The sequence below is a fragment of the Jaculus jaculus genome, chromosome 17 (assembly GCF_020740685.1).
Source record: "Jaculus jaculus isolate mJacJac1 chromosome 17, mJacJac1.mat.Y.cur, whole genome shotgun sequence".
In the NCBI taxonomy this organism is placed as follows: domain Eukaryota; kingdom Metazoa; phylum Chordata; class Mammalia; order Rodentia; family Dipodidae; genus Jaculus; species Jaculus jaculus.
The window spans coordinates 20,622,504-20,870,908 of NC_059118.1; the positions used below are offsets into that span (position 1 = coordinate 20,622,504).

At 45.0% G+C, this 248,405-nt stretch overlaps 1 protein-coding gene and 3 pseudogenes across 1 annotated transcript; 3 read left to right on the forward strand and 1 right to left on the reverse strand.

The window, feature by feature from the left end:
* Positions 1 to 42,338: 42,338 nt before the first annotated feature.
* On the forward strand, positions 42,339 to 42,490 carry LOC123455701 (annotated as a pseudogene).
* An 8,755-nt stretch (positions 42,491 to 51,245) lies between these two features.
* LOC123453219 lies at positions 51,246 to 52,303 on the forward strand (annotated as a pseudogene).
* Positions 52,304 to 81,028: 28,725 nt separating this feature from the next.
* LOC101604002 lies at positions 81,029 to 198,961 on the forward strand (annotated as a pseudogene).
* On the reverse strand, positions 137,356 to 138,045 carry LOC105944473 (ATP-dependent Clp protease proteolytic subunit, mitochondrial-like). Its single transcript, XM_012950067.2, has one exon. It carries the CDS (start codon positions 137,973 to 137,975, stop codon positions 137,454 to 137,456), a length of 522 nt encoding a protein of 173 aa, XP_012805521.2. The 5' UTR covers positions 137,976 to 138,045; the 3' UTR covers positions 137,356 to 137,453.
* Positions 198,962 to 248,405: the final 49,444 nt, after the last annotated feature.

A 248,405-nucleotide genomic window follows, 5' to 3' on the forward strand; every position in this document is an offset into this window, starting at 1 on the left:
CTGGGAGGCCAGAGTGTAGGACTGGGATGCACTCAGGTATGAGGTGCTTGGGTGGGCTCTAGAGAGCCTCAGGAAGGGGCTGGAGAGATGGCTTAGCGGTTAAGCGCTTGCCTGTGAAGCCTAAGGACCCCAGTTCGAGGCTTGGTTCCCCAGGTCCCACGTTAGCCAGATGCACAAGGGGGCGCACGCGTCTGGAGTTCGTTTGCAGAGGCTGGAAGCCCTGGCGCGCCCATTCTCTCTCTCTCCCTCTACCTGTCTTTCTCTCTGTGTCTGTCGCTCTCAAATAAATAAATTAAAAAAAGGTTCTAACATGGTCACGTGTTAGGGCCTTCGAGTGGTTGGGAAGACAGTAGGTTGAGGGACCAGGGAAAGCTGCAGTGAAAACATATAAGCCAAAGTCAAGAGCAGTCAGAGCAAAGGCTCCAATGGCAGCCCATGTGACTTTAGGAGAAAGTAGATGAACAGCCGGAGAGGGTGACAGTGCTCAGGAGGCTGGAGAAGGCCCAGGGACTTTGTTCTGCACGTGATGGGGAGGTACTAGAGGGTTTTGAGGACTGGATGCTCACTGGGCTGTGGTGGGAAGCTGACTTTTGGAGATACTATTTAGAGGCAGGACTGAGAGTACTTTTTTTGTTGTTGCTGGGGAGAGAGGTAGGGCCTCACTTTAGCCCAGGCTGACCTGCAAATCACCCTGTAGTCCTAGGCTGGCCTCCAACTCACAGCGATGCTCCTACCACAGGCAGGACCAAGAGTACTTCCGATGCATTGGCTGGGGTATGTGGGGGAGGCTTCTGAAGCGTGGCTCTTCAGCTCCTGGGTTGAACAAATGAGCAAATGGTGTGGCTATTTTTCAGAAGAGGACTCTGCTAACAGCAGGCTGGTAAGAAGCTGAGGTTTCTGACTTGGACTGTCTCGGCCTCCCAAATAGCCATCAGGACTGGGCTACCCAGCATGGCTTCAAACATTCCTTTGCAGAGTCTGGGACGCACTCAAGTCCATCTCCACCAGAGAACTGTGTGTCCCCAGGCAAGCCCCTCACCTCTTTGTGACTTGGCTTCCCCATTACAGGAGACAGATGAGTGACTTTCTGAGTCCCTATCTTCCCTTGCCAGTGACAATGTTAATACACAAAGCCATCCAGAGGCTGGAGAGATGGCTCAGTGGTTAAGGCACTTGGTTGCAAAGCCTGACAGCCTAGGTTCGATTCTCTAGTCCCCAAGTAAAGCCAGATGTACAAAGTGGTGCATGCATCTGCAGTTTGTTTGCAGTGGCAAGATGACCTGGCATGCCCATTCTCTTTCTCTTTCTTTCTTTCTGTGCTGGCAAATAAATAAATAAATAAATAAATAAATATTAAAAAAAAAAGCCAGGGGCTGGAGAGATGGCTTAGTGGTTAAGGCACTTGCCTGTGAAGCCTAAGGACCCAGGTTTGATTCCCCAATACCCATGTTGTAAACTCAGTGCACCAGGTGGCACATGTGTCTGGAGTTTGTTTGCTGTGGCTAGAGACCGGCCCATTGTCTCTTGCTCCCTCTGTCAAATAAATAAAATAATTAAAAAAAAAATTCAGCTAGGTCCAGCGTGGCTTCTGTTGCTGCTCAGGCAGGGCAGCCAGAATGATCTGGGTGGGGATGGAGCTGGTCCTGCAGGTGTGGCCTGGCACTGTGGCCCTTACTTCACGGCCACCCCTGGGACCTCAGGTGGTTAGCGTCACTTCTGGCTGACAGGCATCCTTTCTGGGGGCCTCTTCTGTAGGGAGAGGAGGCAGGCTGGTCCCACCTACGGCCCATCCATCCTGCAGGTTCCACACTCCTCCACGCCAAGCACATTAGGGGGATAATTTAGTCAAAATAGGCCTTCCGACCAGTGTAGCTCATTAAGACCTAATTAAGTTAATTAGTTCCAGGTGTGGATGGCGAGGCTCAAGTGAGGCAGCGGCTGTTGTTTGTTGTAATTGCATTTTTTTTGTGGCGGCAGCAGCCGCGGTGGCGTGGTGGTGGCGGTGGTGATATGGCAGACACAGGGCTTACCTCAGCTTCCTCCGAGGCTTGGAAGGCTGCCAGGGTGCTCAGGAGGCTGCTGCAGAGTTGGGGGGGGGGGGGAGCTGGGGAAGAAGGAGTGAAGCCAGAGACCACCCACAGAGAGCAGCTTGCCTGGAGGTTCCTTGCCCAGGCCCAGGGAGACCTGTGCCCAAGCTCACTGCTTTCTGCGCTAGCGGAGCTGGAAACGCTGGGGAGTAGCTGTTTTTTCGGACTCTGGGCTTAATTCTCTCCCACGCTGTGGTTCCCAGCGATGTCTATAAAATGGCTTTGTTCAAAGGGAATATGTAACGGTGTGAGTACTGTATAAGACTCTGGTAATCTGCTTTAGTCACCCCATCTATTTGGTCTGAATCCCCCAACTCCTGTCCCTTTTTTGGAAGGCGTGTAGATCTTAGAAGTAGTACTTTATTTATTTTTTTAAGAGAGAGAAAGAGGCACAGAGAAAGAGCGAGAGCACCAGGGCCTCTATCCACTGCAAACGAACTCCAGATGCATGAGCCCCCTAGTGCATCTGGCTTACGTGGGCCACGGAGAATCAAACCGGGATCCTTTGGCTTTGCAGGCAGACACCTTAACTGCTGAGCCATCTCTCCAGCCCAGAGGTAGTGCTTTCTAATTTTTATTTTATTTTAAATTTTTTTTGTTCATTTTTTATTTATTTATTTGAGAGCGACAGACACAGAGAGAAAGACAGATAGAGGGAGAGAGAGAGAATGGGTACGCCAGGGCTTCCAGCCTCTGCAAACGAACTCCAGATGCGTGCGGCCCCCTGTGCATCTGGCTAACGTGGGACCTGGGGAACCGAGCCTCGAACCGGGGTCCATAGGCTTCATAGGCGAGCGCTTAACCGCTAAGCCATCTCTCCAGCCCTCTAATTTTTATTTTGATGGCTCAGGGCAGGAGTGAGGGCCATACAAGTCTGGAGCTTCTGCCAAAGCTGCTATCCCAGTCCGCCTCCTGCTTTAAACAATCTCTCCAAATCCACTTTCCTGCTGGTGCAAATGAACTCCAGATGCACGTGCTACTTGGTGCTTGGCTTGACATCAGTACTGGAGAATCAAATCGAGATCATCAGTCTTTGCAAGCAAGTGCCTTTAACCACTGAGCCATTTCTCCAGCCCGCCTCCCCCCGCCCCAATCCACTTTCTACCACAGCTTTCAGGCCCCACTAACCTGAGGACTGGAGTGGGTGGGATGGAGCTCCCAGCCTCAGTCACACCCCCTGTTTGTCGGTTCAGCTGCCCCTCAGTAATCGAATCCGCTACGGCAGGGAGCAAGTCAGATAGGCAGGAGGCTGGACCCTGTCCCATGATGCCTTTGGTCTCTCCGAGGAACCTTAATGGTGCTGGCCACACAATTTTGTCACGGCAATGGGTAGCCAGGGGTGATGCTTAAACCAGGCCTGGAGGAAAGATGCCTGAGTCGGTGGATGTGACCGAGGTGATGAGGGGAAAGGGTGTGTGCTTCAGGAGCTCAAAGAGCCTTTTGGCCCGAGGGTGGCACAAGAACACCGTGGCAGGGTGCTAGGGGAAATGAGCAGCCATAGAGGAGCCTGGTGCTGGGATTACAGGTGTGAACCATTATGCCACGTGGCACTATCTCAAACGTGAAATAAAAAAAGGGGAAAGACGAGAATGGACAGGGTGGACCTAATATTGCAAGACTGTTCTCTAACCTCCATACATACAGACACAGAAAGGAAGAGGAGCCCCTCACCCTTGGGATCTGGCATCCTAACGGCAACGACAACAACAATAATAACAAACAAGCTTGTCGCACGCCTTTAATACCAGCACTTGGGATGCAGAGGCAGGGGATCGCTGTGAGTTCGAGGCCAGCCTGGGACTACAGAGTGAGTTCCAGGTCAGCCTGGCCTACGTGAGACCTTACCTCAAAAATGGTTTCAGAAAAAAGCAAAAAAGGCTGGAGAGATGGCTTAGTGGTTAAGGTACTTGCCTGCAAAGCCAAAGGACACAGTTCAATTCCCCAGGACCCACGTAAGCCAGATGCACAAGGTGGCACATGCATCTGGAGTTCATTTGCAGTGGCTGGAGGCCCTGGTATGCCCATTCTTTCTCTCTCTCTCTCTCTCTAATAAATAAATTTTTTGTTCATTTTTATTTCTTTATTTGAGAGTGACATAGAGAGACAAAGAGGGAGAGAGAGAGAGAGAGAGAGAGAGAGAGAGAGAGAGAGAGAGAGACTGGGAGGGAGAGAATGGGTACACCAGGGCTTCCAGCCATTGCAAACGAACTCCAGATGCATGCTTCCCCTTGTGCATCTGGCTAATGTGGGTCCTGGGGAATTGAGCCTCGAACTGGGGTTCTTAGGCTTCAAAGGCAAGTGCTTAACCACTAAGCCATCTCTCCAGCCCTCAAATAAATAAATTTTAAAAAATTTAAAAGAAATGCTTTGTACTGAGGGTTGAACCTAGGACATGCTAAGCAAAGGTGCGACCTCTGAACTACATCCCCAGCCCCGTTCAGGAATTTTGACACAAGTGATGGAAACTGCCGGGGAGAGGGCTTGCCCAGAGACCACATTCCCTATTTCAAATAAGAGTGTTAAAACCGCTAATGAACCATGCTTGAGGCCAAAGCATGCTTTAAACCCTTGGGACCTTTGATTTTAACTTTAGCATTCTTCTCTCATTCACAAACCTGAACAATGTATCTTATAAACCATTTACAATGTCATTTACAAAAGGAATTCTTTAAAAACATTTCTTTTTTTGGGCTGGAGAGATGGCTTAGTGGTTAAGCACTTGCCTGTGAAGCCTAAGGACCCCGGTTCGAGGCTCAATTCCCCAGGACCCACGTTAGCCAGATGCACAAGGGGGCGCACGGGTCTGGAGTTCGTTTGCAGTGGCTGGAGGCCCTGGTGTGCCCATTCTCTCTCTACCTATCTGCCTCTTTCTCTCTGTCTGTCTGTCACTCTCAAATACATAAATAAAAATTTAAAAAAAAATTTTCTTTTTTTGAGATAGGGTCTCGCGTTAGCCCAGGCTGACCTGCAACTCACAGAGATCCTCCTACCTCAGCCACCCAAGTGCTAGGATTAAAGCTGAGTGCTACCATGCCTGCTTTCTCTCTTTCTTTCTTCCTTTTTTTTTTTTTTTGAGGTAGGGTCTCACTCTAGCCTAGCCCAGGCTGACCTGGAATACACTATGGAGTCTCAGGGTGGCCTCGAACTCATGGCAACCCTTCTACCTTTGCCTCCCGAGTGTTGGAATTAAAGGCATGCACCACCACGCCTGACTCTTCCTTCCTTTACTTCCTTTCTTTCTTTCTTTTCTTCTGAGGTAGAGTCTCACTCTGGCCCAGGCTGACCTGGAATTCACTCTGTAGTCTCAGGGTAGCCTTGAACTCATGGCAATCCTCTTACATCTGCCTCCCAAATGCTGGAATTAAAGGCACGCATCACCATGCCTGGCTTCTTTCTTTAAAAATTTTTTTTTAATATTTTTATTGACTTATTTCAAAGTGACAGACAGAGAAAGAGGCAGGTAGAGAGAGAGAGAGAATGGGTGTGCCAGGGCCTCCAGCCACTGCAAAACGAACTCCAGATGCGTGTGCCCCCTTGTGCATCTGGCCAACATGGGTCCTGAGGAATTGAGCCTCAAACCGGGGTACTTAGGCTTCACAGGCAAGTGCTTAACCACTAAGCCATCTCTGCAGCTCTCTTTTTTTAAAAAATTAATTAATTAATTAATTAGAGACAGAGGCATTATAGGAGAGAATGAGAGTGCCAGGACCTCTAGACACTGCACTCAAACTCCAGATGTACATGCTACCTTGTGCATCGGGTTTATGTGGGCCTTGAGGAATAAAACTTGGTCCTTTGGCTTCGCAGGCAAGCACCTTAACTGCTAAGCCATCTCTCCAGCCCTAAGATTTTTATTTATTTGAGAGAGAGAGACAGAGACAGAGACAGAGACAGAATGGGTATGTCAGGTCTTCTAGCAACTGTAAACAAACTCCAGATACATGTACCACCTTGTGCGTCTGCTCTTCCATGTGTCCTGAGGAATAGAACTTGAGTCCTTTGGCTTTGCAGACAAGTGCCTTAACTGCTAAGCTGTTTCTCCAGCCCTGTTTCATTTTTTTGTATGTGTGTATGTGTGTGTGTGTGTGTAGGCCAGAAGCTAATGTCTGCTGGTCTGCTGTCTTCCTTGATCACTTTCCACTTTTATTCACCAAGGCTAGGCCTCTCACTTGAACCTGGAGCTGTGTGCTTTGGCTAACCAGCTTGCCCTGAGGATCCCAATGCCGAGCCCCTAGTGCTGGGGTTACGAGTGGGCTGCCGCAGCTGGCATTCATCCACTGAGCCACCTCTGCAGCCCTGGCTTTGGATTTTCAACTCTCCTGCCTCAGCCACCTGAGTTCTGGGACTATAGGTCTCTGTCGCCATGCCCCATTGACTCATGTTTTATCTCAATACTTATAAACCTTTTTCTCATTTACATTTACCTAACTAATGCATTTTACAGGAATTCCTAAATTACTCATGCAAGTTGAAATAGCAGGTAAATGTAGCCATCATTTTTTTTTTTTTCTTTCTTCTAGGTAGGGACTCACTCTAGTCCAGGCTGACGTGGAATTCACTCTACAGTACCTGGCTTGCCTCAAACTCACATTGATCCTCCTACCTCTGCCTCCCAAGACCTGGGATGAAAGGTGTATGCCACCATGCTCAGCACTTTAAAGGTTTTTATTTGACAATAATAATAATAATAACAATAACAACAACAACAATAACACTTGAGACTCCATAGTGAATTCCAGGTCAGCCTGGGCTAGAGTGAGACCCTACTCTGAAAAAAAAAAAATCCCTTAAAAGTTATTGCACTTGAGGCCAAATGTGGTGGCACATGCTTTTAATCTCTACACTTGGGAGGCCAAGGTAGGAGAATCACCATGAGTTCAAGACCAGCCTGGTCTACAGAGTGAGTTCCAGGTTAATCTGGGCTAGAGTAAGATCCTGCTTCAAAAAAAAAAAAAAAAAAAAACAGTAACAGGGCTGGAGAGATGGCTTAGTGACTAAGGAATTTTATTGCAAAGCCAAAGAAACCCTGTTGAATTCTCCAGGACCTAAGTAAGCCAAATGCACAAAGTGGCACATGTATCTGGAGTTGGTCTGCAGTGGCTGGAGGCCCTGGCATGCCCATTCTCTCTATGGCTCTCTCTCTCCCTCCCTCTCTCTCTCTGTCTCAAATAAATAAATAAAATAAGTTTGAAAAAATACATTTAAAAAACTAACAAAAAGTAACTGCTGGGGGAAGGGATATGATAGAGAGTGGAGTTGTGGAGGGGAAAGTGAGGGGGGAATTATCATGGTTTAATGCCTGTAATTATGGACGTTGTCAATAAAATAAAAAAGCAAAAACAACTGAAGCCAAAGGGGTGGGGGAATTATTGCACTTGAAATTCTGAAAGTAACAGACATTACATTGTACTTTCGTTTATGTTTTTGTTCCTAGGTTTTCTCTTTTGTTTCTTTTCTTTTTTTTTTTTTTTGTTTTTCAAGGTAGGGTCTTGCTCTAGCCCAGGCTGACCTGGAATTCACTATGCAGTCTCAGGGTGGCCTTGAACTCATGGCAATCCTCCTACCTCTGCCTCCCAAGTGCTGGGATTAAAGGTGTGCGCCACCATGCCCGGCTCTTTTGTTTCTTATTAGAGAGAAAGAGAGAGAGAGAGTTAAAGAATGGGTACTCCAGGGCCTCTTGCCATGGAATATGAAAATCCAGACACATGCATTGCTTTGTGTATCTGGCTTTACATGGGTACTGGGGAATCAAGCCCAGGCCACCAAGATTTGTAAGAAAGCACCTTTAACTGCTGAGCCATCTCCTAGGTCTTAAGCATCTAACAGAAATAAATATGTTCCAGAAGCTTAGGCAAGCTGGGAATGGTGGCTTACTTGTAACTCCAGCTCTTGGAGATGAAGGTAGCAGGATCAAGGGTGTCAAGGTTGTTCTTGACTATATAGTGAGTTCAAAGCCTGCTGGAGCTACATGGCATCCTGTCTTTAAAAACATCAACTACAGGAGGCAGAGGCAGGAGGATTGCCATGAGTTTGAGACCACCCTGAGACTACATAGTGAATTCCAGGTCAGCCTGAGCCAGAGTGAGACCCTACCTTGAAAAACAAAACAAAACAAACAAACAAAAAAACTATCAACAATTTTGCATGCAATTCAGTGGGAGAGAGAGATACCACTAGTGAAGATACTCATCAGTGGACACTGCAAGCCTTATAATTGGCCAGCCAGGCCAAATGAGTCAACAGGTGCAATAGTGGCACATCTGTCCTGGTGGAAACTAACTGCCCTCTAATTGGACTGGAGGCCCGCCCCATGGGAAGGGAATACATCCCTGATACTGAAAACTTAAAACAGGGGTAGGCTTGAGCCCTGGGGGTGTAACGTCTGCCGCTGTCTGGCTAAATGTATATAGTATGCTTACCAAACTGCCCAGTAAGCACTTCTCTTAATGTTCATACCCTTATATATATATATTTTTTTTTTAAATTTTATTTATTTATTTATTTATTTGAGAGCGACAGACACAGAGAGAAAGACAGAGGGAGAGAGAGAGAATGGGCGCGCCAGGGCTTCCAGCCTCTGCAAACGAACGTGCGCCCCCTTGTGCATCTGGCTAACGTGGGACCTGGGGAACCGAGCCTCGAACTGGGTCCTTAGGCTTCACAGGCAAGCGCTTAACCGCTAAGCCATCTCTCCAGCCCCATACCCTTATATTAATGCTACTCTCACTTTTGGTAGAGAACCTTCTCCTTTCAGATGGCAGTGACCTTGGGATGACTCAGAAGGCATCATGGTGCTGGAAAGAAGTGACTGAATTGCTCAGTACTGTAATATCTCTACCATACCTTCCAAGGCTCAGGGTCTATTGTTGAAGAGGTGGTGGAAAGAATGTAAGAGCCAAAGGAAGGGTAGGACTCCTTACAACATGCTCCTCCAGACACAAAATGACCTGGATATCCATGACCTCACAGTGCCTGACATTACCTACAGAAGACCATCATAATTGGAGGAAAAGATCATGACATCAAAATAAAAGAGAGACTGATTGAAATGGGGAGGGGATATGGTAGAGAATGGAGTTTCAAAGGGGAAAGTGGGAGGAGGGAGGGTATTATCATGGGATATTTTTTATGATCATGGATGTTGTTAATAAAAGTTTGAAAAGAAAAAAAAACATGAACAAATAAGAAAACCCCTAAAGGACAACAAAAAGGAAACTCAGGAAAAGTACATATAAGCAATTCTGAAAACATCTTAATTTTTGTTTACCAACAAATTGAAATGAACTCATTTGTGACTAAAAGACATTGAAGTCAATTTGACAGTATTTATTTATTATTACTATTATTTAAATTTTATTTATTTATTTATTTATTTATTTATTTATTTATTTATTTATGAGCTACACACACACACAGACACACACACACACACACACACACACACACACACACACAGAGAGAGAGAGAATGGGTGCACCAGGGCTTCCAGCCATTGCAAATGAACTCCAGATACATGAGCCACCTTGTGCATCTGGCTTACATGAATACTGGGGAATCAAGCCTTGAACAGGGGTCCTTAGGCTTCACAGGCAAGTGCTTAACTGCTAAGCCATCTCTCCAGCTCCTATTTATTTATTATTTGAGAGAGAGCGAGAGAATGAGAAAGAGGTAGAAAGAGGCAGATAGAATGAGAGAGAATGGGTGCACCAGGTCCTCTAGCCACTGCAAATGAACTCCAGACATGTGTGCCACCTTGTGCATCTGGCTTACGTGGGTTTTGGGAAATCGAACCTGGATCCTTAGTCTTCCCAGACAAGTGCTTTAACCACTAAGCCATCTCTCCAGCTCCCAACAGTCTAAATTTATGTGATGAGTTTATAAAAAGAGAGTTGGTCCAGGCATGGTAACACATGCATTTAATCCCAGTACTGGGGAGGCAAAGGTAGGAGGATCGATGTGAGTTCAAGGCCACTCTGAGACTACATAGTGAATTCCAGGTCAGCCTGGGCTAGAGTGAAACCCTACTTTGAAAAACAAACAAACAAACAAACAAACAAACAAATGACATTTGAATCCAAATTATGTTTAAGTCTGTGGACCCAAAATTTCTAGGTAAAGCAGCTCACATACCAGTTTGATTTTTTTTTTTTTTGTTTGTTTTTTGGAAGTAGGGTCTTGCTCAGCAGTTTGATTTTTTAAAAAAGAGATTTATTTATTTATGTGTCTGTACATGCACACATGCCATGGTGCACGTGTGTGGAGCTCAGAGGACATCTTAATGGTGTCTTTGAGGCAGGGTATTTTGCTGCTTTAAGCAAACTGCCAGGCTGCAATGGAGCATCGGAGGAGCTGCCTGTGAGCTTCGGATTCTCTGGTCACAGGTGCTTTGGGATCACAAGAGAATGCATCACTTTACATCTGGCTTTACAGGGGTGCTGGGGAATTGAATCCAGGCCAGCAGGCTTTTTCAAGCAAGCCCCTTTAACCACAGACCCAGCTTTCAGCTTGAGTTTTTAGGTTATTTATTTATTTATTAATTATTTTTTACTTTTGTTTATTGTTTTGAGAGTGACAGAGAGAAGGAGGGAGGGAGGGAGGGAGGGAGAGAGAGACAGAGAGAGGGAGAGAGAGAATGGGCGTGCCAGGGCTAATGTGGGTCCTGGGGAATCAAGCCTCAAACTGGGTCCTTAGGCTTCACAGCAAGCGCTTAACCGCTAAGCCATCTCTCCAGCTCTTCAGCTTGATATTTTTAAAAAAGATTTTATTTATTTATTTATTTATTTATTTATTTATTTATTTATTTATGTGCAAGGAGAGAGAGAGAGAGAGAGAGAGAGAGAGAGAGAGAATGAATGAGAATGGGCGCACCAGGGCCTCTAGCCACTGCAAACGAGCTCTGGCTTATGTGGGACCTGGAGGATTGAACTTGGGTCTTTAGGCTTGACAGACAAGTGCCTTAACTATTAAGCCATCTCTCCAGTCCCTCACACCTTGATTTTTAAAAATATTTTATTTATTTATTTGAGAGAGAGAGAGAGAGAGAGAGAGCGAGAGAGAATAGGCATGCCAGGACCTCCAGCCTATACAAACAAACTCCAGATGCATATACCACTTTGTGCATCTTGCTTTATGTGAGTACTGGGAAACTGAACCTGGGTCATTAGGTTTTGTAGGCAAGTGCCTTAACTGCTGAGCCATTTCTCCAGCAACCTTTATTTTATTTTATTTTGTTTCAGCTTTAATTTTAAAGAGCCCTCCCCTTTTTTTGGTTTTTCGAGGTAGGGTCTCACTCTAGCCCAGGCTGACCTGTAATTTACTATGGAGTCTCAGGGTGACCTCGAACTCAGGGTGGCCTCAAACTCACAGCAATCCTCCTACCTCTGCATCCCGAGTGCTGAGATTAAAGGTGTGTGCCACTGTGCCTCGCCTTAAAGAGCCTCTTATTGCTCCCTTTTATTTTTGTTCTAGAACTTGGTGAAAAATGTAAAAGGGGCTGGAGAGATGGCTTAGCAATTAAGGCACTTGCCTGCAAAGCCTAATGACCCAGGTTCAGTTTCCCAGTACCCACATAAAGCAAGATGCACAAAGTGGATGCACAAGGAGGTGCATGCGTCTGGAGTTTACAGTGCCTGGAGGTCCTGCACACCATTCTCTCTCTCTCTGCCTTTCTTTTTATTTTATTTATTATTATTATTTATTATTAACAACTTCCATGATTATAAAAAATATCTCATGGTAATGCCCTCCCTCCCTCCCACTTTCCCCTTTGAAACTCCATTCTCCATCATATTCCCTTCTCCTCTCAATCAGTCTCTCTTTTGTTTTGATGTCATGATCTTTTCCTCCTCTTATGATGGTCTTGTGTAGGTAGTGTCAGACACTGTGAGGTCATGGATATCCGGGTCATTTTGTGTCTAGAGGAGCACATTGTAAAGAGTCCTACCCTTCCTTTAGCTCTTACATTCTTTCCGCCACCCCTTCCGCAATGGACCCTGAGCCTTGGAAGGTGTGATCGAGATATTGTAGTGCTGAGCACTCCTGTCACTTCTTCCCAGCACCATGATGCCTTCTGAGTCATCCCAAGGCCACTACTGTCTGAAAAGAGAAGGTTTTCTACCAAAAGTGAGAGTAGCATTAATATATAGGTATGAACATTAAGAGAAGTTTGGTGAGCACAGTATATACATCTGGCAGCAGCAGATGAGGCTCATAACTACCCCTGTCTTAGGTTTTCAGTATCAGGGATGTATTCCCTTCCATGGAGCGGGCCTCCAGTCCAACTAGAGGGCAGTTGGTTTCCACCATGACAGATGTGCCACTATTGTACCCATTGGCTCATTTGGCCTGGCTGTCTCTGCCTCTTTCTCTCTTTCAAATGAATAAATAAAAATAAAATATTTTAACAAAAAATGTAAAAGGCCAAAGCCTTTAAGAATTTTTAAATTTGGGCTGGAGGGCTAGCCAAGTGGTTATGGCAGCTGCCTGTAAAACCTAATGACCTAGGTTTGATTACCCAGGACCCATGTACAGCCAGATGTACAAAGTGGTGCATACATCTGGAATTCATTTGCAGTGAGTGGAGACCCTGGTGTGCCCATTCTGTCCGTCTCTCTCTTCTCTCTATCTCTCTCTGCTTGCAACAAAATAAATACATATTTTGGTCTTTCAAGGTAGGGTCTTGCTCTAGGCCAGGCTGACCTGGAATTCACTATGTAGTCTCAAGGTGGCCTCAGACCCACGGTGATCCTCCTACCTCTGCCTCCCGAGTGCTGGGATTAAAAGCGTGCACCACCATGCCTGGCAAAATAAATAAATGAATAAATAAAAATAAATAAAATAAAGAATTTTTAAATTCAACATGCCAATTAAACAAAAATATTTAGTTAGGATCATGGTATCAAGGTGAATTCATCAGAAAAAGGTCATAAGATGGTATCATGAGCTCAACAATGTCAAAAAGTATAGTAGAAATCCCTATCCCACCTCTCCTCCCCGAATGGAGTCGCCACAGGCACCTCAAACAAAGCTATCTTAGGAATTCTAGAAGCAGTTTTCTGTGGTGAGCTTGAATTTAATTTTGTATAATATTGTCTCCCAGATCCATTAATCAGTATATGCCCTCTGTTGGCCATGTATGGTGGCACATGCCTGTAATTCCAACACTTGGGAGGTTGAGGTAGAAAGATCATGACTTTGAGGCCAGTCTGACTTATATAGTGGGTTTGTGAATGGCCTGGGCTATATAGAGACCTTATTTTCAAAAAAAAAAAAAAAAAACATCTCTTTCTTAGACATATGTGTGTAACTTGATTCAGGCTTTTCCCCTCATGTTTGACTCTCCAGGTCCCACATAAGCCAGATGCACACAGTGAATGGGCGCACCAAGGCCTCTAGCTGCTGCACACGAACCTAGACACATGCGCCACCTTGTGCATCTGACTTTACGTGGGTTCCGGGGAATTGAACTCAGGTCATTAGGCTTTGCAGGCAAGGGCCTTAACTGCTGAGTCGTCTCTCCAGCCCCCTTCTGGCATTCCTTTTAAGGAAAGAAACTCGTCTCACCACCTGTTTGTTTTTTTTTTTTAAGTTAAAAAAATTTTTTTTGTTTATTATTTATTTATTTGAGAATGACAGACAGAGAAAGAGGGAGAGAGAGAGAGAATGGGTGCGCCAGGGCTTTCAGCCACTGCAAACGAACTCCAGACACCTGTGCCCCCTTGTGCATCTGGCTAACGTGGGTCCTGGGGAACCGAGCCTCGAATCAGGGTCCTTAAGCTTCACAGGCAAGTGCTTAACCGCTAAGCCATCTCTCCAGCCCTTGTCTCACCATCTGGGAAACCCAGTACTTGGCTTGGCAAATATAGAAAGTGTTTTATGGGCTGGAGAGATGGCTCAGATTTATTTACTTATTTTTTTAAATTTATTTTTATTTATTTATTTGAGAGAGAGAGAGGAGGAGGAGAGAGAAAGAGGCAGGTAGAGAATGGCACTCAGGGCCTCCAGCCACTGCATTTGAACTCCAGATGCATGCATCCCTTGTGCATCTGGCTTAAGTGGGTCCTGGGGAGTTGAACTTGAGCCATTTGGCTTTGCAGGCAAACACTTTAATGGCTAAGCCATCTCTCCAGCCCAATATGGCTCAGCTTTTAAAGGCACTTGCTTGGGTTTGATTCCCCAGTACTTATGTAAAGCCAGCTGCACAAAGTGGCTCATGTATCTAAGGTTTGTTTGGGACTGGAGATATGGCTTAGCAGTTATGGCATTTGCCTGCAAAGCCAAAGGACCCCAGTTTGATTCCCCAGGACCCATGTAAGCCAGATGCACAAGGGGGTACATGTGTCTGGAGTTTGTTTTCGGTGGCTAGAGGCCCTGGTGTGCCCATTTTCTCTCCCCCCCCAAATAAAGAAATAAAAATTAAAAAAAACTAAAGTTTGTTTGCATTGGCAAAAGCCCTGCCATTCCCATTCTCTCTTTCTTTTTCTTTTTCTTTTTTGTTTATTTTTATTTATTTATTTGAGTGTGACAGACAGACAGGGAGAGCGAGAGAGTGAGAGAGCGAGAGAGAGAGAGAGAGAGAGGGAGAGAGGGAGAGAGGGAGAGGGACAGAATGGGTGAGCCAGGGCCTCCAGCTACTGCAAATGAACTCCAGATGCATGTGCCCCCTTGTGCATCTGGCTTATGTGGGTCCTGGGGAATCGAGCCTTGAACCTGGGTCCTTAGGCTTCACAGGCAAGTGCTAACCTCTAAGCCATCTCTCCAGAACCCCCCTCTCTTTCTACTTGCAGATAAATAGCAATTTTTTTTAAATTATTCTTTAAGTTTTATTTACTTTTATTTTTTAATTTTTATTAACATTTTCCATGATTATAAAAAAAAATCCCATGGTAATTTCCTCCCTCCCCCCCCCCCCGTAAATAGTAATTTTTAAAAAGTGTTTTCTATCTTAAGCCCAAATCTGTCTTTACTGTCTTTGGACCAGCGCTGGTGTCTGCTCTGCTCTGCCTCCTGCTCTTTACACCACGGGCGGGTCTGTGGCTTTCCCTTTCCTTTCTGAACTCTGGCACCCCACTCAGGACAGGGGGAGCACTGACAGTCACCTACTGCGAGAATTTAATGATGACATGTAGATAAAGCCTGTGGTGCATGCTAGTTTCCTTTTTATTTATCTATGTGCGTGTGTGTGTGTGTGTGTGTGTGTGTGTGTGTGTGTGTGTGCGCGCGTGCGCTGCAATCAAATAAGCAGGTACATGAAATACTTTTTGCATCTGGAAGTTGAACCTAGGCCTCCAGGCTTTGCAAGCAAAGTGTCTTAAATCACTGAGCCATCTCTTCAGCCCCAGGGTCATTCCTTTTTTTTTTTTTTAAATTTTATTTATCTTTATTTGAAAGAGAGAGAAAGAGAGGCAGTAGAGAGAATGAGTGCGCTAGGGCCTTCAGCCGCTGCAAACGACCTCCAGGTGCATGCGCCCCCTTGTGTATCCGGCTTATGTGGGTTCTGGGGAATCGAACCTGGGTCCTTTGGCTTTGTAGACAAGTGCCTTAACCACTAAGCCATCTCTCTAGCCCACCCAGGCTAGTTGCTTAATAACTGTTTCCTGACTCCGAAGACCAGACTACAGAAGTGGACGCTCTTCTCATCAGACCTGGGTTGCCCAGTGACAGAGCCTTACCCTAGGTCTATCTTTTTATTTATTTTTATTTGCAAGCAGAGAGGGAGGGAGAGAGAGAAAGCCAGGTGTGGTGGTACACATCACTGTGAGTTTGAGTCTGGGACTACAGAGTGAATTCCACATCAGCCTGGGCTAGAGTAAGACCCTATCTCAAAAAAACAAAACAACAACATCAACAACAAACAACAACAAAAAAAATGAGAGAGAGGGGGAGAGAGAGAGAGAGGGAGAGAGAGAGAGAGAGAGAGAGAGAGACACGCTATGGGCATGCCAGGGCTTCTCACAGCTGCAATGAATTCCAGATGCATGTACCACTCTGTGCAGACACCTTAACTGCTGAGCCATCTCTCCAACTCCAGGCCCATCTTACCCTAGGACTCTCTCTGTTGGCTCTGTTAGTCCATTTGCCACGGTCTCCTCTTAACTCAGGCCCGAATGCAGAGCTGATTTTGGAAGAAGAGGCTCATGGTAAAAAGGCAGCGGCAGGGCTGGAGAGATGGCTTAGCGGTTGAGCGCTTGCCTGTGAAGCCTAAGGACCCCGGTTCGAGGCTCGGTTCCCCAGGTCCCACGTTAGCCAGATGCACAAGGGGGCGCACGCGTCTGGAGTTCGTTTGCAGAGGCTGGAAGCCCTGGCACGCCCATTCTCTCTCTCTCCCTCTATCTGTCTTTCTCTCTGTGTCTGTCGCTCTCAAATAAATAAATTAATTAAAAAAAAAAAAAGGCAGCGGCATTCTTGGGACGGCTGAGCTGCGATGAGATACAAGATCTGTCTGGCTGTCGGTGGATTTTCCGCCCGCCTGTACTCAGCCAACTTCCTCTGCCACTCGAGTCTGACATTTCAGGAGCCCCCGTGGTGTCTGAGAAGGTTTCAGGCAAACCCACCACGACTGAAGTGTGTGCCTACAATGCAATCTGAGAAATGACAATGGACCCTGGTGTGATGCCTGTGAATGTCCCCGGTAGTGCTATGGGGACCTTCCTGAGCCAGAGAAGACTGTAGAGCTATGGGTCCCTTGAAGGATGGCAGGTTTCATAGAAGCAGATCATTGTCCAGGGTGCTCAGATGTCCTCCACAGACTGTAGGGCTGGTGATGGGCAGGCAGCTTGCAGGGCCCTCCAGGGTTCCCTTCAAGCACAGAAGGTGTAGCGGAAGGAACAAAGGGTGCTATTGCCTCACCTTAAAAGTGTTTTATTTAACCAGGCATGGTGGCGCACGCCTTTAATCCCAGCGCTTGGGAGGCAGAGATAGGATGATTGCTGTGAGTTCGAGGCCACCCTGAGACTCCAGAGTGAATTCGAGGTCAGCCCAGAGCAGGATCCTATCATGAAAAAAAAGTGTTTTATTCATTAATTTGAGGGGGAGAGAGAGAGAGAGAGAGAGAGGGAGAGGGAGAGGGAGAATGGGCACACCAGCATCTGGCTTAAGTGGATGCTAGGCAATTGGACCTAGGTCCTTAGGCTTTGCAGGCAAGCTCCTTAACCACTAAGCAATCTCTCCAGCTCCAAGCTTGTTTTTGGGGTTCATGTGTAGTATGTGGTGTGTGTGTTATATGCATGCGTGTGTATGTGGACACACGTATCCCAGGTGCATTCAGGCAAAGGCCAGAGGATAGTGTCAGGTGTCCGCCCGTATGTCTCATCCACCTTATTTCCCTGAGGCAGAGCCTCTCACAGAACCTGGGGATCCCTGCTTTTCCGTTAGACTGGCTGATTGGGGAGCCTCAGTGACTTCTGCTCCTCCCCTGACCGCAGCACTGTGGGTCACAGGCATGCATGGTTATGCCTGGCTTTATATGTGTGTGCTGAGAAAGGATTAGGAAGCGTTCTTTCTCTCTGAGCCATCTCCCCAGCCCTACTGGCTAATCTTTCTTTTTTCTTTCTTTCTCTCTCTCTCTTTCTTTCCTTCTCTCTCTCTCTCTCTTTCTTTCTTTCTTTCTTTCTTTCTTTCTTTCTTTCTTTCTTTTTTGAAGTAGGGTCTCACTCTGGCCCAGGTTGACCTTGAATTCACTATGTAGCCTCAGGGTGGCCTCGAAGTCAAGGTGATCCTCCTACCTCTGCCTCCCCAGTGCTGGGATTAAAGGCGTGTGCCACCAAGCCCGGCTATCTTTTTTTTTTAAATTTAATTAAATTAATTTATTTATTGGAGAGAGTGAGAGAGGAAAGAGGCAGAGAGAGAGAGAGAGAGAGGGAGAGAGAGAGAGAATCTGGGTGCACCAGGGCCTCCAGCCACTGCAAATGAACTCCAGACACATGTGCCACCTTGTGATTTGGCTTACGTGGGTCCTGGAGAGCTGAATCTAGGTCCTTTGGCTTTGCAGGCAAACGCCTTAACCGCTAAGCCATCTCTCCAGCCCCTACGGGCTAATCTCGACAGCCACCCGGCTGCCCTCTTTTTGCGCAGGCCCCATCCCGGGAGCCTTCATCTGCCTCTGGCTTCAGCACATGTTTCCCTGTTGCAAGTCGGCCCTATCTCAAAGGGTTTCCTTTAGGCAAAGACAGTGAGGATCATCCTTTCCAACTTCCAGTGACCCAGGAGGACCTCTTGGTCCCTCTCTGAGGAGACCATCAGAGGCCAAGGAAGCGGCAGGGACAAAGTCCCTGAGCACTGAGGCAGGGTGGCCATTCTGGGGTTGCCTAATTCTGCAGGGGGCCGGCAGTGGTGCTGGGAGAGGGGACACACATGTAGGGGAGCCTCACTTTTCCTCGCCACAGATGAGGGAGGGAGGGCTGCCTGTCACTACATCTCCATTGGTTTTCCACACGTGGGTAGGCTCTGGGTTAGGACAGGGGATGGGCGGCCAAAGGCCTCTTCATGTATCCCTTCAGTTCTGGGGGCATTTCCTCCCTGTGGGAGTGTCTGGAGACAGGCTTGGTTTGTGGGCCTGATAACTTGAGGACCCAGCCCTCCTTTAAGTCTGGCTCTGCCGTTTGCTCATTATGGGTATGATCTGAGCTAGTGCTCAGTTTGCTGTCTGCCTCAGTTTCTCTAGTTGGACGAGGAAGTGAATGAGTTCCTGTTTGGCCCATTTCCTTTTGCCTCCCAGGGCACAGTTCTCCAGAGGAGAGGGTTGCTCCACAGTTCCATTCGCAAATGGGAAAATGAGGCCCAGGGTTGGGTCAGGAGAGCCTGGGCCCAGGTCACTCCCAGGCCCCCAGCCCCAGCTCTGAGAATGGGGCCAAGCAGACAGAGAGGAGGCTCCAGGGGGGCGGCCACTGGCTAGCAAAGCCCAGTCTTTGTGCATCTCTGGTTTTCTTTCGTCTAACCCCCCCAGTCCTCCTTTGCCTGGGGTTCACAACTCGACCCCCTCCCCCCACTCCCCAATTATGGCTGGTCACAAAAGCTGGACCATGACCAGACAAAAGGGACAGGGATGAAAGTGCTGGTTGTCATGGCAACCTGGCAGGGTTGCCCGGACCCAGGGGAGGGGCCTGGCTGTATGCCTCAGCCCTTGCATCCTTAGGACCTCTTAGCATGAGCCAGGGTGGCCCAGGGGCTCACAGGAATTCCCCTTTTGCTCTGGGCCCACCAGGGCTGGGCGTACAATGGCAACTTCACCCCCTCCCTGGACAACACCTGCTCCCTGGGCCTCCCCTGGTGGCCCTATTGTTCTGCACCTGCTGCCTCCCCACCTGCTCCCCGTTCCAGGCGCCCTCCCCATAGCACATCCTGTCCATCCCTAGGCCCAGCTGTCCGCTTCAGAGGGTAAGCTAGCCAGGAAGGTTGTGAAAACAGGAGGGCCGGCCGGCAAGGCCCCAAGCAGGGTCAGAGGGTCCAGCTGCAAAGCCAACTCTGTCTGACCAGCCGTGTGTGTGTGTGTGTGTGCACGCGCACACGCGTGCTCATGGAAGTCTCCACTTCAGAGCCTCAGCTTCCCCACCTGAGAAATGGGAGCAGCATTCCCTGCCCTCAGGGGCTACAGGAATTACTCTGCTTGGAAGGAGCTCTCAGGTCATCATGTCCCCAGAGCTGAGTTATGGTGGACGGCCAGGTTGGGAAGAGAATGGGAGGGGGTGTGTTTGGGGGCCAACGCTTAGGACCGCTTCTGTTAGATCACAACTAGATCTGGACATTCTCTTGAAGAGCCCCTGCTGGACTGTTCACAGTGACCAGGATATGGATTTTTTATTTTATTTATTTCTTTTTTTGGTTCTTCGAGGTCAGGTCTTGCTCTAGCCCAGGCTGACCTGGCATTTACTATGTAATCTCAGGTGGCCTTGAACTCATGGCGATCCTCTAACCTCTGCTGTGCTGAGGTTGAAGGTGTGTGCCACCACACCCAGCATGACCAGGATATGGAACCAGACTAGATGCCCACTGACAGATGAATGGGTTAAGAATATGTGGCATGAGCGAGGCGTAGTGGCACACATCTTTAATCCCAGCACACAGGAGGCAGGAGTCACTTGCCTGTGAAGCCTAAGGACCTGGGTTTGACTCCCCAGTACCCACGTAAGCCAGATGCACAATGGGGCACATGTGTCTGGAGTTTGTTTGCAGTGGCTAGAGGCCCTGGTGCACCCATTCTCTCTCTCTCTCTCAAAAATAAGTAAATAAATTTAAAAGAAAATATGTGGTATGTATACACACCGGGGTGTTATTCTGTCATAGAGAATGACATTATGTTATTTGTAGGAACTGGATGGATCAAGAGATCATCATGTTACAAAAAAATAAGCCAGTCCAGAAAGACAACTGTCATTAGTCAGGCATGGGCGCATACCTTTTAATCCCAGCACTTGGGAGGCAGAGGTAGGAGGATCACCTTGGGTTTGAGGCCAGCCTGGGCTACAGAGTGAATTCTGGATCCTGCATAACGAAAGAAATCCATTGTTTTGTTAGTGAAATATTAAATAAGAGTGGATGTGGTGGCGCATGTCTTTAGTCCCAGCACTTGGGAGGCTGAGATGGGGGGATTACTGGGAGTTTAAGGCCAGCCTGGGCCCACAGAGTGAGTTCCAGGTCAGCCGGGGCTGGAGTGGGACCCTACCTCAGAAAACAAGCGCTTTAACTAAGCCATCTCTCCAGCCCCAAGCTTTCAAGTTTTATGCTCAAAAAGAATTTTTCCAGCGAGGTCAGTGATTCATAAATCCTTCACTGGGATTGATTTGAGGAATGAGTGTGGGTAAGAACGGAGGTGGCGGAGGTGATAGTGGCAGCTGTGACGATGGTAATAACTATGTGCTTTGGGGGTGGTAGTGATGAGGACGGTCATGATGAAGGCAAGTGGCATTAGTGATGGTCTTGGTGGTAATAGTCGTGTTGATAATGGCATGATGGGTGGAGGCGGTAGTGCTGGTGAATATGATGCTGATGCTGATGCCCCATGTTTAAAAACAAAAACTACCCCTCCAGGTAGCACAGAGCCCCTAAAAGGTAAAGTGTGCGGGGGGGCTTATAATGCATAGTACTTTTAGACAGGATTTCACCGACCTGTTAACAATATCTCTGTGAGAAGCACTAACATTAACAATAATAACAATAACACAGCCACAGGTGTTCACAGAGGATGGATGCCAAGGCCACACTTTGCTTTGAGTCTCAAAAAGCAGAGTGGGAGTCGGGTGTGGTGGTGCACGCCTTCAATCCCAGCACTCGAGAGGCAGAGCGAGGAGGATCACCATGAGTTCAAGGTCACTGTGAGACTACATAGTGAATACCAGGTCAGCTTGGGCTAGACTGAGACCCTACCTTGAAAAACCAAAATAAATAAATAAATAAGTAAAGGAAGCAGAGCATGAGACAAGGACATATGTAGTTGTAGGTGGCTTTAAAAATTTATTTATATATTATCTTTTTTTTATTTTATTGACAAGTTCTATACTTACAGACAATAAACCATGATATTTCCCTCCCCTTCTCCGCTTTCTCTTTCACAACTCCACTCTCCATCTTTTTGAGGTAGGGTTTCACTCTAGCTCAGGCTGACCTGGAATTCACTATGTAGTCTCAGGGTGGCCTTGAACTCATGGTGATCCTCTTACTTCTGCCTCCTGAGTGCTGGGATTAAAGGCGTGCACTGCCACGCCTGGCTTTTATTTATTTTTATTTTTGATTCTTTTGGTTTTTCGAGGTAGGGTCTCACTGTAGCCCAGGCTGACCTGGAATTCACTATGTCATCTCAAGGTGGCTTTGAATTCAATGGCCATCTTCCTACCTCTGCCTCCCAAGTGCTGGGATTAAAGGTGTGTGCCACCATGCCTGGCTTTTTTTTTTTTTTTTTTTTTTTTTTTTTTATTTTGGAAGGTGACTTCAGGGAACACAGAGGCAAAGTTTGTCCAGGGTGGAGTTTTTGAACTGGCCATTACTGTGGGTAATAGGGCTTTCCACCATGTTCTCCTGGAGTCTTCCGAGGAGCAGGTAGAACGTTAGAACGTCTTAGAATTGTCTGTCTGGGAGACAAGGTGAAAACTTGTTATGGGCTCTGGGTCCCTGTGGCTGATGTTCTTATAGGTATGAATGACAGGTAGGTAACCATGGTCTCAAGTCTCCTCTGCCTTCCGGATTCCTCAGATCAGGAACCGGGAGTCTCACTGTGTGGCTGAGGCACCTGGTGTCACTTTACTGCAGGAAGCTGGTGAACCCATGAGATGTGGGCTCAGGCACCCAGGGTGCCCATTCTCATGACTTTTGGATGAAGGAGCAGATATTTAAAGTACTTCTGCCAAGTTCTAAAGCCCATCTTCTTTTGATTCTCTCAAGCAGTTAGGGAAGGGCCCACAGAAAATCTTATTTTTAGTTATAACCTCAAACAAATGAACACACCCGGCAACCCACCAGGGCTCGGGGATGTAGCTCAATGGGTCGAGGGCTTGCCTAGCACGTTTGAGGGTTCTGGAACAATCCCCAGCACCGCACAAGCACGGTACGATGGGACACACCTATATTCCTAGCACTTGGGATTTTTATGTATTCTTGAAGTGGAGGCAGGAGGATCGGAAATCAAGGCCATCTTTGACTACATAGTGAATTGGAGTCCAGCCTGGGTTACGTGAGACTCTGGGTCCAAAGACAAAACGCGACAAAACCAAGCAGAACAGAACAACAGAACCGAACCGCATCAAACCAAACCAAAGCTACAGGCTTGCGTGTTCCAAAGTCAGTGTCTTATTGGCTGCTGTCACTGCGCCTGTCACAGTTCAGGCTTTCCCAAGTACCTTACTCCCAAAGCTTAGCTTTGCCGCCAGCGTGGGGTCGTGGCAGCCTCTAGATGGCACTAGCGGACCTTCCACAGCTTTTTTAAAAAAAATCTTGTTTATTTTTTTATTTATTTGAGAGCGACAGACCGAGAGAGAGAGAGAGAGAGAGAGAGAGAGAGAGAGAGAGAGAGAGAGAGAGAGAGAGAGAATGGGCGCGCCAGGGCCTCCAGCCACTGCAAACGAACTCCAGATACGTGCGCCCCCTTATATCTGGCTAATGTGGGTCCTGGGGAATGGAGCCTCGAACTGCGGTCCTTTGGCTTCACAGGCAAGCGCTTAACCGCTAAGCCATCTCTCCAGCCCCTCCCACAGCTTTGAGGCTGTTAATACATAACACGGGTTAAGTGCAGTGTGGAGGCTATGATTTAGCAACTATCAAGCCCCTCCTCCCTTTTTAAAATTTATTTTTATTTATTTGAGAGCGACAGGCAGAGAGAAAGAGGCAGATAGAGAGAGAGAGAGAATGGGCGCGCCAGGGCCTCCAGCCACTGCAAATGAACTCCAGATGCGTGCGCCCCTTTGTGCATATGGCTAACGTGAGTCCTGGGGAATCGAGCCTTGGACTGGGGTCCTTAGACTTCACAGGCAAGCGCTTAACCACTATACCATCTCTCTAGCCCATCAAGTCCTTTTTAAAATGTGTAACATTTACCAACCCGTAATAAATAAAATTCTAATATAACCGTTAGAACAGCATACTAAAATAAATGGAATATTTGTATTTCCCACTGCTATCTTCTTATAAAATTGCTCTCTGATGATCTCTCAATTAAAATAGTCTATAATTGGGTTGGTTTGATTCCCCAGGACCCACGTTAGCCAGATGCGCAAGGGGGCACATGCGTCTGGAGTTTATTTGCAGTGGCTGGAGGCCCTGGCACACCCATTCTCTCTCTCTCTCTCTCTCTCTTTCTCTGTCAAATAAACAAAAATGAAATATTTAAGAAATAGTCTATAATTGGGTTGGAGAGATGGCTTAGTGGTTAAGGCTCTGGTCTGTGAAGCCTAAGGACCCTGGTTCAATTCCCCAGTACCCACATAAGCCAGATGCACAAGGTGACACGTGATTGGAGTTCGTTTGCAGTGGCTGGGGGCCCTGGTGCGTCCAGTCATTCTCCCTCTCTTAAACAAAGTAAATTATATAAAATAAAAAAAGGAAAATAGAAACAATCTATATTCAATAGCTTTTGCAGACAGAATAGATTTGGGACCCTGAAGTTGTCCTCGGACCTACACACACACACACACACACACACACCATGGCACACTTGCACACACATGCATCCCCCACAAATAAATAAATAAATAAATTTTAAAAAATTGGCCAGGTGTAGTGGCACACGCCTTTAATCCCAGCACTCAAGAGGCAGAGGTAGGAGGATTGCCATGAGTTCAAGGCCACCCTGAGACTCCATAGTGAGTTTCAGGTCAGCCTGGACTAGAGTGAGACCCTACCTCAAAAAACCAAAAAAATTAAAAAATTAGCAGTGAGTCGGGGTTCATCCCTAGCTTGTCTGCTTGTTTTCTCCTTTTCTTATTCATACTCAGAACCTTGTCTACCTGATTTTTATGCTTAGAACCTCCCAGAGCCAGCGCAAAGCAGCTTCCCCCAGGGGAGTCCAACTTCCTGCCTGTGGGCTCCAGGAGTTTTAGCTGCCCAAGGGATGTGGTGATTTGTACTGGGTCAACTCATAAATCGGACGACATGCGCTAGATCTCCGCAGTGTAGTGTTGTGTACAACGTGCCTCAAAAGACACTGTGTGTGACAACCAGAATGTAGAGGTATATCAATGACAGTGTCTTTCTTTTAATTTATTTTGAGATACAGGGAGAGAGAGAGAGAGAGAGAGAGAGAGAGAAAGAGAGAGAGAGAGAGAGAGAGAGAATGGGCATGCCAGGGCCTTCAGCCGCTGCAAATGAGCTCCAGATGTGTGCGCCCCCTTGTGAGCATGTGCGACATTGTGTCACTGCGCATCTGGCTTACGTGGAACCTGGACATTTGAACATGAGTTCTTAGGCTTCGCAGGCAAGCGCCTTAACTGCTAAGCCATCTCTCCAGTCCAGTGACTAGTGTCTTTAGCCCTTGAGAAGTGGCTGTGATGGCAGTTCACGCTTGTCACTTGACTAAAGTTATATTTATTTGCAAGGAGAGAGAGAGAACACCAGGACCTCTTGCCAGTGCAAACAAACTCCAGATGCACACACCACTTTGTATCTGACTCTACCTCTGTGTGAGTACTGGGGAACCGAACCCAGGCTCGCAAGCTTTACAAGCAAGTGCATTTAATCACTGAGCTATCTCCCCAGCTAGGTTTCTACCCTATCTTTTCCTTTGTCTTTTCTGATTCCAGGGCCAGGTGTGTTTGCCTCCACAACAGAGGGCACCAGCTTGGCTCACAGCCTTTTTCTTGTAAAGGATTCCAGTAGCACAGGAAATAATCCTAAGAATTAACTAGTGGGATTGCATGAAATTAAAACACACAGCAAAGGAAACCATCATCACAGTGAGCAGGCAACTTACAGAATGGGAGAAAATATTTGCCAACTATACATCTGACAGGGAAGTTAATATCTATAATCCATGTTTCAAAAAAAAAAAAAAATAACCAGGCCTGAAGAAATGGCTTAGTGGTTAAGGCACTTGCCTGCGAAGCTGAAGGACCCAGGTTCAATTCCCCAGGACCCACGTATGCCAGATGCACAAGATGGCACATGCATCTGGAGTTTGTTTGCAGGGCTGAAGGCCCTGGCATGCCCAGTCTCTCTCTTTCTCTTCCCCCTCCTCACTCAAATAAATAAAATAAAATAAACCCAAATAATTAAACAAAACAACAAAACCAATAGGAAAACAACCAACAAAGTCCTCCAGCTGATTCTATTATTTTTCTTATTTATTCGCAAGCAGAGAGAGATAGAGAGAGATAAGAAACTGACAGAATGGGTGTGCCAGGACCGCCAGCTGCTGCAAACGAATTCCCGGTGCAGGTACCACTTTGTGCATCTGGCTTTACACAGGTACTGGGAAATTGAACCTGGGTGGTTAAGTTTTACAGGCAAACGCCTTAACCACTGAGCCATCTCTCCAGCTGACTTGAATGCACACTAAAGGTTAAAACCACTGATCCTAGGCAGTCAAATCTTAAGATGGATCATGAAGTGCCTAAATCCCACAGGACATTAGAGATGGAGAGCTATAACGGGTTATAACACTATAAGAGGGGCTTCTGTGGTTTGGATATGTGCCCCTCCCCTCAAAGGCCCACGTGCTAAAGATCTGGCCCTCAGTCCTGGAAGGTGGGCAGAACTGTTGAGGGTGGAGTTTAGTGGAAGTAAGTGAGGTCACTGGGCTATATCCTTGAAGTAGATCGTGTTACCTTGGCCCCTCCTCTTCTTGTTCTTTCATCATCGTGAAGTGAGAATCTTTTTTTTTTTTAATTTTGTTTTTCTAGGTAGGGTCTTGCTCTAAACCAGGCTGGCCTGGAATTCACTATGTAGTGTCAGGGTGGCCTTGAACTCATGGTGATCCTCCTACCTCTGCCTCCCGAGTGCTGGGATTAAAGGCGTGTGCCACCAGTGAGAATCTTTGATTCACCACAAACACCACCATGTTACACTGCCTCACCACAGGCCTGAATCAATGGGCCAACTGACCTTTCCTTCTGAGAGATGTTCACCTCAGGGATTATATATTTATTTATGTATTTATGAATTTGAGAGAGAGAGAGAGAGAGAGGGAGGGAGGGAGGGAGGGAGGGAGAGAATGGGCACGCCAGGTTTTCAGCCACTGCAAACCAACTCCAGACCCATGCGCCACCTTGTGCATCTGGCTTACATGGGTCCTGGGGAATCGAACCAAGGTCCTTTAGCTTTGCAGGCAAGTGTCTGAACTGCTAAGCCATCTTTCCAGCTTCACCTGAGGAATTTTGTTAAAATAATGACAAGCTAACTAACAGAGGGTTCTTGGATTTGCTGGATTTAGATTTAGGCCCAAAGGGATAGGTAGAATTAGGAAAATCAGAGGAGAGAAGAGATAATATCATTTGGGAGGAATACACAAAAAAGTATGGTAAGCGGAATGGATTTGGTTTATAAAGAAATATTAGAGACTGTAGTAAGTGAAGCAGAGAAAAAAGAAAGTGGGAAAGAGGGCTGGAGAGATGGCTTATTGGCTAAGGCACTTGCCTGGAAAGTCTAAAGACCTAGGTTCAATTCCCTAGAACCCATGTGTTTGGTTTGATTCAGCTGTCCCCCATAAATTTAGGGGTTCTGAATGCTAGGTCTCCAGCTGATGGAAATTTGGAAATTAATGCCTCCTGGGGCGGGTTTATGGATATTATAGCCAGTTTTCCTTTCCAGTGTTTGGCACGCTCCCCTGTTGCTATTGTCCACTTTATGTTGGCCAGTGGGTGATGTCCACCCTCTGTTCATACCATTGTTTTCCCCTGCCATTGTCAAACTTCCCTTGAGTCTGTAAGCCAAAATAACCCCCCTTCCCCCCCCCCCAAAGCTGCTCTTGTTCAGGTGATTTCTGCCAGCAATGCGAACCTGACTGCAAAACCATGTAAGCCAGGTACACATGGTGGCACATGCGTGTGGCATTCATTTGCAGTGGCTAGAGGCCCTGACATGCCCATCCTCTCTCTCTCTGAAATAAATAAATAAAAAATAAAAAAATTGAGAGTGGCTGATGTGTCATAATGGCTTCTTTGTAAGTGTTGTTCATTTATTCACGGAAGGAGTTTGGATTCCTCTCATTGAGCAGCATGGAGCTATTGTAAATGTCTGAGCAGGTGAGTGATTCATGTTGCTTAAGACACAATGAAGTATCTTGCTAAGATGTAGCATTTTTAGTTCAGCGAAAAAAGCAGGGGTAAATTTCGAGTATAAAGCGTGTGTGTATGTGTGTCTGTGTGTGTGTGTGTGTGTCTGTGTGTGTACACAGTACTGCATCAGGGGAGCCCTTTTCACAGACATCTGTAACGCCATTTCATGTGGAATCAAAAAGTGGTAAGATTTCTTTTTTCGAGGTAGGGTCTCACTCTAGCCCAGGCTGACCTGGAATATACTATGTAGTCTTAGGGTGGCCTTGAACTCATGGCAATCCTCCTCCCTCTGCCTCCCAAGCACTGAGATTAAAGGCATGCGCTACCATGCCTGGCAACAATTTTAATTTGCTAACACATTTTTTGATTTTGCTCCTAATCTCTGCCTCTCCACTTTTTTGGGGGGATAGGAAAGGGTCACTCCTGACACACACACACACACACACACACACACACACACACACACACTTATGGTATTGGGGATTTATACATGTTAGGCAAACACTCTGCTACTAAGCTATATTCCTAGTCCTCTTTTTACATTATTTTTTTTTATTTATTTGAGAGTGAAAGAGGCAAAGAGAGAGAGAGTGAGTGGGCACGCCAGGGCTTCTAACCACTGCAAACGAACTCCAGACACGTGCGCCCCTTGTGCATCTGGCTAACGTGGGTCCTAGGGAATTGAGCCTTGAACCAGGGTCCTTAGGCTTCAAAGGCAAGCACTTAACCACTAAGCACTTCCCTCAATAAATATAATAATTAAAAAAAAATTTTTTTGTTTTGGTTTTTTGTGGTTGGGTCTCACTCTGCTCCAGGCTGACATGGAATTAACTCTGTAGTCTCAGGGTGGCCTCGAACTCACGGTGATCCTCCTACCTCTGCCTTCTTAGTGCTGGGATTAAAGGCGTGTGCCACCACGCCCAGCCCTAAATATAATAATTTAATAATTATACTTCTTAGTCCCATTTTATTGCGTTCTTTGATTAAAATTAGACACAAACCTAGGGTTTGGGGTTCAAGAACTTTCCTGAACCCCTAGAATCCCATCACAGACTTTGCTGAACCCCTAACACTCTATTACAGTAGGGTCTTGCTCTAGCCGAAGCTGACCTGGAACTCGCTATGGAGTCTCAGGGTGGCCTTGAACTCACGGCGATCCTTCTACCTCTGCCTCCCGAGTGCTGGGATTAAAGGCGTGTGCCACTCTGCCCTGCTGATTTGAATTAACTTTTGTTCTCAAATATGCTAGCTGTCTGTCCTGGAAAAATACTCTCGACAGTAGAAAGGAAAGAAAATGCTGCTGTGCTTCAATTCTTGAGACTTAATGAGAGATCCTGAAGATGCCTGCTCTAGTTACAGGCTGCATGAGCAATTTCCATTTCTAAGGAAATATTCAAATGTTAATCTCAGTCATTCTCTTAAACACTTGCCTGCCTTCATCTTCTGATAGGCAACAATTTGCAAGCAATGAAATCTTATGTTTATGCATTGGTTTGGGAATGCAGACAGGTTAGAGCTCAAGTGAAAGTATGTAACTTTTTGGTTTCTTTTGTTTTTTTTTTTGAAACAAGGTCTGACCATGTAGCTCAGGCAGCCATTGAACGCATGACCTTCCTGCCTCAGCATCCTTATACTGGGGTTACAGGTATTTGCCATCATGCTCTGCTGAAAATCAATCTTTGAAAATAATTATTTATTGGGCTGGAGGGATGGTTTAGCGGTTAAGGCGTTTGCCTGCAAAGCCAAAGAACCCGGGTTTGATACCCCAGGACCCACATTAGCCAGATGTACAAGGGGGCGCACACGTCTGGAGTTCGTCTGCAGTGACTGGAGGCCCTGATGCACCCATTCTCTCTCTCTCTCCCCCTCTTTTAAATAAATAAATAAATAAAAATAAAATATTAAAAAAATTATTTATTGTCTGTGTGTGTGTGTGTGTGTGTGTGTGTGTGTGTAAGTGCATGCGACAACGTGCTTATGGAGGCCCTAGGACAATTGTGAGGTCAGTCCTCGCCTTCCACCTCGTTTGAGACTCTATGAGTTTCAGGGAAATGCTTCTGTCTTTGCTTCTCTTCTTGCTGTAGGCGCAAGCCCACCACGGCTTCTGAATTTGACACTGGGCCTGGGATCTGAACTCAGATACTCAGAGTTGGGCACCTGTAATTGAACTCCAGACACGTGCGCCACCTTGTGCGCATGTGCAACCTTGTGCAAGTATCCTCTTGTGCATCTGGCTTATGCGGAATCTGGGGAGTCAGCCATGGGTCCTTAGGCTTCATAGGAAAGCATCTTAACTACTAAGTCATCTTTCAGCACCAGCCCATGTTTTAAATGTTTTTTACTTTTTATTTATGAGAGAGAGAGAGAAAGAGAGAGAGAGAGAGAGAGAGAGGGAGGGAGGGAGAGAATGGGCACCCTAGGGCCTCTTGGTACTGTAAATGAACTCCAGATGCATGTACTATGTCATGAATCTGGCTTTAAGTGGCTACTGGGGAATTGAATTTAACCAGCAGGCTTTACAAACAAGCATCTCTTAATCCCCTCCCACTGAACCCTTTCTTCTCAACTACTCCCTCTTTTATTTTATGTGGGTGTGACCCCTGAATTTAATTATATTTGCATGCATGAGCATGGGCTGGGGATTATTGGTCCTCAATTCTTTTTATTTTTTATTTTTATTTTTTTGATCTTTAGAGGTAGAGTCTTGCTGTAGCCTAGGCTGACCTGGAATTAGTCTTAGGCTGGTCTCAAAATTATAGCAATACTCCTACCTCAGCTCCCTGAGTGCTGGGATTAAAGGCGTGAACCACCACACCTGGCATATTCTTTTTTTTTTTTTAAATTAATTTTTTTTAAAAAATATTTTTTGTTCATTTTTTATTTATTTATTTGAGAGCGACAGACACAGGGAGAAAGACAGGTAGAGGGAGAGAGAGAGAATGGGCGCGCCAGGGCTTCCAGCCTCTGCAAACGAACTCCAGACGCGTGCGCCCCCTTGTGCATCTGGCTAACGTGGGACCTGGGGAACCGAGCCTTGAACCGGGTCCTTAGCTTCACAGGCAAGCGCTTAACCGCTAAGCCATCTCTCCAGCCCTTAAATTAATTTTTGACACGTTCATCTATGTATATAATGTATTTTAATCTTATCTTGCCTCCATTACTCCATTATCCCCCCTCCCCTCCTGCTGAAACCCTTCTTCCTAATTAATCCCATCTTACTTTCATTCTTTGATATCTTTTTCCCCCCCCTTCTTTTTTTTCTGGCAGTCTTGAACCCAAACCTTACAGCAGGGATGTCCTGCAGTGTTGGGGAACTCCAAGAACATACCACCAAACCTGCCTTTCTCATGGGGTGCACGATCTGAGCTCCGGTCCTCATGTTTGCACAACAAATACTTATTGATTGAGCCACTTTCCCATCCCCACCCATACCTTTTCCTTTCTATCTTTCTTTCTTTCTTTCTTTCTTTCTTTCTTTCTTTCTTTCTTTCTTTCTTTCTTTCTTTCTTTCTTTCTTTCCTTCTTACTTTCTTACTCTCTTTTTTCCTTCCTTCCTTCCTTCCTTCCCATTCTTTTCCCCTTCCTTCCTTCCTTTCTTCTCTCTTTCTCTCGTTTTTTCTTTTTCTCCTTCACCTCCTCCTCCTCTTCATCTTCTTTTGTTTTTCAAGGTAGGGTCTCACTCTAGCCCAGGCTGACCTGGAATTCACTATGCAGTCTTGGTGGGGATGGGGGCTCAAAGTCAAAGTGATCCTCCTATCTTTGTTGTTGTTCTTTTTTTTTTTATTTATTTATTTGAGAGTGACAGACACAGAGAGAAAGACAGATAGAGGGAGAGAGAGAGAGAATGGGCGCGCCAGGGCTTCCAGCCACTGCAAACGAACTCCAGACGCGTGCGCCCCCTTGTGCATCTGGCTAACGTGGGACCTGCGGAACTGAGCCTCGAACCGGGGTCCTTAGGCTTCACAGGCAAGCGCTTAACCGCTAAGCCATCTCTCCAGCCCGATCCTCCTATCTTTGCCTCCTGAGTGCTGGGATTAAAGGTATGCACCACCATGTCTGGCCCTTATCTTTTCTTTCTTTCTTTTTTAAAATTTTACTTGTGTGTGGGGGGGGAGGGAGGCAGAGAATGGGTGCGCCAGGGCCTCCAGCCACTGCAAATGAATTCCAGAAGCATGTGCCTCCTTGTGCATCTGGCTAACATGGGTCCTGGGGAACTGAACCTGGGTCCTTTGACTTTGCAGGCAAATGCCTTAACTGCTAAGCTGTCCCTTCAGTCCAACCTTACCTTTTCTTAATGGCAATTCTGGCTTTACATTTTTTTTGCATGTGTGTGTATTCATGTTCATATATGTGTTTGTGCACCTGTGTGCAGAGGCTAGATGTCAGTGCTGGGTGTCTTACTTGATTGTTTTCCACCTTCTTTTTTTTTTAATTAAATATTTATTTATTAGAGAGAGAGAGAAGATGTACATGCCAGGGCTTCTTGCCACTGCAAACATGCCAGACACATGTGCCACTTTATGCTCCTGGCTTTATGTGGGCAGTGGGAAATTGAACCTGGGTCAGCAGGCTTTGCAAGTAAGTGAGCCATCGCCCCAGACTATCCACCTTATTCTTTGAGACAGGGTCTCTCACCGAGCCGAAAGCTCACGGATTCAGGGGCACCAGCCAGTGATCTTAGGGATTCCGTACTTCAGCTTTCCCAGGACCAGTATTACAGGTGCACACTATCATGCCCAGCATTTGTGTGGGTGCAGGGTATCTGAACTCAGGTCATCATGCCTGCATGGCAAGCACTACCCACTGACCCATGATCCCAGCCCACATTTTTTTTTTCCCCTTTGGTTTTTCAAGGTATAGTCTCACTCTAGCCCAGGCTGACCTGGAATTTACTATAGTTTCAGGGTGGAATTGAAGTCAAGGTGATCCTCCTACCTCTGCCTCCTGAGTGCTGGGATTAAAGGTGTGCGCCAGCATGCCTGGCTTCCAACCCACATTTTGAAAAGCCCCACAGTGTTGAAAATGAGTTGTGATGGGTTGACCAATTTCCAAAGAGCATGTACATTGGTGCAGGATGTCTATTTTCAGTTGGCTTCTGTGGGAATTATACCTTTTCCAGCAGCCAGGTAATATGAGTTGGACATTATGAACAAGGACAAAACCAGCTTTCTGGGCTGGAGAGATTGCTTAGGGGTTAAGCGCTTGCCTGTGAAGCCTAAGGACCCCGGTTTGAGGCTTGATTCTCCAGGTCCCACGTTAGCCAGATGCACAAGGGGCGCACGTGTCTGGATTTCATTTGCAGTGGCTGGAGGCCCTGGCATGCCCATTCTCTCTCTCTCTCTCTCTGCATCTTTCACTCTATATCACTCTCAAATAAATAAATAAAAAATGAACAAAAAAAATAAAAAAAAAAAGCCAGCTTCCTTGCAGAAGTTTTGCCTGAAAATTCTTTCACACACCTTGCAGTGAGAAGTTGGATCTATGTTCCTTCCTAGCGAACCTGGGGATGATGTCTTAATGACTTTGGTAGATACTTGTGGTAGGAGTGCTGCTGTATGATTTCTTTAAAAAAAAAAATTTAGGGCTGGAGAGATGGCTTAGTGGTTAAGGTGCTTGCTTGTAAAGCCTAAAGACCCACATAAGCCAGATGCACAGGGTGGCACATGTGTCTGGAGTTTGTTTGCAGTAGCTAGCGGCCCTGGCACACTCATTCTCTCTCTCACTCATAAATAAATAAATGAATAAAATAAAATCCAAAAAAAAATAACATATTTAGTTGGAGAAAGAGAGAGCGAGCGGGCATGCCAGGGCCTCTAGCCACTGCAAACAAACTCCAAATGCATGTGCCACTTTGTGCATCTGGCCTTACGTGGGTGCAAACCTGGGTAGTTAGGCTTTGCAGGCAAGCGCCTCAACTGCTGAGCCATCTCTCCTGTGCTGTATGATTTCTGAGGTTACGCCACAAGAGACTTCGCCTGGTTCTCTCAGGATGTCCTATCTGGAAGAGCGGCCACTAGGAAACAATTTCCACCTTCCTAAGGTGGCTGGCCCGGAGAAGTCCTAGATGGGCGCTGTGGGGAGCAGCCCAGCCAAATTCCCGGCCTGTGCTCGCTGACACCACGCTCACCGTCCACTTGCTTTAGACTCTGGTGTCTCCTTCATGACGCCCAGCTTGTTCTCTTTGTGCTCCTCCTCAAATACTGCCTGACCAGAGGACTTGGTCCCTGGCGCAGGTGGAGACAGTGCCCCCTTCCTCCTCGCTGCCGTTTTCTGCTGAATCCTTGTTCTTCCAGCTCTGGACAGGGGTGCACCTAGTGATTCCTTTGAAATGATGAATTGGCAATTTATAATTGGATGAATCAATAGGGCACAAAGTGATAATATGATGCGTGAATACAATGTGACATAATCAAGCTGGTTGAATTATTCACCACCTCAAATACTTTCTGATTTTTTTTTTTTTTTTTTTTTTTTTGGTTTTTCGAGGTAGGGTCTCACTCTGGCTCAGGCTGACCTGGAATTCACTATGTAGTCTCAGGGTGGCCTCGAACTCACGGTGATCCTCCTACCTCTGCCTCCTGAATGCTGGGATTAAAGGCGTGCGCCACCATGCCCGGCTACTTTCTGATTTTTTAAAAGTATTTTCTTTTTATTTATTTATTACTAGAGAAAGAGAGAGAATGGGCATGCCAGGGCCTCTAGCCACTGCAAATAAACTCAAGACACATGTGCCACCATGTGCATCTGGCTTACATGGGCACTGGAGAATTGAACCTGGGTCCTTAGGTTTTGCAGGCAAGCGCCTTAACTGCTAAGTCATCTCTCCAGCTATCAGGTACTTAAAAAATATTTTTTTTTTTGTGTTTTTGAGGTAGGGTCTCACTCTAGCTCAGGCTGATCTGGAATTCACTATGTAGTCTTAGGGTGGCCTCGAACTCATGGCGATCCTCCTACCTCTGCCTCCTAAGTGCTGGGATTAAAGGTATGCGCCACCATGCCTGGCTTTTTTTTTTTTTAAATTTAAGAGAGAGAGGGAGAGAGAGAGAGAAAGGAAAAAACAAATATATGGAGAGAATGGGCATGCCAGGGCCTTTATCCACTGTAAATAAACTACAGATGCATGTGCTACCCTGTGCATCTGGCTTATGTAGGTACTGGGGAATTGAACCTCGGTCCTTCGGCTAAGCCATCTCTCCAGCTCCTCTATGTAACTTTATTAAAAAATTATTTGTAAGGAGAGAGAGAGAGAGAGAGAGAGAGAAGAGATAGAGAGAGAATACTAGGGCACCCAGCTGCTGCAAATGAACTCCAGATGCCTGTACCAGTTTGTGCATTTGGGTTTACAAGAGTACTGAGGGATCGAACTCAGGTCATTGGGCTTTGCAGGCAAGCACCTTAACTGCTGAGCCAGCTCTCCAGGCCACATACAACTTTTGTTTGCACGTGTATGTGTGTGTATGCCAATGTGTGTTTGTATGCATGTGTGTGTGCACTTGTCTGAGTCTCCTCAGTCACTCTCTACCTTCTTCATTGAGACAGCGTCTTTCTCTGAACCTAGGCCTCGCTGATTCTTCTCTGCCTTTCCAGTGCTGGGATCACAAGGCATGCCCCACCATGCCTAGCATCTTGTGTGAGTGCTGGATATCTGAGCTGGAGATGAAGCACTTTACACACTGAGTCATCTCTCCAGTCTCCATAAATAAGCCCCTGGTTTTCTTAAATTTTTATTTGTTTGAGAGAGAGAGAGGCAGATAGATGCAGATTGAGAGAGAGCATGGGCATGCCAGTGCCTTTAGCCCTACAAATGAGCTCCAGATGCATGTGCCACCTTGTGTGTCTGGGTTACGTGGGGCCTGGGGAATAAAACTTGGCTCCTTTGGCTTTGCAAGCAAGTGCCTTACCTGCTAAGCCATCCCTCCAGCCCAGGCTCTATATATTTAAAAATTTTTAAATTTACTTATTTATTTGAGAGAGAGATAGAAAGAGAGAGTGAGTATGGGTGCAGTAGGGCCTCTAGCCACTGCAAATGAACTCCAGACACATGGACCACTTTGTGCAGCTGGCTTTACATGGGTACTGGGGAATTAAACCCAAGTTGTTAGGCTTTGCAGGCAAGCCTTAACCACTGGACTATCTCTCCAACTGAGCTCTTGATTTTCTTTTTTTTTTTTTTGACAGCTTTCATAATTATAGACAATAAATCATGGTAATTCCTTCCCTCCCCATTTTCTCCTTTGCAACTCCATTCTCCATCATACCCCTTTCCCCTCTCAATCAGTCTCTCTTTTATTTTTATTATTTAAAATTTTTTTTTTAATTTATTTGAGAGCGACAGACAGAGAAAGAGGCAGATAGAGAGAGGGAGAGAGAATGGGCATGCTAGGGCCTTCAGCCACTGCAAACGAATTTCAAATGTGTGCACCCCCTTGTGTATCTGGCTAACGTGAGTACTGGGGAGTCAAGCCTCGAACCAAGGTCCTTAGGCTTCACAGGCAAGCGCTTAACTGCTAAGCCATCTCTCCAGCCCAGTCTCTCTTTTATTTTGAAGTCATGATATTTTCCTATTATCATGGTCTTGTGTAGTTAGTGTCAGGCACTGTGAGGTCATGGATATCCAGGCCATTTTGTATCTGGGGGGAGCACGTTGTAAGGAGTCCTACCCTTTCTTTGGCTCTTACATTCTTTCCGCCACCTCTTCCACATTATGTTTCAGTGCTGAGCACTCCTCTGTCACTTCTTAGTATTATAGTGCCTTCTCAGTCATCCCAAGGTGTGGAGACTAACGAAGGGCTTCATTCACTGGCTGCTGCGTCCCCAGATATTTGAACAGTGCTTAACATAAACTAGATGCTGATTGAGCTTATCGAGTGTTTTCCAAGTGCGGGACAACCTTCTCAGTGCTTCCCAAGTATGAACTCATGGAATCTTTTTTTTTTTTTTTTTTTTTTTTTTGTTGTTATTTGACATAGGGGCTCACTCTAGCCCAAGCTGACCTGGAATTCACTCTGTAGTCTCAGGGTGGCCTTGAACTCATGGTGATCCTCCTACGTCGGCCTCCCAAGTGCTCGGATTAAAGGTGTGCGACACCACGCCCGGCTCATTGAAACCTTTTCTTTCTTTCTTTCTTTTTTTTTCCATTGAATCCCTTTTAATGACATGCTTGTATGTGTGTGTATTCATGCAAGTATATTCACATGTGCACATGCGTGTGTGCACCTGTGTGTGTGGAGGCCAGGGGGCAACCCCAGGTGTCACTCTGAGGACCGTCAGCCACCTTTATGAAACAGGGTCTCTCATTGGTCTGGAGGTCACCAGTTAGGCTGGACTCTGCCCCGTCAGTGCCAGCGATTCTTCTGTCTCAGCGCCACCGTCACTGGGCATACAAGCGCACGTCATATTGGCACTTTAAACAGATCCTGGGGCTTACCTTAACTGCTAAGCCATCTCTCCAGCCCCATAATGTATTGTTTTTTTTCCATGGTAGGGTCTCACTCTAGCTCAGGCTGACTTGGAACTCACTTTGTAATCTCAGGTTGGCCTCAAACTCACAGTGGTCCTTCTACCCCTGTCTCCTAAGAGCTGGAATTAAAGGTGTGTGCCACCACGTGTGGCTTGTATCAATGTATTTTGACTAATTTATCCCTATTACCCTCTTTCATTCAGCTCCTATTCCCACTCAAATCCCTTCTTCCCAAATGCTTACCTTTCTACTTCATTATCTTTTTAAAAAAATATTTTATTTATATTTATTTATTATTTGACAGAGAAAGAGGCAGAGAGAGAGAGAGAGAGAGGATGGACACACTAGGGCTTCCAGCCACTGCAAACAAACTCTAGATGTGTGTGTCCCCTTGTGCATCTGGCTAATGTGGGTCCTAGGGGAATCGAACCTGGGTCCTTTGGCTTTGCAGGCACATGCCTTAACTGCTAAGCCATCCCTCCAGCACAACTTTTGTATCTTTTTGATTGTGTGTGGGACCCAGTGAGTTGAGTTAGGGTTGCTTGCGTGACTGTGGCCGGGGGTGGTTTTTTACTCGAGTATGGGCATCTTACTCGAGCCTATACTGCTGAAGAACATGACTCAGCCCCGCGCGGTGGCGCACGCCTTTAATCCCAGCACTTGGGAGGCAGAGGTGGGAGGATCACCATGAGTTCGAGGCCACCCTGAGACTACACAGTGAAGTCCAGGCCACCCTGGGCTAGAGCAAGACCCTGCCTAGAATAAACAAAAACAAAACAAAACAACCTCCCCCACCCCCCAAAATACCCATGGCTCAAAGCATTCAACCTTTCTGAGCCTCAATTGCCTTGTTTGTGAAATGGGCAGGAACTGGACAGTTGGAAGAGTTGCAGTCAGCCTGCCTCTCCCAGACAAACTGCCACTCTCTTTTCTAACCCGGGGCTCTCCCTAAGGCTAAGGGAGACCCTTGGGTCTTCTAATGAGCTTGGCCTGAAGTTGGTGTTCTTACAGGCAGTCCTCCCCTCAATCAATGGGAACAGCATGCGCAGATTAGACATCTGTGCCTCACATCTCGGCCTCTAGGGAACATTGCTTTTGGTGCTACGGGTAGCTGTGGGATCAAAGTCAGCCCTGCGGAGTCCATCACAGGGCTTTTCTCCTTCCTGTCTCATCCTCTTCAGTTGCTTCTGGCATTCCTGAGACCATCCTCCAGATCAGTCGATTGTCTACACATTCTTACATCCAAGGCTTTGCTGCAGCAGAGGCCGTCTTTTTCTGAGCCCAAAACGCTTCAGCCCTGGCTATGCACAACGTGGGCAGCAGAGGGCAGTCTGGATCCATGTCCCTGGGCTGCCACTGCCCCGCTGCCTGAATTGTGGCCCAGGTCCTAAGCAGGTAAAGAGAGCTTTTCGCTTTTTCTTCTGGCGTTCAGCTCTTTCATCCCTGCTTTTGAATGAGCTTTGCAGGAAGGTTGATGGCTCTGTGTTCAGAGGCCTGGGCCAGAGGCTGGAATTCACTGGGAAGCTCAGTCTTTATCTTTTGGTTGCAGGAAAGACCTGCCAAGAAAATTCTACTGTGGCCTGTGCCTGGCAGATCAGCAATGCTCAGCTGCTGGCTGGTCACACTGCCAGTTCACACTTCATTTCCACCTGTTGGGCAGGAGTTTGCTTGTTCCTTCCTTTCTTCCATCCATCCTTCCTTCCTTCCTTCCTTCCTTCCTTCCTTCCTTCCTTCCTTCCTTCCTTCCTTCCTTCCTTCCTTCCTTCCTTCCTTCCTTTCTTCTTCCCTCCCTTCCTCCTTTTGTTCTTTGTGGCACCCACCTCATCTCCCCACTCCCAACCATGGGAAGAAACAGGCTTTAAAAGAACAAAGCAAACAAGGGGCTGGAGAGATGGCTTAGCGGTTAAGGCGTTCGCCTGCAAAGTCAAAGGTTCCCGGTTCAATTCCCCAGGTCCCACGTAAGCCAGATGCACAAGGGGGCGCACCTGTCTGGTGTTTGTTTGCAGTGGCTGGAGGCCCTGGCGTGCCCATTCTCTCTCTCTCTCTCACTGTTGGCCTCTTCCTCTCTCAAATAAATAAAATATTAAAAAAGACAACAAAGCAAGGATACTTCTCTCTCTCTTTGCATGTGTGTGTATGCATGTTCACATGTGTACGTGTATATGTGTGTGGAGGTCAGAGGTTGATGTTGGGTGCTTTCCTTGGTATTGATTATATTTGTGTGTGTGTGTGTGTGTGTGTGTGTGTGTGTGTGTGTGTAGTGTATGCACATGTTTGTGCCCATCTAGTGGCCTGCGTGCTGGAGGTTGGGGTATGCTTACCTGCAATGGTGGGGGAGGGGAAGTGTCTTGCTCCTTTGCTTTTCTGCCTGTTCTTACTTGATCTGAACTCTTTTTTTATTCTTTTGAGGTAGGGACTTTGTGGTGGTTTGATTCAGGTATCCCCCATAAACTTAGGTGTTCTGAATGCTAGGTTATCAGCTGATAGTAATTTGGGAATTAAAACCTACTGGAGGCGGGGTATTTTTGGGGGTGGGCTTATGGATATTATAGCCAGTTTCCCCATGTCAGTGTTTGGCACACTCTCCTGTTGCTGTTGTCCACCTTATGTGGGCCACGGGGTGATGTCCACCCTCTGCTCATGCCATCGTTTTCTCCTGTCATCGTGGAGCTTCCCTTGGAGCCTGTAAGCCAAAATAAACCTCTTTTCCCCACAACCTGCTCTCGGTTGGGTGATTTCTACCAGCGATGTGAGCCTGACTGCAACAGTCTTATTCTAGCCCAGGCTGGAACTCACTCTGTAGCACAGGCTGGCCTTGAACTCATGGCAAACCTCCTACCTCAGCCTCCCCAGTGCTGGGATTAAAGGCATGAGCCACCATGCTCTGCCAGAGTCATGGGTCCCCTTGGCAGTTCTCTGGCCTCTGCTCTGGGCTTACATATGTACGTGGCCACACTCGGCTGTTTCTGTGTCATGTTCTGGGGGTCACACTTGAGCAGGCCCTCATGCTTGTACAGGAAGAGCACTCAACCGCTGAACCCCCTCTCCAGCCCATCCACATATTTATTTGTTTGTAAGGTCTCACTCTAGCCCAGGCTGACCTGGAACCCACTCTGTAGCCCTGGGCTGGTCTCCAATTCACAGTGATACTCTTACCTCAGCCTCCTGAGTGCTGGGATTAAAGGTGTGTGCCACCATGTCTGACCCGTCCACCTTATTTTTATTTTTATTTTTATGTTTTGGTTTTTCAAGGTAGGGGCTCACTGTAGCCTAGGCTGACCTGGAATTCACTATGTTGTCTCAGGGTGATCCTCCTACTTCTACCTCCCAAGTGCTGGGATTAAAGGTGTGTGCCACCATGCCCGGCTCACCTTATTTTCTATTTCTATTTCTATTTATTTATTGAGAGAGAGAGAGAGAGAGAGAGAGAGACAGAAAGCGAGATAATGTGCGTTCCAGGGCCTCCAGCCACTGCAAATGAACTCTAGACACATGCTCCACTTTCTGTATCTGGCTTACAAGGGTCCCGGGGAACTGAACCCGGGTCCTTTGGCTTCGCAAGCAAGTGCCTTAACTGCTAAGCCATGTCTCCAGCCCCTGTCCACCTTATTTATTGAGACAAGGTCTCTCACTTGGACCCAGATCTCATTACTCCCACTGGTCTAGATGGCCAGCTTGCTCTGGGGATGTCTCTACTCCACGCTGCCCGGTGCTCATGCTTCGCCTATGATAACTCCTTCCAACATCACAGCAAACTGAACAGATTGGCACTGTTACTCTCCTCACTTTAGAGATGAGAAAATGGAGGAACAGATAGATTAACTGGCCCAAGGTGGTGGTTTGATTCAGGTGTCCCCTGTAAACTTAGGTGTTCTGAATGCTGGGTTCCCAGCTGATGGAGATTTGGGAATTAACACTTCCTGGAGGCAGTGTATTGTTGGAGGCAGGCTTATGGGTGTTATAGCCAGTGTCCCCTTGCCAGTGTTTGGCACACTCCCCTGTTGTTATTGTCTACCTTATGTTGGCCAGGGGGTGATGTCCACCCTCTGCTCATGCCATCATTTTCCCCTGCCATCGTGGAGCTTCCCCTCGAGCCTGTGAGCCAAAATAAACTTCTTTTTCTCACAAGCTGCTCTTGGTTGGGTGAGTTCTACCAACAATGCGAACCGGACTGCAACAGTCTCGTAGTCAATACAAGGCAGGCTAGGATGCGAGCCCAGAACTATCTAGTCCCAGAGTCCCTTGCTCTCAACTTCCTCTCTGTACTTTTTCTCTCTCCATGTGATGACCTCTCAGATTCCCTTTACAGGGCTGGTAGGGAAGTCAGCTGCAGACATGGCTGGAATTCTCTCATCTCCACAGAAGCAAACAATTCTCAGCTGGAGTCAGGAAGGGGTCCTGGGGACATGTTGCTCCCGGGCTGTGACTCATGGGTTCCATAGTGGTGGCAGCTCTCCCACCTTTTTTTTTTTGGCAAACCAGAGAAGCGCTCCTCTTGGCACGTTGCTCCACACATTTGCCCTGCACAGGCCCGTGACTTGGGTGCAGGCACGGTGAGCATGTGGAGCGGCCTAGGTCCACTCCATGGGTGTAGTTTCAGGATATTTCTATCTCCCTTCTCCACCCCAAGTAATGGCCTTTGTCACCTCTTTATATGGACATCAACTGAATTCTCAATTGTGTGAAAATAGGATTCTTTTTTTTTTTTTTTTAAAAAGGACCAAAGGACCCAGGTTTGACTCCCCAAGACCATGTAAGCCAGATGCACAAAGGGGTGCACACATCTGGAGTTGGTTTGCAGTGGCTGGAGGCCCTGGCATTCCCATTCTCTTTCTCTCTCTCTCTCTCCCTTCCTATTTCTGTATCACATTATCTCAAATAAATAAGTACAAATTAAATATTTTATTTTATTATTTTTTTTCATTTTTGGTTTTTTGAGGTAGGGTCTCACTCTAGCCCAGGCTGACCTGGAATTCACTTTGGAGTCTCAGCGTGGCCTTGAACTCACAGCAATCCTCCTACCTCTGCCTCCCAGTGCTGGGATTAAAGGCGTGCACCACCACGCCCGGCCAAATACAAATATTTTAAAACAGTTAGACAATACTTACCTGGCAGGGGAGAATCCATGGTCACGAAGGTGGTTTTCCCAGGGTGATGTTTATCCATTGCACTCCGGATATGCTGATCCCTGCAATTTCCCCAAATGTGGGAAACTTGACTGCATAATTTGTGGTAGTGAAAAAAAAAAGTTAGACAATAAATGAAATCCATCAGGAAGCACAGAGCAAATCTTATGGATATGCCCAGTGGCAAGGGGCTGTCTGTATATGGCTGATGTTTATGGAATTTACTCATAGCAGTGTCTTTGAGAGTGAAGACAATAATTAGAAAGAAAAAAATAGGGCTGGAGAGATGGCTTAGCGGTTAAGCGCTTGCCTGTGAAGCCTAAGGACCGCTGTTCGAGGTTCGGTTCCCCAGGTCCCACGTTAGCCAGATGCACGAGGGGGCGCACGCGTCTGGAGTTTGTTTGCAGAGGCTGGAAGCCCTGGCGCACCCATTCTCTCTCTCTCCCTCTATCTGTCTTTCTCTCTGTGTCTGTTGCTCTCAAATAAATAAATAAAAAATTAAAAAAAAGAGAAAAAACAAAAAGACTAGGAGAAAAGAAACCAGCCAGGCGTGGTGGCACATGCCTTTAATGCCAGCATTTGGGAGCAGAGGTAGGAGGATTGCCATAAGCTTGAAGCCACCTTGAGACTACATAGTGAGTTCCAGGTCAGCCGGAGCTAGAGTGAAACCCCAGAAAAAGAGGGGGCTGGAGAGATGACTTATTGTTTAAGGTGCATGCCTGTGAAGCCCAAGGACTCAGGTTTGATTCCTCAGGTCCCACGTAAGCCATATGCACAAGGTGGCACATGCGTCTGGAGTTCATTTGCAGTGCCTGGAGGCCCTGCTGCGCCCATTCTCTCTCTCTGTCTCAAACAAATAAATAAATCTTTCAAAAAATGTAAAAAAAAAGAAACTGCTAGGTCAAATTATGTAAAACTTAGGAATGAAGCAAAAGGGGTGATTACCTGACATTTTCATATCATGCTAGAGTGCGTTCTAACAGGCCTGCTTTAGGGCATTCTGATTCTTAGGGAATGTAATTTATTTGTGATTGATTAGAGCTCATTTGTTTTATAGCTTTGCAAAGATAGACATTAAATTGTATAAAACTGAAAAGGAACCTACTTATTATTATTATTAATTATTATTATTATTATTATTTTTGGTCTAGTAGAGAAGATAACCGCAAAGATTAAGGATTGGTTGCCTTGTAGGAAATGAGTCAAAGCCGTATCTGACCTACTCTGTTGGTTTCGTGTTTCTTTTTCCACTGACCGTACAAATCAAGTTCCTCAGATCCTCGCAGAACGGCTCATCTTGAATCAGTGAATGGACTAAATCTCCAGCCTGTGCTTGTTACCTATTCATATGAGAATCATGATTATTCATAACCTAAATATGATGCTGCCTCAAAGTATAAAGCATACTTGCCTCACACTTGCCTTCTCAGTGCTGGGACAAAACACCTGGCCAGGAGCTTTTTATTTAATTTCCCCTTTTCTTGCTTTATTTAAAAAAGATTGGGCTGGAGAGATGGCTTAGTGGTTAAGGCGTATGCCTGTGAAGCCTAAGGGCCCCAGTTCAATTCTCCAGGTCCCACATAATGTAAGCCAGATGCACAAGGGGGCGCATGTGTCTGGAGTTTGTTTACAGTGGCTAGAGGCCCTGGCGTGCCCATTCTCTCTCTCTGTCTCTGTCTCAAATAAATAAATCAATAAAAATAAAAAATCATTTAAAAATATTTTTATTTTTTTTTTATTTACAATCAGAGAGAGATAGAAGAGAGACAGAGAGGATGGGCATGCCAGGGCCGCCAGTCACATGCGCCACTTGGTGCATTAGGGTTTTAGTGGGTACTGGGGAATCTTGGGTTGTTAGGCTTTTCAGACAAGTGCCTTAACCGCTGACTATCACTCCAACCATCCCCCTTTTTTTTTCGAGGTAGGGTCTTACTGTAGCCCAAACTGACCTTGAACTCACAGGAAGCCTCCTCCCTCTGCCTCCTAAATGCTGGGATTAAAGGTGTGTGCCACCAAGCCTGGCATTGTTTCCTTAAGGCTGGACCTGGTCATTGTCATCGTGAATCAGAGCAGCTGTGATCACCAGCACGGGACTGATCAAGTTGGACCTGTTAACACTCCCTCATGGGAGGGGGAGAGGGCTCGTTGGCTCATGAGGCCGCCTCTGCTCCCCAAGGATCTATCAGGTTAACAATTTCTGGCAAGGGAGACCCTGTGGTGAAGTCCCCTGCAAGCTGTTCATGTCCCTGCAAGTATCCTTTATTGAGCTCATTAGTTCATAGGCTAAACTTTGGTGGAGTTATTTCATTGCTCTGTTGTTTCTCTCTCTCTCTCTATCTCTCTCTTTTAAGGGAAGCTCAACACACTGGCCTTTTTATTTATTTATTTTTCTTTCCTTTTTGGTTTTTCGAGGTAGGGTCCCACTCTAGTCCAGGATGACCTGGAATTCACTTTGTATTCTCAGGGTGGCCTCGAACTCATGGTGATCCTCCTACCTCTGCCTCCCAAGTGCTGGAATTAAAGGCATGCGCCACCATGCCTGGATGGCCTTTTTCTTTTAATGAGACAGACAGAGAGAGAATTGGTGCATCAGAGCCTCCAGCCACTGTAATCGAACTCCAGACACATGTGCCACCCTTGTGCATCTGGCTTACGTGGGATCTGGAGAGTTGAACATGGGTCCTTAGACTTGGCAGGCAAGCTCCTTAACCACCAAGCCTTCTTTCCAGCCCTTTTATTGGTTTTGCGAGGTAGGGTCTCGTTCTAAGCCCAGGCTGATCTAGAATTCATGATGTAGTCTCAGGCAGGCCTGGAACTTACGGTGATCCTCCTACCTCTGCCTCCCAAGTGTTGGGATTAAAGGAGTGTGCCAACACGCCTGGCTATTGTTTCCCTTTTTATCAGGAGTGAATAGAAATAGGAAAAGTCATCCAACACTTGGTGCCCAAAAAGTGACCTGACAGAACCAAGTGTAGGTCTAGGAGGGTCCGTTGCATGCCCCTTGCTCTGTGGATGGTAAGACACACAGCCGAGGTGGGACCGTCTGTGAGTGGAGGTCTGTGGGGCTGACTCCAGCATGGCCATCTGTAGCAATGACCTTCTCGTTTCTGGGGCAAAGCACCAGCTTGAAGCAGATGATGGGAGGGATGCGATTATTTTGGCTTAGCGTCTTCAGGGGAACTTTCATCATGGCGGGAGAGCGTGGAAGAGCAGGTAGCAGACTCAGATCTCCATACAGCAGCTGCAGAGAGGGAGCAACAAGACTGAGGTGGCTGTGAACATCCGGTGGGCTGGATTAATAAACCTCAAGATCCACCCTTAGTGACACACCTCCTCCAGCAAGGCTCCACCCCCAAAGGCCCCACAGCTTTCCATAATTGCCACCGGCTGGGGACCAAGTATTCCAAGCACAGGAGGCTATGGGGGACATTTCATTCACACTTTCATGCCATCCTTTACCATATGGCACAAGTCCGTGTGCCTTCTTGCTGTGGCCACAGCTGTAGAAACCCTTCCAGGGGTAGCAAGACGTACGACGAAGGTTGAACCATCTTCTATGCCGCGTAGAGTGACACATCTCTTTGATGAGGTGCCCTGAAAGTGTTTGAAAGATTAGAGAATTGGGGCTGGAGAAATGGCTTAGCAGTTAAGGCGCTTGCCTGCACAACCTAAGGATCCAGGTTCGATGCCCCAGGCCCCACGTAAGCTAGATGCACAAGGTGGCTCATGCTTCTGGAGTTTGTTTGTGGTGGCTGGGGGCCCCTGGTGTGCCCATTCTCTCTTTCTCCCTGTGTCTCTTTCTCGAACTCCTCTCTCAAGTAAGTTTAAAAAAATTAAAGAAAAGACTAGAGAGTGTATTAAAAATCCCTGAAAGTAGCAAGTGTGGAATGAAAACGGAAGCAGGCTATGGTGGCACTTTTGTGGCCTTTGCTGCAGGTGACAAGACATGTAACTGGAAGCTGCACTGAGTGCTCAGAAAGAACCTGTATAGGTACAATGGAAAGAAGACGTGCAAATATTATTACCCCCTCCCCCACATTAGCCTCTGATTGGCAGCCAAAGTGGAAAAAAGGGGGAAGAAAGGGAAGACTCAGACAGTGAGGAGGGAGAAATCAGGGGAGACGTGATGAAAGAGGCCTCTCAGGTCTGATCTTTCTTACCGAGGGAGGGAAAAGGTCCCAGCTCAGCCTGCAGACAGGGACCTTAACAATGGGCCCAGCACAGAGACTTAGGATAACGGGAGAACAGTCTGTGTCTGAGCTGCTTGAATTGAAAAGACTGCTAGCTAAGGAATGAATGAGCCTCTCACGGCGAAGCGAAGCGTGTGAGGCTGCGGAACACGGGGGCAGACAGGATCGGTCTGATTGTCATGGGAGTGAAGACGCTGAATAATGGAACGATTCCCCCTCTTGGAGATGAAGGCGGCATGATTTGAGGCCGTGTGAGGCCCTAGTGGGGAAGTCACTACTGCTGCCTTGTTAAGTGGATATGACGTGTCAGTCAAATTGACTTCTCGCATCCTGGCGCTAACCAGGCTTAGCTTCTGAGATCAGGCACGTTCAGGCCATAAACATTGACTTCTAAGCATTATGTTTTTGTCCATTTGCTGTAGACCTTGGACAGGGAAGGTTTTTTTTAAAAAAAGTTTAAAAATTTTAATCTTTTAAAAGATATTTTATTTATTTATTTATTTGAGAGAGAGAGAGGCAGATAGAGAGAAAGAGAGAATGGGTGCGCCAGGGCCTTTAGCCACTGTAAACGAACTCCAGATACATGCTCTCCCTTGTGCATCTGCCTTACGTGGGTCCTGGGGAATCGGACCGGGGTCCTTAGACTTCGCAGGCAAATGCCTTAACCGCTAAGCCATTTCACCAGCCCATTTTACTTTTTTTTTAAACTTCAGGGCTTTATTATTAAACAACATGGAGGGCCACACCTTTCCCACCCACCCCAAACTTTTAAGTTGTTAGTACTCTGGGATCCCAAGCAACCCCCTATATGATTTCCATGTGGACTTTAAAGAATATTTTATTTATTTATTTACTTGAGAGAGAGAGAGTGAGAGAGGGAGAATGGGTACACCAGGGTGTTTAGCCACTGCAAATGAACTCCAGATGCATGCTCCACCTTGTGCATCTGGCTTATGTGGGTACTGGGGAGTCAAACCTTGGTCCTTAGGCTTCACAGTCAAGAGCCTTTCTAGCCCATGTGGAATTAAAAATATTTTATTTTTATTTATTTGAAAGAAAGGGAGAGAGAGAGGGAGAGAATGGGCATACCAGGGCCTCTAGCCACTGCAAACAAACTCCAGATGTATGCATCATTTTGTGCAGCTGGCTTATGTGTGTACTGGGGAATTGAACCTGGGTCCTTAGGTTTTCCAGGCAAGTATCTCAACCGCTGAGCCAACTCTCCAGCCCCATGTGGATGTTTAAAGAAATATTTTTGCTTATTTTATTTTCAAGCAGAAAGAGACAGAGAAGAGAGAGAGAGAGAGAGAGAGAGAGAGAGAGAGAGAGAATATGGGAGCATCAGGGCCTCTAGCAACTGCAAAAGAATTCCAGATGCATATGACACTTTGTGTGTCTGGCTTTATGTGGGTACTGGGGAATCGAACCCCGAACCCCGATTGTTAGGTTGTGTCTTTGCAGGCAAGCACCTTAACCACTGAGTCATCCCTTCAGCCCATTCATATGGATTTTCCTTTTTTTTTTTTTTTTTTGTGAGGTAGGGTCCCACTCTAGCCCAGGCCGGCCTGGAATTCACTATGTAGTCTCAGGGTGGCCTCGAACTCACAGCGATCCTCCTACCTTTGCCTCCTGAGTACCCGGATTAAAGGTGTGTGTCACCATGCCTGGCTCATAGGGACTTTTTTGAAGATGGGAAGTGTTTTTTTTTTCTTTTTTAAATAAACCTGCTGAGAATAAATGACTGTTACTGTGGCAAAGCAGCCCAAAGCTCATCCCAAGTGGAAGAAAATAACCCTATGTCTGTATCAAACCTCTCTGAGACTCAGGGCACATCACGGAACAGGGGACAGAAAGCAGGTTGAGCCCTGCGTGGGTGTTTCCTTCGTGTTGGATACGAGCATTGTCTTGAGTCCGAGCAGCTGTGATCACTCGGCTGAGATCGTTGCAAGACTGGGCCCACTAACGTTGCCTTCCTGAGGAAGTGGGGTGGGGCCCTCCAGCCGTAGGAGGCCCAGGAAGCACACGAGGCCTTCCCCTTCCTGAGGATACCGTAAGTGTTTAACAAGGAGCAGACCTTTTAGTGGTGTAGTCGCCCCTAAGTTTCCCATGGATTCTATAGGTAACCCTAGTAAACCCATTGGCCCACAGGGGGCTCAGTGTGCAAAGTGCTTGCTCGGCAGGCATGAGGACCCGCGTGCATTCCCCAGCACCCATGTGACATCTAGGTGTGATGAATGGCTTGGGCTTTTAATCCCAGTGCTAGGGACGTGGAAGCAGAAGGATCTTCGGGACTTGCTGGCTAGCTTGTCTAGCCAAATCAGTGAGCTGCTTCAGGTTCAGTGAGAGATCTTGTGTCAAAAAATAAGATGGAGAGCTGGGAGGGGGATATCTTAGTGGTTAAGGCGCTTGCTTGCAAAGCCTGACGGTCTGAGTTTGATTCTCCAGGGCCTAAGTAAAGTGGTGCATACATCTGGAGTTCATTTGCAGTGGCAAGAGGCTCTGACACGCCTATATTCTCTCTCTTTCTCTCTCACACACATTAATAAATAAAATATTAATAAAAAATAAGGTAGCTGGGTGTGATGGTGCACGCCTTTGATCCCAGCCTTTAATCACCGGGAGGCAGAAGTAGAAGGGTCAGCACAGGTTCAAGGCCAGTCTTCAGTTAGAGTGAGTTCCAGGTCTGGCTGGACTAGAATGTGACCCTGCCATGAAAAAGCCACAGGGAAAAAAAAAAAGATGGAGAGTGACAGAGGAAGACCCCTGACATTGACCTCTACCCTATGCACACACGTGTGCATATGACCATCACATGCACACCACACACACATATACACACAACAATATAATTAATTGGTTCACTGCAGCAGATCTGAATGGAATCCTTCCTTTGGTCTGACAGTAAGTAACAGATGGAGGTAACGTGACGATTTTCTAGGGGTAGGCTTTGGGTCACTAGGTGGCGTTGAGGGCACAGACCTTTGAGCATCGTCTTGGGCAACATTCCCGAAGCACAAGGACTATTCATTGCTTATGTATTCCTCTACAAACTTCCTTTTCTGCTTCTGGCAGGGAAACATCTCTAGTAGCTGTAGGAAAAATCGAAGTATCTACAAGTTCACTGATTTTATTAAAGAATATTCATTTCTGGTGTTCACCAGGTTGATATCCAAATTCCCAGTGTAAGTTGGAGGTAAAGGAGCTAAAACACTGGATTTCATCATGTTTGGGGACTTTTTTTTTTTTTTCTGTAATTTATTTATTTGAGAGAGAGAAAGAAGCACAGAGAGAGAGAGTGAGCATGGGTACGTCAGGGCCTCTTACCATTGCAAATAAACTACAAGCAAGCGCTTTTAACCACTGAGACATCTTTCCAGCTTCTGGATTTCTAATTTTTTTTTTTTTACTTTATTTATTTGAGAGTGAGAGAGATAGATAGAGGTAGATATAGAAAGAGAATGGGCGTGCTAGGGTTTTCAGCCACTGCAAACGAACTCCAGACACGTGCATCACCTTGTGCATCTGGCTTACTTGGGTACTGGGGAATCAAACCTTGGTCCTTTGGCTTTGCAGGCAAGCGCCTTAACCACTAAGCAATCTCTCTAGCCCCCTCTGGACTTTTGATTCAATGAGACTTGACACCTCAGATTAGGGCAGCTGGTTTCTCCTATGGGTATACATGAAAACTGCAATACGCATAACAGACTAACCTTGGATAAGGCTTATCTTATGTTGGAACCTTGAAGATGAACTTGGGGGTCACTTGACCCCTGTAAACATTTAATCTTTTCCCCAAAGCATTGATTTAAATAAATCTTCTTTCTCTACTTTTTTGCCATTATGGGTGGCTGAGCCTAGTCCTTTGGGACACCTAGAACCAGGGGTTTTAAACTAAAACTCAGGTTCCATTCTGGGTAGAGTTTTAGAAGAAAATAATGATTGCATGTGAATAACCCCAAGCCCAGGCTTTGACTATATACAGGTTAGCTTTTTTTTTTTTTTTTCCTCTCTCTTCTTTATATTTTGTGGTATAGTAATTTCCCCCAGTTTAGGCATGGCTATTGACATCTTGGAGCAGAGTTGCTGTGGTAACCTCCAGAAGTCACAACAATGAAACAAGCAGCCAGATACAGCTGACATCTAGGACTGTGTTAATGGCAAGAGGCTCTTACCATTCTGTTATGGGAGTGTCATAAGATGCCCAGTGACATTCCAGCCAACGTCCCCTTGTGCCTCAGTTGCATGTGGTCTTGGGGGAGTGCTTGAGTGAGTGTATAGGTAAGACTGGCTAGGGTTGAGACAATTTAGTGGAGCAACTGATGGTGGACTGGCCACGCTGGGGGTGGGACTTTTCAGTGGTGCAGATGCCTTTGAGTCACCCATGCTCCTTTAAGAAACCTCAATAGGCTTGTCGGTGAGCCGGCAGCGGGTGCAGGGTTCGGGGGCCAGGTCTGTCGGGCGGGTGGCTGTGCGCACAGCCCGCGCGCGTCTGTCTCTTCTTCCCACCCGGCTCCCTCTCCCCTTCTCCCCTAACCAACCCCACCCAGCCCCCCTCCTCGAAGGGGCCTCGGGGGCCGCTCCCTCCGTCCTTCCCTCTCTTGCCCACCCTTGCCCGCCCTTGTTTCTCCTTCCCCTGCCCGGTGCAGCCGCCGCCACGATCCTGCTGGAGGTGACAGCGCATCCTCGAGGAGATGCTCGCGCTCAAGTTCGAGAACGCGGCCGGGGGAAAACGCTTCTTAAAGAACGCTGGGCTTGGTAGCCAATGCCTGTAGTCCAAGCACATTCGAATGTAATCCCAGCCCTTGGGAGGCTGAGGCATGAGGACCCAAAGATCCAGTTCCAAGTCCGCCTGGGCTTCGGAGAGAGGCCCCGTTTCCAAAATTACAAAGAAAGCCAAGAAATAAACCAGAAGCAGTAAAAGTAACATTTGCAGATTTTGATCAGGTCCTCTACCATATTTCAAATCCTAACGGAGACAAAACAAAAGTGATGGTCAGTATTTCCTTGAAATTCTACAAGGAACTTCAGGCACATGGTGCTGATGAGTTACTAAAGAGAGTAGACGGGAGTTTCTTGGTCAACCCAGAATCAGGGTACAATGTTTCTTTGCTATATGACCTTGAAAATCGGCCTGCGTCCAAGGATTCTATTGTGCATCAGGCTGGGATGTTGAAGATAAATTGTTTTGCCTCTGTTTTTAAGAAATATTTTCAATTCCAAGAAGAGGGCAAGGAAGGCAAGAACAGAGCAGTTATTCATTATAGGGATGATGAAACCATGTATGTTGGATCTAAAAAAGACAGAGTCACAGTAGTCTTCAGCATGGTGTTTGAAGATGACGGTGATGTGGTCATTGGGAAGGTGTTCATGCAGGGGTTCAAAGAAGGACGAAGAGACAGCCACACAGCCCCCCAGGTCCTTTTTAGCCACAGGCAACCTCTCCTAGAGCTGAAAGACAGGGATGCCACCGTGGGTGACAACATTGGCTACATCACCTTTGCGCTGTTTCCACGCCACACCAATGCCAATGCCCGAGACAACACCATCAACCTGATCCACACATTCCGGGACTACCTGAATTACCACATCAAGTGCTCTAAGGCCTATATTCACACACGCATGCGGGCAAAGACCTCGGACTTCCTCAAGGTGCTCAACCGTGCACGCCCAGATGCTGAGAAAGAAAGAAATGAAAATAATTGCGGGGAAGACGTTTTCATCCCGCTAACTCTTGGGAACTGAGGAAGCACCGTACACAGAAGGCCGGAGCGCTTGCTACTGGATCATCGTAGCCCTTCACGCTGCACCTCTCCAGGTTCTTAAGGGTTTCTCTGTTTGGGTTCCATTTTGTACACGTTTGGGAAATAATCTGCAGAAACGAGCTGCGCTTGCAAGGACTTTATAGTTTCCAAGATTAAGAAAAAAATCCACTTGATCAACTTAATTTCTTTTCTTTTATCTTCCCTCTTCCCCTTCCTTCCCACATTCTTTTTCCAAGCTGTTTCGCTTTGCAATATGTTACTGGTAATGAGTTGCAGGTAATGCAATCTTAACTTGTTTTCTTTTTGAAGAATTATGAGAGAGAGAGAGAGAGAGAGAGAGAGAGGGAGAGAGAGGGAGAGAATGGGCACGCCAGGGCTTCCAGCTGCTGCAAATGAACTCCAGATGCTTGTGCCCCCTTGTGCATCTGGCTTACATGGGTCCTGGGGAATCAAACCGGGGTCCTTAGGCTCCATAGGCAAACGCCTTAACCGCTAAGCCATCTCCCCAGCCCCAACAGCACAGATTCTTGTATTGAAATTACTAGTCGTTGCTGTGGAAAGCACTTAGAAGCAGACATAGCAAACTGGGCAGGCACACTTCAGTCAGGAACTGAGTTTGAGGCCAGCCTTGGACTACATAGTAAATTCCAGGTCAGCCTAGGCTAGAGTGAGACCCTACCCCAAAACAACAACAACAACAACAAAAATTAAAGACCTTGAGGCTTTAAAAAATATAATAGGATTGGTGTGTGTGTGTTGCTTTATTTTGTTTTGAGACAGTATCACACTCTGTAACGTAGGGTGGCCTCAAACTCATGACAGTCCTGGCCCAGCCTCCTAGGTGCTGGTGGCAGGTGAATTAGAGGTGTCTCAGAGTGAGGGGCTATTCTCGGGTCTTGGCTGGGAATTAACCCAGGAATTAAGGTGCCAGATGGTCACAGTTATACAAAGCTTCCACTGGGTCAGTGAGCACCAAAGTTCTTGTCTTAAGAATTGCAAAGAATGAAAGCCACATACCACAGAGAGTAAAGTCAGAAAGGTTCTACTATAGAGCTTAAAAGAGGAAAAGAAGGCCGAGCTCCTGCTGTGATGTAGAAGGGGGTCCCTGCAAATGGGAAAGCCTGTTTGGTGTCTCTGATTGGGGTCTTGATGGAAACTTACCTGATGGTAGCTGAGCTGGTCAGTCCAGTCCTCATGCCAAGTGTCCAGGCACTTCTTGGAAAGGAGTACTTTTCTAGGACTCTTTCAGGGAAGAAAGTGATTCTATCTTGAAGGGAGTAATCTGCTTCTGACATCCCTGGCCTCCAGCAAAGTGAAGGCTTTCAGAACTCCTTTAGGGAAAAAGTGATAAGGAGAAACCAGATTCCCCTTACAGGTTCAAGGACATTTCTCCCTTAGTTTATTTTCAGGGGCTCCTGTTACCCCTAAACTGCCTCATGAAGATGGTAAGTATGGGGCTGGCAAGATGCCTTAGTGGTTAAGGCACTAGCCTGGAAAGACTAAGGAGCCAGGTTCAGTTCCGCAGTACCCACATAAACCATATGCACAAGATGGTGAATACATCTGGAGTTTGTTTGTAGTGGCTAGAGTCCCTGGCACACCCATTCGCTCTCTTTTATGTTAAAGAAAAAAAGATGGCAAGTGTAATGGGCTTTAAATTTTTTTTTTAAATATTTTATTCATTTATTTGAAGGAGAGAGAATGAGAATGGGCATGCCAGGACCTCTAGCAACTGCAAATGTGTCACCTTGTTCATCTGCCCTATGTGGGTACTGGGGAATTGGGCCTGGGTCCTTAGGCTTCGCAGGCAAGCCCCTTAACTGCTAAGCCATGTCTCCAGCTCTTAATGGGCTTTTGAAAAGGCCTATTTATAGTTACGTGAGGTGATGCATGACTTTAATTCCAGCACTTGGGAGACAGAGGTAGAAGGATTGCCATGACTTCAAGACCACCCTGAGACTCCATAATGAATTCCAGGTTAGCCTGAGCTAGAATGAGACCCTACCTTAAAAAAAAAAAAAAAAAAAGCTAAGGGACCCAAGAGATGAGTTAGCTGTTAAGGTGCTTGCCTGCAAAGCCAAAGGACCTAGGTTTGATTTCCTAGTACCTGCATAAAGCCAGATGCCCAAGGTACACGTGTCTGGGGTTTGTTAGCTGTGGCTCAGAGGCACTGGAGCACCCATTCTCTCTCTTTCTCTCTCTTAAATAAATAAACAAATAATTTTTCTTTTTTAAGACAAGGAGAACTGAGAAGATGGCTCAGCAGTTAAAGGCACTTGCTTGCTGGTCTGGGTTTAATCGTCAAAGCACTCATGTAAGCCAGATGTTCAATGCAGTGCAGGTGTCTGGTGTTTGTTTGACAAATACCCATCTATAAATAAATTAAAAAAAATTAAAAGTCTAGCATGGTGGTGTATGCTTGTAATCCCCTTGGGGAGATGGAGATAGGAGGGTGCCTACTATTTGTTGGCTAGCCGTCTAGCTTACTTGGGGAGCTGCACACTAATCACAGACTCTCAGAAAAAGGTGACTAGTGGGGGCTGGAGAGATGGCTTGGTGGTTAAGGCACTTGCCTGCAAAGCCTGATGTCCCAGGTTTGATTCCCCACTACCCACATAAACCTGACGTGGAAGGTGGCGCATGCAGCTGGAGTTTGTTTGTAATGGCTAGAGGCCCAGGTGCCCCCTTTTTTTCTCTCAAGTAAATAAATAAATAAATAAAATTTAAAAAAAAGAAAAGGAGACCAGTGCCTGAGATGATAACTGAGGTTGTCCTCTGGCTTCCACACCCATGCATACATCAATGTGCATCCAGAAAGCTCACACACACACACACACACACACACACACACACACACACACACCAAAAGCAAAATGACTGCCCAATAAAGACCCCTCAGTACAGACTTGTTTTCCACAAAGTTAGGTTAACTTGCTGAGTAGGGGCTCACCCATGAGGCCCTCTTCAGACAAAGGGAGACACAGGCTTGTCCCAGTACCCAGGGAGGGCTGAGGCTTAGGTGAATTCAAACCAAGCAGTGTGCGCTATTTCAAAGCAAAGCAGGTCAGTGTATAAAGGGATTGACATCAAGCCCGGACTGAGATGACAACTCAGTCCTGTTTCCTTGGAAACTGCAGACTGAAGAGACATGTGGAATGCTGTGTGCCAATCCCTTCTCTCAAACTCTGCACCAGGGGTGGAAATTGGGGCTGCCTCTCTGTGTTAGGATGACTTAGATCCTCCAGGCAAGAAGGAGACGTTTCAGTCTTCCTAAAAAATGTGATTTCTAACGTGTGAGTTTCTGACACTATCATTTTAGAAAACAAGTGTCCCCATGGTATTTTCAAAAACAGCTTTGCAGAAATCATTCTTTCCTCTTCTAGTCAGATATGTATGAGATCAGGGTCTTCCTTAAAATGGTGGCCTGTCCTTAACTTATTTTTTTTTTTTGATAATTTCATACATGTTTATAATGTATTTTGAATGACTGGGCTTCTGCCTGAGAATGAAAATACTTAGTAGCAGAGGCCAGTAAGTTAAAAAGGAGACATAAAGGGAAGAGAAAGGAAGGGAGGAGGGTACTTAATAGGTTGATATTGTATATATGTAAGTATAATGTATTTTGATTGTAGTCACCCTCATTACCCTCTCTTATCCCCCTTACAGTTCCCTTGAGCCCCTTCTTCTTCCCTTAGTCCCCCTCCTACTTTCATGTCTTTTTAAATTTATTTGAGAGAGAGAGAAAGAGAGAGAGAATAGGTAGACCAGGACCTTCAGCCCCTGCAAACGAACTCCAGATGCGTGCGCCCCCTTGTGTCCATGTGTGACACTGTGCGCTTGCGTCTGGTTTACACGGAGCCTGGAGATTCGAACATGAGCTCTTAGGCTTCGCAGGCAAGCGCCTGGACCGCTAAGCCATCTCTCCAGCCCTGCTTTCCTGTCTTTTTAGCTCCGGGTTGCTTGCACGCACATGGGTGGCTATTTGCTGGAGTCTGGGCAACTGACCAGCGGCTGCACCGCTGAAGAAAAGCAGTCTCCCTCTCTCAGCAACCATTAACCGCCAATAGCTCCTCAGGGCGAGGTGGGCGAGGGGGGCTTATGAGCCCCTCCCCCACCCACGGAGGTCTGCTGATGGGTCAGTTTTGCGAAGCTCTTGTGCTGGTAAGTGCAGTCGCTTTGAAAAGTTCATGAGCTTAATGATGGTGCTGTGTCCGGAAGGCAGCGTTTCACAGCACCCCTCCCCATCCTCTGGCTCCTACATTCTTTCTTCCCCCTCCCCCCGTTTTCTGCGATGTTCCCTGAGCCTCGTGGGGCGGTGACATGGGTGGCCCCGCGGAAGGCTGAGCACTCAACAGTCACTTACTCTCAGCCCTTTGACCAGGCATGAGGCTCTGCGGTAGCTGCTGCCCGCTGCCCAAAGAAACGGCGCAGGATGCACTTGGGAGACCTGCTTGCTTCTCTCTCTCTTTCTTTCTCTCTCTAAGTTTCCCCTGTCCTATATCTACAGATGAGCTGCATTTATCTGTTGGTTTTTCAGATGGGCCTCGGGTTTCCCAAGTGCAACTCCTGATTCTCCCATCTCGCCAGCCAAATAGCTGGGATTATGGCCCGTACCACTGTGCCCAACTCTGATGAGCTAATTTTAGTTTTCCTACGACGTTAAGGCTTCATTTTTCCATGCTGACTGATAACAATGCCACTGGATGTTTGAAGTAGTCATAGGCTCAGGGCCATGAAGTGACGTTTGTTCTTGTCTCTGTTGCTACCTATTCAAGAACCTTAAACTCTCGCCGGGCGGGGGCCCATGCCTTTAATAGCAGCACTCGGGAGGCAGAGGTAGGAGGATCGCTGTGAGTTTGAGGCCACCCTGAGGCTATATAGTGAATTCCAGGTCAGCCTGGGCTAGAGTGAGAACCTACCTCAAAATAAATAAATAAATAAATAAATAAATAAATAAATAAATAAATAAAGGGCTGGAGAGATGAGTTAGTGGTTAAGCGCTTGCCTATGAAGCCTAAGGACCCTGGTTCGAAGCTCGAATCCCCAGGCCCCACATTAGCCAGATACACAAGGGGGCGCATGAGTCTGGAGTTCTTTTGCAGTGGCTGGAGGCCCTGGCGCTCCCATTCTCTCCCTCTCTCTCTCTGCCTCTTTCTCTGTCTGCCATTCTCAATTAATTAATTAAAAAAGAACTTAAAGTGCTTGCCTGCAAAACCTGAGGACCCAGGTTTGATTCCCTAATACCCACGCAAGCCAGATGTACATGGCCACATATGCGTCTAGAGTTCATTTGCAGTGATTAGAGGTCATGGTGTACTCATTCTCTGTATTTGTCTCTTTCTCTCTCTCAAAGAAAGAAAAATAAAATGCTTAAAAAAAAAAAAAAAAGAACCTTAACTCTAGGACATTAGGTTCTTTGGTAACTGCACTGTAGTTTCAAATGGAGCCTCCAGATGGCGCTTTTGTCTTAGAAAGTTCACAGCTACTGTTAATTGGTCTTACGTTTGCTTGATTGGTAAAGTGGAACTGTTTTCTGTATCTTTAAGTCTCTTACACATGAATAACATTGAACAAGTTTTTTTGTATATATATATATATATATATATATATATATATATATATATAAGCTTCAGAAGGCTTAGCAGTCAAGGCGCTTGCTTATGAAGGATTAGGACCCAGGCTTGATGCCCTAGGACCCACATAGAGCCAGATTGTGCACCTTGTGAGGTGGCACATGTGTCTGGAGCTCATTTGTCGGAGGCCCTGATGTACCCATTCTCTCCCCCATAAATAAATAAAGACAAAAAAAAAAAAAAAAAGAAGGCTCTCTGAGCAAGGCTGAGAGCAGAACTAATCTATGGGCACAAACCTAAATATTTAGAAGACAGTTTGATAACCTGCACATTTAGCAAAACAACAGTAGTAGCTTCCTGGACAGGACCTACGAACTCCTTAGCCATGGGCTTTTTGTCTGCTTTACCGTGCCCTGGTGATTCCCTCCTGTGGAATGGGCCTCAAAGCCAATCTGCGCTGGTTGGTTACCCCCATAACAGATGTCACTATTGCCTGACAGGTGGTTTGTGTAGCATGCAGGGTCCACAGCTTGGTAAGACTGTTTATCCCACCCACCCACCCAACCGCCAGCAGTCTGCAAAGACAGTGTCTTCCAATACGATAAAAACTAGATGGCAGGGAGGAAAATCCCAGCTCAGTTCCAACATGATTTCCCGATGTCTCGCAACCAAAGTGTGTACTGTCTTCAGCAATAGAATTTTCACTTTCTGGTTCTGGTGGGAAACCAAGAGCAGTGGCAAGAGAATGCCTGGCTCTTAAAGTTTAGCATCAAGAAGTGATCTATGAGCCGGGCGTGGTGGTGCACGCCTTTAATCCCAGCACTCAGGAGGCAGAGGTAGGAGGATCGCCATGAGTTCAAGGCCACCCTGAGACTACAGAGTGAATTCCAGCTCAGCCTGAGCTAGAGTGAGACCCTGCTTCAAAAAACCAAAACCAAAACAAACAAACAAACAAAAAAGAAGTGATCTATGGGGCTGGAGAGATGGCTCAGTTGTTAAGGCGCTTACCTGCAGAGCCTAATGACCTGGGTTCAATTCCCCAGTACCCATGAAAAGGCCAGGTGTATGCACCTGGAGTCTGTTTGCAGTGGCTGGAGGTCCTGGTGCGTCCATTCTCTCTTCCTGTCTCTCTTCTATCTCTCTCTCTGCTTGCAAATAAATAAATAACAACAAATAAATAACAAACAAACAAATAAGCAAAGTGACCTATAATTCTGCCATGTGGTGGACATTGGAGGCAGGGAGTATTCAGGGGGGACTCAGGCTTACCCTCAAGGCTGAAATGCTCTAGGGGGTGCCATAGGCTCAATTGTTTAGTGAGTACCTCCAAAAGATGTCCTCAGCCCCTGGTGCTTTTCGGCTAAGCATGTGCTGGTGAGATCAGCGGCGGGAGGCAAGGATAGGTTAGCAGTTGGAGTTGACAGTTACTGGCCTAGGCTTGGAGCTGCATAAGTTTAGCCTCTGGCTCAGGTGTCGTGATGACCTGGTTAATAAAGCTATGTGAGCTGCACAAAGTGGCGCATGCATCTGGAGTTTGTTTGCAGTGGCTGAAGGCCCTGACATGCCCATTCTCTCTCTCTTTCTCTATCTGCCTCTTTCTCTCTCTCTCAAATAAATAAGTATAAAGTAATAATAAAAAGAAGTGCCTTAGGGTGGAAATGTCATGTTAGTTAAAAGGAGAAGGCCTTTTTTTTTTTTTTTAAAAGATATTTTATTTTTATTTATGTGTGAGAGAGGGAAAGAGAGAATGGACATGCCAGGGCCTTTGGCCACTGCAAACAAACTCCAGACACATGCACCCCCTTGTGCATCTGGCTTACATGGGTCCTGGGGAATCGAACCTGGGTCCTTTGGCTTTGCAGTCAAACGCCTTAACCGCTAAGCCATCCCTCCAGCCCGAGAAGGCCTTTTTAAAAAGTATTTTATTTAATTATCTATTTGGCGGGGGGCGGGGAGGCAGATAGAGAGAATGGGTATACCAGGGCCTCTAGTCACTGTAAACCCTGCACATGCACTACTTTGTACATCTGGCTTTACGTGGGTACTGGGGAACTGAGTCTGGGTCCTTTGGCTTTGCGGGAAAGGGCCTTAATCGCTGAACCATCTCTCCAGCCTAGAGAAGGACTTTTTAAAAAAAATTGTTGTTGTTGTTTGAGGTAGGGTCTTGCTGTAGCCCAGGTTGACCTGGAATTCACTATGTAGTCTCATGGTGGCCTCGAACTCTCAGCGATCCTCCTACCTCTGCCTCCCAAGTGCTGGGATTAAAGGTGTGCGCCACTACTGGCGCACTCAGAGAAGGACTTTTTAAAAAAAATCTTATTTTTATTTATTTATTAGAGAAAGAGGGAGAGAGAGAGAGAAAGTAGGAGAAAGAGAGAGAGAGAGAGGCCAGGGCCTCTAACCACTGCAAACAAACTCCAGATGCATGTGCTACCATGTGCATCTGGCTTACGTGGGTTCTGGAAAATTGAACCTGGGTCCTCAGGCTTCACTGGCAAGCACCTTAACCACTAAGCCAGCTCTCCAGCCCCAGAGAAGGACTTTTGATTATTTGCTCACCTAGTCACTCTGCCGACACTCATTGAGATCCTGCTGTGAGCTAGCCATTGGAAAGGGATTATCTTTTCTCCTTGTGAGCCGCTTGCAGCCTACTGAGAGGAACTGAAGAAGGGAACAGACAGTATGTACTAACTAGGATGAGGGAAGGCGATGCTGGATTTTGGTGTAAATGTTTTCAACAGCCAAAGGGAAGGAGCTGTGGACTCTTAATGATAGGAATTTGGTCCCATGCTTGGTGAGACTAGACAGAGGGGGCGGGAGGTTTTGAGGTGGTGACGTTCGTTTTGAAAATGCTGGCAAGGATGCTGATGCTGTCTTCAGATCTCAAGCTCACTGGTGGCTGGAAATCGTTCCTGAGCGTGTGCACAGGCCGCCTCCCTGAGTCCCAGGGTCTCAGCGTCTCCTGAGAGCTTTCTCCAGTGTGCTGGGAATTTACTTCGTCTGCTCACAGGCAGTTTGGGTGTGCCAAGCATTTCGCTGTCCTCTGAGCCATGACGATTGTTTCTCAGGGAGAGCATCCTGGAGCCATTCTAGCGTTTATCAGAGGGTTCCCAGCAGGACTGGACTCCAGCTGCCTATTCTGAGCAGCTTTTTCTTTGGGAGAGATGGATGCTGGTTTTTTTTTTTTTTTTTTTTTTTTTTTGAGGTAGAGTCTCACTGTAGCCTAGGCTGACCTGGAATTCACTCTGTATTCTCAGGGTGTTCTTGAATTCACGGCGATCCTCCTACCTCTGCCTTGCGAGTGCTGGGATTAAAGGTGTGCGCCACCATGCCCGGCTTTGGGTTTTAAACCCAGAGCTTTGAGTATGCTAGGGAAGCCCTCCACCACTGAGCTGCGTCTCCAGTCCCCATTCTCCTTTTATTTTTCTTTTTGTCTATACAACAAAGTTCTTAATTAATAAAAATTTTTACAAAAGATTAGGTTTTCTATTTTGGTAAAGAATGGCACTTGCCAGGCATGGTGGCACACGCCTTTAATCCCAGCACTCAGGAGGCAGAGGTAGGAGGATCACTGTGAGTTCAAGGCCACCCTGAGACTACATAGTGAATTCCAGGTCAGCCTGAGCCAGAGTGAGACCCTACCTCGAAAAACCAAAAAAAAAAAAAAAAAAAAAAAAAGGCACTGAAATTTTGACCAGAATTGGAATTTCTCTGGAAACTATATATATATTTAAGGAGAGTTAATTAAGCCAGCTGGCATCTGTCCCCTCACAGCAAGGAGGAGAGCAGCCCCGTCCTACTTTTTACAGTGAGTTTTTAAAAAATGTATATATATATTTTTATTGACAACTTCTATACTTACAGTCAACATACCATGGTATTTCCCTCCCCTCTCCTGCTCCCCACTTCATAACTCTGCTCTCCGTCATATCCCCCCCCCCTCTATTAGTCTCTCTTTTAATTTGATGTCATCATCTTTTCTTCCTGTTATGAAGGTTTTGTGTAGATACTTCTAGGCACTGTGAGGTCTTGGATATCGAGGCCAATTTCTGTCCGGACAGTTGCATGTAAGGAGTCCTACCCTTCCTTTGGCTCCTACATTCTTTCCGCCACCTCTTCTGCAATAGACCCTGAGCCTTGGAAGGTGTGATAGAGATATTGCAGTACTGAACACTCCTCTGTCACTTCTTTCCCGCACCATGATGCCTTCTGAGTCATCCCAAGGCCATCTGAAAAGTAGCATTAATATAAGGAAGAAACACACTTCTTTGTTCTTTAAACCTAATTGTGCAGGTGTTTCATTATAGCACTTTAACTCTTAACCTGACTCATGCATACACACACACACACACACACACACACGTCTATGTGGTGTCCCGTGCTCTTGCCTGCAGTGGGGTGTGCTTGCCTGCTGTGCCCGAGCTCAAGGTTGGTGCCCTACTCTACTTGCTCTTCTGCCCATCCTTCTTGGAGCTCGCAGTTTCCCTCACCCCCAGCCCCGAGTTTAGATGAGTCTTGACTCTTGGCTCGTCTGCTGACTGGGGTTTATAGATGTTTGTGCAGGTCCTGGGGATTGAACTCAAGTGGTCTCTCAGGCCTCTTCAGGTCCTTATGCTTGCACAGGAAGTGTCCTTGACTGCTGAGCAATCTCTCCAGCCCTACGTAAATATTTGTTTATTTTTATTTACTTATTTGAGAGCAACAGACAGAGAAAGAGGCAGAGAGAGAGAGAGAGATAGAGAGAGAATGGGCGCGCCAAGGCCTCCAGCCACTGCAGACGAATTCAGATTTTAGATAGGTTCTCATGTACCCCACTGGCCTCAAACTCGGTATGTACCGAGACTCATCTTGAACACCTGATTCTCATGCCTCTGCCTCCTAAATTCTGGGATTACAGGCATGTACCACCACACCTGGTCTACAAATAAAGAATTAGGCTGCATTATGCTTCCCTTCCTGCCTATTTCTCCTCCCCCCTCTCTCTTTAATAATAATAATTATATATATGTAGTACATGGGTACTTTGTTTGTTTTTTCGAGGTAGGGTCTCATTCTAGCTCAGGCTGACCTGGAGTTCACTAATTTGCTATGTAGTCTCAGGGTGGCCTCAAACTCATGGCGATCCGCTTAACCTCTGCCTTTCAAGTGCTGGAGTTAAAGGCTTGTGCAACCATATCCAGCTGGGTCCTTGGGCTTTTGCCTTAACTGTTGAGCCATCTCTCCTGCCCCGCTTTAAAAAAAATTAATACTTTATTTTATTTTTATTTATTTATTTGAAAGAGAGAAAGACAGAGAGAAAGAAGCAGATAGATAGACAGAGAGAGGGAGAATGGGTGTGGCAGGGCCTCCAGCTGCTGCAAATGAACTTGATGTATGCACCCCTTTGTGCATCTGGCTTTATGTGGGTACAGGGGAATCCAACCCTGGCTGTTAGGCTTTGCAAACAAGCACCTTTAACTGCTGAGCCATCTCTGCAACCCATGTTTTCTTTTTTTTTTGCATCTAGGTTTTTTTTTTTTTCAATTTGACTTAAAAAAAGATATTAAAAAATGATAGTGAGTAGTTCAATGTCAACTATTTTAAGCTGAAATTCTGGAGACAAAAATGAAAGGGTCATTTCAAAGAACACAGACATCCAGTTCTAAAGAGCTTATTTTACCCAAGTGACCACACTGCCACCAGCATGACACCTGGCCCCTAGATTCCTTTGATCTAGGGAGTATCTCCTTCCCCTGTGGTAAGGTATCTGTTAGAACTTGAATATCACTTTCATCAAAGTGCAGCTATTTCCTGGATATGCTGAAGTAAAAATGTGCTTGGCTTTTTGATGCAAACAAAGTCTTTCTTTTAGAATAAAAAAATGTGGAGGTGGTGTCCATCAGTGAGAAAGGACTAAATTTTGGGGATTTTATTTGGTAGGTTACCTGACGGAGGTGATGGTGACATCTCCAGTTTCACAGCTTTTTTTTTGGGGGGGGAGGGTTCGAGGTAGGGTCTCACTCTAGCTCAGGCTGACCTGGAATTCACTATGGAGCCTCAGGGTGGCCTCGAACTCACGGTGATCCTCGTTCCTCTGCCTCCCGAGTGCTGGGATTAAAGGCGTGCGCCACCACGCACGACTCCAGATTCACAGTTTTTATAGCTCTTTCTCCTCCATCCCTTCATACTGTCCTCACACTGACTCTGCCACTTGGTGCTGGTCAAGTGCCTCTGCCTTCATTTTATGCCTGACAGGTCTGAGGCCTTTGTAACAATGTGGCAGGCTAGCGTGCGAGCCTGAAACTTCCAAGTCTGGTTCTGTGCAGTTTTTTTTTTTTTTTTTTTTTGAGGTAGGGTTTCACTCTAGCCCAGGCTGATCTGGAATTCACTGTGTAGTCTCAGGGTGGCCTCGAACTCACGGCGATCCTCCTACCTCTGCCTCCCGAGTGCTGAGATTAAAGGAGTGCGCCACCACGGCCGGTTTACTGTGCAGTTTTTTTTTAAAATATTTTTTAATTAATTTATTTATTTGAGAGCGACAGACACAGAGAGAAAGACAGATAGAGGGAGAGAGAGAGAATGGGCGCGCCAGGGCTTCCAGCCTCTGCAAACGAACTCCAGACGTGTGCGCCCCCTTGTGCATCTGGCTAACGTGGGACCTGGGGAACCGAGCCTCGAACCAGGGTCCTTAGGCTTCACAGGCAAGCGCTTAACCGCTAAGCCATCTCTCCAGCCCTACTGTGCAGTTTTTACTGCACTACACTCTCATCCATTTCTGGAGAAATCTCAGAGAACATGAGTAAAATGAAGAATGCTGTGTGTGATACACTTGCAGGCGGTCAGTAGGCCTTCTCACTGTCATGACCCACAGTTTCTTTTTTTTTTAATTTTTGTTTATTTTTATTTATTTGAGTGCGGCAGACAGAGAGAGAAAGAGGTAAATAGATAGATAGATAGATAGAGAGAGAGAGAGAGAGAGAGAGAGGGAATGGGCGCGCCAGGGCTTCCAGCCCCTGCAAACGAACTCCAGACGCGTGCACCACCTTGTTCATCTGGCTAACGTGTGTTCTGCGGAATCGAGCCTCGAACCGGGGTCCTTAGGCTTCACAGGCAAGCACTTAACCGCTAAGCCATCTCTCCAGCCCATGACGCACAGTTTCTTATGTTGTGTGTGCATATGTGTGTGTGCATGTTGCACATGTGTGGAGGGTTTACTCCTGCACCCACCAGGAGTGAGAACCTGAACACACACAAACAGCCGGGTGTGGCCACACACACGCCTGTAGCCCCAGCCCTGCAAAGGGAAGCAGAGACCAAGGCATTGCCCAGATTCTTCAAAAGCACCAAGGTCTGGTGTCAGTAATTTATACCAGCTCAAACAATGGCAGGCGGAAAACGAGTGCAGCAAGACACTTGATGTTCTGCTCCAGCTACCGCGGGCAAGCGCACAGGGCACTGTAAGGAAACATACACATACGTGTACCACATTACATACACATACATACACACACACACACACACCATATTACATACACACACCAAATTACATACACACATACACATACACACACCACATTGCATACACCGCATTATATACACACACACTACATTATATACACACACCACATTACATACATACACACACACCATATTACATACACACACCACATTACATACACACATACACATATACACACCACATTACATACACATACACTGCATTATGTACACACACACCACATTACGTACACACATACACACACACCATATTTCATACACACATACACACAAGCAAAAATAAAGATAAAAAAGAACCAAATAGAAATCTCAGACCTGAGATTAGTGATTGAAATAAAAATTCAACACCAGATTAATGAAGTAGAAAATAAAAGAATCTCTGAATTTGACAATTGGACCTTTAGCCGGGCGTGGTGGGCACCCTTTTTAATCCCAGCACTTGGGAAGCAGAGGTAGGAGGATTGCCGTGAGTTCAAGGCCACTCTGAGACTACATAGTGAATTCCAGGTCAGCCTGAGCTAGAGCAAGACCCTGCCTCAAAAAAACAAAGCAAACAAAAAACAAACAAACAAAACAAAAAAAGGGGTGGGGAGAGGGAGAAAGAGACAGAAGAGAGAAAGAGAGAGAGAGAAAGAGAGAGAGAATGAAAGTGCCAGGGCCTTCAGATGCTGCACATGAACTCCAGATGCATGCACCACATTGTGCATCTGGCCTATATGGGTCCTGGAGAATTAAACCTGGGTCCTTTGGCTTCACAGGCAAATGCCTGCTGCTAAGCCATCTCTCCAGTCCTATTTCACATTTTGAGGCTAGCATCATCTTGACAACTAAAACAAAGACATCACAAGAAAAGAAAACCGCAAAGGCAATATCGCTGATGAGCATGGATGCAAAAATTCTCAGTAAAGGCTGGGCATGGTGACACACACACCTTTGATCCCAGCACTCGGGAGGCAGAGGTTCTGGAGATTTGAACTTGGTTTCTGGGAGAGGGGTGTTCGTGTGTGTGGGGTCCTGGACTCACTGTCTTGTTGAAATGCTGTAGCCCCTGTGAGATGAGTACAGGGTTCCAATCACTTCTTTTTTTTTTTTTTTTTTTTTTTTTGAGGTAGGGGCTCTCTCTAGCCCAGGCTGTCCTGGAATTCACTACGTGGTCTCAGGGTGGCCTTGAACTCACACTGATCCTTCTATCTCAGCCTCCTGAGTGCTGGGATTAAAGGTATGCACAACCATGCCGCCCCCCCCCCCCCCCCAGGCAGGATCTTACTCTGATTCAGGCTGACATGGAATTCACTATGTAGCGTCAGGGTGGCCTCGAACTCAGCGATCCTCCTATGTCTGCTCCCAAGTGCTAGGATTAAAGGCATGCACCACCATGGCCGGCTAGAAGTTGCTGGAAATCTTTTGATTGTCCTGGTTGATTGGGATATCGTGGCCATTTATTGCTCTGAAGAGAGCTATGCCAGAGTCTGGTCTTGCTAATCTTATCTCTTGTTGGTGGAAAGCACCAAGACCTGCAATTTTTTTTTTTTGTTGTTTGAGCCTCAGGAGACATTAATTATCCTTGAAATGTTTGACACAGCTCCCCTTGAATGTTTCACAGCAGAGTTGTATTTACATCCACGTCATCATAAGATTTGTGAATGGGCACAGAAAGCAAATGTTAATGTTTATGCAGTAAGTTTAGGCTAAACTCCAAGTGTTCTTATTTTTATTTTATTTTTTCTGACTGTCAAACATACTGTTTGGATTGTCATATGATGTGCACGAAAGGACCTCTTCATAGTCCCTGAAGTTTTGCAACTTCCTGTCCAGATGTCACACTGCAACACTATCTTGGAAGGAAGCCCTGAGCCCAGTGCTTAGCATAACCCTACAGTGACCAGAAGAAAGACAGCGTGGCTGACCACGGAGAATAAAGAAGAAAATTGAGAATAAAAGTGTTAGATTTATTTTGCTCATTTGCATTGGCTATTTCACCCAACTACTTTTCAAGCTTCTGAGGACCACAATCATGTATGTATAAATAAATTATTTAAAAATAAATGATGTCATTTGGGCATGGTGGCACATACCTGTAGTACCAGCTACTTGGGAGGTAGAGGCAAGAGAATTAAGAGGTCAAGGACTGCCTTGGGTGCATAATAAGTCTGAGGCCAGCCTGAAACCCTGCCTATCAAAAAATATATATGTATTTAATTTTTATTCATTTATTTGAGAGAGAGAGAAAGAAAGAGAGAGGGAGAGAGAGGAGAGAATGGGGGGTACCATGGCCTCCAGCCACTGCAAATGCACTCCATACACATGTCCCCCTTGTGCATCTGGCTTATGTGGGTCCTGGGGAATTGAACCTGAGTCCTTTGGTCTTGTAGGCAAGTGCCTTAACCACTAAGCAATCTCTTCAGCCCTGTTTTTTTCCTAAGTTGACCTGGAATTCACTATGTAGTCCCAGACTGGCCTCGAACTCACAGTGGTCCTCATACCTCTGCCTCCCAAGTGTTGGGATTAAAGGTGTGCACCACCATGTCTGGCTAACACCTGTATTAAGAATGCAAAACAGGGCTGGAGAGATGGCTTAGTGGTTAAGCACTTGCCTGTGACGCCTAAGGACCCTGGTTCGAGGCTCGATTCCCCAGGACCCACATTAGCCAGATGCACAAGGGGGCGCATGCGTCTGGAGCTCGTTTGCAGTGGCTGGAAGCCCTGGCATGCCCATTCTCTCCCTATCTATCTGTCTGTCTGTTTGTCTCTCTCTCTCTCTCTCTCTCTCTCTGTGTCACTCTCAAATAGATAAATAAAAATAAAAAAATTTACCAAAAAAAGAATGCAAAACAGGGCTGGGGAGATGGCTTAGCAGTTAAGGTGCTTGCCTGCAAAGCCTAAGAGCTCACTTTTGAGTCTCTGGGTCCCATGTAAGCCAGATGCACAGTGACACGTGTGCACCATGGTGCACATGTGCTCAAGGGGGCGCACGCATTGGAGCTCGTTTGCAGTGGCTGAAGGCCCTGGCGTGCCCATTCTCTCTCTCCACCTCTCTCTCAATTAAAGTTAAAAGAATAATGCAAAACAGGGGCTGGAGAGATGGCTCAGTGGTTAAAGGCAGTTGTTTGCAAAGCCTGACTGTCTGGGTTCAATTCCTCAGTGCCCACGTAAAGCCAGATGCACAAAGTGGTGCATGTGTCTGGAGTTTGCAGTGGCAGGAGGCCCTCTTCCCTTTATTTCCCTCTCCCCACCACCCCTGCTTGCAAATAAATAAATAAATAAATAAATAAAAACATTACAAAAACCAAAACAAGAAAAGAACCCACCCAAAATAAACAACAACAAAAAAAATGAAATAATTATCTCTTTCCTTTCTTTACTTTAAGAAAAAAATTTAAATATATATATTTTGGTTTATTTTTATTTATTTATTTGAGAGAGAGAGAGAAAGAAAGAGACAGACAGACAGACAGATAGAGAGAGAATGGGCATGCCAGGGTCTCCAGCCATTGCAAATAGACTACAGATGCATGTGCCCCCTTGTGCATCTGGCATATGTGGGTGCTGGGGAATGGAACCTGGGTCCTTTGGCTTTGCAGGCAAGTGCCTTAACTGTTAAACCATCTTTTCATTCCCCCTTTCTTTATTTACTTAATAACAGACATTTGGCTTCTTCATATGAAACTAGAGATGTGGAAAGGAAATTCTGTGTATTTGCAGGCAAAATGGTTAAAATAACTTTTTTTTTTTTTCATAGTGTGGTCTCTTAGACCAGCTCAGCATACAATTTCTTGGGCTGTACCCCAACTTTCTCAAAAGTAAAAGTCCAAGGTCATATCCAGTAAACTGGCTATCAGTAGGTTTGTTTATTTTTTTTTTGGTGATTCTCATATTTACATATCAGAATATATTACATACATTCTGATATTCACATTTAAGAGCCACTGGCATAGAAATATTAGAAGTGGAATTTTCTCCCTTTATGGTTGAGTTTCCAGAGGGTGAACAAAAAACTTGAAGGAGTCTTATTTAATGAAATTAAGATGTTTTGCTGTTGAAGTCTGAGCAAGTCTACCTGGATCTTTTTTTTTTTTTTTGAGGTAGGGTCTTGCTCTAGCCCAGGCTGACTTGAAATTTACTACGTAGTCTCAGGCTGGCTTTGAACTCACAGTGCTGGGCTTCAAGGCCTGTGCCACCCTGTCTGGCTTATCTTACCTTCTTAGTTTAGGAATTTCAGAAAAACCGAAGGTCTCCCGGTGGCTTACTATGCCTTATGGTTTAGATTGCATAGGTGTGTGAGCCCCAGCATTCAGAAACCTTGGATCCTGGGGCTCTGAGTGGGCTGTGTGATCAGGGCTGAGGGCAGCAGCAATGCTGTAACACTCATGAACTCACAGATGTGGCTTTCTGCACAACACTGAACCTGTCAATATTTTATCAATGATGGGGGAAGGGCTCATGAAACCCCAAACCTCCCAGAGTAAGCTAATTGTTAGCTGGGGGAGGGGGTGTCATGTTTCCCAGTTGTGCAGTCACTGGTCATTGACCCATACTCTAGAACATACCTGCACCCCATTCATGTGCACGTAGATAACACTGATTAAACTCAGTGGGCCAAAAAATAATTTTAAAAAACAAGGCATGAAAATAGATGGGAATTAATTGGGAACATGGATTTTAGTGTATGTGTGGGAGGAACATAAGGGAATAACTGCAGGGAATAGACTTAAAACACATATGTGGAAGTGTCAAAAATAAAAGTAAAAAAAGAACAGAAGAAAATTGTTCGATTGAGATGTAACTTGGTGGTTAAGATTTAATTACTTGCTGTTGTGTTAATTGAGCAGTTTTTTTTTTTTTTTTTTAGGTAAGGTCTCACTCTAGCTCAGGCTGACCTGGAATTCATTCTGTAGTCCCAGGGTGGCTTTGAACTCATGGCGATCCTCCTACCTCTGCCTCTGAGTGCTGGGATTCAAGGTGTGCGCCACCACTCCAGGCTTGAACAGTTATTTTGTGTCATTTATTTTATTTGATTTAATTAATTCACTTGGCTTAACAGTTATTTTCTGAAGATTATTGCTGTTGGGCTTGGGGGTGTAGCTCAGTGGAAGAGTACTTGCCTAGAGTGTATGGAGTCCTGGGTTCAGTCCTCAGCACTGGGGGAGTTAACTTACTAAACAACACAACTCTGAGAGAAATCTCTCTGTACCCCAAAACTATTAGTTATTAGTGGACTTGGTACCCTATGCTTTCTCTACCTAACCACAACTCACTTAATGGTTTTATTTGTTGCTCCCACGGTGGGCCCTACATGTTTAAATGCAAACTCTTTAGAGTAGCTTAAGTCAGATGTAAACATCTTCCTGCTATAGTATTCATAATGTAAATATCAAGTTCTCACTATATAAATATGTCTCTTTATTTGTATAATACATGTATGCACAGCCATGAAACAATTAGCAATTTTTTTTTTTCGAGGTCACTAGGTAATCTCAGGGTGGCCTTGAACTCACTGCGATCCTCCTACCTCTGCCTCCCAAGTGCTGGGATTAAAGGCGTGAGCCACCACACCCAGCTTTGGTTAGCAATTTTTGACCTCCTCCTAGATCTTATTTACAATTACCTTAAAAGTACTTCCAATTTTTATGACTAATTGCAACAATTCTCATCAGAAGGAACAATAGGATATAAAAATATTATTTTACATCTTTTATTAGCCCCAAAATTTCAAAATTTGAATTGAAGTTCCCTTCCCTTTCCTCTTCTCTTTCTCCTTTTGTTCCTTTCTTCCTCTCTCCTGCCCTCCTTTCTTCTCCAACCCCCCCTTTTTTTTGAGGTAGGTTCTCACTCTTGCTTAGGCTAGCCTGGAGTTTCCTGTGGAGTCTCAGGCTGGCCTCAAACTCACAGTGATCCTCCTACCTCTGCCTCCTGAGTGCTAGGATTAAAGGCATACACCACCACACTCAGCCTTTCTTTCTTTCTTGACAGGGTCTTAGTCTGTAGCCCACATGGTGTAGAATTCACTGTGTTGGCCAGGCTGGCCTTGAACTCATGGCAGTCTATGCCTCAGCCTCCTAAATGCTGGGATGACAGGTGTGAGCCACCACACCCTGCTGGCTGGTTATTTACTGATTTAGAGACAGGATCTTGCTATTTGCCCAGATGGGACTGGGACTCACAATCCTCCTGCCTTTGCTTCCTGAGTGTTGGGATTACAGACATGTGCTACCACACCCGACCGAAGCACAATATTTTATAACATTAATAATAACAACGATGATGCATGAATTTATTTCGGATTCCTTTTTTCTTGGCACTTTCAAATACAAGCTCACTAGAACAGTCCATTGTAAGACTCATGGAATCACTTATTTGCCATTATGTAAAAATATCTTGAGGGTTGGATATTTACAGTTTAGAAAGTATTTTCCCTTGAATCATTTGCCTCTGGAGAAGGCTTTGCTGGCCAAGCATCTTAACCGCCAAGTCATCTCTGCAGCCCTTTAAATTGCTTTTGATATGTGAAATTTCTGTCCCCAAATATATCGTTCACGTCTCTAAGCATAGCAAAGCATGTAATTGCATTATTTGCGCCACCTAATAGTGCTGTAGATATGGCTGGGGCTCTTTGAGGACATGGTTGGTAAAAAGCAAAAGCAACTTAGGGGCTCTGGAGGGGATTCGATGGAACAGCACTTGCCGCACACACATGAGGACCTGAGCGCAGATGCCCAGCACCCATGGAAAATTCCGTATGTGGTTCTGTGTGCCTGTAATTCCAGCCCCGGGGAGGTGGGGACAGAGACTTCCTGGGGCTCACTGGCTACCTAGTCTGGCCAAATAGATGAGTTCTAGGCTTAGTGAGGAACGTTATCTCAAAGACTAACGTGCCTGACATTGACCTCTGGCCTCTAGGTACACTTGCACACTCGTATGTCCCTGCACACATATGAAAATGCACACACATGTGCACGCACACACACACACACACACACACATATACATGCACAAAAAGCAACTTAGCTCCTGAGCTCACATTTGTCACAAATTTTCATTTGATATGAGACTGGAATTGAGCGACGGTTGGTTTGAACAATTTTCTTGTTATCTTTTTGGTATTTTGAGATAGAAACTTATGTAGCCCTAGTATGGCCTTGAACTTGTTAAGGATGACCCTTTTGCCTCCACCTCCTGAGAGTTAGGATTCCAGGTGTGTGCAACAGGCTAGCCTTCTCTTGGGGGGGGGTCTTGAGACAGACCTTATAATGTAGCCCACGTTAGCTTTCAGCTCGCCATCCTCTTATCACTTAGCCTCTTGTCTGTTGAAGCTGCAGGCAGGCGTCAGTGCCCCGTGGAAGATTTTCACTGGAGAGTTTCACGCCGGGCTCTGGACCTGTAGCTAGGTCAGCTGGGGGCAGGTCCCAACAGTCCATGGCTGTGTAATTCTGGGATGCTTTTTCCCATCCTCTTTCCCCATCTCCACTAGCAAAATGAGCAGGATTAGTTCTGATTGGCTGACTCCTCGTTGTTTTGAGGTGAGATATCCAGAGGTTTTAGCAGTCACAGAGCAGCAACCAGTATCAGACTCTCTCTCTCTCTCTCTCTGCTGAGGATTGAATCCAGAACCATGTGTATGCTAGGCAAACTCTCACTGAACTATAACTCCAGCTTAGCAGCAACCAATCTTGAGACTGAACAAAATACAAGGTAGCGCCTTGGAGAGATGGCTTAGCAGTTTAAGGCACTTGCCTGTGAAGCCTAAGGACCCAGGTTTGATTCCCCAGTACTGTGTCTGGAGTTTGTTTGCAGTGGCTAGAGGTTCTGGTGCATCCATTCTCTTTCTCTCTCTACCTACTCTCTCTTCCTCTCTCTGTCTGTCTCCCTCAAATAAATATATAAATAAACTATTAAAATATTTAAAAATATAAATTAAATTACACAAAGCAAAGTAGCTGATTTACTCATATATAAGTGAGCATTAATTAGTTCCTGTATTTCCATAGACCCTGAATTTCAAAGTAGGGGAAAATCTTTTTAAATTTTATTTTTTGTTTTTTTGAGGTAGGGTCTTAGTCTAGCCCAGGCTGACCTGGAATTCACTTTGTAGTCTTAGTCTGGCCTTGAACTCATGGTGAGCCTCCCAAATGCTGGGACTATGCCTGGCTCTTTTTAAATTTTAAATTTTAAATATTAGAGTTCTAAGATTAATAAACATTATTGGGTCAAGGAGTGCTTTCTATCTACCAGTTATAGTTAAGTGTTCTTTCATTTTATTTTCTGTTTTTTTGAGGTAGGGTTTCATTCCTGCCCAGGCTGTCCTGGAACTTGCTATGTAGTCCCAGGCTGGTCCCGAATTCATGGTGATTCTCCTGCCCTTGCCTACCAAGTGATGGGACTAACGGTGTGTGTCTGGGTGCTCTAGGGCCTCAAGCTGCCGCAAGCAACCTCTAGATGCATGTTTGTGCGTCTGGCACTTAAGTGGGTACTGGGGAATGCAACCCAGGCAGACAGGCTTTGCATGTGAGTGCCTTTAACTGCTGAGCCACCTTCCCTGCTTGACCAAGCGTTCTTACCATAATGAACTAGATTGGGCTGGAGAGATGGCTTAGTGGTTAAGCGCTTGCCTGTGAAGCCTACGGACCCTGGTTCTAGGCTCGATTCCCCAGGGCCCATATTAGCCATATGCACAAGGGGGCACATGTCTGGAGTTCATTTGCAGTGGCTGGAAGCCCTGGCACACCCATTCTCTCTCTCTCTCTCTCTTTCTCTCTCTGTCACTCCCCAATAAATAAATAAAAATAAACAGTAAGGAACTAGCTTAATCTTGATTACACCATGAGGTAGGTGCTGTTAGGGAAACTGAGGCACATAGAAGTGAGACAATTTGCTCAAGACTCATTAGTTGTGGATATGTGGTGCAAACGTAGGCTATCTTCAAGAGTAGTTTGGTGGTGGAATTCGCTGAATGAGAATAGAATGGAAAGGCAGTGTCCCCCTACTCTGCTTGGGACTTCTCATTTGGTGTGATTACTATGTTGTTTTCATATTATATTATTTATTTTTCGAAATTTTGAAACTCTTTTTGTCAAGTAGTATAGAGCTGAAGAGAAGGGCGGGGGGGGGGGGAGGGCCATGCTCCTGTAAATCAAGAGGAGTTCTGAGAGGGTAATTCCTGTTTTTACTATTACTTAAAAAATATATTTTCTGGGCTGGAGAGATGGCTTAGCGGTTAAGCGCTTGCCTGTGAAGCCTAAGGACCCCGGTTCGAGGCTCGGTTCCCCAGGTCCCACGCTAGCCAGATGCACAAGGGGGCGCACGCGTCTGGAGTTCGTTTGCAGAGGCTGGAAGCCCTGGCGCGCCCATTCTCTCTCTCTCCCTCTATCTGTCTTTCTCTCTGTGTCTGTCGCTCTCAAATAAATAATTAAAAAAAATATTTTCTTAGAGTAAAAACAGTAGAAATCAAATTGAGAACAGATAATTTCTATGGATGACATTGGAAATGGATTCAAGGTTAGGGCAGAAAGCAATGTTGTTTCTTCCAGGAGCATATAAAATAGTCAGGCCAAGCGGACTATATTAGGCTGATGCACTCCAAGATACTTGACTATTTCTAGAGTAACAGATGTTTATCAGGTCATCTAACTCGTGTATAAAAGTACAAGTGACATCATCCAGCAATGATTATGTTTCAACAAATGAATTTAGTATGTGAAATGGGAGCTCTCCCCCATGCCCTATAGGCTTTCTCCATTTATAAGTCACATCTGGACGATGCTCAACAGTGAAGTCTGAGATGCACAGTCCAGATGTTTATAGACTTCTCCCTGAGTCAGGATAACAAGGCCATTTTCTTTGTACAATTAAAGCAATGTGGTAACATTTCTTTCATTTTTAAATTTATAACTTTTTTTTTTTGCTTTTTCGAGGTAGGGTCTCACTCTGGCTCAGGCTGACCTGGAAATCACTCTACTCTCAGGGTGGCCTCAAACTCATGGCAATTCCCCTACCTCTGCCTCCCAAGTGCTGGTATTAAAGGCATGTGCCGCCACGGCTGGCTTAAATTTATAATATTTTAATTTATTTATTTGCAAGCAGAGAGAGAGCTAGAGAGAAGAGAGACAGACAGAGAAAATGGGCATGCCAGGGCCTCTAGCCACTGCAAACAAACTTCAAATGCATGCACCATCTTGTGCATCTGGCTTTACGTGGGTACTGGGGAATTGAACCTGGGTCATTAGGCCTTGTGGGCAAGTGCCTTAACTGCTGAGCCATCTCCCCAGCTCCTCTTTTATTATTATTGTTATTGTTTGTTGTTGTGGTAGTTTTTGTGGTACTGGATATTGAACCTAGGGACTGGTACATGCTAGGCAAGTATTCTACCACCAAGTTATTCCCCAGCCCTCCTCTTTTATTTATTTGTTTAATCAATCTTCTAATGATTTATGGGAAGGCACAATTGTGTGTTTTTCTTTAAATTGGGCTAGGGATGCAGTTCAGTTGGTAGACTGCTTGTCTAGCATGCGCAAAGTCCTAGGTTCAGTTTCCACCAACACAGAAATTGGGCATGGTGGCTCTTGGCTGTAATCCCATTACTTGGCAAGTGGAAAAGAATCAAAAGTTCAAGGTCATCCTAGAATACATTTTTGAGTTCAAGACCAACCTGGACTATACTAAACCCTGTATCAAAATAAAATTATGGAGGCATAATTTTCGTACAATGCGGCACGTTCATTTTAAGTGAAGATATGTTTTACCTTATTTTATTCATATTATGTGCGCATGTGTGTGTGTGTGTGTGTGCTCATGCCGTGAGTGTGTGGAAGTCAGAGGACAGTTTTGGGGTGTTGGTCCTCGCCTGTCACTTCTTTTGAGGCAGGGTCACTCGTTCTTGCTGGCGTTTGCCACTGCATGGGCTAGGCTAGCTGGACCATGAGCGCCTGGGAAAGCCTCCAGCCTGTACCTTCCAGTGCGCTGTCGGCATGTTGGGATAACAGAAGTCTGCTGCAGCTTCTGGCTTTTATGTGGGTTCTGGGGATCTGCACTCAGGTACTCTTGCCTTCATGGCAAGTTCTTTATCCACTGAGCCATCTCCCAGCCCCTGACATAATTTAAAAAAACTTTTATTTATTTGTGCATGCGTGTGTGTGTGTGTGAAAGCACAAGTGAGCACGCCAGGGCCTCTTGCCACTGCAAATAAACTCCAGACGCATGCTTCACTTTGTGTGCATCTGGCTTTATGTGGGTAATGTGGGACTGAACCCAGACTGGTAGGCTTTGCAAGCAAGTGCCTTTATTCACTGAGCCATCCCTCAGCCCCCGGGACATAATTTTAAATTTTTAAATTTTTATTTTCTTGAGGTAGGGTCTTGCTCTAGCCCAGGCTGACCTGGAATTAGTCTCAGGCTGGCCTTGAAGACATAATTTTTAATTAAGTGATTTCTTTTCTTTTCTTTTTTTTTCCTCCTCTGGGATCATATCTAGCATGGGGACTTGGAAGATATTGTGGACAATCACCTTGCTAGCAGCTAGTTTTGGCTTCACCAAGTCACAATGGATTGGCAACACCTGGGATTCTTTCATCCCAAATGATTTCCTTGCCAGGGATCTGTTGGTTGTAATAAATTTATAAGGAAACATAACAGGAGCTTCATAATTAACAAAAGGGTATCGATTCCTTGAAGGAGAATTTAATCAGAATCTGGAAATGTTTAGTGAGTGAGGAGTACTTGGTTAAAAAAAAAAAAAAAAGACCTTCAAATGATAAAACAGACAGATGTATTACAATGAATGCATTACCAGGCACTTAAAAGCCCATGTTATAGGCTTTCATCAGAGAGGCCCATTCTACCTTCTGCTTTGCCTCCCTGGCAGAGCTGTCCCTGGGGTCACTGTCATCACAAAGTGGGCAGCTTTGCTGAATGCTAGTGACACCTAGGCAGCTAATGGATCGTTGGGACTTTGCAAGATGAAAGTGTTGTCAAGGGAAGACACTTGTTTGAGTGGCCTGACCTCCCACTGAGGCATTATTGCGGTTCTAAATACTCAAAAGTAATGGCTCAGACTTATTTGTTGGAAAAAAACCTCTGAAGCTCTCTTTTTACACGTTCTCTTTGGCTCTGTCTCCCCTCCCTCTGCACGGAATCTGTGACGGTCCTGTCGTGTTTCAAATACCTTCTGAAACTAGAGAGAGCGGCTGGAGGGGTTGAGAAAGTGGCAGCGTGATGAAAGTTGAGTGAGTCTCTGGCTTCGCACAGTAGGACCAACACGTGCCTGAAATAACAGCAGACAGTGGGAGGTTTCTTCTGCTGGGAAACACTTCATGGCTGCCTTTGAGAGCTCCTGTGAGAAACGCTGAGGGGCCAAATCAGTCCCCTGGAGATTTCACTGATTACTCACAGCGGCTGGGGAGATGGCTCAGCAGTTAAAGGCACTTGCTTACAAAGTCTGTCAGTCCTGAGTTTGATTCCCCAGTACTCACATAAAGACACACAAAGTGGTGGGCACATCTCTATCTCTCTCTCAAACAAATAAAAATATCTTTAAAAGATTGCACCTTGGTGGGAGAGGCCAGGGGCCACAAAACCTAGCAGATGTCAAGTTCATTTTATTTTATTTTTTGTCTGCCTCTTCCCATAGGCTGTCTCCACTTGACTTTATCTTGCAAACTTCTGCAAGGTGGGACCCAAGGCTCCAGAAGGGACACAGGGACTTAATGTCCCTGAACTGTAACAAGTCCTTCCCAGCCTTTCTCTATGTTGACATTTAGACCTTACGTTTCTGTAGCATAGATTTTTTTAGTTTAACCTATTTATGGACTGGATGTGGGGAGAATTGGGTTCTGCCCCTGTCTTTGAAAGAATGTCCAAGGGCTGGAGAGATGGCCTAGCAGTCAAGATGCTTGCCTGAGAAGCGTTAAGGACTCCTGTTCAAATCCTCCAGATCCCACGTATAGCCAGGAGCAAGTAATGCAAGCATGCAATGCCACTCTTGACCACAAGAGTGCGCTCGTGGAGTTTGTTCACAGTGGCTGAAAGGCCCTGGCTCGCCCATTCTCTCTCTCTTTCAAAAAAAAAAAAAAAAGGAAAAAAAAAGCGTGTCCAAGAGGTGCTTTGCTTGTACAGGTCTTCTTTGCCTTCTCTGTGAGTTAGGAGAATTAGATCCTTTTTCTTTTCTCTTTCCTTCCTTCTTTCTTTCTTTCTTTTTTTTTTTTTTTTGGTTTTTCGAGGTAGGGTCTCACTCCAGCTCAGGCTGACCTGGAATTCACTATGGAGTCTCAGGGTGGCCTTGAACTCATGGTGATCCTCCTACCTCTGCCTCCCGAGTGGAAGCCACCACGCTGGGCAGATCCTTTTTCTTATGAGACTGACACACTAACTTCTGCACTAGCGAGATTTCTTAGATCCTTGTGCTGTGTAATTAATATGTGGCCACAAGCTGCATGCAGCTGTTTAAAGTAAATGAAAATACAGCAGACTGGAAGAATTCAGTTTCTCAGCCATTCCAGTGATATTTCAAGTGCTTAGTAACCGCATTTGCCTAGTGGCTGCACTACTATATGGCATTATTTCTAGTTGTAAAATTTTGATTTCTTTATTTTTTTGATTATTGTTCAAGATTTTCCATCCTTTTTTTTTTTTTTTTTTTTTGAGGCAAGCCCAACAGGCTGGCCTATTTGTGAGAGAGAGAGAGAGAGAGACAGAGAGAGAGAGAGAGAGACAATTGACCCGCAAGGGCCTCCAGCCACTGCACTTGAACTCCAGACGCTTGTGTGACCTTGTGTGCATGGGTCACCTTGTGCTCTTGCATCACTTTGTGCACCTGGCTTATGTGGGTCCTCAGGCTTCACAAACAAGTGCCTTAACCTCTAAGCCATCTCTCCAGCCCAAGATTCCTACCCTTTTAAATGCTGTCTGCTCCCTCTCTCTCTCTCACACACACACATTCTCCTTTTCTTCTCTTATTTCAGTAACAGATGTCAGCAGTTAATTGGAGCATTTAGCTTGAGAACAGATGTGCCCAGCTGGTAAAGGGGGCACCACCCAGTATTGGTAGAAACCTAAGCTCTTTTTAAAAATGATTGATTGGTTTTTTTAAAAAAATTTTTATAAAAAAGATTGTACTCTTAGACCCTCTCAGTCCTGCCCCAAATTCTTCCAAGGGTCTTTTCTGGTGGGGTTACTGGTATTCATTGTGGGGACCATAAGGCGTCAGTGAGTCTGTGCAGGGTGGAGGGAACCTGGTGCCTCACGTTATTCCCACCCACCCTGAGGCCCTTAGAATTTTTCCACCCCCTCTTTCATTATGTTTGCTGAGCCTTGGTGGGCATGACAGAGACCTTTTTTAGTGTTGCAATGTCTGTAGCTTCTGGATCTCTGTTTTGATGAGGTTTGCAAGACTGCAGTGTCTGTCACCATTTCCCTGGGACTGGTTTTCAGGCTTCTCCATGACAGCAGTGTTCATGTCATCGCTTCCTCTGTAGTGACTTCTGGACTCAGGCAGATGAGGTGGAGGTGACCTATCTCATGGTAGACAGTCTGCTCTCTTCTTTTATCTTTTAAAAATATTTTTATTTATTTACTTGTAAGTGGGGAGGATGTCTGGGGCCCTTGCGGCAGCAAATGAACTCCAGACACATGCACCACTTGTGCATCTGGCTTTCTGTGGGCACTGGGGAACTGAACCCAGGCCATCAGGCTTTGCAAGTAAGTGCCTGAACTACTGAGCCATTTCTCCAGCTCCTGCTCTCTCTACCTTGATGTGTCCTGGTTCTCCCCAGTATTCTCTACCATCTGCCCTTCATGAGCCCAGCCAGGCTCCTTTAAAACAAACGTTTTTTATTGACAATTTTCACACATTGCATAATGTATATCTTAAAAATACTTTATTTGCAAGCAGAAAGATAGATAGAGAGAAAGAGATAGCTATTGATTATGGTCATGCCAGGGCCTCTAGCCACTGCAAACGAACTCCAGATGCATGTGCCACTTTGTGCATCTGGCTTATGTGGGTTCTGGGGAGTCAAACCTGGGTCCGTAGGCTTTGCAAGCAAGCGCCTTAACCCCTAAGCCATCTCTCCAGTCCTCTATTGATAAGTTTTGAGTCTCTCAAATAGTCACCACCAAGCTCTTTTATTAAGTTCAGGAGAGCCGTGTAGAGCTGGGTGCAGAGAGGAGTGAAGGACGGTTGATGAACCAAGACAGGTGACATCCCAGAGGAGGCAGACGACAGGGTGGTGTTGGGTCGTGTGTGGGCGACAGCTGGGTGCGCAGTAAGCTGTGGGGAGTAAGGTTAGCTAAGGACATCGCATTGGGAGAGAAGAGTCCCAGCCAGTAGTTGTCAGTTTTGTTCTATTTTACTTAATTCTTTCTCCAGCTGGAGAGATGGCTTAGCAGTTCAGGCACTTGCTTACAAAGTCAAAGGACCCAAGTTCAATTCCCCAGGGCCCATGTAAGTCAGATTCACAAGGTGGTGCATGTGTCTGGAGTTCCTTTGCAGTGGCCAGAGGCCCTGCAGCACCCATTTCTTTCTCTCTTTCTCTGTCCCTCATATAAATGAATAAAAATAAAATATTTTATTAAAAAATAATTCTTTCTCGGTGCGTACGGAGGCCTCTGTGGGAGATGCCGTGTTTCTGGTGGATGCCAACATCCATCCCCCAGCATGCTCACACACCCTGGTAAACAGCTTCCATGTCAGTAGAGATAACCATCCATGCGGATTTGGCCCAGTCCAACGACGCACCCGCCCGGAGTTCCTGCGTTCCACCTACCCCCACAAACTTGACGTGTCGAGACACATTCAGAGCTTCAGTTTAAGCCCAGCAAGATGGGACTAGCCCTGTGGTTCATTCTAGAGCACCACTTCCAGCAAGGAGCGGGGAGCCAGGCCAGCCAAGGGGTGCCTCAGATCGCCATGGTGATCAGCAGTGGCCCAGCCAAGAACCACATCAGTGAATGGGCGGAGGCGCTGGGGAGGGCAGGCGTCCTCCTTTACGCTCTTGGTGTCAGAGACATAGTTGAGGCAGAGCCCAGGGAGCTTATCAGTTGTCTCATGAAGGACAACTTCACCTTTTGTTCCCAGCTTCAGCCTGAGGCTCGTGATACTCAAGGCAGCTCAACCCATTGACCATGTGTCTCTAGATACTCAGCCTTTCCCTTCTTTCTAATCTGGATATCACAGAATCCCGAACTTTGTCTCTTACAAACCTTTCTACCACCCTTATTTTCCATATGTGTGCTTTTTTTTTTTTTTCCCTCTCACTCTAGCTCAGGCTGACCTGGAATTCACTATGTCGTCTCAGGCTGGCCTTGAACTCACGGCGATCCTCCTACCTCTGCCTCCCAAGTGCTGGGATTAAAGGCGTGCGCCACCACATCCGGCTAACTATCATCTTGTTGGTGCTGTTCAGTTTCCAGTTTCCATAACTTACTTACATCACTCATATGACTGATTCATTATCTCAACGCTGTAAGATAAGCAGGGTAATTAATAGTACTGTTTGCACTTTCCAGATGAGGAAACCAATGCCAGTTACCATGTATGCATGATAGATAGCTAAGGACTGGATCCCCGGTCTTTTGGAGCAGACCTGCTGACGAGAGCCGGTGTGTTAGCTCTGCTTCCCGAAGCAGAGCCGGAGACAAGGATTTGGGACATGCGTAGTTTGTGTATTCGGGACATACATAGGAGTATCTCTTGGAGGTGGCAGTCAGTAAGGATGGGCAGTATGCATGGCAGAGGAAGTAAGGAGAGAGATGATCTCAGGACGGGAGCCTACTGGTGATTTCAAGAGCTTACTTCATGTCTCAGGGTTGTCTTGACCCCTGAATCTGGGTTGAATAAGGAACTGAGCTTTATTAAAAAAAAAAAAAAAAAAAAAAAAAAAAGACTATTCCAACAGCTAGAGGGAAACCTTCCAAAGAGCAGTGCACAAAAATTGTAACAAAGGAATACAGAAAAAGCTGGGCGTGGTGGCACATGCCTTTAATCCCAGAGCTCGGGAGGCAGAGGTAGGAGGATCGCCATGAGTTCGAGGCCACCCTGAGACTCCATAGTGAATTCCAGGTCAGCCTGGGCTAGAGTGAAACCCTACCTCAGAAAACCAAAAAAAAAAAAAAAAAAAAAAAAAACAAGAATACAGAAGACTTGGGTAGAGCACTGATACCATGTACTAAAAAGATCTTATTTTATCTCAAAACAATCCCATGAGAGTGTGAGACTGGCATAAAGATTTCAGTCGGGTAGAGGAGTCTCAGAGAAGTGGGTGACAATAGGTTCCCAGGGCTGCTAATGGTAGAGCCATAATAAAATGTGCCAAGGAATATAGGGCGTATTCTAGCTTTCTGACCTGTTGGTGTTGGCACACCTAGAAATGCGTTTTTTTTTTTGTCCCCAGATAAGATGCTGGGGGCTCACCCTGATGTCCCTTTTGTAGTATGCCGGTAAATTAGCTCAAGGTTTTCCTTCTTCATAAGATTCAAGGGATCGTCCCAGTAGATTTCAGGGTCTGAGGCCTTGGAAGGTGGCGAGTTCCTCAAGAACATTGCCATCACCTTTCCTTTCTCTTCACCATTCACTTCCATTGATTTCGTATTCTGAGCAAAGACTCTCAGCTCCATCCCTCTCTTATAGCTTGCAGAGATGCGTCCCTGGCTGACGCTGTGTTCTCAGTAGACAGCTCAACTAGCATCGGACCCTAGAACTTCCAGAAAGTAAAGAACTTCCTTCACTCTGTTGTCCTGGGGCATGACATCAGCAGCGACCAGGCCCAGGTGGGGCTGGTCCAATATAACGACAACGCCTACCCCAGCCTTTCAGCTGAGCCAGTACTCTTTTTTTTTTTTTTTTAAATTTTATTTTTTTTTATTTTTCAAGGTAGGGTTTTACCCTAGCTCAGGCTGACCTGGAATTCACTATGTAGTCTCAGGGTGGCCTCGAACTCACGGCGATCCTCCTACCTCTGCCTCCCGAGTGCTGGGAGTAAAGGTGTGCGCCACCATGCCCGGCTTGAACTGGTACTCTTTGAAGAGCATGGTCCTGGAGCGCATCCAGAATCTGTCCTGTCGCATGGGAGACACAAACACAGGGAGTGCCCTGGCGTTCATCAGGTCCACTGCTTCACTGAGGAGACTGGCACTTGGCCAAGGACAGTGTTCCTCAGACAGAGATCCTGGTGACGGATGGAGTCAAACGATGGGGTCCAGGATGCAGCCAACTGTTTGAAAGGAGACGGAGGGGCTGTGTATGTGGTGATGGTGGGGTCATCGTGCAGGGTGTCCAGGAGCTGCAAACAATAGCCAGCAGGCCATTTGAGAAGTTTCTCTTCAACACGGAAGACTTCAACATCCTGCAAGATTTCTCAGAAAGTCTCCTTCAGACTCTGTGCTCGGCTGTGGAGGGTAAGATAAAAGGTAAGTTGTGGGCTGGAGAGATGGCTTAGCTGTTAAGGTGCTTGCCTACAAAGCCACAGGACTCAGGTTCGACTCCCTAGGGCCCATGTAAGCCAGATGCACAAGGGGGCGCATGTGTCTGGAGTTTGTTTGCAGTGGCTGGAGGCCCGGGCACGCCCATTCTTCCTTTCTCTCTACCTGCCTATTTCTGTATCTCTCTCTCAAACAAATGAATTATATATATTGGCATTTAAAAGGTAAGTTGTGTCAAGACCCACCACTGAAGTGTTCAGCACTAAGTGAGACATCTTATCACACCTTCCAAAGCTCAGGGACAGTTGCAGAAGAGATGGTGGGAAGAATGTAAGAGCCAAAGGAAGGGGAGGAAGGTTTACAATACTGTCTTCCAGACACTGAGAGGCCTTGATATATTCTTGACCTCACAGTGGCTGATGCTCCCTATATAAGACCTGCATAATGGGAGGGAAAAGTGATGACTAAAAAGAGAGACTAGTTGGAAAGAAAGGAGTCAGTGGATCTGGGAGGGGAAAGGGTGGTTGGTGGGAGGGGATTATGATCATGGTATATTGTTTATATTTATGGAAGTTGTCAATAAAAATGTTTTAAAAAATTCTTTTAAAAATTATTTATTTATTTGAGTGAGAGAGAGAGAGAGAGAGAAAGAGAATGGGTGCTCCGGGGCCTCCAGCTGCTGCAAGTGAACTTCAGACACATGTGACACTTTGTGCATCTGGCTTACATGGGTCCTGGGGAGTGGAACCTGGGCCCTTTGGCTTTGTAGCCAAGCCCCTTAATTGCTAAGCTATCCCTCCAGCCCGATAAAACGTTAAAAAAAAACAAAAAAACAAAACACCTCACCATTCCAGTTCCACTGCTGGGCTGTAATTTGTCAGCATACCGCTGTAGGGGAAGCCAGGTTTACCATTCTTGGAGAACCTGGGAAGGTTTCCTAGAGGAAGGGAGGGTTAAGCTGGGCTTGAAGGATAGAGTTCTTGTAGTTAGAACATCCTACCATGTTCAGAATAAACAGCATGAGTCTTGGAGTATAGGAGACCAATTTTTTTTTGCACGTGCATGTGTGTTTTGTGTGTGCATGTGTGTACCTATGGTCATACATGTGTGTGGATGCACAGCTTCAGGTAGATTCTGTCTACCTCTCAAAAAAAAGAGGCAGTGTCTCACTCTAGCTTAGGCTGATACGAAACTCATTCTGTAGTCCCAGGCTGGCCTTGAACTCACAGTGATCCTCCTAGTTCTGCCTCCCAAGTGCTGGAATTAAAGGTGTGAGCAACCATGTCTGGCTTCTGTCTACCTCTTTAAAATATATATATATATATATATATATATATATATATATATATATATGATATTTAAAATATTTATTTATTTATTTTTTATTTTGAGAGTGACAAACAGAGAGAAAGAGGCAGATAGAGAGAGAGAGAATGGGCGCGGCAGGGCCTCCAGCCACTGCAAACAAACTCCAGACGCGTGCACCCCTTGTGCATCTGGCCTACATGGGTCCTGGGGAATTAAGCCTTGAACCGGGGTCCTAAGGCTTCACAGGCAAGCGCTTAACCAATAAGCCATCTCTCCAGCCCTAAAAATATTTTTATTTATTTATTTGCAGGGGGAGAGCAGTGGAGGGAGACAGAGACTCTGTGTGTGTGTGTGTGTGTGTGTGTGTCTGAGAGAGAGGGAGAGAGAAAGATTATGGGTGTACCAGGGCCTTTTGCAAATGAATTCCAGATGCACGTGCCACTTTGTGCATCTGGCTTTACGTGGGTACTGGGGAATTGAACCTAGGCCACCAGGTTTTGCAAGCAAGCATCTTTAACCACTGAGCCATCTCTTCAGCCCCCCACCTCCATCTACATCCTTTTGAGACAGGGATTCTAATTGGTCTGGAGCTCTTCAATTAGGTAGATTGGCTAGTCAGCAAGCTCCAGGGATCCGTTATCTCCTCAGCGCTGGGATTACAAGTGCGCATCACCACGTCTGGCATTGATGTGGTGCTGGGGCTCAGATCAGATTCTCAGGCGCGCTCAGTGGGCACTTTTCCCACTGAGTTATCTCCCTAGCCTGTGACCTGTTCTTTTTTTCTTTTCCATCTTTCCTCTGCCACATTTAGTTATGTGACCGTGGATAGTAGATTTACTCCCTTCATTTCCTCAAGTGCACAGCGAAGAGAGTAATCCTTAGAGAAGAATGATTCATGAGGAGCGGATCAGAGGAAGTGCACTAAAAGCTGCAGTAAGGAAACCACTTAGAAGCGGTTAATTTCCCCTTTGCCCCCTCCGTGGTCGAAGAACAATAATGCAAAGCCAGAAGAGGGACGGAGCCTTGAGACAGATCCCCACAGAGAGGAGGGGACATTCGGAAACAAAACGTATGAAGCCACTTCCTCACCCCTCACATCATCCCCGCAAAACCACCCCTGTTGCTCTGTTTCACCAGAACTTGATTTCCGTTCTTCTCCCACACTCCCTCCCCCGCTTCCTCTTTCCCACTTCCAGAATTCACCAAGGTCTACGTGCACGTGGTCTTTCTTTTTTTAATTAATTAATTTATTTAAAAAAAATTTATTTAGCCGGGCATGGTGGCGCACGCCTTTAATCCCAGCACTTGGAAGGCAGAGGTAGGAGGATCGCTGTGAGTTCAAGGACACCCTGAGACTACAGAGTGAATTCCAGGTCAGCCTGGGCTAGAGTGAGACCCTACCTCAAAAAACAAAAAACAAAACAAAAAAAATTTATTTATTTGAAAGTGACAGACAGAGAAAGAGGCAGACAGACAGAGAGAGAAAGAATGGGTGCACCAGGGCTTCCAGCCACTGCAAACAAACTCCAGACACGCGTGCCCCCTTGTGCATCTGGCTAACGTGGGTCCTGGGGAACCGAGCCTTGAACCGGGATCCTTAGGCTTCACAGGCAAGCGCTTAACCACTAAGCCATCTCTCCAGCCCGACATGTGGTCTTTCCTGTTAATGCCTTGCAGGATGGGCATTTCATGGGCTAGTTTCCAGTGGGTGCGGAATTTCATCTCCAGGGAGGTTGGCATGCTGGGGGTTGGCAGGGACAGGTATCAGGTTGGCTGGCTCAGCAGGGCAATCAAGGTCACACTGAGTTTTTGTTCAACACCTTCAAGACCCGAGATGAGGTGACTCCTCATGTACACGAGCTCTTTGGGCACCGAGGTGATGGTTCCAGGAGGACAGGCGAAGCGCTGAGCTTCCTCCGCCAGGCCTTCTTCCAGGAGGCTGCAGGAAACTGGTTCCTCCAGGGAGTTCCCCAGTAGGCAGGGGTCATTACCTCGGGCAAATCTGAGGGTGAGGTCTGGGATGCTGCGCAGACTCTCAGAGAGAAAAGTGTGAATGTCCTATCTGTGGGAGTGCAGGACTTCAACAGGAGAGAACTGGATGGGATAGGGTCTCTGGTCCTTGTACCCGACTTAAGGAGAAGGTGGAATCAGACAGAGAATGCAGGATCTCAACAGCCAGAGCTCAGGACCAAGGCTGTGGAGGACGATATAGGAGGTAAGTGTTGGTTCATGGCTTTGAGAGCCACTGGGAGGTCACAATATTAGAAGAAAATTGGGGGTGGGGTGGGAATGTAGCTCAGTTGATAGAGGGCTTGGTAGGCATGTATGAAGTCTTGGGATTGGTCCCTAGCACCACATACACTGGGCATGACGGTGCATGCCTCTAATCCCAGAACTTGGGAGATGTAGGTAGGAAGATCAGAAATCCAAGGTCATCCTCAGCTATATATTGAGTTCCAGGCCAGCCTGAGATGTGTGAAGGGGGAAGGAGGGCAAAGAGGATTCTGGGGAAAGGGTGGAGGGGCATTCCGGATCCCTTGCTTTTGGGTCACTATCCTCTGTAGATAGGGAAGAGAAGGGGCAGTGTATACATCTTGCAGTGTCGGTGTGACTACAGTGGTATTGCATAATAAATCATCTGAAAAGTCAGCGGCTGCAAATAGTAATTCAGCCTCACTGATCTGGGTCAGCCGATCTTGATTAGGTCCAAATGAATAGCTCTGCAGATCATGTCTCGGTTCTCATCCACAGATCTGAGGCTTGGCTGACTTAAGCTTGGCTCTGGACCCGAGGTCATCAGGCTAGATTGAGGGTGTAACTGCAGAGATACAAGAGAGAAATCCAATTACCTTTCAGACTCCTTCAGTATCTGCTAACGTTCCATTAGCCAAAGTAAGTCGTTGGGACTATGCCAGCGTCAGTAAAGGAACAGTATATTGTTCCCATGGAGATGAGAAGTAGGGAGGGGAATCTTTCTGAATAATAATGCAAACTATGATATATACCTTTCCCAGAGTGATCATTCAATCTTTCCTTCAGACATTAGAGTTTTTCCTTAGGCTGGCATTCAAGGTACATGTCCAGGAGATGTTCTTGGTCTTTTAGAAAGGACAAACCACACTGTAGTTTGTCCTGTGTATTATTTTATTTTTTTAATTTTTTGTTATTTTTATTTATTTATTTGAGAGCGACAGACAGAGAAAAACATAAAAGAGGCAGATAGAAAGAGGGAGAGAGAATGGGCGGCCAGGGCCTCCAGCCACTGCAAATGAACTCCAGACGCGTGCGCCCCCTTGTGCATCTGGCTAATGTGGGCCCCGGGGAGTCGAGCCTTGAACCGGGGTCCCTAGGCTTCACAGGCAAGTGCTTAACCGCTAAGCCATCTCTCCAGCCCCTAGTGTATTATTATAGAGGTAACTCACTCTCTTCTTCCTCCCTCCTCCCTTCCTTCCTTCTGAGAGACAGAGAAGGAGAGAGGGGGGTGGGACGGGCAGACAGAGAATGGGTGTGCCAGGGCCTCCAGCCACTGCAAACGCACCGCAGATGCATGTGTCACCTCGTGCCTCTGGCTTACATGGGACCTGGGGATGGGACCTGGGGAACTGAACCTAGGTCCTTTGGCTTTGCAGGTAACCGCCTTAACTGCTAAGCCATTTCTCCAAGCCCGACAGGTAACACTTCTGATTCCTGCCAGGAGCATGTCTGAGTCATTGCGTGATCCAAAACATCCTCCTTGTAGCAGTTTCCTTGAAGGAAAGAGTTGACTCCGACTTCCAGTTCCAGAGGCAGAGTCCATGGGAAAGCAGAGCAGGTGCAGGGAACCAGCGTCACATCAACAGCGAAAGAAAACGCAAGCGAGGCTGGACTATGCAATTTCAACCACTTCCCCCTGCAGGGCTCCACTTCCTAAAGGTTCCCCAAGTTTTCAGACAGCGCCACCATCCGGTGAGTAAATATTCAAGCATAGGCGCCTAGGGGGAAGGTTGGTGGTTATTTTACATTCAAACCACCACACTTATGTATTCCCAAAATGTCCCCTGATGATGGCTATACTTTTGATTGGAAACCATCGAACCTTAGTATGTATGTATGTATGTATGTATGTATGTATGTATGTATGTATGTATGTATGTATGTATGTATGTATGTATGTATTTAGAGACACACACAGAGAAGTGCCATGGCCTCCAGCCACTGCAAATGAACTCCAGAATCATGCATCTGGATTCCGTGGTCCTGGGAAATGGAACCTGGGGTCCTTAGGTTTTGCAGACAAGCGCCTTAACCACTAAGCCATTTCTCTAGCCCCAGTTTTTATCCTCAAATCAGAGAAAAGTCCTCGTTATAATTTGTTGTTTTCATCTTTGACCAAGGAAGAGAGAGGAAAAATTATTGAATGAAGGAAGTTTTAGACCTGTGATGGAGATTTGACTCAGGGTCTCTTGAAGCTAGATAATGAAGAGCACTCAGATACTTGTTAGAGACTTAGAGAGTGATTGTAATGTACCTTATGGTAAATGCTCAGTATTTTTTTAACAATTAAATTTTTTTATTTTATTTTAGAGAGAGTGAGAGACAGAGAGAATTGGAGCACCAGGGCTTCAGCCGCTGCCATTGAACTCCAGATGCTTGTGCCACCTAGTGGGCATGTGTGATCTTGTGCTTGCCTCACCTTTGTGTGTCTGGTTTATGTGGGATCTGGAGAGTCAAACATGGGTCCTTAGGCTTTGCAGGCAAACGCCTTAACTGATAAGCCATCCCTCCAGCCTTTTTTTTTTTTTTTTAACAGTTTGCAAGTGATGTGAAAATCTTTCTTGTGAGAATTTTTTCCTAAGGAAAGGAAAGTTTATTCTGGCCCACAATGCTAGGGTTTTGTCATCATAGCAGCCATGAAGGCAGGTACTTGAGGCATCTGCCTTCAGAAAACAGAGAGAGAGATGAATGTACTTTCTCAACTTGCTTTCTCCTTTTTTTAAAAAATTATTATTTACTTCTTTGCAAGCAGAGAGAGAGAGAGAGAGACAGAGACAGAGGGAGAAGAGAGACAGGCAAAAGGAATGCATATGTCAGGGCCTCCAGCTGCTGTTTATGAACTCCAGATGCATGTGCCTCTTTGTGCATCTGGCTTTACGTGGGTACTGGGGAGTCCAACCCTGGTCTTTAGGCTTTTCAGCAAATGCCTTACCCACTGAGCATCTCTCCCACCTGCTTTCTCATTATTTTTTCAGTCTAGGATCCAGCCAAAGGAATGGTGCAGTGTGTGTGCATGGTGAGGACTGGTTTCTCCACTCACTTATTCTAGTCTAGACAATCCCTTCTTGTGGGAACTCTGACATGGGCATGAACTCAGTGGTGGTCTTTGACTATTATACCAAATAAAGGTTTCACTAAATCCTAACATTTGTGAGTAGGAGTTACTATATTAGTATAATTTAAAACACTATAGCTGGGCATCATAGCACGTGCCTTTAATCCCAGCACTTGGGAGGCAGAGGTAGGAGGATCACCATGAGTTCAAGGCCACCCTGAGACTACATAGTGAATTCCAGGTCAGCCTGGGCTAGAGTGAGACCCTACCTTGAAAAACAAAACAAAACAAAATGAAACAAAGAAATTTAAAACACTATGTATGGTATTTACTACATATATAATTCTTTTCATATTTTATTTTTATGTATTTATTTGACAGGGGAAAGGGGGGGGGAAAGACTGTGTACACCAGGGCCTCCAGCCACTGGAAACGAACTCCAGACACTTGTGCTCCCCTATGAATCTGGCTAATGTGGGTCCTGGGGAATCGAATCTGGGTCCTTTGGCTTTGCGGACAAATGCCTTAACTGCTAAGCCATCCCTTCCAGTCTGATAATTTTTTTTTATAGATGAGTGTTGTCTTTATTATTACTTATTTCTCATGCTCAAACCTTCCTTCTTTTGTTTTTGTTTGTTTCCAGCATGTCCAACTACTGTCCCTGCTGACTTGGAACTCCCTGTTGAGGAATTTAGCAGGGTTGGGCAGTCCAATTTCCAACAAGTTGTCAAGTTTCTAAAGACCACTGTGGACTCTCTGAATATCCACCCTGATGCTGTGAGTGTTTGCTTGGTTCTTTTCAGTGAGAAGCCATGACTGGAATTTTCCTTGGGTACCGATCAGAAGGCTGCCCAAGCCTTGGAACATTTGGACAAATTAACCCACCAAGGCAGGGAAAGATGAAGACAGGTGAAGCAATGGATTTCCCGAGGAATGAAGTTTTCATTCCAAAAGGGCAGCCGGTTGAGCCAAGGCACGCAAAAGATAGCTGTGGTCACCATGGAAGGGTTTCTCTGTGGACAGCATGTTTAGACCTGCTTATCGTCTCCGCAGGGCGAAGGTTACCATCTATGCAGTGGGCACCCAGCCTGCCTCAGAGAGTAGGGGCCTGGAGAAGATGGCCACACATGCTCCTTGGAAGCATGTCCTCTGCCTCAAGTCCTTTCTGCAACTGGTTGTTGTGGGCAGGAAGCTTAAAAACCGGCTCTGCCCTGAGAGTGTAGGCAAAGCCCATTCTCAGATAGGCTGCCCCTGCAAGAAGGTAGGAGGGCCTTTTTCATATACGACTTTTCTTTGTCTTATGTGTATGTTTATGTGGTGTGTGAATGTATGCATGCCTCTCTGTCTCTCTGTGTGTGTGTGCATGTGTGTGGGTGTGTGGAGGCCAAAGGTCAACACTGGGTGTCTTCCACAATTGTGCTCCACTTTATTTTATTTTTTCTGATTTAAAAAAAATCTGTTTTTATTTATTTGAGAGAAAGAGAGAGAGAGAAAGGGGAGAATAAGCACGCAGAATGGGCACCCAGACACGTTGCCACCTAGTGCATCTGGCTTATGTGGGTCCTGGAGAATCAAACCTGCATCCTTTGGCAAGCACCTTAACTGCTAAGCCATCTCTACAGCCATAGTGTATTTTAATTTCCATTAATTAGAAACTTTGTTGTGTGGACAAATCATCTGTTGGTCCCACTCTCCTCCTCCCTGCCCCCATTCCACTGAGAGTCCTCCTCAGTGGGGTTATTCATGGGCTTATGGGTTCTGAGTTATGAGAGAAGCAGTCAGTGACTGGGAGGTGGGCCCACTTTATTTTCTGAGACAAGGTCTCTTACTAAAGCTGGAGCTCACTGACTTGGCTACACTGGGGATCCTCCTGCCTCTGCCTCCCCAGAGCTGAGTTTATAGGAGTGCAGCACTATGTCCAGCTTTTATTTTATTTTATTTTTTACTTTTAATTTGTAGCAGCTTAAAAAATTTATTACTATTATTTTTTAATATTTTATTTTTCTTTGAGAGGAAGGGAGGGAGGGAGAGAGATAGAGAGAGAGAAAATGAGCACATCAGGGCCTCCAGCCACTGCACTCCAGATGTGTGTGCCCCCTTGTGCAGCTGGTTTATGTGGGTCCTGGGGACTCAAACCTGGGTCCTTTGGCTTTGCAGGCAAGTACCTTAACCAACAAGCCATCTTTCCAGCTCTGTAGCAGCGTTTTGTTTTAATTGGTTACCTAAGCCCATATACAAAATTAGGAACACATTTAGATGCCTCTCTTTGAATGAATGTTTTAGTCTTTTTTAACTGGGTTAAAAAAGTAAAACCAAGCCAGGCATTGTGGCGCATGCCTTTAATCCTCACACTCAGGAGGCAGAGGTAGGAGGATCGTTGTGAGTTCGAGACCACCCTGAGACTACATAGTTAATTCCAGGTCAGCCTGGACCAGCATGAGACCTTACCTTGAAAAACCAAAAAAAAAAAAAAAAAAGTAAAACAATGCAATTTCAAAACACTATTTTGAAAACATAAAAGTGTAGCAATATACTTAGTTTCTTTTATCTACGGAATGGTGCAATTCCAGTTTTCCAGTTTGAAAAGGGTATGGTTACAACAAACCGAATCAAGCAAATGCACACATGTGTCTGCTTGATTGATGCTGATGTTACTTCATGGCTAGTTTGCACTTCAAACATGAGAGGACATAGGAGTCATCACAGTAGAGACCTGATTTTAACCCTAACGTGTGCAAAATTTGAAAGGTTACTGTCAGTTAAGTATGGAGTTTGGAAGAAACTAAAATGGAAGGGGGGGGGGACCATTTACAATATCAAGAAGATTTGGACTTCAAGGATTTCACCAAATTGTGTGACTTGATTTTGACTTTGTTACTTCTAATTTTTTTTTTTCTGAGGTAGGGTCTCGCTCTAGCTCAGGCTGACCTGGAATTCACTATATATCTGTTGTAGTCTTGTTTGCATTGCTGGTAGAAATCATTCAACCAAGAACAGCTTGTGGGAAAAAGAGGTTTATATTGGCTTGTAGGCTTGAGGGGAAGCTCCACGATGACAGGGAAAATGATGACATATATTAAAACAGATTCTCTAGCAAGTCAAAATCTTGCAGTTGACACATACGCTTGTATCCACTTTAGATACAAGACATAACTCACTCCTTAAAGCGGCTCCACCATGGCAGAAACATAGTTGTAATGAGCGCACATGTGGAACGTGTTATTTACCAGTGAAGACACCCCAGCAGATTCACAAAACTCTCATGTCGTCTTCATCACAGCAAAGACACCCCTACCTGAGAACTGACTTAGTTTATACTTTCTATCTTTGTAAAAAACTTTTTAAAAAAGTTTTATTTATTTGGGAGAGAGAGACAGAGACACACACACAGAGAATGGGTGCACCAGGGCCTCCAGCCACTGCAAATGAAATCCAGTAAACAAGAACAAAACAACAAAATCATTTCTGTAACAGCACAAATTATTTATTTAAAAATCTTAAATCCATATTTATTCATTAATATGGGTCAGTCAATTTGCCAAAAGCAATGACTTTACATAGTAACACCAGATCTTGCAGAATTTGAGATCGCTGCAAATCAGGCTTATAAATAAGTGCAGATCATTTTCTTTCACAGATCCATGTTTGTATCTTACTGTGTGCAGAGGCTTTTAGAGCCTCTGAATAAACTTTCCCAGGACTCAAAGAATGAATGAAGTCTTAGAATGCTTCTAAATAGTTGCTGGTTTGTTGCCAACCACAGTATCAAAAGCACTGGTTAGTAAGTAAAAAATGTTTTAAGACTAAATTACAGTAAACAGGAAAGCTCCACAGTTTAAGCCAAAGACAAATCACCCATATCCAATTATCAAATTAAACAAAAAGATATTAACTCCTGAGGGGCTGGAGAGATGTCTCAGTGATTAAGGCACTTGCCTGCAAAGCCAAAGGGCCCAGGTTCGACTCCCCAGTACCCATGTAAGCCAGATACATAAAGGGGGGCACACGCATCTGGAGTTTGTTAGCAGTGGCTGGAGGCCCTGGAACACTCATTCTCTCTCTCTCTCTTCCCAACCCTGCCTATTTCTCTCTCTCTCGCTAATAAATAAAGAAAAAATAATATATTTAAGATATTAACTCCTGAAAGCTGAAAGCAAGACTTAAAAAAAAAAAACAAAAACCCACCAGCTGGGTGTGTGGCGCATACTTTTAATCCCAGCACTCAGGAGGCAGAGGTAGGAGGATCTCCATGAGTTCGAGGCCACCCTGAGACTCCATAGTGAATTCCAGGTCAGCCTGGGCTAGGGCGAAACCCTACCTCAAAAAACAAAACAAAAAAAGCCTAAAAAAAAATCACCAATGAATATTTTAGACCTTTGCTATTTGTGTTTCTTTTGCTTCTTAAATTTATTCATTTTCTTTTTCTTTGCAGGCAGGGACTTTTGCTTTCAATTTAAAGCAGAAGTTCAAGTCCGTAACAGGTTGCAGCTCAGGCAGCATACCATGCAGAGCATTTGATTACTTCAACACAGCAGGACCACGCAGTGTGGCCAGCCTGTACTTGGGGGCTGGGGATCTGAACTCAGGTCCTCACGCTTGCATGGCAAACACGAGCACTTTGCTGACTAAAGCATCTCTCCAGCCCCCATAGTGATTTTGACACCACTACCCCTCCATCCTCCCCTCTCCACCTCCATCCAAGCAAAAAGGAAATTTTGGAGGCAACTCATTAAAACAGAAACCTCCAGTTTAGCAACTCTATATTTTCTCCTTATTCTAAGCAGTGGAAAGAATATAAACTAAAGAGCAAACATTCCTCTTTCTTCTTATTTTATTTCCTTATCCCCTTAGACACTTTGGTGGAGATATATGTATATTTACAATAGAATCCTGGGAGGACTGAGCATGGACAGGCAAAATCTTAAGTAACATAGTGTAGAAAACTATTTTCTTTTATTATTATTATTAGGATTTTTTTTGTTTTGTTTTGTTTTTTGAGGTAGGGTCTCACTGTGGTCCAGGCTGGCCTGGAATTCACTATGTAGTCTCAGGCTGGCCTCAAACTCACAGAGATCCTCCTACTTCTGGGATTAAAGGCGTGAGCCACAATGCCCGGCTTAGAAAACTATTTTACAAAAAGATACATACAGTTTAAAGATTTTAAAATTTTAACTTAAGGTATATAAATGAACATTAATTTGGCAGTCTTCTGGTGTGTGACCAAGGCTTCTTTGAGCATCAGGCTTCTATGTATTTTCATCATAATCATCCAGTGGTATATTATTACCTATTATTTCCAGTTTAATTTCATTTTGTAAAATAAAAAATATTTTAAAATTTATTTTCAAGAGAGAGAGAGGGAGAGAGAGACAGAGAGAGAGAGAGAGAGAGGGAATAGATGAGGGAGAGGCGGGGAATGGGTGTACCAGGGCCTCTTGCCACTGCAAACAAATTTCAGATGTATGCACCCCTTTGCATGTCTGGCTTCATGTGGATACTGGGGAATCAAACCTGGGCCCCCATCAGGCTTTTCAAGCAAATGCCTTTAACCTTGGAATCATCTTCCCAGCCTCCTTAGTTTCTTTTTTTTTTTTTAATTTATTTATTTATTTATTTGAGAGCAACAGACACAGAGAGAAAGACAGATAGAGGGAGAGAGAGAGAATGGGCGCTCCAGGGCTTCCAGCCTCTGCAAACGAACTCCAGACTCATGCGCCCCCTTGTGCATCTGGCTAACGTGGGACCTGGGGAACCGAGCCTCGAACCGGGGTCCTTAGGCTTCACAGGCAAGCACTTAACCGCTAAGCCATCTCTCCAGCCCGCTCCTTAGTTTCTTTAAAGTGAGAAGACAATTTAGCTACTTCTGAAATAATTCAAGTACATAAGTTCTTACTGATTCTTATGATCTCAAATATTAAGTTTTTCACAGCGCTGGCTAGTATAATAGCATTTTTAAAAAATTCAACATGCCTTTATTATTGTAGAGGCAGTTAAATCTAGTTTTCATAGATGCTGTGAACCTTTTAAATTCAGATTCATATTTTGTTGATCTGTACAGCATTTGATTAATTGTTTAATGATAATAAAACTGTCACAAACAAGCTGGGAATGGACCCACCTGCTTCATAATAAGCTTTTTCCTTCACTGAGCACCGCAGACCATGGGCACTCAGCATTTTGTAGGGAACGTCACTCCTGTTTTATAGACAGAAGAGAAAACAGTACTTTACCTGGTGAGTTATATAGGTGGACGCCACTGTTTTTCAAATAGGGTCTCCCATAGCCCCAGCTTGTCTTTTTTTTTCTCTTCAATTTTTTTTATTAACAACCTCCATGATTATAAACAATTTCCCATGGTAATACCCTTCCTCTCCCCACTTTCCCCTTTGAAACTCCATTCTCCATCATATCCCCTCCCCATCTCAATCAGTCTCTCTTTTATTTTGAAGTCATCATCTTTTCCTCCTCGTATGATGGTTTTGTGCAGGTAGTGTCAGGCACTGTGAGGTCATGGATATCCAGGCCATTTTGTGCCCCCCCCCCCAAGCTGGTCTTGAACTCACTATGTTGCTGAGGATAGTCTTGGGCTACTGATCCTCGCGTCTACCTCCCAAACTTCTGTGTATATGTGTATGCCACCATGCCCAGCTAAAAATACCTAAATTTTAATTCTCTTTGGCAGTTATAAAAATGGTCTGGAGTTCATTTGCAGTGGCTGTAGGCCCTCGTAGGCTCATTCTCTCTCTCCCTATCTCTCTGTGCTTGAAAATAAATAAATAAAAATATTTTAAAAAGAGGATAGCCCAACGGGAATATGGCTAATTTGCACTATGTTTGTACTATCAAAGTTCCCAATAAAAATTTCTTTAAAGATCCCTATGTCTGAACATCTCTTTTTCTTATTTTTGTCCATCCACATCAGTATTTCTTAGATTTGAATTAGAATAATAGATTTAAATTGGAGTCACCAAAATGCAGATAATGGACTTAGAAATTCAAGACTGTGATTATGTCTTCATGGGGGGAAATCATCGAGCTTAAAAAAATACTAACTAATCTTATGATTACTTGTTGTGAGGTCTGGAGAGATGAATTATACAAATAAGTTTCCATCTTCCTGTTTGACTGGTATTGTTAGTTCTTCTTGTTCTGGGAGTGCGAGAATGGTTTAAGATGAATTTTCTAGCATTGTAAAACCCTGTCTGAATTCTGAAAGGTTGGGGAAGGAGAGAAAAAGGAGCCTAGCTAGTTCATATGTGGAAAGTTAACTGCTATTCCAGACTGCATAGCAGCTGAGAAAAACTTTAAAAAAGATATTTTATTTTATTTTATTTATGAGAGGGAGAGATAGAATGGGTACACCGGGGCCTCTAGTCACTGCAAACGAACTCCAGACACGTGCACCAGCTGTGCGTCTGGCTTTACGTGGCTACTGGGGAATCGAACCCAGGTCCTTAGGCTTTGCAGACAAGAACTTAACTGCTAAGCCATCTCTCCAACCCCTCTCTGACATTTTGCTTTCAGTTTATCCTCAACCTCCTTTCTTTCTTTCTTTCTTTCTTTCTTTCTTTCTTTCTTTCTTTCTTTCTTTCTTTCTCTCTCTCTCTCTCTTTCTTTCTTTATGGTTTTTCAAGGTACGGTTTTACTCTAGTCCAGGCTGACCTGGGATTCACTCTGTAGTCTCCGGGTGGCCTCAAACACATGGTGATCCTCCAACCTCTGCCTCCACCACGTCAGGCTATGTCTATTTTTTGTTTTTTATTCCTCAACTTTCTTGTAGAGAAATGTCAAGTTACAGGGGCTTTATGTATTCAATGAGGGGTGATGAGAGGCAGATTCTGCCACTGGGATGTCAGTGGCTTACCAGAGGACACTGGGAGAGGAGCAGAGATTCAAGAATGAAGGGGAAGGTGTCTCGTAGGGAGTGAGGGGCAGGTAACCTCTAGGGTTTGCTGTAGACAACTGAGGCTCATTCTTCTGGCACCTCAAGGAAGCTGCGGTATTTAACCCAACTGTTAAGTACCAGCTGTTGGTTGGCGCGGATTATCACCTCCCTTTCAGGCACTTTGGTCTGCCCAGATTGTTGGCTGGTCAAGCTTAATGCCCAGGAGACAATGAGTGCTGAGGGAATAGGGTGAAGATTGGCATTCGTGGCTTTGGCTACACACCATCCCAGACTGCTTTTTTAAAAAAAATCTTTATACTTATTTATTTGCGATAGACGGATAGATAGATAGATAGAGACAGACAGACAGACGGAGAGAATGAGTGCACCAGAGCCTCTAGCCACTGCAAATGAACTCCAGACACATGCGCCACCTAGTGTGCATGTGCTACCTTGCGTCACTGTGTGTCTAGCTTATGTGGGACCTGGAGAGTTGAACATGGGTCCTTAGGCTTGGCAGGCAAGCGCCTTAACCGCTAAGCCATCTCTCCAGCCTTATAATGTCTTTTCATCATAGCCATCCCTCATCACCCTCTCTTACCCTCTTCCCACGCCAGCTGAAGCTCTTCTTCCCATCTCGTTCTCTTCCCACGTTCATGTCTGGTTTTTTTCTTTTTTTTTTTCTTTTTTTGGGACCCACAGAGTTTAGTTAGGATTGCTTGCATGAGCCTGGATAGGAGGTTATTTGCCACAGCATGGACAATTTACCAGTGGCTACATACCACTGGACAAAATGTCTTCCCCAGTACATATATATATATATATATATATTTTTTTTTTTTTTGCGGGGGGGGCAGGGTCTCACTGTAGCCCAGGCTGACCTGGAACTCACTCTGTAGCCTCAGGCTGAGTTACAACTCACAAATGTCTCCCGAATGCTGGGCTTAAATGTACACCTCACCACGCACCTCCCCCTGCCGTTTTTGTCTCTTTAAAATCAGAGGTTGGAGCTAGGAAGATAATTCAGTAAGCCTGAGGACTTGAGTTCAATCCCCACTATTTATGTGGAAATCTCGGGCGTGGTGGCACTTGCCTGTAATTTCAGTGCTGGGGAGGATCCCTGGGCCTTGCTGGCCACATAGTCTAGCCTGATCGGTGAGCCTCAGGCCAGTAAGTTAGCCTGTCTCAAAAAGAGGGGGATGATGTTCCTAGAATGATACCCAAAGTTGTCCTCTGCCCTCCATACATGCCTGCACACACACACACACACACACACACACACACACACACACACAGTACACACATGCACACAGTTAAAAATAAAGCAACAGAAGAACCCACATCCTACATTCTCTCCCCCAGCTGTGGCTTTTCATTCTTGAAGTGTGATTCCGTTTGGCAAGTGAGCTTTGAGCACAAAGTGACAGTGACCTGGAATAGACCAAACTGGTCAAATTTTATGTCTTTATCCCAGAGCTTGTCTTCGTGTTGACACTTGTTTGTGCTGAGTTGCAGAAATTTTGCTCTGTTGACTTTCTGTTCGTTCCCTTTAAATGCATGTCCCTATTGTGTCTAGGCAGCTCTCGACTGTTCCTGGGGCTTGAAAGTCACTGGCTTGAAGCTTTGACAGAATATTCTGTCTTGCTTCTTACCCCTCCAGCCTGTACGAGTAGGCAAGCTGATATCATCTTCCTGGTGGACGGCTCAGATTCCATCTCCCAGGAAAAACTTTGAAAAGATGAAAGACTTCATGGAGAGAATGGTGAACCCATCCAGCCTTGGTGCTGATGAAATCCAGATTGGTCTTTTGTAGTTCAGCTCTAACGCCCCAAGAAGAATTCAGGCTGAAGCAATTCTCCTCAGAGGTGGCCGTGCGCAGGGCCATCCTGGCTGTCCGGCAAACGAATGAGGGTCCCCGTTCGGTACCGTGCTGGGAAAGCCTTGAATCTCACACTGCCTTTCTTTGACAGTTCAAGGGGAGGGAGACCCGCTGTGTATCAGTATTTGATTGTAATCACCGATGGGGTCTCTCAGGATAATGTAGCCATCTCCAGCCAAAGCCCTGAGGGACAGAAACATCATCATCATCATCATCATCATCATCATCATCATCATCATCATCATAATTATTATTATTATTTTTGCTATTGGGGTGAGAGCGGCCCACAACTCCCAGTTTTTGGAAATTACTGATGATCAAGACAAAGTGTTATTATGAAGAAAATTTTGAGTCCCTCCAGAACTCGGAGAAACTCTTTATAAGGTCTGTTGTTCTCAAGGTGAGTCACAGAGAAATGATTTGATCTGCAAGTTGTCATAGGTGATAGGGCCCTTGCAACTCTCTTAATAATATAACTCGAATCTGGCCTGGAGAGATGGCTTAGTGGTTAAGGCACTTGCCTGCAAGTCTAAAGATCCTGGTTCAATTCCCTAGGACCCACGTAAGCCAGATGCACAAGGTAGCACATGTGTCTGGAGTTCGTCTGCAGTGGATAGAGGCCCTGGCATGCCCATTCTCTGTCTATATACCTCTCTCTCTCTCTCTCAAATAAATAAGTAAATAAACAATATAAAAAACTCGGGGAGCTGGGCGTGGTGGCGCATACCTTTAATCCCAGCACTCGGGAGGCAGAGGTAGGAGGATCACTGAGAGTTCGAGGCCACCCTGAGACTACATAGTGAATTCCAGGTCAGCCTGAGCCAGAGTGAGACCCTACCTCGAAAAACCAAAAAAAAAAAAAAAAAAAAAAAAAAAAACCCCCCAAAACTCAGATCTTTCTAGCTGGGCAAACAGTGGACAAGAAGATTGATCTGTGGCATCTGAACTCTTGACGCTGTCATTTGGTTACCCTGGGACTATCAATTATTCCCATAGCTGTCACCACTCCAGCTTCCAGAGACCTGAAGTTTCTCAGACTGTCTTCATAATTCCTCACCACCCTTACCCTGTAGCACAGACAAAGCCAGATGGGCATATGTACACGTAACTCACGGAAGGTTTGAGAATGTCAGTGAGGAGCTAGAAGCAGAGATCCCTCTCAGCGAGACAGGCTCATAGGAGACAGAACGTGAAGATTTGGCCTCCTAATCATAGAGGGTAAGAGGCTACAGCAAACCTCCTCATCACACAATAGCTAACCCATACCCAACCCTGGGAAGTGAGTCCAGGTGCTTGAACAGCCTAGGCAAGCACACTGTCACTGAGCTACACCTCAGGCCCCCAGAGTAGCTAGCTGTTAAATAGTCCCTTTAAAAAAATTGTGTCAGGAAGCCAAATGTGGTGGCACATGCCTTTAATCATAGCACTCCAGAGTCAGAGGTAGGAGGATCGCTGTGAGTTTGAGGACAACTTGAGACTAAATAGTGAATTGCACATCAGCCTGGGCTTGAGCAAGACCCTTCCTCAAAAACAAAAACAAAACAAAACAAAACAAAATTGTGTCAGGGACTGTCGTAAGGGCTTTCATATATTAAAACAATCTTCATATAACCCATAAATACTATTTTACAAATGAGGAAGAAAAGGAAGGGGTAACAACATGGAGTTCCACGGCACAGGTGAATCTCAGAGCTGGGATTTGAAGTCAAGGCAGTCTGGGTTAGTTTTCTTTTTGTGATGGTGGGTATTACATGTGGGGTCTCGTGCATGCTGAGCAAGCACTCGCCCCCTGTGCTCTGTGCCCAGCCTCGGGGCACTCTGGTTCTGCATCTGTGCACTGCATGCCGCACCGTAGCACCTTGGGGTGTCATGAAATGCACCCCAACGGGGTCTTCCAGATGTAAACCTCTGAATCATCTGGGGATCGTATTAAGATGCAGATTCTGATGCTGTAAGTTGGGAGGGGCGTTGCATTTCTCACAGGCTCCCAGGTAATGCATATTTGGTGGGTGAATGGACTGAGCTTTGAGCAGGGGTGGGTGGTATAATATAGGATAGTGAAGCATGTAATGTGACATTGCATGATACAACATGGCATAGGATTATATGGAAGAATGTATCATGGAACCAAAGTCCAATGTTCCTACAGAAGCTACTGTGTATATAGGGGATAATTATGTTATTGTACCTCTCTCTCTCTCTCTACACACACACGTTAACACACACACGTGTGGGTGTTTAGTATATTTATTTATTTAGTTAGTTGCTTTCTACCTTTTTAAATTTTTTACTGACAACTTTCATACTTACAGACAATAAACCATCATAATTCCCTTCCCTCTCCCTCTCTTTCCCCTTCACAAATCCACTCTCCATCATTTCCCCTCCCTCTCTCCATACGCCTTTCATTTTCATGTCATCATCTTTTCCTCCTATGGTGAGTCTTGTGAAGGTAGTACTAGGCACTGTGAGGTCACGGATATCGAGGCCAGTTTCTGTCTGGATGGGTGCACTGTAAGGGGTCCTACCCTTCCCTTGGCTCTGACATTCTTTCCGTCACCTCTTCTGCAATGGGCCCTGAGCCTTGCAGGGTGTGATCGAGACGTTTCAGTGCTGGACACTCCTCCGTCACTTCTTCTCAGCACTATGTTGCCTTTTGGTTCATCCTAGTGGTCATCGCCATCTGAAAAGAGAAGCTTCTCTAACCAAAAGTGAGGGCAGCATTAATATATGGGTATGAGTGTTAAGTGCTTACAGGGCAGTTTGGTGAGCATAATGTATGCATTTAACCAGACAAGAGCAGGCGTTGCACGCCTAAGGCTCATGACCTCCCTCACCATAAATTCTTGATTAGTTTTCAGTACCAGGCGTGTACTCCCTCCCATAGAGCGGGCAGGCCTCCAGTCCAGTTACAGAGTAGTTGGTTTCCCCCATAACAGACACGCCACTATTGCACTCCTGCAGTCTTTTGGCCTGGTTGGCCAAACTTGAGGCTTGCAGTATCCACTGTTTTCACCACTGATGGCTTCTGTCTCTCATAGGGCTGCCTGCAGAGCAGCTTTTCCCAGCTTCCTGTCAGCTGGTCTACTGGGAGGAGGTTTTCAGCTCAGTTCCAGCAGGATTTCTCAGTGACCTTGCAGCCCGGGCATGTGGAGTCTTCAGCAACAGGGTCTTACCATCTATTCTTGGTGGGAAACCAAGAGCCTTGGCAATAGCCTATAATGTTTTGGGGGCAACAGGAACCTCCCTGGCCAAAAACTCACTGGAAAGTAGATGAACCCTGGCACTGAAAATTTTCTAGTAACAGTCTATGGTTTTTGGATGTACCATTTTCCAAAAATAGTTTATTTATTTTTATAATTGTGTGCATATATATATAATATATATTGATCATACTGACTCCCATTGCCTTCTCTTATCCTCCCTGCATTCCCATTAACCCCGTTCTTTTTCCCAATTTGTCTTCCTCCTACTTTAGTGTTTTTTCTTTTGTAATCCATTGAGTTTAATTAGGGTTGCTTGTACGAGCATGGGTAGGATTGGAGTCTGGGCGACTTCTCAGTATAAAAAGGAAAGGATGGGCTGGAGAGATGGCTTAGTGGTTAAGTGCTTGCCTGTGAAGCCTAAGGACCCCGAGTTCGAGGCTCGGTTCCCCAGGTCCCATGTTAGCCAGATGCACAAGGGGGCGCACGTGTCTGGAGTTCGTTTGCAGAGGCTGGAAGCCCTGGCGCGCCCATTCTCTCTCTCTCCCTCTATCTGTCTTTCTCTCTGTGTCTGTTGCTCTCAAATAAATAAATAAGTAAATTAATTAAAAAACATTTAAAAAAAAAGGAAAGGAAAGGAAAGGAAAGGAAAGAAAAGCTGAAGAAGCACTCATTATGTATTCACAGGAAGCCTTTTCATGAGGAGCCTGGGCCTAACATGGACAGGGATTTACGTCGAAAGACTGAGTTGACATCCGTGTACTCACCTTATCAAAGCTTTGCGGTCCAGTAGGTGGTGCATTAAGTTAGTGTCTTTGCTTACACTGTCTAAAGAAGGTCATTGCTTTTCAGAAGCTGAGGCAGATCTGGGAATCACTTGGAAATCACGCGTATGTATGGTTCTTTTAAGAATTGAGGCTGATAGAGCACAGTTGTCTAGCATGTACAAGGCTGAGGGTTTGATACTCAGCATCATACACAACGAAATAAAATGAAAACATGGATCATGGGATGGATGTCCTGCATGACGCGGTCCAGATTCTTCAGGAATTAAGGCCGTGTTTCTTATTGCTATGCAGTGTCCTGGGGGGAAGGGATTGGATTCAGCTTTTCTTTCTTTTTTTCTTTTCCCTTCTACTTCCCTCTATCCCTTCCTTTCCCTCCTTCCCTCCCTCTTCCTTCCCTTCCTTCCTTCCTTTGAAGGACTCAGGAACCAGATGGACGCCATGACAGGCTTCAGAGTCCTCAGTAGGCCTAAGTTTCTGTTTCCCAGCAAGGTCTAAGTTTTTATTTTCCAGTAAGGGTGGGTTTAACACTTATTGGAAACTGATTACACCATACATTCCTGTAGTCATAGATAAGTTCAGTTCCCCTAGCCCCAGCCCGCCGAAATCCTAAGCCAGTCAGAAGAGTACGCTGTTTAAATCAACCAATCATGTACCCCTCCCCTTCTTCTATGTTCAAATCCCTATAAAAACCCTCCCCGCCTACTACTCAGGGCTCTTGTACGGATCCACTGCATTGGTGAAGTCAAGAGACCGAGCTTACGCCCGAAATAAAGCTCCTTGCCCTTGCATATGTGTTTGGTTCTCCTTGGTGGTCACTGGGGGTGCCAAGAACAGGGCATAACACCTTCTTTCTCTCCTTTCTCTTTCTTTCCAAGGGGAGAGCTAGAGAGAGACAGAGAGAGAGAGAGGGAGAGAGAGCATGAGAGAGAAAGTAAATAGTTTCACCCGGACCCCTGCAAATGAACTCCAGATGCATGTACCATTTTGTGCTTTGTTCCTCTGGCTTTATGTGAGTACTGAGGGATCAAACCCAGGATATTAGGTTTTGCAAGCAAGCGCCTTTAACCACCGAGCCATCCTCCAGCCCCTTTCTTCCTCTCTTCCTTCTTCCCTTCCTCCTTTCCTTCTTTCTCTCCTGCCCTTCTTCCTTCTTTCTTTCCTTCCTTTTCTCTCTCTCTCTTTTTTTGAGGTAGGGTCTCACTCTAGTCCAGGCTGACCTGGAATTCACTATGTAGTCTCAGGGTGGCCTCGAACTCATGGAGATCCTCCTGCCTCTGCCTCCTGAGTGCTGGGATTAAAGACGTGGGCCACCACGCCCGGCTTTTCTTTCTCTTTCTGTCTCTGCCTCTGAGATAGGGTCTCATGTAGTTGAGGTTGGCCTTGACTTCTGATCTTCCTGCCTTCACCTCCTGAGTTCTGGTATTACAAGGATGGGCCGCAATGTCCCCTTATTCTGAGCCAGGGATCAAACTTTGGCGGGTGCATGCTGGGCAAGCACTCTGTCAACTGAGCTACTTGAAGCCCTCCCCCGAGTTTTCCTTTCAGTTCATTTTGCACCAGGTGGTAGATTAGAATTTATGCTTATCTTCATCTTTGTCTTTTAACTTTTTGATGAAATTGGCTAGACACTTTAATAATGGCTGGAACCTAATTAATTACAGAATTCTGGAATTACAAAGCTGAAAAAGACCTTGGAGATTACCTGCCAAGATGCAGCCCTCTCCGTGAACAGGGAAGGAAATTGCTCCTCACACTTGTCAATTACAGAATAAAGCCAGCTGAAAATGTCCCAGGGAAATGCAAATTACAAATGCTGCAATCACACACCACACTGCGGAAATGAGGTCCAACAGAGAAATTTTTTACATCTGTGAAAACCCCTTTTCGTGACTTTGAACTGGTGATTTCAAAAGCAAAACAAAACTGAGCTGTTTTATATGAAAAAGGAGGAGAAAGGCACTTTCTATCTTGGCAACTCCTGGGACATATCTGACCACCTAGTGTGGGGCTTGATCTTTAGGGGACTGAAAGAAAACTCAAGCCCTGCCCTAGATCCCAGATCTGTGGGAAACTTACTGGCCCTCTGTACCCCTTTTCACTGTATCCCTCATCTTTGGTTTTATTTTTACTAATTCTGAGTCATACTCCTGCATGTAAAGGCTTAAAGGGGAGAAGACCACAGGTTCTGGCATGCTTTTATTTTATTTTAAATTTTTATTTATTTATTTGAGAGCAAAAGACAGAGAGAGAAAGAGGGAGAGAAAGAGGGAGAGAAAGAGGGAGAGAAAGAGGGAGAGAAAGAGAGAGAGAAAGAGAGAGAGAGAGAGAGAGAGAGAGAGAGAGAAAGAGAATGGGTGCACCAGGGCTTCCAGCCACTGCAAACAAACTCCAGACATGTGCACCCCCTTGTGCATCTAGCTAACATGGGCCTGGGGAATCGAGCCTCAAACCAGGGTCCTTAGGCTTCACAGGCAAGCGCTTAACCACTAAGCCATCTCTCCAGCCCCTAGCTTTCTTTTGACAGTCCTAAATAATGCCTTTTTTTTTTTTGTATTTTTTCAAGGTAGGGTCTTGGTCTAGCCCAGGCTGACCTGGAATCCGCTATGTAGTCTCAGGGTGGCCTTGAACTCATGGTGATCCTCATACCTCTGCCTCCCAAATGCTGGGATTAAAGGGGTATGCCACCATGCCTGGCCTAAATAATGCTTTTTGTCCCCTGAAGTAGGCCTTCCATGGTTGATATGTTTTTTCATTTATTTAATTTTCCTTTTTAAATTTTATTTTTTTATGAATGAGAGAGAGAGAAAGAGAGAGAGAGAGAATTGGTGCACTAGGGCCTCCAGCCACTGCAATCAAACTCCAGATGTGTGTGCCTTTTGCACATGTGCAACCTTGCACACGTGTGTGACCTGTGTGTCTGGCTTATGTGCGACCTGGAGAGTTGAACCTGGGTCCTTAGGCTTTGCAGGTTATCTTTCCAGCCTGTTTTGTTTTTTAAAAATTATTTTTTTTATTTGAGACAGACAGACAGAGAAAGAGGCAGATATATAGAGAGAATGGGCACACCAGGGCCTCTAGCTACTGCAAACAAAATCCAGATGCATGTGCTACTTTGTGCAGCTGGCTGGCCTGTGTGGGCCCTGGGGAATCGAGTCTGGGTTCTTTAAAGGCTTCACAGGCAAGGATCTTAACCACTAAACCATCTCTCCAGCCCTTGTTTTTTTATTTTATTTTATTTTTTGTTTTTAGGTAGGGTCTCACTGTACCCCAGGCTGACCTGGAATTCACTATGTACTCTCAGGCTGGCCTTGAACTTACAGCGATCTTCCTACTTCTGCCTCCTGAGTGCTGGGATAAAAGGCTTGTGCCACCATGCTTGGCTTCAACATGTCTTTCTTAAGCCTTAGAGACTCTGTGTTGAATAAAACCAGGAAGGCTGAAAGGATAAAGCTCTGGCCTCAAATTGCTAATATGGTTCAGGGATCCAAATCCTTCCATGTATAAATTCTCCCCAAAGACAACTTGGAGGGTGCTTTAAGACTCTTCCGATATGGCCACTCATTGTGTTGAGTTGGCTCATTTTAAAAATTGTTTTATTTTTTAGAGAAAGAGACAGCTAGAGAGAGAAAGAGGCAGATATATATATAGAGAGAATGGGCTCACCAGGGCCCCTAGCCCCTGCAAACCAACTCCAGACACATGTGACACCTTGTGCATCTGGTTCACGTGGGACCTGGGGGATAGAACCTGGGTCCTTAGGCTTCACAGGTAAATGCCTTAAATGCTAAGCCATCTCTCCAGCCTGGCTGTTATTTTTCTTTTCTTTTTTCGTTTTTGGTTTTTTGACATAGGTTTTTGCTCTAGCCCAGGCTGACCTGGAATTCACTATGTAGTCTCAGGGTGGCCTTGAACTCAAGGCAATCCTCCTACCTCTGCCTCCCAAGTGCTGGGATTAAAGGCGTGCGCTACCACACCTGGCTCCTGGATGTTATTTTTCTTTTTCTTTTTTTTTTAAATTTTTTTGTTTATTTATTTATTTCAGAGAGACAGAAAGAGAGAGAGAGAGAGAATGGGCGCGCCAGGGCCTCTGGCCACTGCAAACAAACTCCAGACGTGTGTGCCCCTTGTGCATCTGGCTAACGTGGGTCCTGGGGAATCGAGCCTCGAACCGGGGTCCTTAGGCTTCACAGGCAAGCGCTTAACCGCTAAGCCATCTCTCCAGCCCTGGATGTTATTTTTCTAATCAACACCTTAAAGCTGTTGTCTTTAATACCAGTTGAAGACTAGCACATTCTGTCCTCAAGCCCCTTCTCCTGGTCCTGCTGCACCTGAGCTGTATACCCCAGAGATAACTGACATTTAATTTTTCCTTCCTTCATTCATCCCATCGCTCTCTTCTCCCCATCAACAACACTGATTTTTTTTGCATTGATAAAGATACATAAGACAATTTTTTTCCTAGAATTTAAAAATTTTTATTTATTTATCCAGTTTGAAAGAGAGGGAGAGAGGCAGGTAGACAGAGAGAGAGAGAAAGAGAGAGAGGGAGAGAATGGGCTTGCCAGGGTCTTCATCCACTGCAAACCAACTCCAGATGCATGCACCACTATGTGCATCTGGCTTCTGTGGGTACTGGGGGAATCAAACCTGGGTCCTTAGGCTTCACAGGCAAATGCCTTAACTGCTAAGCTATCTCTCCAGCCCACATAAGACAACTTTGAACAAGATTTATTTTTATTTATTTATTAGAGACAGACAGAGGGAGAGAGAGAGAGAGAGAGAGAGAGAGAGAGAGAGAGAGAGAGAGAGAGAGGGAGGGAGAGAATTGGCACACTAGGGCCTCTAGCCACTGCAAATGAACTCCAGATGCATGTACCATCTGCATCTGGCTTATGTGGAACCTGGAGAATTGAACCTGGGTCCTTAGGCTTAGCAGGCAAGTGCCTTAACTGCTAAGCCATCTCTCCAGCCCATAAGCCAAGTTTTGAAGGATATTTTAAAATTCGTTTATTTATTTGCATGTGTGTGTGTATGGGTATCCAGGGTCTCTTGCCCCTGCACACAGAATGCCAAACGCTTGTGCCACATTTTGCCTCTGACTTTACATAGGTGGCTGGGGAATTCAATCTGGGGTAGCAGGCTTCGCAAACAAGTGCCTTTAAATGTTCTGAACCACCTCCTTTAAGTGACATTTTCAGTCAATTCAAATCCTTCCCCCTCTCACCTCCAGAGGAAAGGGGAAGTTGAAATATTGAAATAAAAGTGGATGTGTACTAAAGTAACAAATGAATATGTAAAAAGAACAAAGTACAGGGCTGTGCAAATCCGAAAAATTCCCTCGTATTTTTAAGGAAATGTGAGATTGATATCATGTATTTTCTGCATTTCCTCTTTCTTCTCCCCTTTCTTTCCTTCCATCTCTCCTGTTCCTTCTCCCTTCCTCCTTCCTCCCTTACTTTTCTCTGGACTCCTAACGGCCTGGGAGTTGTGCATAGATTGCAGAAACTCCCGGAGCTGGGATTTGGCGGAGGATTTGCATACGGACAACCTTTGAGCATCACCTTGCCGTCCCTCCCAAGTGTCCTGTGGAAGCAACTTGTAATAACTTTGTAATTAACATTTGTCCCTGTAATTGTAATGACTTAAAATGGTGAGGCAATTTTGTCTGTACAGTGAATACTTGTTTTTGTGGGGGGGGGGGGTTTGAGGTAGGGTCTCACTCTAGCTCAGGCTGACCTGGAATTCACTATGTAGTCTCAGGGTGGCCTCGAACTCACAGTGATTCTCCTACCTCTGCCTTCCGAGTGCTGGGATTAAAGGCATGTGCCACCACACCTGGCCAGTGAATACATGTTTTTGCCATATAAATAAAAAATATTTTATTTATTTATTTGTAAGGAGAGAGAGAGAAAAAGAGCATATGGACACACCAGGGTCTCTCAAGCCTGCAAATGAACTCCAGATGCTTGTGCCCCATTGTGGATCTGGCTTAAGTGGGTACTGGGGAATTGAACCCAGATCATTAGGCTTTACAGGCAAGCGCCTTACCTGCTGAGCCATCTCTCCAGCCCTGCAATAAAATTTGTATTGAATATTTTAATATATAAACATACTTTAATTTGATTAGAATCCCCTCCCATTATCCTTTTTTTGTTCCCCTATTCTATCCCCATTCCACTGAACCTCCTCCTTATTCCAAGTAGTCTTTTTATTTTTATTTTTGTGGTGTCATCTCTTTTTTATTTTTTTTAATTAAATATGGACATATTTAGTATAATAACAACACATGTTGGTAGCATCTTTTTCCTCTTCCCTGCCTCTTTTCTGAAGAGGCCCTCCTTGTTGGGGATGCAGGTCAACCCCATGGAGATTGTGGGTCATGCATTATGGGGGCAGCAGTCAGTTATGGGGGAGAGGCAATGTCTCTGTGCAAAATGTCCCAACTTGTGGCTCTAACGATCTTTCTGCCCCCTCTTCCACAAAATTCCCTGAGCCATGCTGGGAGCATTTTAAGTCTACTTCAGTGATGGGCACTTAGGAGCCTCTGGATCTCTGGTTTGGTAGGTGTTGCGTGTCCTTCGCGTCTGTCTCCTTCATTCTTGTGCTGAAATCAAGTTCACTGAGAAAGCAGCACTCTTGCTCATTTCCCCAATTCCCTGTGGCTTCAGCTGAGGCCGGGGTGAAGTGCGCTGGGTTGTTCATCTCCTCAGGGCCAGCTCCCGTCTGAAAAAGAGAAACCGATTCTCCAAAGGATGGTGAAGTCAGCACTGGTTAAATAGGATAACCAGGGCTGGAGAGATGGCTTAGCAGTTCACGCGTTTGCCTGCAAAGCCTAAGGACCCAGGTTCAATTCTCCAGGTCCCATGTAAGCCAGATAGATGCACAAGGTGGCGTATGTGTCTGGAGTTCGTTTGCAGTGGCTGGAGGCCCTGGTGCACCCATTCTCTCTCACTCTCAGTATGTCTCTCTCCCTCCCTCTCTCTGTCTCTAATAAATAAATAAAAATAAATATTTTAAATAGGATAACCATTATTAATTCAGAGAGAATTTAAAGGGTGTAGACCCTCTTATAGCCCAAGATTAGTGGGGGCTTGGCAATGGGAAGCAGAATTGTTATCTGGATATGATTCTTAGGCCTTCTATTTTGATGTCTCATTCTTCCTCCTTTTCATCTCCTCCTCCTGTTCTTTTTATTTTTATTTATTTTTTTATTTTCAAGGCAGGGTCTCACTCTAGTCCATACTGACCTGGAACTCACTCTAGTCCGGGGCTGGCCTTGATCTGACAGTGATCCTCTTACCTCTGCCTCCCAGCCCCTTCCTCCTCCTCCTCCTCCTCCTTCTTATTTTAAACCTCCTCTGTCTTCTATGTCAAAATGTTGGTGGGCTTCAACAAACCTCTTTAACTTTTACCCCCATATAAACCATTTGAGGTTATCATCTTACACATGTGAAATTGAAGTTCCAAGAAGTGATATCACTTTCCCCAAGCTACAAAGTTACCAAGAGGTATTTGAGATTTAGACCTCTATGCTTACCTGACCCGAAGTCTTCCACTTAATGTTTATTTGACAAAGTCACAAGTCACACCTCTGCCCAGAACTTTGCACTTATCTACCAAATTTTCACTTGTTCAATGTTTTCTTTCTTTGAGTTAGCAAATATTTCTTTCCTTTCTATCTAACTTTTGTTTTGTTTTTACAAGGTAGGGTCTCACTGTAGCTCAGGCTGACCTGGAATTCACTATGCAGTCGCAGGATGGCCTCGAACTCATGGCGATCCTCCTACCTGTGCCTCCCAACTGCTGGGATTAAAGGCGTGCACCACCATGCCTGGCTCTCTAACATTTAAAAAACATTATTTATTTATTTTAAAGACAAAGGGAGAGAGAGAGAGACACACACACACACACAGAGAAAAATGGGTGTGCCAGGGCCTCCATCCGCTGGAAACAAGCTCCAGATGCACGCGCCACCCTGTGCATCTGGCTTACATAGGTCCTGGGGAATCGAACCTGGGTCCTGTGACTTCACAGGCAAACGGCTTAACAGCTAAGCCATCCTTCCAGCCCTACGATGACCTTTTGACTAATAAATTTTGAAGTTATACCTTCGCCATAGGTTTCTCCCTCTCTTGTTCTTGAATATTAGATTGGGGAGTCTGAAAGATCACGTTTTAGGATTCCTTCCTATGTGCTTGGCGATTCAGGGGCCATGATGGCTCCAAGGCCGGCGATGGAGGCCTGGAAGTTCCTGGCTTCTCTGCTTGTGCTGTTCGTTATAAGCAGTGGCTGGTTGTGTTTCATTTTACCAATAAGCATGTATCACAGATCTTTTTTTTTTTTTTGTGGTGAGTTTTAGGCTGAATGAATAAATCTACTTATAAGATGGCAAAGCCAAACTCCTTAGGCGGATGTAGTTTGTTTAGAAATGAAATTAAAAAAAAAAAGACTAAACAGCTGAGTCATAGAAATAAACCATATCTCATGGGTAATGTGGGAGACACCTTTGTTTAGTGGTATTTTTTGAAACGAGGTCAAAGATCCGCATTCGAATAACAGTTTTTTCCTTGACCTCTGAACTAAAAACCAGTCTTGGTTGGAATTTTCACAATAGATGGCTTGAAAAGTATTTTATAAAAAAATCACCATGGGCTGATGAACTGAAAAGATTCTCTCACCTTTTCCTCTCACACAGATCAGGAGTATTTATTTGTATGTATCCTTTCCAATATCTAGTGGATTCTCAATAAAATCTTGACTCAATGAGACAAAGCTACCTATTAATAAAAAATTTAAAAAAGTTCACATGAATTTGACAAATGAAGAATTTAGATTCCAAGTTACCAATTTTTATTTTTTAAAAAATTGTGTGATGCAGCTGGAGGGATTGCTTAGTGGTTTAAAGCATTTGCCTGCAAAGCCAAGAGACCCAGGTTTGATTCCCCAGGACTCAACGTTAGCCAGATGCAAAAAGGGGCACATGCGTCTGGAGTTCATTTGCAGTGGCTGGAGGTTGTGGTGTGCCCATTCTCTCTCCCTCTTTCTCTGTCAAATAAATAAACAAATAAATAAATATAAAAGTAAAAAATTGTATGATATATGATGTATGTATGTATGTATGTATGTATGTATGCATGTATGCATGCATGGGGGAGAGAGAGAAAGAGGAATGTGTGGGCACTCCAGGGCCTCTGGCCACTGCAAATAAACTCCAGATGCATGTACCAACTCTATGCATCTGGCTTTACATGGGGTACTGCGGAATCAAACCCAAGACATCAGGCTTTGCAAGTAAGCACTTTTAACTGCTGAGCCATCTCTCTCTTTTTTTTTTTCCCGCCCTGAGGTAAGGTCTTGCTCTCGCCCAGGCTGACCTGGAAGTCACTATGTCATCTCAGGATGGCCTAGAACTCATGGCAGGCGATCCGCCCCCTCAGCCTCCCTCCCAAGTGCTGGGGTTAAAGTTGTGCAGCCGCCATGCCAGGCTCAAGTTACCGCCTTTTAATCTCTTATCTTCTCAGGGCGAGCGGGGTTCCGATGGGTTACCTGGCCATCCTGGTGAAAGTGAAGACACGTAAGCACCAAAGCTACTTCCCTTTTCTTTCCCTTCACTCTGCCTCTTCTCCTTCCCCTTCCCTTACTTTCCTTTTTTTCCTTTCCCTTCCTTACCCTCTCCCCTTCCCTCTTTGCACCTTACCATTCTCTCCCTTCCTCTCCTCCCCTCTCTTCCCTGCCTCTCTCTTCTTTCTTTTCTGGCTGTTCCTCCTCCCCCCCTCTGCCCCCCCCCCCCGTTTGTAGCTGTTTCTTTTTCTTTTTGTTTTTTGTTTTTTCGAGGTAGGGTTTTGATCTAGTCTAGGCTGACTTGGAATTTACTATGTATTCTCAGGGTGGCCTCGAACTCACGGCGATCCTCCCACCTCTGCCTCCCGAGTGCTGGGATTAAAGGCGTGCGCCACCACGCCCGGCTTTGTAGCTGTTTTTTTTTGAGATGGGTTCTCACTCCATAGATAGCCCAGGCTGACCTAGAACTCTCTCAACACCCCAGGCTGGCCTTGAATTCATGGCCATCCTCTTGCTTCAGCTTTCCCCAAATGCCATGAGCCACCATGCCAAGCTCCCACTTACTCAATCTTATTTTCCCTTGTTAAAATGGGTCAAATATTAGCAATACTTATTTTTTAAAAAAAATTATTTTATTTATGTTTGGGAGAGAAAGGGGCAGATAGGCAAAGTGGGACCTTCAGCCGCTGCAAACGAGGTCCAGAAGCATGCGCCACATTGTGCAGCTGGCTTACGTGGGTCCTGGGGACATCGAGCCTGGGTCCTTCCGCTTTGCAGGCTAGTACCTTAACCGCTAAGCCATCTCTCCAGCTCTAGCAATACTTGATTTTATTAAGTATTTCTACTACATTACAAATTAAAACAGAGGATTTTAAATTAGTTACTTATTTCAAAATGACCAACCTACTGTGTTAACATAAATGACACATTTATTTTTCACAACTTTTTTGTTGACAACTTCCATAAATATAGACAATATACCATGATCATAATTTCCTCCCACGACTCCCCACTTTGCCCCTCTCAAGTTCCCTTCCACTGAATCCTTCCTTCTTTCCAACTCTCTTTACTATTTTGGTGTGTGCATTTTCCCCTCCTATTGTGTAGATCTTATGTAAGTAGTGGTGGACATATTCCTTTATGAAAAATGAATGTATTTTACAAACAAAATTAGCATAAAATGACCGTGTTCTACATATTTGGCTAAGTAGAGGACAGCTGAATTTGCATAGTGGCTTTTGTATTTGGCTTGCTGGGACAGCATTGCTATGTGGCCTCTTAACTCTACCCTGTACTTGGGAAGGAGTAAGAGTGAGAGAATTAGCATGTAAGTATAGCTGGGAAAATAGTTGTAAGTCTGTGACCTTCTCAAAGGAGGGCCAGGAACCCTCCTGTGTCCACTGTGTATACAAATATGAATGCCTTCTTTGCTCCTCTTGTCTTTCCTGAATAGTTAACTGTCTGAGCTTGGAAGATAAGCAGAAATTAAAGAAAAATGTCACCGCGGAGACTTATGTAACCCAATCCACGTCTTTGATGGCGTTCACGGAGGATTTGCTCGAGTTCTCTATTTTCCTTCAGTAATGATAGCCTCAGCTGTTAGAAATCTTCAGGAACATGAAGTGTGTGAATTCTTGGTATTTTATTTAGAAGTAGTGAAAATGTTCCTTTGAAATTTTTGTTATGTTTTAGGATGTCCTTAAAATCCTTTAAGTGCTAGTGAGCTGGAGTTAGGAGAATTCCAGAAAGTTCCTCCAGCCCATTTAGCACCACTGATTCTGATCTCAGACAATTGGGACAAGTCAGGCCTTGTCTAGCTGCAGACGATGGCTTTGTTCCCCACCTCTGTTTGTTTTTTTTTTTTTACTTTTTATTTATTTATTTATTTATTTGAGAGCGAGAGCGACAGACACAGAGAGAAAGACAGATAGAGGGAGAGAGAATGGGCGCGCCAGGGCTTCCAGCCTCTGCAAACGAACTCCAGACGTGTGCACCCCCTTGTGCATCTGGCTAACGTGGGACCTGGGGAACCGAGCCTCGAACCGGGGTCCTTAGGCTTCACAGGCAAGCGCTTAACTGCTAAGCCATCTCTCCAGCCCTATTTATTTATTTTTTAGGTAGGGTCTTGCTCTAGTCCAGGCTTCCCTGGAATTCACTATGTAATCTGAGGCTGGCCTTGAACTCACAGCGATGCTCCTACAACTCTGCTTCCAGAGTGCTGGGATTAAAAGCATATGCCATTATGCCCAGCTTTCTAACTTCCAAAAAAACCAAGATACTGCACAGAGCTCTTTGCAACAGATATAGAAATATCATGGAGAGGACATTTATAATTTTACATTTTATAGTAGAACCTTAAAGAAAAAAAAAAAGAAACAGGTGAAGTTAATTTTAATATATTTCCTTTAGTCTCAAATATCTAAAACGTTTCAACATTTCTTTTTGTGGTGTGGTGTGTGTGCAGGTGTGATCACACCGTGTGCACGTGCGATGTGTGGAGGTCAGAGGAGAACATCTGCCACTAAATTCAGAGCTGCCGCCTTGTTGGTCAGACTGGCAGTCCAGGGGAGCCGCAGTGATTCTCTAGCCTCCATGCCTCACAGATCTGGGGTTACAGGCATGCACGGTCATACACAGCTGTTTACCTAGGTGTTGGGGAATTGAGCTCAGTGTGAATCAGACCCTGTCATGCCCTCATGCTTGTGTGGCAAGCACTCTTACGCTCCAAGCCTCCCCTCGCCCACCATGCATGTTAAGTTTGATCCTCCACATACTGCCAGGGTACTACAGGAACAATTCAAAGGTATCAATAGAAAAAACTGCTCTAGGGCTGGAGAGATGGCTTAGTGGTTAAGGCGCTTGCCTGCAAAGTCAAAGGACCACAGTTTGATTCCCCAGGACCCATGTAAGCCAGATGCACAAGGTGGTGTATGCATCTGGAGTTCTTTTGCAAAGGGTAGAGGCCCTGGCCTGCCCATTCTCTCATTCTTTCTGTCTCTATCTGCCTCTCTCTCTCAAATAAGTAAATAAATAAATAAAATTAAAAAAATCTAAAAAGAAAAGAAAAGAAAAAGTTGCTCAGGAGAGGAGGCGATGAATGTGCCATACTCAGGAATGGGAAGTACTTGACTGAAGAAAGTTAAACACGTTTTAATTCTTCATGAACCCGTGAGAAACCCACCATCCACCTAGTCATGGCTGCCTGAAGGAAATATTCAGATCCACTTGTTTTACTTGAATTCTGAGGTTTTACCTATGTAGTTTGACTGAACTGGTTAAAAATATGATATGAGGCTGGAGGGATGGCTTAGCGGTTAAGGCGCTTGCCTGCAAAGCCTAAGGACCCAGGTTCAATTCCCCAGGACCCACGTTAGCCAGATGCACAAGGTGGTGCATGCATCTGGAGTTCATTTGCAGTGGCTGGAGGCCCTGGCATGTCCATTCTCTCTCTCTCTTTCCCTCTTTCTCTCTGTCAAGTAAATAAATAAAAAAATTTAAAAATGCAAAAAATAAAAATGGTTTCAGCGATTTAGGTCTTCATTTGGGCCAACTGACGAATGAACAATTTGATTACCTTCCAGGCAATCTGATCAGATATTTGAAGATGTCTAACCATGAGGACCAGGCCACAGTTTAGTCACCGTGACAGGCATGGGTGGTGATGGAGACAATTGCTTATAAGACCGCCTTCCAGTGTGTCTTTATTCCCAGGGAAAAAGAGGCCTTTGGAGTCTTCCTGGACTCGGAGGAGAGGAGGGATGCGCAGGTATGAGGAGGCCTCAGGTAAGAGTATGATCTCAGCCTGTGGGACTCCTTCCCCCTCGCTGTCATCCCTTGAGCTGGAGAGCAGTCTCCATTCTTCTGCACGGCTGTGGAGCGTTAGCTCTTCACACTGCAGTTCTGCCAGGAAGTAAAGTCTGCAGTTTTCTGGACGGTGATCCCAGCAAACAGCAGGGCCGGGGCAATGATGTAAGAGAGAGAAAGAAGGAAAGCGACCTGCAAAAGGCACCCTGTCAGATTTGCACTGCGGGCAGGTACACAGCTCAGTGCTGTCGGGGGAACTCTGGGGGCCAGCCTTGAGTATTAACGTCAGTGCTACCCACTCAGAGATGAGGGGGCTGGAGGGCTCTTGTTCCAAGTCCCATCAGGCAGGAGCTGGAGGGCTATTCCCTGGAGGCATTACTCCCATAGCACTTTTGACCTATCTTGCACGTGGGTAGAACAGGCCCTGGTCCTGGTTAAAAAGAAAAAAAAATCCTTGGGCTGGAGAGATGGCTTAGCGGTTAAGGTGTTTGCCTGCAAAGCCAAAGGGCTCAGGTTCGATTCTCCAGGACCCACGTTAGCCAGCTGCACAAGGGGGCACACACATCTGGAGTTTGTTCGCAGTGGCTGGGGGCCCTGGCCTGCCCATTCTCTCTTAACTAACTAACTAACTAAATAAATAAAAGTTTAATAAAGAAAAACAATCCTCTAGAAAAGAGTTGAGGGTGCTGGAAGGTGGGTTTGAGAACACTGGACTTTCATGGGATGAAGACATATGGATGAAACACCCTTTTTTTCTTTATTAATTATGTACATACTCAGTGTGTAAACAGCCATGGAGGTACCATCGTTAGCCTCCTCCCTGTCTTCCCCCCTCTGAAGGGCCCCCCAACTCATTGGGGAATGTGGGTCTTGTGTTGTGGGGGAAGCCATCAGCTATGGGGAAGAGGCAACGTCTCTGTGCATAATGTCCCAACTTGTGGCTCTGACAACCTTTCCGCCCCTTCTTCCGCGAATTTCCCTGAACCATGTTGGGTTCGTCTTTAGGTCTACTTCAGTGCTGAGGTCTTGGGAGCCTCTGTGTCTCTGGATCTCTGGTTTGGTAGGACCCTTTTTGAATGTTTGTCTTCAGTGTCTCTTCCAGGACTGGAGAATATCCTTTAACATGACTGAAAAAAAAATTATCTGCAACATGAAAGTTTTAAAGAGAGTTTCCCCAAATATATTAACCAAGTTCTAAATGTATTAATGAGTCATTCTTTCAATGGATTTGTCCCAATGTTCCTAGTAGTGTGACAGGGGTTTATTATGGGGGGGGGGTTCAAACACAAACCCCATATCTGAGCTCATGTCTGTTTCAACCAAGGAATTGGAGAAAACAAACTTAGAGGAATAATTATTGAATCATTACATTTTTTTTCTTTATTTTTTTCCTCAATTTTTATTAACATTTTCCATGATTATAAAAAATATCCCATGGTAATACCCTCCCTCCCACCCCCCACTTACCCTTTTGAAATTCCGTTCTCCACCATATCCCCGCCCCATCTCAATCATTCCACTTACATCTACACAATACCAGCCTATTAAGTACCCTCCTCCCTTCCTTTCTCTTCCCTTTATGTCTCCTTTTTAACTTACTGGCCTCTGGTACTGAGTTTTTTCCTTCTCATGCAGAAGCCCAATCATCCACATATGACGGAGAACATGTGGCGCTTGGCTTTCTGGGTCTGGGTTGCCTCACTTAGTATAATCCTTTCCAGATCTATCCATTTTTCTGCAAATTTCATAACTTCATTTTTCTTTACCACTGAGTAGAACTCCATTGTATAAATGTGCCACATCTTCATTATCCACTCATCAGTTGAGGGACATCTAGGCTGGTTCCATTTCCCAGCTATTATAAATTGAGCAGCAATAAACATGGTTGAGCATGTACTTCTAAGGAAATGAGATGAGTCCTTAGGATATATGCCTAGGAGCGCTATAGCTGGGTCATATGATAGATCAATCTTTAGCTGTTTTAGGAACCTCCACACTGATTTCCACAATGGCTGGACCAGATTGCATTCCCACTAACAGTGTAGAAGGCTTCCTCTTTTTCCACATCCCCGCCAACATTTATGATCATTTGTTTTCATGATGGTGGCCAATCTGACAGAAGTGAGATGGAATCTCAATGTGGTTTTAATCTGCATTTCCCTGATGACTAGTGACAACTTTCTTTAGATGCTTATATGCCATTTGTATTTCTTCCTTTGAGAGTGCTCTATTTAGCTCCATAGACGTTTTTTTTTTTTTTTTTTATTCAGAACTCAGGAGGGATGAGGGAGAGTCTGTGGACCAAAGGAGGGAGGATGGATGAACCCATGTGGTGTAAGGGCCCACATAAAAGTCCATGGGCCTAGGGGAAAATGAAAATATCCTTTCCCACCCTGGCAGCAGCTAAGGGTGGGAAGGAGGACAAAACCTGAGATGCTGGGAGATGAACAGCCCAGGAGCCAGAAAGAAGACAGAAGTCAGAAGTATCCCCGGCCCCCGCCTTGTGGGATCCACCTGGGCTTATGGGTCAGGGCCTGAATAAGAAGCCATCACACCTGGGTGTAGCTTCCGGGAGGCTGGGCTTGACTCTGGGCACTCCTGAGCAATTCTAGCTCTGGGGCAGGTGCCTCAAGTAGCAGGGCAAATGGGTGACAGAAATGAGTTTCAGAACTCTCTTATGAGCCTTTTTTGTCTTGCTCGCTTCAGAAGTCCTTACGTGTTTGCTAGCTAGCGTATTATCATTTTTGTCTGAAAAAAAAATAGGATCATTACGAAAATAAGTGGCTGGTCCCAGGCCCCTCTGTATAGTAGACAGCTTCACAATACTGGGATGGACATCCAACTGGAGAGTGTTTATATGCGAGGAAGGGATTTATTTCAAGCTTACAGATCCCGAGGAAGTTCCATCAACGGCAGCAGAAGCTGGCTTCCATTCATAAATCCAAACACAGAGCGCCACCACCACCAGCTGGCAAGCGTCAGAAAGCAGCCAGCAAGGACCCAGCCGGAGCTCTCACCTCTCTGTACACCTTTGGACTAGAATGCAGGTTTGTTCCCAGTGACACTTTAGGGCTGGACTCCAGGATCTACCCTCAGTGACACCTCCTCCAGCCAGGTGACTGGAGAGCCAAGTTACAAGTTTAATTTTAACATCTGAGTCAATGGGGGAACAGACATTCAAACGACTACACCCTACAACTTAAAGGGTTGCCAGGTGCTCTTTTTTGCCTGGGTCACAGGCAAAGGGTGAGGGCAGTAAAACTCATTATATTTGCTGGAGATGAAAGACATCTTTCTTTTTTTATTTTTTTTTAAACTTCATTTTTATTTATATATGAGGGGGGGGAGGAGGAGGAAGGGAGGGAGGGAAAGAGGCAGAGAGAGAATGGGCATGCCAGGACCTCCAGCCACTGCAAATGAACTCCAGATGTGTGCACCTCCTTGTGCATCTGGCTTACGTGGGTCCTGGAGAGTCAAACTGGGATCCTTTGATTTTGCAGGCAAAGACCTTAACCGCTAAGCCATCTCTCCAGCCCCTGACATCTTTCTTTTGATCTAATAATTATATTTTCTTCAAACTAGGTAATGACTTTCTAAATGAATCAAAGATTTAAAAATCTCATCAAGCCTGATTCTTTTTCTCTTTTTCTTACTTTCTATTTTGTTTTGAGTACTGGAAATTGAACCTAGGGCTTCATGCAAGCTAGGCAAATGCTCTACCACTGAGCTGTATTGCCAGTCCTCAATTCTTTTTATTTTTCATTTGAGAGAAAAAGAAGCAGAGAGAGGCAGAGAGAGAGAGGGAGAGGGAGAGAATGGGCATGCCAGGGCCTTTAGCCACTGCAAAGGAACTCCAGACACATGTGCCACCTTGTGCATCTTACATGGGTCCTGGGAAATTGAACCTGGGTCCTTTGGCTTTGCAGGTAAGTGCCTTAACTATTAAGCCATCTCTCAAGCCCCCCTTTTTAAAAATGTATGCTCATTAATTTTACCTATTAGTGGAGTTATGTATCATATTTTAATGTGTACATATGGTACATATGAAGTCCAGCCTCCACTTTCTTTAATTTCTCCCATTACCTTCCCAGTCTCTAGTAACCAGTAAATTCAGGTCGACTCTTAAAAATATATTTATTTATTTGTGAGAGAGAGACTGAGAGAGAGAGAGAGAGCGAGAAGGAGAGAAAGTTTGTAAAACTATGGGTCCATCAGGGCTTCTTGCAGCTGCAAACTCCAGATGCATGCACCACTTTGTGTGTCTGGCCTCACGTGGGTACTGGGGAATTGAACCTGGGCCACCAGGCTTTGCAAGCAAGCACCTTTAACTGCTGAGCCATTGTTCCCACCCAATTTTTTTTTAAAAACAATTTCTGCATATGAGAGATAACATGTAATATTGTTTTATTTTTGTGACTGGTTTATTTCATTTATCATAATGTTCTTCAGTTCCATCTATTTTATGGCAAACGACAGTGTATTATTATTTTTTTTTTTTGTTCTTTTTCAAGGTAAGGTCTCACTCTAGCCCAGGCTGACCTGGAATTCACTATGGAGTCTCAGGGTGATCTCGAACTCATGGTGATCCTCCTATCTCTGCCTCCCGAGTGCTGGGATTAAAGGCGTGCGCCACCACTCCCGGCGAGTTTCATTTTTCTTAACAGCAGAGTAAAATTTCATCATGTGTATATGCAGTGCATTTCTTTGTCCATCTGTCCGTCAGTGGACCTCTCAGTTGGCTCTGCAACTTGCCTATCGTGACGAGAGTGGCCCTGAGCGTGGACGTTCAAATCTGTTGGGGATAGACGCAGGAATGGTGTAGCGGAGGTATACAGTAGGTATATCTTTCGTGTTCCGAGGCACCTCCATGATGATTTCCGTAGTGGCTGCACCAGTTTCCAGTCCCACCCGAAGTGAATAGTGAGCGCTCCTCTCCCAGCACACCCTCTCCTGTGTTTGCAGTCTTCTGGGTGGATGATGGCCCTTTCATTGATGTGAGTGGAGAATGCTTTGGTGGAGAAGAAAAAGTGAGCCACAGATCAGAAAAAAGAAAGAAAGAAAGAAAGAATATTTCCCAGTAGTGAAAACGTTTGAAAATAACATCAAGTAAATGTAAAAAAGGGAATAAAATATAAAAACCTGATTTAAAAGATAATAAGAGGGCTGGAGAGATGGCTTAGCGGTTAAGGTGCTTGCCTGAGAAGCCTGAGGGCTCGGGTTTGATTCCTCAGTACACATGTAAACCAGATGCACGAGGGGGCACCTGTGTCTGGAGTGCGTTTGCAGTGGCCGGAGGCCCTGGCGTAATTGTGTCAGTGGTCAGGAGCAATATTACCTTTCTCTCTCTGGTCCTTGCTGCTTGACCTCTTACCAGGTGAACGGTTCCCCTCAGTGCTTGCTTCTTGAAGGAAAGAACTCAAGTCAGTTTAAGCAGAAGTTGATTTATTCAGTTTTCTTCCCTTCTCTTCTTCCCTCCCTCTCTCTCTTTCCTTCCTCCCTTCTTCCCTACCTTCTGTTCCTATCTTTCTCCCTCCCTCCCTCCCTCCCTCCCTCCCTCCCTCCCTCCCTCTCTCTCTCTCTCTTTCTTTCTTTCTTTCTTTCTCTTCTTTCCCCTCCCTCCCCCTTCCTTCCTTCCTTCCTTCCTTCCTTCCTTCCTTCCTTCCTTCCTTCCTTCCTTCCTTCCTTCCTTCCTTTCTTTCTTTCTTTCTTTCTTTCTTTCTTTCTTTCTTTCTCTTGTTATGTGTATACAGGTGTGCATGCCATGGTGTCATGGTGTGCCTGTCCTCCACCTTACTTGAGACAGGGTCTCTTGCTGCTGCAAATGAATTGCCATACTGCACACACACATCAGACTGCTGGCCTGTGAGCTTTGAACTCTCTTGTTTCCATCTCCCATTGTCATTGGCATGTTGGGATCACAGACACATGTGCCACTTCAGAGCGGGCTGTATGTGGATGCTGGGGTATTGAACCTGGGCTTGCAGGCTTTGCAAGCAAGCAAGCAATTTAGCCTCTTAACCATCTCTCTAGCCCTGTAGATAGAAGCTTATTAAGAAAGCAGAGAATGGTGGGGGGGGGGGATGGAGAGATGGCTTAGCAGTTAAGGCATTTGTCTGCAAAGCCAAAGGACCCAGGTTCAATTCCCCAGAACCCACATTAGCCAGATGCACAAGGGGGCGCACACTTCTGGAGTTCGTTTGCAGTGGCCGGAGGCCCTGGTGTGCCCATTTTCTTTCTCTCCCCCTTTCTCTGTCAAATAAATAAATAAATAATAAAATATTAAAACATTTCTTCCCATGATCCTCTAGAGAAGCCCACAGGTGGGGTCAAAATCACACTCTAAAGGATATCATAATAGTGTGCGGGTCTTCTGATGGTGCTGACCCTCTGCTAGGGTGTCTGCGTGGCAATTGGGAAAGTGCCCCGGAACCTTAGCTTCTGATGGTGTGGGGATGAAGCTATCTGCAGCTTTAAGGATGCTTTACCACAAAGGGGCATTCGGCCAGGAGACACAGCATCAACATACAGCTGCAGTTTCCTTGGCTTTCTCATGTCAAACTCCCTGCCCGATCAGGAGAGTTAGCTACCGAAACACGGCTGCAGTTTTCCTTGGTCAGCTCACGTCTAACTCCCCGCCTACCACCGTCGAGCTGGGCCTCCGGCAGCCCGCGCTTCCCTCCTCAGTGTCGGCCTTCCTGCCCTGCACGCTTCCCTTTCAGGGACATTTCTATGGCCGGTTAAGTTCAGGCTTCCTGACTCTGGATCATTCCTTGTTCTCAGGCTACCAGCTCAGTTTTAGTATACAATATGGTTTTTTTTTTTAACTATTCTTTTTTTTTTTTTTTAAATATTTATTTATTTATTTATTTGAGAGTGACAGACACAGAGAGAAAGACAGATAGAGGGAGAGAGAGAGAATGGGCGCGCCAGGGCTTCCAGCTTCTGCAAACGAACTCCAGACGCGTGTGCCCCCTTGTGCATCTGGCTAACGTGGGACCTGGGGAACCGAGCCTCGAACCGGGGTCCTTAGGCTTCACAGGCAAGCGCTTAACCGCTAAGCCATCTCTCCAGCCCCAATATAGTTTTTTTAAAATTTATTTGAGCGAGAAAGAGAGAGAGAGAGAGAGAGAATGAATATGGGTGCACCAGGGCCTTCAGCTGCTGCAAATGAGCTCTGGACTCTTGCGCCCCCTTGTGCACACTTGCAACATTGCGCTCTTTGCGTCATTGTGCATCTGGCTTATGTGGGGCCTGGAGATTTGAACATGAGTTCGTAGTCTTCCAAGGCTAGTGCCTTAACCACTAAGCCATGTCTCCAGCCCTGCTAGCTCAGTTCTAAATAGTAGGTTCCCTCTTAAGAAGCCACCCCAGCCACTGCCGTACAAGTCCTTAGTGACAAAATGGTATTCCTCTCCAACTGGGGGAATCACCGTCTCACCAAAACCCACAGCTGAATTTGCAGACTTTGGCTTGTCCAGAGGGCCGAGCTGCCAGGCTTTTTTCACCAGGTGCCTGCCTTACCTCTGGCAAGAGGCTTTCTCTAGCCCCCTCTCTCCTCACTGGGCAATCACACAGCTGGAGCTGGGCTAAGCTTGGCTTGCTTCTGTTTGGTTCATTACCTGTCATTTTCTCTACACTTTTCAGGTGTCTAATTATTACCTTTGCAAATTTCTGAAGCACTTCCAGTTTATCCCATTGGAATTGAGTCTGTATTTTCTGTTTTTAAAAAAAATTTATTTGAAATGAGGACATCAAAAAAGAAGAGAGACTAGTTGACAAGAAGGGAGTCAGTGAAGGGAGATTTGGGGGAGGGAAAAGGTTGGGCGGTGGGAAGGGATGACGATCCTGGTGTATTGTTTATATTTATGGACGTTGTCAATAAAAAAGTAGAAAAAATTTATTTGCTTGTGTGTGAGTACACACACACACACACACACACACACGTGTGTGTGTATGTGTGAATGGGCACACCATGGTCTCTTGTCTCTGCCAATGGACAAGACACATGTACCACTTTTTAAAAAAATTGTGACTTTTAAAATAACCATTTTAAAAATGTTTATTATTATTATTATTGTTGTTAACAAGATGTTTCCTATAGATACATCCATCATGTGTTGGAACCCTCTTTTCCCTTGTCTTTGCCCCCATTCCGTTGGGATAATTCCCAGTAGGGTTGCAGGTATGCCAATGGGGTTGTAGCTTATGTAGTGTGGGAGCAACATGTACCACGTTTTATGTGCAGCTTAATGTGGGTGCTGGGGAATGGAACCTGGACCACAGACTTTGCAAGCAAACACCTTTAACCACTGCACTATCTGCCCAGTCCTTGAGTCTATGTTTTCTTGTCCTGACTGCCATCTTTCCCCAGGTTGCACAGAGGCAGCTTCCAGCCCAACACCTTACCTTGGCTTCCCCTACCTTTTAAATTTGTTTTTCTCCAAGGTAGGGTCTAGATATAGCCCAGGCTGACCTGGAATTCCCTATGTAGTCTCAGGCTGGCCTCAAACTCACAGCAATACCTCTACCTCTGCCTCCTGAGTGCTGGGATTAAAGGCATATGCCACTACACGTGGCTTAAATTATGTTTTATATTTTAATTAATTAATTTATTTACAAGAAGAGAGAGAGAGAAAGAGAGAGAGAGAAAGGGAAAGAAGATAGACAGAAAGAATGGGTGTGCCAGGACCTCTAGCCACTGCAAATGAACTCCAGGTACATGCGCCTCTTTTGTGCATTTGGCTTTATGTGGGTCCTGGGGAATTGAACCCAGGTCATTAGGCTTTGCAGGCAAGCATCTTAACCACCAAGGCATCTCTCTATCCTTTAAAAAATTTTAACTTTTATCACTGTTAGTTTTGAGTTTTCAGTTCCTTTTTCCCCTTAGGTCTCCTAAAATGTGCACACATTTACATAATAATCATTTAGTTTCTCCTTAAACTCTTTCAAGTTTACCTTATACATGTTAATCCAGGCATATTCACGAGAGTTTTAAAGTAAAAAAAAAATGCCAATAACAAATTATTTATTTATTTATTTTAATTTTAGAGAGAGAGAGAGACAGAGGGAGAGAATTGGTGTGCTCCGGCCTCAGCCACCACAATTGAACTCCAGACACTTGTGCCACCTAGTGGGCATGTGAGGCCTTGCATTTGCCTCACCTTTGTGTATCTGGCTTATGTGGGATATGGAGAGTCAAACATGGATCCTTAGGCTTTGCAGGCAAGCACCTTAACCACTAAGCTCCAAATTAGTTATTTATTGAGACAGGGTCTCACAGTATAGTTCAGGCTCGCCCCAAGTTTTGATGCTCCTGCATCATACTCCTGGTTACTAGGGTTACAGGTGTGGCCCACCATGCCCAGCTAAAAGGTCCGTTTTCAGTATCTGACACCCAGTGGGAAATGTTTCCCCTTCTTCTTCCTCCACCACCTCCTCCTCTTGTTCTTCTTGTTTTTTTTTTTTTTTTTTTTTTTCTTTGAGGAAGGGTCTCACTCTAGCCTAGGCTGTCCTGGAATTGATTATGTAGTCTCAGGGTGGCCTCAGATTCATAGTGATCCTTCTACTTCTGCCTCCCAAGTGTTGGGATTAAAGGTGTGCGCCACCATGCCTGCCCTATCAGTTCTTTTTCTTTTTTAAATTTTATTTATTTATTTATTTGAGAGAGTGAGAGGGAAAGAGGTAGACACAGAGAGAGAGAGAGAAGAAGAGGGAGAGGGTGAGGGAGAGGGATAGGGATAGGGAGAGGGATAGGGAGAGGGAGAGAGAGAGAGAGAGAGGGAGGGAGAGAATGGGCGCACCAGGGCCTCCAGCCACTGCAAATGAACTCCAGATGCGTGCACCCCCTTGTGCATCTGGCTAACGTGGGTCCTGGGGAATTGAACCGAGGTCCTTTGGCTTTCCAGGCAAATGTCTTAACTGCTAAGCCACCTCTCCAGCCCCAGTTCTTTTTCTTTTTAAAATTAAAAAAAATATTTATTTTTGCTGCAGTCAGTGGGAGCTGCCAGTCTCCCATCTCTATCTCCCATCTCACCAGAGTGCTGGGATAACAGAAGTCAGCCACAGATTCCAAGTGGGCTGGCTTTTTACTTGGGGTCTGAGGATGGATCTTGAGTATTCCTGCTTGATTGGCAAACACTTATCCTTGGCACTTTCTCTGATTAGTCTAGACATTTTAAATCATGCATACTCAGCCGTATTCACAGCTCATCTGTTATCTGTCCTTACCCAACCAGACAAGAACCTTTAACTTTAATCTACCCTCTCCCATGCTGCCTATTTATTAATTGAGTTCCAACTTACTTTCTGTTAAATTCTACCAATTAGACGTGGCTGTTAATATGGTTTTCTATGGTTGACGCTGTCTTAGCCTTATTAGCATCAGGGAAGCCTTCCTTTTAACGTTGTTGATGTCTTGAAAAAGAACATGAAAGGATTGTGCTTTTGCCCAAGGCACAACTTGTAGGATTTCTTCTAATGACGCTTAGATAATTGCAAATGCTCTTGGCTTTTGTTTCTCTGAAATCTCTTAACTTTACAGGTTTATTTTCCTGAAAGATAGCTCACAGAGTAAACAGTTCTGGGTTGAGACTTATCTTCTCTCAGCACTTTGAAAATTTAATTTCTTAGTCTTCTGGCTTCTTGCCTTACATCATTCTCTGTCAAAATAATTATTTTCCTGTATGCAATATTTAAAAAGGTATATCAGGCTGGTTTTAAAATTCCATTTGTTGTTAGTTTTTGACAGTTTCAATATTCATGTCTCTAGGTGTGGGTTTCTTTTTATTTTTATGGTTAGGACTTGTGAAGCTTTTGAATCTGCTTATACCTTCTATAAATTTTAGCAAATCCTATTAAAATATCCAGCTGAAATTTTCAAAAAAAACTATTTTTTAATATTTTATTTGTATTTATTTGAGAGAGGGAGGGAGAGAGGGAGAGAGAGAGAGAGAGGGAGAGAGAGAGAGAATGGGCACACCAGAGCCTCCAGCCACTGCAAACAAATTCCAGATGCGTGTGCCCCCCTTGTGCATCTGGCTAACGTGGGACCTGGGGAATTGAACCTGGGTCCTCTGACTTTGCAGGCAAGTGCCTTAACTGCTAAGCCATCTCTCTAGCCCCTTAAAAACTATTTAAAAAAATTTATTTATGAGAGAGAGAGAGAAAGAGAATGGGCATGCCAGGACCTCTAGCCACTGCACAAGAACTCCAGACACATGTGCGTCTGGCTTACATGGGTTTTGGGGAATCCAAAGTGGGTCCTTAGGCTTCACAGGCAAGTGCCTTAACTGCTAAGCCATTTCCTCAGGACCCCAGTTGAAAATTTTCTTATCTTTTGTCCTATGTTAGCTTTCCATCACTATAGTAAAATACCTGAGATAACTTACTTATAAAGGAAAAGGTTTATTTTGGTTCATGGTTTTAAAGATTCTGGTCTAGGATCAGGTGGGCCTTTGCTTTCAGCTCTCTGGAGGGGTTATCAGGAGATGGCAAAGGGGAGCATGTGGTGGAGTAAACTGAACACCTCATGATCAGAAGGGGCTGAGGTCCCACGGCTCCTTTCAGGGGCACAATTCTAGTGGTCTAGGACTTCCCACTAGGGCCTATCTCTTATAGGTCTTCAGCACCTCCCAGTACTGTCCTATGTGGACTGAGCCTTAGAGGGACATTAAAAAAAAAAAAACCAAATGATAGCGCCCATTTTCTCTATTACCTCCTTATGGAAGTTTAATTAGAAATTTGTGAGAACTCATTCTGTCTTTGGTGAGTCTCTTAGACTCTCCAATTTTTTTTTTTCAAGGTAGGGTCTTGCTCTGGCTCAGGCTGACCTGGAATTTACTTTGTAGTCTCAGGGTGGCCTTGAACTCACGGTGATCCTCCTACCTCTGCCTCCCGAGTGCTGGGATTAAAGGCATGCGCCACCACGCCCGACTCTCTCCAATTTTTTTTTATATGAAAACCATGTATATGAAATACATATTTGACTTCCTGGGATATCTTATATATAATTTATTCAGCTGCCAATTTACTAATTTGTACTTCTGCTTAATGTTACTATTTCACAGGTCAGTTGGCTTTTTAAGTGTCACTTATTATATTTTTTGGTTCAAAAGTTTTCCTTGATTCTCTTAAAAACCTGCCTGCTATTTTTAATAGTTTTTGCTATTAAAATTTGTTTATTTATTAGAGAGAGGCAGACAGAGAGCAAGACAGTATGAGCGCAGCAGGGCCTCCTGACACTGCCAACAAACTCCAGGCACATGCGTCACTCTATGTATCTGGTTTACGAGGGCACTGGAGAATGAACCTGGGCAGTCAGGATTTGCAAGCAAGCACCTTCAACCCCTGAGCCAGCTCTCCAGCCCAGTTCTTTGTTATTTTGCTCTTTTTCTTAATTTTTTTTATTAATTAGTTTTGTACTCAGCAAATATAGTCAGTTTGGACCATTATTAAGCTCATCCGTGACCTACCCCCTCCCCTTGGCCCCTCCTTGTTGAGGTATATGGGTCGTGCATTGTGGAGTTAGCCCACAGTTATGGGTAGGATAAATGTCTCTGCATATCATGACCCAACATGTGGCTCTGACATTCTTTCCAGCCCCTCTTCCGTGAAATTTCCCTGAGCCATGTTGGGTTCATTTTTGGTCTGCTTCAGTGATGAGGTGTTGGGGGTCTGGGTCTCTGGATCTCTGATTTGGTAGGAGTTGATTTTTCTCTGCGTTGATCTTCACCCTTGTGCTGGTATCCGGTTCACGAAGAAAACAACACCCTTGCTTGTTTCGTCAATTATTCTCAGTTTCAGCCGGGGCCCTTTTGAGGTATGATGGGGTGGCTCTCTCTTTAGGATCCACATCTATCTGAAAAAGAGAAGCAGATTCTTCAACGGAGAGAAAGTTAGTACCAGACAAATGAGATAACCCTTACTTTTTTTTTTAGTAGAGAATGTAATAGGTGTAGGCCCCCTTGTAGCCCATGATTGGTGGTAGCTTGATAATGGACAGCGGGCTTATGTTTGGATATGTTTCTGACTTGTTTCCCAGCTCCAGCTATGGGCCCCGTACCACTGGGGGGATCAGTTAGCCGAATCGAGAGCAGTTGTTTCTTTTCTTTTCCTTTCCTTCCTCTTTTTTCTTTCTCTCTCTTTCTTTCTTCTTTCCTTTAAATGAGAACTTTGATACATGACCATTTTGAGATTTGATCATATTCAAACCCCATTGCCTTCTTTTTTCCTCCGCCCCATCCTGTTCTATTAGGCACCCTTCTCTTTCCAGATAGTTGTTCACCTGTTTTGATGTCTTATTCATTTTTTAAGACACATGTCTTTTTATTTATTTATTTATTTATGAGAGAGAGAGAGAGAGAGAGAGAATGGGCATGCCAGGGCCTCCATCCCCTGCAAATGAACTCCAGACACATGAGCCCCCTTGTGCATCTGGCTTATGTGGGTCCTGGGGAATCAAACCTGGGTCCTTTGGCTTTGCAGGCAAGTGTCTTAACCGCTAAGCCATCCCTCCAGCCTGTCTGATTCCTTTTGTCCTCCTCTGTCCTCCATGTCAAAGTGTTGATGGGCTCACAACAGTGGGCATCTTGTACCAGCAATCACATTGGGGTTGCAAATGCACCAAACTCACTCTAACTCTCTCTCTCTTTTTTCATTGTTCTCACCTTCATTCTTTTTTTTTCATTTTTTTAAAAATTTTTTTATTTATTTATTTATTTGAGAGTGACAGACACAGAGAGAAAGACAGATAGAGGGAGAGAGAGAGAATGGGCGCGCCAGGGCTTCCAGCCTCTGCAAACGAACTCCAGACGCATGCGCCCCTATGTGCATCTGGCTAACGTGGGACCTGGGGAACCGAGCCTCGAACCGGGGTCCTTAGGCTTCACAGGCAAGCGCTTAACTGCTAAGCCATCTCTCCAGCCCTTTTTTTTCATTTTAAGAATATTAGATATAGACATATTTTGTATGTGAACATCACATGTTGGTACCATCCTTTCCCCCCACCCCACCCCTTTTCTGAAGAGGCCTTCCTCTTTGGGGATGCAGGACAACCCCATGGTAATTGTGGATCATGCCTTATGGGGCAGCAGTCAGTTATGGGGGAGAGGCAATGTCTCTGTGCAAAATGATCCAACTTGTGGCTCTAACGATCTTTTGCCCCCTCTTCCGCAAAATTCCCTGAGCCGTGCTGGGAGCATTTTAAGTCTACTTCAGTGATGGGCTCTTAGGAGCATCTGGATCTCTTGTTTGGTAGCTGTTGAGTGTCTTTTGTATCTTCCTCCATCGTCCTTGTGCTGATATCAGCTTAACTAAGAGAGCAGCATTCTTGCTCATTCCCCCAGTTCCTCTGTGGTTTCAGCTGGGGCCAGGGTGGAGTGCGCTGGGTTGTTTATCTCCTCACGTCAAGCTCCCATCTGAAAAAGAGGAGCAGATTTCCAGACCACCTTGCCTGCCCACACACTGCCCTTGCCTCTCTCTCTCTCTGTTTTTTGCTTTTTCAAGGTAGGGTCTGGCTCTGGCCTATGTAGTTGCAGGTGGCCTCAAACTCATGATGCTCTTCCTACCTCTGCTTCCTGAGTGCTGGGATTAAAGATGTGTACCACCATGCCCTGCACCAATTTCTTTTATTTATTTTAAGAAACATAATAAATATACTAGTTTTATATTCTATATATTATAATTCCAATAGTTACCATGGATGTAGTTCTGATTTTCTTTTCCCTTGTTTCTGCTGTCTTCTCCCATGGTCTCTCCTGACGGTTCATATTAACTTTTTGAATAATTTTTAAATCATTTTTATTTATTTATTTGAGAGTGACAGACAGAGAGAGAGAAAGAGGTAGATAGAGAGAGAGAGAGATTGAGCAAATGAGCTCCAGACGCATGTGCCCCCTTGTGCATCTGGCTAACGTGGGTTCTGGGGAATGGAGCCTTGAACTGGGGTCCTTAGGCTTCACAGGCAAGCGCTTAACTGAGCCATTTCCTCAGCCCTATAACTTTTTTTTTTGGGGTTTTCGAGGTAGGGTCTCACTCTAGCCCAGGCTTATCTGGCTGGAATTCTCTATGTAGTCTCAAGGTGACCTTGAGCTCATGACGATCTCCTACATCTGCCTCCCGAGTTCTGGGATTAAAGGCATGTGCCACCACGCCTGGCTTGTTATGACTTTTGATTTAGATTCATTTTTTTTTCTTATTTTTAGTTGTTTATTTGAGAAAGAGGCAGGCAGAGAAAGAGATAGTGAGTATAGGCATGCCAGAACCTCCCACCGCTGTAAACAAATTCCAGACACAATTACCACATTGTGATCTGGCTTTACATGGGTACTAGGGAATCTTGGGTCATCAGGCTTTGCGAACAAGTGCCCTTAACAGCTGAGCCATCTTTCCAGCCCTAGATTCTTCTTTTTTTTTTTTTTTGAGGTAGGGATTTGTCTGTAGCCCAGATTGGCATTGAATTTGTAATCCTTTTGCATCAGGCCTCCCATATGCTGAGATTACAGGTCTGCTCCACTACACCCAGCTAACATGTTTAATGGCATTTTATCTGTGAGAAGTCATTTAGGGTTGTATTGAGCTACCTTTCTTTTGTCATGTTCCTAGTGATACTACCTCCTGTGACCAGTATAATCAATTGCAGTTTAAGCTTTTACACACACACACACACACACACACACACACACACACACACATCCTGATCATTATCTTTAGGACAGCCAAACTCTTACCTTTCTGCATCCTGCTTTCTCCTCCCTGTAAATCCTAGGTTGTTTCTCTTTTTCTTTGTCATCTTATTAGTGTTAATAAAACGGCCAGGTGTGGTGGTGCACGCCTTTAATCCCAGCACTCAGGAGGCAGAGGTAGGAGGATCACCATGAGTTTGAGGCCACCCTGACACTACATAGTGAATTCCAGGTCAGCCAGGGCTAGAGTGAGACCCTGCCTCAAAAAAACAAAAACCAAAACTAAAACCAAAAACAACAACAATAAATTAATAAATAATTAATAAAGAGCCACTTTAGTTGACCTGAAATTTCACATTTTATAATAGGAGGGAGGAATACCTGACATATTCACTGCATTTTGCTGTGCTCATAGCAGACATTACTAATTGAGTATGGAGTCCAACATGGCTTACTTGTGAATCTTTTTCCACTGAGTAAATCAGGGTGGTTGGATGTTTCTGGGCTGTCGGTATAGGAGATTCTTCTAGAAGCTCCATGTGTGGGTAGAAAAAGGAGGGTGAACCATAATGGGAATCTTACAGCAGACTCTTTACTGAACAGTTTAATTTCTTTCTTAAATCCCTAAAAGGCTCCATACAAGGTAGGTACGTCTGTTTCACAAATGAGAAAATAGAATAGAAGGCTCCAAGAAATTTGCCTCTTCCGTAAGTTAAATAGCAGTTTGAACTTTTGGAATTTCTTAGCTCCCTTTTGCAATTATGTCATGCCAGGAAAGAGGAATGGAAAAGCCGCAAGTAAGATTACGAGATGGCTCCTTTCTGAGCCTAGAACACATCCAATCCTCCTGTGTCTGGAAGTCAGAATATTGATCATATCCATTCATCACACATACCCTCCAGAACTAGGGAAGTAGTTTCAGGTGAGGGGGCCTCTGGGAGGGAGTTTTCTCCCATTGTGGCTCGGTGGGAACTGTTATGAGCAGATGGTACTGACAATGCCAGGCTTTAAGAGAGAAGGCCGTTTAATTATGTTGTTGCGGTAACCTCATTACCGGCACAAAGCACCCTACCAAAAGCAGCCGGTGGGAGGAGAGTTGTTTATTTCGGCTTACGGTCCAGAGGAGAAACTCCATGATAGCTGGGGAGAGCGTGGCATGAGCAGAAGAGAGGCTGGCCATCATCTCTGCCATAGCAGGTGGCAAGCAGCCGCGGGAGAGTGAGTGGCACAAGCTAGGGGTAATAAACCAATAAGGTTTGCCACCAGCAACACACCTCCTCCAGCAAGGCTCCACCTCCCAAATTGCCACCAGCTGGTAACCAAGCATTTAAAACACACGAGTTTTTTGGGGACACTTAATTCAAACCGCCACTCATGTCAGAGTCCTTTGGCATGATTTTTTCATTTCTCTCATTCCATTTTATACTCTTGGGGACTCTGAAATCATTTAGATTCTCTCTCTCCCTTCCTCTTTCTCTTTTCTTATGAGAGAGAGAGAATTGGCACATCAGGGCCTCAGCCTCTGCAATCAAACTTCAGATGCTTGCACCACCTAGTGGGCATGTGAGGCCTTGCACTTGCCTCACCTTTGTGTGTGGCTTACGTGGGATCTGGAGAGTTGAACATAGGTCCTTAGGCTTTGCAGGCAAGTGCCTTAACCATTAAGTCATCTCTCCAGCTCCCTCTTTCTCTCTTTTTAAAAAAATATATTGTATTTATTTATTTATTTGAGAGAGAGAAAGAGGGAGAGAGGCATCTAGCCACTGCAAACAAACTCCAGATACATGTGCCCCCTTGTGCATCTGGCTTATGTGGGTCCTGGAGAATCAAACCAGGATCCTTTGGCTTTGCAGGCAAACACCTTAACCACTAAGCCAATTCTCCAGCTCCCTCTTTCTCTTTTGTATGTAGTCCACGTTGCCCTTGAACTCCTGATCCTCTAGCCTACCCCCTCCTGACTGTTGGGATTACAGATGTGCATCATCACCTTCCCCACCCATGAAATCTCATTCTCTTAATCTCGCATCCATGATGGAGAAAGCCTCCCCCGCTCCATTGCCACCGTGTGAGTCTTTATAGAGCATGGGGGAGGTGGAAATGCTGGTGGGGCTCAGTCCAGCTTCACAGAGCTTCAAGACCACTAAATTGCAACTGGATTAATTCCTGTGATGTGAGAGTCGAGTGAGGTGATATGCCCTGTGGAGGCAAGCAAATGGCAGATGTCCAATAAAAATGTGTTCTTTTCTGTCTTTCAACCATAACTTTTTTTTTTTGACTGTGAATGCTTTAAAGTTCAAGTTTTAAGCTACTTTTAAAATTCGATTCTTATCGTCCCTCTTCCCCCCCATGTTCGCTTCCTTTTAAGCTGCAGGTGATTTTAAGAAGTGATCCAGTTTTATTTATTTTTTCGTTGTGGTTTAAGGGCTTGGCTGGACTGGCAGGACAACCCGGAGCCTGAGGAGAGCTGGGCTGAGAGGAGGTCCTACGAGCCATGGGTGTGGGCTTCGGCTCCAATTCCAGGGGTCTGAGGACTGCTTACTTGTAGAGGCGAAGACTAACTCACCCTTCACGAGTGAGGCAGCTGCTCAGCCTGGCTTTACTGCCTGGTAGCAAGTAAGAGATTGGGGAGTGAGGCCCACCTTACAGAAGAGTTAGGTTCCGAAAGAGGTTTGGACTGAGCATCTGGGATTACTGATCGAGCAGGTTCCAGTGAAGAAAAGGCTCCACTTGGTGCTCTTTCCCTCCCCCTCTCCCTTCCTTCCCTCCCTTCCTCCTTCCCTCCCCTTCTTTCCCTCCCTCCCCTCCCCCTCTCCCTTCCCCCTTTCCTCCCTTCCCTCCTCTTACTTCCCTCCCTCCCTCCCTCCCTTCCTCCCTCCTTCCCTCCCTCCCCTCTCTTCCTCCTTCCCTCCGTTTCTTCTCCTTCCTCCCCTCCCTCCCTTCCTTCATTCCTCCTTTCCCTTCCCCTTCCCATCCCATCCTCTCTTCCCTGTCCTTCTCCTCCATTTCTTTTTCTCCTGTTTCTTTCCAGTGCTTGAGGTAGAACCTAGGGCCTTGCATGGGCTAGTCAAAGCACTCTGCTTTGAACTACCTCCCCATCTGGAATTTTCTCCTCCTCCTCCCTTCTCTTCTTCCTTACTCCTTTCCCCCGCTCCTCCTCCTTGTCTCTCTCCCTTTCCTTTCAGGGTCTCAGTTATCCCAGGCTGGCCTCGAACTTGCAATGTAACAGAGTATGACCTTGAACTGCTGATCCTCCTGCCTCTACCTACTGACTTCTGGGAGCGCAAGCACAGGCCTCTGTTCATGATTTATATGGTGCTGGCAGTTGAACGGGTGGCCTTTTGCATGCTCCACAGCACTCTGCCTGCTGAGCTACATGCCCAGCCCTCTCTACCCCTTCAAAAAGGTCATTATTTCTGTAATTTCTTTTCCCTTTTCACTGTCCATTTGAGGAAGGCAACCGTGTATTTTCTCAGGGGGATTCTGGAACTGACAGTTATATCCAAGGCCCTAAGGGACAAAAAAAAAAAAAAAAAAAAAAAAAAAAAAAAGGAAAGCGTGGCTGGCAGGTAAGATGGTCTTTGTTTGCTTGTGAGGACTGGCACACACGAGAATCATTGGTTGTTGGTACAAAAATAAACAGCAACAACAACAACAAAACAACCTTGGGTGTTTGGGTTGGATCAGCATAGGAATCAGAGAACACAGCTGTGGGACTCCATCGCCTACGGAGACGAGACCCTGACTGTTCATCTCCACTTGCTTTCTTGTACATATGTCTTCTCCGCCTGACAGTTTTTTTTCCTACAAATCCTCTCACCGTGTGCTAGTAATACTTAAAGGGTTTCTTTCCTCCTGAGTCCTTGGCTTCCATTCCAGTGATGCCTAGAATCTTTCCGTTTTAAATGCCCCCTATTCCACAATGATGCATCGATGTGAGAGATGCTATAGTTATAACATATTTCTGCAGCTGCTCACCACAGCTGGGCTGGCTGCTGATGTGAATTGGGAACTAGACTTATTTTTGCATGCAGGTACATGTACCTGTGTAGGTCAGAGGACAATCTCAGGTGTCATCCTCAGGAATTCCACATTTATTTTCCTTTTTTTTTGGACAGAACAAACACCATAAAGATTTAATTAACAGTCACAGTGTCTCAGCTAGGCCACCACCCATGAAAGCACCCCAAGTCCAGAGTTCCTCCAGGGTCTTCTATGGGCTCAGCCTGGAGAAGCAAGCAGTCTGGGATTCATTCGCTGGCCCTCCACTTTCCTGGAAACTGGTGTGGCTCAGGAGCTTGCTGGGGTGGGAGGTTCAGTGGCTGTGCCGTGGGTTCCCTCTGCACCAGCTCTGGCTCGTCCTCCCCATCCTGGGGCGGGTGGACCAGAACCTTGTCCAAGATGCCAAACTCCTGGGCCTCCATGGGGCTCATGTAGCGGTCCCTCTCCATGGCTGACTCTATCACCTGCAGGCTCTGCTTCGTGTGTTTGGCATAGATGTTGTAAAGCTGCTTCTTGAGTTTTATGATCTCCTCTGCGTGGATGGCGATGTCTGTGGCTTGGCCCCGGGCGCCCTCAGAGGGTTGGTGGATCATGATGCGGGAAGTGGGGACGGAGTGACGCATGCCAGGGCGACCAGTGGCTAGAAGCAGGGAGCCCATGCTGGCAGCCTGGCCCACGCACCATGCACAGATGGGGTTCAGGAAGTACTGCATTGTGTCATAGATGGCCAGGCCTGAGGTCACCACACCACCTGGGCTGTTGATAAACATGTGGATGGGCTTCTTGTTACTCTCGGACTCAGGAAGAGTTGCTGGGCAATGACTAGGCGGGCAACGTTGTCATCGCTCGGACCCATGACACACACAATGCGCCCCGGCGGCAGCCGCGGATAGATGTCATAGGCACGTTAGCCGCGACCCTGCAGAGAGAGAGACTCCCCCTTTTTTTTGAGGTAGGGTTTCACTGTAGCTCAGGCTGACCTGGAATTCAGTAGTATGTATATATTTTTAACATGAGATTTTTGTCTAGTTCTACAGATTGGAACCATTGTGATAGAAGTCATTAAAGAAAAAAAAAAGATTTGTTAACCTGACAGATCCTAATTTCTTGGAAACCATATTTAGATTTTCATGTTAGATATTAAAATGTATGATTCTGAGAAATGATTAAAAAAAAAAAAACCCAAGTGCCTGAGTTCTCACATCTCATCTTTCCTAATTTCCAGGAATAAGGTCTGCAGAGCAAATACGTGCTACTGAAGAGAAACCTCTAACTTACTTTCCGCTCCAGTTTCGCAACTATTGATACACTGTATGGTATCCACTCTCCTCCCTAGGGTCTAGTGAAAATCTCTGCTGCCTTAGTTTAACTTAGTTTCTAACAAGGTCATTATTACTTAGCCGTGTGACAAAACAGCAGATATTCTTTATTTCTATTTATATATTTATTTGTGCCCGTGCATGCACGTGTGTGGGCACACCAGGGCTTCTCTTCGCTGCAAATGAACACACGATGCCTGCACCACTGTTTGCAGTCTGGTTCACATGGGTGGTTTGGGAATTGAACTTGAGCTGGGAGGCTTTGCCCACAAATACCTTTAGCAGCTCCACCATCTCCCCAACCCCAGTGGATATGCTTGCTGTAAGAGTATCTTACCTTGTCATTAATGACAGCTGATGTGGACAAACCCCATTGAATCATTGCCCTTGGTGAGCCGGGATTAGACAGTCCCATGAATAGTCACTTGGTTGGGGTTAGGCTGAGCACATGGCAGGGAAGCAATCTTATCCCACCTGAGCTGCTTTTTAAAAAAATTTTATTTATTTATTTGAGAGCGGCAGACAGACAAAGAGGGAGAGAAAGAGAGAGAATGGGCGCGCCAGGGCCTCCAGCCACTGCAAACGAACTCCAGATGCGTGCGCCCCCTTGTGCATCTGGCTAACATGGGTCCTGGGGAATCGAGCCTCGAACTGGGGTCCTTAGGCTTCACAGGCAAGTACTTAACCGCCAAACCATCTCTCCAGCCCCAGTTTTCTTATCTGTAAGATGGGAAGGGTAGAAAAACCATCAGCTGTCTGAGAGTTCTCCTTGGTTGCTATGGCCATGAAAACGAGCGTACCCATGGCTTACTCAAGGTTTGCTGCTGGCGAGGAACTCAGGGTTGCAGACAAACCAGTGTATCCATCCTTTACCTGAAGGTAACCTTGAGCATCAGATCTCTGAATGATTTATGCAGCAGAAACCGTAACCCTTTGAAGTGCTGCCGTGTCTGATTGAGTTTGCATTTCCCGAGGTCTCTCCTCTCCTGCTGGGCTCCAAGAAGGGAGCTATCCCTGCTGGGCTCCAAGAAGGGAGCTATCGAAATAGCCTTTGAATAGACTTGGGGAACACAAGTTACTGCCAGCGGTTACATAAGCCTGCAGCTGCGGGCGCTCTGCTTGCATTGTGGCCTGCATGCCATTGGAAGGCAGGCCTCCAGGGGCCAGCCTTTCCTTGTTATTATTTCTGAGACAGAACCGAAGCCGGTTCGGTGGTGCAGTATAGTGGGGAAGGTTCTCTGATGAGGCAGTCTCTGCAACCAAGCAGAGAAAATTCTTAACACAGTTCTGGGGGAAGGAGTGGAGAATCGATGGAGTCAGTCAGGAGTGTGAAAAGCAACACTTCTGTAGAGAGTGAAAGCCAGAGACACTGATTGGAAAGGCAACAGACAAGCGCATCAGTTGGGAGGACTGGTTTGTTTGTTTTTCATGTGTGTGTGTGTGCGCGCGCGAGTGTGTATCTGTATGATGTGTGTGTACACGTGCATGTTCAGGCCTGTGTAAATGTGCGTCTGCACATGTCCTGGCACCCGTGTGGAAGGCTTTGGGTGCCAGTCCTTCCTCATCCTCTGTCCTGTTTTGAGTCAGGGCCTCTCATAGTTCAGCACACCGCGTTCACCAGCCTCCGTGGCCTCTGAGCGTCACAGCCATCCTCCTGCCTCCACCTCCCTTGTGAACTGGGATTACTTACTCATGCTGTTGAGTCCAGTCTGACGTGAGTTCCAGGGATCTGAATTCAGGGACTCAAGCTTGTGTGGCAAGCACTTTATTCAGTGAGGAATCTCTCCAGCCAAGACTGATATTTTGTTTTAAATACATTTGTTTTCCTTGTTTTATGAGAGACAGACAGACAGAGAGAGAGAGAGAGAGAGGGAATGAATTGGCATGCTAGGGCCTTCAGCCACTGCAAACAAACTCCAGACACATGCGCCCCCTTGTGCTTCTATGGGTCCTGGGGAATTGGAGCCTCTAACCGGGGTCCTTAGGCTTCACAGGCAAGTGCTTAACCGCTAAGCCATCTCTCCAGCCCAAGCACATTTTTTTTTTTTTTTCTAATACAAGTCAAAGCTGGGTGTGGTGGCATACACCTCTAGGTACCTTTAATCTCAGCATTCAGGAGGCTGTGGTAGGAGGGGTGACGTGAGTTTAAGGCCGGCCTGGGGCTGCAGAGTGAGTTCTAGGTCAGTCTGGTCTACAGTGAGACCTTGCCTGAAAAACAAAACAAAATATGTGTACAAGTTACAGAAAGTCTGCCTAGTACGGATAAGGTAATAATCTCATATGATCGCCCAAGTTCAGGTCATTCCAGGTTTGGGGCAGTGATGTCAGCGATTCAATGCCTTCCTTCCGCACTGTCCTACGTGTCCGTTTCTGGCCCTGTGGCTTGTCAGCTCTTCACCTTTATTTTTTTTAAAGCCATATTCTTCTTTTAAAGTATTTTATGTATTTATGCGCGGGGGGGGGTAGGGAGAATGGGCACGCCAGGGCCTCTAACCACTGCAAATGAACTCCAGACACATGCGCCACCATGCATCTGGCTTATGTGGGTTTTGGGGAATTGAACCTGGGTCCTTAGACTTTGTAGGCAAGCACCTTCACTGCTAAGCCATCGCTCCAGCTCTGTCTTCACCTTTACATAAGATACAAGGAGCAGTGGAGCTTCCTTTCTCCTCAGGGCACAGCAAGCCATGTTTTCCTTGTAACTCACTGGACTCAGCAGGGATTCTGTGCTCCCTCCCCACCCTTTCTCCTCCTAGGCGGTGGAAGCTCTGTGTTGGCTTAGGACTGTGTACCTCAACCATTAGAGTAGGGGATACTGTGGCCAACACAAAACAGACTTTTGTAGAGAGGGGGACAGGGGAAGGCTTGTTGTGTAGGCCAGCACTGCACCTGCTACAGCTTAAGATCTTGCCTTTCGAGCCCTAAGTTGACCACTCGTTTCCCCATAATGAGGGGCAGGCTAAAGATTTCGCTTTAATTTCGGGAGGAGGCCAGGAGATTCGGTAACACTCTGTCCTTCACACTGACGAGGAAGGACAGACACTGCGCTTGCTTTGTTTTTGGCGACACTACATTGGATCACTTGATTGAGATTTTGTTCACTAGGTTTCCCTACTGTGATCGTTTTTCTAATGAGTGAGCAATCTGGGAATGATAGTCTAAGAATGTAAATTTCACATTTCCCAGTAGTGGTTTCTTTTTTTTTTTAAACCCAGGTTCTAGCATCTGCCCAAATAATTACTTTACTATGCTGGCTGAAAAGTGCTGAAGTGAGAAAAAGACAGCTCTTTTTAGAAAGAATCCTATTATATTCAGAATTGTTGTGACAGGGTTTTATTTATAGCTTCCTACCACACACAACTTTCTTTTGAAAATAAGTTCATATGGGTGGCAAAGGAGGGCTAAATAAAAAAGATAACAAAGGGCTGGAGAGATGGCTTAGTGGTTAAGGTGTTTGCCTGCAAAGCCAAAGGGCCCATGTCTGATTCCCCAGGACCCACATTAGCCAGATGCTCAAGGGGGCACATGCATCTGGAGTTATTTGCAGTAGCTGGAGGCCCTGGTGTGCCCATTCTGTCTTTCTCTGTGCCTTTTTCTCTCTCAAATAAATAAAAAAAATATATTTTAAAAAAGGGCTGGAGAGATGGCTTAGTGGTTAAGGCACTTGCCTAAAAAGCCTAAGGACCAGGTTTGATTGCCCAGGACCCATGGAAGCTAGATGCACAAGGTGACACATGCATCTGGAGTTTGTTTGCAGTGGCTGGATGCTCTGGTGTGCCCATTCTCTCTCTGCTTCTCTCTGCCTCCTTCTGTCTCTCTCTCTCAAATTAAAAAAAAAAAAAAAAGACAACAAAAAGATAGAGGAACTAGTTGGAAGGAAGAGGGAGTTCAATGGGGAAAGGGTATTGGGGAGGAAGGAACAAAAGAATTATGGAAGAGGATTGTGATCAAAATATATTACAGGGGCTGGGGAAATGGCTTAGTAGTTAAGGCGTTTGCCTGAGAAGCCTAAGGACCCTGGGTTGAGTCCCCAGGACCCATGTAAGCCAGATGCACAAGGGGGGACATGCGTCTGGAGTTCGCTTGCAGTAGCTGAAGGCCCTGGCATGCCAATTCTCTCTTTCTCTCTGGCTCTTCCTCTCTCTCTCTTTCTCAAATTAAAAAAAAATATATATATATATATATATTATATACATCTACGAAAAGATTGTCAATAAAAAGGTTAAAGAGGAAAAAAGCTGATGAAGATAATGGATACCATAAAAATATGAGGATATGAAAATGTTAAATATACAGGAAAAATATCCGTAGTTTCAGTAGCTATGATTTTACCCAGCATTTAACAATTATTGCTCCAGAAAAAGATAAGGGTCCTATAGTTTTATTGAAAGTGCCTTATTAGGGCTGGAGAGATGGTTTAGTGGTTAAGACACTCACCTGTGAAACCTAAGGCTCCCCAGGTCCCCTGTAAGCCAGATACACAAGGTGGCGCAAGCAGCTTGAGTTTCAGTGCAGTGGCTGGAAGACCTGTTGCATCAATTTTCTCTCTCATAAAAAAGTAAAAAAAGGGGCTGGAGAGATGGCTTAGCGGTTAAGCGCTTGCCTGTGAAGCCTAAGGACTCCGGTTCGACGCTCGGTTCCCCAGGTCCCACGTTAGCCAGATGCACAAGGGGGCGCACGCGTCTGGAGTTCGTTTGCAGAGGCTGGAAGCCCTGGCGCGCCCATTCTATCTCTCCCTCTATCTGCCTTTCTCCCTGTGTCTGTCGCTCTCAAATAAATAAATAAAAATTAAAAAAAAAGTAAAAAAAAAAAGCTTTATTAGAGTTGGGAGCTTGCTCAGTGGGTAAAGCACTCATTGTGCAAGCATGGGCACCAGTGTGTGGGATCCCAGCGCCTACCTATCTAAAAAATAAAGCCAGGTGCTGTGGTAGGCAGCTGTAACCCTAGCCACACCTAATGGGTGAGACGGGAAGCAGAGATAGGAGGATCTGTCTGAAAAGTCAATGGCCGGCTGGCCTGGCGGGCAGCACGAGACCTTGCCGAAGGTGGGCACCTGCAACCTGTCCTGTGACCTCCGCCAGTGAGTTGTGCCACATGCCCACCTGCACTCACACCCATGAACGCATGCAACACGCATCACTTTACTATAATGTTTTTTAGAATGAGGACTCATAAATTTGTTTGGTTTTTTAAAATATTTTTATTTATTTACTTGAGAGAGAGAAAGAGGCAGAGAGAAAGTGTGTATGTGTGTGTGTGTGAGTGTGTGTGTGTGTGTGTGTGTGTGTGTGAGAGAGAGAGAGAGAGAGAGAGAGAGAGAGAGAGAGAGAGAGAGAGAGAATGAGCACGCCAGGGTCTCCAGACACTGCAAATGAATTCCAGCTGCATGTGCCCCTTGTGCATCTGGCTTATGTGGGTCCTGCAGAGTCAAACTGGGATTCTTTGGCTTTGCAGGCAAACACTTTAATCACTAAGCCATCCCTTCAGCCCTTGTTTAATTTTTGTTTATAGTTGTGTGTGTGGGTGTGTGTGTGTGTATACCAGGGCCTCTTGCCATTACAAATGAACACCAGCTGCTTACACACTTTTCGCAACTATCTGGCTAACATGGATGGCTTGGGAATTGAACCCATTCAGGCAGGCTGTGAAAGCCAATGTCTAACCACTGAGCCTTCTTCTCAGTCCCATGATGCAACTCTTTTCTATTACTTAGCATACTTTGAAAGAACAACAAGATAAGAAAGCTGTTTTCTACTTTATAAAAACCTAAAAAATTCAAATAGATGAGTTCATTTGTGCCACTGTGAAGGATCATTAAGAAAATGAGTAAAAAGTAAAACCGTATGATGATGTTCATAGCACGCTCCTTCTTGAATTTACAGAAACATACATTTAGATCAGACAAATTTTGGACTTTTACCAGAAAGCCTCAGTTCCTAGTGGTTGCCTTAACAGAATGAGCTTAACGGTATTTTCCTTCTCATTTTCATGCAGTATGCTTTTTTTTTTTTTGTCATGACCTCTCTAACACCTTCAATAAACAAATATTTTAAAATCAGCACTGAGATTCTAAAGAATACGATGACAAGAAATCAGCTGTCTCAGAATGTAATTCAGAAGAGAAGAAAGGGCTCCAGAGATAAATCCTCCCATCCAAACGCATGAAGTACTTCATAGACAAGGGAACAATTCAGTGAATCTTCCAGATGTTTTCTCTTCATAATGCGGCAGCCTGAACATTTGGACACACGTCTCATTTGCATATTTCGACATTCTCTACTCAAACCCAAATCAGTACACTTTTATATATTAAAAAATATAACACATACGATGTAATATCCTTGGAAAGGTGTAACAGATATAATCTGCAAACAATATAATCTGCAAACACCAGCTTTTATGAACCCGTCACAATTTAATTAAAGGTGGCAGCATCACTGGTCTCTATGTAAACACCCTGCTCTCCCATCAGATGCAGCCCCTGCCTTGAATTTTTTCCCTCCATTTTTCTTGTGCATGTAAAGTGTTTTTTTACATGTGTATGGGATATGTGTGTGTGTTCATATGTGTGTGGACTCGTGTGTGCACATGTATGTGGAGGGCAGAGTTTGACGTCTGTTGTCTTCTTCGATTTTCTCCACCTCTCTCTCCATCCCACAAATAAATTAAAAAATATATATTTAATTTTTAGTTCATTTATTTTAAAAAGTTTTTATGTTCATTTTTATTTATTTGAGAGCGACAGGCAGAGAGAGAAAGAGGCAGAGAGAGAAAGAGGCGCAGAGAGAGAGAGAGAGAGAGAGAGAACGGGCACGCCAGGGTCTCCAGCCACTGCAAACGAACTCCAGATGCATGCTCCCCCTTGTGCATCTGGCTAATGTGGGTCCTGGGGAATCAAGCCTCAAACCAGGGTCCTTAGGCTTCACAGGCAAGTGCTTAGCCACTAAGCCATATCTCCAGCCCTAGTTTATTTATTTACTTATTTAAGAGCGACAGACAGAGAGAAAGAGGCAGATAGAGAGAAATAGAGAGAATATGGGCGCACCAGGGCCTCCAGCCACTGCAAACGAACTCCAGACACATGCACCCCCTTGTGCATCTGGCCAACGTGAGTACTGGGGAATTGAGCCTCGAACCGGGGTACTAAGGCTTCACAGGCAAGTGCTTAACCTCTAAGCCATCTCTCCAGCCCAATAAAATGTATATTTTTTAAAATTATTTTTTTCCAATTATGTACTGCTTGAAGCCTCAATTGCAGAAGTTTCTCACTGCAGTGATTGGGCTGGAGAGATGGCTTAGCAGGTTAGGTGTTTGCCTGCAAAGCCAAAGGACCCAGGTTCAATTACCCAGGACCCACATTAGCCAGATGCACAAGGGGGAGCATGCATCTGGAATTCGTTTGCATTGGCTGGAGGCCCTGGCACACCCATTCTCTCCCTCTCTCTTTCTCTCTCTCTCTCTCTCTCTCTCTCTCCCTCTTTCTCTGTCAAATAAACAAGTAAATAAATAAAATATTTTTTAAAAAGACTAAGTGATCACCTTATTATTTTTTTTTGTGACAAGGTCCCTCACTCAACCTACAGTCACTGATGCAGCTAGATAAAAAGCCCCCATGTCCCAGAAATTCTCCTAGAGTGCCGGGATTACAGGCATGCGCCACCATGTCTGGCTTGTATTGGGTGCTGCACACCCGAACTCAGATCCTCAGGCTTACACTGCAAGCACTGTCTCCGCATCCCTAGCCCATATGCGAAGTTTTAAAAAGAAATTTTGTAGTTACTATGCTTTTAACAATACTATTTATTCACTTATTTGTGAGGGAGGGAGAAAGAGAAAGTAAGTATGGGCATACCAGGGCCTCTTGCTGCTACGTCCACGGCGACCTCACCTGTGTAGCAAGCAGAAATGCTTCTGTACTGGATGAGAGCTGAGGACAGAGGGCCAGCACTCCTCGGAGGGATGCCCCCGGTGACCCCTTGGCAGTCAGTTACTGTAAAGGTTCCTGCTGCCCATGAAGTCACGACGACCTAATTGCTGACACCAATGTACTGTTTTCTGCGCTCTGTTTCTTTCCTGCTTCCTTCTAGCTGTTTGTCTAAGAACAGCTAATTCAACACTTATTAGTAATCATACACGCAATCAGAGTACAAGAAACAATCTGAGTATTGAATGTGCCCCTCCTATGATTAGGGCAATGGAGGAAATGTATAACTCTACTAGGAATAAAAAATTAACTCTAAAACAGTTTTTAGATGGTGTAGAGTAGAAACAGCTTATGATGTTTTAGAACAATACTGATCCTGAGAAAGTGAAAGTAAAAATGTTAATTGATAATGTTCATTAGAAGCATGACAGTTCTACAGAAAAGGAGTTACAAAACTTAGGCATTCCCACCAGGAAACTTCCTGGGGGATATGTTCAGTACTTGATCAAGGGCAGATGGTGGACTCCTAGAGCTGGAATCTACTTAGTTCCACTCCCCTATGAGGGAGGATATGATGAATTCGGTAATAGATGGGTGAATTATGAAGAAAAAAGGAGGCTATGGCATTCTCTTCCATTTATGGGAATACTTAGCAAGGAAGCGTAAGCCTTGGTGTTTATACAATCCTTGGGGTATAAGAAATAAGTAACCTGTTATTCACCTTACACCTTTTACCCTAGTTTCTGTTCGTATAATGTTGTGGTCAATGGTGCGAGACATGCTTCTCAGAAAATGGGTACATTCCTGCCTGATAAATATTACATGTATGCTTACAATAGAACAATACTTAAGATTGTTTAGATTAATGATTTCTGAGATCACTTGTTGGCTTGCTAAGTTTCCCTGTTCAATCTGTATAAAATCTTCATAAAACCTTCAGTAAATTGCAGCAGCATATTCAACTTGAGTGTGTCTGTCTGTCATTTCCTCGCCGAATCCTGAGTTCTCCTTGAGCCTTTGCCCTTGTTCTCCCTCGGTCCTGATCTCCCCGAGAGTCAGTCCGCGGCATCTTGCTACTGCAAATGAATTCCAGATGCGTGTGCCACTTTGTGCATATGGCTTTGTGGGTACCGGGAAATTGAACCCAGCCTATCAGGCTTTGCAAGCAAACAACTTTAACTGCTGAGCCATCCCCCCAAATCTATGTAAAGTTTTGGTAAGTGTTTTTAAATTGTTGCATAATATTTAAATAAGAGTTTCTATCAGAATTTGATTATCCCTTCCCTCACATTGTGGGATACTTCGATTATTTCAGAATTTACCCTACTTTAAATAACAGCAGGAGTAACACTTTGTTACAATATGTTTATACTTCTATAGAACTCTTTCCTCACTTTTGCAATCCTATCTTTAAAAAATGTATTTTGTAATTTTATTTGAGAGAAAGAGAGAGAGAAGAGAGAGAATGAATATGGGTGGAACTCTTGCCACTGAAAATATACTCTAGATGCATGAACCATGTTGTGAGTCTGGCATTATGTAGGTAACAGGGAATTGAATCCAGGCTAGCAGGGTTTGCAAACAAGTGCCTTTAGCTGCTAAGATATCTCCTTAGCCCTTTCATTCCTTAAAAATATTTTTTTTATGGGGGGGGGGATTTGTGCACCTGGCTTCAGCCACTGAAATCCAACTCCATATGCTTGCACCACTTAGTGGGTATGTGCAACTTTGCATTTGCCTCACCTTTGTGTGTCTGGCTTACGTGGGATCTGGAGAGTTGAATATGGATCCTTAGGCTTTGCAGGCAAGTGCCTTAACCACTAAGCAATCTCTCCACCCCCTTGCATTCCTTTTGAGTTAGCATAAAACATCACTGAATAATTAAAGTATCCCTATTGGGATTCCATAGGATCTCCATTTCTATCTTTTTTTGTGAGAGAGAGACACACACACACACACAGAGAATTGGCGTGCCAGGGCCTCCAGCCACTGCAATCAAACTCCAGGTGCATGTGTCACCTTGTATGTCTGACTTACGTGGGATCTTGGGAGTTAAACATGGGTCCTTAGGCTTCTCAGGCAAGTGCCTTAACCACTAAGCAATCCCTCCAGCCCCTCCATTTCTCTTGACAGATGAAGTTACACCTTCTCTGGACACTATACATTTCCCCACTCTGACTCTACAGTGACTGCACTGGAGTGTTTCTTCATCATGAATGTGAAACTTCTCTCACTCTCTAAATCTCTGTCTCTATCACCCACACACTGCCACTCAGGACCCTGCAGGACATCCATAAAAAGGCACATCCTTGCTTGTTGCCACACATGGCTTGTTGAAGAATACATATGACTGGGCTGGAGAGATGGCTTAGCAGTTAAGGCTCTTGCCTGTGAAGCCTAAGGACCCAGGTTCTACTCTCCAGGTCCCATGTAACCCAGATGCACAAGGTGGCACATGTGTCTGGAGTTTGTTTGCAGTGGCTAGAGGCCCTGGTCTGCCCATGCCCATTCTCTCTCTCTCTCTCTCTCTGTTTCCCCCGTCTCAAATAAAAATAAAAAATTAAAAAAAATAAATTGGCCATTGTTTAAAAAAAATACGTATGACTGCTGTGAATTTGAGTCATCATTCAAGGGACAGCTGATGGAGAAAGATCACTACATCGATATTCTGAAACATGAGAATTGAATGCCCCCTGCTTCTTGAGAGGTTCTGGCTGATAGCCCTTTCTGAGCTCATGGACATATGCTGTATCTGTGCTGCCCAATATGGTAGCCTCAGCCCCATGTAGTTATTGGATACTTTGGAAATGGGCAATTTAAATTTAAAATTTATTTATTGATTTACTGTTTTATTTGTTTGAGAGAGAGAGAGAGAGAGAGAGAGAGAGAGAGAGGAAGATAAAGAGACAGAGACAGGGAGAAATAGAGAGAACAGGTATGCCAGGGCCTCTAACCTCTGCAAATGAACTCCAGATGCATGTGCCACCTTGTGCATCTGGCTTATGTGGGCACTGGGGAATTGAATCTGGGTCTTTAGGCTTTGCAGGCAAGCACCTTAACTGCTAAGCAATCTCTCCAGCCCTATTTATTTATTTTATAAGGCAGGGGGGTCGGAGGAGGAGAAGGGCATGCCAGGGCCTGTAGCTGCTGCAAATAAACTCCAGATGCAAGCACCACTTTGTACATCTGGCTTTATACGGGTACTGGGGAATTGAACCGTGGTCATTAGGCTTTGCAAGGCAAGTGCCTTAACTGCTGAGCCACCTCTTCAGTTCCCAATGTTGACTTTTATTGCACATTAAGTGATTCACATTTAATCTCCACATATAGTTAGTGGCATCTGTATCGGACGACACAAGGATAGAAAATAAAACCACTAGTGGGAGGTATCTAAACAGGTCTTCCTTTTATCTCTCACTTAAAAAAATTTTTTTTGAGCCGGGTGTGGTGGCGCACGCCTTTAATCCCAGCACCTACCTCGAAAAACCTAAAAAAAAAAAAAAAAAAAAAAAAATTTTTTTTTGTTTATTTTTATTTGAGAGCGACAGAGAGAGAAAGAGGCAGATAGGGAGAGAGAGAGAAAGAGGTGGGGGGGAGGGAGAGAGAGAGAGAGAGAATGGGCACGCCAGGGCCTCCAGCCACTGCAAACGAACTCCAGATGCGTGCGCCACCTTGTGTATCTGGTTTATGTGGGTCCTGGGGAATCGAACCTCAGTCCCGAGTCCTTAGGCTTCACAGGCAAGCGCTTAACCGCTAAGCCATCTCTCCAGCCCTCTGTCTCACTTTTAGGGGACCTTCCAGTCTCCGTGGACCCCCAGGGGAAGCAGGAAGTGCTGGCCCTGGGGAGGTGTAGGGACTGCTTGGGCACATTTGCCCTGGCCCTGGGAGGAAGGGGGCCTGAGGCTCTGCTCGGCTTGCTCGCCTCCCCTGCCATTTCTGCTTCCTCCCTTTCATCCTTAGGGGCCACGAGGAAGAAGAGGTCCGCCAGGAGTAAAGGCCAGTGTTTCTGGAGAGTTCTCCTTGTTTCAAGTCTACGGGTACTTTGCTGGCTGAAGTCAAGGGGGGATGGGCGGGGGGCTGGCTGGGCTGTTGCCATGGAAATCGTTTTCCTGAAGCAGGAAAGGTTCCCACTTCCTGGCCTATTGTAACAGCTCCCTTAGATGTAGAAGAATGCCTTGGAGAAAAATCGTTCGCTTCCGACATAAGGACATGCCCCCCGCGAAGGAGTGGGGCGTCCTAGGTGCGCGCAAGCTCACAGGGTGGCGAGGTCCTGGCGTCTCCCCAGGGAGAGGGGGGTGAGGAATCCTGGTTTAATTAGCATTTTTCTGCACTAGAAGTTTATTTATATCATCTCATGTCAATCTCCCCATAGCCTCCCGGTATTTGTGTGTGTGGAGGGGGGAGAGGGTATAAAATAGGAAATTCAGGCTTAGCAAAGTGAATCACTTGTCAGAGCCTTCCCAGCTAGCAGGTTCACAACTAATGTCTGATTCCAAAGACCGTGATGCTCTTTTGAATTTGTTTTTTATTTAAATATTTAATTTATTTATTTAAAAAATCTTTTTTTTTTTTTGCTTATTTTTATTTATTTATTTGAGAGGGACAGACACAGAAAGAAGCAGATAGATAGAGAATGGGCGCACCAGGGCCTCCAGCCACTGCAAATGAACTCCAGATGCGTGCGCCCCCTTGTGCATCTGGCTTTCGTGGGTCCTGGGGAGTCGAACCTGGGTCCTTTGGCTTTGCAGGAAAATGCCTTAACTGCTAAGCCATGTCTCCAGCCGCCCCCCTTTTTTGAGGTAGGGTTTCACTCTAGCTCAGGTTGACCTGGTATTCACTATGTAGTCTCAGGGTGGCTTTGAACTCATGGTGATCGTCCCACCTCTGCCTCCCAAGTGCTGGGATTAAAGGCATGCACCACCACGCCCGGTTCTTGTTTTTTTATGTTTTTATTTATTTATTAGAATGAGAAAGAAGGAGACAATGAATCGGCACGCCAGGCCCTCTTGCTCCTGGAAATGAACTTCAGACATGTTGCTACTTGCTGCATCTGGCTTTATGTGTATACTGGGGAATTGAACCCAGGCCATGAGGCTTTGTAAGCAAGTGCCTTTCATTACTGAACCACCCCACCCCCAGCTCTTTGAAATTTTGGTATAAAATCAGTTTATTTCATGTGTCTCTCTGACATAGTCTGGTCATGCTCTGGTGATATTTTAGGGCTGCAGAAGAAATGAGACTGCTCTGTTTTGCATTGACGTATACATTTGACATGTGTGTGCATGGTATGTGCATGCATGTATGGATACCTGTGGGCGCATGTGTACGTGTGTGTGCATGTGGAGGCCAGAGGTTGATGTCACCAATCTTCCTCCATCACTCTCCATTTTATTTACTGAGGCAAGGTCTCTTTCTTGAACTCAGCGCTCACTGATGAGGCTAACCTAGCTAGCCAGCTTGTCTTAGACAATCATGTCTCAGCCCTGATGTGTGCTGCTGTGCCCACTTGGCATTTACCTGGGTGCTGGGGATCTGAACTCTGGTCCTCATGCTGATGTGTCAAGTGCTTTAGCCACTGAGCCATCACCAGAGCCCTGTATTTTTTCTTATAATGGGATGAAGGTTTAACTTTCTTTTTAAAAATATTTATTTATTTAAGAGAGAGAGAGAGAGAGAGGGAGAGAATGGGTATGCCAGGGCCTCCAGCCACTGCACGTTAACTTCAGATGCATGTGCCACCTTGTGCATCTGGCTAACATGGGTCCTGGGGAGTTGAACCAGGGTCCCTAGGCTTTTGCAGGCAATCGCCTTAACTGCTAAGCCAGCCCCACTCAGACATTTTTTTTTAAAATTTATTTATTTATTTATTTATTTGAGAGCGACAGACACAGAGAGAAAGACAGATAGAGGGAGAGAGAGAATGGGCGCGCCAGGGCTTCCAGCCTCTGTAAACGAACTCCAGACGCATGCTCCCCCTTGTGCATCTGGCTAACGTGGGACCTGGGGAACCGAGCCTCGAACCGGGGTCCTTAGGCTTCACAGGCAAGCGCTTAACCGCTAAGCCATCTCTCCAGCCCGACACTCAGACATTTTTAACAATAGAGTAAAAATGTAAAGTTGTTATGATAACATTAAGACTATCATTCCTTAAAAAATATGTCCACAGCCTGCTAGCGTTACCACCTTTCTGGAACGAATTATGTGTCTGCATGTTCTGTTTACTTGTTCATATTATAAAGGACTATCACACTATGTTTTATTTTATATGTTTTGAATGTTTTAGGTAGTTTCTTTCAAATTTTTATTTATTTATTTTATTTATTTGCAAGCAGGGAGGGAGGGAGAGAGAGAGAGAGAGAGAGAGAGAGAGACAGAATGGGCACGTCAGGGCCTCCAGCCCCTGCAAATGAACTTGAGATGCATGTGCCACTTTGAGCATCTGTCTGGTTGTATGTGAGTCAGGGGGAATCAAACCTGGGATATCAAACTTGGTTAGCAAGTGCCTGTAACCACTGAGCAATCTCCCCCGGCTTCCTTTCCTTTTTCTTTTTGTAGTCCTGGGGGTTGATACTAGGAGCTTCATGCAGGAAGAATCTGGTTTTGCATCTGTCTAGTGTCAGTGGAACCCCTTGCACTCCCCCATTTCCTCTCCAGCTCTGTCCCCAGGAACAGTTGACCATGACCAGTGCAGTCCTCTTTGAGCTTTAACAAATTTTTTTATTATTTATTTTTTAACATTTTTTCTTTCTTTGTTTACTTGAGACAGAAACAGGCAGAGATTGGGAGGGAGGGAGGTAAGAGAGAGAGAGAAAGGGAGAGAGAAAGAGTGGGGGAGTGGGAAAGAGAATGGGTGTGCCAGGGCCTCCAGCCACTGCATATGAACTCCAGATGCATGTGCCCCCCCTTGTGCATCTGGCTTATGTGGGTACTGGGGAATCAAACCTGGGTCCATAGGTGTTGCAACACAATACCTTAACCACTAAGCCATCCCTCCAACCCATCCCTTGGGCTTTTTTTTTTTTTTTTAAGTTCTTTTGATGTAGGGTCTCACTCTAGCCCAGGATGACCTGGAATTCACTATGTAGTCCCAGGGTGTCCTTGAACTCATGGCAATCCTTCCTACCTCTGCCTCTTGAGTGCTAGGATTAAAGGCATGTGCCACCACGCCTGGGCTCTTGGGCTTTTAAGAGACATTTTGCAAGGAAGGCTGTCTTTTAGCAGGAATACTAGCGATGGCTGGGGAAATGGAGCCCCTGGGGAACAGGGCCACCAAGGACAGCCTGGCTATCCAGGCCCACAGATTGTATCAGGAACTTGGTTTTAAGATGAAAGATATTAGTTTGAAAATTTCCTTCTTTGTTTGATAGGAATTATAATCAGAATGGCCTTGAAATGTCATCCTTCCAGGGCCTCCCAAAACAAATTGCATAGCCCCTCTTTTGGGAAGATTAGACTACAAGTAAATATCTGCCTACCTCCATGTCCCTTGGCATTTTAGTTAATTTAATAGATCACTGGTGTGCGTGGTGGGGCATGGATGGGCTTATCATTTTATTTTATAGGGAAGGGGTGAAGAGGAGTTGGAGAAGGTAAGTAAATTAGCCAAGGTCATACAGTTAGTAAGAGAGAAAGTTGAAATTCAAACTCAAAGACAGTTTAGTTATAAGATCAATGCTCTTAATTACTGCCTCTGAAGCTACAGTTTGAATTACTCGAAAGTAGCATTTAGTTCATTAAAATTATGTGGCCTTGGCAGGAAAAGTCAACAGCATGTTCATTAGGTCTGTTGTGGTCAGGAATAATAGATCTTGGGATATTCAGACCCTTATGGCAAGAGTCTTCCCCTAAAGGATTTCAGTCCTGGGGGGCTATAAACTATACAGTAACCAGAGGAAACTTGAGCTTTAACCAGTTCTTTCAGAATTCTCATAGCATAAATCTAGTATGCCGTTTTGTAAGCCCTTGTGGAATTCTTTTAAATCTTTTAAAAATCACATGATTTTTAAGTATCTCTGATGGAAGAACTTTTTTTTAAGCTATTCATTTCTTTTTGTTTGTTTATTTATTTGAGAGAGACAGAGAGAGAAAGAGGCAGAGAGAGAGAGAGAGAGAGAGAGAGAGAGAGGGAGGGAGGGAGAGAATGGGCGCACTAGGGCCTCCAGCCATTGCAAACGAGCTCCAGATGTGTGCGCCCCCTTGTGCATCTGGCTAACGTGGGTCCTGGGGAATTGAACCTCAAACCAGAGTCCTTAGGCTTCACAGGCAAGCGCTTAACCGTTAAGCCATCTCTCCAGCCCTGATGGAAGAACTTATAAGGCAGCAAATTTTATTCATATCAAATCATTCTCCATCATTAAAAATAAAATCCTATGGGGATGGAGAGATGGCTTAGTGGTTAAGGCATTTGCCCGTGAAGCCTAAGGACCCGGGATCAATTCCCCAGTACCCACATAAGCCAGGTGCACAAGGGGGTGCACGTGTTTGGGGTTCATTTGCAGTGGCTGAAGGTCCTGGGGCACCCATTCTTTCTCACTCTATCTGCCTATTTCTTTGTTGCTCTGAATAAATATAGATATATATTTAATTCTATGAATGTCAGATGATAATTTGAGAACATTTCTGCTGATTTGAGACAAAGGTACTGAAGAAAGAAATGGGTCATCAAAAGTGTAAGTAGGGATTGCATTTATTTTATTATTGAAACAGCATGGGGGAAACAGCTAAAAGACATCTTGCTGCGAGCCCCCTGACCCGCAGGAAAAGCACGACCAGCAAACAAGGATCCTTCTCGATCACACTTTATTGGAGAGCCTCTTGGTTAACAAAAAGGTTGATGGTGAGGGGCCGAGGCGCAGGAGTGTAGCTGCTTTTATAGGGTGTAATACTACTAGACACCTACGGATTGGCCGCCACCTGCTCCCCCATCATCCAGGGCCATGGGATAGGCCCAGGATGCATTACATCATGTGCACGCGCAGCATCAAGCAAGACTGTCGCCAGGATATGACCAAGTAGGGGGTTGCTCGTCACCACTCTCAGCAGGAAGTCAGCGCCATCTTGTAATGGCGTCTGTAGCCGCTCCCTGCAACATCTGTTTTCCATTTTCTCTTTGATCACTGGCTTAATTCAGATGTGGACCCCTGTCACTGTCATGTCCCTGCTTTCCCCTCTGAGTCATTGTTTTGTACTTCTGGGGGGAGGGCTGCATGTCACGCTGGAAGCCCTGAGCAAGACAGTCGATAAGACCTCCCCTCCATTCCCACCTTCCCGCCAGCATGTGGACACGATGCTGTATTCAAATGGATGACTGGCAATGCCTCACCTGGGAGAACAGAGGCCATAATCAATATTATCTATTAGAAAAGTACTTCTCAGTAAAACTGGAGAAAAACTGAAGTGTCAAAACCAGGAAAGTAAAATAGAGTGGAGAGAAAATGAGCTCCTAGCCAGCAATGTCATCCGCGAGATGAAGCCACTTAAATGCACAGAATAAAGACGTGATCTGGTGTGTGTGGGGAAAGGTTTCTTTTCAGGGGAGGGCAACGTCCTTGCTGCTGTTCTCATGCCTCCCTTTGGGGATTTAAGTTAGCTGAGTGAATCAAAACACAAAAGCAGGGCTGGAGAGTTGGCTTAGTGGTTAGGCGCTTGCCTGTGAAGCCTAAGGACCCTGGTTCGAGGCTTGGTTCCCCAGGTCCCACGTTAGCCAGATGCACAAGGGGGCGCACGCGTCTGGAGTTCGTTTGCAGAGGCTGGAAGCCCTGGCGCGCCCATTCTCTCTCTCCCTCTATCTGCCTTTCTCCCTGTGTCTGTCGCTCTCAAATAAATAAATTAAAAAAAAAATGAACAAAAAAAACCCCACAAAAGCAATGCTTTCAAGAGTCGGCGCTCCACATATTCCACCACAGAGCTTGCTGAAAGCACAGATTCTGAGAACAAGCATCCTGTGTTATCGATGGGGAGTTTGGAGGGGATGTGCTGTGGGTACTGGGCACTTCAGCAAAGACAGGTGCCGCTTGATAAACGGCCTTGTGATGGGCCAGGGCATCTTCATCTGTGCTTCTGTAGATATCTAAGAAGATTTAAAAAATACTTTTATTTATGAGAGAGAGAGACAGAGAGAGAGAGAGAGAGAAAGGGGGGGGGGAGGGAGGGAGGGAGGGAGGGGGAGGGAGAGAATGGGCATGCTAGGACCTCCAGCCACTCCAAACGAGCTCCAGATGCATGCACCCCCTTGTGCATCTAGCTTACGTGGGTCCTAGAGAATTAGACCTGGGTCCATAGGCTTTGCAGGCATCTCTCCAGCCCCTAAGAAGATTTTAAAAATATTTTTATTTGAGAGAGAGGGAGAGAGAGAGAGAAAGAAAGAAGGAGAAAGTGAGTATGGGCATGCCAGGGCCTCCTGCCATTGCAAACAAACTCCAGATGCATAGGCCATTTTGTGCCTCTGGCTTTATGTGTGTACTAGGGAATCAAACCCAGGCCCTTAGGCTTTGCAAGCAAGTGCCTTTAACCACTAAGACACCTCTCCGTCCCCTAAGATTTTTGTGATTATGTGGAATGTAAATGACTTTCTACAATGTGGCTGAATTTTAATATCACCTTTGGACCAGAGACCAAGAGGAAGGCAAGGACCACCCGGAATGCTTGAACAAAAGGGGGACTGGGGGCTCAGGTAGACTTAACAAACTGCTACAATATAGCTGTTAATAAGTAACGGCTGATTGTTGCCCCCTAGTACTTCAGGGCTGAACTACTTGTTTTAGAATCTGTAGATATCAAGCATTTTCGGGAAATCTCATTTGATGTCATGGTCATTGCCATCAGCTATTTGTCACTTTAATGGGTCTATTGTGAGAATAGAGTGGCCAATGAGAGGGAGGATTAAGATGTGCAGTACAACTCACCTTTATTTATCCATAGTATAAGGCAAAGTGATTGTACCATGAAAAGGGTATAAATAAGGTACGTATTCTGTCCCCCGTGAGGCTACAAGGACACTCTCTCATTCTATAGATAAGGGCATTGAGGCTCAGCGAGATTAACTGGCTCGTCATCCAGAAAGTAAGTGGTCATACTGGCCTGTGGCTCTGCTCTTTCTAGTGCCTGTCTTACTAGCCACCTAATTTCCATGGCAACTAGAAAGGTCAGACAGATGGTCAGAGTGACTGTGGAGGGAACGTTTGCAACAACTTAGAAACCTGAGCAGCAGGGGTAGTCAGGACCCTTCCTGGTCCAGGTAAGATAAAACTCTGTGAGCTACCGTGTTATTTCAAACCTCATTTGGACATGTTTTCTACTTGGAGCAGATAAAGGTTCAGGCTATTATCTTCCAGGTCTAAACAAATCATTTCTCCTTGTGGCAGTTATCTTCTCGTTGCTGGGACAAAACATCCAGCCACAAGCAGCGCATGGATGGGAAGGGTTTATTTTGGTTTAAGGTCTTGAGGGGAAAGTTCATCATGAGGAAGCATGGCACAGCATACAGCTGAGTGTCACATCTTGTCACAGCAGCAGCAGGAGGAGCAAGTAGTCTAAGGGCGCTAGCTCTGAACCCCCAGTGGGCTGGGCTAAATAAGCCCCAAGGTGCACATCCAGGGACATACCTCCATCAGCAAGGCTTCACCTTCCAAAGGCTCCACTAGATGGGGAAAAGTATTCGCGACACATGAGTTCATGGGGGACCTGCCAAACTCCTTACAGTTATATATACACAGTTCCTCCATCTCTCAGTGTGTGGTAGACATGCTTCTTGCTGAGCACTCCTTATTCCTCCTCTGAATCTCGTTTCAGCGTAGACTTTCAATGTGTGTGCTATGCATTTTGCATGTTGGAGAATAAAAATTTGCCAGTTGTGTTAAATATTAAAGCTAAGCATACATCTCCAAGGAGATGCATGAACATGTTGCCAGTTCCAGAGCATTTCAATAATGCAGGTGCTCTTCGACTTACGATGGGAAATCCAACGTAAGCTGATGGCATCATTAAGCATAAACAACATTTAACCCATCTGACCTACCAAATATCACAGCTTGGCAACACAGTGCATTGTCTAATGTTGTGATTGTGTGGTGGCTCGTTCGTAGTGCTTAGGCCCAGGATAATATTGACTACACATCACTAGCCCAGGAAAAGATCAAAACTCAAAATTTAAACTATGTTTTTTTTTTGTTTTGCTTTTTTGGAGGTACGGTTTTACTCTAGCTCAGGCTGACCTGGAATTCACTATGTCATCTCAGGGTGGCCTTGAACTCATGGCTATCCTCCTCTCTGCCTCCCGAGTGCTGAGATTAAAGATGTGCGCCACCACGCCTGGCCTGTTTTTTTTTGAAACCAAATTCATGTGACTTTAGCTCTGCTACAAAACAAGAAAATGATTAAGTCAAGTCATTGTAAGTCAGGGGCCATCTGTGGTGAGAGAACTTGGTAGATTCGTGATGATTTTGGCTTTGGTACTATTATTGCAGGGGAATCCTGGGCCCTCAGGTCTGAATGGCCCAAGAGGGAAAGCTGGGCCAAGAGAAATGAAGGTGACAGAGAGCCCACACTGTCTTGGCCTTGTGCTGGGGAGCGCTTTGGGCTTTCGTAAGCTCAGCTGTCCTTCCCATGCGATTGTTTCCTGCAGGCGTCTCTGATGCAGTAGGTGATGTATTGACGGCCCTCTACTCAGAGCGGCTGGTTGGATACAGAGAAGACAGGGATGTAGACAGACCTGGGGAGCAGTGGATGACATGTGTTGGGAAACAAGGGTGTACCGACAGAGAGACTCACTTGTGGGTTCACAGTTCACACGCCCCCACTTAGCAAAAGCCAAAATAATACAAAATCTTCTAATTTTGCTAATTTTTAGTGCAAAGATCACAACTGTTTAACAAAGCCAGGACAAACCTTTTTACCCCTTCTTTCTTTTTGTAATTTTTTTTTTTTTTTGTTCGAGGTAGGGTCTCACTAGAGCTCAGGCTGACTTGGAATTCACTCTGTAGTCCCAGGGTGGCCTTGAATTCATGGTGATCCTCCTACCTCTGCCTCCAAAGTGCTGGGATTAAACGTGTGTGCGACCATGCCTGGCTCTTTTTGTAAATGTTTTGTTAACATATAAAGTCATGGGTTCATCATGACATCTTCATCCAGGTGTGTCATTGTACTTTGTTCTCATTGTTCCCTTCCCCCACTGCCCTTCCCCATGCCTGTCCTCTCTTCAGCGGGTTCCTTCTTTCCCCCAAGTGAGTCTCCTTTCTGTTTTCCTGTTATAAGTATTCCATTATTCCATTTCCCACCTCCCTTAAGATTTCTTCTTCCTCTCATGAACCTTTTGTAGGATTGTGACCGAACACACACACACACACACACACACACACACACACACACACACACACGTCTATAAATATTAGCTTCTGCATGTGAGAGAAAGCATACAATATTTGTCTTTCTGAGGGTGGGCTATTGTACTTAACGTAATAATTTCCAGCTGCATTCATTCTCCTGCGATGTCATGGTTTCATTTTTCTTTATGGCTGCATAAAATTCCATGGTGTGTATGTACCACATTTCCAGAGCAAGCCTTTCACTGTACGGTGACACTAACAGACTAGGAAAGGAATAACTGAACAGTCTGAGGAAATGGCACAGAGGGGCATGAACTCATGGGAGGAACTTAGTTTCATCCTTCCCCTCTGTCACACAGGGAGACCTTGGCGATGCGGGACAAAGAGGCCCACAAGGCCCTTGAGGACCAAGAGGGCATCTGTAAGTGTAGTTTCTGTGTTTCCAGCTCTGATTGAATTTTTTATTTGGTATTTGTTCTTGTTTCACATAAAATTATGCATACAGACACATACACACACATTCAGTTTTTCCAGATAGGGTCTCACTCTGGCTCAGGCTGACCTAAAACTCACTCTATAATCCCAGGCTGGCCTCTATCTCACAGCAATCCTCCTACCTCTGCCTTCTGAGTGCTGTAGTTAAAGGTGTGCACCACCACGCATGGATAATATTTTTATTTGTTTGAGAAACAGAGAGAGAGGGAGGGAGAGAGAGAGAGTGTGTGTGTATGTTTGCATGCACCAGAGCCTCCTTCCACTGCAAACAAACTCCAGACACACGCACCACTTAGTGCATCTGGCTTTATGTGGTACTAGGGAATAGAATCCAGGCTGTCAGAGTCTGCAAGCAAATGCCTTTAACCATGAGCCATCTTTCTAGCCCCCCAATTTAATATTCTTTAAAATTTTTTTGTTTATTTTTACTTATTTGAGAGCTACAGAGAGAGAGAGAGAGAGAGAGAAAGAGGCAAATAGAGAGAGAGAATGGGCACACTAGGGCCTCCAGCCACTTCAAACCAAACTCCAGACACGTGCGCCCCCTTGTGCATCTGGCTAACATGGGTCCTGGAGAATCGAGCCTCAAACCGGGGTTCTCAGGCTTCACAGGCAAGGGTTTAATTGCTAAGCCATCTCTACAGCCCCCCAAATTTAATATTCTTGATGAGATAAACTTGGGGCTATAGATAAAGCATCACTAGAGCCATTAAAAATATATTCAGAGGGCTAGAGAGATGGCTCAATGATTAAAAGTGCTTGCCTGTAAGCCTGACTATCCAGGTTTGATTCCCCAGTACCCACACAGAAGTCAAATGCACAAAATGGTGCATGTGTCTGGAGCTCATTTGCAATGGCAGGAGACCTTGAATATTCATTCTCTCTCTCCTTGTGAATATGAGTAAATAAACAAATTCAAAGTTAAAAAATATATAGTCAGGGCTGGATAGATGGCTTAGCTGTTAAGGTGCTTGTCTTTGAAGCCTAAGAATGCATGTTCAAATCTCCAGGCCCCACGTAAGCCAGACGCACAGTGATGCAAGTGGGCGATGCTGCACATGTGCACAAGGGGGCGCACGTGTTTGGAGTTTATTTGCAGTGTCTAAAGGCCTTGGCGTGCCCATTCTCTCTCTCTCAAATAAAGAAAATATATAGCCAAAGATTCTTCAAGTTCTACGTGAAGCCAGGCATGGTGGCACACGCCTTTCATCGGAGCACTCGGGAGGCAGAGGTAGGGGGACTGCCATGAATTTGAGGCCACCCTGAGATTACCTAGTGAATTCCAGGTCAGCCTGGGTTAGTGTGAGACCCTACCTTGAAAAACTACAAAAAAAAAAGTTCTATGTGAATAAATAATACAAAGATGCCTTGGGATTTATTTTGCCTTCTCACGGGCTGTTGAGGAGGGAGGCGTGTGCACTTGTTCCGACTGAAAAGGTGTTTCACAAATCTCTGAGCCCTGTGGGAATGTAGAGATGTTCACAGAGGTATTTTTCAAGAGCACCAAATGAGACAAAGTTGTGAACTTTATTTATTTTTTTTTGCATGGGTATATAGTATAGTATACACATGCGTGTATGCATGTTCATATGTGTGCAGGTGCACATGTGTGTGGTGTGTGTGTGCACATATGTGTGTGTGTGTGTAGGGCAGAGATAGATGTAGGATGATTTCCTCAACCACTTCTCACCTTATTTTTTTGAATTGGACTTTCTTTCTTTCTTTTTGAGTTTAAACTAAATTCCGTGAAATACTTAACTGGTGAGTCATTCATCTTTTTTTTTTTTCTTTTAAGGTAGGGTCTCACTCTAGCCCAGGCTGACCTGGAATCCACTAAGTAATCTCAGGGTGGCCTCGAACTCACAGTGATCCTCCGACCTCTGCATCCCCAGCGCTGAGATTAAAGGCGTGTGCCACCATTCCTTGGGGTCTCTTGATGAACCAAGAGCTCACTGATTAGACTAGACCAGCTAACCAGTAACCGGGCTGTCCCCATCTTCTCAGGGCTGGGATTACAAGGGCTTGCCACCACATCCGGCTTTTACATGGGTGTTGGGAATCTAAACTCAGGTCCTATTGAGCAATCTCCCTAGTCCTAGAGATGTGAAGTTTTTTCTTTTCTTTTCTTTTCTTTCTTTCTTTTTTTTTTGAGGTAGGGTCTCGCTCTAGCCCAGGCTGACCTGGCATTTACTATGTAGTCTCAGGGTGGCCTTGAACCCTCAGCAATCCTCCTACCTCTGCCTCCCAAGTGCTGGGATTAGAGGCATGCGCCCCCGCGCCCGGCTAAGAGTTGTGGACTTTTTAAGAGGAAGAGTTTAATTATCTAGAGGATAGGGATGATGTGTGCAAGCAGAGATCATGAACGATTCACTTCTACAGATAAGCAGAAAAGCAGGACTAAAAGCATTTTTCCTTACTCATCTCCCCAAACACAAGAGTAAAGTCGTTACCTTATGATAATTTTCATTTCACCACTTCATTGGAATTAGCTGCATCACAGACAGTAAAATGTCTTTCTCGCAGCTTGCATTTCCGAGGTTTCTCTTTTGACATCTTTTTTTTTTATCCCCACCCAGCACTGAAATTACATTTGGTGGCCGGGAGAGAAAAATTAAAGCAGATTGGAGAAGCTTAACTTGAAACATGGCAAGGGAAAGAGTACAATAGAATTACATGAAGTGGACTCCGAGGCAAACAATGTCCTGCATCTTCGCTGAAAATTCAGATGGTGAAATTAACACTGACTTTATTAAACTGTCGTGGTTAAAAAATAGCACAGGGATGGATGTAGCTCTTCCCGAAGCGTGGGCAGACAAAGCAGGGCTCTCCAGAGAAGCAGGCCTGACAGGGTGCGTATCCATTACGCAGGGGCTTAATTCCATCAGCTTAGCTGATGCCAGCCAGGCAGTCCAACAATGGCTGTTTGCGGGCTGGAGAGAGTGTGAAAAACCCAGTCGCTGCTGCTGCTCGGTCCACAAGGCTGGATGATGCCCCAGCAGTCCCAGTCTGGTGCTGAATGCCTGTCTGGGGGGATCCTGGAGAGCTGCTGGTCTTTGGTCCATACTGAAAGGCTGAAGAAGTGGGGTTCCAATGTCATTGAAGGATGGCAACACCAGAGCAGATGAATGTTACCAGTGAGGGGTGGGGAGGCAGGCAGTGGAAACAGGGCCACTTTCTCCCCACCTGGAATCTATCTCTCTATTTTTAATTTTTATTTATTTATTTATGAGCAACAGACTCAGAGAGAAAGAGGCAGGGAGACAGAGAGAGAGGGAGGGAGAGAATGGGCGCGCCAGGGCCTCCAGCCACTGCAAACGAACTCCAGACGCGTGCGCCCCCTTGTGCATCTGGCTAACGTGGGACCTGGGGAACCGAGCCTCGAACCGGGGTCCTTAGGCTTCACAGGCAAGCGCTTAACTGCTAAACCATCTCTCCAGCCCTCTCTCTCTTTAAAAAGAAAATTATTTATTTATTTGTTTGAGAGAGAGAAAGTGGGGGCAAGAGAATGGGCACACCAGGGCCTCCAGCCACTGCAAACAAACTCCAGATGCATGTGCTCCCTTGTGCATCTGGCTTACATGGGTCCCGGAGAATAAAACCAAGATCCTTTGGCTTTGCAGGCAAATGCCTTAACCGCTAAGCCCATCTCTCCAGCCCCGAGTCTCTGTGTATGTATAGGTTGTCACCAGACGGGCTATTTGATCTCAGAGAGGGATCCCTCCCCTTTGGTCCTTCCTAGAAATGTCCTCAGAGATCTGCCCAAGAACCATGTCTCCTGCTTGATTCCTGATTTAATCAAGCTGACAATAGAAAGTGACCAGCACTGACCACCTCTTTCAACACTGGAGGGATGGCTTCACGGTTATGGTGTTTTCCTGCAAAGCCAAATAACTCAGGTTTGATTTCCCAGAACCCACATAAGCCAGATGCACAAAGTAGCACATGCGTCTGGAGTTTGTTTGCAGTGGCTGAAGACCCTGGTACACTCATTCTTTCCTCTCTCTCTCTCTCAAATAAATAAAATTAATTTTAAAAAGTTTTTTTTTTTTTAAAGTGACACTTCAGGACCATCCTAGGGGGACAGCTCCCAAATACCCAGCTTGGTTTCCAGCTCCTGTGTTGAGCTTTGACATCTACAGCAGGGAGAAGACGGACCAGAAGCGTGAAGCTCATTTGCCTCTCACCAGAGGATTCATTTTTGGCAATCTTTTTTATTTATTTCAGCTTTTTAAAAACAATCTTTAAGCTTTCATAATTAGACCACAGGAATGGCCTCTTGTTCTTTTAACTTTTAAAGTTTTCCTCTCAGCTGATCTACTTGATTGAGGGGCAGTCTTTGTTCATTCAGCCCAAAAGCCCCCTCAAGGTTCAGAATTCACTCATAGGAAGTCATCTGTATTTACGGGATGTAAGATTCCCAGCAACATCAGCAGAGTCTGCATATGGCGTGTGTACATGGATGTGTGTGCCACAGCACACATGCAGAGGTCAGAGGACCTTGCCTTCCATCTTGTTTGAAGCAGGGTCTCTCATTTTGTTGTTCACCACGGTGTATGCGGGGCTAGCTGCCCTTGAACTTCTGGGTAATCTCCCGTCTCTGCCTCCCTCTCACTCTAGGTGCATTGGGATTACAGACGCTAGTGCTACAGTGTCTGGCTTTTACAGTGCTCCTGGGGTTCTGAACTTGTGTGGCAAGCACTTTATCCAGCGAATGAACCATTCCCCATCTTTACCCCTTTTATTATTTATGTTTTGGTTTTTCTTTTCTTTTTCTTAATAAATAATTTTTTGTTTATTTTTATTTACTTATTTGAGAGCAACAGACAGAGAGAAAGAGGGAGAGAGAGAGGGAGAGAGAGAGAGAGAGAGAGAGAATGGTTGCACCAGGGCCTCCAGCCACTGCAAATGCCAGATGCTGACGCCCCTTTGTGCTTCTGGCTTACGTGGGTCCTGGGGATTTGAACCTGGGTCCTTTGGCTTTGCAGGCAAGCACTTTAGCCACTAAGCCATCTCTGCACTCTTTAGCAGAGTGAGAGAGAGGTGGGATGGGTGCACCAGGGTCTCTTGCTCCTGTAAACGAACTCCAGATGCATGCACCATTTTGTACATCTATCTTTATGTGGGCACTAGGGAATCAAACCCAGGGTATCAGTCTTTTAAGCAAGCACCTTTAACTGCTGAACCATCTTTCCAGCCCTCCCAGGTCTGCTTTTTTTTAGGTAGGGTCTCAGTCTAGCTCAGGCTGACCTGACCTGGAATACACTATGTAGTCTCAGGTTGGCCTCGAACTCATGGCGATCCTCCGGCCTCTGCCTCCTGAGTGCTGGGATTAAAGGTCTGTCTTTATCCCCAAGTATCTATTGATTTCAGGGCTCCTCGCATTGTTACTTTGTCCTCTTAGGAAAATGTGATGTAGTGACATAGCTTTCTGTAACTATGCTGTCATCTTGCTGCTATACGTAACCTATCGTAGAGGGAACTAAAACAACAAAGTCACCAGAGCTATGAGTGCGAGCTTCCTTCTGTTGTGGTCTTAAAATTTTAGCCCCTGTCCCGTCCTAACATGAATGTTTGTCTAGGAAGAGATTGGTTCTGGCAGGGGCTGAACTTGGCCAAGCACAATGTTTAAATCCTATGAAAGACCTCCTTTCCAGGAGACCCTGACTGTGTGGCAAGACAGTTGTTTGGAACTAGGCAAGCCAGCCCCTTTAACTGATGTATCATCTTTGTAGCCCCCTTCAGCTTGTTTATTTAAAAGGATATATTCTCTTACTTAAGAATTAAGCCGGGCGTGGTGGTGCATGCCTTTAATCCCAGCACTCGGGAGGCAGAGGTAGGAGGATCACTGTGAGTACAAGGCCACCCTGAGACTCCATAGTGAATTCCAGGTCAGCCTGGGCTGGAGTGAGACCCTACCTTGAAAAACAAAACAAAAAAAAAAAAAAAAAAAAAAAAAAAAAGAATTAGCAATAATGCCTGAATGCCATCAAAATCCATCAATCAAAACAAATTCCTCCCCACCACCTGCTCCTCCTATATACTTTCCATCCCCAGGGATAGAGATGCCATCCTGTAGTCACTTAGGACAAATCCTTGAAGCTGTTTTGGACCAATGTGTTTGTCCCCTCGCTTTCTCCCTCCCTTCACTCCTTCCTTCTTTCCCTCCCTGCTTCCCTCCCTCCCTCTGTGTTTAATTTATCAACAACAAAAGGTTTTGCGTCTACCTTCAAAACACTCAGGGTTTTATCATTTCTTCTGATAGGATTTTATCATTATTATTGCGGTCATTTTTTTTAAGGTGCTAGGCAACTGCTCTACTGCTGAGCAACATTCCCAGCCAAGCGTTTAATCATTTCTCATTACTACCCTGCCACCGCCTAGGCCAAGCCAACTTGGCTGTCCACCTGGATTCCTGCAGAAGTCCGCGGTTAATCTCTCTGCCTCTGCCTCATAGAGTTACGTGTCATCAGAGCAGTCAGAACTATCCTTCAAACCCCCGGCAATGCACTGAGGAGAAGCAGCAGCACTTAAAGGCACTTATTCGCAAAGCTTGCCGGCCTGGGTTTGATTCTGCAGGACCCACATGAAGCCAGATGCGCAATGTGGTGCATGTGTCTGGAGTTCATTTGCAGTGGTAAGAGGCCCTGGCCTGCTCATACTCCTCTCTCTCTCAAATAAACAAAAATAAAATATTTAAAAAAAACATGGTAAGATCATGTCAGTCCTCTACCTGAAGCCTTCGGTGGCTTCCTGCAACACAGATGAACACTGACTCCCCCTAAGGTCTGTGCACGGTACACATCCGGCCTCTCTGTGACCTCTTTCCCGTCGTCACCTCCCTCTGCCATCCCCGCCCCATTCCACATCAGTGTTCTGTAACCCTGGCTTTCTTTTGTCTCAGGCTGTCTTCCCGTCATCTTTCCTCAGCCTGGACACATTTCTCCCAGATCTCTGCTTAGCCTGTTTTCTCAAGTCAAGCTGCTTCTCGTCCAAATGCTGCCCTTGCAAACTAACTTTGTTGGTTATCTTCCGTCCACACAGTCGGTTCCCTGTGCCCACAGTTTCCAGTGCATAGATTCAACCAACTGCAGATTGAAACATTAAAAAATAAAAAAGAGTTGCATCTGAACTGAACATATGCCAACTCTTGTTATTCTTCCTAATAAACAATGCATTGAGCAACTATTTACATAGTTAGTGTTGGCATTGTATTAGGTATTATCAATAATCTATAGATTAAAGTCTAATGGAAGAAATGCATTGGTCATATGCAACTAAAAGGCTGCACCATTTTGTGTAAGAGACTTGACCATCCCTGAATTTATATGCATGTGTGCCATGGCATGTTTGTGGAGGTCTGAGTACCACCTTAGGGTGTTCCTCCTCTCCTTCCTTCTTTGAGACAGGTCTCTCATTGTTGTGCTTTGCACACACCAGTCTAGATGGCTCTAGAGCTTCTGGGTTCTCCTGGCTCCACCGGCCATTGTTGTAGGTAAAATTGAGATCACAGATGCGTGCTCCCCATTGTACCTGCTTTATGTGGGTGCTGGGCACTTAAATTTGGGCTTGCAGGCTTGTAGGAAAGTGTATTTAACTACTGATCACCTCCTCAGCCCTCAATCATATACCTCTTTTTTTCAAAAATACTTACTTTCTTATGAGAGAGAGAGAGAGAGAGAGAAAGAGAGAGAATGAAAACGGACACACCAGGGCTTCTTGCTACTGCAAATGAACTCCAGACACAATTACCATTTTGTGTGCATCTGGCTTTATGTGGGTCCTGGGGAATTGAACCCTGGACCATCAGGCTTTGCAAGCAAGTACCTGTAACCACTTAGCTATCTCTTCTGTCCAATAGTTTACTTATTTTAAAAAATAGTTTATTTTTATTTATTTATTTGAGAGAGAAAGAGGGAAAGAGAGAGAGAAAGAGAGAGTGAGAGAGGAGGAGGGAGAGAATGGTTATGCCAGGGCCTCCAGCCACTGCAAACAAACTCCAGATGCATGTGCCACCTTGTGCATGTGGCTTACATGAGTCCCGAGGAATCAAACCTTGTGTCCTTTGGCTTTGCAGGCAAGCGCTTTAACTGCTAAGACATCCCTGTAGCCCAAGTGTATATTTCTTAATCCCCTGTCTGGAATCACAGTCATCTCTGACATTCATACATATTTTTGTTCGTCTGCTTCCTCACTAGCACACAGGCTTCCTGGGAGTCTTTGTGTTTTTATTACTGAGTCCCCAGTGCTTAGAGGGGGGCTGGGCATAAGCAGAGTCTCAACAAATACTTGCGGACTGAGTGGTCGCTTCGAAACATGCCTTTGGTGCTGACGGTGGACACTCATGTCCCTCTCCTCTGGTGGCCCTTCCGTTGCTTTCCACTGGATCAAAACTGAGGTTGTTTATACTGGAGAAATAAAATGGCCTAGAAGGAAGTTTCATTACACAGTATATATATCAACAAGGGGAAAATGTAAAAAAAAAAACAAAACCAAAAACCAAAAACTTTTACAACTTGTTTCATGTTGAACTCCAGAAATGAAATATGGCCACTTGAGAGCAGCTTACATTAACAATTTGTTATAGTTATTATTCTGGGCACCTGTTTTGAGTCTGTCTCCTCAAACATTACAGTTTCTTTTATTCCCGCCCCCCGCAGAATGTCAAGGAAATGGTTGTTCATATGACATTAGATGTTATCTTATCTACTTTCTGACACATGGGGCGAACCTGGAATCCGGCTCTGCTGCTGTACAAGTACGAAAGACACCTTGCGGACCGTGCTCGGCGACATGCCGCGTGCGTCACTGGCGGGCATGGGTCTTTCTTTACGTTCCAAGTTCTGCTTTTGACTTTGTTAAGGGAGAAGATGGTGAGCCGGGATGTCGAGGAGAAAAGGGGGTGAGGGGAACCAGAGGAAAGAAGGTAAGAACTAAAGGAGCCCCCCCCCATCGTCACTATGTTAGGAGACGTCTCAGCAGGAAGCCCTCCGTCCTCCGCCAGACTCGCTCACGCTTCTCTTGGGTACCGTCCTCAGCCCCACCGCATCCCACGCTCACTAATGATCTGGGTGCAGGTACAGCACCCAAAACCAGCACCGTGGGGACTAGAACCAGGACTGAAATCAGTTATATAGCACTAGCCTTTTCTTTTTTTTTTTTCTTTTTAAATGATTTACTTTTTTGTTTATTTGTTAGAGACAAAGAAGAGAAAGGGAGGGAAGGAGAGAGGGAGGGAGAGAGGGAGAGAGAGAGAGAGAGAGAGAGAGGGAATTGGCATGCCCGGGCCTCCAGTCCCCTTGTGTGCATCTGTGACATTGTACACGTGCATCACTGCCTCTGGCTTACATGGGACCTAGAGAGTCAAACATGCGTCCTTAGGCTTCTCAGGCATGTGCCTTAACCACTAAGAAATCTCTCCAGCCCTTAGGAGGATGTTATTTTATCTGGAGAGCAAACATGGCTGTTTCTTTAGGATTCTTCCACGCCTCAACTTTTCTCTCAGCCGTTTCAGGACTAGATCGTCAGGAAAGCGGCTGTCATCTTGGTGGATATTGAGTCCACTGTGCTCACGTAACATCTCCCGTCACAAATCCATGCCTTCAGTTTTTGAAGATTGAGTAATTTTTCCTGTTTATATTTTTATTGTCAACTTCCATAATTATAGACAATAACCCATGGTAAATCCCTCCCTCCCTCCACTTTCCCCTTTGAAACTCCATTCTCCATCATATCCCCTCCTCCTCTCAGTCTCTCTTTTATTTTGATGTCATGATCTTTTCCTCCTATTATGATGGTCTTGTGTAGGTAGTGTCAGGCACTGCAGGGTCATGGATATCCAGGCCATTTTGTGTCTGTAGGAGCACGTTGTAAGGAGTCCTACTCTTCCTTTGGCTTTTACATTCTTTCCGCCACCTCTTCTGCAATGGACCCTGAGCCTTGGAAGGTGTGATAGAGATATTTCAGTGCTGAGCACTCCTCTGTCACTTCTTAGCACCATGGTACCTTCTGAGCCATCCCAAGGTCACTGCCATCTGAAAGGAGAAGCTTCTCTAACCAAAAGTGAGACTAGCATTAATATATGGGTTTGAACATTAAGAGAAGTGCTTCCTGGGCCGTTTGGTGAGCATAGTATCTACATTGAGCCAGATACCAGCAGATGTTACACCCCTAGGGCTCATGCCTACCCCTGTTGTAGGTTCTGTTTTTTTTTTTTTTTTTTTTTTTTTTTTCCGAGGTAGGGTCTCATTCTGGCCCAGGCTGACCTGGAATTCACTATGGAGTCTCAGGGTGGCCTCGAACTCACGGTGATCCTCCTAACCTCTGCCTCCCGAGTGATGAGATTAAAGGCATGCGCCACCATGCCCGGCTTCTGTTTTGTATTTTTGAGACAGTGTCTAATGTATCCCAGGCTAACCCTAAACCTGCTATATATCTGAGTTAGACCTTCGACTCTCAATCCTCCTGCTTTTACCTCTCAAGCACTGGGATTACAGATACATGCCGCCATGCCCATATGTGAAGAGTGAGTCTTGAAGATCCATAATCATTGCCAACTCTTTTTCCTTTTAATCTATTTATTAAAAAAATTCCATCATAATAATTCTTTTCTTTGATTTCTGGTAAATGTATATAGGTGTTTTTCTAGGGGACATGAGTAGTGGAGCGGGTAATGGTTTTTTATTAATATTATGTTAATATTAATAATATGTTTTAAAAATATTTATTTCTATTTATTTATTTGAGACAGAGAGAGGCAAGTAGAGAGAGAGAGAGAGAGAGAGAGAGAAAGAAAGAGAGAGTGTGAATAGGCATGCCAGGGCCTCCGGCTGTTGCAAACAAACTCCAGATGCATGCACTACTTTTTGCGTCTGGCTTATGTGGGTACTGGGTAATTGAACCTGGGTCCTTTGGCTTTGCAGGTAAACACCTTAACCATGAAGCCATCTCTCCAGCACCAAATTGTTTTTAAAATTTTATTTTATATATACTATAGCAGATTCCACTCTTCCATCCCCTTGACAACTCTTTTTAAAAAGAGTAACTCCATGGATATTAACACCTTGATAGTGTTCAGCTGATAGGTTAACTAGAAAGCAAAGCCTTCTGGGGAAAGGACACGATCTTGACCTTTCTGAGCAGCAAGGGGGAAAGGAAAGGATGTATCCCATGGACTCACTAATCGGTATCTTTGTTCATTGGCAATAATATTAAAAATGAAAACTGATCTGTGGGGCTGGGAGACAGCTCTGTGGAAGAGGGTGCTTGCTCTGCAAACCTGCCAGCCAGGATTCAGATCCCCAGAAGCCATGTTAAGTCAGATGCGAAGTGGCACACAGGTCTGTAATTCCTGGGGCAGTGGGAGGTGGAGCCAGGAGAGCCTTGAAGCTCATGGTCCCACCAGTCTGGCTTTCCAGTGATCAACAAGAGAGATCCTGTCTCCAACAAGGTGGAAGGAGAGGACCCACACTCCAAGGCTGTCCTCTGATACCCATTCCATGTGTGCCCCCAGTGTGGCATATGTGCATTTATACAGACATATCACCTACACACACACACACACACACACACAGAATGACATAGGCCTGACTTGGCTTGTTGCTGGATATTCTTGACATCAGTTAAACCTCAGATAATGATTTCCATGCCACTTCACATATCCGGAATATGAGCAGTGAGCCTATTACTACCATATGCCTTTTTGTGAACTACTGAGACCCAGAGGGTGGGGTGGGAAGGTTTCCTTTTCCACGATGTCCGGCCCTCACTGCAGACTTCATGGCTTATGTTTATCACATGACCTTAAGACTCGGCTGAGCACTGAGTCACCTTTTAAGGCCGTCTGGAAATGTGTTTGCACATCAAACATGGGAGTAGGTATGTGGGTTGGAGTGGCATTGGATGGTCCCCGTAAAGAGATGCCCTTCTCTTTCTAACATCCCTGTCCATGGAAACCAACTAACTGGTCCATGGCAAATACACAGACCTTGGGCGACAAGGCAGTTGGATGTCTCAGGAGGGTCTGTTCATTGCAATCAAGGGGAAAGCTTATGTCTTCGGTTTCACTCCTTTGGTTTTAGTGCAATGCTGGCTTTCCTGGATTTGCTGGAACTATTGGTGACTGGTAACCTGTGCTCTCTCCTTGCTTTGTATTTTTTTTTCTTGCTTTGTATAAAGATGAGAAAGGGAGGCCAGGTGTGGTGGCGCATGCCTTTAATCCCAGCACTTGGGAGGCAGAGGTAGGAGGATCGCCATGAGTTCAAGGCCACCCTGAAACTACAGAGTGAGTTATAGGTCAGCCTGTGCTAGAGTGAGACATCCTTGAAAAAAAAAAAAGATGAGGAAGGGTTTGATAAGGGTCATTGCTAAACAGGAAATGAACACCTGAGTCATTTAAGAGGGCTGACAAAAACAGGCCAAATTTGCTCAGGGGAACTTTCTTTTCTTTTCTTTTCTTTTTAATATTTTTTGTTTGTTTTTATTTATTTGAGAGTGACAGAGAGAGAAAGAGGCAGAAAGAGAGAGAGAGAGAGAGAGAGAGAGAGAGAGAGAGAGAGAGAGAGAGAGAGAGAGAGAAAAGGGCACGCCAGGGTCTCCAGCCACTGCAAACGAGCTCCAGACGCGTGCGCCCCCTTGTGCATCTGGCTAACGTGGGTCCTGGGGAATCGAGCCTCGAACCGAGGTCCTTAGGCTTCATAGGTAAGAGCTTAACTGCTAAGCCATATCTCCAGCCCAGGGGAACTTTCTTGAAATCCTTATACAGTCTGCTTATTTAGTATGTAGTTTTCCCATGAACACAGGGACGATACGGAGTGTCTAGAGAGTCATGAATCTTACTAAATAAATAAAGCAATCCATAAGACTCACCAGAGAGTATGTTTATCAGCTCAAACAGGATGAGTAACAGCATTTATGCAAAAACCAGATGGAAATCCTAATATTCCATTTTTTTTTAAAATTTTATTTATTTATTTGAGAGCGACAGACACAGAGAGAAAGACAGATAGAGGGAGAGAGAGAGAATGGGCGCGCCAGGGCTTCCAGCCTCTGCAAACAAACTCCAGACGCGTGCGCCCCCTTGTGCATCTGGCTAACGTGGGACCTGGGGAACCGAGCCTCGAACCGGGGTCCTTAGGCTTCACAGGCAAGCGCTTAACCGCTAAGCCATCTCTCCAGCCCCTAATAATCCATTTATATTATATTGACTGAACCAATAATGTTGAAAGACTAGAAATATTTATTTTTTATTTTATTTATGAGAGAGAGAGAGAGAGAGAGAGAAAGTGAGCAAGCGAGAGAGAATTGGTGTGCCAGGGCCTCTAGCCACGACAGTTGACCTCCAGACGTGGGCGCTACCTTGTGCACGTGTGTCACCTCATGCGTCTGCTTGGACAGATATTGGTCATTTTCCCCCAGTCGCCCATGTAGCACCTTCTGGCCCTAGATGCACTGACTGTCTAGGGACTGACTCTTTTCCAGCTTCCAGCCTTGTCATGCCATTTTACATGTCAACTGCATATAGTGTCTTCAGCACTAGGGTCTTGCCACGACCCTTTGGTGGGTCATCAAGTACTCTGACAGAAATCTGTCTTTCTTTTAGGAAGCCTTGTAGGTCTCTGATCAAAAGCTCATTGTGGATGCTAGCCACATGCTGGTATTGGGAGCTACAGGTCAGTGCCCACTAAGAGAAGGAAGAGAAAGATAACTAATATAAAAGAGCTAGAGAGAAAAAGAGAGAGAGAGAGAGAGAAGTTGTAGAAGATTAAGGTCAGTCTTCATCATACCCTCTCCAGTGTCTTGTGGTTCAGGTGTTCCCTCTAAGAGCCTGGTGAAGGTTCAACCATTTGGTCTGCCTTTTAGGTTGTAGAATTTTAAGGTACCATTGCCATTTGGGTCTAGATTTGTGTCTCCCTTACCCTCCCTTACCTCCCCACCCACCCTATAGTCTAGTCCTTGAGATGCTTGCTGGGTATGTTGGCATCTTGAGTAGATAGATTCAGGTTAGGTGCTGTAGATGAGTGAGACTATGTGGCGATTATCTTTCTGTGATTGGGTAAGTTCACTGAGAATGATCTGTTCCAGGTTCAACCATTTTCCTCAAATTTCATTGTGTCATTTTTCTTACTGCTGTGTAGAATTCCATTGTGTATATATACCACATCTTAGTTATCCATTCTTCTAGTGATGGACATCTGGGTTTATTCCAGCTCTTAGCTATTAAGAATTGAGCCGCTATAAACATGGTTGAGCAAATCTCTCTGGATTGAGGTTTAAAGGTTTTAGGGTACATGCTCAGTAAGGGAATAACTGGGTCTGTTGGTATCTCAATAATCAGCTTTTTCAGGAGTCAGCATATTGCTTTCCAAAGTGGTTGTACCATCTTACATTCCCACCAACAGTGGATGAAGTTTCCTAATTCTCCACGTCCTTGCCAGTATTTATTTTCATTTGATTTTTTATTGTTTGCTATCCTTACTGGGGTAAGGTGGAATCTCATAGTTGTTTAATTTTCATTTCCCTGATGATTAGGGATGATGAACATTTTCTTCAGTGTGTGTTTGCCATTTGTATTTCTTCCTCTGTGAACTGCCTGTACAGTTCTTTGCTCCATTTTCTGAGTGGGTTGTTTGACTTTTTATTGCTTAGGTTTTTGAGTTCTTTGTAGATTCTAGAGATTAGGCCCTTTGTGCATCTGGCTAACATGGGTCCTGGGGAATTGAGCCTTGAACCGGGGTCCTTAGGCTTCACAGGCAAGTGCTTAACCACTAAGCCATCTCTCCAGCCCTAGTGTTTTATTTTTGTTTTTGTTTTTTTCAAGGTAGGGTCTCACTCTAGCCCAGGCTGACCTGGAACTTACTATGTAGTCTCAGGGTGGTCTCGAACTCATGGTGATTCTCCTACCTCTGCCTTGTGAGGGCTGGCATTAAAGATGTGTGCCAACATGCCCGGCCATTTAGTGTTTTAAATAGCCACTGGAGGGCTAGATGGCACTTTCCACGCAAGCATGAGGACCTGTGTTGAACTGCCCGGAACCCATGCCGATGCCGGACACAGTGACCCTTGCCTGCAGTCCCAGTGCTGGGGTGACAGACACAGGTGGGCCAGCTGCCCAGCTAGACTGGTTGAGTCAGCGAGCTCTGGGTTTAGTGAGAGAAGCTTTTCCAGTAAACAAGATGGAGAGCGATTGAGAAAGACACCTGACATCGACTTCTGGCCTCCACATGAGTGTGAACACACACATGTAACCACATGTGTGCACTTGTACTTTTTATTGGGATCATACAAATATGCATACAGACATACATGCATCACACACACACACACACACACACACACACACACACACACACACACTCAAAATCCAGTGGATCTGGAAGTGTAATTGTTGGATAGCGTCATCTGCTCTAACAATTTTTGAGCTTTCTGTTGTAGATCAAAAGGCTTCAGATATGCACCGATAACATCCATATGACACGTCTAAGTCACCAGAGTAAAGAGAAATGTGCTTCAGATTAAATATTTATTTCCTTTTCCCATCTTTTTTTTTCTTTTCTTTTTTTTAAACAGCCTTGTGAAATAGCTGATTTCATTTGGGGAAAACTGTCGCAAGTTATTTGATAAAAAAGCGTTGTGGTGTGAAGTGGGGGTGGATCCACGACCAGAGGTATAAGTCTCATGGGATTTGACAGGTTTGGGAGGCGGCTTGCCCATCGTGAAAACCTTGTGTGTGTGTGTGTGTGTGTGTGTGTGTGTGTGTATGTGTGTGTGTGTTCATGTGTGTGAGTATGGGTGCATGTATGGAGATCAGAGGATAAGTTCGGGTGTTGTTCCCCACTTTCCACCTTGCGTGAGGCAGAGTCTCTCATTCTCACTGTTGTCCACCGCTGTCTACGGCGGGCTCGCTACCCCACAAGCTGCTGGAAAATTGTCCTGTCTCCATGTCCCTCCTCGCTGCAGGCACCCTGGGACAAAGATACCTGCTACAGGCCTTTACATGGGTTCTGGGATCCAAACTCATGGTCCCCTGAGGTAGCTCCCCAGCCCCCCCAAAGCTCCTAGAATATATGGGGTCCAGTTTTATCTCAGGAAAGGAAGTCATCTTTCCTTGCCTGGCCTCAGAGCTGACGCGGTTTGCCAGGCACGCCGTGACAGCACTGAGGACCCTTCCGCTGCACAACGCTGTGTCCCCTGAAGTGTAAGAGCACACACCCACGTGCCTGCATCTTGGTGCACGCAGCAGACAAAGGCAAGCTTCGTCTTAATCCATCTGAACAAGTGGTGACCCTTGGAGAAGACATGTGACTTGTTTGATTTACATTTATGTGTTAGAGGTGGAACTGGGGCTGGAGAGATGGTTCAGCGGTTAAGGCGCTTGCCCGTAAAGCCTAACAATCCAAGACTGATTTCTTGGTACCCACGTAAAGACAGATGTACGGTGTTGTTTATTAAAAAAAAAAGAAGGCAGGGAACTGTGGAGGAAGCTCGTACTTCCACGCTGATCAACCTGCCAGGCCAGTGTTCTCTCCCTAATCCCAGCAACCAGAGCGTGTATTCTCTACCTCTCTCTCTTTTGTTTTTTTCAAGATAGGGTCTCACTGTAGCCCAGGCTGACCTGGAATTCACTATGTTGTCTCAGGGTGACCTTGAATTCACAGTGATCCTTCTAGCTCTGCCTCTCAAGTTTGCTGGGACTAAATGTGTGCGCCACCACACCCGGCTGTATTCTCCTTAGTATGCTAGTAGTTTGCAGTACTTTAAGAGAGTACATAAGGGCTGGAGAAATGGCTTAGCGGTTAAGGCGCTTGCCTGTGAAGCCTAAGGACCCAGGTTTGATTCCCCCATGCCCATGTAAGCCAGATACATAAGGTGGTGCATACATGTGGAGTTTGTTTGCAATGGCAGGAAGGCCCTGGCACACCCATTCCCACCACCTCTCTTTCTTTTTCTCTGCTTATAAATAAAAATGTTTTAAATATTGCTGATACATAACCATTTTTATCTCTCAAAAGATAACCAGTTAAATAAAAATAGAATAAAAACTCTTTAAAATTGAAAATGGGGGCTGGAGAGATGGCCTAGCAGTTAAGGCATTTGCCTGCAAAGCTGAAGGACCCAGGTTCGATTCTCATGGACCCAGGTAAGCTGGATGCACAAGGTGATGCATGTGTCTAGAGTTCCTTTGCAGTGGCTGGAGGCCCTGGTGCACCCATTCTCTCCCTCCCTCCCTCTCTCTCACATAAATAAAATATTTAAAAAATTGAAAATGTGCAGAAGACAAGAATAAGGGTTCTGAGAAGAAAACAATTCAGATGAATCTGTGAAAATATTCCCCTCACTAAAATAATGATGTTCTCTTATTGGTTCTCAAAATGGAAATAGATATTGTATTTTCACTATATTTACACCTGCATTTTCTGAGATGAGGTCTTGCTAGGTAGCCTCAGATGACCTGGAGCTCCATGTGTAGCCCAGGCTGGCCTTGAACTTGAAATGCTTCCGCCTCAGCCTCCTAAGTGCTGGGATTGCAGGCCTAAGCCTCCAAAACTTAGATACTTTTAAGAGTTTTAAAAAATTTTGTGTATTTTTTTTATTTTGGAAATCTTTTCAAACTGACAAAATAATCCCACCCAAATATGTATGAAAATATATGAAAATGCACATTGTTTGTGAACATATAAAATGGCCCAACTTTAAAAATATACTTATTTATTTATTTGTAAGGAGAGAGAAAAAGAGGGAGAGAGAAAGAGAGAGAGGGAGAGAGAGAGAGAGAGAGAATGGGTGCATCAGGGCCTATAGCCACTGCATATGAACTCTAGAAACATACACTACTTTGTGCTTCTGGCCTTATGCGGGTATTGGGGAATCAAACCCAGCTCATTAGGTTTTGAAGGCAAGTCCCTTAAACCACTAAGTCATCTCCCTGGTCCCTGGCACACCTTTTTTTAAAATAAGAAAAGCAGATGGGCCGGGTATGGTGGTGCACACCTTTAAGACAATTTTTTTGTTTTTCGAAAAACCTGAGTGCTGGGATTAAAGGTGTGCACAGCACTTGGGAGGCAGAGGTAGGAGGATTGCTGTGAGTTTGAGGCCACCCTGAGACTCCATAGTGAATTCCAGGTCAGCCTGGACCAGAGTGAGACCCTACCTTGAAAAAACAAACAAACAAACAAAAAAAAAAAAAAAAGAAAAAAAAGAAAAAAAAAGGCAGATGGACCATCAATAAATAAATTGATAAGTATATCTATTAACATGCACTATAATTGACAAATAGGCACAGATCCTTGTACACATATATTTATCCCAAAGGTACAGTGGTTGAAGAAATCATGGAACATCTGTATGATAGAATCAAGCACCAGAGGAAGGGAATGGAAAGAATGCTTTTTCCTCATTTTTCTTTTAGTTAGCATATACAGTAATGGGCTTTATTATGGAATAAGGATGCTTTTTCAGAATCTCATCATTTTTCATATGTTATTATCCAGAATGTAGCAAGATTACTACCTTTACTGGAAAGTATGGCCTTGATTCTAGGCAATCATATGCCCACTCAGAAACTGGCACCCCACTATTATTGTTATTATTATTAAGAAAAGGGAGAGTGGATATTGGCACAAGTAGAAGTCCCTCCCTATTGGGACAGGAGTCTAGAAGGCCACTGGAATTTCTCAGAAGAGCCAGGTTTTTCAGACTGGGAGTGGTCGCACATGCCTGTAATCCCAGCCCTGGGGGAGTTCCCCTGGAGCAGTCACCTGGCCCCAGGAACCTTGGGGCCACCATGAGATTTGTGGCTAGACACACATTCAAGCACCTGTGAGCTACCAGGAGACCACCTGGCCATACGGAGCACCTGTTTTGTGCTATGGGTCTCATAGACAGCACTGTACTTAATATTGTAGCAGTTAACTTTATTGCTGGGAGAAAGCACCTGGCCAGAAGAAGTTTATGTCAGGGAAGGGTTTTTCTCCCCCTAGCTTATAGATTTTTTTTTCTTTCAATTTTTGAGAGAGAGAGAGAGAGAGAGAAAGTGAGCACACCAGAGCCTTCAGCCACTGTGAACAAATTCCAGATGCACGCGCCCCCTTGTGGTGCGTGTGCGACGTTGCGTGCTTGCATCACTGTGCATCTGGCTATGTGGGACTTGGAGATTCAAACATGAGTTCTTAACTCTTTGCAGGCAAGCGCCTCAACCGCTAAGCCGTCTCTCCAGCCCTCCAGTTTATTGTTTTCAGAGGAAGTTTCGTCATGGCAGGGTGAGCACAGCAAGAACAGACAGCCAGGCATCCCATCTCCTCATCAGCAGGGAGGAAGGAGTTGGAATCACTGGCAAGTGGGGCTGACTATGAAAACCTAACTCCCATCCCTGGTGACAGACCTCCTCCAGCAGGGCTGCACCTCCCAAAGGCTCCACCAGCAAGGGTCTAAGCATGAGGCTTAGTCACCAACGCTTGAGGCTATGAGGGTCATTACCTTTCCTCAAATCACCACAAATAACCCAAGTCTCTACAGGTTACGCCTTATTGGTTCTTTCCACTTTAAGGGCAAGAAAACTGAGGCTTATAGAGTTTACGTATGTTCTTGGAGGTCAAGTAGCTGGATAGTGGCGGATTCCTATTTACTATCAAGTTTATGCCTAACAACTGTATCATCAGAGGCTATAGACAATAACTTCCTTCCCTCTTTTTTTTTTTTTTTTTTTAAGCCTTGGAGGGGATGGAGAGATGGCTTAGCAGTTAAGGCATTTGCCTGCAAAGCCAAAGGATCTTGGTTTGACTCTCCAGGACCCACGTAAGCCAGATGCACAAGGGGGCGCAGGTATCTGGAGTTTGTTTGCAGTGGCTAGAGGCCCTGGTGCACCTATTTTCTCTTTCTCTCTCTGCCTTTTTCTCTCAAATAAGTAAAATATATATAAAAAAGAAGAAAAAAGCCTTAGATATAACATGTATACCCATATACAAATGAAAATACAATGTTTTTAAAGCACATAAATAGTTTTTTTTTTTTTTTTTTGAGGTAAGATCTTGCTGTAGCCCAAGTTGACCTGGAATTAGTCTAAGCCTGGCCTCCAATTCACAGCGATCCTCCTACTTCAGCCTTCTGAGTGCTTGGATTCAAAGCGTGTACCACCATGCCCAGCTGGGTGGGCTTTTACACATGTGACCAAGATGTGGTTTTAAGATACAGAACACTTTCAGCATCTTACCAATTTTTTTGTGTGTCCTTTCCCAAACTATGCAGTATAAGGAAACTGCTCTTCCGACTTTGATCACAATCAAATAGTTTCTGCCTATTCCAAAACTTCGTGTGAGTGGAATCACGTCACATGCAGTCTTTTGTGTCTGGCCTCTTCCAGCCTACATAATGTCTGGTATGTGGGGGCGGGGGGAGGGGGCAATTTGTTCCTTAGTTACTTTCATGCAGTATTTCATCATGTGAAGATACCACAAGTTACTCGTTTATCCATTCTGTGGAATATACTTGTCTAACCACAATCCATGCAACACATTCTCATGAAATATTTGTGATTTGTCAAAATGAAGGGCGATTTTCTTTTGCTTATGAAGGCTGGATTGACCCACGTGACTCTGCCGAGAGTTGGCCATTTTTGACCTGAAAAGCCGGAAATGTCATATGGTTCAGCTTAATACTAATGGATTTGGCTGTGGTAGACCTTTAAATTTTCTCTCAAGATCGAGTGTGTGCAACAGAAGTGATAGGTGAGAATTTTTGTTGACACAGCTGGGAAAAAATGCTCTCAAGGGTCAGTAGATAGCCTTATGGTTGCCTGCAGACCGCTGGGAGGGATGGATAAAAGATCTTGGGTTAGGAAACAAAGATAAACTGCGGAGAGTGAGTTTCTCCTTACTGCTACACCTCTCTTGCCTGGCAGGATGTCTGGACAGGGAAGACCGGTGGGGACAGTCTGAGTAACCTCTCAAGTGGATTAGTAAAGACAGGCTATAAACAAATAATTTTAAGTATGTTGCTCTTTTGGCCGCTTTATAAATAAGGTGATGTTTTTGGGTTAGTCTCGTCCTCTGTCTCAGTCTCCTTGTGTTTGGCCCACAGACAGAGGGAGGGGTTAGGGGAGAGAGATCAGTGGGTAAATTGCTTGCCTTGCAAACCTGAGGACCTGAGTTCGAGCCCCAGAGCCCACATAAAATGCTGAGCAGGAAAGCCGGCCGTGGTGGCGCACGCCTTTAATCCCAGCACTCGGGAGGCAGAGGTAGGAGGATCACCGAGAGTTCAAGGCCACCCTGAGACGACATAGCGAATTCCAGGTCAGCCTGGGCCTAGAGCGAGACACTACAAAAAAAAAAAAAAAAATGCTAAGCATAGTGGCACGTGCCTCTAATCCCACTGCTGGTGACATGGTGACAGGAAGATCATTGGAGCTCACTGGCTAGCTAGTATAGCCTAATTGGTCAGCTCCAGGCCAAGGAAGAGCCTGTCTCAAAAAGAGCCAGACATTGCTCCTGAGGGTAACACCCAACGTTGTCCTCTAGCATCCACCTGCGTGCACACACGTATGCACATGCACACGCATGGGCACCCACACGTATATGAACATGTGCCCACACATTCACACATACCACACACACTCCAAAAGAAACATGGACTGCTTCCTGAACAATGCTGAGCTGGAAGAGAGCCTCAGTGAAGAGGGGCGTCTCTATGGCTTTCGACATCTTGATTCTCCTTGCCGTCTTGACTTGGCCTTGTGCTGAGAACATCAGTGTGAAAATAAGTTGTTCTTTGGACCGGGTGAAGGTCTTGGTTAGTCCTTCTACTGAGAACAGGAACAGTCTATGCATACGTGCTGATGAATCGTCTCTGGGACTGGACTGCCTTGCACCTTGGATGCAAACGTATTCATGCCATTTTATATACCCTGTTTGTAAATATGGCATCAGGAAAACGGTTATCTCAGAGGATACAGTCCTCTTTCAAACTGAGGCATACTTTACTCCAAGGAGCGGCCCCTGGGACTCTCAGATCATCCCTTTGGAGTGTTTGGTAGCTCGGAAATCAGTATGGCTTACAGCAGTTTGTACTGATGATGAAATAAAATTGGAGCCAAGTCCCTTTATGGATAACTTTGAAACAAGGCCAGAAGCGTTAAGGATTATTAAATTCTCATCAAGATATCTCCCACTAAAGGAGAAGTGGAAACAATGAATTTTGGTATCATAAATTTTGTTGTAAAACAGTATTTTTTATTAAAATTTTATGAGCATATAAAGACCAAAAAAAAAAAAAAAAAAAAAAAGGAAAAGAAAAACGGAGAAGTGGTTGTAATTATCCTGGCATTTATTTCTCAAGAAGGCCTGCCCCTATCAGTTGGAGAGTGGTGCCCATGATGTAATTACGGGCTCTCAAGGAGTCTTCGGTGCTGTTCTCTGACAGGCCGCTGGGCAGGCAGGGTTTGGGTCTGGCGTATGGATTCGTCCTTTATTATAGCCTTCCTGCCCTTCTAGATGCCGTAAGTTCAGAGGAGAGGGATGTAATGGCATGCGAGGAGAAGTTGCCACCTTGAATTTACATGAAACTCAGTTCTGTCACTTCCAGCTGCCCTCCTGTCCATTTCTTGGACATGTTCTTGCTCCTGGGTGCTGGGAGATGGTTTGATGTTATTTAAAATTTAATGGTTTAGAAAGGATGCTAAAAGATGCTTACTAGCTCAAATGTAAGGAATGACCTCCATTCTGGTGACATTGGCAAGGGGAGAGAGTGTAAAAAATGCAATTCTCAGGGCCTCCTCTGTGCCTGATGTGAGGAAATCCAGTCAGGAGAGTGTGGTTTATTTTCTGAATTCTCTGCCCAAAGGCTGGCTTTGATTACATGTAGGTCTTTCATCTTTCACCTCTATGTTATTTTAATTTTCAGAACAACACCCCCACATGCTCCTTCTGGGCAAACGATGCAAGTTCAATCTGAAACAATTATGTAAACAGATGTCCTAACTTCTCAGTCCATTTAAACATGCTTAAGGGCTGAGGTGTCTACTGAAAAAGATTTTTTTTTTAAAGCCATCCATTGAGTTATCACAGCTGTACATAAAAATTGCATTATAGCATTTGGACTTTCTGTGCCTTATCTCATCGTTAAGAACTGTCTTGTGCCTCAAAACATAAACTTTCATTAGATAGTATTTTTTCAAAGTGAAGAAGCAGAGCTTTATAGAAAAATGCAATTTGTGTGCAGGTTTCAAATTTCATTTTTCTTTCTCAAAAACCCAGTGCACATTCCCTTGAAGCAACGCCTAGGGAAATAGCTCATGTTTATTGACCCAGGCACTGTTCTAAACTCTTATTGATTCGCTTAATCCTCAGAACACAGCAAGATAAGTGGCATCATGAGCCTATTTTTCAGACAATGAAACTGAGACACAGAGCAGTTAAGTAATTGTTCACGGTCTGAAACTCCCATTTAGCCATGAGATTTTTGAATCCTAAAGTCCAAAATGGAAAAGAAGAGAGATCTTAGAAGTTCTACTGCATTGATCTTTATAATAGTCCTATGAGAGTAATGCATATTTCATGCACATGTGTGTATATAGAGCATGTGTAGGTGTGGTGTGTTATGTGTGGTGTACACGTGTGGGTATGTGTGTAACATGCATGTGTGCAGAGGTCAGAGGAGGGCTTATCTACTGCTCATCCATACACTTCCTTGAAATGGGGTTTTACCCTCAACCTGAGCTGCCATTTTCAGTCAGCAAGCCCAGCAGTTCTCCAGTCTTTGCTCAGCCACAGACTAAGGTGACTGACATGTGTGGCAGAGCCAGCCATATATACATATGTATGTATAAATATATATATGGGTTCTGGGGACTCAAACTCAGTGGCCTTCCCATCCCTTCATGCTTGAGCAAAAAGTGCTCTTAACCACTGAGTCATCTCTTCAGCCCCTATGTGATTATTATTATTATTATTTATTTTCAGAGAGAGAAAGAGACAGATTGAGAGAGAGAATTGGCATCCCAGGTCCTCAACCACTGAAATCAAACACCATATGCTTGCGCCATCTAGTGGGCATGTGTGCCCTTGCATTTGCCTCACCTTTGTGAGTCTAGTTTACATGGGATCTGGAGAGTTGAACATGGGTCCTTAGACTTCATAGGCAAGCACCTTAACTGCTAAGCCATCTCTCCAGCCCTGTGTTTTATATTTTTAATAATGCTATGAGATATGATTATGAACTGACTATTATTACTCCTGTGCATTTCTTTTGAAAAATCAAAAAAATGGGATGCTGGCTATCATGGAGGATTTCTCTCCCTCATTAAAACTCAGCTTTAGAAAATGAAAACATTCAGAAGAAATCCCAATACATTTTTTGAGGGGGAGTAACTTTTTCATATAATTTTAGAATTTATAAAAGTTGTAGTAAGACATTCCCCCTCTCTTTTTATTTTATTTTATTTTTTTTTGCTTTTCTAGGTAGGGTCTCACTCTAGACTGGGCTGATCTGGAATTCACTGTGTAGTCTCAGGGTGGCCTTGAACTCATGGTGATCCTCCTACCTCTGCCTCTTGAGTGCTGGGATTAAAGATGTGCACCACCCCACCAGGTGACAGTCTGTGTTTTTGAGGAGTGACCTGGTGCTGACACCCTGGATTTTCTATGTTCTCCAGTTGATTCTTTGTTGGGTGTGTATGTATGCATGTTCATATGTGTCTGAGTGTGTGTTTGTGGAGGGAGGGTCCAAGGTCAACATTGAGTGCCTTCCTTAATTTCTCTCCACCTTATTATTTTAGTTTTGAAATACGGTCTTCCACTGCACCCAGAGCTCAGTAATTCAGTTAGATGAGCTGGCCAGCAAGCCTCAGGGACCCTTTGTCGCCACTTCCCTAGCACTGGGATGAGAGACATGCATTGCTTTGCTTGCCTTTTATGTAGGTGTAGGGGATCCAAACTCAGGTTCTCACCTGGGCACAGCAAACAGTTCACCAACTGAGCCACCTCCCCTCAGCCCCTTCATTTGATTCTTAGTGCTATAAAGCTGGGATTAGCAACTTGGGGAAGAAGTTAGGCAATGAAACCTCAAACTGTGGTTTTGTCCTTTTATTTTATTTTTTTTAAAGTTTTTATTTGTTTATTTGAGAGCAACAGACAGAGAGAGAAAGAGGCAGAGAAAAAGAGAGAGAATGGGTGCGCCAGGGCTTCCAGCCACTGCAAACGAACTCCAGACGCGTGCGCCCCCTTGTACATCTGGCTAATGTGGGTCCTGGGGAATTGAGCCTGGAACCGGGGTCCTTAGGCTTCACAGGCAAGCGCTTAACCACTAAGCCATCTCTCCAGCCCAGTTTTGTCCTTTTACATAATCTGAGTGTGTTATTTGGCCCAGAGTCTCATATTCCCCTGTGAAATGGGGATAATAAACTCATAGATTTGTGGTGAAAAGTATCAGAAATAGCACCCATAATAAATAAGCACCCTTGACATTTCTATGTGATAGTGTAGGCCACATCACCGATTCAAGGTCCTCCACAGTTCCTTTTGCCCAATAAGTCTTTACTAGAGAACAAATTGCTTCCACGGAGCAGTTCCAGCCTCCCTGGTGCGTGCGCCCCATGCCTTGTCATTTTGACCCTTGAGCCTTTCACTATTCAAACTGTGGTCCAAGGGGCCAGCAATGACAGCATCACCCAGGAGGTGTGAAGTGCTAACTTTCAGATCCTGCCCGTGGCCTTATCAGTCAGAACCAGCATTTCTCTCAAGATTCTTGGATGCTTCGTGTGAACATTAAGGTCTGATGAGTGCTGGTCTAAATCTCATGACCACACAGGAAGTCAATAATGAAAGCCTGCATACTCTGGAAGAGGTAACCACAAGTCGAGGGGAGAAAGGACTTGTTATAAGCCACATAGTGCTGAAGTTTGCATTCTCTTTCAGGGGTCATGTGTATGTGTGCAACACATTTGTATGCATGTGGATGGATACGTGTGTGTGGGTGCATGTGCACATTTGTGAATAGAGGCTAGAGGTTGATGTTAGATGACTTCTTCAATCACTTTACCACCTTATTTTTTAAAATATATTTATTCATTTATTTATTTGAGAGAAATACAGAGAGAGAAAGAGAGAGAGGGAGAGAGAGAATGGATGGAAGGAAGGAAGGAAGAAAGGAAGGAAAAAAGAAAGAAAGGGCATGCCAAGGCTTCTAGCCACTGCAAACTCCAGATGCATATGCCACCTTGTGTATCTAGCTTATATGGATACTGGGTAATCAAATCTGGGTCTTAGGCTTCTCAGGCAAGCGCCTTAACCACTAAGCAATCTTTCCAGCTCCTACCTTATTTTTTTATTATTAAATTTTTTTTTTTTTTTTTTTTTTTTTTTTTTTTTTTTAGTGAGCCGGGTTTGGTGATGCACGCCTTGAATCCTAGCACTCGGGAGGCAGAGGTAGGAGGATCGCTGTGAGTTTGAGGTCACCCTGAGACTCCATAGTGAATTCCAGGTCAGCCTGAGCTAGAGTGAGACCCTACCTCAAAAAACAAAAACGAAATAAAACAAATTTTAAATTAATTACGGACATACTTAGTGTGGATACATCACATGTTTGTACCATCTTTTTCCTCATCCCTGCCCTCTTTCCAAAGGAGACCTGCCTCACTGGGGTCACAGGTTTTCCCCATGGGGGTTGTGGGAGCAGCAGTCAGTTATTGAGGAGAGGCAATGCCTTTGGGCATGATGTCCAAACTTGTGGCTCTAAAATCTTTTCACCCCCTCTTCCGCAAAATTCCCTGAGCCACGTTGGGTGTGTTTTAAGTTTACTTCAGTGATGGGCTCTTGGGATCTTCTGGGTCTCTGCTTTGGTAGGTGGTGAGTGTCCTCAGCGTCTGTCTCCTTCACCCTGGCACTGATTATCAGGTTCACCATGGAAGCAGCGCTCTTGCTCATCTCCCCAATTCCTCTGTGGATTCAGCTGGGGCTGGGCTCAAGTGCGCCAGGCAGTTTATCTCCTCAGGTCTTGCTCCTGTCTGCAAAAGAAAAGTAGATTCTCCAATGGAGAGTGAAGTCAGCACAGATGAAATGGGATGAGCATTATTAATTTAGAGAGAATTTGATGGATGTAGTCCCTCTTTTCGCCAAAGATTAGTGGGAGCTTGACACTGGAGAGCAAAATCATTGGCTGTGTTAGATTCTGGCCTGGTCCTCACTTCTAGATACAGGTTCCTTTCCACTGTGCTGATCTCTTAGCCAATCAGAAAGCTGTTCGGTACCCACCAAGGCTGGGGGCCGCTATCGCACTGGCGTGTGCATCCTATCAGAGTGTTTGCTTCTGAGTAGCTTAGAGCCCAGGTCGTTTGGACATTGCTGGCCACTTTGCCCCAGTAGCTCATACAGTGCTTTCCAGCACTAGACGAGCTAACTGTCTGGGGACTGGCTCTCTTCTGGATTCTAGCCAGGTCTCTCTGTGTTCCATGCCAGCAGCATGTGGGGTCTTCAGCAGTGGGGTCTTACCATTTACTTCAGTCAGGTTATCAAGTGCTTTGACAGAAGTCTGTCTTGTCTTGGGAACCTTGTAGGTCTCTCCGATCAACAGCTCACTGTGGGAGGGAACTACATCCTGGTACTGGGAGCTACAGGCCAGAGCCAAGGGAACAAAAAAAGAAAAATTTTAAGGTTAGGCTTCATTTCACCCTCTCCACAGCCCTTCTTTTCAGATGCTCCCTCTATGTTCCTGTTGTGGGTTCAACCTTTAGTGTATCTTTAAGACTAAAGGTTTCTATGGTACCAGTTCATGTTGGGTTCAGTTTCATGTTCCCCCAGCTTTCGCCTTCCTCCGAACCTTTCCTTCCTTATTGCCCGGGCCTCAAGTAGCCTATGAGGTATGTCAACAAGTCCAGCTGATCCGGGTTAGGAACAGCAGATGAGTGCAGCCATGCTGATGTTGTCTTTCTATGATTGTGTGAGTGCGCTGAGTGTGATTTGTTCCAAGAACAACCATTTTTCTACCGATTTCATTGTGTCATTTTTTTTCATACTGCTGAATAGAATTCCACTGTGTAGATATACCACAGCTTGGTTATTCATTCATCCAGTGATGGGCACCTGGATTGATTCTAGTTCTTAGCTATAATGAATTGAGCAGCTATAAACATGGTTGAACAAATATTGCTGTAGTGAAGCATGGAGCTTTTAGGGTTAATGCCCAGCAGGGGAATAACTGGGTCTGTTGGCAGCTCTATATTCATCCTTTTTAGGAATCTCCAGATTGATTTCCACAGTGGTTGTACAAGTATACATTCCCATCAACAGTGAATGAGGGTTCCTCTTTCCCCACATCCTTGCCAACATTTGTTGTCATTTGATTTTTTCTTTTCAAGGTAGGGTCTCTAGTACCGGCTGGCCTGGAATTCACTCTGTATTATCAGGGTGGCCTCAAACTCACAGCGATCCTCTTACCTCTGCCTCCTGAGTGCTGGGATTAAAGTGTGCACCACCACACCCAGCTCATTTGATTTTTTTTTTTTTTTTGGTTTTTTTTTTCAAGGTAGGGTCTCACTCTAGCCCAGGCTGACCTGGAATTCACTATGGAATCTCAGGGTGGCCTTGAACTCATGGCAATCCTCCTACCTCTGCCTCCCAAGTGTTGGGATTAAAGGTGTGCACCACCACGCCCGGCTTCATTTGATTTTTTAATGATTGCCATCCTTACTGGGGTAAGGTGAAATCTCATAGTTATTTTAATTTGCACTTCTGTAATGGTTAGGGATGTTGAACATTTTCTTAAGTGTGTATTTGCCATTTGTATTTCTTCCCCTCAGATCTCCCTATTCAGTTCTCTGCCCCATTTTTTGAGTGGGTTGTTTGACTTTTTATTGTGTAGATTTTTGAGTTCTTTGTAGATTCTAGATATTAGGCCTCTGTCCACTGGCAAATTTTTTCTCCCATTCTGGAGATAATCTATTGACTCTGCTTATGGTATGTTTGTTTGTGCAAAATCTTTTTAGCTTCATGAGATCTCATTTTTTTGAGTGATTGCTTAATTTCCTGGGCTAGTAGGGTTTTGTTCAAGAAGTCTTTCCCAGTCGTATATTGTGGAGAGTTCCTCCTAGTTTTCTTTCCATAGGAGAATAGTTTCAGGTCTTATACTGAGGTCTTTAATTCATTCGGGTTTGATATTTGTGTATGGAGTGATGTGTGGGTTTAGTTTTATTTTTCTGCATATGGTCATCCAATTTGTCCAGCACCACTTGTTGAAGATGCTGTTTTCTCTCCAGTCTACATTACTGGCACCTTTGTCAAAGATCAAGTAGCTGTAGTCACTTGACCTAAAGTCCAGGTCTTAAGTTCTGTTCCATTGGTCTGTGTTTCTGTTTTTATGCCAGTACCATGCTGTTTTTGTTACCATGGCTTTGGAATACAGCTTTAGATCAGGTATGGTGATGCCTCCCGAGGTGTTTATTTTGCTGAGGACCCACCTTATTTATTTATTTTTGAAACAAGCTCTCTCATGTGAACCTGCGACTTGACTAATTCCACCAGACTAGCTAGCCAGCAAGTCCAGGGGTTCTCCTGTTTTCGCTCCCCCAGTGCTTGGATTCTAGGCATGGGCCACCGTGACTGGCGTTTATGTGGACATTGGGGATCAAACTCAGGGCCCAGGCTTCAGAGGCAAACACTTTACCCACTGAGCCATCTCTGCAGCCAGGAACCTGCATTTTGATATAGCTGGTTCCTAAGAACTCCTTTTTCATTCAAGTTCCTCAACCCAGCGCCAACACCTCCCCTTCCCCCAGGGTTTTCTGGCAGACTTTGAAGACTCCGTACCTATCAGCAGGAGCCAAAACCACTCAGATTTCTGAGGTTAACCATAGGGATTATGGTTACTCTTGTCTTTCTCCCTTCCTCCTTTCTCTTACTTCTTATTTATTTATTTATTTATTTATTTGCGAGTGACAGACACAGAGAGAAAGACAGATGGAGGGAGAGAGAGAGAATGGGCGCGCCAGGGCTTCCAGCCTCTGCAAACGAACTCCAGACGCGTGTGCCCCCTTGTGCATCTGGCTAACGTGGGACCTGGGGAACCGAGCCTCGAACCGGGGTCTTTAGGCTTCACAGGCAACCGCTTAACCTCTAAGCCATCTCTCCAGCCCTCTTACTTCTTTTCTTTCAATTTTCTCTCCTGGTTTCCCAAGCTCTGGCCTTGACTTAATGCCAGACAGTTTGTAGCTCCTTTGGATCTGTTCAGCCCTTCCTCTGTCCAAGACAAACCTTTCTCCCTAGTGCTTCCTCCCTCTTCTCCCATCTTCCCAAGCCAAGAGCTTCTCGCCAGCTCAGGCTCAGGAATGAACGCTCTCCCTTGGCCTCTGGCAGCTTAACACAACAGCTGGATCATAGAGTTAAAGCCACAGACTCGTGTGCCTGAGCGTTGAGCACTGCCCTTGTATTCCTTAAGAAAATTCCATTCTGTCTATTAACCAGAGGGTGTTAGCACAAACCCAAGGGCCACATTCTGTCCTGGGTTTCAGTACTTAACAGACCCTTCACCCTGAGATCGTCCAGTCTTTTCCTGTTGACTGAGGCAAGACACTTCAACATAACTGATAAAACCAAAATTACCTACAGAGAAGACATATGCATCCCTTAAAACATCTCAAATAAGGATGTAATAAACAGCAAATAAAATGGGCTTTTAAGGACCAGGATGTTTGTAATCTTGAGTTTTACCATATTAGCACTCCCCTCTTATCCTTGAATCTTAAAACAATGAGCCTCATAAAACCACCTTACAATTTTACTTATAAATTTATAAAAGGAAATTCTTTTTTTTTTTTTTTTCTTTTCCTGAGGTAGAGTCTCACTCTAGTTCAGGCTGACCTGGAATTCACTAGGTAGTCTCAGGGTGGCCTTGAACTCATGGTGATCCTCTTACCTCTGCCTCCCGAGTGCTAGGATTAAAGGCGTGTGCCACCACGCTGGGCTATGAAAGGAAATTCTTGAAGAAACATGACTACATCAGTTCATGTGGTTTTCATTTTACTTTTAAGCCTTATTTAAGTTTAACTTTGCATAGGCTTCACTTCACACTTTTATATAAATTACATCTGTGTGCGTGTGTGTGTGTGTGTGTCTGTGTGTGTGTGTGTGTTTATAGGTAGGGTCCCACTCTAGCCCAGGCTGACCTGGAATTCACTCTGCAGTCTCAGGATGGTTTCAAACTCGCAATGTGCACCACCATGCCAAGCTTAAATAACATCTTTTGAGGACTGTAACATAGAAAGCCATATATATATATATATATATATATATATATATATATATATATATATATATATATGCATGTGTATATGCATATATCCATTGCAAAGACACATAAATGCTACTCTCTCAAGAAGTCCACACTCATGTCTTGAGATTGTATCTGTCCTTTGCCTAGGTGGCTGTCTGAATACTGAATATATCATTAACTTTGCTTCACTCTTGTACATCGTGAAATTCTTCTCTGCGATGTAGTCAAGGATCTGGCTTTACCTGAGTGGAAGTCTCTGAGGACCTCCTCCCAAGGCTGCTGTTGGCTGAGTTGGGCTGTACCGTTCTGCCTCACCACAGCAAACCCTGATTGGACATTTAAGAAGGAAGCTGTTAGAAGAAATGTCAACGGTGTGGATTTAAATCCTAGTCAAGGGCCGGGCATGGTGGCGCACGCCTTTAATCCCAGCACGTGGGAGGCAGAGCTCGCTTTGCGACCCACACAGGTCTGCCAGCGTGTGTCTAAGGTGCTCTAGTTTGAATCCCCTTCTTCTATGTGGATGGGGTTCTCGGAAGGAATAATAGGGTGAGTGGTGTCCTTTCCTAACACTGAGTTTCACTCCCACACACTTTCTCAGGAAGCACTTTTCATTTTTTCTCTACTACCTTATCAGTGACAAGACTGTGCTGGCAAGTCTGAAGTCAAAATAATCATGCGTTCATTAATAAAACGTGGTGTGGACACATCTTTACTGAATCATCATTTCCCTGTAGACTTGCGTTGCATTTTTTGGTACTTGAGACCATCATTCTTTTGCAAGAACAGTGCAGCTGTCAAGGAGGCGCCTAACATTATTGTTCCTAAGAAAAAGCTTGAAAATGAAGCTTATCTAATAAGAATCAGGTTGAATTGGATGACTTTCCAGTAAGTAGAATAATAAATGGAAGTCTTGTGGACACTCAGAAGCTCGGAGTAAAAGAGGGCATAGGTTGTCTCAAACAAAAGGGAAATGCCAAAGATAGTCACCTAACGGCAGGCTGTTTTGGTGCGGATGGGGAACCCAGCACTGACCCCTACCTCAAGACTCTGTCACAGGAAACTGAAGCTGGATGGTTCTCGATGGTCACACGGCCAAATGTGGCAGACGGAGGACTCGAATCCAGGTTTCTTAGGCCCTAGTCTGCTAGTGCAATCGCTAAGACAGGAGAGTGTGAACTTGCACAGATGTGTGGAAGATGTTTGAATTTATCTGAGGCCTTTCATCCAGATGTGGGGAGGATATTTAGCTTTATCTGAGGCCTTTCATAGTAATTTAAAAGTTCATCCAGAGTTTACGTTTTATAACTTTCAACGTGTTTCATGGGATTTCAAAATAATGTACATAAACTGTGTTTTCATACAACTCTGGGGCAAAATGGGTGCTCACGTGGTCATTCCAGCTCCTCCTATCTCCTGGCACATTGGTGTGGGTCCTGATTTTGGAAGCCTTCCACATGGCTTCCTGTGATTTCCAGTACTGAGCTGATCCCTGTGTCTACTGCGTAATCCGGATGATCGATGAGGGCCGGCTGGTTTAGTCTGTGCTCGGGTCTGATGAGCACGTGGGAGATGTGCATGTTGAGGGCTCGCGGCTCTGTGCCCGCTTTGTGTCCGCATCTTCCATGTGTAGGGGGCTCGGGGCTCCCATGGACGTGGCATGGAGCAGAATCGAGGTAACTGTCCACTGTCCAGCTCCGGTTGTCCATGCCATTTCTTCAGTCTGGAACATTCTCTCGCCCCCGGCCCCGCTCATTTTCCAGTTAAGACTCCTGTGTGATCCTTTCACAAGTGCCAGATGCCATTTTCTTCATCCATCCATTTCCTTCAAGTGCATCTCCTCTTCCTGTGTTCCTAAAGCATGCTGTTGGAGCCCTTTCTTTCTGGAAGGCAAAGGGCTCTCCTTCTACAGTGCTTTAAAGGTGTGGTCTCATAATCTTTGTATCTTCACATGGCTTGTCAAGACTTTTATAAAAATATTTTATTTATTATTTATTTGCAAGGAGAGAGAGAGAGAGAATATGAATGGGTGCACCAGGGTCTCTTGCCGTTGCAAACGTACTCCAGATTCATGTGTCACTTAGTGCCTCTGGCTCAGTGTGGGTACTGGAGAATCAAACCTAGGCCATCAGGCTTTGCAAACAAGTGCCTTTAACCACAGAACCATCTATCCAGCCCTTCTTTGTTAAGACTTTTATGTAGTAGCGTCTGCTTAACCATACTGGGTCGATTTCAATTGCCGAGTGAGGAAAAAGCATAAGCCCGTGTTGCTTTTGTCCTAGGAGGAAAGACAGTAGGTGAAAAACCGTCCTTTCTCTTCTGACAGAAAGTCTTTTTTTTTTCAGAAGACTAGCAATGTTTCCTTATGGTTATTTAATTACTTATTTTTTATGTGTAGCTTCTAACCCTTGTTACTGGTCAGTAAATTAATCATGGTTAGAAAGACTAGAAGAAGGAAGAAACAGGCTTACTGTTTCTGCAAAGTGTTCTCGATTCCTCCTCATTTTTACTTTCTAGTTGTAACATTTCCCAGCTCTGGACACCAGAAATATTCTAGAGGGGAGGGGTCTCCTTCACAGTATCTAGCTGCATCAGTAAGTTCCAGGTTCTGTGAGAGACCTTACCTCAAAAGCAAGGCGGGCTGGGGAGATGATTCAGCTTGCTGGCCGGGGTTCAAGTCCCCATCCCGTTCTGATGACACTTGGCTGTCACTTTGTTATACCTGCAAACTGTGAACACTTAGCAAAGGCGCATGGAGGTCACAAAGGACTGAACACTCGTGTCTTCACTCTGGTTCCGACATAGCGTGCTCATGGCTAAGTTTTATACATGCTTGGCATCTGAAAAACAGCCTCCCCCATTATATGCCAACTTCAATAACAGTCCATCTTCTAGGTTAGAGGTAGGACACTAAATGGCTAGAAATAACTTTCTTATGTAATGCCAAATTATTTATATGTATTTATGTAATTATGTAATTTATCTATTTACTTATTTTTTCTAGATAGGGTCTCACTGTAGCCCAGGCTGACCTGGAATTCACTATGGAGTCTCAGGGTGGCCTCGAACTCATGGTGATCCTCCTACCTCTGCCTCCCGAGTGCTGGGATTAAAGGCATGAGCCACCACGCCCAGCTTATTATTTGTTTTTTTTTTTTTTTTAAAGGCATGCGCCACCACGCCCGGCTTTTTAGTTTTTTATTTATTTATTTATTATTTATTTTTAATTATTTATTTTTAATTATTTATTTATTTATTTGAGAGCGACTGACACAGAGAGAAAGACAGATAGAGGGAAAGAGAGAGAATGGGCGCGCCAGGGCTTCCAGCCTCTGCAAACGAACTCCAGACGCGTGCACCCCCTTGTGCATCTGGCTAACGTGGGACCTGGGGAACCGAGCCTCGAACCGGGGTCCTTAGGCTTCACAGGCAAGCGCTTAACCACTAAGCCATCTCTCCAGCCCTACTTGTTTTTTTTTTTAAAGATTTTATTTTTATTTATTAGAGGGAGAGAGACAGAGAGAGTGAGAATGGGCGTGCCAGGGCCTCTAGCCACTGCAAGCAAACTCCAGATGCATGTGCCACCATGTGCATCTGGCTTACGTGGGACCTGGAGAATCGAACTTGGGTCCTTAGGCTTCGCAGGCATGCGCCTTAATTGCTAAGCCATCTCTCCAGCCCCTAATTATGTTTTCTTTAAAAAACAAATAATGTTTTTTTTTTTTAAATTAGAATTAGCAACAAAGCCATAACGACCATGGCCTGTGCTTTAATCTAACGATCATGACCTTGTGGGTGTATGTTTGGATTAGATGGAAGGACCCAACAGACTTCGCTTGTCTATGTGGGAGGCTAAGCACCAGCTGGATGTGGAGCGCCTGGCCCGCTGTGCTCTCTGCGATGGCAAGCCAGGACAGCACTTCTGATCAGACCGATGGCTTTACATGAAGGATAAACGGCAGGCCACTGGCTAGATCTGCTTTGCAGATGTGTGTGTATGTGCTTGGCATGCGCAGGACTTTAGGATCTTGGAATTTCTTATTACATCTGGATTCCCAGATTTTCTTAGGAAGTCAGAAGGCGCAAGAGAGGCGCAATTACTGCATTCTGAATGGAACAAAGAGAGCAAGGGCGCCTGACTCCTTCTGAAGGGCAAGTGATTATTAGTGTCCCACACCCCCTCCTTCCTGTTGACTCACCCCGTCCCACTCTGCTTGTTTCCCTTCTTCAAGGCTCTTGTGGGTGCCTGGGCTTGGGGGTCCTCCCTTTGTGTAATGGCCATGAAGACTTGAGTCCTGCAGCCTAGATCCAGCCAACAGTGGGAGATTGCCTACTGACCCATTCTCTCATAGTCTCCAGCCTCTACCGCCTGGATTCCTCCCCCCCCCCCCACCACATAATAGCTTGTTCCAGAAGGAACATTTTGTGAAAGCCCATGCCTGCCCCCGTTTGAGGCATTTCCATCTATACCCATTTCTCCCAGATCATAGTGGACAAACACCAAAGAGGATTAAATTTTTTTAAAAATTTTATTCATTTATTTATGAGAGAGAGAGAGAGAGAGAATGAGAGAGAGAATGGGTATTCCTGGGCCTATAGCCACTGTAAACAAACTCCAGATACATGAAGCACCTTGTGCATCTGGCTTTATGTGGGTAGTGGGGAATCAAACTTGGGTCCTTTCATTTTGCAGGCAAGCGCCTTAACTGCACAGCCATCTCTCCAGCCCTCCAAAGAGGATTTTATCATTCCCTCCACCTGTCTGCCGCAGAGACCTTGCCCTGTGTGAGAGATTGGGCTGTGAGTAGATGCAGGGAGGTCCGTGTGCGAATGTGTCACTGCTTAGGAGAGGCTTTCGCGTCTGTCATGTCCTGTGACACATGGCTTCTCTCAGCCTCAGTTCCCTCTCCTGTGGAAAGTTAAACCTCAGTGGTGTTCTCTTTAAAAAAAATTATTTGCAAGGGGTGGCGGGGTGGAGGGGGGGCGGAGGGGAGGACGATGGCCATGCCAGGGCCAGCTAGTCCAGCCTTCCCAATAGCACAATAGCCACAAAGAGACCCTGTCGCGAACAAGGTGGAAGGAGAGGACCAACCTCATCTCCACATATGTACTGTGGCACACACATGCCCATGTACACATCATCATCATCATCATCATCAGGCACACACATACACACAATAAACTAAAATAACAAGGTGGAGATAGACTGAGAATGACATCTGACCTTGACCTCTGGCCTCCGCATGCACATGTGTACACATGCACACACACCTGGCCTCCTACATCTGCCCACACACCCGCACATAGGTAAAAACAAAAAAAAGGTCAAAACGAACACATTAAACAAAATGAAAAGCCAAGAAAAATTGTTAGCATTTACTTATGAAAACATAGCATGGCGTTCTCACGTGGTTGGTGGGGGCATGGTCATATCTAGTGATCAATGTTCACGTGTGATTTCCCAAGCACCAGCATGACGGCTGACTTATTAAACAGTGAGTTCGTCTATGGAGAGGAAAAGCCACCTGGGAACCCAGAGACTCGGAAGCCATATGGCCTGTGGCTGAGAACACTAAATGTGTAACGACTAAGTTCTTTTTATTTATTTATTTATTTATTTATTTGAGAGTGACAGGCAGAGAGAGAGGAGAGTGGGCGCGCCAGGGCTTCCAGCCACTGCAAACGAACTCCAGACACATGCGCTCCTTGTGCATCTGGCTAACGTGGGTCCTGGAGAATCGAGCCTTGAACCAGGGTCCTTAGGCTTCACAGGCAAGCGCTTAACCGCTAAGCCATCTCTCCAGCCCCTAAGTTCTTTTTTTTTTAAATTTATTTATTTATTTATTTATTTATTTGAGAGAGACAGACACAGAGAGAAAGACAGATAGAGGGAGAGAGAGAGAATGGGCGCGCCAGGGCTTCCAGCCTCTGCAAACGAACTCCAGACGCGTGCGCCCCCTTGTGCATCTGGCTAACGTGGGACCTGGGGAAGCGAGCCTCGAACCGGGGTCCTTAGGCTTCACAGGCAAGCACTTAACCGCTAAGCCATCTCTCCAGCCCCCCTAAGTTCTTTTTTAAAAATAACTGCTGGACATAGTGGCACACACCTTTAACCCCAGCATTTAGGAGACAGAGGTAGGAGGATCACTGTGAGTTCAAGGCTACCCTGAGACTGTTTATGAATTCCAGGTCAGCCTGGGCTAGAGTGAGACCCTACCTTGAAAAAACAAAATAATAATAATAATTATGAGCAGAGAGAGAGATTGATAGATGATTGATTGATTGATAGATAGATAGATAGGTAGATAGATAGATAGATAGAGAATGGTCACACAAGGGCCTCTTGCTGCTGCACAGGGTCTCCAGACACATGTGTCACTTTGTGTTTTTACATGGGTACAGGGGAATCAAACCAGGGCTTTACAACCAAGCACCTTTAACAGCCCAGCCATCCCTCCAGCCCAGTTCTTTCTCCTGAAAACCTCGTGCCTTTACTCCAGTGCCCATCAGCTTATTGTTTCAAGTCAATGATTGGCGAAGCACTCAGGGCAGGAGTCTTTTTTTTTTGGTTTTTCGAGGTAGGGTCTCACTCTGGCTCAGGCTGACCTGGAATTAACTATGTAGTCTCAGGGTGGCCTCGAACTCTCGGAGATCCTCCTACCTCTGCCTCCCGAGTGCTGGGATTAAAGGCGTGCGCCACCATGCCCGGCTCGGGCAGGAGTCTTTAATGAGGCCTTGGGAGTGTGTGTTCCAAGGAAAGATGTGTGGTTTAATCCCAGCCTTTTCTTGTACTTCCCAGACAAGCATTGAGCAGTCCCAGCATGTGGGCCTGATGTTGCTGGGCCCCAGGCAGTCAGTGGACATGGGCTTGCTGTTCACGGTGGACAGCTCCCGAGACGTCAGCACTGATGTTTACCGAGGTGCTTTGCGGCTGGCTAGTGGAAGCTGTGCTCGCTTGACCTGGAGGTGACCACCCAGCCCAGCACATCCCACTGTGGGGCACGTGCTGGCCCGGTGACCCACACGGCTCACCAGCGGGCTTCTGGCCTGGTGTGGGTGGATCCCCTGTGCCTGAGTGTTTCCACCAGATCTCCCATGGCCACCGAGAACAGATGCAGAAGCAGGTCCGGGAGGCCGCAGACCACCTGCCGTGGGGAGCCCCCTCCCTGGGCCAGGCCCTGGAGTGGCCAGTGGAGAGGGCGCTTATCACCGTAGCCAGCAAAACCAGCGACCGGGACAAGAAGAGCTGAGGACGGTGTCCCAGGAGACCAAGAGCAAGGGCATCACTGGGTTGGGTGCTGGCCGTGGGCTCAGGCGCAGGGGCCCGGGAGCTTGCAGAGCTGGCCCAGGTGGCCAGTGTGCCCTCTGAACAGCACCTGCTGCACCCAGAGGGGCTCTCCAAGGCAGAGACAGCCTATGCCCACAGATTCATGCAGGCTTTCCAGATGCCCTAGGTGGGATGAGCTGGAGGAACCTGAGTCTGGCCTTGGGGCACTGCCACCCTTGCTGAGGTGTGCGCAGCCAGCACCCATGGGGGCCTCCATGGGGGCTTCATCTCCTGCAGGTGCTGCTATGACCAGTGTGCCAACCCTCCTGTTGGCACCTTGTCCTGCTCTTCTCATCCGGTGGCTGGGAGGCCTCAGGGTTCCAAGGTAGCTTTTTTTTTTTTCCTTCCCAGACCAAAATGCAAGTGGCAGCCTGTCCCCCTAATTATGAAGCCAAATGGACTTGGCGGGGTCTTGAAGCATCACCAGCGTACAAATGCGAGGCCGAGTTACCGTCACTCCTTACTGGCGATTGCTCCTTCCCAGGAGCACGTGATGCTTCTCAGAGTTTAGCGCGCCCGCCAGCCTCCTGGGAATCGTGTTCAGGTGAGGGTTCTAGTTCAGTAGCGCTGGGCTGGGGCCTGGGATTCTGTGCATCCTCAGTGATGTGTTAACTGACCCATGGACCACACTGCTTGTCTTTTGAGACAGGGGCTCACTATGTAGCCCAGGCTGGCCTCGGTCTTGTAACCATCCTTCCTGCCTCAGTCTCCTAAGCACTGACATGACAGGCATGTGTCACCATGCCCAGTTCTATGGACCAAATTCCAGGTAGGAAGAGTATATGACATTAGGAGTCACTATGGCATATGGCATATATATATATATATTTACACATGTGTGTGTCATTTGTTCCTCCTCCCATTTCCCTCTTCTGTGGTCCCTGGCTGGTTCCCTCCTGCTGCATGTGTATCCCATTACCTTCTTTTCCTCCCTTCTCCTTAAGGTCTTGTCTTCCCCTTTTGCTGTGCCTTTTCTAGTTGCATCACACACACACACACACACACACACACACACACACATGCACATACACGTTTTTTTCTTTTTTTTAAAAAACATTTATTTTTATTTATTTGCAAGGAGACAGAAGTGGGGAGGGAACAGGAAAGAGAGAATGAGAATGAATGGATGTGCCAGGGCCTCTAGCCACTGCAAACAAACTCCAGATGGACGTGCCACTTTGTGCATCTGGCTTTCCGTGGGTACTGGGGAATTGAACTTGGGTTGTTAGGCATTGCAGGCAAGAACCTCAGCAGCTGAGCCATCTCTCCAGCCCCTCTTTTCTTTTCTTTTTTTTTTTAATTTATTTTATGTATACAAACTTTCTGTCCCCAGGTTGGGTAGATTGAGCCACCAGTGAAGATTCAGGGTCAAGGGCTATGACATTGTGTCCTGGCTGGAATTCTCCCTCACCTCCTTGGTCCAGCGTCCTTACCTCTGATCAGATCTAGTTGAACCAAATTCATGGGCAGCCAGGATCAAATTGTATCCCTCTCCTGATGGGAGAGAATCAGGAACCGGCTGGGGAGGTTATCTTGCCACATTTTCAGGTGTTTATCTTGGCTCTAATTCAAGAGCCCAATTCAAGACGATGGGATGTGTTATGATGTTCATGTGAGGTCTCCTTGTCCTCTGTCCTGGAAGACATTGGTTCTTTACTTTATAAGTGGGTGTGGCATCCCACTGGGGGCCTTAGGAGTCATGTCCTTCATTACTAAGGGGATAAAGTGAGTCTCACAGACATCTTACGAACACTGATGTCACATCTGTGCCTCTCTATTTGAAAGGTACAAACATCAATGAATTAGTTCTAGCCCCACTGATGAGCTGTGTGATCCTAGCAAAGTCAAGGAGCTTCTCTGAACCTTGGATTCCTATTCTTTGCAGGAGGTGGTGGAGACAGCTGATAGTTTAGTGATTCTGTGAAAGAGAAGCAGGTTGAATCGCTTTTCCCATCTGTTTCATTTCATTCTATTTGTTAATGTTTTGTTATATTGCATTTTGTGCTTTGTTACATTCTTTTATGTTGAGATATCATTTTATATTATTCATATGATAGATTGCATTGCATGTTTTTATTTACTTTCTATTTTATTTTTAGTGTGTTTTATTTGCATTCATGTTTATAGTTATCATTTTATACTTCATTTGAATTTCTCTTATGACTTAACATTTTTATTTACTTACTTGCATGTGCGTGCGTGTGCGTGTGCGTGTGCGTGTGTGTGTGTGTGTGTGTGTGTGTGTGTGTGTAGGCATCTCAGGGTCTCTTGCTGCTGCAAACAAACACCAGATAGTTGCACCACTTTGTGCATCTGGCTTTACATTGGTACTGAGGAATCGAACCCAGGTCAGCAGCCTTGCAATCAAGTGCCTTTAACCACTGAGTCATCTTCCCAGCTCTACGATTTTTAAATTTTATATCTTCACTTTTTTGTTAATATTTAATTTGCCTCTATTTTTATATTTCTTTTGTTTGATTTTAGATTTTGCTTTATTTCATGTCTTTTGACATTGGTGTCTTAAATGGTAGCATTTTGTTTTATACAATTTTATGTTTGAATTGATTAAAAAAAAAACTTTTAATTTCAGGTAGAATAAACCAGGACTCTTCACTGAAGAGTGTGGGGGTACAAACTGTGGGGACACCTTGCTGAAGCAAGCCACACCTATCAAGAGGTGAACTGAAGGAGGGGGCCTGCCCTGGGCAGGGCACTGTCTTCTAAAGGAAAGTCACAGATGACACGAGTCCTCAGTCTGACCCAAGCCATCAGAGCCTGGGCTGCTCCTAGATGACAAGTCTGATGTCATTTAATTTTTCTTTAATAGTCTCACGATGTAGCCTAGGCAGCCTCAAACACATGATCCTCCTGTCCTAGCTTTCTAAGTGCTGGAAGTACAGACATATACCACCATACCCTGCTTTCTTTCTAATTTCTTTTTTGGTTTTTTGAGGTAGGGTCTCACTCTGGCGCAGGCTGACCTGGAATTCACTATGGAGTCTCAGGGTGGCCTCGAACTCATGGCGATCCTCCTACCTCTGCCTCCTGAGTGCTGGGATTAAAGGCGTGCACCACCACACCCGGCTTCTTTCTAATTTTTTAATGTTCAAGGTAATAGAGGACCAATATAAAAATTCAAAAAGCACGAGTGTATAAAAATAAAATATCAAGCCAGGCGTGGCGGCGCACACCTTTAATCCCAGCACTTGGCAGGCAGAGGTAGGAGGATCGCCGTGGGTTCGAGGCCACCCTGAGACTACATAGTGAATTCCAGGTCAGCCTGGGCCAAAGGGAGACCCTACCTCGAAAAAAAAAAAAAATCAACAATTTAATCCCACCAGCTGGAAAGGTAAGACAGCTTAGTTGGTGGAGTGACTTATAAGCATGAGGACCTGAGTTCGATGCCGGGTATCTATGTAAAAATGCCGGGTGTGGTGGAGTACACGTACAATCCCAGAATTTGGGACGCAGACACAGGAGGATTTCCGAGGCTCACCGGCCAGCCATCCTAGCCTAATTGGTGAGTTCTAGGCCAATGGGAGACCCTGCCTCAAAGAGGAGGTGGGTGGTATTCCTGAGGAGTGCTATCCGTGGTTGTCTTGTGGCCTCTACATGTATGGGCACACATGTGCACATACCCTTGCACACACATGTGCTCCACATACACATAAACACACATGCATAATAAAAAGAAAAGTAAATGAAAAACTTCTATCCCACCGTATCATCCTATCCTCCAGTCCAAGCCTGGGAGGCGAGGTTGGCCATGCCTAATGGGTTATGCCGCTCGTTATCCCAACATGTCTGTAGCCTAAGAGAGCAGCTAGTGCAGTAATGCGTCCTCAGGACACGCCCCAACCCAGAGCAGTGGGCTCAGACTAAGGATGGGCCTGAACGGGGCTTGAACATGCAGTGTGACAATTGTTTTTACACAGGTTGGCCAATAGGCAGTCTGGCATGTCTGGCTTTGCCTATGATTTAGAAGCACTCAAAACAACAGACTTTTTTTTCTAGAAGGAAAGAGGAAAAGCACAATGACATCCTTACCTGAGCAAGAAGGACCTGAAAGTTTTGTAAAGAGCAAACACAACACCAGAGATAATGGACAGGAAGCACTGGACATAGACTAACCCAGGAGAGAAAGAGCATCGGGCATTGCTTATGGCAAGAAACACGCTACCTCTCCCTTGACCTCTAAGTTGGATTCACCTTTTCCATCTCTTAAAAAAATAATTATGGGGTTGGAGAGATGGCTTAGTGGTTAAGCACTTACCTGTGAAGCCTAACGATCCCGGTTTGAGGCTCAATTCCCCAGGACCCACGTAAGCCAGATGCACAAGGTGGCACATGCATCTGGAGTTCATTTGCAGTGGCTGGAGGCCTTAGTGCGCCCATTCTCTCTCCCCACCCCTTTCTCCCTGTCTGTCTCTCTCAAATAAATAAAAATAAAACAAAAATTAAAAAAATACATGTGCATATGGGTGTGCCAGAGTCTCTTGTCACTACAAACATATGCCAGATGTATGTGCCAATTTCTGTTAAGCTTAATATGAGTGTTAGGGAATTGAACCTAAGTCAATAGGCCTTGAAAGCAAGTGCCTTTAACTGCTGAGCTGTTCCCCCAGCCCCATTATCTATATCTTAAAAAAAAAAAAATTCAGGCATTAAGTTAACATGTATATACAGGCTTTTCCCACACTTTCCTTACAAAGGCATATGTTCGTGCATGTAGCTATAAAAATGTAGATGAAAGGATCAGTATCACCTGCTGTTAAAGTCATTTCAGGGCATATTATAGAGCCCCCTCCCCCATGAAGTGGTTCTAGATTAGAGAGGTGCAACGATCTATTAGGAAAAGTAAACTGCAGCCAGGCGTGGTGGCACACGCCTTGAATCCCAGCACTCGGGAGGCAGAGGTAGGAGGATCGCCATGAGTTCAAGGCCACCCTGAGGCTCCATGGTGAATTCCAGGGCAGCCTGGGCTAGAGTGGAACCTTACCTCGAAAACCCAAACAAAACAAAAATAAAATAAAATAAACTGCAGATGTGAATATATGTGCGTGTGCAGGCATGGGCATGCCGAGCGCATGTGTGGAAGTCAGAGGACATCTTTGGACGTTGGTCCCCATCTTCCCCCTTGCTTGAGACAAGGTCTCTCGTTCAGTGATGTGCGTGCAAGGTTAGCAGCCTGTGAGCCTCCTAGGATTCTCCTGTCTCCGCCTCGCGTCTTTCTGTCAATGCACTGCTTGTGCCGCTGAATCCAGCTTTCCTTGGGTGCCGAGGGCTCAATGCCCAGCTCAGAAGCTTGCATGGCTAGCGTTTGATCTTCCGATTCACCACCCCATCCCTAGCAAACATACTCTCAACCCTGGAACGAGCCTATTTTTATTTTATTATTATTTTTTAAAATTTATTTATTTGAGAGAGACAGACACACAGAGAGAAAGACAGATAGAGGGAGAGAGAGAGAATGGGCGCGCCAGGGCTTCCAGCCTCTGCAAACGAACTCCAGACGCGTGCGCCCCCTTGTGCATCTGGCTAACGTGGGACCTGGGGAACCGAGCCTCGAGCCGGGGTCCTTAGGCTTCACAGGCAAGTGCTTAACCGCTAAGCCATCTCTCCAGCCCCGAGCCTATTTTTAGACACTCTCCTTCATCTACAAGTGCCCACTGTGATGTGTCCTAAGTTTTAGAAGCATTTTTTAAAATATATTTTTATTTGAGAGAGAGAGAAGGAGGCAGATAGATAATTAGAGCAGACATACCAGGGCCATTAGCCACTGGAAACAAACTCCAGATGCATGAGCCACCTTGTGCATCTGGCTTATGTAGGTCCTGGAAATTGAACCTAGGTCCTTTGGTTTCATAGGCAAAACTCCTTAACCACTAAGCCATCTCTCCAGCCCTAGAAACTTTTTTTTTTTTTTTTTGATATGTATAAAGCAAGTACAGAGCAGTTTTGGATTAACACACATAGAAGTGTCAAATTACATTTTATCTGTGATTAACAAATTAATTCTAAACAGGTTCATGAGAGATACTGGGGAACTTGACCTTGAGGTTTTCAAATGTTATCTAAGAAAGCTGAGAGAGTTTCTAGTGAGTGGTGGGTTAGTCCTGCTTAGGTAACTTCCCAGAGCTGTTGGATGTGCCTAGAGGGCTCCCCATCTGAGAGGCTGCGGCCTAGGCGACCGTGGGAACAGTCTAACTTTCTCTGTGGCTCAGTTTTCTGATCTGTACAGTGGGCTCATGTGAGCATCTTCCCTTTTAGGTTGTTTTGAAAATAAAGCCAGAGAGTTTGCATTAACACACGGTAAGCCCGTTAACGTGGACAGGTGTGTGTGTGTGTTTACCCCCTTAGAGTCTAAAACAACACATTGAAAAAGAAATAGCAGAGCCAGGCAAACAACAGGACTAGGCGGTCCAGGCGGGCACAGCGACTTCCCCTCTTCTGGCTAAACAGGAAATGCACCAGGGCTTACTGATTGCTCATTATGTTCAGTACTGAAGATCCTCCAGGGTGGTGATTTTCAGTCTCGACTGTACATTAAAATCTGCGGGAGCTGGGCGTGGTGGTGCACACCTTTAATCCCAGCACTTGGGAGGCAGAGGTAGGAGGATCGCCATGAGTTCGAGGCCACCCTGAGACTCCATAGTGAGTTCCAGGTCAGCCTGGGCTAGAGTGAGACCATTCCTCGAAAAACAAAAACAAAACAAACAACAACAACAAAAAAATCAGCTGGGCCTCTTGAAAGATTCTCCTCAGACCAGTTCAGTCGGTCTTTGGGACTTGCAGCTGAAGTTTTTTGGTAATCAGGAGAGAGAATCTGGCCTGGGGAGGTGGCTTAGTGGGTAAAGAGCTCACCCGTTTAGCTGGAGCACCTCACTTCGATCCCCTGACTCCCTCATGTAAACAGCTGGAAGCCATGGCGGGTTTCTGCAATCCCAGCATGCTGCCGACCTGACCCTGAGGCGAGTGGCAAGGTGGGAGGCAGAGACCAAAGAGTTTTCTGGAAGCTCGTGGTGAGCACAGCAAAGAGCAATCAGCAGAGCAAGAATCCAGAGCGAGGGACCCTCCCTCTGATGAGGTGGAGAAGCAAAGAATCAATCCCCTGACCTCCACACGCGTGCCACGGCATGCACGCACACGGACACCCACATGCACACGAGTGAATAACAACGTGTTTAAAAGCTTGAGAATTACTGCTCGAAGGTTTCTTTTTTCTCAACACCAAGGTCAAGGACATGAAGGAGACCCAGCTGGTCATCTCATCCAGTCCCTTCCGCGAAAACTGGGATCTGAAGGTCCCTGGTTCTCATCCAGTCCCTTCCACAAAAACTGCCATCTGAAAGTCCCTGGTACTTCTCGGCTCTGGCCAGCTTTGCCTCCCGCTGTCGTCCAAGGCCACCCTCAGCTTTCATCACCTTCTCAAGCGCCTGCCCTCAGTTTCCCTCCCACACTTGTTTCTTCTCAGGATTTCGAAAGAAATAAGCAAATGCAGCCCCTGTGCCTTCCTGCACTTCCGGACACCCTCCTGCTGGCCCTGCTGTTGGAGAGAAGAGGTTGGACGAATGCTGATCACCTTCCTCCTCAAGCCCTCTCTGCCCTTGGATTTGGAGATGACATTTTCATCCTTTCTTCCTCCATCAGCTATCTTTCCTCGTGTGGGTATGGTGTGCATGCACGTAAGTATGCGTGTTCCCATGTGTGCGCGCACGCACTTGTGTGGGGGCCAGCATTGACATCAAGTGTCTCCCTCTATTTCGCTCCGCTTACTGAGACAGGCTGTCCCTTTGCACCCAGTGTTTGCCGATTAGCTAGTCTAGCTAGCCAGGCTATGCTCTGTCCCTGCGTCCTGAGCAGGATGACAGGTGCTCACCGTTTACGTGGGTGCTGGGGAGCAGAACTTGGGTCCTCACACTTGTGTGTGATAGAGCATTTACGCGGCGGACCATCTCCCCTGTTGGAACGAACGACTAACTGTTAGGTCGGATGTGGAAAAGTCAGCCCCAACCTCTACGTCATTCGAGTGGTCCTCTCCCTCCCTTCTGCTCTCTTTTTCCATCCCCCCGGCCCCTTACAACACCATGAGTATCTGAATTAAGTTTTCCAAAATATAGTCAGGTCATGTGATGTCTTCTGTGGCTCCTCAGTGTCTGTTGGATACATGCTTGGATGTCTGGGTTGGGCATGCAGGCCGTCAAGGTGAGCCCCTGCCCTGGTGCCCCGAGGACCTTGCTGGCTACCCCTTCTATACAAATAACATGTACCAGTGCCCCAGTTGCCCTGTTGTGCCCTGTTATCTATTCCTGGTATTGATATCCCTGCCCACCCTTGCCCACCCCTCTGTACCCTCCACTTGCACTCTCCTCTTACTCCTGGGCTCAGGGACCTTAGGGCCCTCTCTGGACCCCCGGGTCATGTGAACTTTCCATGGCATCTTTTGCGCCTCTGTGTCGTAAACCCCATTCTGTCCCAGCACCTGCAACCTGCTATTATACCTGCCTGTGAAGACTTAGACATGTGTTATCTCTCTTCACAGAAGCCAGGGTGACCTTGGTGTACTTTCAATTTCAGTGTTATCTCCTAAGCACACATTTTTTTTTCTTTTCCTTTCCCTCCAAGTAGGGCTTTATTATAAGACATACACACACTAGGACATAGACAAGCCTAGACAAGATCTTAAATTCACTGTAGCCACTCCTGGCACCTGCCAGTTCTTGTCTTTCCAGCCACCCTTTTTCTTCCTTTATTGAATTTGAATCAAGTCCATAAAATTCTGGATTCACAAACTTGAATAAAATTGTGATTGCTGCCTAACATGGTCTACCAAGAAGGCACAAGTTAACATTCATGGGAGAAAAAAAAATGCCTAATATAAAATTAGGAGCTATCAATAATTTACTTGAGTGATGGGCTGGAGAGATGGCTTAGTGGTTAAGCGCTTGCCTGTGAAGCCTGAGGGCCCTGGTTCAAGGCTTGATTCCCCTGGACCCACATTAGCCAGATGCACAAGGGGGTGCACGCGTCTGGAGTTTGTTTGCAGTGGCTGGAGGCCCTGGTGTGCACATTCTCTCTCTCTGCCTCTTTCTCTCTCTGTCTGTTGCTCTCAAATAAGTAAATAAAAATAAACAAACAAAAAAAAAATTACTCGAGTGAAAGCTTACTGGCATCCAATGCATATCCTACCAGGAAAGAAATCTGAAGACCGAGGAATAGTGACTGTTACTCTCCAAACAATCACTGAGGGATAGCTAGTTTAAAGCATGTAGGGCTCACCCACAGTTCTGATTAATAAGGCAATCACTGGCCACAGTGGCTATTTATATTTAAATACTTGGAAATTCAATAAAGTTAAATTTTCAGCTCCTTGGCTACACTGGACATATTTCCTGTGGTCAGTAACCACCTGGGCAGGCTGGTGGTCATTGTAATGAGCAGCACAGATTTTCATCAGTTCCAACCTTTGGGTCAGTCTAGAAAGTTCTGCTGGATGATCCTGCTCTAGACATACTGATCTAGGAAGCACCCCCTGATGGTCTCCCAGACCAAAGGCAAAGGTGAAGTTGCTAGAGACTGAAGGACCTTCTCTGTGGCAAATCCAATGCATGTGGGTTCAGCTTGGGCCCGCTGCCTGCTGAGCCCTGCGTCTATAGGTTGGATCAAGACAATACAGATGAAGGTGGGCGTGGTGGTGCACACCTTTAATCCCAATACTCGGGAGGCAGAGGTGGGCGGATGGCCATGAGTTCAAGGCCACCCTGAGACTCCATAGTGAATTCTACAGCTGGAAGTTTACATCTCTAGTGTTTCTCTGTTGATTCAGACAAGGGTTTGAAGAAGGATTTATTTGTCCTTCTCACAGGCCCCTGAGACTTTCTCTCTGACCCACTATAGAGGAGGTTAACATGGTGGGCAAATCCAAGGTCACCTTGCTGTGGCACAAGCCTGTGTCTGGGGCTCTACCCGACTCAGAGGATATCTTATCCCCATGGGTACTGGTGTTGGTTAAGCTAACAAGAGGTTAGTCCCTAATTTCCTGGGAACAGCCCATGCTTTGCCACCCGTTCTTACTTAAGACAAGGTCTTGTGCATTTAGAGGTGCTTGAGGTGGCTAGGAGAAGCTACTTGGGGGATGCTAGCAACCTGTATTTCTATACACCAGAAAGTGTGCCCGAGAAGACCTGTTGTCTGGAAGGCAAAATTTATACACCTGGGAAAATTGGTACCTGATTTAAAATCCAGGAAATCCCAGATCTTGCTTTGTTCTGATCTGTTGATTTCCATTGCTTTTTTCTTTTCATTCTCCATATACACCATGTTGCTCTTCTCTTTAGTAGATGTCCTGGCTTCTTGGATAAAAATCAGGGTGTTAAAATAATAAGTGATCTTGATTTGCGTAGGTCACCAGAAGGCTGGGCAGCTTTGAAATTAATCAAGGAGCTGATATGCTTGGGAAAAAGAAATAAATGAAAGATTCTATTTAAAAAATTTTTTTGTTTGTTTTTATTTATTTGAAAGTGACAGAGAGAGAAAGAGGAAGATAGAGAGAGAGAATGGGCATGCCAGGGCCTCCAGCCACTGCAAATGAGCTCCAGATGCATGCGACCCCTTGCACATCTGGCTAACGTGGGTCCTGGGGAATCAAGTCTTGAACCGGGGTCCTTAGGCTTCACAGGTAAGCGCTTAACTGCTAAGCCATCTCTCCCGCCCAGATTCAATTTTTTTTAAAAAGTTATTTATTTATGAGAGAAAAAGAGAGAAAGGGAAATGAATGGGTGCACCAGGGGCTTTTGCTGCTGCAAATAAATTCCAGATGCATGTACCATGATGTGCATCTGGCTTTATGTGGGCACTGAAGAACTGAACCTGGTCGGTCTGGCTTTGCAAGCAAATACCTTTAACCGATGAGGTATCTCCTTAGCCTGTAAATGAGGGACTTTAATATCAGAATGCTTCATTCATTCAATCACTTATTCATATGTTATCTGTGGTATATCTTTACAGGCCAGATATATGCAAAAACAATAGCCATAACTATTTGCACTTTTCACATAGGTTATATGACACAACACATCTGTGATGCTGGGTTTAAAAACATTGTTTTTATGGTTAAGGAACTTGAGGATCTGAAAGGTTTAGGGTCTTGCCCCAGGTGCTGGATGAGGCTGGAAGACATCGCAAGGTCTGAGGCTCCAGATCTGCCATACTTGAGCAGGAAACTCAGTTCTTTCGGCAATTGTTTTATTACGGATCTTTGTCTCCTGTAGACTGTGGAAGGCGGGTGCCGGGAATACATGCTTAAATGGTACTACCACAAGGAGGAGAGGGCCTGCCAACCATTCTGGTTTGGCAGCTGTGGGGGCGATGCTAACCGGTTTGAAAGCAGAGGAGAACGTGAGGCTCGGTGTGCCCCTCGCTTGGCAGGGCCTTGTGCGTGGCGCTCCACTTTTAACAGATGATGAGGATGGTATTGTCTCTGCTGAGGCAGGGCCACCCAGTTTGTGAGTGGCAAAGCCAGCTCTACAATCATGGGTATTGTTGTATTCCTAACCCTTACTTCCACTGTTTTCCTGCCCACGATAACGGATAACGGATGACAATGGATAACTTGTGACTGCAGAAAGAGTAAAGTCTGGTCATTCAGAAGGGGAACTGAAACTTTCCTGCAAGTTATCTGACTGAATTGGAACTGAATGGAAAAGAAACTTGAATTTGACCTATAATGTCATTTAAAATGTTGGCAGCTCTGTAGTGAAAAAAAAAAAAAGAGAGAGAGAGAGAGAGAGAGAGAGATCAATACAGTAAGAAAAACTCCATTCAGAAACAAGGTACAAACTGATTCTTCTTTTTCTGTCAGAGACTAAGGAAGTACTAGTCAATGAGGGAGCCCGGAAAAAGGAACATCCAACATGAAATTCATACTTATTATCTAATGACAGTGAGTAAATAAATAAAGGTGTTCTTTATCAAATGTTTGGTGTAAGATTACATAGGATTCTTTCTACCCTTTGTGGCATAGCAGTTGGAGAGAAGAGACAGAAATATGTATTTATACATACACACACATACATACATATATATATATATATATAATTAAAAAATTTTTAAAGATTTTATTTTTATTTATTTGTTTATTAGAGGGAGGGGGACAGAGAGAGAGGGAGAGAGAGATGGGCATACTAGAGCCTCTAGCCACTGCAAACGAACTCCAGACGCATGCACCACCATGTGCATCTGGCTTACATGGGACCTGGAGAATCGAACCTGGGTTGTTAGGCTTCAAAGGCATGTGCTTTAACCTCTAAGCCATTTCTACAGCCCTAAATTATTATTTTTTTGGTATGGGACCAGTCCTGTGCCATTAGCTGGTATCAGTTATAGTGATTTCTGTTCTTGAAATCGTGATGACTCAACAGTTAAGGCTGATGTTGTCAATGCCAAGATGCAATGAAAGGCTTAGGGTCACCCTGTGTGCTGGTTAAATTCTATTATCAGCTTGATTGGATTAGGAATCAAAGAAGGGATGCCCCTTTTGGGTAGGTCAGTGAGGGTATTTCCAGGAAGGATGGCTTGATGGCAAGAGGAAGCCCTTCCCTCAGAGTGGGTGGCCCCTCTCATGATGGGCTATGTACATGGAAGCCCCAGGGGAACCCAGGGCCTTTTACCTGGATGCCCATGTTACTTGCTGGTGTGTGCATCTTCCCTGCTGCCACTAATGTCCATGGACCACAGACCTCAGCTTCATCAGCCTTCCATCATGGACTAAGATGCTCCCCAGGACTCCTCCAGGCCTTCAGTGCCAGCCTGGGACTGCTGAAGCATCCCTCCTCGTGGATGGAGCAGCTGCCGGGTTCTCTGGCTCACAGGCTGCAGACAGCTACTTGGCTTTTCAGTCCATTTCCTATAGGCTAATCTCATTAGTTCTCATTGTAAGACGTATTCATTCGATGGGTTCTGTTCCTTTAGGGACCCTTACTCATGCACTATAGGTTTTAGGTAATTGTGCATTGCTGTGACCAAAATACCTAAGAGAACAAATTAAGGGAGGAAGTCTTTGTTTTTTTATTTAATTTTATTTTGTTTATTTATTTGAGGGCGGGGGAGAGAGAGAGAGAAATAGGCAGATGGAGTGAGAGAGAGAGAGAATGGGTGAGCCAGGGCCTTCAGCTGCAAATGAACTCCAGATGCGTGCGCACCCTGTGCATCTGGCTTACGTGGACCCTAGGGAATCGAACCTGGGTCCCCTGGCTTTGTAGGCAAGTGCCTTATCCACTAAGCCATCTCTCTAGCCTGGAAGTCTTTGTTCTGATTCATGGTTTTCAGAGGTTTCCATAGTCTTTGGCTCCATTGATTCTGGCCCATGAGTGTACTTTATTATTATTTTTTAACTAGACCTGGATTTCTGACTAAACCTGGAGCTCACTGATTTAGCTGGCAAGGCTTGGGGATCCTGCCATCTTCACTTCCCAAGCTGCTGTGTCCTGGGCATGCACCACCATGTGGCTCCTGGTGATCCAAACTCAGGTCCTCACTCTTCTTGTGTGGCAAACACTCATTCTGCCTGAGCCGTCTCCCCAGCCCCACAGACAGCCACTTTCTTACGGTGTCCCCACATGGCTCCACTTGTTTTTTCTCTGGTATAAGCTCATAGAGGGAGTAAGAGAAGGAGGGTGGGAGAGAGCAGGCCCTCTGGAATCTCATAAACATTCTGATCCCACTGTAGAAGGGCCTCATCTTTCTGCTAATCTAAAGGCCTGATGTCCAAACACAGTCTGGATTTTTGTCTAGGGCTTTCACATATGAGTTTAGGGGAGACACGGACATTCATAAGGTATCCCAAGCTGCTGCTGTTCATCTCTGCCTGCCTGGTGGGATGCAGAGTAGAGCTTGTTCTCTGGTAAGTTCCTGGCTCAGCAATGGTGGCTTGTAGACTCTTTATTTTTTGATCCTCCACAGTCTGATGCCTTCAATGACATTGAAGATGCGATGGGAGCCAGCTTTATACAGACTGCTCAAAGCAGCAGTGACATTTTATTCTATTTTTTTTATGACAATTATCTTTGATCGCCAAGGAATGACTATACGGTTACCACAGCAAACCCACAGAGCACAGAAATAAACATGTAAGAAATAACGATCTCCTAGAATCTTTTCTCTCAAAGGTAAGCTTTTGGGCCTAATCCAGGTTTATTTAAACGCCGGAAGATCCGATCTTTTTCTCTTTACTTTCTTAGCACGCAACATGCTGCTGATTTTGGATGTAGCATTTTCACTTTGGGAACAAAATGACAAATGTTCTTATCTCATTGGCAGCGCGGCTCTCTGTGTGGGTGCATGCATCCATTTCTTTTTCAGGCATAAAAGAGAAATGGGTCCAGACTGTTGCTGAGGCAGAAGGAGGACGCGCTTAGCTCTCCAGAAGGGAGTATTTGAGTGGTGATAATTTTCCACTTTGGACTCCTATTCTGCCTCTCTGAGGCCGGGAGTTGGAAACATGAAGCAAAGACTGAACGATAAGAGGATCATTGAGAGAGAGGCTCCCATGCTGGTTTCCGTCCTCCACTTACGAGCTCCAAACGCAGTTCTCCCCGCGTTTCCCAGGTGGCAACATAACACGCAGTTCCTCTGACTCCTAGCCCAAACCTCAGTACAAAATCCCCAGGAGCAGAACAGCCAAGGCACAGACACCAGAAACCATATCTACTGTTTTAGACGCTCTTCACTCCCACGTATGTAGACACAGAGTGTTCACGGACTACACAGCTCCTTCCCACATCATCTTACGCATTTGCTCACTTCTACCACTAACCCTCAGAGGGTGGGCTGTCCTCGTTGGAAGGATAAAGAGATTATGTCTGGAAAGTGAAGTGGCATTACCCAGACACACAACAGGTACCGCCTTTGAACTCCTTTTATCCTGAGACCAGACTTCCAGCTGCTGTACTCGGTTTGTTCCAAACCATTAGCTCCCACCAGGGGCGTTCTAAAAGTTAGAGCCACTAAGAGGGGTGGGGTAGGGCTGGAGAGGTGGCTTAGCGGTTAAGCGCTTGCCTGTGAAGCCTAAGGACCCCGGTTCGAGGCTCGGTTCCCCAGGTCCCACGTTAGCCAGATGCACAAGGGGGCGCATGTTGCAGTGGCTGGAGGCCCTGGCGTGCCCATTCTCTCTCTCTCTGCCTCCTTCTGTCTGTCACTCTCAAGCAAATTAAAACAAACAAACCAAAAAAAAGAGGGGTGGGTAGCAGTAAGGGAAGGGGGAAGAGACTTTCGACCTTGCCCATGTGATTCTGGCCTCGAAAGAAGCAGGAAAAGGCCTAGAAGGGAAGTTGCGCCAATCCCAACGGGAGCCTGGGCCACCTGCACAGGGAGTGCAGTGAAAAGGAATTCTCAGGGCTACCCAGGATCGGCTGATGGCTGGGCCAGTGTCCCCTGGCTTTGTAGCCACTGAATGTGGGCAGCTGCGGAGGCCTGCCTTGTGGTCCCGACAGCTGGGCAGCTGTCACAGACCCTGAAAGCAGCCGTTCCCAAGGCTCTGTGTTCAGAGCGCTCCTGGCAGCTCAGGCCGCAGCGGGTCCTTCTGGACAGTGGTCTGGGAAGAAACACATCATGTCTGTCATAGACTCTCTGCCCAGATGCGTTGTGATGCGTTTCCAGGTCTCCCTACCTTCTCACACCTAACAGGACACACCCAATGTTTGTGTGGCATGCGACACCTCAGGATCTGGTCTCTGAGCCTTGACAATGGCTGCGGTTGTTCTGCGCTTCCACGTTTTTCCTTCAGCAGAACCAAATAGGTACTCCTGGTTTCCTGGGCCATAGTTGATCCATCTGCGCTGTTGGTGGGTTTTTTATTTATTTATTTTTATTTATATTTATTTATTTATTTATTTATTTATTTATTTATTTATTTATTTATTTATTTTGTGTGTGTGTGTGTGTGTGTGTGTGTGAAATGACTTACTTAATTTCATTTATTTAAAAATATTCAGTGGGTGCTTACTGGGTAGGTCCATTATCTGTGCTAAAACTCAGCTCCACATTCACACCCTCTGTGGAAATGTTCCTGGGTGCCCCCTTTCAATAGGGAATCAATCATAACTTCATACACTCTGCTTTGTACACATTTCTCTTTTTGCCCCTCCCCCCCCCCCATATTCTCATCATTTCCCCAGGAGTCTCCTTGTTACACTGTGAACCTTTGTACCTGGGAATCCCCTGCCTGTCACAGGCCAGCCACATCTTCTAGTTTTGACCAAACTTGCTGCTGGCCCTGTGATTTGGATCTGGGATGCCCCCTCCCAAGGTTCATGTGTTAAAGACTAGTCACCAGACTGTGTTATTGGAATGTGGTGCAATATTCAATAAGATGTAGGGTCTAGGGGAAGGCAGTTAGGTCGGTGGGGGTGTGCCTATGAAGGGTTCTTTGTGTGTCATTCTCTGCCTTCTACCAAGAGGGAAACAGCTCCCCCGACATGTGATATCCTTTCTTTCTTTTTTTATTTATTTGAGAGTGACAGAGAGAAAGAGAGAAAGCGGCAGATAGAGAGAGAATGGGCGCGCCAGGGCTTCCAGCCACTGCAGACGAACTCCAGACACGTGTGCTCCCTTGTGCATCTGGCTAACGTGGAACCTGGGGAAATCGAATCTCGAACCGGAGTCCTTAGGCTTCACAGGCAAGTGCTTAACCGTTAAGCCACCTCTCCAGCCCTGATATCCTTTCTTAACACAGGCCCCAAACAATAACTGAGTGACCATGGGCTGAAACCTCAGAACCGTGAGGCAAAATAAACTGTTCTTATTAAGTTGATTTATATCCTGCATTTGAGGAGTTCTCAGACTTTAAATACGACCTCTAACCATCTTTGTCATTTGCTTTCCTTCTACATCCCTTGTTCTAGAAAACCTTTTAGTTTTTACAGATTCAGTGTGTGTGTGTGTGTGTGTGTGTGTGTGTGTGGTGGGTGCACCTGTGTGTGTGTGCGCAGATATATGTGCCCTGTGCATGTGTGTGCTGAGGCCAGAAGAGAACACAGGGTGTCTCCCTCCGTCGTTCATCTGTGTTGTTTACTTAAGGTGGAGCCTGTCACTGAAGCCAGAGCTAGTTTTGGTCAATCAGACTGGCTGACCAGTGAGCCCAGTGCTTCTCTGGACTCTGCTTTCCACAGGACTGGGGTTACAAGTGTGAGTGGCCATGCTCAGCTGTTTATATGAGTGCTGAAGAATTGATTTTTTTTTGGTTTTTCGAGGTAGTGTCTCACTGTAGCCCAGACTGACCTGGAATTCACTATGGAGTCTCAGGATGGCCCCGAACTCATGGCGATCCTCCTACCTCTGCCTTCCCAGTGCTGGGATTAAGGGTGTGTGCCACCACACCTGGCCTCTGAGGAATTGAATTTAGAGTCAACAGTCCCTCATGCTTTAGTTGGCAAGCACTCTTACCCATCTCCTGAGTCACTGTATTTATTTTGATTTTGCCTTAATATCACACCAAGGCATCTGGCCTCCATCATCCATGTGGGAAAAGATTCATGCATCTAAAAATCCTCCTTTGGATCTGTTATCTCATTAATTATTACCTTGCATTGCTTTGGGGGGGGGGTACTAATTTTAATGAGGAAGAAATTAAGACCCAGAAAGGTCAAGTGATTTCAAGTCTCATGTCATGAATCAGTCGGTAGCTTAAAATTAGAATGAAAATGTGTTTTGAACTGATTTGGCATCTGTTTGGTTCAGACCGTAAAGTTTAAGGGTCTTAATCATTATGTGAATTGACTGCCTTGCACTTTTAAGCTTATGGTGGATTTTGTGGATTCTGTGAAATTGGTGTGAAATTGGAGAGTTTAAGACTGTTGGGCTCAGAACATGGTTTCTGGCTGTGTATCAAAGCACAGAAATCAACATGAGAGCCTGGGTGTGGCAGTACAAGCCTGGAGCCGCAGCACTCGGGAGCTGGGGGCAGGAGGGTTCGGGGTTGAAGGTCATTCTGGGTTACATAGGGAGCTTATGAGGCTGGGCGTGGTGGTGCACGCCTTTAATCCCAGCACCTGGGAGGCTGAGATTGGAGGATCACTGTTTGAGGCCAGCCTGGCCTACAGAGTGAGTTCCAGGTCAGCCTGAGCTAGAGTGAGACCCTGCCTCAAACAAATAGACCAAATATATATATATATATATGGAATTTAAAGCCAGCTTGAGCTACATGAAACCTTGTTACACACACACACACAAAAAACCAGTACTAACAACAAGGGTCTAATGGTGGCTGGTTGAGAGTTTGCCTAGTATGCATGAGACCCTGGAACTGATCCTCAGCACTATATAACCCCCCCCCCCAACACCCCACATGCTATGCTGAAGCAGAAAGGGCATGAACTCAGGGCCAGGCTAGGCTACATAGCAAGACCCTGTTTCAGAAACCAAAACAAGGCTGGCATGGTGGCACACACCTAAAATCCAGGAGCCTCAGGAATTTTAAGTCAGCCTTAGCAATATAGCAAGTTCAAGGGCAGTCGGAACTACATGAGACTCAGTCTCAAAAAGAAAAAAAAAAAGTCAACATGAGAACTTTTTCCTTGAGCGCTCCCACGTGGAGGTCATGGTGACCGGCTACTATTCAGGGTTTATTTGTCCTTTGTTTAATTTTTTTTTTAAAATTTTTATTTATTTAATTGAGAGCGACAGACACAGAGAGAAAGACAGATAGAGGGAGAGAGAGAGAGAATGGGTGCGCCAGGGCTTCCAGCCTCTGCAAACGAACTCCAGACGCGTGCGCCCCCTTGTGCATCTGACTAACGTGGGACCTGGGGAAGCGAGCCTCGAACTGGGGTCCTTAGGCTTCACAGGCAAGCGCTTAACCGCTAAGCCATCTCTCCAGCCCCTAATTTTTTTTTTTAATCTTACAAACTGTTGTAAGAGATTATTCTTTTGATTTTTGAATAGCCTCCAAGGTATGTATGTGTCCATGTATGTATGCATTTGTACACATATACACAGATGTGTGTGTGTTGCATGAGTCTGTGCTGTGTATATGCATATGGGTGCATGTATGTGCAGGGTCACATGTGCATGTGGAAGCCAGAGGTTCATGTTGGGTGTCTTCCACAATTGATCTCCACTTTATTTACTGAGGCAAGGTCTCTCATGTGAACCTAGAGCTGGCTGGTTGGGATGATCCAGCCAGCTTGGCTGAGGGAATTCTCTCTGCCTTCTATCAGCTAGGATGAGAGGGAGGCTGCCATACATCCCGGGCATTTATGTGTAGGCAGGGGACCTGGACTATGACCCTCACTTTTGTACGACAAGCGCTTTATCCACTGACTTATCTCCCCAGCTTCCAAGCATATTTATTCTGAAATACAGCTGTGACAGCTGTCGGTATTATATGATGTTATTGGACCTACCAAGGCTATGCCCCCAAATTCAGCATCTGGCTTTCTCCCTGCTTCACTGGTGATGCTACCAAAATTTGACCTTTCCTGGCTGCAGATGAAGGAAACAGGTTTTTCTTCTTCTCCTCCTCCTCCTCCTCCTCCTCCTTCTTTTCTTTCTTTCTTTCTTTTTTTTTTTTTTTTTGTTTTTTTGAGGTATGGTCTCACTGTAGCCCAGGCTGACCTGGAATTCACTATGTAGTCTCAGGGTGGCCTTGAACTCATGCCAATCCTCCTACCTCTGCTTCCCAAGTGCTGGGATTAAAGGCGTGCGCCACCACGCTCGGCTTAGGTTTTTCACTTTTATTCCCTTTAAATTCTGTATGAAAATCAAATTGCTCTTTAGCTTTTTCTTTCTTTCTTTCTTTCTTTCTTTCTTTCTTTCTTTCTTTCTTTCTTTTTTTTTTTTTTTGAGGCAAGGTCTTACTTCAGCTCAGGCTGACCTAGAACTCAATTTGCAGTCCAGGCTGGCCTTGAACTCCTTGAGCATGCTGGGATTAAAGGAAGGCGCTGCCACAGCAGGCTCTTTAGCACATCTCTTTTTGTTTTTGTGTTTTACTTTTTTTTTTTAATTGACAACTTCCATAATTACAGACAATGAACCATGATAATTCCTGCCCCTCCCTCACTCTCCCTTCACAAATCCACACTCCATCATATCCCTCTCCCTCTCAATTACTCTCTCTTTTTAAAGTATTTATTCATTTCCAATCATCTACCACCTATATATCTATACACACATACAGAGAGAGAGAGAGAGAGAGAGAGAGAGAGAGAGAGAGAGAGAGAGAGAGAGAAAGAGAAAGAAAGGATGGATACGTCAGGGCCTCCAGTAACTTTGTGCATCTGGCTTTAGATGAGCACTAGGGAATTGAACCAGGCTTAATTAGGCTTTGCAGAAAAGCACCTTAACTGCCAAGCCATCTTTCCAGCCCTTAGTCTCTCTTTTATTTTGATACCATTGTCTTTTCCTCCTATTATGAGGGTCTTGTGTAGGTAGTACCAGACACTGTGAGGTCATGGATATCCAGGCCATTTTGTTTCTAGAAGAGTGCATTGTAAGGAGTTCTACCCTTCTTTTCACTCTCTCTTACATTCTTTTTTTAAAAGATTTTATTTTCATTTATTTATTTGAGACAGAGAGAGACAGAGGGAGAGAGAGAAAAAGAGAGAGAGTGAGTGAGAATGGGCACGCCAGAGGCTCTAGCCACTGCAAACGAACTCCAGATGCATGTGCCACCATGTGCTTCTGGCTTACATGGGACCTGGAGAATCAAACCTGGGTCCTGAGGCTTCACAAGCATGTGCCTTACCACTAAGCCATCTCTGCAGCCCCAGCTCTTACATTCTTTCTGCCACCTCTTCCACAGTAGACCCTGAGCCTCGGAGGGGGGGTAGAGATGTTTCAGTGCCGAGCACTCCTCTGTCACTCCTTAGCACCATGGTGCTTTCTGAGCCATCCCAGTGGTCACTGCCTCCCGAAAGAGAAGCTTCTCAAACCAGAAGATGGAATGACATTAATATGTATATATGAACATTAAGAAAGGTGCTTACTAGGCAGTTTGGTGAGCATAATATATGCATTTATTCAGATAGCAGCAGGCGTTACTTCCCTAGGGCTCATGACCTCTCCCACCATAGGCTTTTGAAAAGTTATGTTTTTGAAAGAAAGACAAATATATATATATTTATATATACATATATAATATATATATATATATAGATATATATATGTGTATATATATATATGTATGTAGATATATATGTGTGTGTATATATATATATATATATAAAGATACACATCTCTATAAACTTATCTATATATTGATAGATTTATATATGTAATGTATATTAGAGATATAGATATATCTATATCTATCTATTCAGTGGCTTGTGACAAAGGTTGTTTTTTTTTTTTCTTGGCTGTGTGAATAGCCACTGTGGCCAGTTGTTGCAGGATTACTTCAGGCTTGGGGCCAGGGTGTGACAATTTTAGGGTGGTATTTGAGGAAAAACTTAAGAGGCAAGGCAGATGGCTATGGGATATCTGGGACAAGGTCACTCTAGGCAGAGGAGCAGCAAGCACAGAGGCTGTGAAGTAGTGACCGGCGGGCGCTGTGGTTAAGGAACATTCGCGACCCCACCAGTGTGCAGTAAGCGGAGGAGGAGGGAGAGGAATAGAGGCCAGGGAGCAGGTGGGTGGCTGGAGGTGGCTGTTTGCACACCCGGCTTCCAGCTAGTACCGCTTGGTCCCAGCTGTTTTGGCAGGCTGGGGAACCTGAGGAAGGTGGAGCCTTGCTGGAGAAAGTGGGTTATCGGGGGATAGGTTTAGGTTTTACAGCCCACTTGTCTCTCTGCTTCCTGACTGTGAATACACTGTGACCAGCCTCCCCACATTCCGGCCCCTGTGTCTCCCCTAACTATGATGGGAAAATGGACCCTTCTTTCCTGAAGCTGCTTCTGTCCGGTGTGCCATAGCAACAAGACTGACAGCAGTCACACTGACTGTGACCTTTTAGGGCATGCGGGGGCGCAGAGCAGAAGAGTGTGCCCAGATTCACACAGAGTGGCAGTAGCATTATCGCTTCATTTGTGGCTCTTGAATTTTGTGCTTTCCTCTATATTAAAAAAAATACTCCCAGCACTCAGGGAGGCAGAGGTAGGAGGATCACCGTGAGTTCAAGGCCACCCTGAGACTACATAGTGAATTCCAGGTCAGCCTGAGCTAGAGCGAGACCCTACCTTGGAAAACAAAGCAAAACCAAACAAACAAAATCCAATAGTCAGCCTGGTCTAAAGCGAGACCCTACCTTGAAAAACCAAAAACAATACAGAAGTTATATGAATAATATTTGTAGCCATCACTTCCCTTAATCACAAGAGCTTCCCTCCAATTTCATGGCCTGTTCTGGGAATCCAAAGTTGGCTGTGGGAAGAGGATCCCCTGGTTGAGAGGACAATGGACAGATATTTCTGTCCCCTGGGCTTATCTTCCTTTCTTCCTGCCTCAGGCATTCATGGCTACCTCTGCATCATGTCTTTGGGTTTAAAATTTTTTTTTGTTTATTTACTTGAGAGTGACAGAGAAAGAGAGAGAGAGAGAGAGAGAGAGAGAGAGAACGGGCGCACCAGGGCCTCCAGCCATTGCAAACGAACTCCAGACGCGTGTGCCCCCTTGTGCATTTGGCTAACATGGGTCCTGGGGAAACAAGCCTCGAACCGGGGTCCTTAGGCTTCACAGGCAAGCGCTTAACCACTAAGCCATCTCTCCAGCCCTCTCTTTGGGTTTTAAATGCTCCAGCTGTGCCTTACCATGAAGTCTGGAAAGCTCAAAGCTTACTTTTCTGGACTCTACTATAGCGAGAATAGGCTTATGACTAAGTCAAGGGTGCTGGTAGTAACCGGGCACCTGCTTCTCTTGTCTTGCTTTCTCGTTGTTTATTTTCTCCCAGAATTGCACTCAGGGCTGGAGGATGTAGGAGCCTTTATTAAGTGTGGCAGAAAAATGGGAAAAGCCTAGGTTCTTAGTCATTTTAAAATGCCTCGTAAAGGTACTTTAAGAAAGAAGGGTTTGGGCTGGGGAGATGGCTTAGTGGTAAAGCGCTTGTCTGTGAAGCCTAAGGACCCCGGTTCGAGGCTCGATTCCCCAGGACCCACGTTAGCCAGATGCATAAGGGGGTGCACACATCTGGAGTTCGTCTGCAGCGGCTGGAGGCCCTGGTGTGCCCATTCTCTCTCTCTCTTTCTCTCTGACTCTGTCTGTTGCTCTCAAATAAATAAATAAAAATAAAAAATATTTAAAAATAAGAAAGAAAGGTTTGAGAGATTATAGTCAATTATGGCAAAGAAGGCAGAAACCATGAAGTGGCCGATCAAATTGCATCCATAGCCATATTCAACTCTCCTTTTTTTTCCCCCAGGTAGGGTCTCACTCTGTAGTTCCAGGCTGGCCTTGAACTCACAGTGATCCAACTACCTCTTCCTGGAATTAAAGGCATGAACCACCACGCCCAGCTTTTCTTTTGTTGTTGTTTCTTTTCCTTTTATTTCAGTCTGGAACCCTGGTTCATGGGATGGTGGTGTCCATATTTGGGGTGTGTCTTCCCTCCTCAGTTGAACCTCCTTGGAAATGCCCTCAAAACCACACCTGAGTGTACTGTTTCTTGGTGATTCTCATTTAGTCAAGTTGACAGTGAAAATTAACCATCGCTGTGGTATAAATCTTAAACCATCCTGCTCTGGCTGCCTGTCCCAGACACCTCATATTTCTTGTTTGACTGGGCCATTGTATATAAAGGAACCAGCAACCAAATGGGGGCCCTCACCCCCGGACTAACATCAAAACTGTTCCTATAAACATCTAGTGCAAGTGTAGAAAAGTCCCCTCCCCCAATCTCTTGGCTCTTTGTTGAGACTCTTTGGGACATGTGATAGAAGTGACAATCCAAGCAGTGAAGCCGGTGGCAGTTCACTGACTCATGCCTCCTCTTAAGAAATGGGAGAGGAGACGGGCATCAGGGACCAGAGAAGCGAGTATTGACTGAATACCATATCTTATCTCTAATCCCATTTCCTTGATGGTTAGGTTTCAGTTCTTGCTCCTGCTCTTTCAAGGTGTCTTAATCATCCTGACACTTCCAAATTAAATCACCAGAAATAGGAGCCAGAGGGCTGGGGACCAGATGTCACCCAAAGTCTCTTCTTTGACACTCTGAACAAGATTCCCCCCTTCTCCACTGCATGCCACCTTGGCTGTTTCTGTCCAGTTGTGGCTTCGTATCAGAAAGAAAGAAGTGAGAACTTTCATTCCATATGGAACCTACAGGAGGGTAGTTTCTATCTCGAAAACTAGTAGTTTATCCATCGTTTCGTTTGTTTGTTTGTTTTGTTTTGTTTTTTCGAGGTCTTGCTCTAGCCCAGGCTGACCTGGAATTCACTATGTCTTCTTAGGGTGGCCTCAAACTCACAGTGATCCTTGTACCTCTGCCTGGGATTAAAGGCGAGTGCCGCCACGCCCAGGTTTGAGTTTATCCATCTTAAAGAGACCTCAGCATTTCTGTAATGCTGGTCGCATTTCTAGGTAGGAGGAGGTTATTACTGTCTCGTAAGTCAGTCCTCACCAACCCTGCTCCAAATCATGGAAGAATTCACATTTCTTAGGAAAATCCTCAAAGGAAGCTCAAGCCGCTTGCCATAAATGAGGCAGAGGGGCATTTTGGGATTAGGGGAAGAGTAGGAACAGTTTAAGTTTGAGAGTGCCTATATGGATCCCTGGATGAGACAGGATAAGGACTGAGGAAGGAGGGGCCCAAGGAATAGTTCTGATTCTGGCTAAGGAAAGTGGGAGAAGCTGGGGTCAGGGTAGGTGAAGTTAATATGGGTCAGGCAGAGGCAGAAGGCATGAGTTAATGTTAGAGTCTAGTATTGTAAGTCAGCATCAGGCAGGAAAGCTTATTAGTCTGATTCATTGTTTATATTGTAGGTATATTTTTTCTTACTGGGTGATTAAGCCACGTAGGCTGCCAGAATTAACTGTATATTTTGGAGGTCAATAATGGTGCTGTAGGAGAGACTTTTAGGGACCTGTGAGGAGTTCTGTGACTCTCAGCATAGTCATCTGCTAGGATAAGTCAAGGCCGTGCTGACCAGGTGGCCCTCCCTCTTTTGAGAAGCCTGGAGGACTGATTTTCCTCTGATGTGACTCTCCTGTTGCAGACACACATCTCTGGGTCTCCACATCCTCTCTGATCAAGAAGACAGGTAACTTACCAGAAGCTAGAACTCAGTACTGTCCCATCATCTCCTGTGGCCTTCTGACCCGGGAGCAGGAACCAAACTATTGTTTATCCTTTTAACTCCAATGTTTCCAATTGATTTTGGTTTCTACATATGGTCAGAGAGACTGTACATATAAGATTAGCAAAATAGATTCGTTAAAAAAGGGTGCAGGACATGTCTGGTTAGCAAAGCAGATCTGGTTAGAGAATGACACAATAGTTTAAAATCATTTTGAATAATATTTAAGCTTAGTTGTCAGGTTACAGTGTAAGCTATATCTGGGACTTAGAAAACATACACATTTTACCTTTTAAGTATCTGTCAGTTATAGTATAGGCAGAACATTTTAGTAGCCCTGAAAGCAATATTTGATCAATAACTTTAAGGCAATTGATTTTAATCTAGAAATTGTATGCCAGGAAAAGACAAGACAGTATAAAAATTTAGCATCTGTATTTGAAAACAGCTTTAGCTAGTCTGTGTACCAATGTAAGTGCCAATTGCCCCCCAAACTGGAAGTAGAACAGCAATTTAATATTATTTTTCTAGGGCAGTAAACACGTTTTAAGTATCAATATCTCTCTAAGTACTTTAAATTAAATAAGTGAAATCTTTAAATTAAATAAGTGAAACCTTGACTGAGATTAATTATACATAGCTCAAGAATAAAATAAAACTTGGTCATTGTTGAGTTACATTAGAGACAATATGACAGACACAAAGTAATTTCTTAAATAAGTACCTTTTAACATTAAGTAGTTTTAAGGCTTAACTAAGGAAATATCTATGACAGTTGCTTAAAGCTTATACAAACTATGTTGTCTGTATAAGGATTTTCCTAAGACATGGGGAGCTGTTTTGGTTTTCCTAAGAACAAAATCACAATAAATTACTTTTTTTTTTTTTTTTTTTTTGAGGTAGGGTCTCACTTTGGTCCAGGCTGACCTGGAATTAACTGCGTAGTCTCCAGGTTTCCTTGAGCTCACAGTAATCCTCCTACCTCTGCCTTCCAAGTGCTGGGATTAAAGGCATGTGCCACCACGCCTGGCTAACACTTTTTATAAGACTTAGATTATAACTTCAGTGATAATCATCCAGCAAAACCAGCATGAACAAGACAAGAACCATTTTAAAATTATGGAGTTTTAGCCAGGCATGGTGATGCATGCTTATTGATAGCCAAACATCATGGACTTTGTACAAAACAAATTACAATATTCTGATATCCAAAAAGTCTGATATTTACAAAAAGTAGAGTTTACATATTTAAGGCACATGAGGCTACAGACAGTAAACTATGAACAAAAGATCTGCTGACAGAATTTAAAATAAACAAAAAAAATCTGTATTATGCAGTACCACTTTTGGCTTAAATGTGAAGTCATGAAAATTTTATAATTTTTAAAGTTCATCAGAACTTTAAATGTGGTGATTTAGCACTTTGAAAAGCTAAATTAGCCGGGCATGGTGGCACACGCCTTTAATCCCAGCACTTGGGAGGCAGAGGTAGGAGGATCGCTGTAAGTTTGAGGCCACCCTGAGACTACATAGTGAATTCCAGGTCAGCCTGAGCTAGAGTGAGACTCTACCTCAAAAACAAAAACAAAAAAAAAAGCTAAATTAAATGTTTATCTAATCTATAAGTCAGTATCTGAAATTAATTTAGCTATATTTAACAGACCCAAGGAATAGAGGAACTGGATTAAACTGCGATGATCTAATCTGACAAGTCTCATGGAAAAGAGAGGGAATGGGCATGCCAGGGCTAATTGCCACTGCAAACAATCTCCAACTGTGTGCTCCACTATGTGTATCTGGCTTTGCAAACAAGCACCTTTAACTACTGAGCCAAAAAGAAATATTTTTAATCTTTTCCAAATCAAATTTTTTAATTTAATTTTTTTCTTTATTTATTAGAGAGAGAGAGAGAATGGGAGTGCCAGGTCCTCCAGCCACTGTAAACAAACTCCAGATGTGTGTGTCCCCTTGTGCCTTTAGCTTACGTGGGTCCTAGGGAATTGAACCTGTGTCCTTTTGCTTTGCAGGCAAGCACCTTAACCACTAAGCCATTTCTCCAGCCCTCCAAATCAGTTTTATAGAACTATCTTGAATTCCAAACATACACAAAATTTTATGACACCATCTGTAAGTATTTTAACCTTAACCAACTCTATAATTCTGCTTGTGATGCTTTGATAAACTTGTTCAAGTAATGAAGCAAGTTAAAATTAAAGTATTAAGACTGATTGTTGGAGGAAATGAGGAATTACATCTTAAATCACAACATAACTTTGTTTAGAATTTTCTTCTATGGTTCACCATGAAGTAAATAGCTTTCAAGTGTGTGACAGATAAATATTGTTTAATGTTTCAAATGTGGTCTGTTTACTTTATAAAATAGGGGAAAAAAAGAGTAAATAATTCTGTGTGAGATTTTTTTTTTTTTTTGAGGCAGGGTTTTAGATATAACAACCTTAGGAGAGAATTAAATATTAATGAGTTAATTTTAACCTAAAGATTTAGTTAAAAGGTTGACAAACAGAGGAAGCTAGTTAACTTGGTTGGGCCCTCTAAATTCAGTCTTTCATGACCATTATTATGACCAGATTAACATCAATGAGTTAAAGAGGAGTTTACAGCCTGAATACCATAGCAACCTGCTACCAGCCAGGGCATACTTTGTTAGTCTGATGCAAGCCCTCAGCTAATAGTCATTTTAAATCTCAAGAAGTCTGTCAACTGATTAAGTACTTTGCCTTTAACCTTCTGTTTAAATTTATTCTTCATCTATGTCCTTTACTCAGACCTTCATCTACATACTTTTACTTTACACTCTGTGACCACTCTGTGACAATCTTTTTCATCAAACATTTAACATCCAACACTTAAAAATTTCCTCTACAGTCTATCTTCTTTAGTTAGTTCACCTCATAACTACAACAAAAACTTTTATTGTCCTTACCATAACACTTTTAATATGACCATTTAAGTTTTTTTTCCCTCAAAAGACCTTTTGAAATAACTTTTTTGAAAGAGTAGACCAGATTTGACTTATATTATTTACCCAGAATAAACATATAGATTTTGATCATTTATTGATTTTGGAACTTTGTTTCTTATAACTTTCCTGAAACACATTGTAAAAAAAATGAATGCAGATTTGAACATTATTAGAAATTTTAGCATTCTCTTATAAACTCAGTATCAAGTACTTCTAAATTTATATATAAATCTTGAGGCTGTTGTCTGTTAGTATTCCACAGAAGCATAGAAAGATAAATAAGCATTAAAACAGTTGCAAGTTTCTCATAAGAAGTCCCCATCTGCTCACAGCGATTTGGCATTCACCCATCACCATGCTGGGGCCAGGATCCTAACATTCCCTGTGCTTGCAGCCCCTTGGCTCTGCCTGCAAGGCAGGGCAGCTAAGATAGAGCCATTTCTTCCCTAAATTCCAGGGAGAGTTTTGGACTTCCCTCAGAGCTACAAGGTAGCTTTCTGATCCTGCCATTTTACAACTCTTTAAGAGTAGGAAAATCTTGCAAATTTTTTTTTTTTTTTTTTTTTTTTTTTGCCTATGATCTTAATTACATTTAGTGTTCCTTCTGGGGGACACTCAACAGTAAAAACTGGCTATGCTGTCTAGTACAGTGGGCTTGGTGGAGAACATCCCCCACAGTGAAATGGCACTGCTCAGAGCAGAGATCTTTCTGCTGCCTTAGGGCTGGGAGCCACCTACATAGTCACACACACACACGTTCATCTCAAGTGCGCTTTTCATACAGACTCTATAGACAACCATTTCCCCTTCACACACTCACTCATTCATTCATTTATTCAGAAGTTATGCATTCCCATTTAAAATTTCTATTTTATTTACAACTCTGGAGACTACGATCAAGCCTGGTTACCAGGCAGGGTGTCAGGAGAGGCTGAGGGAGCTGCAGGAGCTGGAGGAGCTGTCGGGGTGAGGTTTGGCTAGAAGGACCTGGGGAGAAAAGCAGGTAGAGCAGAGAGAAGGCCGTGCATGCAAATGAAAAACAGGGCATTTCAGACCAGTTGCCTGTATGTTGGCAGATTTTTTTTTTTCTTTTTAGATCAGTGAGAATTTGGAAATCAAAAGTACTATTCTCAGGCCATTTGGACCCATTGTCCAGCTTATATTGTGGCCAGGCAGAATTGCAGAGAAAGATAAGATGTCATCCAAGAGTCGTAGAAGTTTTAAGTTCTTAAGGAGACAGGGAAAGAGCAAAGCGAGGGTGAGAGAAAAGAAACCAGAGCTTGAGGTGGGTTTACCCAGAACACCAACATGACCCCCTGGCCCGTTAGGGAGGAAGAGGCCGGAACCTCCCACATGGGCAGAGGCCATACAGGTTGCAACCGTCGGCTTTTTAGCCTGTTAGTGGGCAAGGGGGGCGACTGTACCCCTGATGGCGAAAGGGGTTGGCAGTGGAAGATGAAACCTCAGGAGGGAGAGGGAGTGGAGGGAGGGAGAGGGGGTTTCCCGAGATAGTAACTGAACCAAAGGTGCCCTTTAGGGTATGGTACACCAGAGGGCAAGAGACCCGAGATGTTGAGAGTGCCTTTCTCTCTATATATGATCTCTCTATATGATCAAGTAGATATATAAAGTGGCCAACAGGTGTACCCTGGTATGGTAGCATGGCTTCCATGAGGAGGGGTGAACCCCAAGAGCAGGCCAACCTGACAGGGACACTTACTGAGGTGGAGGGAGGAGATGGAGAAGGGAAGAAGAATGAGGACGGATTGTGGTGGGTGTGAAAGCTGGTACCAGGCAGAGATGGTCCAAAGCCTTCAGAGGGTCAAATGGCAGCTCGGTGGTCTGGTCAGGGGAAAGGATGTCTCGCTGGCTGCCCAAGAGGGCAACCATGAGCCTCCTCCGAGTCACGAGCACCAGATGTAAGGTTCAGGAGTGACCAAGACCACGGACACCCACTCTGAGACGAATATGGAAGCTTTTATCTGGGAAAAGCCCAAGCTACCAGGACTGACTCTCAGGAGCGGAGCACAGCTCCACCTTTTTTTTTTGAGACAAAAATCTCTCACTGGCCCTGAACTTGTCAAGTAGACTAGATTGACTGGCCAGTGATCCCCAGGGGTTCTCCTGCATCCACCTCTTCAGTGCTGGGATTATAAGCGGGTGCCACTATGCCTGACTTTTTGTTATGTGGGTGCTGGGGTCCAAACTCAGGTCCTCATGTTTGCAAGACAAGCACTTTCCTAACTGAACTATCTGGCTAGCCCTTAATAAACACATTTGAATAATGAAGCGGCTTCTGTAAACCCCATCAGCACACTGAGGTCCTCATGAGCAGGTGGCTCACAAGGGCACAAACTGTCAGTCTCTTGTCTTTAACCAGATGGCGCTGCATCTCATGAAGCCCATTTGATAGTGGGGAAGTTCAGAGTCAAAAAATAGCAGTTTCACACTGGAGAGATGGCTTAGCAGTTAAGGCACTTGCCTGCAAAGGCTATAGACCCGTGTTCGACTCCTGATATCCTACATAAGCCAGATGCACACAAGCACAAGGTCATACATGCACACGAGATGTTGCATGCATCTGGAGTTCAATTGCAGTGGCTGGAGAGCCTGGCATGCCAATTATTTGTACATCTCTCTTGCTCTCTCATTCATTAAAAAAAAATACTAGCTAACTAGAGAACCTTCTTCATGGAGATGAAGGTAGTCACTGAGACAACTCAAAACTCATCAAAGCAGGAAATAAGAGGTTGCCAAGAGCTCAACCCTCAAGGAGACTTCAAATGTGTCCCCCAAGGCTCGGGGAGCATTACAGAAAGAATGTAGGAGCCTTAAGTTGGGAAGGGATACTGTGAGGCACTGTCCTCTCCCCCGGAACAGAATGGTGCATTTATAACTCCACAGTGACCATGGATACTCTGCCCCCAAGGAGGACACTCAGCGGAATGGGGGTGGGGGAGAGGGAAGAAAAGAGGATAACCTGACCAGAATATGATAAATTTGCAGTATGTTCATATATTCATGTTCCCAATAACATTTATGTATACGTAAAGAATAGCCCACATTTCTCTCATGAGAAGCATTTTGTTGAGTGTTAGTGCAGAAAAAATGTTGAGGGGGAAGATTATTTACAGAGATAAAAGCACAAATTAAAAGCAAGAAGAATCTGGGACATTGGCTCTATTGAGTGTCACATGTAATTCCTGAATACAGAGACAAAAGGTCGAGCTGGGTGCAGGAAGCTGGTGGGAGGATGTTTCAAGACAACTGATGTAGATCCTGCTTGTCAGTGGGAGCCGCACACCCAGACTGATGTCTGCAGCCACGCACGATTCCTCAGCAAATAGCTGACCGAGAAAGACGAGCTCCCATGAAAAGATGAGTATCAGTGATAAAGAAACCAGCAAGGAGACACGAGAAAAAAAATATCAAACGATGAAAATGGAAAGTGCACTGTGGCAAGAACACCAGAATAATACTCCACAAAGCACGAGGAAATATGGAGCAGATGCTTTTCTTGAAATCAAATAAATAGAATAAAATAAAAAGAAATTCATCTTCTTTGTAAAAGAGCTCAAAGGATAGGAGCTATGGTACAAAGAAGATATTTGTAATGCTGCTAGAAACAGATAAAGAAATGAGCTGGAAGGACTCGGGGGGGGGGGGGGAAATGAAAGGGAAGATTGAAATCATTATATAAAAAATAGCTATACTCGAAACAGAAACAGAAAAGAAAAAAGTCAGTACAAAAAAATACAGTCAGGCTCCATGGGGGGACAGTGCCTCAGAGTACACTTTCCCACCCAATGGCTCTTTCATCCTTTCTGCCCCTTTCCCCGCAATATTCCCTGAACCTTGGATTCACAGTTGATCCTGATAACCACAGTAGGAGGGCCCTCAGTGGAAAGGGGAGGGAGGGCACACAGCAGTGTGACCTGCTGGGAATATGACAAATATGCATATGTTCTTACAATTAAAGTTCTCAATAAAACTAGCAAAGAGGGGCTGGAGAGATTGCCCAGCAGTTAAGGCACTTGCCTGTTAAGCCTGACAGCCTAGATTCAATTCTCTAATACCTTTGTAAAAAGCTAGGTGTACAAAGTGGGGCATGCCTCTGAAGTTCATTTGAAGTAGCAAGAGTTCCTACCACGTCCATTCTCTTTCTCTCTCTCTCTTTTTGTTTTTTCAAGGTAGTTTCACTCTAGCCCAGGCTGACCTGGAATTCACTATGTAGTCTCAGGGTGGCCTTGAACTCATGGTGATCCTCCTACCTCTGTGTCCCAAGTGCTAGGATTAAAGGCATGCGCCACCAAGCCCAGCCTTCCAGCTCTACTTCTGTCTTTAAATATATATACAATTTATTTATTTATTATTATTATTACTTATTTTTTTATTTTTTGGTTTTCTAAGGTAGGGTCTCACTTTAGCTCAGGCTGACCTGGAATTCACTATGTAGAATTCACTATGGAGTCTCAGGGTGGCCTTGAACTCACAGCATCCCCCTACCTCTGCTTCCCGAGTGCTGGGATTAAAGGCATGCACCAACATGCCCAGCTTTTCTTTCTCTTTCTCTCTCCCTCCCTCCCTCCCTCCCTCCTTGCAAATAAATGAGTAAAATAAAGGTTAAAAATAGGCAAAGATATGAGACATAAATTTTAGAAAGTTAATCAAAATCAAATGTAAAGGCAAAGAAGGGTTTGAAAGGAAGAATTAGAAGGAAAATAATAAAAAGCTAAGAATTTTATTTATCTTGTGAATAATTTGTGTCTTTGAATAAAAGTAAAGAACAACAAAACATCAAACATTGAAAAGTATAAAATTAAGACAATTGTTCAATATAGTCTTCCAGACACAAAGTGGCTATGGTATTCATGATGTTACAATAGTTAATGCTACCAACACAAGACCTGCATGATAGGCGGAAAAAACAACATGATGATGGGTTGAAGAGATGACTTAGTGGTTAAGGCACTTGTCTGCAAAGCCAAAGGACCCAGGTTTGATTCCCTAGGACCCATGTTAGCCAGATGCACAAAGTGGTACATTAGTCTGGAGTTTGTTTGTAGTGGTTAGAGGCCCTGTGTGCCCACTCTTTCTCTCTCTCTCTGCCTCTTTCTGTCTCTCAAATTAATTAATTAATTCATTAAAAAATTTAAAAAACATGATGACATAAAAATAGAAGACAGACTAGTTGGAAATAAAAAGGATTTGGTGGAGAGGGGACTCAGGAGGGGAGCAACAGAGGAGGTTATGATCATGTTATATTGTCTATTTATATGGAAGTTGTGAATAATAAAAAGTTGAACAAAAAGAAGGTTTTGTAAAACAGAACTTGCTGATGAAAAGATTTAATATTTTAGATAGAATTTACCTTGAGATTCCCAGGATGCAATTAACAAATTCCACAATCTAAGAGGTCAATGAGTTAAAAATTATGTGATGGGCTGGAGAGATGGCTTAGTGGTTAAGGCGTTTGCCTGCAAAGCCAAAGGATCCAGGTTTGATTCTCCAGGCTCCATTTTAGCCAGATGCACAAGATGCATCTGAAATTCGTTTGCAGTGGCTGGAGGCTCTGGCGTGCTCTCTCTCTCTATGTCTCTGCCTCTTTCTCTCAAATAAATAAACAAATTATATTTTAAAAAATAACAAAAAATTGTGGGATCACTTCACAGTTGTAGGAAAGCATGTGATATTGCATGAACATGGAGAACAAAAGAGAGGAGAAACTGCACCATCAGGTAAAAGACCGTAAGCCCCAAACTGAAGTAAGTCATTAGTTAAGAATTAAGATATTGGGCTGAAGAGTTGGCTCAGTAGTGAAGCGCTTGTCTGCAAAGCCTGACGACTGGAATACCTTTTCCAGAACCCATGTAAAGCCAGATGCTCAAAGTGATGCAAGCATCTGGAGTTTGTTTGCAGGAGCTGGAGGTCCTGGGGTGCTCATTCTCTTTGTGTGTCTCCTCTCTTTCTTTCTCTGTGCTTGCAATAGCTAGCGAACTAAGTAAATATATATTTTAAATGGAGGGGTCAATTCAACAGGAAGAAATAACATTTACGTATATGCAGCTGATATTGGACCACCAATTATATTTATAAAGCAAACAGTGTTAGGACTAAAAGGAGAGGTCAGCTCCAATGTAATAACAGTTGGGGACTTCAACATGCCACTTTCATCAATGGGTAAAATCATCTGGACCAAAAAAAGTCACTAAAGAAACATTGGGATTAAACTGTACTGCAGGCCTAACAGAAATTTACTGACCATCTCCTCCAACAGGTGCAGAATATTCTTCTCAAGTTACATGGAATGCTCTCCAGCATATACCCCATGTTAAGTGACTAAACAAATCTCACCACACTCAAGAAAATCAAAACCATAGCATCACGATGGAGTAAAACTTCCAACCAACAAGAGTTATTTTAGAAACGATCCAGAACTTGGAATTTAAACTGCATGATCTTGAATGGGTTGATAAAGAAATCAAAAGGGGGCTGGAGAGATGGCTTAGTGGTTAAGGCGCTTGCTTGTGAAGCCTAAGGACCCATGTTTGACTCTTCAGGTCCCATGTAAGCCAGATGCACAAGGTGACGCAAGTTTAAGCCGGGTGTGGTGGCGCACGCCTTTAATCCCAGCACTCGGGAGGCAGAGGTAGGCCGATTGCCATGAGTTCGAGGCCACCCTGAGACTCCATAGTGAATTCCAGGTCAGCCTGGGCTAGAGTGAGACCCTACCTCAAAAAACAAAAACAAAAACAAAAACAAAAACAAAAAAAGGTGACACAAGTGCCCAAGGTTGCACAAGTATGCACAAGATGGCGCATGTGTCTGGAGTTCGATGGCAGTGGCTGGAGGCCCTGGCATGCCAATTCTCTCTCTAGCACACATAAAAATAAAAAAATAAAAAAAAAGAGAAAACAATCTCCATATCAAAAATAAAATCCTTGGGCTGGAGAGATGGCTTAGCGGTTAAGCGCTTGCCTGTGAAGCCTAAGGACCCCGGTTCAAGGCTTGGTTCCCCAGGTCCCACGTTAGCCAGATGCACAAGGGGGCGCACGCGTCTGGAGTTCGTTTGCAGAGGCTGGAAGCCCTGGCATGCCCATTCTCTCTCTCCCTCTATCTGTCTTTCTCTCTGGGTCTGTCGCTCTCAAATAAATAAATAAATAAATAATTAAAAAAAACACACACACAAAGAATCCAAGAAGCAACAGGCAAGCAAATTGACTAGACACAAACATAGTGGACAAGAAAAGAAATTAGCATCACTAGTGACGAGGGAAATGCAAACCAATGTCACAGTGAGCTACCATCTCCCTCCAGTTAGAATCAAAACTACAGTAATAGGCCCGGGTGTGGTGGTGAATGCCTTTAATCCCAGCACTCGGGAGGCAGAGGTAGGAGGATTGCAGTGAGTTCGAGGCCACCCTGAGACTCATTAGTGAATTCCAGGTCAGCCTGGGCTAGAGTAAGACCCTACTTCAAAAAGAAAAACAAAAAACAAAACAACTACGGGAATAGTAAAAGCTAGTTAGGAGAGAGAGAGAGAGAGAGCAAGTGAGAGCGAGAGTTCCTTCCTAACCCATTGGCTGAAATGTAAATTAATACAGTCATTCTGGTTTTCTTCAGTGCTAGGGATTGAACCCAGGTTTTTGCACATACTAGATAAGTTTACTACCTCCTGAGCAGATTCCCAAGACCCAATTTCTATTCTTCTACTTTTGTTATGTTTTATGATTCAGGTTGTGATTGGCCTTGGATAATGTTCCATGGGAGCTTGAGAGGAGTGTGGTTTCTGTCCTTTTTAGATGAAATAGTAGATGTCAGTCAGCCATAGCTGAGTGTTGGCATTGTTCAGCTCAACTATGCATATGTTGATTTCCTTTTTAAAATTAAGTATTTATTTATTTATTTGCAGCAGAGAGAAGAGAGACAGAAAGAGAGAATGGGTATGCCAGGGCCTCCAGCCACTGCAAACAAACTCCAGATACATGTGCCACTGTGCGTCTGGCTTTATGTGGGTACTAGGGAATCAAGCTCAGGTCATTGGGCTTTGCAGGTAAGTGCCTTAACCACTGAACAATCTCTCTAGTCCCACATGTTGATTTTCTGCCTGACTTATATATTACTAATAGAAGACTTGAATCCTCAAGTTCCAATAGTGGATTTGTGGTTTGCCTTTCAGTTTCTGTCAGTGTTTGTTTCATGCAGTTTGATGCTCTGTTGTTCGGTGCAACCATGTTAAGAATTAATATGATTTTGAGGAATCGGCCCTCATCCGTTCTCAATGTGTGTATCCGCTCATCATTCACACGTTGAAATCCTAGTGCCAAAGCAATGGTATTAGGATGTGGAGACTTTAGGTGGTGATTGTTTCATAAGGGTGGAGTCTTTGTGTGTGTGTTTGTGTGCATGCATGTATAATGTATGTGTGTTAACATGTGTACATATGTGTGTGAGTGAGGGCATATGCATGCCATGGCACATGTGTGGCAGTCAGAGGACCACCACAAGTATTGGTTCTTGCCTTCCACCTTGTTTCAGACAATGATGCCAGGCTTCCAGCAACTCTCCTGTCCGCCTCCTACCTCACCGTAAGAGCACAGCATTTACAGACACGCACCACTGCACCTGGCTTTGGGGCTCTGGAGATCCAAACACAGGTCCTCACACTTACATGCCCATTGCCTTACTCATTGAGCCACGGGCAAGGTTAGTGTCTGCATGAGTTACTTTTCATGTTGCTATGATAAAAGCAACTTAAGGGATGGAAGGGTTTATTTTAGCTCACAGTTTAAGGCTACATTGTCCATCGTGGTAGAAATTTATTTGAGGGAGAGAAAGAGAGAGAGGGACACACACACACACACACACACACACACACACAGAGAGAGAGAGAGAGAGAGAGAGAGAGAGAGAGAGAGAGAGGGAGGGAGGGAGAGAAAGGGAGAGAGAGAGAGATAATGGGCATATCAGGGCCTTCTGTCATTGCAAATAAACTCTAGATGGCATGTGCCATCATGTGCATCTGGCTAATGTGGATCCTGGGGAATTGAACCTGGGTCCTTTGACTTTGCAGGCAAGCACCTTAACAGCTAAACCATCCCTGCAGCCCACGTTTTCTCCTTTTTATCAGTCTAGGACCTGGGCTTATAGGATAGTGCCATATTCAAGGGACATCTTCCCAAGCCAGCTAAACTTCTTTGGAAATATCCCCATAGACACACTGAGAAGTTTGTCTCCTAGGTGATTCCAGATCACGTCTAGTGGACCATCAAGCTTAGCATCACAGTGCCCTTCCTTATAACAGCAGTGCCCTAGTGGTGCTTTCTACTTCCAGACCAGGTAAAAGGAGGAGATGACTGTCTATGAAGAAGTGAGCCCTCATCAAATTTTATTTACTTTATCTATCTACTTATTTATTTATTTTCAAGGGGAGAGAGAAAGAGGAGGGAGGGAGAGAGGGAGTGAGAGGGGAAAGAGGAAGCATGTAGACTTCTCTGTTGTATGGACTTGGCTGGAAGAAATTCACATGTCCACTGAGTAGAAACTTATTAGCTTGATGTAATCTCCTTTGTCTATTTGTCTATTTTTTGCTTTGGTTTCCTGTGCTTTTGGGGTCATATAAAAATCTTGAAGCGTTTTCCTTTTCGTTACTTTTTTTCTTAATTCACTTAAAATAAATCTCTTCTTAATTTTAGTTTATTTATATATCCATTTTCTCTAGTAGCTTCATGTCTGACTTTCAGGTCTTCAATTCTTTTTTCCTTGATTTTTGGTAACGTGAGAGAGCAGGGTCACGTTCCAATCTTCTGCACAGAGGAAGACCCAAGTTTTTCCAGCACCACCGTAGAGCGCCTGTTCTTTCTGTGCTTTCAGCACTCGTTGCTGTTCAGTTTCCTGTAGATATGTGGGTCTGTTTCTGGGATTCTCTGATCCCATTGGTCTGTGTATTTGCTTCATGCCAGTGACATGCTGCTTTTGTCACTGTGGTTCTGCTATGTCTCGAAATCCTGTATTATGGTGTCCCTAGCTTTGTTATTTTTTGCTCAATATTGATTTGGATTTTCCCCTTTTTTTTTCTTTTTGTGATTACATATGACTTTTTGGATTTTTTAAGAAAATGGTCATGCCAGGGTCTCCAGCCGCTTGCAAACAAACTCCAGGCGCATGCACCACCTTGTGCATCTGCCTTATGTGGGTCCTGGGAAATTGAACCTGGGTCCTTTGGCTTTGCAGGCAAGCACCTTGTGGTGGTTTGAATAGAATAGGTGACCCCCAGTATATTTAGTTGTTTGTTTGTAGTTTGCATCTGTAGCCACCTGCTGGAGGCAATGTCACTGGGTGATCTTAAGATGTGGTGGTGGGTTTCTGATTTCAATCTAAAGATATGCAAAGTGTGCCTAGCTTGAGTTCCTGAAGTGTGCTGTGGCTTTTGACCTTTAGGCTTGTGCTTCTTTTCTCTCTCTCTGCTTGGGCCTGTGAAGGCAGGCCAGCTTCTTCTGCAATTATTGTATGTTCCCTGGATCTATAAGCTTCAATAAATATCCCTTCCTCCATAACCGTGCCTGGTCTGGAAGTTCATCTCAGCAAACCTGAATCTGTCTGCTACAGAATTTGGTACCAAGGAGTGGGCTGAGATGAACCTGACCATGTGGATGTTGATCTTTTGGAACCTTTGTTTTGGAGGAATGTGCATGGACTTGGTGCTTGCAACCTAAGATGTCTTCTGGAGTGGTAAGCCAAGTTTTATGGACTATTCTGATGAGAGTCTGAGAATGCTAAGTGCAGACTGCACTGAACTTCGAGGCTTGGCTTATGAGCTTTCTAAGGGGAAGGAAAGACTGCAGAGAACTTTGTTGGAACTGGGCTACTGGCATAAGGGCTGGCTGCATCCTGCTGCCCAGGCTCAGAGAATTTGATCAAGGTTAAATTTGTTATGGACTGATATGCTTGGCTAGAGATATTAGACTGAGAGATTTTAAGATTTTAAGCTGGAAAACCTCAAGTTAAAATTACAGGCACTGAGACTGGTTTTAGGTTACTGAATCTGCTATTGTCAAACACATTATCAATCTTAAAGGAAGGTTGTCCAATTGCTTTACCATGGAAAGGATGCCTGAGGAAAGGCTATCATAGAAATGCAAACACTTTTGGAAAGAGTTGACTGGAGAAGGAACCTGCTTTTCAAGGTTATGATTTATTTTGTCTGTGAATTAAGAATATAGCTGTGTCCTACACACCTGGTATTGGTTTCAGAAGCATGAAAAATGCGAGGAGTGGTTGTGAATTGTACACGGTTCCAGGAGCTGCCACTGAGATGCAGCATGAGGCAGGGCATGATGCCCTGATAGGCTGAAAGAGCCTTTGGAAGATGGACTGTGGTTTGCATGAAGACCTCAAGAAGGTTTGGATATACCAGGACTGTGCAAGGGCTACCATGGAGTGCACTGTTGGCCTGGGATGGAAATGTTCCCCTGCTACTCTGCCCAGCTGGAGGGGCAGAATTGGAAAATCTGGAGACTGTCAGTCTTGGACTTGAACTGTGAAAGTTTGATGTTTGTTTGATGGTGGTTGAGTTTGCATTGTTTTAGTCTCTCCTTGCTGTGCCTTATACCAGTTAAAAATGTTTACTCTGTGCCTTTATGTTAGAAATGTTTAACTTGTTTGATTTTATAGGTCTTAATATCTTAAATTGGTCAAGACTGTGGGGACCTTTGAAATTGAACTGAGTACAATTTATAATGTGTGATGGTTATAAATCTATTGGGGGCTAGGGGTAGAATGTGGTGGTTTGAATAGAATAGGTGACCCCCAATATATTCAGTTGTTTGTTTGTAGTTTGTATCTGTAGCCACTTGCTGGAGGCAATGTCAATGGGTGATCTTAAGGTGTGGTGATGGGTTTCCGATTTCAATCTAAAGATATGCAGTGTGCCTACCTGGAGTTCCTAAAGTGTGCTGTGGATTTTGACCTTTAGGCTTGTGTTTCTTTTCTCTCTCTCTGTGTTATGAGCATGTAAGGACCAGCATATGGTCCAGGGCTAGTTTAGGATAAACAAGTTTGTTGTGAGAGTAAAAAATGCAAAGTCAAAGCTTGTAAGCAAAACTCTGTGTGCAGTGACGTAGTAGAGATTAGCAGATGTGTGTGTGAAACTATTAGATAAACATTGGAAGGTATAAAAACCCCAGCTGCTCAGAAACCATTGTCTCAGTCTCCCCGACACTATGACTAACTGAAAGGTTACTCAGCAGTCCTGACTGAGACTCCCGCGAGAAACATCACCGATCCAAATTCATCAGTCCGACACTCTGTCTGAATGATCATCCGTAAGCCAGAGCACTAGCTTACGCCAGCGGACCAAGACTCAACTTGAAGCGCAGCGAACCGAAAGTAAAACGTCGCAGCTCGAACCTCGCGTTGGTCAGGTCGTAAAACGTCGTAAAACGTCGCAACTCAAATCTCGCGTTGTCAGGTCGTATACATGTTAGACTCGTTAGAAATATTCTTGTGTTAGTAATGTAGTGATGAATATTATATTAGCTATAATATTATTTGTGATAGTTTGGACTTGCTTGTGTGTGACTTTCATCCCAGTAAACTCCTTTGCAAGTATACCAGTGTCTGAGTATCATTGACCTTCGCCGGCAGAATCCTCTCAACCAATCATCTTTGAGAGTGCTCGCGACACTCTGCTTGAGCCTGTGAAGGCAGACCAACTTCTTCTGCCATTATGGAACTTCCCCTGGATCTGTAAGCTTCAATAAATATCCCTTCCTCCATAACTGTGCCTGGTCTGGAAGTTCATCTCAGCGAACGTGAATCTGTCTGCTATACACCTTAACTGCTAAGCCACTTCTCCAGCCCTTGGATCTTTTTTTTTTTTTTATTTTTTAAATTTTTATTAACATTTTCCATGATTATAAAATATATCCCATGGTAATTCCCTCCCTCCCCACCCCCACACTTTCCCGTTTGAAATTCCATTCTCCATCATATTACCTCCCCATTACAATCATTGTAATTACATATATACAATATCAACCTATTAAGTAGCCTCCTGCCTTCCTTTCTCCACCCTTTATGTCTCCTTTTCAACTTACTGGCCTCTGCTACTAAGTATTTTCATTCTCACGCAGAAGCCCAGTCATCTGTAGCTAGGATCCACATATGAGGGAGAACATGTGGCGCTTGGCTTTCTGGGCCTGGGTTACCTGACTTAGTATAATACTTTCCAGGTCCATCCATTTTTCTGCAAATTTTATAACTTCATTTTTCTTTACCGCTGAGTAGAACTCCATTGTATAAATGTACCACATCTTCATTATCCACTCATCTGTTGAGGGACATCTAGGCTGGTTCCATTTCCCAGCTATTATAAATTGAGCAGCAATAAACATGGTTGAGCATGTACTTCTAAGGAAATGAGATGAGTCCTTTGGATATATGCCTAGGAGCGCTATAGCTGGGTCATATGGTAGATCAATCTCTAGCTGTTTTAGGAACCTCCACACTGTTTTCCACAATGGCTGGACCAGATTGCATTCCCACCAGCAGTGCAGAGGGGTTCCTATTTTTCCACATCCCCGCCAACATTTATGATCATTTGTTTTCATGATGGTGGCCAATCTGACAGGAGTGAGATGGAATCTCAATGTAGTTTTAATCTGCATTTCCCTGATGACTAGTGACGTAGAACATTTTTTAAGATGCTTATATGCCATTCATATTTCTTCCTTTGAGAACTCTCTATTTAGCTCCATAGCCCATTTTTTGATTGGCTTCTTTGATTCCTTATTATTTAACTTTTTGAGTTCTTTGTATATCTGAGATATTAATCCTCTATCAGATATATAGCTGGCGAAGATTTTTTCCCATTCTGTAGGTTGCCTCTTTGCTTTTTTCACTGTGTCCTTTGCGGTGCAAAATCTTTGTAATTTCATTAGGTCCCAGTGGTTAATCTGTGGTTTTATTGCCTGAGCAATTGGGGTTGTATTCAGAAAGTCTTTGCCAAGACCAATATGTTGAAGGGTTTCCCCTACTTTTTCCTCTAGCAGTTTCAAAGTTTCCGGTCTGATGTTAAGGTCTTTAATCCATTTGGACTTAATTCTTGTGCATGGCGAGAGAGAAGAATCTATTTTCATCCTTCTGCAGATATTTATCCAGTTTTCAAAACACCATTTGCTGAAGAGGCTGTCTCTTCTCCAATGAGTATTTTTGGCATTTTTATCGAATATCAGGTGGCTATAGCTACTTGGGCTTACATCTGGGTCCTCTATTCTGTTCCACTGATCTACATGTCTGTTTTTGTGCCAGTACCATGCTGTTTTTGTTACTATGGCTCTGTAGTATAGGTTAAAATCAGGTATGGTGATACCACCAGCCTCTTTTTTGTTGCTCAGTATTATTTTAGATATTCGAGTTTTTTTGTGATTCCAAATGAAGTTTTGGATTGTTTTTTCTATTTCCATGAAGAAAGCCTTTGGAATTTTGATAGGGATTGCATTAAATGTGTAGATTGCTTTAGGTAAGATTGCCATTTTCACGATATTGATTCTTCCAATCCAGGAACAAGGGATGTTTCTCCACTTTCTAGTGTCTTCTGCAATTTCTCGCTTGAGTGTTTTAAAGTTCTCATTGTATAGATTCTTTACTTCCTTGGTTAGGTTTATTCCAAGGTATTTTATTTTTTTTGATGCAATTGTGAATGGGAGTGATTCTCTGATTTCCTCCTCTGTGTGTTTGTTGTTAGCATATATGAAGGCTACTGATTTCTGTGTATTTATTTTGTATCCTGCTACATTGCTGTAGGTTTTGATCAGCTCTAACAGCTTGCTAGTAGACTCTTTAGGGTCCTTTATGTATAGAATCATGTCATCTGCAAATAATGATAACTTGATTTCTTCCTTACCAATTTGTATCCCTTTTATGTGTGTCTCTTGCCTTATTGCTATGGCCAAGACTTCCAAAACTATATTAAATAGAAGTGGGGACAGTGAACACCCTTGTCTTGTTCCTGATTTTAGTGGAAAAGCTTCCAGTTTTTCCCCATTTAGTAATATGTTGGCTGTAGGCTTGTCATAAACAGCCTTTATTATATTGAGATATGTTCCTTCTATTCCCAGTCTCTGTAGGACTTTTATCATGAAGGGATGTTGGATTTTGTCAAATGCTTTCTCTGCATCTAATGAGATGATCATGTGATTTTTGTCCTTCAACCCGTTTATGTAATGTATTACATTTATAGATTTGCGTATGTTGAACCATCCCTGCATCTCTGGGATAAAGCCTACTTGGTCAGGGTGAATGATCTTTTTGATATACTCTTGTATTCTGTTTGCCAATATTTTGTTGAGAATTTTTGCATCTATGTTCATGAGGGAGATTGGTCTGTAATTTTCTTTTTTTGTTCTATCTTTGCCTGGTTTTGGTATCAGGGTGATGCTGGCCTCATAGAAGGAGTTTGGTATGATTCCTTCTTTTTTCTATTTCCTGGAAAAGCTTAAGAAGCAATGGTGTTAGCTCTTCCTTAAAAGTCTGGTAAAATTCAGCAGTGAATCCATCCTGGCCTGGGCTTTTTTTAGTTGGGAGAATATTGATAACTGTTCGGATCTCCATGTTTGTTATAGGTCTATTTAAGTGATTAATCTCATTTTGATTTAATTTAGGTAGGTCATATAGATCAAGGAAATCATCCATTTCTTTCAGATTTTCATACTTTGTGGAGTATATGCTTTTATAGTATGTCCCTATGATTTTTTGAATTTCTCTGGAATCTGTTGTGATGTTACCTTGTTCATCTCTGATTTTATTAATTTGTGTCTCTTCTCTCTTTCTTTTGGTCAGATTTGCTAAGGGTTTATCAATCTTGTTTATCCTTTCAAAGAACCAACTCTTTGTTTCATTAATTCTTTGGATTGTTCTTTTTGTTTCTATCTCATTAATTTCTGCCCTAATCTTTATTATTTCTTCCCGTCTACTACTTTTTGGTTTGCCTTGTTCTTCTTTTTCCAAGGCTTTAAGGCGAAGCATTAGGTCGTTTACTTGCGACCTTTCTAATTTCTTAATATAGGCACTTAAGGCTATAAATTTACCTCTTAGAACTGCCTTCATTGTGTCCCAGAGATTTTGGTATGTTGTGTTCTCATTATCATTTGACTCTATAAATTTTTTGATTTCCTTTTTGATTTCTTCATTGACCCACTCATCATTTAGTAGTGTATTGTTTAGTTTCCATGATTTTGTGTATGCTCTATAGCCTTTCTTGCTACTGATTTGTAGTTTAATTCCATTGTGGTCAGATAGAATGCAAGGAATTATTTCAATTTTCCTGAATTTGTTAAGATTTGCTTTGTGTCCTAATATATGGTCTATTTTAGAGAATGTTCCATGTGCTGCTGAAAAGAATGTATATTCTGCAGCCTTTGGATGAAATGTCCTGTATATATCTGTTAGGTCCATTCCTTCTATGACCTCATTTAGTCCAGATGCCTCTCTGTTTATTCTTTCCCTGGATGACCTGTCAATTGATGAGAGTGGGGTGTTAAAGTCACCCACCACCACTGTGTTTGGTGTTATCTGTGACCTTAGTTCTAATAGTGTTTGTTTGACGAATTTGGGAGCCCCCATGTTAGGTGCATATATGTTTAGGATTGTAATGTCCTCCTGTTGGAGTGTGCCCTTAATCAATATAAAGTGACCTTCCTTATCTTTCTTGACTAATGTCGGACTAAAGTCTACCTTGTCTGATATTAGGATAGCAACCCCTGCTTGTTTTCTAGGCCCATTTGCTTGAAACACCGTCTTCCAACCTTTCACCCTAAGATAATGTCTATCCTTTGTTGAAAGGTGAGTTTCTTGGAGACAACAAATTGTAGGATCCTGCTTTTTAACCCAGTCTGCAAATCTATGTCTTTTCGTTGGGGCATTGAGACCGTTGATATTAAGAGACATTATTGAAAGGTGTGTATTTATGTTTGCCATTTTTGTGTGTGTGTGTGTGTGTGTTACTGGTTCTACCTGTGCTCTCTTCTGTTAACTGGTATTTGAGTATAGCTTGTTTTTTCTAGGTTTCTTATATGTGTGCTTTTCCTTTTGTTCAGCATGGAGGATTCTATCAAGTATTTTCTGTAGAGCTGGTTTTGTCTTCAGATACTCCTTTAACCTGCTTTTGTCATGGAATGTCTTTATTTCTCCATCTATTTGGATGGATAACTTTGCAGGATAAAGTAACCTTGGTTGACAGTTGTTATCTTTCAGAACTTGGAATATATCACTCCAAGCCCTTCTGGCTTTAAAAGTTTGTGTTGAATAATCTGCTGTAATCCTGATGGGCTTGCTTTTGTAGGTAACTTGATTTTTCTCTCTAACTGCTTTCAATATTTTTTCTTTGGTTTGTGTGTTTGGAAGTTTGATTATAATATGGCGAGGGGAGGTTCTTTCTGGGTTTTGTCTGGCTGGGGTTCTAAAGGCTTCCTGTATCTGTATTGGCACCTCTTTCCCAATTTGGGGGAAATTTTCCTCTATGATTTTGTTGAAGATGCCTACTATGCCTCTGGAGTGGAGTTCTTCTCCTTCTACTATCCCCTGAATTCTTATATTGGATCTTTTCATAGTGTCCCGAATATCTTGAAATTCCCACTCATACTTTTCTATAAGTTTGTCTTTCTCTTTGTTGGACTGCATTAGGTCTGCCACCTGGTCTTCTAGCTTAGATATTCTGTCCTCTCCCTCATCCATCCTACTGGTGAGATTTTCTACAGAGTTTTTTATTTCATTAACTGTGTTCTTCATTGCTAGTAATTCTGACTGTTTTTTTTTTATTATTTCTATTTCCCTATTTATGTCTTGTATTGCCTTCTTTATTTCATTAAATTGGTGTCCTGCCTCTTCTTTGATTCCTCTGATTTCCTCTTTGATTGTTTTCATGTGTTCTTTGACCTCTTTTAAAACATATTTATAATTATTCTTTTGAACTCTTTCTCAGGCATTTCCTCTAACTCTTTCTCACTGGAGGACATTTCTGATGCATTAATACTTTTAGGTGGATTTATATCGTCTTGCTTTTTAGTGTTTCTTGTGTTATAATGTATATATTTTTGCATCTTGGATTAAGTTAATGCTTGGATTTTCTAGCTAGCTGTGTATTCTTAGCTGTATCAATTGATTTGATGTAATATATTTTCAGGGTAGGACCTTAAGGTATTAGGTGTGGCTCTTAAGACTCTCAGAGTATCTACAAAGATGTTCTTAGGGGTTGAGTTTCCCTGCTTTAGGAGTATTCAAGCAGGCTGAGTGGAATAAAATACAGGTAGATTCTAAAATTTAACTAAACACTGTACACATTCAATCAAAAACAGCCCCAAGTATGTATGCAAGAGTAGTTATTATAATGACCAGATCCTCTATCAACAAAGAGGTTTAGATTTCTGGTCTGTTGAGGGATCCAAGTCAGCTTGTGACCAAGTGAGACCCTTCCCTGGTGCAATCCCAGTTACCTTGGGTGATTTTGGTCTCAGTCAAGTTGCTGCCTGGGTCGTCGGGCTGCTGTTCTGATTTCTGGAGCTGGGCACTTGCTTTTCCTACGGGGCAAAGTGAGTCGCTGCTGCTGCCTCTGCTGCTGCTGTAGCTGCCACCACCGGAGCCACCACCGCTGCTGAAGCTGCCGCTGCCGTGTCCACCGCCGCTGCTCCCCCCGAAGCCGCTGCTGCGGGATCTGCCGCCACTGCCGCTCCTGGGTCCGCTGCTGCTGGGGCCGCTGGTACCGGTGCTGGAGCCGCTGAAGTTGCTGCGGAACTCTGCTCCTGCTTGGGTCCTGCTGTCAGCCCAAGTTGGCGTGGCCAGTCCCGGGCCGCTGCTGTGTTCGCTGGAGCTGGGTTCAGGCGCTGGGGGAGGGGAGGGAGCCACAGCTGCTCTGGATCTCTCACTGCTCCACGTGTTCTTCTACCTCGCGGTCTGCTCCTCCCTCCGTTGCTCGCTGCCGCTCTCCCCTCACGTTTCCCGAGTTGCGGAGAGCGCGGTGTGAGGGGAAAATCCCGCACCTGGCTTTTCCTGCGGCTTGAGCCGAGAATCTGGCGGCTTTCTGCTGCGCCGCGGCTGCGGGGGTTGCCCGAGCTGCCGGAGCCACTTTTCCGCCTGTGCAGGCTCTGGATGCTCTATAAGTCTTCTACTTCTCCGCTGCCGCCTCAATTTCCTATACACCTCACTTTTTAGTAAAAGTGTGTATTTTGCTGAGTTTTTTTGGTCTTTTTCCCCCCTAGGCTGCTTTGGCGTGGTACCTACGCCGCCATCTTAACCGGAAGTTGGATCTTTTTTTAAATTTTTAAAATTTTAAATATTTCTATAAATGTCCATCATATTTTCATGGGAACTGGATTGGATCTATAAACTGCTTTGCATAGTATAGGTGTTTGAAACTAACTTCCAATCTATGAACAAGGCAGGTCTTTCTTATGGGGGTGTTCTTCAGTTTTTATTAGTGTTTGAAATGTTTGTTGCATCCTTTTTACTTTCTTCTTTAAGTATATTGCTAGGCATTTTATTATTTTTAAGGAAAGAAAGCTTTTTTAAAATATTTTATTTATTTATTTGAGAGTGGCAGACAGAGAGAAAGAGGGAGACAGAGAGAGAGAGAGAGAGAATGAGAAGAGTAGAGAAGTGAGAATGGGCTCTCCAGGACTTCCAGCCACTGCAAATGGACTCCAAATGTATGCACCCCCTTGTGTATCTGCCTAATGTGGTTCCTGGGGATTCGAGCCTCAAACTGGTGTCCTTAGGCTTCACAGGCAAGCACTTAACTGCTAAACCATCTCTCCATCCTGGCATCTTATTATTTTTGATATGCATCATAAATGGCTTTGATTTTATGATTTCCTCCCAGCAATAGTTTTATCAGTATGTGAAAATGTTATTCATATTTATAGGCTGATCTTGTATCCTGAAACATTATTAGATTCATCAGTTCTAATCATCTTTTGGTGGCATTGTGTTTTCCTGTGCATTGTGTCATCATTTGCAAACAGAGCAAGGGATGATTTATAGAATTGGCAAAAATATTTGCCAACCATATATCTGAAAAACAGTTAACATCTGTACTATATAAGGAACTAAAAATGTAATAACAACACATAATCCAATTAGAAATGAAAATATGATTTGAATACTTTTCTTTTTAAAAATTAATTTAATTTATTTATTTGAGAGAGGGAGAAGGAGAGGGAGAGAGAATCAGAGAGAGAGAGAGAGGGAGGGAGAGGGAGAGAGAGAATGGGAGTGCCAGGGCCTCTAGCCATTGCAAATAAACTCCAGACTCATGCACCACCTTGTGCATCTGGCTTACGTGGGTCCTGGGGAATTGAACCTGAGTCCTTTGGCTCTGCAGGCAAACACCTTAACTGTTAAGCCATCTCTCCAGCCCGATAGATACTTTTCAAAAGAAGAAATACAAATGGCCAACTAATTTATGAAAAATATTCACCATTATTCTCCCTCAGTGAAATACAAATCAAAACTATAGTGGGATGTCATTTTTACCTCAGTTAGAATGGATAATGCAAAACAAAATTAAAAATAGCAAAAGCTGGCACAGATGTGGAGGAAGAAGTAACTCTTCTGTATATTATTGATGGGAATGTGAAGCAGTTCCTCAGGAATCTAAAAATAGTACTGCTATATCAACCAGATATTCCATTTTGGGAGTAAATATCCAAAGGAATCAAAATAACAATGCTAATGAGATATTTGTGCTTCCGGCTCCACATGGGTGCTGGGGAATTGAACCTGGCTCCTTTGGCTTTGCAGGCAAACACCTTAACCACTAAGCCATCTCTCCAGCCCACATAATGGGTTTTGAGTAGGAATCTGACAGCTGTCTGCAGCCACTGGGAACATTGCAGGCAAGAGCATGTGGAGAAGAGATTGATTTGTGCAGAACATAGGAGTGGTAAAGTCAAAAGAGTCAAAGCAGAATAAAGAAAAGACTTTTCAAATAGCAGCCAAGTCCTGCTGAATTCAGACAGCATTGCACAGAGGGCCTGATCAGCCAGGTGTTGAGACAGTGAATAATGTTCAGGACATTTATTACCACTGTCTAAGTCAGTGAAGTTTCTTACAATAGTGATGGAAAATTCAGGGGCAATGAGTCTCTTCCACAATGAAATCATGGTTGTTCACGGAGGAGGGCTTAGACAAAATACTCATTTGTTTTGATTCATGAAATTAGCTTATTCTGTTATTTTACTGACTAGAAATCAGAAGATCTGATCTGGCTAGAATCTAAACCTTAATATCAAATCTCGTGAGTGAAGTGTTTTATAATGTGAGGTTCTTTGATGAGACAATGGAAGCACAACTTGTGGGTCCTTCACTTTTTGGTC

Excerpts from the sequence above, each read along its gene's own strand:
- LOC105944473 (XM_012950067.2), bottom strand. The coding sequence starts at position 137,975 with ATGTTTATCAACAGCCCAGGTGGTGTGGTGACCTCAGGCCTGGCCATC.